The sequence below is a fragment of the Cyprinus carpio genome, chromosome B3, assembly GCF_018340385.1.
Source record: "Cyprinus carpio isolate SPL01 chromosome B3, ASM1834038v1, whole genome shotgun sequence".
Classification (NCBI taxonomy): domain Eukaryota; kingdom Metazoa; phylum Chordata; class Actinopteri; order Cypriniformes; family Cyprinidae; genus Cyprinus; species Cyprinus carpio.
This window is the reverse complement of record NC_056599.1, coordinates 29,079,628-29,367,985: the sequence shown is the minus strand read 5'-3', so window position 1 is coordinate 29,367,985 and position 288,358 is coordinate 29,079,628. Positions and strand designations below refer to the sequence as shown.

General features: G+C 36.8%; 12 protein-coding genes, 1 long non-coding RNA gene, 1 other non-coding gene and 1 pseudogene across 32 annotated transcripts in view; 7 read left to right on the top strand and 8 right to left on the bottom strand.

Moving 5' to 3' along the window:
• Positions 1–2,698, bottom strand: part of LOC109058512 (mitochondrial dynamics protein MID51) — a 50,182-nt gene extending 47,484 nt beyond the window's left edge. The window contains exon 1 of the mRNA XM_042720647.1: positions 2,683–2,698. The gene's annotated coding sequence lies outside the window, so the exon portion shown is untranslated. The remainder of the gene's footprint in view (positions 1–2,682) is intronic.
• LOC109058492 lies at positions 161–11,210 on the top strand. Its single transcript, XM_042721401.1, is given in 6 exon segments — positions 161–220; positions 4,014–4,126; positions 5,517–5,964; positions 6,090–6,488; positions 6,903–8,658; positions 8,661–11,210. Coding segments are annotated over 6 exon segments (4,896 nt in total). The 3' UTR covers positions 10,781–11,210.
• A 1,156-nt stretch (positions 11,211–12,366) lies between these two features.
• trnac-gca lies at positions 12,367–12,438 on the bottom strand. The gene has a single exon. It is a non-coding gene; the product is annotated as a tRNA-Cys (tRNA).
• Positions 12,439–12,611: 173 nt separating this feature from the next.
• LOC122136580 (3-mercaptopyruvate sulfurtransferase-like) lies at positions 12,612–14,222 on the top strand. Its single transcript, XM_042720646.1, has 2 exons — positions 12,612–13,251; positions 13,636–14,222. Exons 1-2 carry the CDS (start codon positions 12,663–12,665, stop codon positions 13,935–13,937), a joined length of 891 nt encoding a protein of 296 aa, XP_042576580.1. The 5' UTR covers positions 12,612–12,662; the 3' UTR covers positions 13,938–14,222.
• A 148-nt stretch (positions 14,223–14,370) lies between these two features.
• LOC109067620 lies at positions 14,371–17,176 on the top strand (annotated as a pseudogene).
• A 57-nt stretch (positions 17,177–17,233) lies between these two features.
• On the top strand, positions 17,234–63,720 carry LOC109073843 (interleukin-2 receptor subunit beta-like). 8 transcript variants are annotated; one of them, XM_042720641.1, is made up of 15 exons: positions 17,234–17,565; positions 17,639–17,764; positions 17,848–17,939; positions 18,054–18,172; positions 18,266–18,363; positions 31,453–31,556; positions 57,430–57,517; positions 57,776–57,887; positions 57,980–58,064; positions 58,162–58,249; positions 59,104–59,237; positions 59,407–59,629; positions 59,732–59,831; positions 60,403–60,487; positions 61,324–63,720. In XM_042720641.1, exons 6-15 carry the CDS (start codon positions 31,524–31,526, stop codon positions 62,044–62,046), a joined length of 1,671 nt encoding a protein of 556 aa, XP_042576575.1. In that variant the 5' UTR covers positions 17,234–17,565; positions 17,639–17,764; positions 17,848–17,939; positions 18,054–18,172; positions 18,266–18,363; positions 31,453–31,523; the 3' UTR covers positions 62,047–63,720. The 8 variants fall into 8 exon arrangements, with proteins under 8 accessions (XP_042576575.1, XP_042576576.1, XP_042576572.1 ...); XM_042720642.1 differs by lacking the exon at positions 17,639–17,764; XM_042720638.1 differs by having other exon boundaries at positions 17,639–17,939.
• Positions 63,721–68,110: 4,390 nt separating this feature from the next.
• Positions 68,111–74,227, top strand: LOC109073845 (complement C1q tumor necrosis factor-related protein 6-like). The gene is made up of 3 exons (XM_019089917.2): positions 68,111–68,264; positions 70,422–70,610; positions 73,464–74,227. The coding sequence occupies exons 2-3, from the start codon at positions 70,430–70,432 to the stop codon at positions 74,009–74,011; spliced, it is 729 nt and encodes a 242-aa protein (XP_018945462.1). The 5' UTR covers positions 68,111–68,264; positions 70,422–70,429; the 3' UTR covers positions 74,012–74,227.
• A 7,375-nt stretch (positions 74,228–81,602) lies between these two features.
• On the bottom strand, positions 81,603–100,863 carry mgat3a (beta-1,4-mannosyl-glycoprotein 4-beta-N-acetylglucosaminyltransferase a). The gene is made up of 3 exons (XM_042720637.1): positions 100,684–100,863; positions 85,098–85,326; positions 81,603–84,435 (listed from the first exon to the last, which is right to left on the bottom strand). The coding sequence occupies exons 1-3, from the start codon at positions 100,707–100,709 to the stop codon at positions 83,188–83,190; spliced, it is 1,503 nt and encodes a 500-aa protein (XP_042576571.1). The 5' UTR covers positions 100,710–100,863; the 3' UTR covers positions 81,603–83,187.
• Positions 100,864–103,208: 2,345 nt separating this feature from the next.
• On the bottom strand, positions 103,209–108,214 carry LOC109049413 (probable ATP-dependent RNA helicase DDX5). 2 transcript variants are annotated; one of them, XM_042720635.1, is made up of 13 exons: positions 108,049–108,214; positions 106,997–107,168; positions 106,822–106,918; positions 106,603–106,736; positions 106,445–106,510; positions 106,220–106,361; positions 105,975–106,135; positions 105,653–105,825; positions 105,442–105,552; positions 105,293–105,354; positions 105,145–105,204; positions 104,028–104,262; positions 103,209–103,898 (listed from the first exon to the last, which is right to left on the bottom strand). In XM_042720635.1, exons 1-13 carry the CDS (start codon positions 108,087–108,089, stop codon positions 103,865–103,867), a joined length of 1,488 nt encoding a protein of 495 aa, XP_042576569.1. In that variant the 5' UTR covers positions 108,090–108,214; the 3' UTR covers positions 103,209–103,864. The 2 variants fall into 2 exon arrangements, with proteins under 2 accessions (XP_042576569.1, XP_042576568.1); XM_042720634.1 differs by having other exon boundaries at positions 104,041–104,262; positions 108,049–108,213.
• A 1,197-nt stretch (positions 108,215–109,411) lies between these two features.
• LOC109057647 (E3 ubiquitin-protein ligase SMURF2-like) lies at positions 109,412–163,155 on the bottom strand. The gene is made up of 20 exons (XM_042720633.1): positions 162,701–163,155; positions 141,456–141,494; positions 140,015–140,123; positions 135,032–135,165; positions 133,398–133,463; positions 131,891–131,975; positions 131,616–131,699; positions 127,323–127,525; positions 125,363–125,447; positions 123,842–124,000; positions 123,688–123,732; positions 120,355–120,553; positions 117,230–117,333; positions 116,627–116,741; positions 116,347–116,525; positions 115,588–115,725; positions 113,307–113,427; positions 112,985–113,186; positions 112,819–112,894; positions 109,412–111,697 (listed from the first exon to the last, which is right to left on the bottom strand). Exons 1-20 carry the CDS (start codon positions 162,750–162,752, stop codon positions 111,598–111,600), a joined length of 2,295 nt encoding a protein of 764 aa, XP_042576567.1. The 5' UTR covers positions 162,753–163,155; the 3' UTR covers positions 109,412–111,597.
• Positions 163,156–163,307: 152 nt separating this feature from the next.
• On the bottom strand, positions 163,308–167,209 carry LOC109057662 (importin subunit alpha-1-like). Its single transcript, XM_042720636.1, has 11 exons — positions 167,096–167,209; positions 166,861–166,966; positions 166,610–166,750; positions 166,409–166,494; positions 166,049–166,317; positions 165,862–165,956; positions 164,805–165,068; positions 164,448–164,681; positions 164,173–164,355; positions 163,775–163,924; positions 163,308–163,550 (listed from the first exon to the last, which is right to left on the bottom strand). The coding sequence occupies exons 2-11, from the start codon at positions 166,924–166,926 to the stop codon at positions 163,461–163,463; spliced, it is 1,578 nt and encodes a 525-aa protein (XP_042576570.1). The 5' UTR covers positions 166,927–166,966; positions 167,096–167,209; the 3' UTR covers positions 163,308–163,460.
• A 1,311-nt stretch (positions 167,210–168,520) lies between these two features.
• LOC109049420 (nucleosome-remodeling factor subunit BPTF-like) lies at positions 168,521–205,465 on the bottom strand. 9 transcript variants are annotated; one of them, XM_042720632.1, is made up of 32 exons: positions 204,527–205,464; positions 201,769–202,594; positions 199,093–199,313; positions 197,233–197,442; positions 195,901–196,080; positions 192,973–193,158; positions 192,418–192,566; positions 190,552–190,883; positions 190,313–190,444; positions 188,719–188,848; positions 188,471–188,606; positions 188,104–188,391; positions 185,412–187,230; positions 183,856–183,980; positions 183,649–183,777; positions 183,375–183,525; positions 182,934–183,054; positions 182,367–182,607; positions 181,909–182,079; positions 180,064–180,200; positions 179,861–179,975; positions 179,147–179,322; positions 178,608–178,878; positions 177,656–178,335; positions 174,934–175,016; positions 174,502–174,727; positions 173,824–174,104; positions 172,464–172,637; positions 172,179–172,371; positions 171,106–171,190; positions 170,662–170,848; positions 168,521–169,158 (listed from the first exon to the last, which is right to left on the bottom strand). In XM_042720632.1, exons 1-32 carry the CDS (start codon positions 205,005–205,007, stop codon positions 169,122–169,124), a joined length of 8,673 nt encoding a protein of 2,890 aa, XP_042576566.1. In that variant the 5' UTR covers positions 205,008–205,464; the 3' UTR covers positions 168,521–169,121. The 9 variants fall into 9 exon arrangements, 1 of the variants encoding a protein (XP_042576566.1); XR_006154241.1 differs by lacking the exons at positions 168,521–169,158; positions 170,662–170,848; positions 171,106–171,190; ... (1 more) ...; positions 172,464–172,637; positions 173,824–174,104 and having other exon boundaries at positions 174,566–174,727; positions 178,608–178,882; positions 179,150–179,322; positions 204,527–205,465; XR_006154244.1 differs by lacking the exons at positions 168,521–169,158; positions 170,662–170,848; positions 171,106–171,190; ... (2 more) ...; positions 173,824–174,104; positions 174,502–174,727 and having other exon boundaries at positions 174,933–175,016; positions 178,608–178,882; positions 179,150–179,322; positions 188,104–188,388; positions 204,527–205,465.
• On the top strand, positions 203,760–206,642 carry LOC122136579. The gene is made up of 2 exons (XR_006154249.1): positions 203,760–203,928; positions 206,473–206,642. It is a non-coding gene; the product is annotated as an uncharacterized LOC122136579 (long non-coding RNA).
• A 7,386-nt stretch (positions 206,643–214,028) lies between these two features.
• LOC109049422 (growth factor receptor-bound protein 2) lies at positions 214,029–255,578 on the bottom strand. Of its 3 annotated transcripts, none has more exons than XM_042720630.1 (7): positions 255,423–255,578; positions 254,305–254,376; positions 254,073–254,223; positions 227,210–227,307; positions 219,460–219,582; positions 218,343–218,511; positions 214,029–215,775 (listed from the first exon to the last, which is right to left on the bottom strand). In XM_042720630.1, the coding sequence occupies exons 3-7, from the start codon at positions 254,148–254,150 to the stop codon at positions 215,590–215,592; spliced, it is 654 nt and encodes a 217-aa protein (XP_042576564.1). In that variant the 5' UTR covers positions 254,151–254,223; positions 254,305–254,376; positions 255,423–255,578; the 3' UTR covers positions 214,029–215,589. The 3 variants fall into 3 exon arrangements, with proteins under 3 accessions (XP_042576564.1, XP_042576563.1, XP_042576562.1); XM_042720629.1 differs by having other exon boundaries at positions 254,309–254,376; XM_042720628.1 differs by having other exon boundaries at positions 254,073–254,376.
• A 2,781-nt stretch (positions 255,579–258,359) lies between these two features.
• LOC109049416 (melanin-concentrating hormone receptor 1-like) lies at positions 258,360–263,262 on the top strand. The gene is made up of 3 exons (XM_042721474.1): positions 258,360–258,861; positions 260,744–260,819; positions 261,955–263,262. The coding sequence occupies exons 2-3, from the start codon at positions 260,750–260,752 to the stop codon at positions 262,962–262,964; spliced, it is 1,080 nt and encodes a 359-aa protein (XP_042577408.1). The 5' UTR covers positions 258,360–258,861; positions 260,744–260,749; the 3' UTR covers positions 262,965–263,262.
• The last annotated feature ends 25,096 nt before the right edge of the window (positions 263,263–288,358 follow it).

The following is a 288,358-nucleotide window of genomic DNA, read 5'->3' as shown; positions in this document are numbered from 1 at the left end:
AATAATGCGGATAATGACTCATACCTGGCCGATGTGTGAAAGGCTCATTTCGTGAGAAAAATAGAATCACGAATGAGGCTGTTTGCAGAACCAAACATGAGAAGACAGCACACAGGAGAGCTTACAGAGGTCATAAAACAATTTTATTAGCCTAGTGGTAATGGAAATGGTGATGGAGAACAAATATGTTACCAAGAAAGAGTTGAATTTCCCAGGCAAGGTGAAAGTGACAAGGAAAATGGAAATATTAGATGCTAGTTTGGAATTTGCAAATTGATGAAGAATGATGGCTAAACAGAATAACAAAAAAGGTTGGCAGGGTGCGATGTTTGCCTATAGACTTCTGGAAGAGGGCAAGCCCTCAGAAAGAGAAAGGTGCAAAGTCTACACATAAAAACTTGTTATGGAAGGTGAGACAGAAGATCTACAAGCACACAGACTGACCCTGATAGTCAAGGTATTCATGAATTTGAAAGTGAAGTGAAAGTCGTGACATTTGTCAAGTATGGTAACCCATACTCAAAATTGGTGCTCTGCATTTAACCCATCCAAGTGCACACACACAGCAGTGAGAAGTGAACACACTGTGAACACACACCCGGAGAAGTGGGCAGCTATACATCCAGCACCCGGGGAGCAACTGGGGGTTCAGTGCCTTGCTCAAGGGCACTTCAGCCATGGGTTTTGAGAGTGGAAGAGAGCGCTGTTCATTCACTCCCTCCCACCTACAACTCCTGCCAGCACCGAGACTCGAACCTGCAACCTTCTGGTTTCAAGTCCAATTCTCTAACCATTAGGCCACATAATAGAGAATACAAAACTGACCAAACACAAGTAAACGTAACTGCTACAGAAACTGGAATAAGAAAGAAACCTGTAACTAAACTTCAAAAGGAGAATGCCAGAAATACTTTACAAAAAATACATATACAATGTATGAAACCCCTGTGAAAGGGAAAGATCCGTTTCCATGGCCAAACTGGCACAGTAAGACAAACAGAACAGCAAAAGTCATAATAAAACCTGGCACCTATTCTGGTCAGAAAAAGACCTTATACCAAATAACTGAATAATTACAACAGCAAAAACAAAAAAATGAGGAATGCCCAGAAAAGAATGCAATTATCATGCACATCTCATCAGTAAATCCGGTTCTGTGATTAGTAGTAAATCTCCATCACATGCTTTCAGATGGAGCAGCATTTACTACACAGAGCCATAGTTCACTGACAAGCTACGTAATATCACATTCATAATCGCAGATGATACATCGCCGATAATGAACACAATATTGCATGGCTTGTCAGTTAATTATAGGAGCAATAATACTAGGTATAAATGCATTGATGGAAACAAAAGGAATAACGGCTTTGGTTGTAACCTACATGGTGTTTTTATAAGCTCCAAGGAAACCTGAAGGTTATGGGGTAAAAAAATAAATGTTGGATAGAGGCAGAAAATAAAGGATATTTAGAGGGAAAAATATACATTATCAAAATAAGATTTTTCATATCAGTTGATGCTGATAATTATCACAATCAATTTTAAATCTTTAGGCACATCTTTGCTCCTAAGCAAAAGTTGTAGAAACCAAACAGCTAATTGTGGTTTTAAACTACTCTTTATGGTCAGAACATGACAAACACAGCACGGTTTTGAATTCTTTACACTTTTCCAGTCATTTTTCCTAAACAAAATAAATAACAGAAAAATGTATTTCTTAGTTTCTGCATGTTCTAATAAGTGATATTCTGTAGTCTCTTAGAAATGCACATTTGACAGTAGCTTGATTTGACAGTAGTAGTTAGGAGTTAGGATGCAGATGTACATTTATGTTCATTATCAAAAATAGTAACATCTGTAAAAATGGTAACAACCTCATTTTTATATGGTGAAATGTAATCATTCTGACTGTTTTGAGTTTTATTAAAATTAGCCATTGTTCTTCCATAGTAGCATACATTTAGGGCATGATAACCACAGTTAAAACCACAAAAATAGCACCTCAATACCATGGTAAAAAGTTAACTATATGGTGCTGTTTCATTCTGCTTGCGGCGCATAAACATTATATCGAACATTTTACTCTTGTTATTGATTTATTGAGAAGAATTATATCACAATAATATCCCTACTTCATGGTATCAAGCCCTACTTAGGCTTGATTTGACTATCCTTACCCTACCTGAATAATCATAGGTTTAACGGTGTAAGATAAAAGGACACACCAAACAACGCCTTTCAAAACAAACACATAAAACAAGCCCAATGGATGCACGTGCGACTTCTTGAACACATTCTCAGTCATGTGACCCTGTAATTACATTATTAACGTTGGGAATTTTACGTCATTAACAAAAATGCCTTACTTGATGATAACTGAAGAAACAAAATAGAAGAGTGAACGACTTTACTTTATAAACCACTGCGACAGATTGACAGCCTGTTCCACACCTAATATTTAGTATTATCAGGTAAACAAAAACAAAAATATATATTGGTACATTAATCACTACTATCTACGGGAATCAGTTCAGGTGAATGTGAAGTATGAAAATGAGACGTTCATAAACAGAGCTGCAGTTATTTGCATGCTACCATTAGCTAGCCTCATCTCCAATGACCTTCTTTAACTGTGTAAATATACCAATAATCGTAACCTCTGAGGTGTCATATACTTACTTCATAAACTCATATTCGGAGCCGATAAAAAAAAACAAACAAAAACACTTTAACTCACGTTTGAAATAGACAGAAGCTTGTAACCTCTGAGGTCTCATATACTTACTTCATAAACTCATATTCGGAGCCGAGAAAAAAAAAAAAAAAACTTTAACTCATGTTTGAAATAGACAGAAGCTTGTCAAGGGTGGAGGGGGATCAGTCTTCAGTGCGGGTCTAATGGCGCTCCGGGAGAAGATGTAAGTCTAGACTAGTACTTTACTCCCGGAGTTAATGAAAATGTGTTTTTTTTTGTTTTGTTTTTTTTGTAAGTAGTTTGTTACTAGGACTGTGACCAAAAACCAAGAGCTGTTTATCTAGTTATCACAAGTGTATTTTTTATATTTTTTTAGAATACTTTCAAAATGCATTTTATGTACTTTAAACTATAAACTATAAACCTCTGTTATGAAAATAGCAATTACTGATATAAACAAACACAAGCACACACACATAGATGCATGATGAGGACATGTGGTCAGCCTGAATAAGTCACAGTTAAACATTGTTCATAATCTGGATGTCTGATAACAAAAAGCACCTTCGTCACGTGAGAGATACAAACTCACTTGCTCAGTACATTCATTGTTCAGCTAACAACAGACACTCATACATGACAAAATTCATCACCACACAGTACATCACATGACATTTTTAGGTTTCCATGTCTGCTACGGAACTCTTCATCCTTCTTCCACCATCTGATGTCTTTTAGTGAGATAATGACACTTCAATGTCGGAAACCTGATTACTGGGAGCACAAGTAACCCAAATGTCCAGATTATATTAGTGTCATACTATGACATCCTAAAACTGATGAATGAGTTTATAAAGCAATACTGAACTAATTTAGCTTCAAGCCTAAATTCACCATAAAAGGAAATAATTCACATGCATGTCATTCTGAATGAAGAAGGGGAATGCAGAAAGGACAGGATATTTGTGGGACACTAGGTTATAATCTCACTGTTTCTATTTCTGAATGAGAAAACAAGCCATTATTAAACACACATTGTTAAACATGTTATTAGTGCACAATAATAAGGACCAAATGCAGCTTGCACACAGCCAATCTAGAAAGCTCAATTTATATAGACATGGCTCTATAATAAGAAGCTGTTCAGAATAAAACTGTAGTATCAAAAATGGTGTACAGTTATCGAAAATATAAATGAGACTGACATCTTTTACTGCATATTAAGGAAAGGAATGTCAGTGTGACAATCTGTCCTGTTTTACTGTCCACTTCTATTGGGAGACAGGAAATTGAATTCCTTAATTGGAATCACTAGGTTCAGATTACAGCCCTCTTCTTGCTTGTTCACTGCAACAAAAGCTTGTTGCACTCTAGCTCTCATTGCATTGACAAGTCGACATATACTTTGGGAGTCTTTACTGCCCTGAGGTGAGTTGAATGTTTCTATATTGCTTTTTACTGAATGATTCTGCTCTGACATTAAATTATGCAAGTTTGTTGACAAACCTTAAATCATTTTACACTGAAAATAAAAAAATATAAGAAATCACATTTTGCATACACGAGAAAATTGTGTGGGATTAAAATCAAGTAATAAAAAAGTAAGTGTAAAGAATGAGTGCAAACCCAACTTTAACCCACTAGCTATGTGCATTGGTTTGTAGTTCTAAATTAAAAAATAATAATATAATAAAAATTATATAAAATTTACTTTATTTCTTTAAATGTTTCCTAAAATATATCTGCAATTACATTTGCATTACATCCTCCTTGTAATTTACTTGCAATGTTCTTACAATGAACTTATTTTTTTTCAAGATCAGTGGGATTTATTTATTTATTTAGTACAGCCACAAAATATTTAACAAAATAAAAATACATGCATTCAAAAATGTATACAAATATGCTGTCTTCATTTGTGATTGAAAATGTTTTTTATAAATACTGAAAAATTTAATTCATGCATTAGAATGTCAAATCTGTACGTAAAAGTTCTTTGCTAGAAAATATATCTTTAACCAAACAAGAAAGATGGTTTGTTGGTCTTAGCTGATTTAAGTTGGTCCCATAGCATGGTCAAACTGGTTTAAGCTGTTTTAAGCTGGATAATGCAATATTTTGCAGGCAATTACTATTATAAGAATATTGTGTTAGGCAAAGATAAATGTGTCTAATAATAATGAATTTACTTGTAATTGTACTTACTTGGGTGTTGGTCCTATTTAATGTGAATGAATTCAGTAGTAATCAATGACATCACATGATCAAGGTCACCTACAGTAAACTTCCGTGTCACCAGGGAGCATAAATGAAAAAGAAAAAAAAAGACAGCTTTACAATAATTACACAATGAGACACAGAGTGATTAAATCAGGCAAAATCTAATTATACAACTAGGGACATGAGACATATTCCCATGACAACTGGCTATACACACAGCATGCTATACTCATTATGGCCATAAGTAATTTTGAATCATTTTAAATATGTGCACCTTTGGAATGTGTAAAGGTTGTCAAATCATTGTGTATGTTAAAAATGCTGATCCTTAGATTCTATTTGTATGCCTTTGAAACATGCTTGTAGAGTCAAACTACATTTCCAAGCCACACTGAGACTTTTGTGCTGGACATAAGCCACTTTATTGAGCCACGTAATGAAATTATTGAATTACATATGACAAAAATAAGTCACGTGTCACATGTACCCTGAGAAAGCGCACTATGTGTAATCATTCAAACATGGACTTAAATTTAAATCAGATGACACAACTGCATTATGTGGTCTAAAGTTTTATGTTTCATCCTCTACTCTACAGGATGCCACTACCTGATTATCCTATTCCAGAACTGGATGTTACGCTCCAGGAGGCTAGCCGCGTGCTTCAGCTCACCTTAAATCCTGACCAATACCAACGCTATGAAACTGCCCTTCTTCAGCAGAAAGATGCACTCCAGGAAGTTCAAGAACAGCTGAAGAAATGCGTCTCTGGACGTGAGAACTGGGTGACCGAGGAATTTAAAAAGCAGCTGCTCTCCTGCTATGATCCCCTGCCCAATTCCACTGCTGTTCCTTCTGTCCTGCCCTCCTCTAAGCTGAAGGGGGAGTTTGCACAGATAGAGCGAGCTACAGCCCTGCTTTGGGCAGCTGCTAAGCTGTACAGTGAACCACGGCTGGTAGAAGGGGATATACCAACTGAGCGAACACAACAGTCACAGGTTTTTGCTGCTAGTCGCCTACCAGGCAAGAGCCAGGATGAGCTTAAGGTAAAGCTTTGGTTCAATTATCTTTAATTATAATAAACTTTCAATTTTAAGATTCTTTAGCAAAGTAACTTTTAGAAATGCTGACTCAATCTTAATGACATACTTTCTTGGCCTTATTGTTCCAGACATACCAAGACAGCCTTCATGCCATATTGACCTGTCGAGGGGGTATATTTCCGATTAAAATTTTATGGCAACCAAGTTCAGGAGAATCTATTTCTCCTTTATCTCTCAATGACATCTATGCCCAACTGGTGCATGCAATGAGTCACCCAGCAGCAGCCCCTGAACAAGACCCATCCACTATTTGTGGTCTGTCTTCTCTTCATCGCCAAGCCTGGCATTCTGTGAGAATGGAAATCTTAAATGCAGGGGGAGAAGCAGCGGTTTCTCTTGAAATGATGGAGAGGGCCATTCTGGCTGTTTCCCTGGAAGACAACCCAGCACCGGCTGATCTTGCAAATATGCTCAATGCTGTCCGGCTAGGAGAGAAAGATGGGAGGTTTTTGAGATACTATGATAAGGTATTAAAACAAATTAGGATGCTTATAATTACCACTTTATAATTAGTACTGTGTTGCAGGACGCTTACGTTCCCATGCTAGTCAGAGTTTTGCAAGATTCAGAATTGAAGAATTCAAGCCTATAAATCATCAAACTGCAAAGCTTTTTTTTTTTTTTGACTTTTAAAAAAAAAAAATCAAATGAATTACTTTGCATTTCAAAATAGTTTTCAGTTTTACATATACATTTTGCAACATGTTTGCAAACAAAAATTCCATTGAAATTCAAAAACTATATTCGGTTCTGAATTATGCACAAACTGTGATGATTTCTTTAACATGCATTTATTATTAATGCTAAATCAAACTAAACTGTCTGTAATGTTTAGATATGAATGGCAGAATGGCATGACTATTTACCATCTTCATCAACAGGTGGTGAACTTGGTGGTTTTTAAAGATGGCCAAGCAGGCATGTTGTTCGAGCATAGTGCCCTGGATGGAATGGTAGCTGGACTTGTCATTGAACGCCTGTGGCAGCTCTCAGAATCAGAAAACATAGAAATGATAAAAACCCAAACCAATGGTTTAGCTCCACCCTCAAACAATGGTTCCCTTCATCCTAAACCTCTGAGAATGCCACTGGATGGCATAACAATGCCGAATTGGTCTCTTTCTAGCCTTCAACAAGATAGCCAGTCTGTCATGACTTTTGAAGTTTCATCTTACCCAGATGCCTTCACCACCTTACGGGGCCACAGAGGTTTATATGATGCATGGATTAATTTCACTTTGCAGCTATCCTTGAGGCAAACACTTGGGGATGCAGCTACTAGCCTTATCATGGTGACACCTACTCACATGCGTCACTTCAAACATGGCCGCTGTGATCCCACATACTCCACAACTGTGAAATCTCACCAACTTGTTACAGCACTGGCATCCTGCATTGGCCCAGACAAGGTTCCCCGGTACACAAATGAGCTTTTCAGGCTCTTTCACCTTGCCTTTTTAGAGCACAAAAACCTCATTAAAGCCACAAAACTTGGCCATGGTGTGGGGCCTCATCTGGCAGCTCTACGCAAATCTATGTATCAAGATAACCCACTCAAAAACTTTCTTGTCCCTTTTGGATGCCCTTCAATTTATTTGACTGGATCAGATCTGATGGAGGGAGTTGAGTGTGCTGTAGGTAACGTGTATGCTACAGACCAACTGGCAGTCATGTATCTAGGCAGGAAGGACAAAGTACGTCTAGTGCTGAATGGGAAGGGTACGTTCACCAACATCCTGGGAAATCTCAAAGAAAAATTTGAGCTCAATCTAAAACTAGTAATGCTTCTGGCACTAAGGTATGCCATTGCTGGGCAGATGGGGGCCATTGAATGTCTCCTGCAAGACAATGAAGAAAAACTAGTAAATGGATCTTCAGCAGATGATGCAGTCAAAGCTGTAGAGCAAAAAGGAGACAGCAAAATCATGAAGCCAGATTTCACTTTAGTGATTCATGGCGGGGCAGGAGAGGAAATGATGTTGAATGAAAAGGTGATTGGAACCATCGAATTTGCCCTTCAAACAGCTCTAACTCTTGGAGCACAAGTTCTTTTTCAGGGAGGTAGTAGTCTGGATGCAGTACAAAGAAGTGTAGCTGCATTGGAGGACTGTTTCTTGTTTAATGCTGGCAAGGGATCAGTATATAACAGAGATGGGGAGCATGAAATGGAAGCCACAATTGTGGATGGACATGGAAAGAACTCTGGATCTGTGGCTTGTCTGCGAAGAGTGAAAAACCCAATAAAAGCAGCCCGATGTGTAATGGAAAAAAGTGTGCACTCATTACTGATTGGAGAAGGTGCAGAAGAATTTCTAGACAGTCTCAGAGAAAAGGAAACTACACTGAAATCAGAGTACTTTGACACTGACACAAGATACAAGGAGTTGCTTATGAAGTCAGGTGATGGCAAGAATAACCATCCTCAGACCGTAGGTGCAGTTGCACTGGATAATTTAGGCAAGTTAGCAGCAGCCACATCTACCGGAGGTTTAGTTGGCAAGTGGAAAGGCAGAGTTGGTGACACTGCTATAGTGGGGGCAGGAATATATGCTGATGAGAAACTGGCCGTGACATGCTCTGGTGATGGTGATGCTTTCTTACGCCAATCAGTTGCTCACAAAGTAGCCAGCTTATACAACCTAAAGGTTACAGTCTCAGACAGGCTTGTCGGGAAGTTATCCATAATGATCTGGAGGAAAAGTGTGCAGGAATTATTGCTGTGGACCATCAAGGTGAAGCCGTTATTGAAACCAATGCTGGGGTCATGTTTGTTGGTTCAATGGTCAACGGCATTCCTCGAACTGAAGTTTTGAGACCTATGAAGGAGTTTTCGAATGTGATTTGGGAGACTAATGAATTGGTAGCTCACCTACAGCCTAATCCTTTGACCCCAGGAGCCACTATTCTCACTCGAAAAACCATTAATGGACCTAGAAGCATCTTTCAGTTAGTGTTATCTGACTTTGTGGCAATGATGCAGGGGGCACGGACTGTTGCCAATCTACTTTGCGAGAAACTTGGTGTGCATCGCTGTGCCCTTGTGTCCATGCCAGAATTCGACAAGCCAGCTTACATCAAAGTCTTGCCTCTCCATGGTTTAGAACCAAACTGGAAGCCTCAGCTTGCTGAAGAAATGGAGTTCAATCCTTATGACCCTGGATACTGTAGCTCCAAAAGTGGTCCAAGATGTGAAGATATACATCTTGACCAGGTGCAGGCAAAGATTCGCTCTCAACTCCCAACACCCAATGCCCCTTCTTGCTTTGACTTCCATGGGGATCCCTCTGATGGTGGCCTTTTCCCCCGCATTATCCGTGGTGAAGAGCAACAGTGGCGTGTCTGGGAAGACAAAGAACATGTAGCCTTCCTTACTCCTTTTCCAAATACACCAGGCTTTACAGTTCTAGTGCCAAGAGAACCTCTTACCAGTGACATCTTCCATCTGAACGAGAGTAACTATACAGCCCTAATTGTGGCCACACGAAAGGTTGCTCACCTTTTGAAAAAAGGATTGAATGCCCATGGTGTAGCTCTCATATTTGAAGGCTTTGAAATTGATTATGCCCATGCCAAACTGATCCCATTAGTTCCTCAGCCTAATGCCTTTAAACCCCCAGCCGTGGCTTCTCAGTTCTGCCCAACTTATGCAGGATATGTAACATCGGCAGATGGCCCCCCAGCTAGCAAAGAGGACTTTACAGAGATCCACACCAAGATCACAAAGACTACTCCCCCTCAGTCCTGGAAAGACCCCCAGACTCATGCTGCATCAGCCATTAGGAGCAAATGGTATCGCGATCTATTTCAAATCCAAAACACCCTGTTTCATAGCACAGTAGAGTACTTCAACAACAAATGCAAGTATGCTTATGCACTGACACCTATCACAACTGACACAATCTCCTCTCCAATGGGTCTGGGGTCCGATTCTGAGCCTGTGTTTGTCAACATGCTGGGCCAAGATGTATATCTTGCGGACTCTATGCAGTTTGTTTTAGAGTACTTTATGAGGTTTCACGAAGGTCTTCCTGGGGCTTACTACGTGTCACCTAGTTTCAGAGGGGAAGATCCTGATGCTACACATCTCAACCAGTTCTACCATGTGGAATGTGAGCTCCTGGGCGACATGAACATTGCCATTAGTATAGCTGAAGGCTATGTTGCCCATTTGACTCAGGCAATGCTAAAGCAACATTCCAGCATTATCTTAAACACAGCTGGCACACTATCTCATGCCCAAGAACTACTGAAGAACTTAGAAAAACCCCTTCCAAGAATAACCTTGGATCAAGCCATTCACATTATGCCTTCCTCTGATTGCCTTGAATGGGTTCAGGAGGGACAACCGCAGTTTGGCAGGAAGCTAACTCGAAAGGGAGAAAGAGTTCTAATTGAAAAGTATGGAGGTGCTGTTTGGCTGACAGAAATGGACCATCTTGGAGTGCCCTTCTACCAAGCATATGTTGAAGGCTCAGGCAGGAGCAAAGCCAAGGCAGCTGACCTTCTCTTGGGATTAGGGGAGACAGTAGGGCTTGGGGAACGTCATTCTACACCTGAAATGGTACGAGAGGCCTTACAGCACCATGCTGTACCAGAGGACTCATACAAATGGTACATCAACATGCGCCAAGTCATCCCTCTTCTTACAAGCGGATGGGGTATGGGCACAGAGAGATACCTATGCTGGCTTCTGCAGCACAATGATGTCAGGGATATGCAAATCATACCCAGAATGAAAGCCAAAAAGTTCATGCCTTAAATGGTATATACTTGTCCTCAATTGTTATATCTTGTGCAAGAATTTTCTACAAACACAGGATACTCAGTAATTATATTGACAGTAGTAGGGTTATAGCTTGATATATAAAGCATAGAATAAATGGCAAATATACTCTCAAGGATTATAGCAAAAATAAGGATATGAAATTTGAAATTGAAGTTATGCTGTAACTACATTACATTTAAGACTGCTAAATGTTTGATTTTATGAGAACAGAACATTTTATGTTTTTGAGCTGGGCTTGGTTGACAGTTTGATTTATACAAATGCTGCGATTCTTTTTCTCTTTCCTTGTTTTGTTCAACACTTTCTTAAAATATCATATGAATACATTACAAACTGGCTTGCTGATTTATAAATTGATTACAAAACACTTTTATATCATTATTTCAAAGTATAATAATAAAAACCTGATGAATTACCCTTTGTGTCTTTTGATTGTTTTTAGCATTAAACTCTGAACTCATTAAACTCAATGTTCCCATGAAGAAGCTTGTCATGGCCTTACAAAATATGTGATAAACTCAATTCTTGTCAAGCAGCTGGTCAAATATTTTAAATGCAAATATTTTATCTTTCAACTGGTGAACAAGAGAGCACATTAAACACAATAGTAATCAAATAGATGTTTATTTATGCTGACACCATAACAGAATGAAAACCTCTAAACAGATAGTGATCAAGATCAATGGGCAACAGATATTCCCTTCTGTCACATTAACTATTCAGGCTAAAACAGGATTAGAGCTGTGCTAAAACCTTTATTACAGACTATGTAATTTTATTCTCATAACCAACACTTACTCCCACAGAGCTGCAAACCTTGTGACAACCTACTAAAAAAGTCTCACAAATTGACAACAACACTCAGATAAAGAAAACAGTGCCTCGTTCTCCAACTTATACAAGTCACACAGGGGCAGTGTATAACCAACAAAGCAAAAATTTCGGTCTCACTTTATATTAGATGGCCTTATTTACTTGCATCTAAATTAATAATGTGTTACAACGCACTTATTGTGTACATACATGGTTTTACATGTACTTATATTTAAAAAGAATACCTGTATAATTAATTTCTGTAATTATATGTATAATTATACTGTTGACCCATCCCATACACCTTAACCCACTCAGCTACACCACACCACCAAACCTGTCCCTAACCTTACCTGTATCCCACATCAACAGCAGCACAAGTCTTTTGCAATACAATATGAACAGAGCAAGTACATTGTGCTTATTTTTTTTCTCATGTATGTCTTATGCATTTCTATACTGTTTAGGAAATAAGGAAATTTATGTTGGATTAGAGTAAAAAGTCACATCTATTCATTTATGTATCGGTCAAAAAATGCTTACAAACCTTTCCCCTATGCCTATGCAAGCATATCATAAGTGCTTCTTCTTTACTAAATAGCATTGCAATCTATAAGACATCAAAAATACCTTCACTGGTATCAAAATACAATAGAAATACTGTTGCAAAGCCATGGAATTCACATTGTTTTACCAAGATAAATCCTAAAAGACAAAACAGAAAAGAAAAAAGCGATTGTATCACCAGGGGGCACCCGGATTTGAACCGGGGACCTCTTGATCTGCAGTCAAATGCTCTACCACTGAGCTATACCCCCTTGCGGTACAAAACATGATTTCTGTACAATATATTGGCATTGCTGTATGCTGTATCTAAAACACAAACAATGATTGTAAATCTTAATTTAAGCAGGCCAGAAATTATTATTGATATTTCCCCTTTCCCAGTGCACAAAATATCACACCAACGTAATATGTGAGCTCTTGCTTCGTTGCCCGGTATTTGCAACAACGACTAACGCTGAGCGAGCGAGTGAGAGACATGGCTGCTCAAGCTCGAGCTCTCGTAGCGGCGCGATGGCTCGCGGACGCTGTCAAAAGCAACCGAGTGGGACCAAATCTGCGGATATTAGATGCATCTTGGTATCTACCGAAATTGAAACGCAATCCCAGGGCCGAGTTTGAAAAAACTCACATTCCCGGAGCCTCGTTTTTCGACATCGACGAGTGTTGTGACAAAAGCTCCAAGTTTGATCACATGCTGCCTACCGAGGGCGAGTTCGCACACTATGTGGGTAATCTGGGAATAGGTAACAACACTCATGTCGTCGTTTACGATGCCAGCGACTTCGGCTCGTTCGCTGCTCCTCGGGTGTGGTGGATGTTTAGGGTCTTCGGGCACAGCTCGGTGTCGGTTCTGGACGGTGGATTTAAGAACTGGTTAAAGGAGGGTCATGCAGTTACCGAGCAATATAGTAAACCACAGCGTGCCGAGTTCAAGGCGTCCTTTAACAAGTCCTGGGTCAAAACTTACGAAGACGTTTTGAACAATATTAAAACCAACGCTTTTCAAGTAGTTGACGCCAGAGCCAAAGGAAGATTTCGTGGGGTCGAACCAGAGCCGAGGGAAAGTATGTTGTCATACCTTTACACATATTCTCTGTAAAACAGTGTAATATTGCCTACTAGTTATGATTACTAAGGTAGATTAGGTCTGGGAACGTATCTATCCATTTACTCTTTTGCAAAGACTTTGCACTTTGTGCATTCAGTCATTTTCACTGATAGCCTTTTAATTCTCTGCAGTAATACAACAGATGGTAACGTTACACAGTGCCATTTCAACATACTTTTTTATCATTATTATACATGCATTTTGTGACCACATTCATAAAGATTTATAAGTTATCAGTGAATTACTCTTATAGAATATAACACACACTGAAGATTTTATGTGCCTCACGGTAAGACAAAAAAAATGCAAAAGGGCCTTTAGCTGTTTTTCTTTCTCTTAGACATTGAGCCTGGTCATATTCCTGGATCGATCAACATGCCCTTTCCTAGCTTCCTGGACTCGACATCAGGTCTAGAACTTCCCGTGGAGGAACTCAAGAAGCTCTTCCTGCAGGCTGGAGTCGACATGGAGAAGCCCTTCTGGGTCACCTGTGGCTCAGGCGTGACAGCCTGTCACATCGCCCTCGCTGCTCACCTGTGTGGCCACCCGGGGGTCTGTCTGTACGACGGGGCGTGGGTCGAGTGGTTCACTAAAGCTGCAGCTGAACATGTGATCTCTGAGGGAAAAGGAAAACAGCCATGATGAATGGTTTCTTAGACCCTTACTACACCGTTCCATTGGAATAAAGAACGGATGACTAATATAATCACAAGAGTTTCCATTGTAACCAAAATTATTGCATAAGATGGCCTTTAAGTACTGCACTATTCTACTACTAATGCCTTATACAGTCTATTGCATATGCATTAAAGCCCCTTTTCTGGTTTAAATAAGAGTTATATAAATCTAGGAAGAGAGTTACAAGATATTTTGTTTTACCAATTTATAAATCAGATGTACTAATAAATACAAAATACTGTAAATTCAGACGGCTCGTGTGTTGTCTGCTAGTGTTTAAAAAAAAAAAGCACTACACCCATGAGGGGGCATTTTCATATTGCCCTCACTATTAAATAATCTCAATTTACACTCTGAAAATGTACGCCTTTGATGGACGCCTATAGTCGACTCTGATATTGCCTGATGGTCCTGAGAATAATAACAAACAAACGCTACTCCCCGTCTCACCTCCTTCATGGATAACCGTTGTTTGTCTATTTCCCCGACGTTTTAGATAAAATCTGGATGTAATTTTAAACCTATTATACGACCAGCTGTGCACATTCACTTGGATTCCGAATAAAAGCTTTTATAATCAAACGCTAGGTTGTGTCGCGAGGTTTTTTCCTCGCACGTTTGGCTCCTTTTAAACGTTTCCCGTTTTTATCCCAGAGGTCGGTTTTTTTTCCACTGAAACAGTTTTGGATCGTCTGGAAAGGCATTTTAAACATTTATTTAAGGTAAGACAGCGAATGCAATTGACAACTAGTGACATTTGATGCTAATGTTGGGGTGATGTACGTAAGCGCTGAGAACTCTAAAAGGCGTTCACCTTACTCTTTATGCGTTCTGTCTAATAACGTTATATTCATACGAGCCCTGTTATAATGTTTATTTGCGTCTTTACGGACGCACCAGCGATACTGTTGACGGTGTATATGTGTTTTCTGTCCGCAGGCGGCGCTGTTGAGTCATGTCTGGAATCGCTTTGAGTAGACTGTCACAGGAGCGCAAAGACTGGAGGAAAGATCATCCGTTTGTAAGGGACGCACAAATACACATCACTCAAATGTTTGAGCGTAGACTTGCAAACTAATTCCGAATACAATGACTATTTTGAGCTATGGTATTGTGGTTGTTTCTCTGTAGGGTTTTGTGGCAGTACCAACCAAAAACCCAGATGGCACCATGAATCTCATGAACTGGGAATGTGCAATACCTGGAAAAAAGGGGGTTAGTATCCTTCTGAGCAATGTTGCACCCATCTTTAAATTATGTTTTAGATCAAGTTACACAGAGCTCTAAACAATGTCTCAGTCTGTATGTTTGTTTAGGGTATTTTTTTATGCTTAACATTTATACTTGCATACTCTCATACTTTTATCACGCTTGTAATCTTTTCACTTATTTTACTTTTATTATCCGTTTTTTAGCATAAATTATGCATTTTATGTTTTGATATAACATCTCCATCTAACATGCATGTGGACAAATGGAAATCCATGCTCTCTTGGATTAGTTGATAGACGCATATCATATATTTGAACTGTGAACTGAATAATTTTAACATCTGGATCTGTGTTTTCTGCATCCTGTAGACTCTTTGGGAGGGAGGACTGTACAAACTGAGAATGCTCTTTAAGGATGATTACCCGTCTTCACCACCCAAGTGTGAGTTTTCTATTCTATGAAAAATGGTTAAACCTTATGTAGTGCTTATGCTGGTCACTGCCACTACACTTCCACATGTATTTCCTGTATAGCTCTTCACTGGTGCGTATAGACACTGAAAAACTGAGAGATAACTGTGGTAAAGCTGAACAGTATGTTTGACTTGTTCATTTTCTTCTCAGGCAAGTTTGAGCCTCCAATCTTCCATCCAAACGTCTATCCTTCAGGTACAGTGTGTCTGTCCATACTGGAGGAGGAGAAGGATTGGAGACCAGCCATCACCATCAAACAAGTATGCAAAAACACAAACGTGTGTACTGTTCAAAAGTTTGCAATCAGAAAGATGTTTGAAAATGTTTTTGGTGTTCACCAAGCCTGCATTTATTTGATCAAAAATATGGTGAAAACAGTAATACTGTGAAATATTATAACAATTTAAAATAACAGTTTTCTACTTGAATGTATTTTAAAATGTAATTTATTCCTGTGATGGCAGAACTGAATTTTCAGCATCCTGACTTGCTGCTTCAGAAACATTTATTTTTATTATCAATGCTGAAAACAGTTGTGCTGCCCAATATTTTTGCGTAAATCGTGATTTATATTTTTCAGGGTTCTTTGATAAACATGACGTTCAAAAGATCAGCTGATTTTAATTTTTACATTATAAATGTCTTCTTTACTTTCACTTTTGATCATTTCAATGGATCCTTGCTGAATAAAAGTACTAATTTTCTAAAAACAACTTCCTGACCACAAACCTTTGAATGTGTGCAATTTATCCATTATGATATTAACAATAAAGATCACAGTTGCTCATAAGGTTAGACACTTGAACAAACCTTTTAAGCAGTAAGCTTTTGTATCTCGATATGTTGTTGTGGCTGTAGATATTGTTGGGCGTCCAGGAGCTCCTGAATGAGCCCAACATTCAGGACCCAGCGCAGGCAGAGGCCGGCACTGGTAGTGCCTAAATACACCTGCACGCTTTATATATGATTTTAACAAAATTGATCTTATCTCTCTCTCGCAGTCAAAACAGGATGGACAAAGAAAAGCACGTGATTACTATTTCATCTGATACCATGCCTACAAAATTGATCTTATCTCTCTCTCGCAGTCAAAACAGGATGGACTATGAAAAGCGTGTGAGGGCACAAGCTAAGAGATTCGCTCCTACATAGAGTGGCACGTGCACAGTCTTAGAAAGAAATTCTGCACAGATGCCATTCTGATGCACCAGAATCCTTCACCACTCAAAGAAAACCCCCAAACTGCAGTAGAGAGTTGAAATAAAGATTTGTTCAAGCTGGCTTCAGCAGAGAACTGAATGAGAATGGGTGCAAAACAATTCTAAGATGAAAACAAGTTAATGTTGGCTGCTGATCACTGACCAGTGTTTTATATAGTGATTTTGTGATTATATAGTGTTTTGTTCAGGTTTTTTTTTTTTTTTCTAATGAGGAAAATGGTTGGTGATCAGTCGCTAAGAAACAACTTTTACACAGAGCAGAGATGGTAAAGGTTTCTGTGTACATATATATTATACTATATATATATATATATAAAAAAAAAAACAATATATATATATATATATATACACAAGTATAAATATATCAAATTATTTACTTTTATTAACTTTTTTACCGTTTCATTATACTAATTAAAATAAGTTGCCATAATATATGTAATGGGTTTGAAAATAAACGAGTTGTTGTTGTTTATCTAGTATGTTTATAACAGTTTCCTTTTTCACCTGTATCATCTTGTGGTTTTTTATTTTTGGCTGTCGTTATGATGCTTTGCCATGTTTGTGTGATGTTTATTATGCGGTCACAATTTGTAACAACTGATACTCTGTAGAAGTCAATTATTTATTAATATCGCAGGGAGAGTTTCACCCACACCAAACAAAACATCCCCAACTGCCGGTCGGTAGGTAGGTACAGACTTCCTCTTACTTTAACTATCCATTAGTTAGTCTAATTCAGCTTGATTCTCTTTGGTTTCAGGAAGTGTGTCCAGTCACTATTTGATATCATTGGCTGAAGTTCTTAAGGACTCATAACAGCAGGCAAACCAAAACTGGCATATTTTCATGAAGCATCAGCAGTTTTATCAAATTACTAAAGTGCTATGTATGTAATCAAACTGTTTTATTCCAGCCTACTTGGAAATTTAAATCTGCATCATTTGTCTGTATCATTTGCTTTAACTTTAGTTACCAAGCTGATAAATTGTACTTACTGATAGAAAAATTAGAGGATGACCACCATCAGCAAATCAGAGAAGAGGAAGGAGAGCGGCAGTCAGGTAACTTGTTTGTAATCCAATGTTCAAAACTAATCACTAAGTTGAAATGCTGTTGCGTGAGGACTACTATGCAACTCATATCATCACACAAATGTGTATTTATGTGCATGTCAGGTGTGCAGAGTGCACTACCCGCAGGTTCTTACGCTTTGTGCTCCTCGCTACTCCGATAGAGGCACAGACTGCAGAGCTTAATATGATGGGCCACTCTCTGCGTGCAAACATCTTCCCAGGTGTGTCTTGAACACATAGAAAAACTGCATCTTTTTAGTATATTACATAACTGTCTATTACAAATCTTGTACTGTATGTGTCTGCTATTAAAGGGCCCCCAGTTGTGTGGTTAAAGACTCAAATGCTCATCCTCTACCAGCATTTATCCTTGATCCAGAGCACTGGCACGGCCACAAAACAGACCACTTAGGTAGGCTTGAAGATTATAATCCTATTCTTTCATTTCTCATGATTCTCTATAAATCAGTGGGACCACAAGATCTAAAAAAGTAAACGTTATTTATTATATAAATGTATTTATTATTATTGTTATTTAATTTTCTGGATTCTCAAAAAGGTTGTATTCTTAAAGCTTCTAAGAATCCTCTCAGAGAGCTCCTAATTTAGCTTAAAAAATTTATCTTAATTATTATCTTAAGAGTGATTCAGGACCAATCTGAGAGCAACTGAGAGAAAACAAAAACTTTCATCTTAATGAGAAGGCGGGGCTGACCCCGTTGCTAGGTATTACACATTCTTTTGAAGACTGTGATGGACTGTGTGGTCCACGATGAAAAAAAAAATTGAGTGCTATTAAATAGGGTCTATTTGTTTCCTGTTTTACCCTAATATACACACACATATACACTAGTCAGCATTTGAAGTGGATCAAAACCTTTCATCAAAGTTGTCCTAAAAGCTAAAACCAAAATGCATTCTTGTCTTAGCACAACTTTGATGTACTTTTTTGATCCAATTCTAATGTTGACTACTATATGTATATATGTTTGTGTGTGTGTGTATATATATATATTTATTTCTTTTAATTTTGATGATTATAACTGACAACTAAGGAAAATCCCAAATTCAGTATCTCAGAAAATTAGAATATTGTGAAAAGGTTCAATATTGAAGACACCTGGTGCCACACTCTAATCAACTAATTAACTAAAAACACCTGCAAAGGCCTTTAAATGGTCTCTCAGTCTAGTTCTGTAGGCTACACAATCATGGGGAAGACTGCTGACTTGACAGTTGTTCAAAAGACGACCATTGACACCTTGCACAAGGAGGGCAAGACACAAAAGGTCATTTCAAAAGAGGCTGGCTGTTCACAGAGCTCTGTGTCCGAGCACATTAATAGAGAGGCGAAGGGAAGGAAAAGATGTGGTAGAAAAAAGTGTACAAGCAATAGGGATAACCGCACCCTGGAGAGGATTGTGAAACAAAACCCCATTCAAAAATGTGGGGGAGATTCACAAAGAGTGGACTGCAGCTGGAGTCAGTGCTTCAAGAACCACTACACACAGACGTATGCAAGACATGGGTTTCAGCTGTCGCATTCCTTGTGTCAAGCCACTCTTGAACAACAGACAGCATCAGAAGCGTCTCGCCTGGGCTAAAGACAAAAAGGACTGCTGAGTGGTCTAAACTTATGTTCTCTGATTAAAATAAATTTTGCATTTCCTTGGTAAGGACCATGGTATCCCTGTTCTTAATTGGCCAGCAAACTCGCCTGACCTTGTGAAGAGGAAGATGCGATATGCCAGACCCAAGAATGCAGAAGAGCTGAAGGCCACTATCAGAGCAACCTGGGCTCTCATAACACCTGAGCAGTGCCACAGACTGATCGACCCCATGCCACGCCGCATTGCTGCAGTAATTCAGGCAAAAGGAGCCCCAACTAAGTATTGAGTGCTGTACATGCTCATACTTTTCATGTTCATACTTTTCAGTTGGCCAAGATTTCTAAAAATCCTTTCTTTGTCTTGGTCTTAAGTAATATTCTAATTTTCTGAGATACTGAATTTGGGATTTTCCTTAGTTGTCAGTTATAAATCATCAAAATTAAAAGAAATAAACATTTGAAATATATCAGTCTGTGTGTAATGAATGAATATAATATACAAGTTTCACTTTTTGAATGGAATTAGTGAAATAAATCAACTTTTTGATGATATTCTAATTATATGACCAGCACCTGTATATATATTAGTGCTGTCAAACGATTAATCGCATCCAAAATAAGTTTTTGTTTACATAATATATGAGTGTGTACTGTGTATATTTATGTATATATAAATACACACATGCATATATTTCAGAAAAATGTTATATTTATGTATTAAATATTTATATATAATGTATGTAAAATATATACTGTATGTGTGTGTATTTATATAAACATAATAAATATAAACAGTACATACACACATTATGTAAACAAAAACTTTTATTTTGGATTCGATTAATTGCGATTAATCGTTTGACAGCACTAAGTAATATTTATATTACAATATATATATATATATATATATATATATACTTTATATAGAAAGTATTCATAATCCTTAAGAGGTGAGGAGAAGAATGGCAGATAATTGCAAAATGATGATGATCAAAGCTTGTCACATCAAACAAAAAAGATTTTAGACTGTAAAGGTGCTTTAGCAAAATATTTAGTCAAGGGCAACAAAACACCAAGTTTCTCCATTAGGGCGATTGGGCGACACACCAAAGCACGAAAGTAAGGGATTTTTTTTCTTTCACATACAACCACAGTGTTACGCTAGCTTTCACTATTATAGACTGTTTGTTCTGCCTCTAAATAGTCCAATCAGCGTTGAGTCGCGTTTCTTGTAGTACCGCCCCTTTTTGGGTGATTTCTGTCAGACTCAGAATCGCCCTGAGTGCTCTCATCGACTTTCATTCAAAAATCATTTTTTTCGAACTGCAGGTACTGCAATGCAATCTCAATGAGTTCTGGGAGGGCTCGCACTAATGTGCTTTCGTCATCATGCGTAACCTTAACTTTTCCAAGGATTGGTAGGAACAGTGGCATCCAACAATATTTAAAAACTATTTTGAATTTTAACAACTATAAAAAATGAAAAACTGCTTTAATATCTTTATCAAATATGAAAAACGATGGGGAAAAAAACAGAGAGACGGGGACAGCTAAGTCAACTCGAAATCAGGTGTCAGTTGAACTTGATCGACATCATGGCGAACGTTAACTCAGCGCAGATGAAGTGAGTAATGTAAGTAAGCATTGTAATGTAAGGGAGCAATGTAATATAATGTGATATAAGTGAGTAATGTGATATAATTGAGCAGTGTAATAAAAATGAGCTGTGTAATAATATAAGTAACATTTAGGTTGTAAATGAGCAGTGTAATATGAGTGAGTTGTGTAAATAGTGATTTATGTGACTTCAATTATTTTTTATTAAACTGATTTTGAAGTCAGATGTTTTTTGGAAAACCACATCCTGGCTTCAGTCTTCATTTGCTGCCGAATTGTGTTAATACGCATATCGAAACATAAGGAGAGAAAGAGATTGATTGTTAGAGTCAGATTATTTTTAATTAATACTATTATAGTTCAGTTTCCTTTACATTTTTAACTAGCTGTTAATTTATCAGTTGAATGGGTGACCTATCCTCATTAATACTGCAAACATACCCCACCCCCGAGAGAATTTGCAGAAGCCATCACTGGGTATGAATACTTATGCAATATATATATTTATAAGAAATTTAAGAAGTTGTGACTTCTGGTTTTGCTTTGTCAATATGGTATATGGAGTGAAAATATTAAAATAATTAAAAAAAATTAATACAACAGAAAAGCAACATAAAATTTTAAAAGAATGAATGTGTATGAATACATACACAAATAAATATATACATATATATATATAAAATATGTGTGTGTGTATGATGTGTGTGTGTATGATCACACACTGATTAAAAAATGTATTAGACCACCTGTAATAATAATAAAATAATAATAAATAATAATAAACAACAACTAACAATTAACAAATAAATAGGCTTTATTCACACAAAATAACACAGAAACTTGTATATTATGTATATTATATATTATATTACATTATATTATATATATTTTATTTTATTTATTTTATATATTTAGGGGTTCAAGCACGCAGTGCTGAAACCCTATTGTAATTGTTAGGATTTTTATTATTATGATTATTATTATTATTATTATTCTTCCGCCTTAAAACTGAACGTGCAGCCCAAACTGTAAGGCCTAGAGAGCTGAAACTTGGTCAAAAGGTAGTAGTCTTGCTCGCTACTCAGGCGCAAAGAACCGGCCTAATTGGCCTAACGGGGGCGCTACAGTGCAAAATACAAAAATTTCAGACATTTTTGGCCCGCAGTCGTAAACCGTTTGACGTAGACTCAAAAACTTTACATTGTTGTAATCCTTGGGTCAGTCCGAACAAAAGTGGAGTCCGAAATTTTTGCTCTGCGACGCACGGTTTTTCCGCAAAATTGAGTTATATCTGAAACCTACTTTTGCGAACTAGTCCTAGGTTTTTCACCCGATCAGAACCAAACCACTGCAGAAATATTCTCTGGACACTCATTATCAATAATTATCAAAAAAAAGTTGAAATTTTGATTCTTACGCGAAACAGGACGCCAAAAAGCATCTATGCTAACGTTAGCCAAATGTTATTTTAGCTATAACTCCTGAATGGAATGAGATATCTTCATCAAACTCGGTACACACTTGTATAAGCTCAATCTTTGGTCAAATAAAAAAAAAATTGCGCACCTCTGCCACTTGGGGGCGCTATAAGACAGAAAAAAACACATAAATAGCTATAACTAGGCAACGGTTGGTCCGATCGACTTGAAAATTGGTATGCAGTTTCTTTGTCTGAAGGGGCAATATTGTCTATGAGGACATTCGCGTATCTCAAAAAACATGGGCCGCCATTGGCCAATGAAATTTAAGCAACTATTAGACAAGGTTAACGGAGGTTGATCGGAACGAAACTTGGTGGGGATGTTCGTCTCATGGCCCGAAAGGTCTGTAAGAATTTTGAAAGAAATCGGCCACTAGTTGGCGCTAACGAGTTTTTTGGCTCTGTGATCACTAGGTGTTTCACATATCCATACAATATGGATATCATTTGAAAGATCTCCTCATAATGCACAACTTTGCCTCAAGAACCATTACTGTCAGTCAAATCGTTCATTAATTATTCATAATTATGTTAAAAACATACTTTTGCGAACTAGTCCTAGGTTTTTCGCCCGATCGGAACCAAACTACTGCAGTAATATTCTGTGGACTCTCTAGATCAATAATTATCAAAAAAAAATTTAATTTTGTCCTTTGGTTAGCTATAACTGGGTCATTTTTAAAAGGGGCGTGGCCAAACATACCCAATAGCCTATAAAAACCTAAATGAAAACTCAAAACTTTATGAAACTTGGTGGAAACATGTATCAGATGACTTTTAACAAGCATACAAAGATTCATGGAGATCGGACCATAGGTGGCGCTATAACAGTTAAGAGGGCATCAAAAAACACAAGATTTCTACAGAAAATGACCTCAAATTGTAGAACATGTTCATATATTCACACAAACACTAGATCTTCATATCTTAAAATAGATCTCCTCATTATGAACAACTTTGCCTCTGGGCCTAATGCTGTCAATCAAATCGTTCATTAAATATTCACAAATAAGTTAAAAACTTACTTTTGCAAACTAGTCCTAGATTTTTCTCTTAATCTCGATCAAACCACTACAGAACGATTCTCGGGACTCTCTAGATCAATAATTATCAAAAAAAAAATTTAATTTTGTACTTTGGTTAGCTATAACAGCTTAATTTTGAAAAGGGGCGTGGCCAAAATACCCAAAAGCCTATAAAATCTAAATGAAAACTCAAAACTTTACGAAACTTGGTGAAAACATGTGTCAGATGACTCTGAACAAGCATGCAAAGTCTTCATGGAAATCGAACCATAGGTGGCGCTATCACAGTAGAAAAGGCCTCAAAAACAAAAGATTTATATGGTAAATGGCCTCAAATTGGTTTGAAAATGCTCATATATTCACACAAACACTAGATCTTCATACCATATGATAGATGTCCTCATTCTGAACAACTTTGCCTCCGGGACCAATGTTGTCAATAAAGCTGTTAATTAAATATTCAAGATTATTTTAAAAAGTTGCTTTGGCAAACTAATCCAAGGCTTTAAGCTAAAAATCAATAAAACCACTGAAGTACAATTCTCTAGACTCTGAAGGTCAATAATTATCAAAAACATGTTGAACAATTGCATTTGGACAACTATAAACCAGTAATTTTTTAATATGTTCTTTTCATAGTGTACACAAAGGCCTATTAATACAAAAAAGAAAGCCCACAAATTATCAAAACTGTGTAAAATTAATGCATAATTTTCATTCTAAACAAGCATGCAAAATTTAAGAAAGATTGGGCAAAAAAATAAACACTATAACAGTTATGTTTAAAAACACAGTGTTGTTTGAGTAAATGCATTTTATAACCACTAGATGGCAGCGAAAGACCACTAATGGTCTCATTCAGCTAAGTTAAACAGTACTGTTCAAAGGTTTCATGAATTCATGCCAAAACATTATAAATTTAACTGTTATAACATTTTAAATCTCATTGAGTCAACGTTTTCCATTTTGTTCATACAGATATATCAGTTTTTACAATTTGGCCACATTATGATTACAGTTTAACCTGAAAATGACATCTAAACTCTTAAAAAGAGAAGACTTGCAATAAGTTTTATTGTCACCTATCACTTATTTCAAATACCTATATCTGCAACAAAATGTGTGTGCATGTATGTGTGTCTTTGTATATGTGTGTGTGTGTGTGTGTGTGTGCATATGCTTATAGAGTATTAATATATTAGTCTAATAATTTACTTTCAGTGTGTGTGTCTGTCTGTTAGCCTGTTCTCCATTTTGGATGTGTTTAACTGTCATCCATACATCCAGGTTGGCCAAGACCACCTGAGAGGCCTTAATGTGCTTGAAACACTTTCAAGTTGTTCCCAAAGACTTGCTTTATTTTTTATTTTGTATGGCCTCCATTGGCCGTGATTACAGCTTGCACTCTTGCTGGCATTGTTTTTTGTTATTGACTTCCAAATAGTTTCTAGTTGTTCCCAAAGACTTGCTTTTGAAAAAAACTTTTGTGTGAACTATCTTTGAATCCATTAAATGCCAACAGTAATTATATTTTAGAATTAGAAACACTACTATGACTAAATAAATTACAAACTTGTGTGAATTAACTATTAAACATAAAAAATGATTTTGGTAATCATCAATACTGTTAAGGCCCCGATATACTTCAAACGAAGTTCGTTTTCGTTCTTTGTTTCGGGGCAAAAAGAAGTTCGAAAAGGCTGAGCGACGGTATACTGTTAACAAACTTTCCAACACCCCCACGCTACTGGAGGTGGGGTGTAGATTAATGTAAACATGTGTCACGACTCCCGCGTGTATCCCCTAAACAAAACAACGTTGAAATGAGAAGTGTAGGCAATCTAGGTGTGAGACGGGGCCCAATGATCAGAATATTATAGACAAAAGAATAATGTTTAGCAGCAATTCAGAGTCAAGTTTTATGTTTGCAATACTAAAGAACCATTCCATAATCAGTCCCTTATGGGAAGTGTGAATGTCTCATAGTCTGAAAACTTTAGCATGATGTGGGAAAAAAATATTGGAATCAGTTTGTTGCTTTATTTTATTAGTGTTCAATTATTTTATTAAACTGGATAAATTGTTTTGATAAAAACAAAGGTTTATTATTGTATATTCGTTTGGCATTTCATTTACTGTATACCCTTTAAATTCGCTTATTGAAAGAACAACAGCAGCAGTATGGTGTAACATTTATTTGAAACATGTATTTGGTACTTGCTACCTTACATCTTTACTTTATCTTTACGAACTTCATTTTGGCCTGATTTTGTTCGAAATTATGTCATATCAGTTCGTTCTTTGATTTCATTTGAAGAATATCGGGGCTTTTAGTTTAGGGCAGCTGTGGCACAACCCGTACATTGGTGATGGTGGTCTAATAAATTTGTTAAGCCCTGTATACATACATATATAGGTTGTGTCTAATAAGATTGTGCAGGGATCATGTTTGTGAACTAGAATCTAATCTAGCGTCTTAAGTCACTGTCATGCATTGTCTGCAACTCATTTTTTCTTCCTCTTCATCTTTCGACCATTTTCTTAAAAAAAACTCTTAAGCCTCTAGTAAGACCTCCTCCCAACTCCTAACACTTTATGACCTTAAGAGCTATTTTAGGGGTTAAGATATCTTGTGAATAACTTTTATCTTTCCTAGGATTATCTGTTTAATTGTAAGGGGAAATTTCTTAGAAATTTGTCACTACGAGCAAAATAAAATAAAAAATAAAAAAAAAATCATGAATATGGGCCCTGATCTTAATGTAAATGTCAGATGTCTGCAGAAATACACCAAATTTACAAATGTGGGTTAGGTATAAGTCAGGAGCTGATGAAAAGTGTGAAAATATTCCATAGAGAGAGCAGAGTACCATCTAGATTTGTAGTTGTAATCTTTTGAAGTAGGCCAGTAAACAACCACTTAGCAACAACTCCGTACACCCTAGTAACTGCACAGCAACACTAAAAACCACTCAGAATACTATAGCAACCACAAAATAACAGAAATTTAGTTTAAGTTCTGAAATAGAAGACTTAGAAATGGAATACACACACACACACAAAATTATAGGAAGTATTTTAAATGGCCGAATCTTCGCATGTTTTTCCTTCTCGTCTCGCCCCCCGGAGTGAAGTGGACAGAGCAGAACTTTCTCGACAAACGACTGCATAAGCTGCTGAAGGAAATCGAGTTCAAGGGTGTGTCCCAATGAGCCCGACATTTTCGAAAACCACAGCAAATAAACAATCGCACCTTCAGAGATGTGTCATAACAACACCCACGCATTCTTGGCATATATATGTATATATCCACACGAGCCTCTGTATTCATGTGTGGACCCTACTATTCACACTCAGTTGCTAATTGTCTCACTTTCTGTGCCATTCATATCATGAAACAATTGCAGTGACAAAAACTGACCCTGCAACAGCTGATGGAAAATATAAGATGCTATCTGGTAATGGGTGTGGGTAAAATACTAGAGAAAAGTGTTATTTGGCACTTGATAACTAAATTCAGCTCTTACTGTAAAGTTGTTCCTTATATCGTTCACTGCAGTTAATTTACTTTTATGTACTGTATATCTGGAAATTTGAGTGTCCAAGAACTAAGAATTTATATTTCTGTTTTTTTTTTTTTTTTTTTGACATATAAACAATATTATATCTTTTATATTTTAATATGAAAAAGAACCTGAACTTAAACATAACCAGGCCATAAAAATGTCTTGTTACTGGCTACAGTATTTTGAAAAATATATTTGATTAAGTCACAATTAGCTGTACTTAGTAGTTTACTCTCTAAAATTAAATCATCAAAATATTTTCGAAACATCAAAGCTTTGCAACTATAGAAGTGAACGCTTCGTGAATGGTCAAGAAACTGAAACAAAAACTCTGATAATTCACAATTCTGACTGGTTTACTTGGTGAAAATAATTTCTTTAGGCAAAAAAGGCAAACTTAATTAGAGAGGTATAAAATAACTAGTCGCTATGATGTGGAACAGTTATAGTGAAAAGTGAGTCATTTTCTTGAATGTTTGGGTTCATTTCATGTGCTGTTATTAAAGAGATAATTCACCCAAAAGTTAATGACATTAATCCCATTAATTACTCGTCATTCCAAACCCTTGCAATCCTTAGTTCATAACACAAATTAAGATATTTTTGATGAAATCTGAGAGCTTTCTGATAGTCCACAATGCATGTATGTGCTGCTGCTGATGCAGAACCTGCACGCGCTGCACCTTGTTTACGAGCATGCATGCACATGTATACGTCATGGTGCTCATCAAAAATATCTTCATTTGTGTTCTGAAGATGAGCGAAGGTCCTACAGACATGAGGGTGAGTAATGACAGAATTTTCATTTTTGTGCGAACTATCCCTTAAGGGGTTAGTTCACCCAAAAATATGCAGTGCATCCGTCCAAAAGAAGTTAAATAAAAAGCACCCATCCATAAAAAAAAAGTGTCTCACATGGCTCCAGGGGGGTGAACAAAGGCCTCCTGTAGCCGTCGATGTGTTTGTGTAAAAAAAAAATATCCATATTCAAAACGTAATAATCACTTGAATCTACAAACCCGATTCCAAAAAAGTTGGGACACTGTACAAATTGTGAATAAAAACAGAATGCAATGATCTGGAAGTTTCAAATTTCAATATTTTATTCAGAATACAACATAGATGACATATCAAATGTTTAAACTGAGAAAATGTATCATTTTAAGGGAAAAATATGTTGATTTTAAATTTCATGGCATCAACACAACTCAAAAAAGTTGGAACAAGGCCATGTTTACCACTGTGTGGCATCCCCTCTTCTTTTTCTAACAGTCTGCAAATGTCTGGGGACTGAGGAGACAAGTTGCTCAAGTTTAGGAATAGGAATGCTGTCCCATTCTTGTCTAATACAGGCTTCTAGTTGCTCAACTGTCTTAGGTCTTCTTTGATCTTCCTCTTTATGATGCACCAAAATGTTTTCTATGGGTGAAAGATCTCGACTGCAGGCTGGCCATTTCAGTACCCAGATCCTTCTTCTACGCAGCCATGATGTTGTAATTGATGCAGTATTTGGTCTGGCATTGTCATGTTGGAAAATTCAAGGTCTTCCCTGAAAGAGACGACGTCTGGATGGGAGCATATGTTGTTCTAGGACTTGGATATACAGTGGGTATGGAAAGTATTCAGACGCCCTTAAATTTTTCACTCTTTGTTATATTGCAGCCATTTGCTAAAATCGTTTAAGTTCATTTTTGTTCCTCATTAATGTACACACAGCACCCCATATTGACAGAAAAACACAGAATTGTTGACATTTTTGCACATTTATTAAAAAAGAAAAACTGAAATATCACATGATCCTAAATATTCAGACCCTTTGCTCAGTACTTAGTAGAAGCACCCTTTTGATCTAATACAGTCTTTTTGGGAAAGATGCAACAAGTTTTTCACACCTGGATTTGGGGATCCTCTGCCATTCCTCCTTGCAGATCCTCTCCAGTTCTGTCAGGTTGGATGGTAAATGTTGGTGGACAGCCATTTTCAGGTCTCTCCAGAGATGCTCAATTGGGTTTAAGTCAGGGCTCTGGCTGGGCCATTCAAGAACAGTCATGGAGTTGTTATGAAGCCACTCCTTCGTTATATTAGCTGTGTGCTTAGGGTCATTGTCTTGTTGGAAGGTGAACCTTCGGCCCAGTCTGAGGTCCTGAGCACTCTGGAGAAGGTTTTCGTCCAGGATATCCCTGTACTTGGCCGCATTTATTTTCCCTCGATTGCAACCAGTCTTCCTGTCCCTGCAGGATGAAAAACACCCCCACAGCATGATGCTGCCACCACCATGCTTCACTGTTGGGACTGAATTGGACAGGTGATGAGCAGTGCCTGGTTTTCTCCACACATACAGCTTAGAATTAAGGCCAAAAAGTTCTATCTTGGTCTCATCAGACCAGAGAATCTTATTTCTCTGTTTTTTAGCAAACTCCATGTGGGCTTTCATGTGTCTTGCACTGAGGAGAGGCTTCCGTCAGTCCACTCTGCCATAAAGCTCCGACTGGTGGAGGGCTGCAGTGATGGTTGACTTCTACAACTTTCTGCCATCTCCTGACTGAATCTCTGGAGCTCAGCCACAGTGATCTTTGGGTTCTTCTTTACCTCTCTCACCAAGGCTCTTCTCCCCCGATAGCTCAGTTTGGCCGGACGGCCAGCTCTAGGAAGGGTTCTGGTCGTCCCAAACGTCTTCCATTTAAGGATTATGGAGGCCACTGTGCTCTTAGGACCCTTAAGTGCAGCAGAATTTTTTTGTAACCTTGGCCAGATCTGTGCCTTTCCACAATTCTGTCTCTGAGCTCTTCAGGCAGTTCCTTTGACCTCATGATTCTCATTTACTCTGACATGCACTGTGAGCTTGAAAGTCTTAAATAGACAGGTGTGTGGCTTACCTAATCAAGTCCAATCAGTATAATCAAACACAGCTGGACTCAAATGAAGGTGTAGAACCATCTCAAGGATGATCAGAAGAAATGGACAGCACCTGAGTTAAATATATAAGTGTCACAGCAAAGGGTCTGAATACTTAGGACCATGTGATATTTCAGTTTTTCTTTTTAATAAATCTGCAAAAATGTCAACAATTCTGTGTTTTTCTGTCAATATATGGGATGCTGTGTGTACATTAATGAGAAAAAAAAATTAACTTAAAAGATTTTAGCAAATGGCTGCAATATAACAAAGAGTGAAAAATTTAAGGGGGTCTGAATACTTTCCGTACCCACTGTACCTTTCAGCATTGATGGTGCCTTTCCAGATGTGTAAGCTGCCCATGCCACACACACTCATGCAACCCCATACCATCAGAGATGCAGGATTCTGAACTGAGCGCTGATAACAACTTGGGTTGTCCTTGTCCTCTTTAGTCCGGATGACATGGCATCCCAGTTTTCCAAAAAAAGAACTTCAAATTTTGATTCGTCTGACCACAGAACAGTTTTCCACTTTGCCACAGTCCATTTTAAATGAGCCTTGGCCCAGAGAAAACGCCTGTGCTTCTGGATCATGTTTAGATATGGCTTTTTTTTGACCTACAGAGTTTTAGCCGGCAACGGCGAATGGCACGGTGGATTGTGTTCACAGACAATGTTTTCTGGAAGTATTCCTGAGCCCATGTTGTGATTTCCATTACAGTAGCATTTCTGTATGTGATGCAGTGCCGTCTAAGGGCCCGAAGATCATGGGCATCCAGTATGGTTTACCGGCCTTGACCATTACGCACAGAGGTTGTTCCAGATTCTCTGAATCTTTGGATGATATTATGCACTGTAGATGATGATAACTTCAAACTCTTTGCAATTTTTCTCTGAGAAACTCCTTTATGATATTGCTCCACTATTTTTTCGCCGCAGCATTGGGGGAATTGGTGATCCTCTGCCCATCTTGACTTCTGAGTGACACTGCCACTCTGAGAGACTCTTTTTATACCCAATCATGTTGCCAATTGACCTAATAAGTTGCAAATTGGTCCTCCAGCTGTTCCTTATATGTACATTTAACTTTTCCGTCCTCTTATTGCTACCTGTCCCAACTTTTTTGGAATGTGTAGCTCTCATGAAATCCAAAATAAGCCAATATTTGGTATGACATTTCAAAATGTCTCACTTTCAACATTTGATATGTTATCTATATTCTATTGTGAATAAAATATAAGTTTATATTTTATATAATATGAGATTTGTAAATTATTCCATTCCTTTTTTACTCACAATTTGTACAGTGTCCCAACTTTTTTTGGAATCGGGTTTGTAGCCTGCGCCAACAGTTGTACACAGAAGCAGCTCCGGGAGCATGGCGTATGAGGTCAGCGCTGCGCATGTGCCGGTGAGTCTCATGAAAATCAATGTTTGTTTAAAGGGGCAAAGGAAGCAAAGTTTCCTTACTTTAGCAAAGGAAAACCAGTCTCCTTTTGGTTTATATCGAAATCCTTGGACATTCTTCTTTACAAATCCTTGTTTTGTACTTCTAATTAGTGACCGTTTTTGTTTTGTTTTGATCTCTCCCCTGCGCTTCCGTGTTCGTCACTTATGAGCGGCGCATGCGTAAAGCTGAACTCATCCATCAACCACCTGGAACTGCTTCCATGTACAACAGTGAGCGCAAGCTAGATTCAAGTGATTATTACATTTTGAATATGGATATTTTTCTGACAAAAATGCATCGAATCACTACAGGAGGCCTTTGTTCACCCCCGGAGCCATGTGAGACACTATTTATTAAAGGGGTCATATGATGCGATTTAAATTTTTATTTTCTCTTTGGAGTGTTACAAGCTCTTGGTGAATAAAGAAGATCTGTAAAGTTGCAAAGACTGAAGTCTCAAATCCGAAGAGATATTCTTTATAAAAGTTAAGAGTCAACCACGCCCTCCTAAAATACCTAATTTAAACAAGCCCCCACATGTCTACGTCACGATGTGGGAAGATTTGCATAGCGCCACCCAAATGTTCACGCGAAGAAAGAAGGTTTAACTTTTATTCTCACTGTAGTATTGTTGTTGCCGCCACCATGTTGTCGAGACGCAGTGTGTTTGGTTGTGAAAGCGAAACTACTTTGTTTGGCCTTCCAAAAGAGGACGATATCTGCTTGGTCAAAGACTACAGCCGATCCCTTCACACATCTTAGCAAATACACCAACCCCCCACTTTGTATAATCCACAGCAGCACCACCTTTTATTAAGCCCGGGTTCGTCACATGTCCATTGTCGAATCCGCCGGCTGTGCCGTTCTCTAACCCGCCGGTCGTTCCTCACTCAAGCCCGCAGTGTGTGATGCTGTGTGACGTATTTTATGGGGGACTTTTCCTGAACCTGCAGACTAGCCTACAATGGGTCTGTGCTCAAAGGCTGTTTCTATAAAGTGGGGCACTTTCAACTTTGCAAGGACAGTCTGGTGCTCCTGACTCACAGCATGTAAGTACATGTTTTATATTTAAAGAATTTCCCACTGATGATTCAAACGCGAGTTTTGAGCAGTGTAGAGTAGCACTTTTTGTTTGTCGTTTCTCTGATCACAAATGCAGACATGGTTTTATGTTTACGCGGCGCGATACGCAACGCAACACGTAAAAACACAGTATAAGTCATTATAATCAGTAATTATGTCCCCATTGGATGCAACAAATGCCTCGTTTTGTAATGGGTTTTATTGGTTTTGACTCGTCGCGCTGGGACACGGCATCACAGTATGTTAAGGGGTGTAACATTTACTTCATTCGCTTGAGGCATTCCGCCAATCACAACGCACTGGATAGCTGGCCAATCAGAGCACACCTTGCTTTTCAGAACGATGAGCTTTGTAAAAAACGTTTCAGAAAGGCAGGGCATAGAGGAGCAACAATAATTTGCATGTGGAAAATGATGTGTTTTTTGAACCTTAAACCACATAAACACATTGCATTACACCAAATACACAAAATAATGTTCTTTTTAGCAGCCTCATATGACCCCTTTAAGGATGGGCACTTTTTATTCCAGTTCTTTTGGACTGATGCACTGCAACACCTGCTGAGTGCCATTAAACAGCTTGAAAAACTCTGGATTCATCTGAAAGAAGAAAGTCATATACACCTAGGGTGACTTGAAGGTGAGTAATTTATGGGCTAATTTTCATTTTTGGGTGAACTAACCCTTTAATTGCACTTTTTGTAGCCTTTGAAAAATCTTAGATTATTGCTATACATTTCTTGTAGCGTCTTGCAGTCTGGTCCGGTTTTGGATCCTGCAAGACTCAAACGGTAGCACCATTTTACTATTTGTACAGTTTAAAGTGTGCGGTGCATCAAAGCAACGGAGCTGTACACTCCATATGTAATCAGGGTCGCTCCAACCTTTTGTACACCACAGACCAGTTACGTTTTGAATATATTCTCACTAACCAGCTGGAGGGGAGTGGGGATATGTAAGTAGACTTGAAAGTGGAACAGTGTCGCCAGACATACTATAATTATCGTATTTGTACAATAATTTTGACCTCTGTAATAATGAAAAAAAAACCATATGTATGATAACCTCAGAATTTTGTGGTACTTCAAGTGATGGCAGTTGTAATCATAGGGCTTCTATATACTCATACACGAAATAGGCTCATTACACTCTAAATGGGCTTGTGCACACATCAAAGTGTGTTAAGAATGCAGGAGGGTACCCTGCTTTAAGCCAACGAGCACTATGTTACCGTTCCATGATGGTGCAAAAGGACCCCCTCAACATCTGTGATCAAATTTTACCGGCGAAAAAATTCGGGTAGTTTCAGAAGATTTGGCACACAGTCCTGCAGTGTGACTTCTATGACGAACGTCAAACTGTCTTTGCTTTTCAAGACAAGCCATGATCAAAATTAATCTTCTAAAATAAATCGTCTGCTAAAATTTCAGCCCCACGTGTAATGCAGCTTGCAGTCACTGAACATGTATGGGTTGATAATGCAAAACTCCGGACCAGTTTTCTTGAGCGCATCTGTTTTTAACATCTTGACTGTTGTACAGTAACTGATATTAATGACAACTGAGATCCCACAGTGTGACATAGTCATCATGTTCATACAGTCTGACAAGCAACAATCTTAAAGGACTATTAAAAATCGCACAGTGTGCGCCCGGCAAAGCAACTGTTAAAAATCATTTGAACTTGTGTCAGTATATCATAAATACACTGCCCGTCCAAAAAAAGTCACCACCTGGATTTAACTAAGCAAATAGTTAAGATCCTCCCATTGGATAATTACTGCATGGATGATTATGTTATGTTCCCAAAGAATGAGGTCAGCTGACTACCTGAATATACTGAATGATGGTTAATTAATTGATGGTTATTCCATCAATTAATTTTTTCTTCCCTGATGAAGAAATAGAGGTTTCTCCTCTATGCCCCGCCTTCTGAAACACTCTGAAAAGTGAGGTGTGCTGTGATTGGCCAGCTATCCAGCGCATTGTGATTGGCCGAATTCCTTAAGCGTGAGACAGAAATGTTACGCCTCTTAACATATTGTGAAGCCTTGTCCGGCCGGAGCGACGAGACTAAAACATAAAACCCATTATAAACGTGATATAAACATGATTTCCAGTCATGTTTTCTTTTGGAAGGCAAAAACAAAGTAGTTTCGCTTTCTCAACGGAACAATGTCACACACCGTGGCCTTGAGTGAGCAGGCATGACGAAGCGGATATCGTCCTCTTTTGGAAGGCCAAACAAAGTACTTTCACTTTCACAGTGAAACACACAGCGTCTATACGACATGGCATCTACAACAACAATACTACAACAAGAATAAAAGGTACGCCTTCTTTCTTTGCGTGAACATCTGTGCGGCGTTATGCAAATCTTACCACATACTGATGTAGATATGTGGGGGCATGTTCGAACGAGCTGTTTCAGGGGGGCGTGGACGAGAGTTAACTTTTATAAAGAATATTTCTTTGGATTTGAGACTTTAGTCTTTGTAACTTCACAGATCTTCTTTGTTCACCAAGAGCTTGTTACACTCCAAAGAGAAAGGGAAATCTGAAATCGCATCATATGACCCCTTTAAGATGTGTTGAGATTTATTATCTGTAAAATTGGTTGACACTGTTAAGTCAAGATATAAAACATAAAAGGGGAAATTCAAGCTTTTCCTCCATTTTTCTGAAGTTAAGCACTTTATTTGAACATACACAGTTTTCACATTTTATTTTATCTTATCTTATTTTGAAATGCAGCCGTACGTTTATTTAGTTAATGGGAGAACATTATATATTGATGGAATAACCTGGTCATTCAGTGTATGTATATATATATATACACACACACATATATACACACGTATATACACACACACACAGTCATACATATATGTTCACCTCTATGTTGCGTGACAATAAATATTGTAAAAGTTTTTGAATTGTACTGAATTCATTTGATTTGACAGTCAGGTATTGATTACATGCAGATGTTGATACAGTACAACTGCTAGGCTACTTTTATATATCACACTAACTAGTTAGACATTATGATCTTCTGGACCTTTGCTTCAAGAAGTTTTCTCTAACTCAAAAGGTTCTTCAAGCGATGCCATAGAAGAACCATTTTTGGTTCCACAAAGAACCATTCAGTCTTTAAAGAACCATCTCTTTCTTACCTTTTTGTAATCAGAAGTTCTACAGATGTTAAAGGTTCTTTATGGGACCATTTAGACAAAAAGGTTCCCTTTCAGTCGGTCACTCTCGACGTAATGTCGGTGACGGACGAATTGGGATATCACTTCGATATACCAATCTACTTCAAGTGTAAACTAAATGAGCCAGTGCACATTGGCATGCAATTATTGCATCCAGCTGCTGCTGATCATAGCGTGAGTATAAGGCCACAGGTGCAATGCATACAACCTTTTTGCTTCATAGCCGAGCGTTAGTATCATTATGCTCAAACTGTGTCTAGCTGTGAACTACGAGTTCAGCACGCTCTCGGAAGCTTCGTGTGTTGGCGAGACGATGCTTCAGGGGTGGTCGTTCCCAAGTCGAGTGGGTTGCGCACTTCAGGCTGCGCTACCCCGTCATGTTGCAAGCGGCCAATTCCCCCCTCAGCACTAAACGAGCATTTCCTAAAGAGCAAATTTCTCTAAAAGAGCTTCACGGGTGCGTCTTTGTAAAGATGACGGATCGTCCTTATAAGGATGCCATTTCACCCATGCGTTTCTGGGTGCGGTACTTACCTGGCAACGGGTGAAGGTCACGATCGCTGCCTCACGTGTCTGGGCATCAAGCATGCTGAGGTGGCCTTTGTGGATGAGTCATGTTCCCACTGCGGGAAGATGACCATCCCGGAGCTGCGAACCAGGTTCCGTTACCTTCAGGGGGGCGGAGTCCCATTGCCGCTGCTGCTAACTAGACTCCCAGGTAATCCTGAGGCCCCGGCCCGGCTACGTGCCCAAGGTTCCCACTACACCCTTCAAAGACCAAGCGGTGAACCTGCATGCGCTGCCCCTGGAGGAGGCAGACCCAGCCCTGGCTTTGCTCTGTTCCGTCCGAGCATTGAAATGCTACATAGACTGGACACAAAGCTTCAGGACCTCAGACCAGCTCTTTGTCTGTTACGGAGGCCGGCAGAAGGGGAATGCTGTCTCTAAGCAGAGGATGGCCCACTGGATTGTGGATGCCATCACCCTGGCTTATCAGGCACAGGGTGTGCCCTGCCCGTTCAGGTTGCGAGCTCACTCAACTAGAAGTGTTGCATCCTCCTGGGTGCTGGATCATGGCGCATCTCTGACAGATATTTGCAGAGCTGCGGGCTGGGCGACCCCTTACACATTCGCTAGATTCTAGAGCCGGAAACCTCCTGTGTTCTCACCTTAAACGGGTAGTGGCACTGAGAGGCCCCGGTTAGTGTCGGCTTGCTAAAACTGCTCCAGAGTGTCCATACTGTAGATCCTGTTGAGATCCTCCATCACCCTCAGCAGCTGGACGCGGCAGAATGTCCGGCGCTGGGCCTTCACGATGAATCCGTGAGAACCGTGGAAGGCTGGGTTCCATATTTAGACCTAAGTGGTATTCGTATGTGTATAGTCCACGGTATAGCCTTAGAGCCCGTGTTTAACTGGCAGACTTCTGCCTTCCCAAGAGGGTTACAATCACCTCCAATTTCTCCATATACACCTAAACGGATGCTATATGTGTATTTGCTCCCGAAAACTCCTTCGGGAAGGATGGGACTTCTGCAGCGTCCCTGTTCCAGGTGGAACGGGTACGTTTTTCCAGTGTTATCCAATCTCACCCAGTGAGGTAGTGCTTTGACAATGGTGAGTGAAACTACTTGTTCCAAGCAACGGCCGACACCAAATGGGGTGCAGGCGGCTCGTACAGGGCACTGCAAGGGGCAGCACCCATGGCGCTTTGGTAGGGAACCCAATTCGTCGGTCACCAACGTGACATCGAGAGTGACCGACTGAAAGGTAATGTCTCGGCTACGAATGGTAACCGTCGTTCCCTGAAGGAGGGAACAGAGACGTCACGTCCCGTCTCCATGGTTGCTGTACCACTGCTGAGCGGCCGGGTCACCGGCTCGGCTCCTCAGTGAAAACCTGGTATGTATTGCACCTGCTGCCTTATTATACTCACGATTGTGATCAGCTGCAGCAGGATGCAATAATGCAATAATACCAAGCGAAATCTTCTGCTGCCTAGTCACTCCCACTTCGCAGCGAGCGGGACTCGTGCTTTGATTTCTGCAAATCAGTTTGGTTGAATGCAAAGATGTGATTATTGATTGTAAGCACAACATCCAGCTAGAAAACATACTAGGCTATCTACCTTTTACTATTTGCAATAGTTGGACCGAGGCTATGGAATAACCTTACTTTATCTGTGAAATCTTCAAATTCTGTCTATGAGTTTGAAACTAAATTGGCTTTTTAAACTTTGAATGTTAAATTATCTTTTGAGTTTACTTATGTTATTCTTTTTACTGGTTTTTATTTGATTTGTACAGCACCATGGTCAACTGCTGTGTTTATCACTGCTTAATAAATACAAATACCTGAGGAAAGATGTCTTTCCCTATTGTAAGTTAATGTTGTTAAATAGAGAAAATTATAAATGTTTAAAATGTCTATAACTTAGCGCATTATAAGAAGAGCAGGAAGCCCTTTTAGTGATGAGTGATTTAATTTTATTTGCTGGGTTGTTGTTGATTTGTAAGATTATTACTCGATAATATTGTTTAATTTATGTAGGGGAGCGCTGGGCACAAGTAACGCGGGGTTAGTTGTAACACACGTGGTTTGAATATTTCCACACATGCTAGCATAACAAAATTTACAGTATTTATTAGTTACCATATCAACATTATATAGAAAAAAATGTGTGCCAAAATTCTGAAATCTTTAAAAAATAAAACTAAACATTTATTTTACCATAGTAAAATAACAATTCTGGCTTAAGTAAATTTTTCATCTCAGTTTTTTTATTAATTTATAATGAGACTGTCACAAGTCTCATTATAAATGAATGTCTCAAGTCTCAAGGCTCATCACCCACAGCGCACTCCCTCATTCGAGGATTAATCACCAGCACCTGTTCACAATCCAATCATTTAATCACCAGCACCTGATCTCATTCACTCACCACCACATATAAGCACACACCTCAGTCACTTTCATTTGTCCGATCTCGTAGCTGCACAGCTCAGTACTGCACATCTCCTTACTTGCATATATACCCGGTTTAAAATAAACTTGTCAATCTCTACCCTTCTGTCCCCTAGTCCGTGTGTTACAGAGACAAATCTGCTATTATTTTAATCTCTGACCTGTTATTTATCAGTTCATATAGTTTTTTTAATGCTTTAACTAGCAGAAGACACTAACCAGTTTTAAATCCCATTTGCGCAGATGGCATTTTTGCTCGTCTATGTGGGTCGTCCCAAGCATTGGTTGCAATGTTCATTGTCAAACTCTAAAATCAGAATATTTTTAATTCTTAAAAAACGCCATTATTTTATTTGAAAAAAAAAAAGTATTTTATTAACAAAATATTTTATTTTGTCATGTATATATTTTTTTCATTCGATCAGATAACATTTTAAGATGTCATATGGTCATGTTACAACGTGCCCCTCAGCTGTTACAATGTACCCCACATACAGGGCATGTTGTCACATTTCACTTCCATTTTTTGAGGGTAAATAAAGAAAAACATATACACTGTAATTATGAAACAAAGCGACATATTTATACTAGACAAGTGTAAAATTACTGTGGATAAAAAAAAATTATATTCGGAACCCCATGTGGAAGTTCACAAACTGAGAAAATCAAAAAGTGTTACTTTGTACCCCACGCTCCCCTACATAATTTTTTGCCTCCTATGGGATTATGACGTGCACATTGAGTTTGTTTTTATTTTACAAGTATATTGTGCGCATCTTTATAGTTTTTGATCGCATTTTTGATTATGATTGGCGTGTAACAGAAAGGGGGGAGGGGGGGTTTGGGGCTGTGGGTGGCCTCCCAAAGTGTTAGCCCAGGGCCCCTCAAAAGCTTAATGCAGCACTGTATATTTTATATATATATATATGCACAAACCCAATTCCAAAAAAGTTGGGACACTGTACAAATTGTGAGTAAAAAAGGAATGGAATAATTTACAAATCTCATAAACTTATATTTTATTCACAATAGAATATAGATAACATATCAAATGTTGAAAGTGAGACATTTTGAAATGTCATGCCAAATATTGGCTCATTTTGGATTTCATGAGAGCTACACATTCCAAAAAAGTTGGGACAGGTAGCAATAAGAGGCCGGAAAAGTTAAATGTACATATAAGGCACAGCTGGAGGACCAATTTCCAACTTATTAGGTCAGTTGGCAACATGATTGGGTATAAAAAGAGTCTCTCAGAGTGGCAGTGTCTCTCAGAAGTCAAGATGGGACAAGGATCACTAATTCTCCCAATGCTGCTCCCATACTGGATGCCCGTGATCTTCAGGCCCCTAGACGGCACTGCATCACATACATGAATGCTACTGTAATGGAAATCACAACATGGGCTCAGGAATACTTTCAGACAACATTGTCGTTGAACACAATCCACCGTGCCATTCGCCTGTGCCGGCTAAAACTCTATAGGTCAAAAAAGAAGAAACATCTAAACATGATCCAGAAGCGCAGGCATTTTCTCTGGGCCAAGGCTCATTTAAAATGGACTGTGGCAAAGTGGAAAACTGTTCTGTGGTCAGACGAATCAAAATTTGAAGTTCTTTTTGGAAAACTGGGACGCCATGTCATCCGGACTAAAGCGGACAAGGACAACCCAAGTTGTTATTAGCACTCAGTTCAGAAGCCTGCATCTCTGATGGTATGGAGTTGCATGAGTGCGTGTGGCATGGGCAGCTTACACATCTGGAAAGGCACCATCAATGCTGAAAGGTATATACAAGTTCTAGAACAACATATGCTCCCATCCAGACGTCGTCTCTTTCAGGGAAGACCTTGCATTTTCCAACATGACAATGCCAGACCACATACTGCATCAATTACCAACATCATGGCTGCGTAGAAGAAGGATCCGGGTACTGAAATGGCCAGCCTGCAGTCCAGATCTTTCACCCATAGAAAACATTTTGTGCATCATAAAGAGGAAGTTTTGACAAAGAAGACATAAGACAGTTGAGCAACTAGAGGCCTGTATTAGACAAGAATGGGACAACATTCCTATTCCTAAACTTGAGCAACTTGTCTCTTCAGTCCCCAGACGTTTGCAGGCTGTTAGAAAAAGAAGAGGGGATGCCACACATGGCCTTGTCCCAACTTTTTTGAGATGTATTCATGCCATGAAATTTAAAATCAACTTATTTTCCCCTTAAAATTATACATTTTCTCAGTTTGAACAGTTGATATGTCATCTATGTTGTATTCTGAATAAAATATTGAAATTTGAAACTTCCACATCAGTTCATTTTGTTTTTATTCTCAATTTTTACAGTGTCCCAACTTTTTTGGAATCGGGTTTGTATATATATATATATATATATATATATATATATATATATATATATGTGTGTGTGTGTGTGTGTGTGTGTGTGTGTGTGTATATATATACACACACACACACACAGTAGTCAACATTAGAAGTGGATCAAAAAAGTTAAAGTTGTTCTAAGACAACAATGGGTATTGTTTAGTTTTATGGACAACTTTGATGAAAGGTTTTGATCCACTTCAAATGTTGACTACTGTATGTGTATATATGTGTGTATATATGTATATGTATGTATGTATGTGTGTGTGTGTGTGTGTGTGTGTGGTTTCACATTGAGACAGACCATTCACAAAAAAAACAAACATATGGGAACATTAAACTCTCTGAAATTGAGATTTTTACAACATCTGAAAGCTTAATAAATAAACTTACCATTGATGTATGGTTTGTTAGGATAGGGCAATATTTGGCCAAAATACAACTGTTTGAAAATCTAGAAGAGTGTGCAAAAAAAATCAAAATACTGAGAAAATCACCTTTAAAGTTGTGCAAATGAAGTTCTTAACAATGCATATTACTAATCAAAAATTAAGTTTTGATATATTTATGGTGGGAAATTTACAAAATATCTACATGGAACATGATCTTTACTTAATATCCAAATTAATTTTGCCTATTGCTACAAATATACTCCAGCGACTTAAGACTGGTTTTGTGGTCCAGGGACATATATCATCTGTTTTTATCCAAAAGTGCTTCAGCTGACATACAATCCATTTCAATAGCTAATGATACATTTGGCAGACTCTTTCAGCCAAAGTGAACAATATTACTTTGAAGGTGTGTGTTATCAGTTCATGCATTCCCTGGGAACTGAACCCATGATCTTGGCATTGCTATCGCACCATGCTTTACAGCAGGGGTATTCAGTTAAAGTTTTAAGAGGCCCGGTCTCTGTATTTCCTTTTCAGCAGATGTCCAGACAATATTTTTTTGGAATAGTTATAAATTTTCATCTGGTCAGCAGTAGTACTTTGTAAAAAAAAAAAAAAAACACAGAACCTATATATATATATATATATATATATATATATATATATATATATATATATATATATATACATATATACAGTATATATAAATATCGGCACCCTTGGTAAATATGATCAAAGAAGGCTGTGAAAATTAATCTGCATTGCTGCATTGTTAATCCTTTTGATCTTTTATTTAACAAAATCACAAAAATCTAACCTTTCATTGGATAGGTTTGGTCTCCTCACCGGCCTTCCCAAAAAGACCATTAGACAGCTGCAGCTCATCCAGAATGCTGCTGCCAGAATTCTGACTAGAACCAGAAAATCTGAGCATATCACACCAGTCCTCAGGTCCTTACACCGGCTTCCAGTTACATTTAGGATTGGTTTTAAAGTACTTTTACTCGTTTATAAATCACTCAGTGACCTAGGACCAAAATATATTGCAGATATGTTCACTGAATATAAACCTAACAGACCACTCAGACTATTAGGATCGAGTCAGTTAGAAATACCAAGGGTTCACACAAAACAAGGGGACGCCGCCTTTAGTTACTATGCCGCCCGCAGTTGGAATCAGCTTCCAGAAGAGATCAGATGTGCTAAAACATTAGTCACATTTAAATCTAGACTCAAAATTAATCTGTTTAGCTGTGCATTTATTGAATGAGCACTGCAATGTCCGAACTGATTGCACTGTATTTTACATATTCACTGTATTCTATGTAAAATCATTTTCTATTTTTAACTGTTTTTAATTCATTTTAAATAAGTCAATTTTTAAATCATTTCCAATGTTTTAAAATTGCTTGTTTTATGCTTTAAATTGCTTGTTTTATTTCTGTTATTATTTTATTTATTTATTATTTTCTTCAAGATTATTTTACTTTCTTTTATGTAAAGCACTTTGAATTACCATTGTGTACGAAATGTGCTATATAAATAAACTTGCCTTGCCTTGGATAATAAGAATTTAAAATGGGTGGAAATATCATTATGAAATGAATGTTTTTCTCAAATACATGTTGGACACAATTATTGGCACCCCTAGAAATTCTTATGAGTAAAATAATATTTCAGAAGTATATTCCCATTCATATTCACAATTTTGAGATCTCCAGGGTGATTATGAATATGAAATTATCCAGCCATGGCTTCCTGTTTCACAGAAATATAAAATTGAGGGAAAACAAAGCCCAAATTCCCTTAATCATCCATCACAATGAGAAAAAACAAAGAATATACAGGTCCTTCTCAAAAAATTAGCATATTGTGAAAAAGTTCATTATTTTCCATAATGTAATGATAAAAAATAAACTTTCATATATTTTAGATTCATTGCACACCAACTGAAATATTTCAGGTCTTTTATTGTTTTAATACTGATGATTTTGGCATACAGCTCATGAAAACCCAAAATTCCTATCTCAAAAAATTAGCATATTTCATCCGACCAATAAAAGAAAAGTGTTTTTAATACAAAAAAAGTCAACCTTCAAATAATTATGTTCAGTTAGGCACTCAATACTTGGTCAGGAATCCTTTTGCAGAAATGACTGCTTCAATTCGGCGTGGCATGGAGGCAATCAGCCTGTGGCACTGCTGAGGTGTTATGGAGGCCCAGGATGCTTCGATAGCGGCCTTAAGCTCATCCAGAGTGTTGGGTCTTGTGTCTCTCAACTTTCTCTTCACAATATCCCAAAGATTCTCTATGGGGCTCAGGTCAGGAGAGTTGGCAGGCCAATTGAGCACAGTAATACCATGGTCAGTAAACCATTTACCAGTGGTTTTGGCACTGTGAGCAGGTGCCAGGTCGTGCTGAAAAACGAAATCTTCATCTCCATAAAGCTTTTCAGCAGATGGAAGCATGAAGTGCTCCAAAATCTCCTGATAGCTAGCTGTATTGACCCTGCCCTTAATAAAACACAGTGGACCAACACCAGCAGCTGACATGGCACCCCAGACCATCACTGACTGTGGGTACTTGACACTGGACTTCAGGCATTTTGGCATTTCCTTCTCCCCAGTCTTCCTCCAGACTCTGGCACCTTGATTTCCGAATGACATGCAAAATTAGCTTTCATCCGAAAAAAGTACTTCGGACCACTGAGCAAAAGTCCAGTGCTGCTTCTCTGTAGCCCAGGTCAGGCGCTTCTGCCGCTGTTTCTGGTTCAAAAGCACACGCCTGTGCACGGTGGCTCTGGATGTTTCTACTCCAGACTCAGTCCACTGCTTCCGCAGGTCCCCCAAGGTCTGGAATCGGCCCTTCTCCACAATCTTCCTCAGGGTCCGGTCACCTCTTCTCGTTGTGCAGTATTTTTTGCCACGCTTTTTCCTTCCCACAGACTTCCCACTGAGGTGCCTTGATACAGCACTCTGGGAACAGCCTATTCGTTCAGAAATTTCTTTCTGTGTCTTACCCTCTCGCTTGAGGGTGTCAGTGATGGCCTTCTGGACAGCAGTCAGGTCGGCAGTCTTACCCATGATTGAGGTTTTGAGTAATGAACCAGGCTAGGAGTTTTTAAAAGTCTCAGGAATCTTTTGCAGGTGTTTAGAGTTAATTAGTTGATTCAGATGATTAGGTTAATAGCTCGTTTAGTTATTTGCTAATTTTTTGAGATAGGAATTTTGGGTTTTCATGAGCTGTATGCCAAAATCATCAGTATTAAAACAATAAAAGACCTGAAATATTTCAGTTGGTGTGCAATGAATCTAAAATATATGAAAGTTTAATTTTTATCATTACATTATGGAAAACAATGAACTTTTTCACAATATGCTAATTTTTTGAGAAGGACCTGTATTTCTGATGCAGCAAAAGATAATTGAGCTTCACAAATTAGTGAAGTGGATTTAAGAAAAGAGCAAGAGCAGTGAAAATTTCCACCATCAGGGCAATAATTAAGAATTTCCAATCAACAGAAAATATTATAAATCTGTGTGGAAGAGAACGTGTCTCTACAGTAATAAGGAGAGTTTGAATAGCTAAAGACTCTCCAAGGACCACAGCTGGAGAATTGCAGAAAAAAGTTGAGTCTCTGGGTCAGAAAACCTTAAAAAAAAAAAAAATGTCAAACAGCACCTTCATCGCCACATGTTGTTTGGGAGGGTTTCAAGAAAAATTCTCCTCGCTCATCCAAAAACAAACTCCAGCATATTTAGTTATCAGACATGACTGGAACGTCAAATGGGACTGGCTTCTATGGTCAGATGAAACTAAAAAATGAGCTTTTTAGCAGCAAACACTCAAGATGGGTTTGGTGAACACAGGGATAAAAAGTACCCTATGTGTACAATGAAATATACTGCTGTATTTTTGATGTTGTGGGCCTATATTTCTGATGGAGGTCCTGGACATCTTGTTTAGACACATGGCATCATGGATTCTATCAAATACCAACAGATAAAAAAATTGTGACTGACTCTGTTAGAAATCTTATAATGGGCCACGTTTGGATCTTCCAACTGGACAATAATCCAAACACAAACCTCAAAAACAACACAAAAATGAGTCACTGAGAACAAAACCAAGCTTCTGCTATGGTCACTCCAGTCCTCTGACCTGAACCCTATAGAAAATGAGTGTGGTGAACTGAAGAGAAGAAGCACCAACATGGAGCTGGGAATCTGAAGGGTCTGGAAAGATTTTGGATGAAGGAATGGTCTCTGATCTCTTGTCAGGTGTTCTCTAACCTCATCAGGCATTATAGGAGAACATTTAGAGCTGTTAAACTGGCAAATATAGGTTTCAAAAAGTATTGAATAAAAGGGTTAATTGTGGCCAATGTGTATTAGAGAAAAACATTTATTTCATAATGATATTTCCCCCGATTTTAAATTCTTATTGTCCAATGAAAGGTTAGATTTTTGAGAATGTTTTAAATAAAAGATCCAAAGGATTAACAATGCAGATTAATTTTCACAGCCTTTGATCATATTTACCAAGGGTGCTGATATTTTTGCCATGACTGTATATATATATATAGGTTCTGTAGGTTTTTTCTTTTACAAGGTACTACTGCTGACAAGATGGAAATTTATAACTATTCCAAAAAAATATTGTCTGGACATCTGCTGAAAAGGAAATATAGAAACCGGGCCTCTTGAAACCTGCTGTAAAGCATGGTGCGATAGCAATGCCAATGGGTTCAGTTCCCAGGGAATGCATGAACTGATAACACACACCTTCAAAGTAATATTGTTCACTTTGGCTGAAAGAGTCTGACAAATGTATCATTATAGCTATTGAAATGGATTGTATGTCAGCTGAAGCACTTTTAGATAAAAAAAGATGATATATGTCAGATATAGACAACATTAAAGACATTTGCCGAGGTGTTGTGGGGAAAGTTTCTGCGACTGATGTCTTTTTTTGCTGTAAGATGTGGTATGAATCTAACGTAAAACTGACAGCCTCACTTGCGTGGTTTGATCTTAAAAACCACTGAAACCTGTTTTTTTCCCTCTCCGGTTGTGATGGCTTGATCTTTTCATGTAGAGCTTCCTGAAAATCCGGTGTCAAATTCGAGGCATTATGTATAATTAAAACTACACTTTTTTCAAGTATGTTTTAACACTCACTCAGCATAAAAACATAATAGTATAGAATTTCAGAACAATAATTTTTGGTACTGTAGTACCATGGTTAAAAAATGCACAGATGCATAAAAAAATAAAAAGATGAAACAATAATTTTTGGTACTAAAAAAATGCACAGATGCATAAAGAGAAAAGAAAATGTTTGGTGTGCAGAGATTTGTGTTTGTGCAATATCTATGCTCACTCTCCCCGTCCCCCTATTTTTATCTGTTTATCTTTCAGTAAACACCACAACTCATATCGTATCAGATTTGAAACAAAATAAAAAAAATTCACTATCACCACAGACTGTTTTTTCTATCTCAATAGTTGTTGAACCACAGGTTGTTTATACGTCTGTTTCTGTGGTTTGTACAACTCAGAATCCAGGACTGATTCACGTGTTTGCGGCACACGACAAGTGCACAAATACCATAGGGTGAAAACTTTAGGTTCTTTGTATGACAAGTGGTTGCTAAAATGTTTCACTATGATGACAACTGTCATTTGCACTGATTCTTGTTAAGAATTCAGTAAATTTTAGTAACTTGTGGTGCTTATGTATATATTATGTAAAATCTATGCTCAATTGCATCATATTTTCCTCTATTTTCTGTCTTCCTGCAAACAGACAACTGCGTAACACCTTCAGTGTAGATGAAATGAACGGCACGTCAGCATTTTAAATCATAAAGTTGTTGTTTTTTGTTTGTTTTATTACAATACTCAACACTGGGTTTTTTCCTCAACCAAAAAAGATTTTTCTTTATTCTGTCTTTATTCTATTTATTCTTTTAATATTTTAAGCCTGGTTTTTCTAATACATCTTAGAATTTTAAGTTATACAATATAAACAATATGTATCACAAGTTATGAACAGAACTGGCCATAATCCAATCCATATTCTGGAATATTAAGTTTAAGGGTTTATTTGATAATAAGAACAAGTCTTTAAATAGGCAACAATAATAATTAGAACTTGATGAAATCTCAGTCACATTTTATTGTGCAATTGACTTTTTGGCCAAAAAGATTCATTATTGATCATTTAAACATATCACATTCTATATTGCTTAAGTATAGATTAAAATCATGAAGTATGTATTCTAAAAATAAGTATTCTGAAATAATTGCTTTGCTGGGGAAAGAAAGGTGAGACATAAAATCAAACTTCTTAAAAACACAACTCTTAAAAACATTTGATCAGTTTTGTTGTTTTAAAGATTTGAAAGAAAGATTTGAACAGTTATTAACAACTAACGAAAAATATTTTCATATTTTTGCACTTACAACAGGCATTTTTCATTCTGTGCATTTCTGTTCGTGTTTTCTGTATAATTTAGAACCACACGAGCTTCTGTGGTAATGGACAGGATGTCACGGATGCCATCGAAGTATGTTGTTTTCTGTTCTTTTGAAAGTATTGTGCATGGAGTATTTCTTCATTTTAATTTTTTATTTCTTATCCAAAGTGTCATACAGACGAGGACTATAATCAAGAGCAGTTTGTCATAAGAGCCAGCAATATTTGTTGTATTAACTAGATTAGTGCATAAGCTATAGCAGAAGTGGAATGCAGAATATAAAGAGAAAAGGTGTTGTTATTGATGTAATAATAAGCAAAGTTAGTTCCTGAAGGCTTGTAAGCTCGTATTCAGATGGTGATACTTTATAGTAGCTTGGTTGAGTAAATTTTAAAATTAGTTCCCATAATAACAATAAACTCATTTTTACAGCACTTATAATTTAATGTCAGTTCATACTGTATTAACATATGTAAACTTCGAGAAATCTACTAAAAAACTATCTATTAGTATGAAGATATTTTTCGTTGTTACTTTATGGGAACTGTTGTGTTAACCAGTATATATATATAGCCTTGTTTAAAAGTGATAAATAATAATGTCACTCTAATGGTAATGTGATGACACTTTTCCACTGTAAGTAACTGTAAAAGCATGATTTGGTTTATTTTGGGTGTTACTGGTCAAGTTACAAAGTGCTTTGAATGTAGGTTATAGTTTCTACCCACACATATGCACACACTTGCACACACTTAACACCTACCTAAGACCCCTCAAACACCCTGTCTATGCGGTTTTGCAATTCGAGGCTGTTTTCTTGTTTTGCTTGAGTGTCAATCCCTCCCCCTTCCCTTCACCAAGACAACTGACCTTTACCAGATAAGCGCATTACATGTCTCGTCGGCCCACCTCACACTTTGAGTTCCTGTTCTGATACAGCATCAAATGCTGATTATTCTTAGTAAGTTTTGAGTTTTTTAAAACTCTGTGTTCTCACCTGAATCATCTTGCATCATAGTACAAGACTGTTAACTGTAAAATACCAAACGGTTAACAAAAAGAAACCCTGAGGCTGTGCATGTAGCTGTGGGCATGTAAGTGAGACTGAATTGTTGGGCAATCATTAGTGTTCATTCTACTTCTTTCTTTCATGATGCAAAAATATAAACAATGATCTAATGTGGGTTAGGATGCCATCACATATCTTCTATTCCAGCTAAATCTGCAGAGATCACCCACACCTTAAAGAAACAGTTCACCTAAAAATGAAAATGTACTAACTCTCAGGGTCAGCTAAGATGTAGGTGACCAGATTTAACATTACATCACTTGTTCAGCAATAGATCCTCAGTGAATGGGTGCCGTCAGAATGAGAGTCCAAACAGCTGATAAAAACATCACAATAATCCACAAGTTATCACTCCAGTGAAGGGAAAAATTGTGTTTGTAATAAACAAATACATCAAGATGTTTTAACTTAAAACTGTTGCTTCTGGCTAAAATACAAATCTTCCATCCATAATACTGCTTTTTTTCATGTCTTGTCATCTGAATCAGGAGAGAAATATGATCAGATCAACCCCTGTTTATGTCAAAACAGTTCTAAACAAATATTTTGGAGCATTTTAAGATGGGAGGACAACAGGTGATTTCTCTGGAGGTAGTGTTATTTTGGATTATAGACTTGTATTTTGGCTAAAATCATGATTTTTATTTATTTATTTATTTATTTATTTTTTGAAGATCCCCAAAATCTTTTTTACAGTGTGCAAATCCCTTGAATCCACTTGAAACCTTATTTGACACAATGTGCAAACATCACTGACTTGTGGTATTCTAATACTGGACAAATTTGGTGCATCCTTTAGCAAATTTGCTCATGCACACATGAAGTGTTGCTAAGTTTCTAAATAAATATTTTATGCATTATAAATTAGTTGCATACTTATAAAAGACGATAAAAACACGGATGCTTTTCCCTCAGTTCATTTTTTTCTATATAATTTTGGATATCCTTACACTTCAGCAGAGCCCTTTTGTCAGTGCATGTGGATTCTTGCATGCATGTGTTTGTTTATATGCATGTTTATATGTATGTGTATGTGTGTGTGTAGTCTGTGGGTAAAAAAAGCTTGTATGAAACAGGATGTGGTCCTCATCAAACTTTTGTGCTCTGAGCACTGCTCAGGCACCGTGTTGAGCCCAGCTTGGAGCCCAGGTGGTTAATATTTACTCATCATAATCCAAGAAATTCAGTCTTTCCAGGCCTTCCCAATAACTTGTAACAATCTATGCTTGCTCTAAAATCAAACTCCAAACTGTCAAAAAACTATGCATACTCAAAAACAGAACAATAAAACATACATAATAATAAAGAAGAATAACACTTGCATCAACGTTTTGAGCCAATCTTATTTCTCTTCAGACCCTTTTGATTTAATGTTTCATGCTTTGTAAACTTGTCAGAAGACTCTGTGGTTACTCAGTCATATAACGAGAAGAGAGGAAGAAAATGCAATTGTCAAAAGAGAGAGAGAGAGAGAGAGAGAGAGAGAGAGGTCGGATGAGTAACAGAAAGGAAGGAGTAGAGTGATAGAGAAAGAGATCCTCCTGACAGATGGAGGTAGAAGGGGAGGGGCACAGAGAGCGAGAGCGGTAAAGGGAGGAGGATGAAGGGTTGGGGGTCAGGTAGACGGAGAGACAGACCTCAGCATCCATGGTGCCTGCGCAGACAGCTGTTTAACAGACAGCTTAAAGTGAAGGGTAAGTCTTATACTTTCAATATTAAATAACTGCTGGGCTGAGCAATGATGTATTGTTTCTGGTAAGAGCTGACCTATTCTGACGTAAAAAAAAAAAAAAAAAAAAAAAAAAAAAACACAATTACATAATGTCATGTACACTGATTCTAAAATGTGTTTGAACACTTAAGCTGCTATAAAAATGAATGTCATTGAATGCATTGCATGTCAAACCAAGCAGCATTTATATCAAAAAAACATTTCACAAGAAGGAATTTGTTAGGTTTTAAATGATAAATCAATAGCTATACTGTTGAAGACTTGATGTGTCATGACATTTTGTAGTTTTAAATCATTCTGGAACATGATGAGAACTGACTTCATCTGCTAAAAATCACCCTGCTGCTTAAAAGTAATCGCAAAATGACTCAAGAGGTGAGTAGATAGGTAGTTCTGAGAAATATTCTAGCATAATTTATTCCTAAATGCCACTTTTAACCAGGTATTTTGTTGTCTAATGCAACAACCTACATTTTAAAGAGTGACTTCAGGGTGTAGATACTTTCCGGTCACTGTATGGGTTGATTATTAGTTGTCAGTCATTAGTAAATAAATGAGTGGTGAATAATCATTATGCTTTGAAAAATAAACGTTTAACTGTGCACTTGGAATGTAGAGGTTAGTTTGTATTAATCTTCAGGTTCTCTTAAGAATAACTCAAAAGCTAGGAAATGCTGAAGCGTTTTGTGAAACCGAGAGTGTGAACCATATGTTTGCAGCGATCACTCAGATTAGGAGTTGAGGTTCAAACTTGTGTGTCAGATAAACCATATTCAAATTACTCATGGCTTACTTTTAAAAGTGTTAAAGTAAAACCGCACCATCGGTGTTTGCTGTAGAGTGCCCTGTCACTGTTTGATATCTCTCATCGCTTTGGCCGCTGGAATACATGTACGCCTTTTTACAAGAAGTCACCTTACGGTTACAGCTGAGGGTTTCTGTCGTTGTCTGTGGGTGTCGTTTTGTAGTGTTAGTGGAAATTGTCTGCATACAGATTGACCACCCACTCACAAAGAGGGGTGTGCTGCTGACAATGGCCCACTCAGCAAAAGAGCCGAAGGTAGCTTGCGTCATATACGCACATCTAAAGTTCATGTCAAGAATTTTGCAATGGAATTCAATATGCGTGCTCTGCAGCTTACCATTTTCTTTGGGCAACATCCTGTCAGGTAAAAAAGCCACAGCGATGCCATTTAAAAGTGAAAGTCTGAGTTTTAAAAATTAAAGCTCCTCTGACTGACTGGCTGATTGCATTTTTATGCAAAAATGCAACATAAACCAGTCAACGATTATGTACAAACATTAAGAATCACTTGAAGGGAATTCAATGAAATTTAAAATGAAATTCTGTTGTAATTTACTCACCCTCATGTCGTTCTAAACATTTTTCAACTTTTTGTCATTCTAGACATTGTTCAAAACATCTTCTTCCTCATGGGCAGTGCGCCAACATACAGCGCCGTTACACTTCAGGCATCCTGAGTTTGAGTCCCGGCTTGCAGACCTTTCCCGATCCTTCTCTCTCCTACTTGCCTTCCTCTCTAATAACTGTCCTATAATAATAAAGCAAAAATGCCAAAAATAAATATTTTTTAAAAAGTAAGAAAGAAAATTGTAAAGGTTTGAAACAGTATGAGATTATGAAAGCCTGTTTAAGCCAGGAAATGAAAAGAAAAAAAAAGGCAAAAAAAAATAAACCTTTTTTTAAAGGTATTTGTGACGTTTTATCTCACAATTCTGACTTTTTTTCTCACAATTATGAAATTATATCTCTCAATCAGTATTTTTTTTTTGTTTTTGCAATTTTGTGAAATTCTGTAAGAATTGCGAGATATAAACTTGCAATACTGAGAAGAAAAATCTAAATCCTAAGATTAAAAAAAAAGGTCAATTCTAAAAAAAAAAAAAAGTCAGAATTGTGAGATATAAATGCCGAGTAGTGATGAAAAAAGTCAGAATTCAGAGTTGCGAGAAACAAAGTCTGAATTGTGAAATATAAACCCAGAACTGCAAGGATTACCTTCGGAATAGGCTTCCATATGAGGGTGAATAAACAATGACAGAATTGACATTCAACCAAAATTAAAGGAACAGTTCATCAAATTTTCAAAAATGAAAATTTAGTTTAATTTTTTAGAGACTTTGGAAGTAAATGGCTACCGTCAGCTTTTTGGTTACCAGCATTCTTCAAAATATCTTCTTTTGTGTTCATTAGAAAAAGAAACTCATACAGGTTTGGAACAACATGAGGGTGAGAAAATGAGGACAGAATTTTCATTTTTGGATGAACTATCCCTTTAAACTTCAATGCAAGGCTTGTTCATCCCAACAGCGCATTATAACAATAACGACAAATAGGCTACTAGCAGCCAATCAGAGCTAAAGCATTTCAAGCTTTAGACGACATAGGCCTAAAAGCGTCCGCTATACTAAATGGATAAAATATTATTCTTTCATTGCATAGGTTGGATTGTTTTACCATTCCAGTTCAGTGTAACTAACTTAGTCCTCCTTCCCAGGAGCAATATGGTCTATTTTGTGTATTTCTATATGTGTCACTTTCAGCCACAGGTAAAAACCAGCTACATTTGCGGTCGCGCTCTTAGTCATATCTCCATAGCAACAGCTTGTGACCTCATAGCACTTTGCTACTGAGTTTTTTTTTTTTTTTTTTTTTTTTTTTTTTTCATAAACAGGGAAACATTAATAATCACAATATGTTCTACTATAAGTGTCAGAAACAAATCTCACTCCTGCCCTCATTCGTAGATGTTATAAGTACAAGTCATACAGATTGTACTCCAAGAAACTAAATGAGTATATGACTGACTGCATAAATACATGAATATATAAACATAAGAGGAAAAATAAAAAACAAAAATGAATATATAAAATTACTTTGATAATGCATACTAATAATATATACCTACGTATATATCATACGTGTATATACTCCTATATTTAAAGAAAAATGTATATACCTACATAATTATACATATATGTGCATTACATACATTTACACAACCCATATACCCATACAAACACATTTATACTTACACACCTATGTGGCCACGCGTACTTGCATACTCATACCATATGCATACCTATTTGTTTTGCTTCTGAGTTTTTAACAGATCATCTGATTACCATACTAGATATGATCGTAGAAATTGATATTTAGACAAAAGTAGGGTGACCATATTTTAATTTTTTAAAAAGATGACAGTATGGGCGGGGACAGGGGCGGGGCTTCACCTAACAGTATATCAAGGTTTTTTGTTTGTTTGTTTGCTTATTTTGTTTTTATAATAAAAAAATTAATAAAACAAGTAGAAAGAATAGAAAAAGAATAGGAAATGCTAGTGTTAGAGGGTAATTTTTAAATTTAAATAATACAAGTCAATAGAACAGAAAAGGAATACATAATGCTAGTGTTAGAAGGTCATTATTTATAATAAATAAAAAGTGAATAAGTAGAAAGAATAGAGAATGCTAGGGTTAGAGCAGTGGTCTCAAACTCAATTCCTGGAGGGCCACAGCTCTGCAGAGTGTCGCTCCAACCAGCTATCCAGTGCGTTGTGATTGGTTGAATGCCTCAAGCGTGTGATAGAAATGTTACGCCCCTCACCATACTGTGATGTGTCCCGGCCCGATGAGACAAAACCAATAAAACCCATTATAAACGATGCATTTGTTGCATCCAGTGGGGACATAATTACTGAATATAATGACTAAAAATGTACTTACAGTCTGTGAGTCAGAACAGCCGGCAGTTCAGGAAACAGTCCTCCATAAAATGTGCTGCACCCATCTGTATATTTGTGTTGAACTGTTCTGGAAAAGTGTTGTAAATACAACTTTCTAGTCGTGTCTTCTTTTGAAAGGCCAAACAAAGTAGTTTCGCTTTCACAACAAAACACGGCATCACACATGGCGGGACTGAGTAAGCGGAGGGCGGCTTGAGAACGGTGTGGCCGGCGGATTCGACGAAGGAGCTTGCGGCAACCACATGTGATGACCCCAGGCTGGACTCTGCTTCATCCATGGTGAAAGCCGATCTGGCGATTCACAGCGTGAAGTTGATGTATTTCCTCAGCAACCAGCACGGATCAGCTCTAGGCATGACGAAGCAGATATCGCCCTCTGTTGGAAACCCAAAGTATCTTCGCATTAACAATTAAACCACACAGAACATCTACAAAATCTCTCCACATCAACAACAATACAACAGCGAAAATAAAAGTTACACCCACTTTCTTTGCATGAACATTTGGGCGGCGTTATGCAAATCTTCCCACATACTGACGTAGATGTGGGGGCGTGTTAAAACGAGCCATTTTAGGTAGGAGTGGTTGACTCTTAACTTTGATAAAGAATATCTCTTTGGATTTGAGACTTTAGTCTTTGCAACTTTACAGATCTTCTTTATTCACCAAGAGCTTGTAACACTCCAAAGAGAAAGGACAAATTGAAATCACATCATATGACCCCTTTAATATAAAATAAAAAAACAAGGAGATAAAATTAGAAGAAGCATTAGAATAGAGAGTGCTAGAGTTAGAGGGTCAAATGAAGATGAAAGAGTTGTGTTTTCAGCCATTTCTTGAAAATATTAAGGACTCGGCTGTTTAGATTGAGTTGGGCAGGTCATTCCACCAGGAGGGAACAGTCAATGTAGAAGTCAATGAAAGTTTTATCATATGTAGAATGCAAAATGCTTCAATGCAAGCATTGCAGTCAAATGTAATTTATCCAATATTTCAAACCTTTAATCCACTTGGCAACAAAGTGGGAAATCAACCCATGGCGACAGTCTAAAAGTAGCCCAAAAAAAAAAAAGACTTGGCAACCCTGCATCCAACAAGAGCTGCATGAGTCAGATTTGACTGATCACAGGTCGAGAATAAGGAGAGATGACTGACAAGACCATGCTGGAGTATTTGCTGCTCAACAGATCCTGAGCTCATTGACAAATATCTTATATTGTAAGATGTGCTCCCTTTACACAGAGTGCGCGTGATCACGAAAATCGAAAGTGAACGTAAACAGTGCAATCGCTCATTCAAAAATATTTAAATACACCGTATCCTGAGAACAGCCGAATCCCGGACATTTTGGGCAATTAAGAAATCCCAGAAGGATGCATTTTTGTACTCCCGTAAATTTTCAGGATTCACAACCCCATTTTCGTGCGTCTTGCGTGTTTTCGTGTGTTGGATTCAGTAACTTAATGTTACAGTAGGGGAGAAATGAGCTGTGTGTCATCTGAAAGTTTTCTGAAAATTCAGTCAGTTTTTCTCCACCTTCTTTGCACCACTCTCTCTCTCTACCCTAATATAAAAGCTGCTGTCGGTTAATTAATAAATAACAGATCTACAACCACCTTGTTTGGTTTCGCTATAGCTATACGTAATCATTTAAATTTTATGGACGTCGCCATCTTTGACATTACTTTGTTAGTTGTTGCTATGGTTACTGGTAAGGAATACGGACTTGACTCCCATTTCACTTTCATACAGACAGCATTCGAGACGCTACTGTGAGCTGCTGCAAAGACTACAGAAATACAAAGACGGTTCACTCCTATACGTATGAATGGGAGAAACAGCAACGTGCAAATTGGCAAAATAATCCCACCTTCTAAATGAAAGAGCCTATCGCTGATTGGTAAAGTCACTGCAGCAGCTGTTAGAAGCTCCGGTTCCCATAGAAACCTGAGGCTAGACCAGCCAATGCGCATGCGCCGCCTTAAGTGCGCTATAACTGCGCGTGCGCATCGGCTGGCCTGGAAAAATAAGCTTTTTTAATGTGATTTGAGCATAAGAAACAACATTCATGGGACAGTTCATTTCAGATTTTGTTGCTGATTTGAAATATGTAATTTAACTGTGACTTGAGTGAGCAGTTTTTGAGATTTCAGGATTCCCCCATTCATTTAGATAGGACTTGGTCTTGTTAGAGCTGCCCAGAGGCGTTGCAATTATGGCCACCCAGTGTTGAACGGGACATTTCGGGACTCAATTCTGTAAAGTAAATGCTGTTATCAATCCCAAAATCTGACAGTGTGAAAGAGATTTTTAGAAGCCAGATTTAAAGTTAATATGCTTACCATGTATTGCACGATGAAATATATGAGTGTTGTTACCTATAAGGTATATTTTTAAGTGTTCAGTAGCACAAAAGTTAAAATTGCCAGCATTTCCTTATCTTCATGTCGTTCCAGACCTGTATGGTTTTTAGTTTTTTGCATAATGTCCAAGCTAATCACATATGTACAGTGACGAATGCCTTGGGGCTCCAAAATTTTTTATTTTGATTATTCTGCATACAAAAAAATATATTATATAGCTTAAGTACACTTATATAGCACACATGGACACATTTTTGTTGCTTTTTTGTCATTTCTGAGCTTGACAGTTCTGTCCCTATTCACTTTTATTGCTTAGAACATGGGTGAACTATTCCTTTATTTTAATTTAATTTAATTTTTTTAAAGAATTATGTTTTGCTTTTGTGTTTAAGATCCAAGGAGTGATGAAGGGTTACTGGTATACCTCTCTCTTTATCTTCATATTTTATGGAACCGGCCAGTGCAGGAACACACAAACAGGTAACTACTGTGGCAAACACAGAACGTCCCCCTAACATTAATATAAGGTTCACGTTTAGATATTATATATGTGCAACCATAAAATAATGTTCCCAGAATGTTCTGAGAACCAATTAATATTAGTTTGGTGTGTTTACGTCCAGCTGTTTTGTAGGGAACTTTGTTGTTTGCCCATTTCTTACCGTTATAAATACTGAAAAAAAAATATATGTCTTCTAATCTCTTATTATGCTTGTCTTCTGGTTCAACCATAAACAGCAGGCCTGGCCTGTGTGAACGACTATGTGACCAACATTTCTTGCGTGTGGTGGAACTCTACAGATTTCTCTGACCAGCGATGTGTGCTCGTGGGGAAATGTGACATGAAAAGGTTTGAGGTTTTAGTTTCAAGTCTCAGGATGAGACTTTAATACTGATAAATAAACCTTTTCAAATCTGAATTGAATTCATGTGTGTTTGTAGATGTGTTTGTAGATCATGTGAACTGGTGCCATTGAGCAATCAATCACATTCTAAGAGAAGTTGTTCTTTAAGCTTTGACAAACCTGTAAGTAGAAATGGAAGAGATTTATGTTCAATTTCTATTCACCTGTTGAGTTGATTAACACACGTTCTCTTCTTACATTTCCCTTTCTTTAACACAGAACTTTTTTTTCCTCAACACATTCTGGTTGAATGTAACCTGTAATGGATCTATCATCACTAAACTGTATTTTCAGCCTAGCCAACACAGTAAGTAGAATTAATTCTGCTATTAGTGGGTTGCAGATATGTTTAAAATGGCAGGTAAATTTAAAAATGAAACACACACAAACACTTACATCACAGTAAAATAAAAATTTGCAGAGAAAATTATTTTTATATTTAAATGTGCAAAACACCAGCATCAAAATCCAAAATAATTCATTTGAATATAAGGGCATTTTAAAAAATGGGTAAGAATCAAGTTTAGTTTTTGTTTTTATTTGAAACGTTAAATTCTAGGATTGGAATGAAGGACAAAATATAAATTACAGCACAGAATAAATGATGCCAATGTATTTAACCAATCTGGGTTAATCACATAGCCTACTACTAGCCAATACTATAACAAAAGATCATTTAAGACAACTATGTAAAAAAAAAGAAAAGAAAAAATCTGTTCTCATTCAACAAACGTAGTATGCAAATAACTTTGCTTTGAAGAAGCATTAGAACTGCAGTCATTTGCCTTTTCAATCCTTGGCACAATTAGACAAACCTTTCAATACCTTTTACACAAAACATGGCATTTCGGAGATAAATTTGGTCAAAATCTATACTAGTTGACCTCTTTTTGTACTTTTGCTATGGTTACTCCTCAGCGATTGCGACATTTGTTTGCAAGTCTGTTTGGTGATGCAACAGGTGCAATACACACTCTGACAAACTTTAAAATTGTATTATTGTTTACATTTAGGCATTAACTTACATCACACTCAAAGTGAACATCAACTGTTCCTGCATTGCTTATGAATTAAACCCATGTCTTTGCTGTTGCTAGCACCATGCTCATTTTAAATGTTCTTCATGGTTGTTTGTTTTTTATTTTTGTTTTTAAATGGCAGTTAAGACCCAACCCCCATATATGCCCACTGTAAGTGGGGACAAAATAACTTGGAGTAAAGGCAGTAACTTTCCAAAAGCCATAAGATTTTATGAATTTCAGCTGCAGTTTAAAGCCTTACACATAAGCTGGGAGGTAAGCAAACATTTGTTTTCTTTAACATTTACATAATGTATTAATGAAATAAAATTGTGTGCATTTAAATCTTCAGTAAGCTGCTCACAGTGAGCATAATTTTGAGTGTTATTTTTCTGAGTTTGTGTTGATGTATGATTGCATATTTTTGCATGCTTCTGTGCTGTAGACGGCAGCATATAGGAATGTCACTCAGGAAAATAACGTGCAGCTGGACCATAATAAACTGACTCTAGGAGAGGAGTACCAGGCCAGGGTGCGTGTGAAGCCTGTCGAGTCCTTGGAAGATGGTAATTTTCGGGGGGAATGGAGTGACTGGAGTCCTGCTGCGTCCTGGAGATCTGAGATTGGAAAGCCACCAGTGAAACCAGGAGATGATGTATCTCCACCAGGTGGGCCTCTTGCCAGCCCAATAATATAATAATATTTGTCTGTGAGATAAGATGATAATATACTTCATGACTTCATGACTTCATGATTTTTTTTTGCTTTAGTGCCTGATGATATGCGTATTGTTCTGATCATTGGATTCCACATATTGCTTGTTCTTGCTGGTCTTTGTTTGGTCATCTATAAGGCAAAGAAAAGCAAACGGTGGGTATTACATATGTGATATGTCTTGATATATATATATATATATATATATATATATATATATATATATATATATATATATATATATATATATATATTTCAACAAATTAATGAAATCACACAAATCTGAGTTCCAAAGTTTGGTAACAGAGTTGCAAAAATTCTAAACCCATAGAACATTAGCAAAGCATATTGTATAAATATTTAGTTTGAACTCCTGAGGTGGATGAAACAACTTTTTCTGAAGGTTAAAGTCTTGTTATTGACCCTTTGTTGGAGTACAAATACTTGACCTACTTTTTTAAGATGTTCAAGCCCTAGAAAGTGCTGTGTGTGTGTGTGTGTGTGTGTGTGTGTGTGGGTGTGTGTGTGGGGTGTGTGTGTGTGTGTGTGTGTGTGTGTGTGTGTGTGTGTGTCTGTGTGTGGGTGTGTGTGGGTGTGTGTGGGTGTGTGTAGGTGTGTGTGTGTTTCTACTTACAGTATTTCCATGTCGGTTCGTACCCTTTGGCGTTTGTACCTGATATTTGTGTTTGTTTGTGTATCATAATCAATAATTATTATTTCTTTGCAGGTCAATAAAACCAAAAAATCAACATGTTCCAGACCCCTCCAAATATTTCCAGCCTCTTCACACGGTTCACGGTGGAAACTTCCGGGTGAGTTCAGCTGTATTTCCTGCATATGAACTATACTAGTTTCCAAAGTGTTTGTTTACACTAGCGTTCAAATATTTGAGGCCAGTGAGATTTTTAATGTTTTTGAAAGAAGCCTCAAGGCTGCATTCATTTGATCACAGATACAGTAAAAACAGAAATATTGTGACATATTACTACAATTACAATATTTCTATTTGAATATATTTAGAATTTTCAGCATCATTACACCAGTCTTCAGTGTCACACAGTCCTTCAGAAATCATTCTAATATGCTGATTTGAAACATGTATTATTATTATTATCATTATTATTAATGCTGAAAACAGTTGTGGTGCTTAATTTTTTATGGAAACTGTGATTTATATTAAAAAAAAGTATTTAAAAAAACATTTATTTTTTATCATTTGACATAGAAATGTTATAATTATATTATACATGTCTGTAATGTCACTTTTGATCAATTCAATGCATCCTTGCTGAACAAAAGTATCAATTTCTTTCAAAAAAACATTTTACAGAACTTTTGAACAGTACTGATACAGATATTTCTATTTTGACCAGTGCAGTGGCAGTTCACACTTTTACTTTCTATGTAGTGTATTCACACCAGCGCATTCGAGAATACATAAGTGTATAAGAATAATAATAACATTCTCAGGGGTTAACACATTTTTCTTCATATGCTAAATCTTACCCATACAATCTCACACACACACACACGTTTAAAGATGTGGCCGAAACCTGCATTTCTTGCAAATGCCTATTCATATCTTCTTTCAGCAAGCCACAGAACACATACACTGACCACATATGCATTTCCTCTTACCTGTCCACAGAAGTGGCTGGGCTGTCAGAATCCTGTCGGGCCGTTTCTTACCCCTCAGTCATGTGACGATATCTCACCAGTAGAGGTCTCGGATTTTTGGGATGTGTCTTTGATGGATCCCGATGCTCAGATGTCTGCTCCTGCGTTCATTCACTCCAATCAGGTGGACTCTGGACTGGAGAACAGCGGCACTAGTCATGCATCTTCATCTGTTTTCTCTAACATGGGCTACTTCTATAGCAAATCCAACAGAGGCTCTCTTCATCTCGAATCCTGCCCCGTGTACTTCAGCTACCACCCTGAGGAAGCCACAAGCTCCACTGTCTCATCACCTGGGTCTTCATACGACTGTTTGCAAAGCCCAAGTTACCAGACGGATCAGCCCCTGAGCCCGGATTCAGGGTTCGGCATGGCTGGAGAGGAGCATTGTGAGGATGACCAAGGAGATGAAGATAGCAGTGGCGCGGAGACATGTGCGGCGGAAGGAAAAGCACTGATTTCCTTCATTATGTCACTGTCACAGGGTTCCCACAGTGCTGTTCGCCCAGCAGAGAGTTTGGCTCCGGAGGCCGTCATCACACCGTGGTCTGAACCTGTGAGAGCACCCGGCTGCAATTCCAGCTCTGAGCCTGCAGAGGGCGCCGTGGCCAGACCCTCCTCCATGATTGAGCCCTGCGGGAGTGGGTATCTGACCCTGAAGGACATGCAGAAATTCAGCAACAAATCCATCTAACCGCAGGCCTAGTCTGTCTCTGTCTGTGTAGGGGAGACCAGGGTAAAATAGGCCTACAACTCTGGTTTATTTTTGAAAGTCAGTTTCAGTACAGTACAATTCAAATGTTTGGGGTCAGTAACTATTTTAATGTTTTTAAAAGAAGTCTCTTGTGCTCACAAAGGCTGCATTTATTTGATAAACAATACTTTAAAAATAGTAATATTCAGATTAATTATGGATTATTCCTGCTTTAGAAAAGCTGAATTTCCAGCATCCATTACTCCAGTCTTAAGTGTCACGTGATCCTTTAGAAACATTTTTATTATTATCAGTGTTGAAAATGGTTGTGCTGCTTAATATTTTTGTGGAAACCGTGATACTTCCCCCCACCCCCACCCCGGGATTCTATAATGGACATTTTTTCAAAATAGAAATCCTTTATAGCATTATAAATGTCCTTACTGTCACTTTTGATCAATTAAATGTGTCCTTGCTGAAAAAAGGGATTAATTAAAAAATGTACTGACCCCAAACTTGTGAATCGTAGTGTACCTTAGAGGCTTGGCTAAAAAAATGCTATTGAACATTCTTAGAGTTATTGTTCAGGGGAAAAGACATTGACCATCGCATCACATCACACCGATCACATTGACCTTTGTGGCAACATGCCCCACTCTATGAGGGTAAGCTGTCAAAATGGGAGCCTGACATTAAACAGCCTGTTATAGGCATTAATCCTGACATTTATGAACTCTACCTTGTTGGAGAGTTAGTTTAATAGCCACTGCTAAAACAAACACATTTGTGTTATTAGACATTTGACTCAAACCCTAACAAGTACCTTTGTGATCGCTCCATCTTGTGACAACTTGCCCTGGCCTCCCCTAGACAGTTTATTTGCATTAATTCTTCACAACGCTGCAAATTTATACTTTACTATAATCTGTTCGCATTAATTAAATGGTATTAAAAAGGTCAACGTTCCACAACAGCTGCATTATAACAGCTTTAAACTGTTATATTCTAGATACCTTTGTACAGCATCATGATAAGCTAGATTTGAAGCGAGTTCGGGGTTAAACATGACTTCAGTTCTGTTTGAATGCCAGAGCCACTGCAATAAGGATGATATAGAGAAATTAACAGCTCAGATAACTGTCAAGTGATTGCTACACTTTTGTTTGACATGCATGAAGGAAGCAGTACATTTCATTTTAACATATCTTCTAAGTTTGAATGATTGATTTAATAATGTTTAATTTAGCAAATGTCAAGGCGGAATATAGCTTACACAACTTTAATTGTTGGAGGTTATTTCCACCACTAACCTTTTATGTGGCTAACATTTCATATAATTGGTTAAAATGATTTAGTTGTTCGAGTTTCCAAATTGAGCATTTTAATATTCAAAATCAAGCGCAAAGCATTTGCTTTGAATTTTAGCTGCTATTAACTGTTATTTCATGTTTATCTGACTGCTATGAACATGGTATAAATGCTGCTTTTCGAATGGGAATTGTTTAGAAATTCAGGGGGTCATTTTTATCTGCAAGGCAATCCATGAATACAGAATCCATGAATACAGAATACAGAATACAGAAGTTTTAAAGCAAGTGTATGTAGTTTTGTGTATTTTTGCGACTATAGCGCCCCCCGAGGTTAATTAAGTGGAATTCACTGTCATAAAACATCACTGTTGTAATTACAGCTGCACACGTGCATTTGTTGCTGCCATAAAGCAGTCCTCCGGGATTTCATACCCCCTCACCAAAACTACAAATAAACAGAACTCAGTGTAGAGAGAAAACTAAAAACTTTTACATCTGATATTTCAGGGTTAAATAAATAAAAACACAGACTACATATAGTTGCTATAAGGACAATAGTTGCATTATATGAGCATTTCTGAATCATAGGGTGCCTTTTCCCCCCATTAAAATAAAATGTATTAACTTGTTTTCTAAACTATAAAATATGCATTTTTGTCTGAAAAAAAATGAAAATAATTTTGTACGTTGCAAATACTCAATCCTTGTTTTTTTTTTTTTTTTTTTTTACGTTTTTTATATTATGTATTTTTTTAATGCATTCAGCATGAAATAAATTCCCAAAAATATGATGGTGTGAATGTCATGTTGTTTACACAGAAATCTTGTGTGTGTGTGTGTGTGTGTGTGTGTGTGTGTGTGTGTGTGTGTGTGTGTGTGTGTGTGTGTGTGTGAATGAGTGGAGTTATGCAGGTTGTAGGCTATGCGGTCTGACATTTATAAGTGCCAGCGCGTTTCCGTTCACCGCCGTGGAGCGAGCTCGACTTGTGTAATCAGACGAGTCAAGCTCATCTCCCCTGCATGGCCTGAAAAATGAACTCTGTGAACCATAACAAAAAGTAGGGGTTTTTTTCTAGAGAAGGAGGAGAAAGAACACCATTAAGATGCGTCTTGTTTATATGAGATAGGTTTTAGAGTGTGTTGTTTATGATCCCTGACACAGTTTGGCATCCTGGTCCTCATACAGAGCAGGGGCTCCCGCCTGGATTTGACCATATTTGAGGAAACTTGGGTTAACTGTTAATATTTCCACCAGGAGGCAGCAGTGAGCTGATGACTGAGGGATGAAGTAACCAGAGACATAAGATCAAGATTCAAGATTTTTATTCGTCACATAGCTACACGATTATACAGAGCACATATAACCAGCAGTGAAATGTGAGATAATATATAATATCGAGGAGGAAACAAAACGCGTTTATTAATATGAATGGGATATAATGCTATTATTAAATTGTTGTCCCACCTTTCACATACCACTGTTCAAAAGTTGTAGGTTCAGCTATGATGCAATAAATTGATCCAAAGTAACAGTAAATGTATTTATTATATTATTAAAGATTTCTATTTCAAATAAATGGTTTCTATGAAAATATTAAGCAGAACACGTTTTCAACACTGATAATAAGAAATGTTTCTTATGCAGCAAATCAGCATAATAGCTATTTCTGAAGATCATGTGACAGACTGACATAATGATGCTGAAGAGGCAGCTTTGACATCACAGGAATAAATTACAAATTAAATATTAAATTAACAAACAGTCATTTGTAATTGTATTTTATATAAGGGGAAATAGCAGCACAATCATTGTGCTTAATATCTCTTTGTGTTCCACAGAAGAAACATCCATATGGTAGGTGTTGCACGACTACTGATTTCTGCTAGTCAATTACTATATTTAAAAAATACTCGAGTTACTCGACTACTCGTGGTTCATGCTACTGTAAAGGAATACACATTAAATAGTTTTTATCAATAAACGTTTATTAATTAACTATTAATTAATAGCCTAATGCAACATTTACATAACATACGTAAACTGTCAAAACTTTATAATTATGACAATACATATTTTAATTTTCATGTAACCAGTATTTGTATCTGTAACAAATTATTAGTATCTGTTTTCGGATAAAACCATGTGTCGTACAGTTACTTGATAAGACCGTTATGACTATCTTTTTCCCGTAGTTATCACTGAACAAATATGCTGCGTTAAAGTAAAATAATTATTCATTTAAAAAAATAAATAAATAATATAAGCAGAGATGTAATGACAAACGTTTAGTGATCATTTGAACACGACTGAATGAATTCAAGGCGCACATTTTCATTACGCAGAATTCTCTAAGCGAGTCTTTTTTAACTTACTAAACAAATGTGCATGTGCCAAGCAAACCAGCAAAAGATAAAGAAGCAAACATAGAAAATGTATCTGCATCTAAGTTGATTATTAGCCTACTTTTAAGAGAGAACTGGTTTGGTTTTGGAGAGACTGAGGCGCGAAACGCGGCTGTTTGATTGGTGAGCGCGCTGTGGTATCTATCCATTCATGTATCATTTCGTAGCTTACGGTTTAAATCATTGCCTTTTAAATATATACAAATAATAGACCGTATATGATGTAATATTATAGGTGATATTACTCTTGCCAAGCTCTGAGTTCTGAAAGATGCACGGAGAAGCAACATGCGGTGCTTGATTTGTGCTCTTTTCGTTCATAAATTTTATATTCATTCACTTCACACACTCATTATTGCGTGACTTTAGGTCTGTGTATAATATTGCGCTGATCCCCTGGCTCAGCTGTTATCTAGCAAACAGCAGAGTGTGCCAGCCTCAGCCGAACATTCAGGCAGAATTATTCCTTATACGTTATTCGTTTTTTAAGCCATTATCCGTGCCATTTCGGCTTCGGGCACACCCCTAATTATTAAATTTTATATTTTAATATTACATGTAACATAGAGTAAGTGATAGAAAGTAACAGCTACACGCAATATTGTAATCCTACAATTTGCGTTGTAGGCAAATTGTGCATGCATTATGGTTAATGCACGCTCGAGTAGTCGATTGTTTCCGACAGCGCCGACTAGTGGTTAAAGTAGTCGATCACTCGACTACTCGACTAGTCTATGTAACCCCTACCATATGGAGCTCAAATGACATTAGAATAGGTGAGCGACACTGTGGCTATTGTAGTTACAGAGCAGGTTGATGTGGAATAAATAAAAATAAAAAATTCAAACCACATTGACTTTTTATACCTTTTAATTCTGTTGGAAGTCTATTCATGGGTTCCTCTCAAGGCAAATGATGGGTGAACTATTCCTTTAATTTCTTAAATATTTAAACATTCCAGAAAGTTCTTTCTTAACCCAGTAAGAAAAGCTCCATAATAATGTTTTTCACAGATCCTGATGATAACGGAGAATAATCATGCGTGCAAAGCTGCACAGGAGAATGTTGGACAACAATACTGAAAGGAAAAATAATCAGCAGATGGAGAGGAATGCAACAAGGGTTGAGTAGAGGACAAAATCAGCCTTTTGTCAGTTTAAAGGTGCAATGGGTAATATTTACAAAGATCTATTTACAGAAATGCAATATAATATACAAAACTTTGTTTTGAGAGGTGTATAAAGACCTTACTTAATGAACCGTTATGTTTTTATTACCTTAGCTTGAGCAATTTATATCTAGGCCTACATACACCGTGGGCCCCCTTACATGGAAGTCACCATCATGTTTCTACAGTAGCCCTAAATGGACAAACTGCTCTACAGAGCACGTTTCGTCACTTTGTTGTTCTTGCCAATAAAACACTGACACAATGATGAACAAGAACATTAATATTCGCAATAACATCCATTTATTGAATAATTAAGTAAATATAATTCCTTAATTTACCTTTGTAAAGAAACCTCATTGCTCTCTGATCTTTTCTCTGTGTCAGCCACCATAGCTTCCCTAAAGGGAGGGGTGAGCGGGGGACTGAGCCTTTGGTTGCAATTCGCAACCTCACCGCTAAAATTTACACACTGCACCTTTAAGGTCAATGACAGACTTTAATTTTCTTTCCATGTGGAGAGAATGAGATGATTACTATTGCATAAGTAACAGGAATTCCACCAGTGACCCAGACATACTAATGCAAAACAGATGAGTGTGTGAATTCGAAGAAGGGTGTGTATTACATTTACTATTTACAGAACCTCAAAAGTCCTTTTATTACATTCGATTTTTTTAATGATCCATATGTGCTGAAACATAAAGACTAACACACAGTATCGGCCATCATTTGTGAGCTCTGTTGTTAATGTTTACTCTTAAACTACTCCAACCACATATTGTGTTATTGTTTGAATTACCTGTGATTGCCTTGCAATCTTAGCTTACCTTGGAAAACTTCATTTTACCAAGTAGAAGTAAATCCAACCGCCCACCCCCTTTTTTTTTTTTTTTTTGAAAATACTAAATGTTTCTTTTAGTGTATGGGGTAATCTATAGTAATTACAATTATTTTATATGAAAATGCATAAATATAATTTAAGTATAGAATATATTATAGCATATGTATTCTTGTAAAGAATGTAAACTTTCGAAAGAACAGACATAAAGTTCTGACACACAGCTTGTTTGGACACACAAACGTTTCTCTTCTTTGACATTCTTCTAAACTAGTAAAATAAATAGGAAAGTCTGTCTCAGCTGGCAGGCTGATTGTGTGTATGTTCAGGAAAGGGATGGGAGAAAGACATTGCGGGTGAATGAGAAATCAAGAAAGGGAGCGAGAGAGAAAGAGGGAGGGGGAAATAAACTGACCATGGATTTTTCCTTTTCTCTTTTCTCTATTTCTCTTCTCAGCTCACTGACCCAACTGCAGCTGCAAACGCAACAAGTACTGTAAGTTTTCCTTACACACACACACACACACACACATGCACTTACAATCACATCTGAAAGATCAGATATATTGTGTTTCATAGTTTATTTAGGAATATTATAAAGTAAAATGAGTTTTGTAAAATGGCACTTTTGTAACCAAAATGTGCAACCTCAAGATGATCTGTAAGTTACAGTGCTCAAAGTTTTTTTTTTTTTTTTGCAAGCTAGTTAACATCTTGTTAGCAGATGGACAGCTGCCGAAACGGAAAGCATGTGCAAAGCATTCTTGCTCTGCACGGCTGATGTATGCCACACACATACACAGCATCTTGTACAGTTTTACAATACAGTAATATAGGAAGACAGACTTCATGTGGATGTTGTGTTCTAGCATCTTTTAGCAAGGATTCAATTTCCTTGCAGCAGGCAATATTAAATCAACAGGTGATTTTAAATGTTGCACTGAAAATTAAAAGTTAGAACAGTGGTCTTCAGACATTTTCAAGCCCCTTGGTAGAGACAGAAATGACTGTTACACACTGTACTAAAATGGTCATTGTACATGACTTTTTAATTTTGCTTGATACATTTGTATTGAATTGACAGTAAAAGATTTAGCCAAATTTTAAAATCATATTTTTCATAATTTCATATGCATTAATTTTTTACCAACTAATTAATTAATTAACCAATCAATCAATCAGTAATTGGTTGTTGTAGATCATCTGTTGAAACCTCTTGGAATTGAATGTAATTTTTTGGCCATTTTTGGTTTATTAATTTGTCAAAATCTGATTATTATTAGTAGTAGTAGTAGCAGTAGTATGACTTTGAATCATGCTTTATCTCATCTTTAGCTTTGGTACATTCGAAACATGTCTATATATGTCTATCACTTGCACTTTTGCAATGGAAATTGCCAGTATTGAAAGTTTTATGACTTTTGTGAGTTTTATGACTAACCCCCTTAGAAATGACTTTTTACGCTATAGTGTCTCAAAAGCTGGACTTTTCTTCTGGGTCTCAACATGTCAGACCCAGCAGCCTGTTAGTCTGATGTAATACAGATCCTACAGTAGCTGCGGATCATGAAAATCCTCTAGCTTAAACTAAAGCTCAGCACAGAGAAACGTGTGAGTTTGTACAACATGTTGTCCTGCTGATTTCCAAGTGAAAACAAAGCTTATTGGTCTCTTCACTCGGAAACTCTGGAACTCACCATGTGCTTCTGTTTCTCAGTTTGTATTTGTCTTTATGGCTAGGTGAACATGACCAAAAGCACTTAAAATGGATTTGAGCTTCTGTTTCAAACATACACTGTGAAAGATTTTTAAAAAAAGATGATTTAAAAAAGTATTTCTACAGTATGAATGAAAACATTTCATTTTCCATTTTGCGTTATGATGCTGGTTTCAATATTTGCTGGTTAAATAAAAGTATTCCACCCACAAGCAGTCCTTTTTTGGACAAGAATTGCTCACTTAGATAAGAAGAGAGGTTTGACCACATGCAAAAGCAACCAGCTAGGTTTTCTTCTTTTATCTGCTGCTTTGGAACAGTTGGTCTGAAATAGATTATACCATAATCATAAAACAGCATGGAAAAAATTAATTTAAATAGCTGCCCAGTGGTCTCCATCTAATCTGATCCATGGAAATGCAACACAGCCTCATTGTTTACACTTTTTGCGGGACTCAAACTATGAATACTAATAGTATCTGTACATTTAGCTGCAACTTGAGAAAGTATTATAACATCATTAAGATTATACCTCAGCACATATGAATTTGGAAGTGTTTTAAAGTCTCATTAGAGTTCTCAGATGAAATCTGGAAGATATGAGCTAGATTCAGTCGAGTGGAGAGCAGATCAGCTGAAAACTGTTAGTTTAGCTGTAGTCGTGTGCAGGTTGGACTCAGACCAAGAGAAACATTCATCTGTGTCCTGAAGGGGCCTACATTTGTCAGGCTGCATTCCACTCTTAACATTATCCAGAATCCCTTCTCTTTCTGTTTTTCAGGATCACACTAATCCAGTCTGCCTTAATGATCCCACTATGATTTCACATTAGTGAAACAATAACAGTGTGTGGAAAGTTATTATAGGGAGCGGCTGGAATACTCATGAAATGAAAGCTATTACTCTTATGAGTGCATGTTTACTCTTTTATCTCAGATCGCACAATGTTTGGGTCCCTCCTCCTGCTTGGCTGTCTGTTTCTACATCTGGTAGTCTCGATACCTCAACCGGCCTGCCGTCAATGCTGTGACCACCTCCCACCACTAGATGACGCTGCGACGCTCAGAGAAAGCATGCCTGTAATGCCTGAGGTCCGCACATACATCAACATGACCATTCTCAAAGGTACCCGAAAAAGTGCTTCAGCTTACATGACAAAAACAAGTTGTGTGGCTCATAAAGCTATCCCCATTCTTTTGGGGGAAACCCTAACACTGGTTATCGCAAAATCAGCCATTTTTGGCCTAACCAAAAATGAAAAATTGATGAAAACGTACTGAAACACAGGCCATCCAAGAAGTAGATGAGATTTGTATTTTTAATCATTTTTTTTTTCATCGGAACAGATTTGGATAAATTTAGCATCACATCACTTGCTCACCGGTGGATCCCCTGCAGTGAATGGGTGCCGTCAGAATGAGAGTCCAAACAGCTGATAAAAACATCACAATAATCCACAAGTAATCCACACCATCTATTAATGTCTTATAAACTGAAAAGCTATGTTTGTGAGAAACAAACTCATCAAGACATTCGAAATCCTGCTTTCTCCAGTGAAAAAGTTGTTTGGTCTGAATCAGGAGGGAAATATGCACAGATCAAGCCCTGTTTTCCAGTAAAACACAGTAAAATAAAGTAAATAAAACATGCAGTTTTTGACTTCACAAGGTGTTAAGGCTTGTGGATTACTGTAATGTTTTTATCAGCTGTTCGGACTCTCATTCTGATGGCACCCATTCACTGCAGAGGATCCACTGGTGTGCAAGTGATGTAATGCTACATTTCTCCAAATCTGTTCTGAAGAAGTACATTTTCAGCATATTTTCATGTTTGGTTGAACTATTCCTTTAAACCACTTAAAGCATGCACAGGTGCTGTACATGATGTTTCAGAGTCAAATAACATTAGTACAAACTTTAGCAAGTATTGAACATCTCATTGTAAGCAAATTTTGGATTTTAGTTTTCCCTGTTTCCCAATCTATTGCTTCTCTGGCACAAGTGCTGTGGGATATTGGTTCTGAACTGCAAACTAAGCATAAATGTAATTCAGCTGGTAAATAAGGCGTTCACTGGGGTGAATAATGTGAATATGTGTTTTCAGCTGCTTTCTTCCCCTCTGTGAGCCTCAGTTAACCTCTCTTGGCTCAGAAATATCTGCTCCACTGGAGGTCTATACTTGGTGGACAGGAAGTGACAAACCTGGCAGGAAAGGTGCTGATGTGGCGGGAACCTCATGAGAGTTGTTTTATGCATATATAGGAATGAAGACTGCAGCAAATGTGGTCTGTGGAAATTCTGAGCTTAATTGTATGTTGACAAAGAACAAAGAAAAACTTAAATCTAAGATAAGTGTCTGAGAATGTCTTTTGTCATTTTAGAAGCTGTGATTTGAGGTTTTTTGGACTTATTTTAGTTTGCCAGAATTTGTGCTGTGCATTTACAATACTTTTAATATGGAGCTCATAATATAATTTTATTCAGAGGCCAAAACTAAGCAAAAATATCTAGTTTGGTGCAGTATCTGATATTTTTATGGCCATAAAGTAAGATGCATTTCTGGTAGCTTTTATATAAATCAAAGAATACTTGATGCTAGAACTGCTATAACAGTATAGCAGGCTACTACTACAAACTACTACAAACACTATTTTTCCCATTAATATGTTTTATTAAGATGATATTTAAATGCTTAGTGTTATGAGCAGAGCTCTGCAGTTTTTATTGTAGGGACAGAACATATAATGCAATGCTATTCAACAATGACTGAGAGATGATGTTCATCAAAAGCCTGAGGTATCATGTCCAATAATCACATTTTAACATGATTTTTTTTTCTAAAATATTATGTATGGATAGTCAAGTAAACCTATGTTGATTTAGTCCAAAAAGTGTTCATCTTGAAATATTGCAAAAAATAAAAAAATAAATAAAGTCAATCTGTCATTTTATTAATCTTACATTGATCATGTTGATAATTTGTGTATCAAATATGATACAGTAGGCTTTATTTTTTTCTTTTATTTTGCCTTTATTTAACCAGGAGAGAACCTCACTAAGATTAAAAATCTCTTTTACAGGAGTGTCCTGGCCAAGATAGGCGGCCCAGTTATATAAATACACATATGACAAACAACAATACGTCACAACAGTAAGATATCAATAAAATACAGCACTAGAAGCATTTGCAAATCATTAATTCATTTTCCACTGCACGCACAATGTTTTAAAATTACTAAAAGACACCAACTGATTTAGCCGCAGTTTCATTTGAAGAGAGTTCCAGTCTGATGGTGCAGCATATTCAAAAGCAGTTTTACCTTGATTAGTTCAAGCTGAAGGTACATGAAGATTATAATAAGACTGGGAACACAATAAATAGTTACCAACTACTTTTTGTTGAATCAAACAACAGAGATAGGTTGAGCTGGGTAGATAACTTACAAATAGTAGTCCATTACTGATTACAGATTACATGATGAAAACTGTAATTAGTAACATAATCTAGGTCACTCATTTTAGGTAATGTATTCTGACTACTTTTAAACTTTTTTTAAACTTACCTTTAAACAATGAAAATATCTTCCTTGAAATATTTCTCTCTTTCTGTCTCTCTTTGTGAATAGAGTCAAAGCTGAATGGTATGACACACAGCAGAATTTTTAGAAAGGAAATTTTAAAATAGGTAAAAAGAAGAATTAGGGAGAATCAATGAATTATGAATAATTTACTGCCATTGCTTAAATGATATGTACACATGTAATCCATAAAAAGTAACTGCAATCTGATTATGAATATTTAAAAAATTAATTAATTACAAGTACTTACATGTAATCAGTTACTACCCAGCCCTGTTTACAGGGTTAAAGTTAGTTACACTGCAGAAATAGTTACAGTATCTACCTGAATAATCAGTTTACGTTAGGCTCTTTCGGATATTTTTGCTTTTTCGTCACACCTTGTTATCTGTGTTTTTAAGGTGACAAAGGTGACCGTGGAGAAAGAGGAACTCCTGGGAAGCCTGGGATTGAGGGTTCCTCGGGACCACGGGGGAATGAAGGCCTCAAAGGAGATAAGGGACAGGCCGGAGCTCCAGGTGATGCCTGCAAATCCCAGCATTCTGCTTTCTCAGTGGGCCGACGGAAGTCCCTTCACAGCATTGAAAACTACCAGGCCCTGACCTTCGACACCATCTTCGTGAACTCCCCCGAACACTTCGACATGTTTGCTGGGAAGTACCGCTGCCAAACCCCAGGAATCTACTTCTTCAATGTGAACATCCACACGTGGAACCTCAAGGAGACGTACCTGCACATCATGCACAACAACAGCGCGAAGGCCATCGTCTACGCTCAGCCCAGCGACCGCTCCATCATGCAGAGCCAGAGCGTCATGCTGCCTCTGCAGGAGGGCGACGAGGTCTGGGTGCGTCTCTACAAACGTGAGCGCGAGAACGCCATCTATAGCGACGATGTGGACATTTACATCACCTTTAACGGTTACCTCATCAAACCAGAAACTGAGTGACACCAGAAACGGCGATGGGAAGGAGTGAAAGGGATGTTTATGGACACGAAGTTTGAAAATGTGCCAAAGCTTTAACAAGAATGAAAAACATCCAAACATTTCATATTCGATTTCTGCAGTCCAAACAAAATTCCTAATGCAGAGAAATCTGATCTTTCTACTTCAGTGTGGGGTCTTATTTGAAGAGAACCGGGAAAGTTGTGTTCACTTTAGCAAAATTTCCATACAGGCCATTTTTACAGAACGCACCCTTGCCAGGATTTCTATTGCCTAAAATATCCAGGTTTTGGCAGTTAGCACTGTGGGGGAGTCGTGGCCTAATGGTTTAGAGAGTCGGACTCCCAATCGAAGGGTTGTGAGTTCGAGTCTCGGGCCGGCAGGAATTGTGGGTGGGGGGAGTGCATGTACAGTTCTCTCTCCACCTTCAATACCACGACTTAGGTGCCCTTGAGCAAGGCATCGAACCCCCAACTGCTCCCCGGGCGCCGCAGCATAAAATGGCTGCCCACTGCTCCGGGTGTGTGTTCACAGTGTGTGTGTGTGTTCACTGCTCTGTGTGTGTGCACTTCGGATGGGTTAAATGCAAAAAAATAAATCTTATTGCAGTTAGAACTTTGCATACCATTAATTATCCAGATTTTTACAGAACACACCCTTGCCAGGATTTCTATTGCCTAAAATATCCAGGTTTTGGCAGTTAGCACTGTGCAGATCGATCGTTGTATGCCATTATTTCACGAGAGTTACAGAGAACTACAAACTACTTTCAAATCGCTCTCGCTGTACTTTGGTGTCATACAATGATTGGTGCACAGCTTTAAGTCGAACGACTGAACGAATGAACACGTGCGCGTATTTACATCGCTCTGATCGTTCACCTTACGCACGACGCGCCACTATTGGTCTATTATGTACAATACCTGCATGTTATTGGTTAAACTGGATGTTTTAGGCAATAGAAAAATCATGGCCAGGATGTGTCCCATATAAATGGCACATATAGCCACCCTATTCAGAATAAAACATCATCATTGCCCATGGTAAACAAATAGAGCAAGATGTAGGCCGCTTTGGCAGCTGTGGCTTCCACATACCGGTTTTCCTTCTTTTTGCCTCCATTGTTTTAAGATTTAGCGCCATGTCATGTTGATCGGTACGTCATTTCATGTTGAATTTTTATTGGCTAGTCAGTAGACATAGGTCATCGCAGCAAACACACTCTTTTTATAAGAGTAACCAAGGAAAACCATCAACTTTGGCCTTTTTGAATGTTTAGTAATCTTCAGAAATAATGTTTTCATGGCTTAATTGGAATGTTGGTGAAACGTTTTAAAACATATTTTTGTTAGCTGGGTCAATGTGCAGCGCAGCTTTTATGAAGCACAGCTAATACAGAAGTCACTTTCAGACTGAACCTGACTGAAACCTGCATGGGGAAATTTTTGGCCCTGAAACTCCCAGTCGCAAAATGTCTCAGAGCAGCGGTAAATATGACTGCACCTTAACAGCATCCAAAATGAATTCCAGTGGTTCTTAACTGATGGATCAGGATCCAAAAAATGAGCTGCAGGTCTGTTCTGTTGGTTTGTAACCATTCTGTGATTGACATCAAATCTGTGTGTACAGTAGTTTGGTGACATTTTATTTCATGTGGTATAAGATCGGGTTGTGTGAGGTGATGTAATTTTCAAAAAAACTATGAACAACTGTATGCAAAACAAAAGAAAACTCCACAACAGAATAGAAACAACAGAATACAAAAATATATTCAGATCACAAGACGGAAACCAGTGATGTGGCCAAGATATTTAGGTCTGTGTAGGCTTTTTCAAACCAGGCAGGGTCTTCTTAAGATCCATCAGCAGCATCTGGGAAATGGTAGCTGGTTTATGTTAGATGTGATAGGATGTTTACATGGCGTGACTGACTGCTGCTGCTCCCTTCAGACATTAACAGGCAACTGAGTCATAACAAACCAAGTTCACATTGAAGCATGTGGTTGAAGGCTGCATTTATTTGATCCAAAGTGCAGTAAAACAGTATTGTGAAATATTTTTTTTACAAAAAATTTTTTTTTATAAATTTTAAAATGTAATTTATTCCCGTGATGCAAAATGCCAGTCTTCAGTGCCACATGATCCTTCAGAAATCATTCTAATGTCTTTAGTGTCACTTTTGATCATTTAAAAGCATCTTTGCTGAATCAAAGTGTTAATTTCCTTAAAAAATCCTGTTGACATCAAACTTTTAAATGGCTTAAGAAAAGGAAATCACAATCAGCCATTAGTTGGTTTTAGATGGGTCAGGTCCTGAGAAAATCTTCTTTGAGTGTGTGTGGTTGTTTATTGAGGGGAGGGGGGCTTTTTGTTGCTGTTCAACAGGATGTATGTGGCTTTCCTTTTTCAGTAGCAAGAATCCACTTGAGAGAGACTCACATGATAGAAACATAGAGAGGGAGAGCGAGATTAAATGTTCTGAAACCACAAGGCACCGATCTCTGCCCCAGCCAGTGACTTAAAAGTCTTCAATAAAAGTGTATTATTTTTTTTTATTTTTTAGCTTAAAACCACTTCAGTCTGGACTGCAGAATCCGTATCTCAGGAACGTAGAGATTTTAAAAATATTAACAAGTAAAGAAATGGTGCTGAGAAAATAAAAATAAAAATAACCATCTGGTTGCATTGTTACCAAAGAATGAGGTGCTTAAAATAATTTTCAATTTGAACACATCAGGTGCTATAAATTACATACTTGACCGTCATTTTAAAAGGTTTTTGTTTGTATATGAATAACTCAATGGTGCTTAATGTTAAAGTACTGTAAGGATGTCTAGCAGTTCTTTGATTATTTTAAATGCCACAATAAATGTTTGTTTTCACTGATGTCCTTTTGAATAATTGATGAATGCGATCAATATTTTCTTGCCCCTTCCTTATAATTGAAAATTAAAAATATAGCATACATTGCTGCAGATGGATATTTCAATCTCAACACATTCCAAACCTTATTTTCTTTTGTCTGTAAAAAAATAATAGGGTTCAATTTCAATCCTCGATCCAATACAGGATCTGTATGGATGGTGTTTTTGTCCTTACCAGTATAAATCAGCATCTACTTTAAAAATGTTAAAATTCTGCCTAGAATGTTGTTTCACCTATAATATGGGTAAAGAATTCAGACAACATTTTTATTTTCGAGAGAACTACTTTTTTAACCTTACCTTACGTCAATGTGATATCTGCCACTGAGCTCGTTTTTTATTGGATAGAGAGCTTGTGTTCTGTCACCCTCTAGTGGTGTTAGAGGGGAAGTGCATTTTATTATAATCACAATAATACCAGATTAAATAATCATTTTGGTCTTAGAAAAGGTGACTTACAAAGAACAACAATCTGGTTTTATTTTTTCCAATAAATACAAATGCATCCAAAAATTACTTTCTACATAAATCATTTGAAAAAGCAACTATAAATTTGTCTGAAAAATATTTGACATAAAAGAATAATCAACATTGAGTAAAATTATTTACATTTTTACAACAGTCCTGTGAAACCCCAAACACAAAAACAGACATGAAAAAATCTCATTCACATTAGTTCAATAAACACAATCTGAAATATCAGTAATTGCACAGCAATCATTAAACAATGAAAAGACAGTGACTGCAGCTGCGTAAAATCCAGTGTGCTGACTGATGAATATCTGGGGGAAAAACTGCCTTATTTGATGTGTTGGACAGTAAAACTGTAAAGATTATGGCTTCTAAATTCTCTAAAGGAAGTGCAATAGTTTAACATGTTGGCCCGAGTGCATATTTCTCACATATCATGTAAACATCAACTTGATTTTCTCTGCAGGGTCACTGTCGCCTCAAAGATCAGATGAAACCAAAGAAAAAGGACACTTGACAATTCTATCACATTTAGAATAAAAGGAGACATTTCACAAAAATTTTCACAAAGAAACATCACAAGACATGAAAAAAAAAAAAAAGCAATAACCATCTTTTAAAATATCACTTTTAATGCTGATATGCAAGTTTGTCTTTTGTCCAATGTGCATAACTTTATGCAAATAAGCAACATCAATTATAGATATAATTTAGCTAAAAATAAAAATTTTCTCACCTGCAGGTCAACCAAGATGTAAATGAGTTTGTTTCTTCATCGGAAAAAAAAAAAAATTGGATAAATTTTATCATCGCACCTCTTGCTCACCAGTGGATCCTCTGCATTGAATGGGTGGCGTCATTCAAACAGCTGATAAAAACATCACAATAATCCACAGAAAATCCACACAACCAAGTACTGCATAAAACCAAAAACAAACATAATCCAAACTTAAATCCTCAAATTAAAAGGAAAAACTAAACAGAATAAAAAGATACATATCCACAAATCAAGAACCGTAAAAAAACAAAAAAACTCATATTTGATTTCAGTTCTTGGCCCATGTAGGAAGGGGAAAAAGACAAAGTAGCTCAGATTTGATTTCAGTTCTTGGCCCCTGTGAGGGTCTCGGATGAACAGATGCACTGTTGCCCTCTGGTCTCACAGAAAGCTACAACCCACCTTCTGAGTGATTCGTGGGACAATTCAGCATTATTACTAAACCCTGTCAACTTGGCAAGCTTTCTACCTGAGATAGACGCAAAAACAAAGTAGGATGACATGAGCAAGAGTGCTGATGCTATAATATCACAGCCCAGACAATTTAGTGCAAAAGATTCATTTTTTTTTTAAATACAAAAGTTCAATAAATGAGAGATTTATGTAATATGGTTTTATGGACAAATCCAGGATTTTTTTTTCACAGATGGAGGTTAGGTAAGGGATAATGTACATTCAGCCAGTTGTTATCTCAGAATAAACCCTGACAGGGTGTATCAGGTATCAGCCTTAAGGCGTTTATTCTGAGATAACAACCGGCTGGATGTACATTATCCCACTTATTACACGGCTAATAAGATTTGTTTTTACCATATATGTTGAAAATAATGCTGAAGTCTTCCATTGTAACACGCGGTGGTTATGTGTTTTCAGTCACAAGATGGTGCCAGACAGTCAACAATAGCGGAGTGACTCCTTAAGCATATTAGTACAGGTCAAGATAACTAATAGTACCCGGATGAGCGGTGTGTTATTCAGTTGTTATCTGGGAATAACATACCGCTGGATGGCGCGATTGACCAATCAGAATCAAGTATTCCACAGAGCCGTGTAATAACAGCAGTTAAGATTAAAATGGCACAGAGGAAAGTATTATGGATTAAATTATGGATTAGGACAAAAAAGAGTTAACACCAAATCAAAACTTTATTTGTTCACTTTGGTCTATGGTCAATAACATTTTAACTGACAAAGTGAAAGTTAAAAGATGACATAGTCATGCTCGATAGGTCAACAAAAATGAAAATTCTGTCATCAGTTCTTCCTCAAATTCTTCCAGGTGGTTAACTCGCACTAATATCAGGTCTTATTTTCAAAGCATGAATGCAAATAATGCACTAATGCAAACGAGGCAGCAGTACTGAGATGATTGTAATACTCTGCAAATTTCCTTTGTGAATACAGAAACCGTTACTAGCACAGCATTCATATGAAATAAATATTCATATGAATAAACTTCAAATCAAAATATTGAGTTAATTTAAGTGCGTTTTGTTGTGAGTGCTTTCATACATTACTATGATAATCAATGTACAGTATGGTGATCTTTTAGTAATGAAATATGAGTAACACCTCATTGTGTAAACCTTATCCTTTATCAGCATTTAGTAACCAAATGACTTCTATTGTATTTTCTGTCCATCCTATGGAAGTCATACAGGTTTGGAATGACATGAGGGTGAGTAAATGATGACAAATTTCATTTTTGGGTGAACTATGATTTTAATTATAAACTCCAAAGTTTGAAAGCCCCACTGTATAAAACTTCCCATATTCGTCTTTGACTATTTAGGTTTGTTATCATATAATTTATTTCCTGTTGCTGCTAACTTTGCTGACACACGACCAGACCCTTGCTAACTCAGTTCCTGACAGGATATCCGGTTTCAAAACAAATTTTAAAGATCCACATCATGGATACTGATGGCTATTGCTTAACGTATCCACATCCAAGCACACAGAGTGTGACTGACCATAAAGCTTTAAAACACAAGTCATCAGCAAAATCTTAAACCTTTAGAGCCTTCGACAGGCCATCATAGAGCACTAAACTATGAAAAAGTGAAAGTGGCATTACAGCTGTAATATCATTGTCCTTTTCTGTGTAAAAATCATTAAAATATTAACAATACTGATTTAGATTTTTTTTTATCATCTTGTATAAATTGTATAAACATCAATAAAACAAAACCATTTTATTTGCAGAATGTTGTAATAGGGCTGCACGATTAATCGAATGCAATTGTCATGCGCATTTTGTTAGTAAAGCCGGTTCTGTAATCAGCAGTCACATGCTTTCAGATGGAGCAGCATTAACTACACAGAGCCGTAGTTCACTGAAAAGATACGCAAAAGAAATTGCAGATGATTTTATTGCGCAATTATGAAATCGAAGAAATCGTTCACGATAATGACAGCTGTTTGTGTAGCTTCTCTGTGAACTACGGCTCTGTGTAGTAAATGCTGCTCCATCTGAAAGCACGTGAAAATACCACATTTCAGTGGTTAAAGGGTTACTCCACCGCAAAATTACAATTTTGTCATTAATCACTTACCCCCATGTCGTTCCAAACCTGTAAAAGCTTCGTTTGTCTTCGGAACACAATTTAAGATATTTTGGATGAAAATCGGGAGGCCTGGGACTCTCCCATAGACTGCCAAATAAATAACAGTGTAAAGGTCCAGGAAAGTATGAAAAGCATCGTCAGAATAGTCCATCTGCCATCAGTGATTCAACCGTAACGTTATGAAGCTACGAGAATACTTTTTGTACACGAAGAAAACAAAAATAACGACTTTATTCAACAATTCCTCTCCTCTGTGTCCCTCCAAATCAGCGTAGCGCCATTTTGGCAATTCTGAGCAGTACACAGGCGGCGTACACTCTCCTGTGTCAGCGACGAACAAAGCTTTTACGGGTTTGGAACGACATGGGGGTAAGTGATTAATGAAAAAAAATTCATTTTGCGATGGAGTATCCCTTTAAATTGTATTTACAACACTGTTCCAGAACAGTTCAACCTAAATATTTAGCGTGCAGCACATTTTATGGAGGACTGTTTCCTGATCCTGGGAGAGAAGACTTCAATGCCGGCTGTTCTGACTCACAGTCTGTAAGTACTAGAAGAGCTTGTTTTTTGTCATTTCTCCGATCACAAATGCAGACATGGTTTTATGTTACGCAGAGCGATGCAACGCAACGCGTAAAAAGACAGTATAGGTCATTATAATCCGTAATTATGTCCCCACTGGATGCTACAAATGGCTCGATTGTAATGGGTTTTATTGTTTTCGTCTTGTTCTGACCGGGACACACATCACAGTATAGTAAGGGGTGTAAAACCTCGCTTTTCAGAATGATGAGCTTTGCAAAAAACGACACGTTTCAGAAAGGCGGGGCATAGAGGAGAAACAATAATGCACAGTATGTGGAAAATAATGTTTTTTTTAAACCTTAAACCGCATAAACACATTTCATTACACCAAATACACAAAATAATATTCTTTTTAGCAGCATCATATGAACCCTTTAAATCTTCTGTTTATCCAGCTACCACTATAGGCATTTCCTAGTTTCTTCTGCCAGGCGTATTTGGATTTTCAATTCGAGTGCTCCCTCTGGCCTTTGGATGGAGATTTACTACTGATCACAGAACCGTGCTCTACTCAAAAATACGCATGACAATCGCAGCTTCTGTCGAATCGCGATCTCAATTCCATTTCGATTTATCGTGCAGCCCTGTGTTGAAAGATAACACCTGTTTTCACAAAATTTCTTTAAGTTTTTTTTTTGTTTTTTTTTGTTTTTAATTTGTTTTAAGCATAAATCTAACAAACTATAAAATGAGAAAAAACTATTTGCCAGCAAGGTAAATAATAATAATAATAATATAATAAAAGATTTAAGGTATATTCTCTGAAAATAAGTCTTAACATACTGTTTAGTATATCATTATATTATTTTTGTATTTTTTTATATTATTTATCTTGTTTATTTTTACTGGGAAATAAGGTGAAATAGACATTTAAAATATATATTCTTCCAGTGTAGATAAAAAATATACACTTGTAAGATAGCATTACCACTATATGATGCAACGGTAATCTATGCACATAGTTTTTTGTTGTTTTAGTCAACGTATCAGACCTTTGAAACTTTTAAGATCTTTGCACGAGCAAATTTTCATTTTTATATTAACACTTTAATGCAAATAATGCATTAATCCCAATATGACTGTAATACTCTCTGCAGATCTCCTTTAGAAATACAGAAACCATTAGGTTTTTATTTTTTTTATTATTATTATTTTTTTATTTTTTTACAAAATATGCTTTTTGACGATCTTGCCTTTATATTAGATAGGACAGTGTGACGACAGAAAGCGAAGTGGGAGAGAGAGAGGGGGTTGGGATCGGTACAGGTCTATGAGCTGGGATTCGAACTCGGGACGCCCGCAGCGCAACGGCGCTATATGTCGCTGCCCATGAGGCTATCGGCACCGACCATCATAGCAGTTTTAGCCAATATAGTGCATATCATTCATATGGAGTAAACATTTCAATATATAAACATATCAAATCAAGTCCATTTAAGTGCAAATATTTTCATACATTACTATGATTACGTTTGGAGATCTTTTCGTAGAAACATGAGTAAAACCACGTTGGGTATAGGCACCTTGGTGTCACCAGATGGTGTGTATGGAGAATAATCTCATTAATTGTAACTGTTTTTAAACCATAAAAACAATTTTATAAATCACTTGCTATAGTTCTTGATAGAGAATCTAAAGCAACAAATCTGATTAAATAGTAAAACATGTTGGTATTCTATTATGTTGTTATGGTCTGTCTGTGATGTGGTGGGAATTCATATCAACTGTGAAACTTAAAAACTGAATCACGGACCACAAAAGGCTGTGAAACTCCTAACTATCATTCAGTTTCACTTCTCACTTACAGTTATTAAGCTGCCCATTTTAAACTGACCCATTTCTCTTAATGTCTTCATTTCTCTGTTGCATATGGGTTCTCAAGCAAATGGCGATATTTTTCATAATTGTCCAGTAGGAATTTGGGAGCATACATATGCTCTTTGGGGTTTGAGGGTGGGTATTTTGGAGCAGATCCATCAAACCAACCCCCTGTCTGTATTAACTTTTTAATATAACTCATCTTCCGTTTCTCGCTGTAATCGCCCCAACGTGGGAAGTCTCCATTTTGGGCCGATATGAGTTTATAATAAATTCCTTCTGGTTTAAAACACCAAGAACAGTGCCACCCAGCATAGTGAACTGGACTTCCTATGGCCCATGGCATCAGAATGCGTCCCGTGGAGTTCTCGTATTCCCGGAATCCCGACATGGAATAATAGGACCGGCGCCGGAGATAAATGCCATCACCCTTGTAAACCTTAAAGAGCATAGCTGCCGTGCAAGCAGATAAAACATTCAGCGTTCCGAACTGCCTCCAGTAGAATCCGTATAGGGATTTGCGCATGTGGATCCCGACCGGTTCCCTCCAGCCGTCGTAGAGCTTGAGGAAAAGAATTCCATCTCGAGCAGGAATTTCATCCGCATCATTGATGAGAAAAACATCATCTGCTTTGAGGCCCTCAAGCCTCGACATTCCGTTTTTGGTTAAATACGTGCGGAGGTAATCATCCACGATCCAGCCGTCTGCACGACCGCCATCAGGAAAATGGTCCAGGAATATGTACAGGATTTTGTGCTTTATGTAGTCAAACGTTCCATTTACGATCTGCTCCCGGAATAAAAGAGCTCTTGATTCACCGTATGCAGTGAAATTGGATTCGCAGACCAAAAACACATCCACGACATCTCCAAGTTCGTGGAATCGAGCGTGTAGTAGGTCAAACTCGTGGTTGATGTTGATGGCATTGATGACCCGACGTGGAACTTTTCTGGGTGTTACTTTTGACTTGAACGGGAGATTGGAATGATACACAATGGTAGGGATGCCACAGTGAGGGCCGTGCCAACCCTGCCGGCAGGGACACTGAACCACCTTCTTGTCTGCGTTGATTGCTTTATCTTTGGGGCTGATTTCTCTGTGATGTTGCAGTAACCTGCGGTGAGATGCAGAGGCAGTCATATCTGTCCCCTCTCCGAAGCACACTGCTCCAGATTTGGTGTGGATGAAAAAGACTGAGGGATCATCACGGAGTACAAAAGTACGTTCATGAATTTTCCTATCTGAAGGATCTGGCAGGATCACATCTAAGTCAACACTGACCTGTTTGGTGGAAAAGAAGAGCTTTATCAATACAGTTTCATTCATCTTTGGTATGAAAAAGTGACATTTCTGTATTAGTTATGACACTTTTATATTATTAGTTTTTCTGTCAATTACTGGCACACCCAAATCTAAAATATGACGATTCCTTTCAAACAAACAATTAAATAAAAACAAATATTAAGTGTGGTATAAGTTTCAAATGTTGTAACTTAAATGTATAGACCTGAAGTAAAAATGTTCAATCAATTTGTATTTTTCACTTTTAACACTCTGTCCCAAGTGAGCTTTATTCTGTAAGTGTGCAAAAATGTATTGTTAAGCATTTTTTTTAAATCATAACGGTTGGGTCACATGGTCTTATTCTCAGACTTCAGCTTATGCAGAAGATATATATAGCTTTTTTATGCTCTTGGGCATAAGCTAAAGTCTGTAAACAAGACTATGTGGCCCAACTGTTATTGTCAAATTTTAAGGCCTAAGACAAAATTGCTTGGTTTCTGTGTAAAAGACGTTACATTTAAAACTCAACACAAACTCCAAGTTATGCATTAAAACCTGGCCCAAAACCCAATGAGTTTTCAGGACAGGTAAAAGACTAAGAGGTCATACTGAAACCCTTAGACCTCGAGACGTTCCCTTTTGACCCTCATTGGCTCTACCTTCAGGTGGCTGTGTTTGTGCGAGTTTTGCTGGGGGTGGAAGTCAGCAGTCGGAAAATTCCAGAAGATATCATTGATCAAGATCTTCAAAGACTTCAGATGGGTGGAAGGAGCGGAGAGCTCCTGCAGCAGTAGAATATTGTGCAGGGCTTTGTAGTAATGAAGGAAGGAAATGACACAAATCCCCAGTAAGCACAGCAGAAAGACTTTATGCCTTCTTATTCTCATCCTGTAACACAGAGAAAACTCTGTTAATGTAAAACATAAGCGTGTCACTCTAAATCGTCTGGCTGTCTGAGTGTCCTCTCAGTTCAAAATAACAGCTAATTCGATAGCGGCAAGCTAACGCGAAGACACTTAGCGATCTCTTTTTGCAGTGGATCACGGGAGTTGTTTAGAGATGATTTAATACGATTTAGTCCTTAATGATATTCTTCTCTCTTACTGAGGTGTTTTTGTCTCAGTCCATGAATAGATTAGCAGTGTTGTGCAACATTAGCAAACATGGGAAAAGACTAGCAAACTGAGTCAAGCTCTGTGTGAACAGTTTGCATTGTGTGCGCAAGCTGATAACAATACACTATGAAGTAAAAGATGCAAATCCAAAGATATTTTATCTGATTAGCTTGCAGTTTGGTTAGCATTAAGCAGACTGGAATGGTGAATTTTGATAGACATGTTCATCAAACATGAACACCATATTATTCAAAACTCTTTGGTAATCTTTATGTTAGTTACAGTAACTGTGGGAGTTGTTGAGAGCCAAAAATAACAGCTCCTACTGACTGTAAAGACTGTTTTTACTGGTCACTGAAACTTATTTGTTGGAACAGCATCCCAGGGGCAATGCATGGTTTAGTGATTAGATGGTGATCAAGCAGGACTAAAATCTCAGTAACTACACAGTTTATGGTCACCCCGACTGAACCTACAAACTTTGTTAGCAGACAAGAAACTTAACCACACTAAATATTTGAGGTAAGTGGTTGCAATCAATTGATTTTAGCTACCTTTAAATAAACAAATTTAGTTGCCTAACTTTCAACATGTTTTTATTTTTAAATGTAGCTAAAATAAATAGTTTGCAACCACTTACCTTAAAAAAAAATATAATTTGTTTTTCAGTGCATATAAGTTTTTGGAGTTACATTACAACTGTAATAATTCTAACTATTATTGCACAGTGTAAATGCAACAATATTTTAAAAATATAGATTTTATAATAATAAACAATTAAAAATATGTATGGACTTTTTCATTATCTTTATCTTAAATAATATGAAAAATTCATTAAAATTATTTTAATGTAAAATACAGCAATAATTTAACAAAGTATTAAAAGTATATAAATATGTGTGTTTTTTTCATGGAGGGGGTCAGGGAAAATTTGCAAAGCAAGTAAAAAAAAGGCCAGCATAATCTTTGTTAGCAGACAAGACACTTATCCATACAGACGTTTACAGAGTAGCAATATAGCTGTGAAAATTCAAACTATTATTGCACAATGTAGATATAACAATATTTTATTATAAAATATTAACTTTATTAACAGTCATATTTGACTTTTTGTTTTTATATTGATTAACATATATGAAAAATCCATTGTGTTTTAATGAAAGAGGCAACAATAATTTAATATTAAACTACATTTTTTTGTCATGGTGGGGTCAACAAAAAGTACAGAGCGAGTAAAAAAAGAAAAAACTGAGCAGGCCAGCAAAACAAGCACTTATTGTTGAGACCTTTGTAAGCTTTCTTATATCTATGACATGTTAATGGTGTCTATCAACATAGTTTTTACTTAGAGATAGTTCACCCAAAAATGAAAATACTGTCGTCATTTACTCAGCTTCAATCTGTTCCAAAACTGTATGAGTTTCTTTCTTTTGTTGAACACAAAAGAAGATATTCTGAAGATTGTTAATAAGTAAACAGTTGCTGGTAGTCATTAGCTGCGTCCCAAATGACGCACTATACACTACGCACTTACACACTATGTACTTATGCAAAATCCACTCATAATATCATAATCCTATAATTAATGACAAAATAAACCTAAATAAATTATTTCATTCATAATCGAAGTCTGGTAGCCCCTCCTCCTTCGTAATGTAATTAAAGCTGCGACAGTTGAGTGCACGAAGTGTCCAACATTCCACACTTAATTTTTTTCAGTTATTTAAGTGCATCATCCGGGTGATTAAAGTGCACTTTTTATTTTTGGAATTTTCAGTGTGAACACACTACTCGCACTATTTATACTAATAAACATCATAGAATAGTGCATAAGTACACTATTTGGGATGCACCTATTGACTTACATAGTAATGAAGAAATAACACATTTTTCAGAATATCTTCTTTTGTCAGCAGAAGAAAGACATTGATACATGTTTGAAATAACATGAGGGTGAGTAAATGACAATATAATTTCTTTTGAAACTCTCTTTAATGTGTTCATACATGTAATGTTGCAGAATATAATAAGCAAATGTTTCCACCCAAAACAAAAACTTTGAAACAAATGGACCTGGGTGGAGACAAGAACAATCAAGGAAACGGTTTTACTGCTACAACATGTTACATAAAAAAAAGAGGAAATTAAATGAATTGAAAAAGGGAAGAAGAAACACAGATGTTGAAAACCAGGCAAGAACCAATGTTTTTACCAGTAACTAAAACCATAAAAAACTTTTTCATTATTTAAAATTAAAATCAACTGAAATAAAATCTAAAAAGCCTATTTTATTTCAGCTAGCTGTCACTGCAACATTTATTGTTTTCATTTCGTTTAACTTGGAAGTATTAAAAGTAACTAAAACTATAACATTTAATATATATATATATATATAATATATATATATATATATATATATATATATAAATATATAAATGAAAAAAAAAAAAAAAATGACAAAAAGCACAACAAAATTGCTGAAACTAAAATTTAACTAAAATCAAAGCAGGAAATATAAAAATAAAATCAAATTCAAAATATAAACAAAAAAACTATAAGTGTTTTTGTTGCTGGTTAAGGTGTGACATATAACTGAGCTTAAAAAACATCCCAAAGGTACAAAGCTGCTTTTATCAATGGTAATACAATACCTCTCTGACAGGACACTGAGAGAGGCTCAGTGAATAATTGACCTGACGTGAGCTCAATTTTTCTCTTATCACCTGTTTTCTCACCTCCCAGCGTTAATATTGAACAGGACAAACAGAATCTACTGCTGAACTACAAATTATATCCTTACAGTGGGGAAAATACTTATTTTATCCCCTGCTAATTTTGTAAGTTTGCCCACTTACAAAGAAATTAAGGGTCTGTTATTTTTATGGTAGGTTTATTTTAATGGATAGAGACAGAATACCGACCAAAAAATCCTGAAAAAACAGATTATATAAAGGTTAGAAATTGATTTGGATTTCAGTGAGTGAAATAAGTATTTAATCCTCTACCAACCAGCAAGAATTCTGGCTCCCACAGATATGTTATGTATGTACCCATGCGAACACAGATTAGTCCTGCCACTTTAAGAAGTTACTCCTAATGTCAGCTCGTAAGGTGTGAAAAAGACACCTGTCCACACAATCTGTATCTTCTATTCCGACCTCTCCCACCACCATGGGCAAGACCAAAGACTGTAGATCTGCACAAGGCTGTAATGGGCTACAAGAGACAACTGTTTGTGCGATTATTCAGAAATGGAAGAAATACAAAACAACCATCAATTCTCCAACTCTGTGTGGAGCTCCGTGCAAGATCTTGCCCCATGGGGTAAGGATGATCATGAGAAAGGTCAGGGATCAGCCCCGAACCACACGGGAGGAGCTTTTTAATGATCTTAAGGCACTTGAGACCACAGTCACCAAGCAAAACATTGGTAACACACTAAGCCGCAATGGACTGAAATCCTGCAGCGGCCGGAAGGTCCCACTGCTCAAGAAGACACATGTACAGGCCCGTTTAAAGTTTGCCAAAGAACATCTAAATGATTCAGAGAAGGCTTGGGAGAAAGTGCTGTGGTCACAAGAGACCAAAATTGAGCTCTTTGGCATTAACTTGACTCCCATGTTTGGAGGGAGATAAATGCTGACTGTGACCCCAAGAACACCATCCCTACAGCAAGCATGGAGGTGGAAACATTATGCTTTGAGGCTGTTTTTCTGCTAATGGTACAGGACGACTTCACTGCATTAAGGGGCAAATGAACGGGGCATGTACTGTAAAATCTTGGACGAGAACCTCCTTCCTTCAGCCAGAACACTGAAGATAAAAATCATCTTCCAGCATGATAATGACCTAAAACATACTGCCATGGTGACAAGAAGTGGCTCAAGAAGAAGAACATTAAGGTCATGAAGTGGCCTAGCAAGTCTCCAGACCTCAATCCTATAGAAAATCTGTGGAGGGAGCTGAAACTTCAAGTTGCCAAACGAAACCTTAAGGATTTCGAGAGGATCTGTAAAGAGGAGTGGATCAAAATCCCTCCTGAGATGTGTGCAAACCTGGTGACCAACTACAAGAAATGTCTTACTTCTGTGCCAACAAGGGTTTCTGCACCAAGTACTAAGTCATGTTTTGCTTGGGGATCAAATACTTTTTCACTCACTGAAATGCAAATAAATGTATTACCTTTATATAATGTGTTTTTTCTGTACATTAAAATAAACCTACCATAAAAATGACCGACCCTTCATTTCTTTATAAGTAGGTAAACTTACAAAATAAACATCATGTCAAATAATGGCTTTAAATGGTACGAAGGTCAGAGTTTGAACACATGATAAATCATATTTGTTGTCAATTATTAACTAAAAGATTATAGATTATGGCTGCTTTCCAGTCATGGCTGCTTTCCAAAATTATTAACTAAATATATATATATATATATATAATATTATATATATATATATTTCCATATATATATTTACCCTATTATATATATATATGTACACACACACACAATATTTAAAAAAAAAACGGCAGCCATAAGTTCTAACAATTCTATATTTAATACTACTAATAATAATGATCCTTTAATTTTACGATTTGAATTTTGTTTTGCGTGTATTAATTTAACCCATGTCATGTCTATTTGTCTAGAGGACAATTTAAAACAAAATGATATAGCTTACCTGACTTTACCCTATTAAAACCATTCTGCTCGTTTCCAGTCTCTTGAAACCACAAAACAGTGATTTTACCATTTATATTCATGGCCTGCCAGCATACTGCCAGTCTGATAAGAACCATCCCTCTAAAACAACATGTTGCATCACAAAGTTACATTCAAGGGATGTAAGCATGGGCGTAGTTTGTGCTTGTCTGAGCTTGTGACCGTGTCATGTATCCTGACCCCCCTGTTTAACTTCTGACTGAAGGTCTAGTTTTGGTCATGACTCATGAAATACAGGTGGGGCAACATAATGCTACTGGTAAAGGTGTGACTCAGGACAAATAACTGAGCTTAAAACACATCCCAAAGCTATTGTTACAAAGCTCTTTTTAGCAGATTAAGTAATGGAGAAGGTAATGGAGAAGGAGTTGGAGTGACCACGTCCACAGGGTAAATAAAGAAAATATTACATAAATTACAATTGATTTTGAAATAAAATTTGAAATACATAAAAATGTATTTTATATATATTGAAATAAATTTAAATATATATATATATTATATATATATATATATATATATATATAATATATAAATATTTATATATATATATATATATATATATAATTTTTAATGCACATTTAAGTCAATATTTTAAAATAAATATTTTAATGCACATTTAAGTCAATATTTTAAAATAAATAGTACAATTAATTTTATTATAAATATTAATTCATATTAATAATTCATATTATAATATATCAGTCACACAAAAAAAATAAAAAAATAATTAAAAATCAAAGAAGCAAACCATCAAACCATCAAACTAGATGATACATGATATACCGGTATTGATGATAACATTGATATTCAAATAAAAAATAACTAATAACATTTACACGATTAAAACTGATCTTGAAAAACTACATTACACTCTGTAAAATGTTAAGTTGGTCGCAGTGCAATGCACTTAATGCCTCATCTGCGCTGCGCAGAAACAGTGTATCACAGGATGACTTAATGCTCTCATCTGCGGCCAGTCATTCTTCAATAAGGTTCATACATTTAATTACATTAGTTAACATATATAAATAACATAATTCTAGGTTCATAAACTGAAGACAATATTTCCACACCATTGCACCATTAATCTTAGTTCATGTTAATTTCAGCATTTACTTCTGCATTATTAAAATCACAAGTTGTGTTTGTAAACATTAATGCGCTGTGAAGAATAAAATAAACAAATAATTATAAACATATTAAAAATAACAAAGATCAAATAACATGTCAGATATTATAAAGTGTCCCAATATTGTATTGGAGTCCTCTACATCAGGTTTAAATGCATTTTTGATTATCTAATTGTCAGAAAACATTGTAATTTTTCTCAGAATATACATTTAATATTTAGAGTCATTTGGGCCAATGATTAGGAAATGATTCGTTTCAGCAGAAACAAGTTCGGAACAAGCCCCTCCCTTCCTCAAAGCCTACTCTGCTCTGATTGGTCAGGCTGGCCAAAATCCTGTTGTGATTGGCACAGAGATGAGTCCTTGAGCCAGTTAGCCATCGGCCTACCGGTTTGGATTCGCTACCACAGGATATCATTCGGTAACATGTTTGTTTTCGTGAGCTTCACTTCAGAACAGTTCCGAAGCTACAAGTCACTTGGACTCTCATGTGCAGTTCACAAATGGATGGGTTAAGGAGCCTGCAGATTGACAACAACCTTTACATAAAACAATAATATAGTCAATCCGTTCTTATAAGCTCTTCAGATGCAGCACACCAGCAACCTCCTTTGCTATACTGTAGTGCTCAACAGAGAAAGAGGATTAAAACACACACACAGATGCAGCACACCAGCAACCTCCTTTGCTATACTGTAGTGCTCAACAGAGAAAGAGGATTACAGTTTTTCTCTTTCACACACACACACACACAAACACACACACCTAATTCACTTCATTGGAAACACTGTTGGTAGTTTTTAGGGGCAGCATCACCATCCAAACAAAGCTATGTTTGGTTATACACACACACACACAGACACACACACACACCCATACATACATCAACACAGCATTTCTAAACATATTAGTTTATTTAGGAAGTTTGGAATTTTGTAATACAAATAGAAACAAAATTATAACCAAGAATAAAAAAAGTCTACAGGTCAAAATTATTAGCCCTGTGATTTTAATAGTCAATGGTGTATTCCTTTTGCTTGATAACAGCCTTTAGTCATTTGTTGTAGTTCTCAACAAGTTTCATGTCTCCTGAGGAGTCGCAACCCATTCCTCCTTAGCAAATCTCTCAAGCTCCTCCAGATTTGTTGGTCTCCTTGCCTGGACTCTGGTCTTCAGTGAGCCCCACAGATTTTCTATTAGATTCAAGTCTGGGTTTTGAGCAGGCCAGTCAAACACTCACACTTCTCACATTTAGATATAACTACACAAGAAAAAATGAATTATTCTCCACCATCATGCAAGAAAAAAAAATGTCGACCCAAACCATGTTTTGTTGCAGATTGCCTGAGGTTGTCTTTCAAAGTCTTCTTGTAGTCTTTCGTTTTCATGATTCCTTTGACCTTGATGAGATTCCCAGTTCCAAATGCACTGAAACATCCCCACAGCATTATACTCCCTCCTCCATGTTTCACTCTGGAAACGGTGTTCTTTGTGTTGAGCATCTGACCCTTCTTTCTCCAAACATAGGCAACATCTCTATGGCCAAAGAGCTCTGTTTTCGTCTCATATGACCAAAGGACACATTTCTAGTATTAATAGCTTTTCTCTAGGTTGTCCTTCAAACTTCAGTCTAGCTTGAAAGTGTCTTCAAAAGAGGAGTTTTTCTTGGTCTGCAACCTCGCAGTCCATTCCTGTCTGGGCCTCTAGTGTCCGTCTTCGTTGAGACATAAATCCCAGACTTGACTAAGTCATTCTTGGCAGTTTTTCTAAGGTCTTTAGAAACCTTTGTCAATAGTTTTCTTTACAAAGTTTTTGAAATCTTTCACTTCCTGCCTCTGTTCTCCACTGAATGGGTCTCTTCAAACTTCTTGAGAATACTTCTCACGGCTGGTCTTGACACTTGAAAATGCTTTGATAAATGTATATATGATTCGTCTCCTTTGTGAGCATTACCAAATCTTTATCTCAAGTCTAAACTAATTTTTTTGTGTCTTTGCCATAATGACAGTACATATTTTACTAGACGTTTTGCAAGATACTAATCCTCAGTTTACAGTGCAATTTAAAGGTTTAGAGGATTAACTAGGTTAATTAGGCTAGTTAGGCAAGTCATTGAAAAACCGTTATTAATAATATTGACCTTAGCATTTTTTTATTTATTTGAGGGCTAATAATACTGACCTTAGCATTTTTTTTTTAAAATTTTTTTTCCATAAATACACATGAATTAGACGAAATTACTAGCAATATGGACACTATTCTTCTCTAATACATTAGAAGCTGTTGCCCCCATTAAATTAAAAAAGGTTAGAGAAAAATGTACTGGGCCATGGTACAACAGTAATACCCACTCTCTCAAGAAAGAAACTCGTAATCTTGAAAGCAAATGAAGAAAAACTAACTTGGAAGTTTTTAGAATTGCATGGAAAAACAGTATGTCCATCTATAGACAGGCTCTAAAAACTGTCAGCGTTGAGCATATCCACGAACTCATAGAAAATAACCAAAACAATCCAAGGTTTTTATTTAGCACAGTGGCTAGATTAAAGGAACACTCCGACTTTTTGGGACTTTAGCTTATTCACAGTATCCCCCAGAGTTAGATAAGTCCATACATACCTTTTTCATTTCTGTGCGTTCTGTAAGTGTTATTTGACGCACCCACCGCTAGCCTAGCTTAGCACAAAGACTGGATGTAAATGGATAATGGTAGCATAGTGATATAGTGAATAGGGGCTCCGTGTATCCCCTTTATTGTTATTATTGTGTTGTCATGAACACACTGTGTCGCTCAATAACAAATGAGCGGCGCTAAATGTAACTCTCAGGACTAATACATTCAACTTGCTAATGAATTGTAGGGGGATGGGCAGTTTTCTTTCTTTTTTGAGAAAATGTTTTGTGAAATAGTAGGCTAACGTCACTGTCTGTGGGTTCATTGTGCAACAACTATTTGCCTTGTGCTATTACTTTCCCCATTCATTGTAATGCAATTATCTAACATTACTGTAGTATATGCTGTTGAATGTATTTGGTCAGCTGTAATAAATTGCATTTCAAATATATCAATTCCTGTAATAATTCTTTATACATTTTCTGTGATAATTATTAATCAGGATGAGATGAGTGTTCTATGGCACTTTGTAACTCCTCGTCTGTGTATTCTGGCTCAAAACTGTATGGTTCTGGATCTTGGTTTGATACACAGTAAAATTCCTCTGAGTCTGACAATTCCTCAAAGTCAGCCATGATCACGAGTCACGTCTAGCTAGTTAGTCACGTTTGTTTTGTTTACGGAACCATCAACAGGGCGTCTCGTGTGCTGCGCTAATCACTCCGCCCAAGTAGCCACTCCGCCCAAGTAACGTTAGCTGTGCTCCTACGCCTAGTGAGAATATAGTTCCCAGTATTTATACGATTAAAAATGGTCTCTGTCTCATATAGCCTTGTTATTTGTACACACTGTGACTATACAGATCACAACATGTAAATAGGAAAATGTTTGCATTATTTTGTCACTTATTGGGATTACTATGCTACCATTATCCATTCACTGTCCCACTAAATTACTGAAAGAGTTGTTACCTGTAGCCGAAGAACCGCCTCTCAATATTATTAACTCGTCGTTATCTCTAGGTCATGTCCCAAAACTATTCAAGTTAGCAGTTATTAAGACCATCTCATTGCTAGTTTTACTTGAGCTTAGTGTTGCGTTTGACACCATAGATCATGACATACTCATAGATCCATTACAAGACTATACGGGTATTCAAGGGAAGGCCTTAAGAGGGTTTAGATCCTACCTGTCCGATCGCTATCACTTTGTCTATTTAAACGGGGAATCATCTCAATTAAATCCAGTAAAGTACAGAGTGCCACAAGGATCTGTCCTAGGTCCTCTGCTATTTTCAATTTACATGTTGCCCCTTGGTAATATTATTAGAAAATACGGGATAAGTTTCCACTGTTATGCTGATGATATTCAACTCAACGTCTCAACGAGACCAGTTGAAACTTCTAAATTATCTAAGCTAACAGGGTGTGTTAAAAATGTAAAAGATTGGATGACCAATAATTTTCTGCTATTAAATTTGGATAAGACAGAGATATTACTTATTGGACCAAAAAACAGTACACAGAATCTCTTGTATTACAGTTTGCAACTAGACGGATGTACTGTTACTTCCTCTACAGTCACAAATCTGGGTGTTATATTAGATAGCAACTTATCTTTTGAAAATCACATTTCCCATGTTACAAAAACAGCATTCTTCCATCTTAGAAACATTGCCAAGCTACGAAACATGTTACCTGTTTCCGATGCAGGAAGGCTAGTTCATGCATCCATGACCTCTAGACTGGACTATTGTAATGCACTGCTAGGTGGTTGTCCTGCATCCTCAATAAACAAGCTAAAGGTAGTCCAAAATGCAGCGCCTAGAGTCCTTACCAGGTCAAGAAAATATGATCATATTACCCCAATTTTACAGTCTCTGCACTGGCTACCTATTAAGTTCCGTATCAGTTACAAAATATTTCTACTTACTTATTAGGCCCTTAATGGTTTTGCTCCTGCATATCTAACTACGGTAGTCTTCTACCATGCTACAATCCATCACGCTCCCTAAGGTCACAAAACTCTGGACTTTTGGTAGTACCTAGGATACCTAGGGGTTCAGACACACTCTCTCTGTTTAAATCTAGATTAAAGACATCTCTTTGGCCAAGCATTCATATAATGCATCTTATAACCTTGTACTTCAGTTACATCTAATCAAACGCACATTAAAATTCTTTTGCTTGGGTTGAGCGCATCATTTTTTGCTTAGTTGGAACAGCAGCTACGCTAATTTTTCTCTATTACCTTCTCTGTTTCTGCCGTAACTAGGAATTACAGAAGCTTCTGTCTGGGTCCAGTCCTTACAAAGACCTGAGATGACCAAACATCTGAGAAGAGATGATGCCAACCCCTCAGAAGACCTCAGGTGATGCCAACCCTCAGACAACATACAAAACTAAGTACATGCTATAAGTTTGATCGCAACATATAATCATTGCTGTTAAGAGTTCACCGTCTGTTTGATTACATGACATTAACTTACTGCTTGATTTTTAGCGTACATTTCTGCTATATGGACATCAACTTGAGATAAGCACTGATAACCTATTACTAAATATAATATAAAAACTTTAATTTTCTGTAAAGCTGCTTGCAACGATTTGCATCGTGAAAAGCGCTATATAAATAAACTTGAATTGAAATTGAAGGGAAAATAGCAATTGAAAAACAACTGAAACAGCTCAACATAACGAATGCTTCAATTGGTTTCCCCAAATTCAACAGAAAATTCAACTTTTAATGACCTCTGCACTCTTAAAATTATTGAACCCCTTCATGGTAAGCATCTTTAGTCTTAGCAGGGCACCCTTTTGCTGTTATGCAGCAAATCAGATGCATAGCCAGACACCAGGTTCTGGCAGCACTGCTGAGGAATCTTAATTCTTCATGAGCTACAGTCTCTAGATCAGTAATATTTTTGGTTTGGCCTTCAACCACCTTCTTCAAATCCCACCAGAGATGTTCTGTAAGCTTCAAGTCAGCTGACTGTGAAGGCCACTGGAGAATCTTTCAGGACTTCTTCTGCAACCAGGCCTTGGTGGAATCTGAAGTATGCTTGATATCATTGTCCTGTTGGAAAGTCCAATGTTGCTCAAGCTTCAGCTTCCTTACAGACGACATGACATTTTCAACGTACAACTTACTACACAATTGAAATCCACAAACACACCCTTCTCTGTGTGTTCTTACATGCAGGGCCAACGATGCAAATACAGGAAAGAGAAAGATGATAAATAACTGATAAATATGATGCAAATATTTTATCAGGTGGCCATATCTGAATTGTAATGGGTATAAACCCAGTCCGCTTCATCTGCATACGGACATATAAAGCAGAAACCAAACAGCTCATAAAAAATGGCAAACTAATCCAGAGCTATTTGCTTAAAGCAAGTGTTTCCTAACCACAAGAGCTTCTGCACTCATTTCTACAAAAATTCAATGTTTTTTCACTTTCAAAAAAGTGGTGTGGATTGTCTGAAAACTGTCAAGGTGGTCCTACATGCTTTACATTTGTTCTTGCGTTACTTAAAACACCACAGGCCACCCACAATCCATTCACTGAAGCATACTGCACTTCAAAATAGCAAACATGAATTGAAATAGCCAATCCAACAATTTCTTATGAGTTTGAAAGGTACTATGTGTATATACAATGAGCAATTATTTACTGGATTTGCTGAAGTTTGTGGCTTTAAATATTTGAAACATACTCAGCGTTTTCTTTGGGACAAAGTTAACTGGACAACAGCAAACAAATCTGTATATTGCATCTTTCATTGCTGAGTCACGCCTGTGAAATTATCTGTTTTGAATGGACAAAAATTCTGATCAAATGTCTATACTTGTTTTATGGCAATGTCAATTAACTTTCAAGACACTCTTCAAACTGTTGCTTGAGCACGAGAGCAGTTGATCTGAAAGGGAAAAGCGGACAGTTAAAGAGAAAACACTGAAAATGCAAAGAATGAACTGAAGCTTTTTGTAACAACGATGCACAAGACTGTTAAAAACATCCGAGGTTTTTGCACAACTTGTGGTCACGTAACAGTTTCACTTTCAAAAACTCTTTGTTTCTCCTCTACAACACGGCAATGCAAACTCCACACAGTACAAAAGTACGATGCAAGCTCTGTGTCTAATGTCACAGCTGGGTTTGCACTGTGTTTGGTTGCATTCACATATTTGCACATTATGTATCTCGGGCCTTTCAAAGTCACAGGCTATCACCCTCTGGTCATCCAAGATGTAGATGAGTTCATTCAAACAGATTTGGAGAAATTTATCAGAATTACATCACTTGCTCACCAATGGATCCTCTGCAGTGAATGGGTGCCGTCAGAATGAGAGTCCAAACAGCTGATAAAAACATCACAATAATCCACAAGACCATCTGTCCATTAATTAACATCTTGTAAAATGAAAAGCTGTTTGTTTGTAAATCCATAATCTATAACAATGCTCGCTCAAGTTAAAAAGTCCATCCCCTTTTGTTCTCTCAGTCACAGACAATTAGTTAATTGTAAACAGTGCTTAAACTGAGCATATTTCTCTCCTGATTCAGACATGACGACAAGATTACAGATAGAGAATTCATATTTTAGCCCGAAGGAATGGTTTGAAGAAAAAATAAGTCTGAATGATGGAATTGTTTTTTACAAAGATGGAGCTTTTCACTTCACAAGGTGGTAAATGATGAACTGCTAAGTGATCTGTTAAAAAGAGTCTGTGACTTCCAACAGCAACACTCTTTGTTTTAGCTAAACTGTGAGACAAAATTCAGTAACTTCCTTTAACCCTGGAACAACAACTGTGAAGATAAACTGGATAATGTTATAGAAATAGGTATAATGATTGGCTTGTCAAATGTTGATGCTGGCTTGACAAAAACAACTCTGTAAGAAAAAAAAAAAAAAAAAAGGTTTTGCAAAGGTTATAAAGGGATTAAATACTTTTAATACACTACACACAAATACAGCAACATGATAGGCTAGATGAATATATATTAGGTTAGCAGCATTGGCTATTAATATACACAAAATGTACTGCTGTTTTCAATTTCTTTAATATTGCAGAATATTAAAGCAAATATAAATATATACGCTTTTTGTGCACCTGCATGTGCAATCATTGACTTGTTAATGCTCACGTTCATATCTGCCATCAACCAGCCTTCTCTCTTTACATCGCTTTTAGCATTTACCACTGAAAGAAATATATATAGCCAGCTTACATAAAAAAATAGACCACTAAACCTGACTACCCAGGTTTCATATCGAGGGCAGAGTAAAGTCTGATCCAGATGATAGATAGATACTGCAGGGCTGCCAACTCTCACATATTCAGCATGAGACCATAGACTGTTTATAAAGCATTGACACTTTTCTCACGCCACACATACATTTTCTCACGTGTCAAAAGCATCCCCAACTTAAAACGACAATAGTAGGATATTGCCGATTTTGTAAAAGCTCTGTGTGCCTTTGTGTTTGTGCTCTGGAAAGAATCAAAAGATTCTATTTAAAATGTGTTTTCATAGCACTGAGCAATGCAGAAAATCACAGACATAGGGCCTACCTGTTGATTTCTTGCACAATTGTGACCAGCCTTTGCGTTCACTCACCTCTAAATGCTTGATTTTTACCCCTGCATGCTCGCAAATCCAATTTTAATTTCAGTGTGTGCTTTATTAGCCTGACAACTGTTACAATGTATTACCAAAGCATAGTTTACATTGGATCTAGAACAGATAGGCCTATATAGGAAATTTAAAAAATAAATAAAAATGTACAATAATAATACATTTAAAAAATAAAACAAATCAACCTTTTAGAATTCTATAAACACGTTAGAATTCAGTCTCACTGTAAAAGGAACTTTGTGAGTTTGTACCGAAGTGACACCTTTTTAGTCATTATTAAGTAAGGGCTATATTCACGCACTTTATAGGCTAAATATAGCTAATCCCTTCAGAATTTGAATAAAAGTTTTGTTTTTCGTGCTGCTAACGGCCACATAAACCTGTACAAGCAGCAAGGTTTCGGGAGGGATTCATTTTCGAATGGGAGAAAAAAAAAATCTCACAACAGACGTTCAAGCAATGCATACTAATAGATTAATAGAAAAATATTTGAATTATTATTATTATTTATTTTTTTAAATGCGGTTGCAATTATTTATAAAAGTAATGATTAGTGAATCTGGCAGTTCTTAACTGTACATTGCTATTCTTGTTGTGGTAAAAAGTTAATAGTTGTGCAACAGTTATTTTACATAATTCTATGATAAAACACAGTAGGCTACCATCATGACATTAATCCAAATATCAAACAAAACTCTCCTGGCAGGCGTTTTATATAGGCCTATATATATTTTTGAACTCCAAGTTAGCAGCCTTGATGACACATGTAAGTGTGCAAAAGGCCTACATACTACAAGTAGACATGTGTAGACAAAGTGCATGTAAGTAATTTGACATTACTTTTTACACGGGTTTTATCTTCGTTGCGATGATGTATGAGCTCTCTAACTTGAATCAACTGATTAGATGCAGAAACTAAAAATCCACCTATACTGAGAAATACGATCTAAACAACAAACCGCAGTGAATCTCTCTCCAGCACAGCTTGAGTTTGCAGTGAAGTATCTTACCTGACAGCCAGGTATGACCTTCCCATGCTGCTCCTGCATGTGTCCGTCAGTTCGTTTGGCCTTTAAGTATAAAGCTTATCTCTGTGTCTCGCGCTCTTGACTGACTCGTGCAGGAAACTAACTGAACGCACGCGCCCTGAGGCGCGAGGACTCGGAACAGAAGTAGCGTGACTTTTATGGTTAAATTATATTTGAACCCACACCCACTATCTCCTTAGCTCTTTATGTCTCAGTTGTTTCGGTGTGTTTTATTGGCTTGTCAAAACTAGCCTGTGACGTTGATGTGCAATAGGCAGAGATGTTTCAAAGCCCCAAAACACAACGTTTTCACAGTTTGCACTACACACACTGTACACATGTGCACAATACAAAATACAAGGTCAAACACACCTTAATACATACAACAGGCAACAAAACCCATCTGTAAGCGAGCAGGTGTGTGTGTGTGTGTGTGCAAGCATATCAACCTAAGAATTTCTATAAAAGTAATAGTAAGAACAACCAATAATAACAACAACAACAACAATAATAATACTTAACACAAAAAGGGAGAATGACAATAATTGCAGTAATTGTATAGTTAGCAGTAACAATACTAATGCCATCTGCACTACAACAACTAATAATAATAACAATATTACTAATAATAAAAATAAAACTAACCATAGTAATATTAAATTATTATATTTAAGGCCAGTACCCACCCACATGCCTCGCTTACCTTGTGTGTGTGTGTGTGTCTGTGTGCTTCTTTTTTTGTGTGATGTGAGTCAACTAATGTGTGATGCATTAAAAAAAACATTAGACTGACTAGGACAAAGGCCAGGCCACTTATTCTGTGTCCTGTGCATTCCTTATTAAACATTTAATAGATGTGTATGCATCTTTGCTAATATGTGATACATTAAAAATTTGAGGCATGCTTATAACTTTGAATAGGGTGCAAACAATGAGCTGTAGCTCACAAGTAAATTCACTCTTAAAAATAAAGATTATTATTTTAAGTAGTCAACAAGTAAATTTAGAAAATGAGCATGTTTAAATAATATAATATGAATAATGAAAATAATTTAAATATTAAAATCAGTTCCTTTGCATTCAGTGTACACTGAATAGTTATAATTACCAAAAACAAGAATCCATTTGATTTCTTGTAATATAAATGATAAAATTAATGTGCCCTCGGCTGATAAAAGACATTGTAAGATGCATTAAAACATTAGATGTGACTTGCAAACTGAACTGTACGTTGCAGCTAACATTATTAAGGACCATGCAACAGCCATCAACCTTTTTAGTGTAGAGCCTTCAACAAACAAAAAATAGCTCATCAATGCCCTCCTCTGGTCTGACGCCCTGCATGGCCGAATGCTCAGCTGTAGAAATGACAGCCCTGCATGGCCAAAAGGTTCTTTCACCACAAAGGTGAACACTCGAAAGGTTTAGACATGGAACCATTTAGACAAAAAGGTTCTTCTATGGCATCGTGAAGCACCTTTATTTTTAAGAGCAAATGTTGATTTTTATTCTATCCAGGTGCAGTGTTTTTCTTTAGTCTTACCTAGAATAAATTGTTCATACTGTGTAGGTGTTAAATGCGCACCATATGAGATCATCTGTCAAATCTGATCACTAAAACCCCAATGTTCACATCAAAAGGTAAAAGGCTCGTCAGTTATGAAAAATCCCCAAGAATCCCCTAAAAATCTGAATACAAAATGAATATCACCATACTATTTGACATTTCTGTGACACATTTTAGTGTCGGTATCAGTGCAACAACATCATAAAAAAACACTTATGTTAAACAAAACTTCTCTTATTGAATACATTTTCATTAATGTTATAAAAAACCAAGCTTCCAACTATTCAGTATCATCAATGTTGGAAATCACCATGCTGCTTACTATTTTGTAAAACAGTTAAGACTTACTGCAAATGTATTTTTAAACATATTTAACCCTCACATTGGTGTTACAATGTTAAAAATGTTGTGGAAAGAGCTCACAGGAAAATGCTGCTCAATTGTGCGCAAGACAAGTTTTTTTTCCTTGAAGTTACATTAGGAAAAAAAATAAATAAATAGTATTGCTTTTAGTCCTCATGAAATAAGCCACTTTTGATTAATAAATGGTAAACTCAAGATAGAGAGGAGTTAAAAGCTTTTTGCAAGTCATTTTTAATGACCCAGTAATTAGACATACATCTGTTAAACAACCAATTAATACAAGTATACAGTACATAACATAGAATTAAGTAAACTTGAATAGCCACTTAAGATTGGTGCCATTACTATAAACAAGTGATTTTAAAGATGTATTTAAAAGGTTTCATTCCAATAGTATTTAACAGCAGTTCCTTTGCATTCAGCACCCACTGAACAGTTATAATTACCAAAACAGAAGTCACTTTGCTCTCCTGCAATATACTGGTATAATATGTATAAGATAGCAATATAAGATGCATTAATATGCGAAAGTAGTAGCTGCAACTTCAGCTACTCACAAACAGACAGACACAAAAGCCATTTTTAATATTTTATTTGAGGACCATGCAATGGCCATGAATGGCCCTTGACATTTTTACAAGTGTTGATCCTTCATTACCTCTACAGTACAAAATAACTTTAAGTTACTAAAAAAAGAAAAATACATCTAACGAAAAAGAGAGGGAGGGGGAAAAAAAATTAAAATAAAAATCCTGCACAGCAGACTCTGGGACACTTGTGACGGCATGTACATTTTACAACCTGCTCTGAAGAAATAAAGTTACATGAACGGAACAGTTAAAGATTCAGATTAGCAAATGAAGTGGTGTTTACTGAGGGAATGTGGGAGGAGCCATGGGGAACGGCATGGACTGTGGCATCTGTTGGGGGTTGAAGGGGAATGGTGGAGGGTGGTTCATGCCGTTCTGGACGGCCCCTTGGTTGGGAGCAAACTGCTGGTTCTGATAGCCTTGGTTTCCGTACCCACCAGACTGATTGCCGAAGTTACCCTGTCCGTTATTGCTATAACCCCCGCTAAAGCTGCTACTGCTGCTGCTATTGTAACCGCTAGATCCGTTTTGAGTTTTGTTTCCAAACACCTTCTTCTGCCCGTAAGAGTCACCGTTGCGGTTATCCTGGCCGTAGCTGTTGAAGTCCCGCCTGCCGCCAGAGTGGCGATCCCGGCGGTCATCCCTATACCCTCCACCTCGACCACCCCTGGAACGACCTGGAAGAGAAACCGGAGTTAAACCGGAATTTGAGAACAGATTAGAACCAAGTAAAAAAGCTGCACCCTTAAACAGAGATTATGAAGGACAAAATTGGCTGAGGGTAAAGCACAGCTCTTGTATCTCACCAATTGGATTTACCTCCTCTGTCTTCAGCCATCTGGATGAGCTTGGGGTTTATGGCTTGGTTGGCCTCGCGGAGGACAGAGACGAGGTCGTGAGCCTGTTTCATGTTGTTGGGCGTAAAGAAAGTGTAGGCCGTGCCGGTTTTCTGACTGCGAGCCGTACGGCCAATGCGGTGAATGTAGTCCTCGGAATTGTTGGGGTAGTCATAGTTAATGACAAATTTGACGTCCTCCACATCTGTTAAGAGAAAACGGACGCGCCATGGCAGGAGTAGAGGAGTGCGGGTGCACACCGCCATAGCAGCGAAGATAGGAGGCATTAGCAAGGGAAACAATGAACGATAGGTCATCGACTTACCAATCTCATCAAATAAAAGCTACAAAAAAAAAAAAAAAAAAAAAAAAAAAAAAAAAGGATCCAAAGGACAATTTACAATGTCCTCTATTAAAAGCGACAGGACAAACTGCTGCATCTTGCCAAGACTCAACTCGCTCAAAAAACGAGACCGATTAAGGGTCTTAAATTTAAGGCTGACGCAAGCTTTTCCAACCAACCGGTGCTCACTTGAAAGAAAAATATGACTCTCTTTGGCAGGACTCGACATGACTGAAGCCAGCAAAAGGAGGGCACGCATCGACCAGCCGGGTAATCGCATTCAGTGCGGAGGCATGTAGATTAAAGCAACTGCTCTCGATGGAAAAACGCTCAAATTTTCATAAAACGCACTTCCTTTGGAGAAAACTCCCAGTCCTTAAACTTAAAAGTTCAACAGTTCAAGCTGTTGCGCGAGAGCAGATGAGAGCAGGACGCAAGTGCAACCACTCAACGGCAAAGCACTCCTCCGTGGTATGCCGCCCCTTGGATTAGACCCCAATCACGGAGCTCCGAACACCTCTGAATGCAATTTGATTGGCTGGCAGACGAGTAGAACTCCACAGAGGAGCTCCTTAACCCCTCCTGGTGAACCTGGACGCGTCATGCCAAGGTCCTGCCTCCAAGACTCCACCTTCAGGTGAGAGGGGCTCAGAAAGGCACAGCAGTTAAAAGGAAACGGCAGAACTGTATAGTATAGTAAACAATATGAAGTGATAAAGGACAGATTAAGGAGGAATAACAAACCTAGTCCTCTGGAGGCAACATCTGTGGCAATGAGGATGGGCGCTTTGCCGTATTTGAATTCTGTTGAGGTAAGAAAGCGAGAAAGTCAAATCATGCAAATTAACCAAAACGGCATCAATGAGCCAAGACCTTCAAGGAGAACGCATACCATTGAGCACCCAGTCTCTTTCCTGCTGGCTCTTGTCTCCATGGATGCCCATTGCTGGCCACCTGCAACAAGAAAACCCAATGAATTCCCTCCGTTTCAGACCCAAATGAAGCAATCGTGACACAGCGAAGCAAAACATGTCATCTTACCCATCCCTGCGCATCCTCCTGGTGAGATCGTCACACCTTTTCTTGGTCTCCACAAAAATAATGGTCTTGTTCTCCTTCTCGCTCATGATTTCCTCCAGCAGGCGCATCAGTCTGAAAAGTGGAGAGAAAAAAATAAAAAAAAGCAGGTTCGTCAGCAGGCATTCTCTTACACAACTAACAAAACCAAACTTTTAATGTTCACAGCACTCACTTGTCTTCCTTTTCACCATCGTTGCAAACGTCGACAATCTGTAGGATGTTGTGGTTGGCACTGAGCTGCAGAGCACCAACGTTGATCTGTACATAGTCCTTCAGGAAGTCCTCAGCCAGCTGCCTCACCTCTTTGGGCCACGTAGCGCTCCACATGAGAGTCTGTCGGTCCGGCTACAGGAGAAAACGGTAAAAAAAGCTGAGTTTTTTTTTTTTTGAAAGAAACGGCACATTAAAAATAAATAATAAAAAAAAAAAAAAAAAATAATCAAAATAAAAACACGATTTCTACCAATAATAATAATAATAATAATAATGCATACTCTAATTTGGTCCACGATTTTTCGGATCTGAGGTTCAAATCCCATGTCAAGCATCCTGTCAGCTTCGTCAAGCACAAGATATGTGCATCTGCGCAGATTTGTCTTTCCAACTTCAAGGAAATCGATAAGTCTTCCAGGTGTGGCGATGCAAATCTCGACACCTGACAACAGCGATGGAAAAGTCAGACATTTACCACACAACTAAAAAGCATTTCAAAGAGACTCAAGCTTTGTTCCACTCGTACCCCTTTCCAGGTCCCGGATCTGTGGTCCTTTGGGAGCACCTCCATAGATGCAGGTGGACTTGAGACGAGAAGCTTTGCCGTACTCTGCCGCCACCTGCTGGACCTGCTGCGCCAATTCACGGGTGGGAGCCAACACCAAGCACTAAAGGGATAAAAACCATCCGATTGAAGCACTGATTTCAAGACAAAGATGGAGATTTATCCTTGACAGGCTGTTGAACTTACAATGGGACCGTCTCCACGCTCAAGGAATGGTTGGTGGTTTATGTGAACAATACCAGGAAGCAGATACTGTAGAAAAAAAAAATAAAAGATTCATTAAAACCAGTTCAAATGAGTCACAGCCAGACAATTTACATCAGGATGGTTGAAAGGCATCATACTGAGAGAGTTTTTCCAGAGCCGGTCTGTGCAATGCCGACCATATCTTTGCCACTCAGTGCAACTGGCCACCCCTGAGCTTGGATGGGAGTTGGATCGGTCCAGTTCTGTTTACTGATAACATCCATCACGTAGTCTACAAAAAAATAAAAAACAGGGGTTAGTTTAACCTTGCAGAGCTCAATATTCAATTTTAAAATAAGACACTTTGATTAACTTACTTGGAAAGTTAGCTTCATGGAACTTCACAATGGGTTTGGGACCGTCTCGACCCTTCACTGTGATCTCCTTGCTTCTCCTGTAGTGTTCAACTTCTTGCTGCAATAAAAAGGACAAAACACATCTTTAAAAGCTCTAAATGACAAGAACACACACAGAGAGCGTGAGTTTACTTACAGCCGTCCTCCGAGCAACGTCAGGATGCTCCTGGTAGAAGTTCTTCTCAAACTTGGGGAGCTCATCCAGGTTCCAGTGTTTTTTCCGCAGACGGTCACCAGGATTCCCAAACTTCTTGCCCTGGGGAGGTCCGCCTCTGCTGCCTCCAAAGCGTGGGGGGCCACTGCTGTAACTATTCGTAGATAAACCAAACATTTTAGAATATTGAGGCTCAACGACAATTAGTTGGCCAACATTTCTGTGTATATAGGTCAAAAAGTACCATAGAATCGGCCATGGTATTAATATGGCACCATTTCGTTGGTTTGGTGGGAACATGGTTTTGGGAAGAGCCCCAAAAAACAAAGAAATTATGTGTAGGACAATTACAAACCAAGAAACTGGTAGCGCCGTAATACAGTAACGTGTCGGGTGGCATTGTCATGACACTTTGGGTAAATACACCATACAGCTATGTCGCATACCATTGGTTTAACGGGTCTAAAAAAAACATGGTACATGTACACTTGTACCCATCCTCAAACAAAAAAATCACGAAAGGTCAGTTAAGCAGAAGTCAAAAGGTCTGAATAACCGATGACACAAGCTCAGGTTTCGATTCTCATCGGTTGTTCTTGTCTGCGCCACGTTTTAACGCCGCTGCCATTTTATTTCTTACCGGCAGGAGACAAAGAGGAAAAACCCGGCCGGCATTTTAAAACAGCACAGCCACATGGGCCGACGAGGCCTTCAAACGATCAAAATCGACGAGATTTATGTTGAATTCCAAATAAACGTGACTTTTTCGACGTTTAAGATGCGTTTTACACGTTAGAATAACAAACACACTTTTTCCCGCACGATTTCTGTCGTGTTAACGGACACGCACCGACTCATCCGCCTAATAACCCAACACCCTCGATTATATTTGATCTCACAGCAAGCACGAGGCTGAAATGATTCGTTTCGTCGGTAAAAACAACCGGTCAAGCGCCGCTTAATTACGAAAACCGCATCGATTATTATTTTAAATGATCACAACTCTTTCATCGACAAAAAAACATCCATCTTACCCTCTGTCGCGACCGCGGTCTCTGTCTGAATATCCAGGCATGTTGTATTCTGAAATTATAAATTAAAAATTAAATAACCGGACGTTTTATGCTCAGTCTCGCGCAGTGATGTGCTGGTGAACGTCGAGCACAGCGTGTACTCAACGGATTTTATAGGAAGAGGAAGTGACTTCCGGAAAGCCGCTGACGTCTTTGTGACGTCCAGGCGCCGCGCATGCGCGTTTGGAGATTAATGGGTGTTAACTCCTCACAACATATTGGGAGGGTCTAATGATTATGTTAAGATAGCGGTATCAGATATTGGTTATACATATTCATATCTCATTGTATTTATATTGACCTTATATATATAATACAATGGCACATGCCCCCCGAAAAGGCAGTATGATCCCACTTTTTTGCATTAGTGAACAGTACTATTTAATAACAATGCAAAATTGTGCCTTTGGATCGAAGCCATAACCAAAGAGTTATTTCTGTGCCTTATTCATAAACGCAGAACTGCTAGTTTAGAAACCTGTGAGAATCTCCAGTGGTTTGAAAATTCTAATTCTATCCGAGGTTTTAGAACAACACATTCCACAGCGTTTTGTGGACAAATATAGACGACTAAAATCATTTAAATGTATTTATTTATAATTATAGCTGTTTGAGAGAATGAACAAAGCAGGAGCTGCAATTCTAGACAAAGAAAATGCTCAGATATATAATAGTTCCAATAGGTTTAAGCCTTTTTCAGCTTTTAAAACTTCCCATGAGTTAGTTTTGAGGACGCAGATGTGTGTAGAGAGTAAATACAGCATGAATGTTCAAACTTGTGACTGGTAATTTAAGTAATGGAGTAGACGTCTATGTAGTGATCCAGCACTCTATTGGCAATGCTCTGGTTTTGGGTTCCATTACCTTGTTTAAATGGTAAAAGTTACCATACTGTCTTTAGATTTGGTCAAATTGAGTCGGACACCTAGAAAACTTGTTAATAGGGGGATATTTTCACCTACCCCCACTTTTGAAGAGCGAGAGATCAAATTCTTTCTAATTCTAATAGGGGCATCTGCCCCCCTTTGTGCCAAGATGATGCTTAGCAGCCCACCTTGGTGTCACAAAAGGATTGTGAAGCACTGTGATACTCTTTTGCCACACTACTGAACCCAATGCCCAGTATTTGCAATCAAGTTAATGCAAGAATATGGTAAATACATGATGTAACCCATGAAGACACAGAATCACAGTGATAGAAATGATCCCCTCTTTAACTCAATCACTGAAACGGTTGGTTGACGTATCAGTGAAAAAACAGTTAAAACGGTATATTTTATGGATGATTTGGACAGAGTCATACAGAAGCAGGCGGCCACAGTGATCCCATCAGGAAGGCACGTTTAATCAGATCTAATTACACACAAAAATAAAACACTCTTACAAAAAATGATAGTGTGTGTTACATTTAGCAAATTGCACCGGTCAGCTATGAAAGTTAAAAGTGTTGCTAGTAAATCATGCTGTAAAGGAACGACCCTCTCAAAGAGTAAAATCAACAGGGCATCCAGTCCATATGGAGGTCTACTTAACTATACAAATAAAAAAACATTAAAAGAAGAGAAGACGAAGAGATCTTTATGTGTGCACCAGATTTAAATGAAATATATAATCATTCAGTCCATAAAGAGTTTGGTAAATATATATATATATATATATATATATATATATATATATATATATATATATATATATATATAGCCATTTGCCTATTATGTACAGCCATTATATAGTGTGTGTGTGTGTGTGTGTGTGCAAATTGTATTTTTTTAATTTCAAATCAAATTAAATTAAAGATTAATGACAGTCAGTGACCCACATATATGAACAATATTCTATAACTATACAAAGCACCATCTCCGAATATTTAACTGATCCATCCAGAGGCTTTTTTATTTTGTTTCGTTTTTTTTTCTTTCACACTCAAATTTATAAAAAAGTAACAAAAGATGTGTAGCTCATTTTCAGCGAATGCAAACTCTTAACAACAGTCCATGGTCATAGAGGATTGCTATAGACAGGCAGCATCTCAGAAACATTCAACTATATATATATATATATATATTAGAAAACTGCATTTGTTTATTTATGCAGTTTCTTTTAATAATCCTGAAGGAACAGGTTTTCAAGCTGTGCATTTGGGAGGCTTACAAAGAGCACACAAGACATGCTTCGGTTGTTTTCTGCTAGATTTACACCTAAAGCTGATGTATTTCTATAAAAGATAGAATTGTTTCTTGTTCTTTAGTACAGCGATCCTCCTTTCAGTTCGTCTGTAAAGCTCACTGAAGACCAGAGACATTTTTCATGGTAAAAAAAAATCTGTAAATTGGTACTACAATGGGTTAATAATAAATTACAAAAATAAGAAGCAATACAGAAACTTCTCTCCCTTGATTTCCATGAGGGGTAAACAGCTGCATTTCTTCTTTTTGGAAATAATCATCATAATAATAATTCTAATAAAAAACAGGCCCAAAAATAAATGGGAACAATATAATGAGAAGGTATGAAATGGAAGACACATCTCATTAACATGCTTATACATATGCATAATTTTTAAATCTATTAAAGGGTTCGATTGACATCGGAGACGGATTAGAATACAGTTTACCAAAAAGTTGACACCAGTAATGCAACACATTAAAAAGATTTTCTTCACAATGTTTTCCAAAAAAAAAAAAAAAGATGGAATTTGAACATTCAAAGCAAGCCAAAGCCAACCTCACTGAAGCCTTTTCAATGGGCTCAACTTCATTTTCTGCTCTGGAAACATCGGCAACGGTTCCTGTGACGTGCCAATATATTATATCTGTATAGTTTTACTCTTTTAACCTCTTCCTCTCACGCCTCTCATATAAAAATAAAGCTAGACTACCTACCTACCTAAGAATTCATGTATTGGTTCGTTCACTTTCAACAAGCTTATAAGTCAGTCTGCGGATGACACCAGTCTTGAGGAACGGAGCACAGGTAGTCAAGATGGCGTCTGGTGTAGGGCAGCCCAGAAGAGGCCCGTGGAGCCAAGTTCCTTGATCGAAAGGAATTCATCTCGTGGCTTGCTAAGGTCCAAGCGGGCCGAAGATCAGCACCCTGTGATCTTCCTCTCGTCTAGTCTTCGGTGAGGACAGTAGTGCTTCTGCGTTATCGCTCTTGCTCTGCGTGCCCCTCTAAACTCCGGCCTCTCCTAAAGTCTAGTCTGTGAAAATGCTACATGAAATACTGTTAATATGTTATCTTAATGCTAAAAATCAAGGTATGGACTTGAAAACAAAAAGAAGAAGAGGAGGTTCCAAAATAGTAAGTAAAAGAGTTACTAGCAGCTGAAAAGATCTGTTGTTTTTTCTCTTCTTTTCGAATAATGCAGAAAGATCTGTGTAGCAGCATCAGGCGTGGAGTGCTGCGGTATAATCCGGCCGAGCTCCTCGTGAGGCCCACACGTCTGCCGGCTGACTGACAGGTCTGTCCCGCCTGGAGAAAGGTTCCTCTGCGAGCGCCGGCGGCGGATGATCATTCCACAGCGAAGCCGCAGGTCTCCTCGATGGCCGTCAGCAGCTTGTCGTAGAGTTTGTCGTAGCTCTCGTACGGAGGAATGTCGATGCGGTTGAAGCTGAGCCGAAATTAGAACAAAATGAATAGTGGTGCAGAAAATAGTTTGTACTAGTGATAGCCTGATTAACTGACTAATATATCTTATTATTATTGTATATTGGTAACCATTTAACACAAGCATTAGCCGTTCATTGCTGCTTTGTTAGCACATAATGCACTTTTTCTGTTTTAAAATATTTATACACTACCGTTAAAAAAATTGGGGTCAGTTAAAATCTGTTATGCTCACCAAGGCTGCATTCATTGGATGAAAATACAGTAAAAACAGTAATATTGTGAAATATTATTACCAAAAATTTAAATGAACAGTTTTCTATTTTAATATATTTTAAGATGTAAGCCGAACTTTCAGCATCATTACTCCAGTGTCACATGATCCTTCAAAAATCATAATAATATGCTGATTTTGTGTTCAAGAAACATTTTTGTTATTATTAATGTTGAAAACAGTTGTGTTTCTTAATATGTTTGTGGAAACAGTTTTTCAGCATTATTTTATGAACAGAAATTTCAAAAGAATAGCATGTAATTAAATAGGGAATCTTCTATAACATTAGAAATGTATCTATAGTCACTTCTAAACAGTTTAATGTACATTTGCTGAATAACAGTAATAGTTTCCTTTCTTTTACAAAATCTTATTAATAGCCATTTCTTTTCATGGTAGTGCATAATATTTTAAATATTTCTGAAATTTAATAAAAGGAAATAATATCATAAAATGAAAAATAAATACAAAAGTGCATCTCTATACTATATATATATACACAGCAATAATATATATATATATACTATATAGTATATTTTATATATATATATACACAGCAATAATGAATTTGCTGAATAAAAGTATTCATTTTCTTCTAACATTTTAATGGTAGTGTATAATATTTTAAATATAAATATGCAAAAATTCAGTTCTCTTATTAAATTGTGCAATATCAGTAATATATTGTGTATGTGTATGTATATATATATATATATATATATAGTATATATATATATATATATATATATATATATAGACTGACTGTTGGACTACAACTGCTCTCTAAATACTGGCACTGTCCTTTGAAAAAAGTGTGTGCATTTATCATTAGTCTATGGATATGTCCTCACCAAGTGTGTGCTTTGGGCAGGTTGTTGGTGCTGGCGTCGATCTGATGGATGGTGAAGAGACGTGGTCCAGCAGCACCTGGATCATACAGCGTTTCAGAGCAAACATATGTATGATTATGCTTTCTAGATCCTGAATGAGAAACTCATGCTAAAGGACATCAGGTACCTTGCAGGGCTTTGAATCCTTGCAGTGGGACTCTGGAGGAGCCGGTGACGAACTGCAGCAGTCTGGCTCTCCTCTCCTCATCATACGACTCCACGGCCCGCCAGAACCACTTCACGATGTTACTGTCAGCCGTGCAGTGCTTCAGACGGGTGTTTGACTTCCAGTCGTTGATGTCGATCTTCCCGAGTCCACACACAATAAGCTGAAATTGAGACACACTTGAATCATTAGCCATGCTCTGATATTACACATTTATCAAGACTAAGTCGAGTGGATTGCCTGGTTGAAGTGGATTTATGTTCCTTGAAGTGAGTTTTCATACCTCCAACTCTTTCTCATCAAACGCCTTGAGTAGGTGTTGTGGGATGACCTCATTAAAGCCTTTCTGCAGGGCCAGAAACTGAGCCTCGATGCCCCTCAGGAACCGCCAGTTCACATACAGCCTGTGTTTAAACACCAACAAGACACTTAGGCTATGTTGACTGCCAGAAAAAAAATATATGATTTTTTTTTTGCATATCCAGATATTATCCAGATGGGTTTTTGAAAGTCTAGACAGCAAAAAAACATGCAAATTAGATTTTTTTTTCTCCAAATCTGATTCAAGCCACATTTGAAGGTGGTTTGAATGAAATGTGATTCCAATCAGATTTTTACAGATGCCTCTCAGTCTGGATGCTCTGGCTGCTCAAATCAGATTTCAAATAATCTTTTGCATCACTCTTAACATGACACGCAACGATCAAAACTTGGGACAGAAATGCCGGAATCATTCATGCAGTATTCAAAGAAGGAGAAGCCGACCGTGACTACAAAACAGAACATCACACTGTGTACTAGTCTACTAATTTGTTTTGAGGGAGATGATGCACCTGCACTTTTCCTTCATCCATTTTGAAAGCCTCTTTACACATGTGCCCCTGGACCACAAAACCAGTCATAAGGGTCACTTTTTTGAAATTGAGATTTATACATCATCTGAAAGCTTGTATAAGCTTTCCACTGATGTATGGTTTGTCAGGATTTAGGACAATATTTGGCTGAGATGCAACTTTTTGAAAATCTGGAATCTTAGGGTGCAAAAATATCTAAGTATTGAGAAAATCACCTTTAAAGTTGTCCAAATGAAGTTCTTAACAATGCATATTACTAATCAAAAATTAAGTTTTAATATATTTACGGTGAAAATTTACAAAATATCTTGTGATCTTTACTTAATATCCTAATGATTTTTGGCATAAAAGAAAAATCAATAATTTTGACCCATACGATGTATTTTTGGCTATTGCTACAGATATACCAGTTTTATTTATGACTGGTTTTGTGCTCCAGGGTCACATATTTGGGTACGCCTACATCATTACCAAAGCAACCTATGCAGAGAGGAAGGTTGTGTCGCACAAATCTGCTTTGATCACTTTCAATTAATAGTGTTGCCTGAAAAGACCTGGGGCCGGATTCACGAAACATTCTTAAGAAGAAATTTCTTCTTAACTGCCGTTTTCTTCTTAAATTTTCACATTAGAAAAAAGTTAAGAATGTTTTGTATTCCCAAAAAATCAATCTTAAGAATATTCTTATCTTTTTTCTTAAGATTGTTCTTAAGACAAAACCTAAGAAGAATTCAAATTCTTGAAAAGAATCTTCTTAAAGATCATTGTAAATAACTTCTTAAATTTAGGACAGCCCCAGACTTGTCTCAAATCCCAAACAGTAAGAATTATTTAATTAATTTATTGGGTTATTTCAAATTAATTGTTATATTTAAGCATTACAACAACAGCTACATATAATACATAGTAGGACTAGGGATGTGTACGAGTTTACTGAAGTGACAGCGATGACTGTTTATGTAAACATGATCGGTCATTATGATTAGCCTATGTGTGACGCTACCTTTTGCTGACTTCAAAACTCAGTAGCAACTCTAAAACGAGTCAGATAGGAAGCTTTAACTGAACGCTTTTAATTTTAGCTTATAAATACAACATAATCTTTGGCAGTATTTAGCACATATGAACGTGCAGGACACATTTGCTGTAGAAGTGCGGACACACATAGGCCTACCGGAAGCGTTCACTCAGATGAGAGCGCAAAAACAGCACAAAAATGAATGAAACATTGCTGCAGCTTGAGACAGGCTATTTTAAAAGTAACTGTTCAAAACCACGGCGCATTAAACACGTGAAGCTGAGCGCCAGTCAAAGTCGTGACGACAATAGTGTGCATGCTTATTATGATTATTAGGATAATCTGCAGGAAGCACAAAAAGACAATAGTGTGATTTTATCAGTGCGTCATGTATTTATTCAGATAACGGCTGCTATTTTCTTCTTAAGAAAAAAAAATAAGATGTTCTTAAGAATATATTTGAGAACGTATTAAGAATTTTTCAAGAATTGCACTTAAGAACATTCTTACGAACTTCGTGGAATTTATCTTAAGAAATTTCTTAATTTATTTCTTAAAAAGATTTTCGTGAATCCGGCCCCTGATGTGAGGAAAATCAGATTTGCCTGCAGCCTGAACAGCCATAATGACATCAGCAGAGACACATTAGACAGGGAGGAGGAAGGTGTTCAGAGACAAAAGTCCACACTCACCTCACATACTCCTTCTTGGTGTCCTGGGTGACAGGGATGCTCTTGCCATTGGGTTTGAGCTCGTGTTGAATGATCTCTCCATATGCATTGTGTTCGACACAGAACGTGTGGTCCAACACCCCAGTGATGTCATTCTCTCTAAACACAGACAACAGAATTTTTAAAATTATTATTAGATTAATTATGCATGCTATCTATCTATCTATCTATCTATCTATCTATCTATCTATCTATCTATCTATATATATATATATATATATATGTGTGTGTGTGTGTGTGTGTGTGTGTGTGTGTGTGTGTGTATTTATTCTATTTAATATATAATTTGAAGTTAATTCATTTTTATACTAATTGCATGATTTCATTAATTGCAGGACTAATTTGAGTGAGCTAATAAAGACAAAATTATTATCAGTTATAGTTTAAGTAAAAATAATACATTCCTTTCCTTCAACATTAATAAATGAAATGTTAAGGTTTGTTTTTTGTCATCTTTTTATATATCTAAGCCAACATAAACTCTCTGGATCCACTTTAATCCCATCTTGAAAGCAGAAAATGTGTTTTGCAATTCAACATGAACACACTAAGTACCTAACAATTACATTTTTTTGATGCAAGTTTATAGTAAAGACACCTAATTATTATAACATAGACACTCTTTTGCTGGAAATACAGTTAGAGTAATACTTGTATAACAGTTATTTTGGTGTGTGTATGTAACACAGTTGTATAGACTGATGTATGAAGCACACTGACAGGATCCAGACGAGGCTGTTGTGGAGATCTGGATCCACTGACTCCATGTCGTCCAGAGTGATGGGTTTCCCCAGCAACTGCTTGTAGAAGGGCAGAGTGAAGCCTCCGTCTATGTAGTGCCCGTGGAAAACAGCCATTCCCATAATCCTCCCCACAAAGTGGAAATAAGACAAATGCTCCTAAAAACATAAACAAATAAAAAGAAATGAGTGCTTTTTGGAAAATCAAGCATTTGTCGGAGTAAATGGGAAGCTCATGAGGAAGATCAAGGTCCACTTACCGGATTGACGGCAGAGTCCGGGTTGATCTGTAGCGTGTAGATGTCATCTCGTGAATACTGGAACAGTCCGTAGTATGGATTTAACATCTCATGCGACAGCAAGTACAACCACTCCCTATGACACAAACACACGCAACAGCACAAATTATTGACAGACATTCAATCTACCATGGCCTACTTTGACACTGTTATACTCTAGACAAGTGTTAGAAGACAGCATAGATGGACACACACTTTACTGTATTGTGAGAAAAAACAGCATTGTGACATAACCCAATTTACTTCCCTATGTGATACATTGTATTTTTATTCATAATAAAAAATAAACGCAATAAGATAATATTAAAAAATGGTATGCCAGGAGTTGATTTTATCCTTCTGGAACTGATTGAATTGTAAAAAAAACAAAAAAAAAAATAACACCTGGTTCAAGAAAGTGAAGAAAGCTTCATATTATTTAAAAGTAAATTTTCCTTCAAATTACAAAGACGTGTTTTTCTGTTGAATAATGTTCACAGATAAATCATTCACAATTAATGTCTTAAGTAAGAAAACGGGGCAAATTTTGATTTCATGCTCAGCTTTAAGTTTTGTGTCTCATACCTAGCGACTCCACCATAGTCGAGACCCTCCTCTCCTCTGAACTTGACCATCAACCTCTTCCACAGGTCCTTCGGCCTCATCTTCATCACCTGCCGGTATGACTCCTGAGGAAACAGCCGAGATGTGGTGTTGAAATGTAAGAAAGAGTACGGAAAGCTCATAAGAATGCAAGTCATCCGTATGCTCATAATTAAGATGACAAGTTCACACTAAGGGCGTTGAAACTAGTTTCAGACTTATTTAGCTTTAAATAACTGTCAAGTGAAATAAACTATTTTCTTCGAGTACATGCCTGTTTTTATTGCTACATTTTTTGTTTTCATTTTTATTTCAGTTTTTGTTAAATTTTAGTCATTTTGGTGCGTTTTCTTGTCATTTTTATTATTTTATTTAAACTATTTTAATGTCTATATATTTTTATATTTTGACTACTAATGATTATTTTAATTATTTTTTATTGTTTTAGTAAATCAAGTTAAACTAAATAAAAATGTTTCCTTGCCAACTAGCTGAAATAAAATAAGTTTAAGTGTTTTATTTCAGTTTGAGACAACAAAAGATTTTTAGTTTTTTTTTGGTTTTAGTTTTGGTTGACTATAATAAGCCTGTTTTATGCACAAAACAAAAAAAATAAATAAAACAGAATTATAAATTCTTAAAAATATATTGATACCACTAAAGAATGGTATCGAAAACTAATCAGAGAAAAAAAATATTTATAATAAAAAAAAAATAGGAAATATTTTAGTTAAATATTTTAAAATGGAAACTAAATGAAACTGCTCTACATAAAATGGACTGGCAAATTTCTTCATTGAAAACAAAACTGATCAAAAAAACCTGCCATTTTTTCCCCACCTGATCGTAATTCTGTTTTCTGTAGATCTTTTGATGGCAAGTTTCACTTGATTTGATTCCACAAGATAAACTTCAACTGTGTTAAATGCAACACACAAATCTGCATTGCTTAAGTTAAGCCATTTACGCTGCAACCAGCCCTTGGAGATGTGTCAATTTATTACAGTTGATCTGTCATCTTATGATTTTGCCAACAAACTCAAAAGAACCCAAACTAATGCGAAGGGTTCATATAACCCAATGTTTATGGTCAGACTCGTCCGTGGGGAGAGAGCGCAGCATGTTGGAATGCAGCATCCAGAAATGCCTGTGCGCATCCAGCACAACACCCATAAACACCCTAAAACAGATGACCAAACAGACCAAAAATCACTTCAAGCTGAGCAAAGAGAGAAGGGGGGTATGGATGTTGTTCCAACAGGCCTGAGATGAGGCTCAGAAACGTGTGCAGTACATGTCACACGCGTTAGCTGAACTCAGCATGCTAATGAAGTTTAATGTCATGACTGATGCATTATGGCTTGTGGCTAACATCCAGCAGAGCTCAAAGGCCCTCACAGTAAAGGTTAACCAGGCCTCTGGGCTTGTTAAGCACTATTAAAGCCTCATTCAGACAGACAGGTGTTACTGGTAAAACTAACAACCTCAAACAACAACAAAGTTCCCATCTCAGAGCTGACAACTGAGTCAACATTGATGTGGATATTACTGCCTTGTGACTGGTTGAGAGGAGTATGCGAAACAAAACAAAACAAAACAAATTAAGAACTGTAAGTTTTATTTATTTTGGCCATTTGATTCTTTATTTGATAGACACGCATTAAGGAGAAAATAAAATGCATTTTGGGAAGAGGCAGGGATGGGATGGTAGAAAAAGAGCATTAGGTTGATTTGTGCCACACAAATGATAACTCATGATTATATGAGTGTTAAAACTGCTAAAACTATTTAGTATTTTAGTCTCGTTTTACATTAAAAATATCTAAACATTGTACATTTACTTAAGAAACAAAGTAACAAGATGAATCTAATGAAATTTGGAAAGGTTTATTCTTTTTTTCACCTTTTTGTTTGCCAATGAACATAAAACACTTGTTTGGTTTTTTGGGTTTTTTTTACTTAGATTTACATTTACATTTATGCATTTAGCAGATGCTTTTATCCAAAGCGACTTACCGTGCATTCAGGCTATACATTTTTTTTTACCATGTGTGTTCCCTGGTAATCGAACCCACAAACTTTTTCTCTGCTAATGCAATGCTCTACCACTGAGCCACAGGAACACTAAGATACTTAAGGAATAGACTAAAAAAGACAAAAATACTGAAGATGAAATTATTAGTGTCTCTGATTTAAACATCATTAGCTAAAAGAGCAGTAGAGTTGGTAAGTTAGATTTATTTTCATGAATCAAACCGTCTGTTTCAGTGAGTTGATTCAAAACTCTGATTTAATGATTCATTTGCAACACCACCAAAAAGGTCACAGAAGTCTCTCTTTGATATTTTTCATATATTACAAATGTTTTTGTAATATATCTGTAGGTAAATATTGCTATTCATTACAATGTTTTTGTAGCAAACACAAATAAGATTCAATATTATTCCTAGTGTTCATTTAGAGAAAGACTGTGAAAAACGTGCTGTTATTATTTTAACCGAATTATTAACGTTTCAGTTTTAAAACTAAACATTTTGAATCTACTTGCCTACAACGGTTGTTTGGTTGATATGGTTTTATTCTGATTGAAAAAAATACATAAATATCTACAGTTCAAAAGTTATGTGTTCCCTGTTGTAAAATTAAGAACCAGCATTTATTTGATCAAAAACACAGTAAAAAAATTTATATTTTGAAATATTATCAACAATTTAAAATAACTGTATTCTATTTAAAAAAAATTTAAAATGTAATTTATTCCTGATGATAAAGCTGAATTTTCAGCATCCTCACTCCAGTCTTCAGTGTCACATGATCGTTCAGAAATCATTCTCATTTGATGATTTGATGCTCAAGAAACATTTTTTTATTATCATCAATTTTGGAAACAGCTATGCTGTGTAATATTTTTAACCATTATAAATTTTTTCAGGAGTATTTGATTAATAAAATATGGAAAATAACATTTATTTGAAATAGAAATATTTTGTTATATTATAAATGTCTTTAATGTTCAATGAATCCTTGCTAAATAAAATAATTTCTTTAATAAATAAAGATTTGAAATGAATTTCCTGCAGGTAAAATAATCCAGGGTCTGGTCTCACCTCAAAGATCTCCTCACGCGAGACCTCGATACGGCAGTGTCCCGCCTGCGGCTGCTGCTGGGACAGCTCCTGCCGCAGGATTTTCAGTTTCTGCACCAGATCTCGCTTGTACTTGGGCACCGTGAGACATTCAGGGTCCTCGGGGAGATTTCCGGGAGACATGACAGACTGAGCCTGCTCCTTCAGCTGTCCGGGACGACTGCGGAGTAAGAGAGGGTTAATAAAACGAGATGAAACGTTCTGTCAACATGCACACAAACACTGCAGCCTGACCCCTTCTTCACCTCGATGCCAGAACAGCGTCGCCCTTTTAGTGCCAACTCACAGGTATCTGTCACGCCAGCACCGGACAAAAAAAGAGCTTCCAAATACATCAAGTGAGGACACAAGTTCACTTCACAAGCTCCAACACGGTCCTGAACTGATACAATGCGGAATACACAATCGGCCCAAAACACCACACACTTTTGAACACTTAACAACACACTTAAATGTTTAAACGTCACTGCATTAAATTACTCAGTGTCAAACGATGTAGCATCTGCTAACAAATGCTGCTGCTTGAGCAAAGACTTCAGTGCTAGACAAATAAAGATGGAGTGAGACACATTCTTTAATTCCTCCCGTTCACTTACACTGACACGCAGCAGCTCACTTCTCTCTGCCTGCAGTTTTCCTGCTTCATGCACTGCACTTCTCACTGGCTGCCTGCAGTTTTCCTGCTTCATGCACTGTTTAGGGAACTTACAGTAACTGCTCTAAGATCTGGTTTGAATCTGAATCAATGTAAACACAATCAGTCTAGATGGGTTCTTACTGCTGCTTTGTAAAAACAGCCTGAGATACATTATCCTAACTTTGATGCATGGGTATGACAAATATGCATATCCGAGAAGATACAAAGGGGAAATTTAGTTTAAAACAAGTTTTTAGAAATGTCAGCTAAATTTTTGCAGTAGAGTAACTATATCTATAAGAATTGCATATTTTATATATTTTTGAAAACATTTTTATTAAATAAAACATGTATTCCAGTTAATATCTGTAAAAACTGCATATTTAATATATATATAGACATAACAAGCTTCATGTCATTTACTGAAACACCCAGATAGCACATTTTTGGATCACTTTTTTTGCCATTAGTGACCATTAGTGATGCTTGAAATGCTGGATGTGGATCAAGAGGGTGGATCCATCAAAAGACAACAGCAACTGAAGCATGCACACATGCACAGCCACAATCACCCACCCACCCGAAGCTCCCAGCACGCACTTCAAATTACCGACTGATCGTGAGATCATAAACCCATCAAGGTTGAGAGAAAAGCACACAGCAGAGAGGATTTTTGCCTGATGACAGAGAGGTGAGATTTTCTGCGCTGATAAAAGGCAGATGTTTCGACAGATATCCACATAATCTGTCTGATGCCTTTTCTAAAAGTGAGACTACTGCAGTGCCAGGAGCGTTTAGACTGACTCACCTTGACAGTTCATTCACTTGAGGGATGACGTCTCAATGCAAATGACCTGCTCGGACTGCGGTCTGGTATCTCAGTGTGGAAAACATGGCAATGCGACATAAAATCAAAATCTAGCTAATGAACATATTGTGGTTCTGTCTAGTTTATAATTATTCTAAGCTATATTGTGGTGTATTGCACACTTTTGTTGCACTATTATCTGCAATACATTCATCGCTCATTGAGATTTTGTAATTTAGAAAACCATTTTGGAAATAATTAAGTGTGTGCTGGCCTGTAGCTTCAGTACATTTCAGACTTGCTCTGAGCATTATATATATATATGTTTTCGTAAAAAACAAGAACTAAAACCTTCTTGCTGTACTACTATATACAGTATGGTAACTGCTTGGGTGTTTTCTCACAGGATAATCGGTTGCCCCAAATGTCATGAACATAACATAAACGTGCTCATAATTGTGATGCTACAAGCTCTTACTAAACAAATATTCATTAGGAATTATCAAATGACTAAATCTCTCTAGTACTATTGTCAAAATGCTAATCAAAACTAGCAATCGATCATTATTTGTCATTTTAAGATTAGCTCCTTTACATGGGAGACTGTTTCCACCTACGAAAAAAAAGGCATGCTTACCTTTCTTTTTGTAATTGTGTTTTTCTCTCTTCCTCTTTTTTTTTTTTTTTTACATATCATACATGTTATGTAATACTATTAAGGTTACTCAAATATCTTGTATATCTATATATATGAATAAAAATGTTTTTGGTTGTACAAGTTTTTTCAAATATTATTATTTTCAAATACTGTATTTTTAAAATATAATATTGATATTTTTTAAATGTTATCCACCAAATAAAAGAAAATTGGCTTCACTGGTTGCATTATTTAATACATAATTCATACATAAACAGATTATGCAAAATTATTAAAGGAGTAATATTTTCTCACTACTAACTTTATTTGTTATCTTAAACTTTATTTTTCAAAGTATTACCTTGTTTATCTTTTAAATTTGAACCTCATCTTTATTTGTTTTACTCTATTTTATACCTTTTGGGTGATAATTATGCCTGCTTGGTTGATTAACAGAGGTTTGAATGTCAAATAGGGCTGTCAAACAATTAATCAAACTCAAAATAAAAAGTTTGTGTTTACATAATATATGTGTGTGTACTGTGTATATATATTATGTATATTATGATATATATTATTACATATTATGCATGTAAATACACACATGCATTTACATATTTAAGAAAATGTTATATATATATACATATACATATACATACACAGATACATATTTTTAAAATATATACATGCATGTGTGTGTATTTACATATACATAATAAATATACACATTACACACACATATATTATATAAACACAAACTTTTTTAATTTTGGATGCGATTATTCACGATTATTGTTTGACAGCCATAATTTTTACAGTACATGTTTTCCTTTTTTTGTCTAAATATTGGCAATGCTCATTAAAAAAGCCATATTGATCTATCCCAGTTCAATCATCCTGGTTGAAAGGTAGATGCTTCACATTGTGAAAAGACACTATGCAGGTGCAATGCTTCATTTGTGAGCTCCTACGTGAACTGATATTCCCTGACTTGTGAGATTTCACCCGTGCGTGCCGTACCCCACCAAATATTCTGGTTACTGCAAGAACATGAAGTGGGAAGACGGAATGTGGGACACGTCCTTTGATCTGTCAGGACAGGAATAGGGAAACTCGATCTCTCCCCATTAATGCATTCCTCTGGTTCACACGACACGCAGATAAAACAGAGATAAAATGCTCCGACTGCAGAGAGTCTATTTAATTCCTTACCTGCTCTGAGCCTCAACGGCACCACGGGAGCCATTCGGACTGGGACTGTAGGAATAAACGTGAAACACGACAGGATGAGACTTCAGCAATACCACAGCGTCATGCACACTGCACGGCTAGCTCCTGTCTCTAGTGGTTTCTAGGTCTGACTCACTTTAGGACGAGGTGCAGGTTAGCGGAGAGGCGCGGGTCTGTGAATTGTGTGGTCCGGTTGTTGTGGTCCACAAAGTACACTCGTCCGGTGGCTGTGTTTCTAATCTCCCAGCCTGGAGGCAACGGGCCCAACTCCTCACAATTCACATTACTGAGATCCCTCAAAAGAAATATTAAAATACCAATCAATAAATATAACATTACATAAAAATAATATTTAAATAATATAATTAAACAAAACAATAAATAAAAATAATCATAATATTACTATTTATAATTTTTTTTTTTTTTTTAGCTGTTTATGAGCTCTTGCACACAGAATGGGAGTTTTCTCCTTGTTGAGATTATAAATTATCATGATACTTTAATTATAATACTACTTATATCCTATAGTTATAATATCGTTACATTAAGTACAGTATTTCAAAGAAAATGTCATAGAGCCATTTGGGATGCACATAACATCTGGAATATATTTCTACTTCTTTAGCTGATTGATTCATTATCATAGTAAGTTTCATGTTATAGAGGTGATTTTTTAAATATAATTTAATTACATTTTTTTATTTTTTTTGCTTTTCTCTATACTGTATATGTAGGACACATCAAATTTATCCACATTTGAAAATATTAATTTACTAAGTCAAATTGGATTCACTGCTTGCATTATTTAAATAAAAATATAAAACAAGTCATGCAAACTTTCACCATTTTTACAGTCTTTATATATAGATTTTTACCTTTGGCTTTAAGATAACTTAAATTACGAAAAAACACTATAAAAATAATTACATTTTTAATATAAAAACTTAAAATAAATGTGAAAATTTTGAAAATGTTTTATATCATGATAATCATGATTTGAGAGTGGAAGTGATATTGGTGGAAATGAAAATGCCTAGTATTCATAACATATAGCTTAACTATATTTTAACATGCTCCTCAGACTGAAGTGCGAGGGGAAGACAAAAAAACAACAACAAGAACAAAGTGAGAAAAGACAACACAAAGATCGTAAAAAAACTAAGTAAAAAAATAATAAAAAAAATTCAAGGATGTTGCTTTCAGGCTTCTGCCAAATATCATCAAACTAATAGAGCAAAAAATGTGCAGCACTGCAAAAATGCTCAATGTCAACTCTGAAAAGACTAGAAAAATAACCCGTAGCCCACCCTCACCACGTTCATGCACTCGGATAAATGACAAGCAGCTTTCCCTACACAAATACTGGCTAAACGGTCCCCGCATATAGTGTTTCCAAGTTCCTCAAAGTTCACGTCTTCTCAGTTTTTGTCCAAACCAGTTAACAGCACTGAGCTTTGAGGCATTTTTCACTGATTGGTCAAAAACCAACAGCTGTATATAACACATCAATGTTTTGATTTTGTTACTAAAAATGACTTCATGCATTGCATTTGGTTAGGACAAGGCACAAGTTCGCAAACAAACCCAGTTTAAAATGAAGTTAAACAAGTGAAGTAATTTGAACAGTAATAAAGGTGTAAAAAGGTAAAGGAGGTACCTGGGCACTCTGGGGTCGTGCCATGTGCTGACGCCCGTCTGCGTGTGCAGGAAGTACACCTGACCCTGCTGCGTGGTCCTTTGTTCTGTCAACAAACACCAGGGGGCACCATCGGTCATTCACAATGTGAAAAAATGACAAGAGGCTCATTGTTTATGAGCTTATGTGTGCACAGCAGTGATACTTTCATTCTTTCACTTTCAGTTTGGTGCACCGCATCTGATCCATCACTGTAAACTCACACAAATGAATCCACATTAAGAGAAAATAATGGCTAAATATAAACAAGAAGACTCATTTTAATTGGTGTTAACACAAAACCACAAAGATCGTGTAAATCTTCCATATAAGGCTTTTCTGGAGATGAAGGAGGACAGAGCATCATGAATCTGTGTGATGTTTTCGATGTGGTGGCTTTTAAATGATGGAGATGAAGTTACAGATTCAGACAAATCACCTTCAATAAACTCTCAAAGCAGGGCTGGCAGATCTGGCCAAAAAATATTGCCACTATATATTTTCTCCCATATTAATTGAGACTGACATTTAACGTGATGTTCATTATATACTATTAATAGGGAAGAAAATGCATTTCACATGAATGTAAAAATACATTTTTAAAGTAAACTCCACTGAATAAGCTACCTTTTAATTTAGGACCCCATGTGTTTAATCAATTAATACAAAGTTATTATAAAAAACATTGTCTGATGAAAGTAATTTGTAGATAGTTAACAAATTTAATCAATCTTTTAAAACATAATTAATTTACAACAAAACATTGCATTTTTAAATGCAGAATTATTTACTGTATAAATTAAAACATGGATGAAAAAATATCTTGGTTGCATTATAATCCTTAAAAAATAATAATGCAATTTATTAAAACATATATTATCAATACATTAAAAAGTACATTCTACTACTATATAATAGAAATATAGTTTTGTCAGTGACTAAAGTTACACCAAGCTTTTAATCAAATGTTTTTTTCTGAAGATCTGTGCATTTCTCTGTGTATTTTCAGATAGTTCTACCAAATAAAATGGTGAAATGTTTGTGAGCAGCTCTGGAGATGAAGGTCATGAAACTGTAGACGATGAAAACACTAAGGACATCACATGTAATTGATTATGTAAAGTAAACAATACTGTAGATGAAATTTGATCACACATTATTTATAAGGTCCAGTTCTCACTAACTACAACAATAAACTCCTAATTTGCTGCTTATGAATAGTTAGTAAGGCAGTTGTTAAGCTGAGGTATTGGGTAGGATTAGTGATATAGAATATGGTCATGCAGAATATGTGCTTTATAAGTGCTAATAAACAGTCAATATGTTAATAATAGGCATAGTTAATAAGCAACTAGTTAATAGTGAGAATCGGTCCCTAAACTAAAGTGTTAGCCGAAATTTTTTAGCTACTCACAACAAACCAGATCAACAAGATGTGGGTTAAATATCAGAAAAATACTTGAAAGTTTATTACTGACAGTAATTTTTTTATTTTTTTATTTTTATGTATACTGATATATCACCCAGCCCATCTCAAAGTCCCTGTTCCACACATGAACTTGACCTGCATCTCATGTTTACAGACCCACATTCAGCTACTTGAGCACAACACAGAGCTCTGTTTAACCTGTGTCTATAACCTCTGCCCTCTGAATCTCTCCACGGACTCACACACACACACACAGGCACAGCGGGATTTCCAGGTCACCCGTCTGACCCTGCAGCTGGTGCTGACGGCACGTCGGAGATATTTCAGACCAGCTCCTTTTCTACAGCTCAAGAGACGTTTTAATTACTCCTGCTGCAGCACAAATTTCCAGCGCAAGTGCATATGTGTGTGTGTGTGTGTGTGTGTGTGTGTGTGTGCAGGGTGTATTTTTGACCTTTGCAAGCTGGCCAGTATTAATGGAAGAACTGATGTGTGTGTTGTGTTTGAACGAACCGTATCCCTCGGGCAGGTCGGGCGGTGTGTGTAGGTGAGTCCTGCTCATGTAGTTTCTGTGTCTCTGAGAGCGAACCCTCCGCTCCTGCAGCCGGGGGTCATCCACAGGTACACCCGCTGCCCCGTTGGGCGTCATGATGGGCGTGTTCTCATCCACCAGGCAGCTGAGCGGCCGGCCGGGGCTCGAGTACTCAGACGCAGGCCTGTACGTATGAAAGAGGAAATGAGAACATGAGGGACATCAGACTACATTAAAATAGCTGAAAAGTTTGGCGCTAGCAACATTAAGGTCATAGGTTCGAATCCCAGGCAAAGTTTTGAATGTGATGTTATGAGTCCCTTGAATAAAAGTGTGTGATAAATGGGTAAGTAAAATGTAGATGTGAAATTCAAATGAACTAATGATTACATTGCATTTTATTATCAAATATTATATGTATTATAATTATCATAAATATTTGAATGATGAAAGTTCTTGAAAACACCTTCTAGTTTCCAGACTGAGTTTTTTTTTCGGAAATTACAAAATTAAGTCTATTTACATGGTCCTATCTACATGGCTTGGAAAAAAATAAAAAATTTAATTAAACCAGCCAAAAGTTAGTTTGCTGATCTTAACTGATTTAAAATGGTCTCCCAGAGAGAGAAAAGTTGGTGATTAGCTTGACAAAAAAAAATAATAAAAAAAAAATTCCCTTTAAACCCAGCCAACAGTTTAGAAATCAAGCCATCTTAGGCTAGTCTGTCCTATTCAACAACACTGTCAAACTCAATGACCTGGAAAGTCATTTAGCCAAGCCAAAATATCCTCCTACAAGACTTTATTTCAGTTTGCAAACCATTTGCACCTCTAACAAAAATACAAAAATATTTATAAAAAAGAAAATTTAATAAAGTAAAACAAAAACAAAAATAAACTTACAATAAATTATAAATTAAAAAGTAAAAATTAATAAAATATATATTTTTAAAAATATATCTAAAAAGTAAAATAATAATAAAAAGCAATAAATAAATAAATAAAAACAGAAAACATAAAATTAAAATCATAATAAAAAGCAAATAAAAATAGAAATAAAACATAAAACTAATTTGAATCGGTCACCCAGCTTAACCAGCTGAAAAACGCCTGACCATTCCTCTAAACCCAGCCAACAGACCAGATTAAGACCAGCAAATCGTCTTAGGCTGGTTTATGCTGTTGTTTCAGCAGGCTCATGTAACAATTTGGTTGCTCTGCTGGGTTACAGATTCATATTAAAACAATACAAAGGGCATTAGCTGTGGAAACCCAAGCACACAATAGTGTGACCTTTTGGTGCGAGGTTCAAATCTCAGAAGTACAAAATGTACAGTTGCTTTGGATACTAAATGAATAATGTAACGGTGTCAGCACCCTGCGGTCTCTGTAGACAAACACTGGCAAGCAGAGCCGCGAGGAGCTGAGTGACTTTCAACGTGACAAAATCGCAGACCTGCAACCTCTCCAAACAAGGGAGTGAATTTCTGTCCGGCTCCAGCTGCACAGGTCGACCATAAGTGCTGTTATTGTGAAGTGGAAACATCTAAGTGCAACAGCAGCTCAGCCGTGAAGCGGCTGGCAACACGAGCTCACCGAACGAGGACAGAGTGCTGAATCATGCAGCGCATAAACACAGCCTGTACTCGCCTTCAATATTCCCTCTGTTCCACTCCGTTTCAACACATCCCAGCCTTTGGAAGCAACGTCAGAACCAAAATGGTGTTTCAACAGCTTCAGTGGCTGTGAATTGTAATGCGTGCACACTAGGAGTAGTCGCCCAGTGTCGACATTTAACCTCACTAACGTGCTTATGGCTGAACTGAACCAAATCCCCACAGTCTAGAGGAAAGACTAGGAAAATAGAGGCTGTAGAGTCGAAACAAAAGAGTATATGGGTGTTTTGGGAATAAAACAGAGGACAGATTGGCTAATTTTATTGCTAGCATTTTATGCACTAGGGGTTGCACCAACTAGTCGACTGGTCTACTTTAATGCTCTGCCATGATGCTTTAAAGGGGTCATCGCATGCAAAATTCACTTTTACATGTTGTTTGAACATAAATGTGTGTTGGCAGTGTGTGTACACAACCTCCCTATAATGATAAAAATCCACCCAGTGTTTTTTTTAATCCCTACAAATAATATCCCCTTTCTCAAATCAAGCAGTTCTCAGATTTTTGGCTGTGTGATGTCACACAGACCCAGGCCCCTCCCACGATTGTTGATTGACACTAGTGTTTTACCTTAGACCCGCCCTGAGTGAGCTGTCATCAGTCCATTATTGTTTCACCGCCGGAGCAGATGTACTGTAGACAAGAATGACTCCTAAGCGATTGAGGTGTTCTGTTGTTGGATGTAATAATGAACATAGCAGTCGTCATTTACTCCTGACATCTGAACCGCTGAAGACGTAGTGGATTACTTTGGTTTTTGAAGGGACTGCAACCCCCGATCTACCTAAATGCATTTATCTTCATTCGTGATCCAGCTTCACCTACAGAATTTTTTTTTTTTTAAATGAACAGTCTTTGCAAACTGCCTTTCCTAATAATGTGCTAGAAAGCGAGTTTCACAATGAATGCGACTAAAGTTAACAGTCTCAGAGAACGGCTCGTCACCCCACGGAAGAGAGGGGTGGAGTGAGCAGAGCTCATTATCATTTAAAGGGACATGCACAAAAAAAGGGGACATTGTCAAGAGAGCTGTTTTTGACTTTTGAGGTTAAAAATGGTGGTGTTTTACACTACCATTGAGAAATTAGACTTTTAATTAAGACCCTAAAGAATCATACCAACTTGTGGAAAATGGGCATCAGCTTGATATAGAAATCTTTGAAGTACACAATTACGCTATGATTTTAAACAGATAAAATGACAAATAAATGCATACTCCGAAAGTGCTTCACATGACGTGTGATTATACCATCTGGATGCTCAAAATTTTATGGGAGAATGCACATTTTAAACAGTTTATTGTACAGGGAAGTTAATCACCGTTCTAATCTAATGCCCTGCTGGATTGTAACGCACACACATAGGCTACAGACAGTAGCTCATCCATCACACACACAGAATCATTCTGTAGCGCAGAGCGGAAAAGTATTGTCAACACTCCTCTGTGATTTCTCAATAATATAGCTGAGAAACTGAAAAGTTACAGCATTTTTTTTAGTAACTAAAATGCACAGCTTCACTATTAGCAGAGAGACGTTGCCAGGTAGAATTAATTCACTCTAACTCTCATGTTCATATAAATGTAATCTTTACTGTGCTACTTTGTCTATATCTGATTTAGAACGAGCAGAAATCTGTGAGAAATATAACGACCCAAAGACAAAAGAACTGATCAAAATGAGCTGTTATTGGAGCAATAGCCGTGTGGGCAGCGCTGCATCATATGCCATAGCTGTGCACAAGGTGTTCGACCCTAAAATAAACTCAATTAAACAGCTTATTTGTTCATTAATGACGTCATCTGCAACTTGTTGACGTTGACTCTACTTTTATCACATAAATGTCGACTTAAGTCGTTCAACCCCTGTAATACACTCAATGAAAAAATATTTTCACACATCTTCTATTATTTGCGGTAAATTCATTTATGTTGGAGACGCTGTCCTGATCTGAGTTACCCAAATGCATCGTAAGCATAAGTAGATCGCAGAGACCAAAGCGTTTGGGAAACGCAGTCCAGACCAGCGTTTTTTTTCTAGACCTTCATCTTGGAATGTTGCCTGGAATGTTTCTTGGTCTTTATGGTTGAGTGTTTCCTTAAAAATTCATGAAGTGGGGATGCTCCCCGACATGGCTTTATATCTTTCAGCTGTATTCTGGATAAATTTGGGTCAGTGTCTGAGATGGCAAAGAAGACAGATGTGGCCGACACACATTTTCCTGTTGTGCGGCACACGGGTACACACACATACACACGAATCACTGTCCTATTCAGCAAAACCACCTCAAACCCAACGACCCGGACAGTAATTTGGGGTAAGCCAAAATGCTTTTATCCTACAAGACTTTGCTTCAGTCTGCAAAACCATTTGGTTAACCAAACTTAAAACTAAAAACTAAAACTTGAAAAAAAATAATAATAAAAAAAAAGTTGAAAAAAAAATATTAAAAAAAATTTGTTTTTTTAAAATAAAATAATAAAACAGATAATAATAATAAATAAATAAAAAGTGAAAAAAAATAAGAAAATAAAACAGATAATAATAATAAATAAATAAAAAGTGAACTGGGACTACAACTAAGGAAACCTGGCCCCACCTGGTAGGTCTCTCCCATTGGGTGCTGCGTGTGATATGATTGAGATACTGGATCCGGCCAGATGCAGTTCTCCTCTCCTCCCAGCTGCAGAAAGAACACAAAGAGACATTCATACAGATGAACAAACAGACAGACGGACACACGCACATGGCGCACAAACAAACACAGGGGCTGGATAAGAACGCTGGCTGCTACTGTTCAGTATCTGCTAATGCTAAACACTGTTTTATATTTAAGCACTCATTTAGTTGCTTTTAAAGAGTTATTTCACGTACCCATCAGGCAGATCGTTGTCAAACAGACGACTGCAGTCCACGACTGGCCCTCCGGTGCCTATCCTGTCCCTGGACTGAAGACTAACTGTTGACACAAACACACATAAACAGGCTGTTAGATGAGTCCTATCTGTGATAGTTTCATTTGTCATGGATTGAGAGAGACGATGTGACAGCTATGTCAAGATGAGTGACGCATAGCATAGATATTGCCATTTTGGGGTGAATGTATGTTTTTGGAACGTATCATACATTTTTAAAAATGTTGGAATGTTGTAATTTTATTAGATACTGATAGTCAATTTGAAAACTGATAAATTAAAAAAAAAAACAAATATACAGGACACCAATTGAGACGGTTTTATAATTTATCAATTAAAAAAAATATATTAAAAAGGGATCAAAAATGTACAGTATATTGGCAAATACAGATATAGATCACGCATTTAAATATTGCCATATTGTCAGATAAAGATCCTGCGTTTTTAATAAATTATACATTTTAAAAAGAAAAAGTGATAAAAAAAGTAAAAATAAATAACTAAAAATATTTGGAGATACAGATATAGATCATGCATTGAAAAATTTATATATAAAAAAAAGATTAATTAAAAAACCCAACCCATATTGTCAGATACAGTAGTAATTATAAAAAAAAAAACCTGCTAAAAATTAAAAAAATTACAGAAATGGATATAGAACATGCATTTAAAAAAAAAAATCAATTAAACATTTTGCATTTAATAAATTAATGCATTTAAAAAAAGATCAATGAAAAAACCCAACCCATGTTGTTATCTTTATTATCATAAAGATACTGCATTTTAATGAATTATCAATAAAAAAAAATATTAAATTGTTAATTTTCTTTTCAATTTAAATAATAAAAATAATTATTATTATATTGGCAGACACAAATATACCATATTTTTATACAAACAGTGTGCAATAAGATATATTTAGGGTTAGGGCTTTGTTCTAAGTGTTTAGTATAAGCTATAGCAATAGTAAAGCTTGCCTTAAGGTCCGGGTTAATAACTACTTGCTTACATTCATGTGACTCATCAAAACACATATGTGACGCAAATCTTGATGTGACATGAAGACATACAGGCATATAAGAGGGTTGTTTGAAACTCTCAGCCATGGGAAAGCATTCATCTTCTGATGAATGGCTGCTTGTAAAAACTGTGGTGTGGCCATGGGAAGTGCAACCCGGGGCGCAAATACATCACCACCCCACAAAACCCTTTCTTGATGAAGGAACAATGCAGCTCTTCGAGAGCATGAAAGAAAATCACAACGGAATAGCAAAACGCAACAGATAAATCAGACAGAATGAGTACGTTTTTCCTCCTCTGCTCCCAACCCAGGAACGTTTTTAGGGCGTTGGAGGTAAATGCGTGGGTTTAATCATCATTAACGACAAGCTTTGAAGATGGTGTGACTCACGGGATAAATGGCAGATGTGGCAAATTCCTAGAAACGAGCAAAGCTTGTGACTCACCTACTATCTGTCCCCTCACGGTATCGCTGTCATTGGGCCCTAACTTGTTCAGGTCCAAACGCTGATCTGTAAATGAATGAAAGAGGAAAAAAGAGTGTCAGGAAAAAGAAAAAAGGTTGAGAAACCAAAGAGCCTGCGTGGCATTTGTGTCATAACCTCTGACCTCCTCGCTCAGTGAACCATCTGAGACTTAAAAAACAGCCTAAAATGCTCCACATTTCATGTGTGAGGTCACATACACACACACAAACTAACTTTGAAAAAAAGAAAAAAGGAACTTTTAAAAAAACAAAGAGGCTGCTTTATTCCTCTCAGACTGTAGATGTGCTGATAGGAGTGAGACGCTTCCAGAAACACTCTGGGGCTCTCTGCCATTGCCGGAAAGAGGGAGACAGGAATAACAAGTAGCCTGCAGACATTAGAGAGGCCACTATCTGTTCTCACTCTCACATAGACACACACACACACACACACACTCAGTCAGATCAGGATGCACAGCTAGACTAAACAAGGCTGGAGGAGCGTTCACCCATCCCAACACACTCCACTCACATTTAAACCCCTTCATATGATCAAACACCTGCAAAGAATGATGACGATGATTTTATGGCTGAATGAAACTTTTTACTAAAGACTAGGGATACACTGACAGGCAATTTAAAAATAAGCCAAAATTATATATTTTTTTTAAAAATAAAAATAATTAATTAACCAGACCTGTCATGATAACCAAAAAAAGTTAGTTTTTGGTAATAAACAATTATAAAAACTATCTAATAATATTTAATAATGCAGCTGTCACCAGAACACCATGCATTTTATGTACTTTCATAATAAAAAAGAAAGAAAAAAAAACTGCACTATTGAAAGATATTAATACAGTAGTCACTGGTACATTGTGCAGCTTATAATTTTCTCATAATATAAAAATAGCCAAAATTGGGCTGATATCGTCAAAAACTATACATTTTTGTAAAGTTACTGTAATTGTAACAACAATAAGTTACACTCCAAATACTTCACACACGGCTCTCAGAAATCTACCCAAGACTGTGATTATTACTGACAGACTGAACTGGAGACAGATGAAGAGTGAGAATGAGAAAAGACAGAGAAAGAATGATAGCCGAGAGACAGAAGGGGTGCAACAGGAAATGGTGAACTGAATCACTTCCAGCTGTGGGAGCGGCTGTGGGTTTCCTGTGCTTATCCAGGACAGTGGTCACGCTGGAGGGTTTCTAGGGAAAGCCTGCTTTTAAAATCGTCTTAAACACAAGCGTGGGGCTGGAACGCAGCCAGACAGACTCGTACCCTAAAAATACTGACTTACTGTAGTTCACCAGCAAAAAACACAGGTTCTTGTGCAGCCAACAGGAAAGTGACACACAAATAACAGGACGTCTTCTACCTGAGACAGACAGTGGTCTTCAGCCAAAGTAAGGTATATAATTTTGTCCAAAAACATTGTTGTTGTTTGTTTTATTTAAAGTTTGCCCACTTAACACACACAGCCACTGTAGTACATAACCGCTCTGAGCCAATTACACACACACACACGTTAGACCCATGCTGTCTGAGCTAATTATACACACACTAACAGACTGTTTCTGAGCCAGTCATACACACACACTTACAGCCTGTGTCCTTGAGTCGGTTAATAGAGTTGGAGAGGAGTCGTACACATCCCAGGAATCCAGCTCCCTGTTTCTTATGGATCTTTTTATGGTTCCACACACTGATGGTGATGGAGTCCGACTTCCCGATATACCTGAAGACACAACAAGAGACGTCAGATTTCTACATTTTTTATCAGGTCTCCTTTAAAGCAAACCAGACTCAGACCACATCAGTCTCAACAGCCCATTGTTCTTGCTTAAAACATGAATTATGAAACATGATTACACACAGCGGCTCAGAGAACTAGGTCTGTTTTATGTAGAGCAATGAGGACTTCATTAAAAAAAAAAAAAAAAAAAAAAACAATGAAGAAGGTGAAGATGATGTCTGAAAAATGACAGAGGATAACAAGGAAGACAAAAACACTGAAGATAATTATGAAGACGAATAACTCGTCAGTAAGAAGAAAAATAAATACTGAAGAGGAAGGGAAAGATGACAAAGAAGCACAAGATGGCAACAAAGAGGAAGTAACGGGGGAGAACAGAAAAAAGCCAGAAGATAAAGAGAAAGACAACAAAGATAAGGGGGAAAAAAAAGAGAAAGATGGCAGACCTAGAAGAGGAAGAAGATGAGGAAGAAGACCAAGATCACAAAAAGAATAGAGTCAATTAAAATGACAATGAAGAGGAAGACAACAAAGAAAAAGTGGAAGATGACAAAGTAAGAAAAAGGCGAGGAAGAAGACATGGAAGAGGAAGACGAAAAATGACAAAAGGGAGGTCAATGTAGATGAAGAGATACAGGAAGCAGATGAAGATGAGGGAAGAAGAACGAAAAAGATGAAGACAATGAAAAAGCAACAGAGAAAGATTAAAAAGAAAAGCAAGATGATGACAGGAGGAGGAAGTAGAGGAAAATAAAGAAGAGCAAGAGGGAAAAGATGATGAAGAGGAAAAGACGGCAATCAAAAGAAGACTACAAAGAGGTAAAAGATGAAGATAATCATCAGAAGATGAAGATAATAAAAGAGCAAGATGTCAAAGCAGATAGAAATCAATGAAGAAGGTGGCGAGGAAGAGGGCGACAATGACAAGGAATAAGACTGTGAAGACAAAGAGAAGTAGATAAAGATGAAAATCGTAAGCAGGTGAAAAAAAATATGAAGAACAGGAAGAAGTAAGTGTGCAAAGAGAACTGGGATTGTTTTCACTTCATTGACATCTTTGTCTAATTTTGTTTGGTACTTTTGAGGTAAAAAAAAAAAACACCTCAAATCTTCTCATGCCTTCAGCAAAACTAACAAAGAAGCTCAAGAACTTCAAGCGATCCCATGCAGCTCTCTTGTTCTCTCACCGCCGCATGCATTTCATCAAGTCCAACATAAAACTCAGCTGGTTTGTCTGAATGTTCTGGCATGGCGTTAGACAAAACAAATGATTCCCTTCAATTCGGGGAACAGAAACACCTCCAGAACTGGACATCAAACGGAGCCAGGCTGTCAAAAAATGTCCAAGCTAAGTCTGAATGTTAGCCTGTAAGCCTGCCAATGGGACAGAATCCCTGGGCAACAGACTTTGTTTGGACTGAAAACCAATCGAAGAGGTAGAGGAGTGAAGAGAGAAAGGGCAGAAAAAGAGGAAGAAAAGGTCTCAAGAAGACGGAATGCCAATGACTGCGTGGATGTTCTCACCAGAATGAGTCCAACCAAACCCAAACAATCAGAGTTCCTCTCTCTGATCTGGAGAACGTTTATCAACCGTCTACTACAGAAAAAAAAACAGCTCTGAAGTCTGAGCTCATAACAGCCTTTATACACAATACTTGTACACAAACTTTACTTTTAACAGACAAGAGCTTGTAGCAGCAAGTTACCCAACCAGACCAAAGGATGACAGGACAAAAGGCAAAACAATAAACCGAAACCTGTGCTGTCAACACTTAACAACAGATAATTACGTTTAAATTACCATTTTACGTTTCTCTGATAACCCTTCATCAAACCTCACTGATTGTTTCTGAACTTTCCCAGGAAACTGCAACAAACTTAACTCGGTAAATGGGGCAATAACAAAGAGATGTCTGAAAACATACCAAAATACTCGATATGTGAACATAAACATCAACTTAAAACACACACACACATACTTACACTGCTGTTCAAAACTGTGGGATCAGGAAGGTTTTTTATGTTTTTAGTCTCTTATGCTCATTAAGGCTGAATTTATTTGATCAAAAATACAGAAAAAACAATAGTGAAATTTATTAATATTAAAAAAATTTAAAAAACACAATAGTAATATTGTGAAATATTATTGCAATTTCTAATACTGGTTTCCTATTTTAAAACACTTTAAAATATAATTTATTTCTGTGATGCAGTGCTGAGTTTTCATCAGCTGTTACTCCAGACTTCAGTGTCACATGATCCTTCAGAAATACTGGAACATTACATTGTTTTTTCCAACTAAGGAGCTTCCTTAGCCACTTTATCTGCCTGATCATTGCCGACCAATCCCATATGGCCAGGTATCCAACAAAAAATAATGTTAAAATCCTGTTTCTTTAAAGAGTCAACTTTTTTGTATTATTGATAGTTTAAAGCGAAACCACTCCACTCAAGTAAGAATACAATATGTAAGGATACAAGATTATGGCTACTTATAGCTACTACTAATTTTGGTACTTAATTATGGCTACTTAATTTCTATATTTTCCCACTTCAAGACAGTTATACAACATTGACCTTTAACTAGAAAAAAAAAACAACAACAATAAAATAAAGATCATTTAAAAAAATTTAATAAAAAAAATTGGTTTGAAAATTTACTAATACTATTTTGGCAACTATAATCACCCATCACAAACTGATTTTAACAGGACACATAGATTTATATGCTTTAGAAGAGATACAACCTTTATACACAAACAAAGCATTAGATATAATATTAGAGCAGGTCACCTAACTAACCAGGATTTAAGGACTAGTCAAGCTTGGAGCTCACTTCATTCAATAGTTTAGCATTGTGTTTGTGCAGTGTTCCCTTTACAAGTCTACATTTCCTAAAGTCTATTTCTTTTGTCTTACTTTTAATCAATTTCTACAGAAAACATCTCCCAAAACTAATGTTCTGACCTAAATATCTAACGCATCTTCTCACGCTTTTGTTTTTTAAGTCTCCTCACATCTAGGTTAATGTTTTAACCTTATTACTTATTCCTCTATTATTGCAAGTCGCTCTGGATAGAAGCGTCTGCTAAATGCATGAATATAAATGTTAATCTCTGCTGGCACTGTTTTCGGTTATCAGCAAGTTTTCTGTGCTATTGTTCATTACACACATCAGCAGTTATCTTCCAGTTCATCATGCATCCCGGGAGGTTTTTAGCACTGTCAATCTTTCATCATTAAATGATTTTGACATTCAACGAAAATAATAAAACTACCAAAGAGCTCAATAACCTTTCAACAATGGGAACATTTCAACTGTTTCCCTGCCAACAAAGAGACAACTGTGATGTGCATTACGGGAATCACAGATTTACTAACTTATAACTTGAGTTCAAAGCACTTTTGCACAAACCCAGATGGCGAACAGAAGTCCCTCAGTATTTCAGATCTCCTTGGTTTTCTCTTCCTCACCCATTATTCCGGGTTTCGGGGTGGGCTTTGGAAACGGCGGCCTTTTTTCTGCTGACAGACGTGACATGTTTGGCGAACTCGACGGCCGTCCTGGGGGGTGAGGGATAGTCTACGGTTGCCCTGGCAACCAAACAAATGGAGACGTGTGCTTCCTCTAGCCGCCGACATGAGAACCGGACATGTTTTGGCAATCTGCTCACCTTCTCTCTTTTTTTCTTTCCCGCCTTTCCTTGTATGTTAGTTTTAGTGCTTTGCATCTTCTCTTAAGTTTTGCTTTTGGTCTGCGGGAAAAGCGACAAGCCTGCTTGGAGGGAAAGTTTCTATTTTTATTCCATGCTGTGAAACTGTTGATACTTGTAATTGGAGATAAAACCTCTTAAAAATGTAAATAGAGCTATAAGCGTAGGGTATAATGAAAGGATATGGGATTTTGCACCCATGGAAATCCGTTCTGTGATCTTCACAGATAGAGCCGTCGACTCCAGAGGAGGTGACCTAAATCCTCAAAGCCTGAAGGATGCTGGGAGCTTTACTGATGGGCTACACTGATGAAGATATTGGAAGAAATCGTACACCGCCGGTTCAAGAAAAACCCCAGGGCTTATTTGAAAGTGCATGTTAATGGGTTTGTTCACCCCCAAATTTTTTATTTTAGCATCGTTTAAACACCGTCATGACATTCATGATTTTCTTTCTTTGGGTGAACACGTTATTTTGAACGGAAATGAAAGATATTTTGAAAAAAATGTTACAATAAATTGGACATTTTAATGTTGAGCTTAAACGAGGGAAAAAAAACGCACCATAAAAGTGGTCGACACAAACTATGTTCGTTGGCGATTTTCCCCACCATCGCAGAATTCAAATCTCAACTGCGTAAATTCAATCATACTGTGTGAAGACCAGTCATGCCAGGTTTGCACGTCAGTAATGCACAGCGACACTGGTTCCTGAGTATGACATGCATAATATACAGAAAAATGCAAAAGAAATGTTGAGGTTACAGGAGGATGAAGTGAATCAGTTTTGTTTTTTCTTACAGTTAGCTAACATATTGTTTCAGAAGACTTGAAATACTTTACACAAGTCATATGAAAAACTTCTATAGTGTGTTTTTTCTTTTCTGTTGATTGGCAAATGAAATGAAATGATTTCTAAGAAATCTCTAAGAGTCAAATAAGTGGACAGATGACCATGTGCTTCGAAACGAGATCTGCTTCTGAGTGGTGGTCTTCTTGCTTCTGGTTTCTGAACATTATTGTCTCAGGTTTAAGCTGAGCTGGGATCAGTGCAAAGGGAATCAAGGTGTGACACTGGCTGTGTGTTTGAATGCAATCAGACCAGGAAGAGCTCTTACAGGTCATAGTGCTGGTTCCATTTGGGGTCCAGCGTGTTCCTCACTGTGTCTGTCGAGTGGCACTGCCCTGAACCGTCCACCACCACCTTAGCGAAGGGGTCTGGCAGTCCTGCAAAATACACAAACAACGTTTAGTGAGACTTCTGAGCAGGAATTATAGACAGCACTGAATACAAAATAATAGTCCAAAAATAATAAAACTCCAAATACTACAGATGCACTAATACAGGAGACATTTGTTCGATTCCTGTGTTACTGCCACACAATAATATATACTATTTACTGTGCATTCGGAAAGTATTAAGGTCCCTTCATTTTTTTGAAAATGTACATTTGAAGTTTTTTAATGTTCTGATTTATTTGTTATCACAATGATAGAGGAGTAGTAGTAATTTATTTTTATTGCCATATCAGCATCTCAGGCTATCCAAACTGAGTTTCAATAATACAAGGGTTACATAAAAACAAAGCAAACAAAAAAATATTTTCTGCTAAAATTTAAATTAAAGAAATTAAATAAATGTAATTAATACTACTATTCTACTTAAAATCATTAGTTTTAGAAAGTATTTTTCCGGCATTAACACTGTCTGGTGGTCATTTAATATTAACATTCATTCAAATTAGCAAACATCACAACATACACTTTAAAAAAAATAAAACCAATCATTACATTTTACAATACACAAACAAATACAAAAATAAAACAAAACCACTTTTTACCTTTTACTATGTATCATTTTATTTTTTATGAGACAAGGTAATCTAGTAGCAGGGGCAACAATAATAAAACCATAACACCCACAAACACAACAAACAAAAATACCCAAAATATTTACTCTCCCTCCTATCCCTTATATTTCTAATAATGTTAATAGGTATTGTTTTTCCTCTCCCTTTTATGTCTTATATTGTTATTTGTGATTATGAATTCAATTGCAGGCTGAGCAGGAAGGGAAAGACATGCATGCAGGTTTACAAACAAGAGCAGAGGGATTGTAGTCTTAATGTAACCACACACAGTCTGGTAAACCTCATTCCTCTACCAGCTTCACATTTTTGCTACTCTCTTTTTGGCTTTCTCCTCTTTTTCATCAGTTTTGCCTGGTACCTGTCTCTCTTCCCTCCTCCCAACACCGTCTGTCTCTCTCTTTGATATCTGATCAGCGATTCAGATGTGGGCTTGGTTGTTTGTGTTTTTAGGGTAGAGAGAGTAGAGGCGAGTATACATGTGTCAACCAATGGTTGCTTTGTCTCCCCAAACTGACCCACATTTCTGGCGTCTCGTGGGGGAAGAGCACTTATCTCTCTCTGCACACTTTTAACAGATGAGCCTCTGCTAAAACACTGCGCTGAGATATGCTGACAGGAATAGAGCGCTCTCGCAGTTCACTCGATTTCAGAAACACATTTTCAGTATTTATGAAGGTTGGATACTTACGGAAGAAGTCTTTCTTCACCAGGTTCTTTGCACACAGAACTGCAGAGAGAAAAGGGGAGGAAAAAAACATTGTTATTTGGACGTTTGGATCAAAATAGATATTTGCCAAACATGTAAATCACAACAGTGATTTCTGTTATAAAACAGAGTTTTGAAACAGAATGCAATTTTTATTGTTTTCCAGTAAAAATCTCAACATCCTTAAAACAAGATTGATTAAATTAAATGGCTAATTATTATAATTTTTTTTTTACAGAATATATCTTTTGAATTAAGCTATTATTTTTAATATATTTTTATAATTAATTCATATCCCCTTGATAATTTAATAAAAAAAAAGTATTTATTAATTATTTATCCTTAAAATGAGACAACAATTTACTAATGTGATACAATTAACCGAATTCAAGACATTCTCTGAAAACAAATACTAGCATCTTAACATCTTATGCAATTTTTCTTATCAAGTAAATGTATTTATGAGTACGTGGTGATTTAGGTCTCATACTGGTAGATATGTTTTAATTTCCAAGTTCTGTATTTTTAGGATCTCAAAGTGTTTTCAACCGCAGAGAAAATGTTTAAAAAATCGCGGCTAGATCAAGCTCACAATGTATTAGAGATGCAAAGTAATAATAAAAAAAAACCTCTGATCCACATCCCACTGCTGGCCTACATTCAGCTTAATAACTTGAGTAAAAAAAAAAGAAAAAGAAAAACTAAAGTTCTTCTGACTTCAAACTGGTCTAAACTGTCAGTTAACACAAGAAATTTCAGCTTAAAGGCACAATATGTAAGTTTTCACCGCTAGAGGGCGCATATTCAAAATAAACAAAGAAAGAAGCAAAGTTGTAGTTTGATGAGGCGTGACTGAGTGTGGAATCATGGGAGTTTTGGTCTTCATCCTCACAGCTGATGCAATCCGACGGGACTCAGGCGCAAATCACGTTCATGGATGAGCTAATGTCTTAAAGATATATTAACGTAATAGTATGAAGCAGGGTGAGGCTGAAAGCCTAATAAAATGCATAACATATTAAAGCGTCTTTGGTGTTCGGAAATCGGGGGTGTATGACATCATTGGCAGGCGACACAATGACCAGGGACGAGCCACTATTTAAAATGGCTATTTCTCTGAATTTAAACATTCTTCGAAACATTTCAAACTTTTCCAAAACTGGAAAACGAAAAACATCAATAAAAAACCCAACATCAAAAAAAAACCACACAATATAGATCAAACAAACAACATTCTCGTCTGAAATACTTTTAAAACTACATTTCATGACACGATAACAGTAATATTTTGAAAATTATCTGAATAAACGGTGGTTGAAATCACAATGCTGCATGAACTCAACTGGCAGAAGCCCCTCCCATGACGCGAATTTGCGTCTGTTGTGAAGCGAATGAAGCGACTAAACTAAAAATGTTCAAGCGTCCAACTACGTGCGAATGGCGCAATTTATCATGAGCAATTAAATACCCAATATCAACCAATATGTATGCAATATTGATCAATCAAAAAAAGTACCAGAGGAAAATGAGCATGAACAATTAAATACCCAATATCAACCGATATGTATGCGATATTGATCAATCAAAAAAAGTACCAGAAAATAAATATCACTAATACAAAACAAGAGAGAGATTGAGGGTGTTATATATAGAGAAAGAAAAAAGAAAACAAAGGCAGACAGACATTCGATTGAGATGAAAACCTGAAAAGCGAGGACAGACTGCACCAGAAAATGCGACGACAGGAATGAAGGGCGACCAGAGAGCAGGGGCACAACATTTGAGGTATTCACACAAAAACTGCAGCAGTTCGCCCCTCCAGATGTAAGAAAGCTGAGACGGTAAGAATAACTGGAATGTGTGGAGGAGGTTAAAGGGCCGAAAAAATGTTGATGTGCAGGTGAGCTGCAGACTTTACTTAGCAAATCCAAACAGCCTCGGAAACACCCCCATACTGAGACTGCTATTGATTCTGTCTGCGGCACAGCCACAGCTGTTCCTCAACTCACACACCTCAGCACACACATACATATATATACAGTCAATATTAATTTGAAAAAAAGAAATAAAGAGTAATAAAATGAATTTATTGAGCCAGTGTGTCAGGAAAAGCAAAGAGAGTTGTGTGACGGGTTCGAACAGTTGCAGCAGGTGATGATAGGGACGGTCTGAGTCCAGGAGAAGGGAGGGAGATGGCGAGAGAAAGAGGAGAGGGAGGGATCGGATAAAAAGGAAACATGCTTGCTTCGCAGTCGGGGAAGAATTTCTCTCTGCAAACATCCCTGGGAATGTTTAACGTTCCAGTGAAACCCACCTCATCATTCCACCATCTGGAATGTATCTCCCTCTCTCTCTGTATGGAAGTCTCACTCACACACACACACACACACACACACACACACACACACACTCAGCCTTCAACACCTCGTCTGCACTCAACTCTATCAATTATTAACATTAAGTGTCAGTGTCTGTATCATAGAGGAATTCAAAGAACTAGTAACTGAGCATTTAGGAACGAGTGAAAAATTCGCATAAACTATGAGTGAAAACAACTGAATTATGAGCACAGTAGAAGTTAGCATGTGTAGCAACTGCCCTTCTAATAGATTTGGAGTGGACACTATACTTAAAGGAACTGCAGAAAATTCTCTTTACACTCAAGACAGAGATAAGTTTCTTCATCGGAACAGATTTGGAGAAATGTAGCATTACATAGGGGCCTATGAAATCCATTTTATTTTTAAATTCCGTTTAATTTTTTCCAAATTCCGTTTTTATTTTTCTGGATTCTGTTTTTTTTCCGTTTTAATTTTTCTTGATTCTTAATAGCTAAATTACATTTTATTAATCAAAAAGCATGTCTTATTGATTAAAATCATGAAAGTTGTACATTTTCACATCAATTTATTAAAGTTTAACAAAAATTACATGTTTAGGGCCCCGTGAAATGTTTTATTTTTCTCACCATATTTTTTATAGTTTCCAAATTCTGTGTTTTAGTATGTCTAATTATTTGAATCCATAAAACAACTTAATTTATTAACTTAATTTTTTCCCCCTCACAAATTCTGTGTTGTGTATTTAAATTTTTCTGGTTATCAAAAAAAGGCATAAAACATTAATTTCATTTATCTTTTAATTACTGAAAATTAAGCAAACTTTACTTTTTGGCAAACAAAGGGGATTTACTATTAAAATTAAAACATGGAATAAATGTTGTGTGATTCTTCCTTAAAAAATACAGTTTGTTTCAGTTTAGTAGTAGCAGTAGTAGTAGTAGTAGGCTATGTACACTCTACTGGAAAACAGCAATCGGCACAATGTCTTCAAATCAAACCGGACTTTTATTTTGACGGGTTGCTGTGAATACCTTTACAGTTCTGTGTATGTGATATGATGTTAGTTTTACTCAAATCAAATGCTAATGAAGTGACTCTCAGAGCAGTTCTGGAGATGTTGTTCATGTGTTTATGTCCTCATTTAGTGAGACCGACGTGTGCTTCAGTATGCGTGTAGTAAATGAAATTAACAGTACGCCATTCATTAACAGAGACATGCAGGATTCATATTTAAATTGACTTTTGCTGCTTAATATTTACAGATACTAGTCCATATCACGATTTTTTTTAAGTGTAGGGACCTACTTTTGATTACTTCATTCAAAATTTGACAAATTCTGTGACATTCCGTGTTAAACTGTGAATTCTGTTTTTATGACTGGATTCTTTGCTTGAAGAAGTGTTATTATGGATCAAGTACTTGCGATGGATTTTTTTTCTTACACAGCTTTTCACTTCACAAGATGCTAACTGATGGACTGGAGTCATGTGGATTATTTGTGGATTATTGTGATGTTTTCACATGGGGCAACTGATGTAGTCTTAAATTTCCCCAAAGCAAAGTTCAGCAAATTTTCATTTTTGGGCTGAGAGGAAGTAAGTACAGTACTTTCTTAATTTACGTGATGCATGTTTTCTGAAAGTTTTTAGTCCACTCCAAATTTTGGAAACATCTTTCAAAGTTTTGTTGACTGAGCAATCAATACTCATTTACACAACTAAAGTATATTTATCTGCCATAACCTCATTTTCATTTGCATTTAGCTCAAGGCAACATGAAGTGATTTTACTTCATAATCTGATTTCCAAGAGAAACAGGATGTTTAACAAAACAAATGAACTACAATGCTATTTGAATGGATGCTGAAAAGTGGATGCAACATAAAGGGGAGAATTTCTATATTAAATAAAAAAATAAATGTTTAATGTAAAAGCTTGGTGATGTCATCTGTAAGGAAAGAAATTTAAGCGACCGAGCAAGTTACAATAAATTTTAATTAATCACTCTGAATTTTTTATTTTTACAGTAAGACCAAGACTTAAGCAAAGTCTGTATTTAAGCAAATATGTAAATAATTCTAATTCAATTTTGACTATAAATATGGCATCTCATTTTACTAAAGTCATTAACTAATTGAAGAGGTTCCTAAATCAGGAACAATGCCAAATTCACTGAGTGAAATGCACTCAAGCAGTTAATGCCGCAGCTAAGAAAGTCACAGTACTACTTGATAAAGCACCGCTCCTCGTGGTCTGCAGTGACAGATCAATATTTCTGAGAGATATAGTGAACTGGCAGTGTGTAATGCAGCCAATCTTCATTCCTACGTATGAGTTTCAGCAGTCAGACTGGGAGTCAATCACAAAGTGAAATTCTGACGCATCTGTCCACCGAGCAACAGCATCTGCCATAGCACAGATGTTCATTTGTGAATGGAGTGATTCACGGCCACTAACACACACTTATCAATTCATCAGACATTAAACATCAATGTGTGAGCTCATATAAATAGACATGACATCACTGTACTGGCAGCCAACTTCAGATAAAAACCTGGTTTGGATTCTGTCAATGTTTATCTGCTTCCTGTCTTAAAAGTAAACTAAAAAAAGGTTTAACTGGTTTCTGTGACGCTCGTGAAATTTGTGACACTAGTTTAGTGCATCAGATAACATCAGCTACTCGAAACCAAACACACAGAACGCTTGACAGCAATGCTTTGCCTACTGAGAGTCAGACACAAAGAAGCTGTTATGCTATTTTTAGGAACTTTAAAGCTAAATTTTTAACAGTGCCTGAACAAATGTATTACTTTTTTTTTTTTTTTTTTTTTAAAAGGTAAAAATTTAGCATTAAGGGGTTCGTTTGGCATTGTAATAAGGGTTGCAAAGGGGTGGAAAATGTCCGGTAAATTTCTGGAAATGTTCAAAAAAATCCCTGGAAGATTCAATAAAAATCCTGGAAAGTTTCCAAAATTTCTGGAATGCTTCAGAAATTAACTGGAAATTTTCTACCTTTTTACAACCCTACTTGTAATACTGCCAAATATTCATTATAAGCTACTATTTCAAAACATTCTAAATGTACAAATAAAAAGTGTTGTTTCTAAATTGTTACATTTCCCAATTAACATATTCAAAAGATGCCTTACAAGGCATAATTAATACATTAAATCCACTTTTATAATGCATTATACAAAAAGGGTTTTTATAAAGTGTTACCGTAACTTTATTCAGGTTTGCCACAAAATCTGATTAATTTATTACTTCAGACTAATGAATTTACATGATTTCGTCAGTGATTTGCAAAGACAGGATAAGCATTTTTTTTATAGCGAAACTAGAAATATTTAAAATAAATTTCAATGAGACTTAACAATATGGTTCAGCTTGTCAACATGAGTTAATGCATTAAGTATCTAAATAATATCAATAACAACAAATGAAATTAAAGCATTCATTACTTAATTATTAAATTCAATTTTTATATATATATATATATATATATACAATGACCCAGTTTTAACATTTTAAATTGTACAAATTAATATTATTAAATAAACATGAATTAAAAAACAAAAAGTTTATTAAGTGACAGATCTTTTGCTTAAGTATAATACATGGACAGTTATAATGACGCTTGCCTTACCAAACACCATTAAAAAAGGTCAGTTTTTTTGTCAATTAATATATGCATGGAAATGTATCACAAAACACGGTAAAGAGCTAACACACAGTGATAAAACTGAGCTGCAGTTTCTGGTTTCCCACAGCTCTTAGATAGATGATTAGGGTACTCGATGTAACTGACTCCCTGAATAAGACAAAAAAAGCCATTTTCAGATGCATTTTCAACTTTGCAGGAGTCAGACTGCTCTATTTGTTCTCCTTGGTCTCACTGTGTGTGGCTTTGTGTGTGTGTTTAGCTCCAGAGGGCAAGATAGTAGCTAATTTAGGCCGTGGAAGCAAAAAGTTGCGGCCTGTGGGTGGCAGAGAGCAGTCTGATACCAGGAAAAGGAAGTGACACGGTCAGAACCAGCAGCCATCACTCTGCCCTTTTCAAGGAGTCTGGAAGAGCTCGACAAAGCGGCCTCAACGTGTATCTGTGTCTATCACAAACACCTTCTTTGCATCAAGAATGGCTGGAAGATAAAGATAGGACTGCAATGTTATTCGTAGAGCTCAATGGAGAGACACAGAGAGTGAGAAAACCCCCAGAAAGCACTGATTAAACGAAGAAACAAATGTGCACAGATCTACATCGAGAAACGGTGTGAAAATAGCTGAGGCGCACAAGAGCTGTGAAGGTCTCGAAGGACTTCTGGAAAAGTAAGGACTTTCTAAAGGGCTTCGTTCCCACAGAAGATGAGCTTCCAGCTCTACAGGATGCATACATTATCAGTCCCATGACACGTGGCCCTTTTCTTCCATTCTGCTTTTCTTTTTCTGTGTCACGTTCATGCATTCTTGTTCTATGAATCACACGCAGACTCTGTAAGTGGCGAAAGGACTGCTTTTTTGTTTTATCATCTTTCAAGTAGTCTAAAAATGAGACAAAAGCAAACGTGAGAAGGAAAACCAATTTATCGAATCCCAATTTAGCAAAACCAAAAAGGCAGTCTAGATACGTAACCATCATGCTGCGAGAGAGAAACTCTCTATGTACCTCCTCGTCTAAACTATTCAAACACAACTGAAAAACAGGACGTACTCCACGGTTTTGACTTTAACCCAGATACCAAGGAGCTCAAAATAGCATTGAATTTTAGATGCTATCGCTGTTCGTGTCTGGTGCAGTGGACGCCTCGTGAATGACTAGGCAATTTCCTGACAAGTCGATCACGTCTTTCTTTGGAAAAAGAAGACAATATAGTAAATCACACGTACAGGGCAGCACATCAATATTTTACTGGTCATGCTGGGAGCCTTGTGTCATGCTTTCCATGAATACATGTACAAAAACAAGAGAGAAGAAAAGAGGAGAGGTGAAGTGGATATGATTGGACCCGTCAGTTAAGCAAAAAGACAAATATTAGCTGTCAAAAACACTTTTGTACACCGTCAAAACACGGCAACTATGGCACAATGGTCATTGTTCTTGGCTAATCCCGATTCCCAGACGTTTGGTGAAGAGAATTCGCCATACTACAATCCACCAAATCCCCCTCCTTTGAGAAGTGTTCCCCAAAGGTTTACAAAGCTCAACTACTAACAAGCTCAATTGGTTTAGTGTGATGTAAGATTGCCCTTAACATCTGTTTGATGAAAACCGCTCTTCCATCAATTGACGTTCAACTACAGGGACAAAAAGATGGACTGTCTCCAACAGAGAGCAACTAAAAGAAAATGGAAGGCCTGATATATGTATTTCTTTGTCTACCATGGTATGACGGTGTCAAATAATACCGAAAACATTAAACTCAAGTCTAATTTCCATCCAAACAGCTCGGAAACAATAACAAAAAACAATGATGGTGACAAGTCATCAACCACCAATGGACTGGAAAGAAGTCTTTCCCCAAAGAACTTTAATGGATGGGAAAGGACACAAGGAATTGTGGGAAAAACTGGGGGTTGACAAAAATGGGGTTAGTGGTTAAATAATGGAAAAGCTGCATCATGGTACACAATACTTGAGAGGAAGTGGGGGTGTGAGAGAAAAGGAGCTGAAAAACCAAACACTGTTCAGATAATTAATGCTTTGGGATATAATAAATCCGAGATGAAACAATAACCCTTATGTATGCATGTATGTAATATATATATGTAGCCTATATCTGTGTGTGTGTCCCTAGCATACAGCTAACAAACATGGGCTAAAAGCCACAAAGCTCTTATTTTGTTTTCATGGGATCTTTTGTGGTGGAACAAAATGGTTGTCTAACTAAAAGTGTGCCTACTGCCGAGTTCATACTGCACGATTTTCAAACTCGACGGCTCGCTGTTGTTTTCTCACTGCGTGACTATCTAGGGGAAGCATTCAGTTGCTGCTGTGTTCACATTGCACGATGGATCTGTGATAGGAGTTTCACTTTGCATGACTTCACAATTAAAAGAATCGCCGACAGCTCTGTCTGCTCGGCAAACTATGTACAAAACACACACGAGAAGTGATAAGGAAATAACGTGAGAACCCGTGTGTGTCAGACAAAAAAAAAAAAAGGGAGGGAGGGAGGAGTTATAGACCAGAATATATATATATATATATATATATATATATTCTGGTCTATAACTCCTCCCTCACCTTCCCTCTGCCCTGTATCTTGGTCTCTCATTGGCTGTAGGTCATCGCAGATGTAGTTTTCAGTCAGAAATCATCGCTGACAGCTCCAGATATTTAGCATGCCAAATATTTTGCGGGCGTCAGCAATTCCCTCAGATCGCGTCTTTGATAATTCACACTGCATGTTTGTCACTCGTGTAAACGAGCACCGATTTGCCTCCGATTTTGGGCATTTGTCGGCGATTTCGCAAAACCTGTCGGCGAGTGAAAAATCGGGCTAAAATTGTGCAGTGTGAACTCGGCATTACTGAAAGCTCTGCTCATGAGTTCATCCTTGACTTTCTCAATGTATAATCCAGTCACTCCAAACAGGCTGAGGCATCTCACTGGAATGCAGGCCTCCTTCCTCCCCGTCTCCCTCTCTCTCTCACACCGCTTCCCTTCACACTATCTGCGGACCGGCCCAGCCTTGCCCTGCCCGTCTGCAGCCATGTTTTGTCTTCAGCTCTAAGGCCGCACGCTCTTGTTCGCAGCATTGTTCATCTGTAAACAAAAGGCTTCCTTTCTCTCCGCCACTCCTTCCTACTTCGCTTCTTAAAACAGTACAGGAAAGACGACGGAGGAAAGGAGAGAAGGGTGGAGAGGTCGTCTCGTTGTTAGTGGAGAGCTAGGTGTAATCTCAGATTCGCTTCCTGCTACAGCACTCTCCGGTTTCCCTCCTTTCGTGATTTTCATGAGTAAGGAAGGATTTAGTTGAACTTTCTCACTCACTGGATTGGTATCTCATTCATTAGGGCCGCTTCTTGGCATCCTGTTTGGCCGAGCTCACATCTGAGTCAAGATGTGCGCTTATCAACGGAGAACGCTGTGACCAATCGAGATACTGCTACCATAAGTGCTACAGGAGGCGCAAAGACATTATCGGATTGGATCGGAGTCATGGAATCCATTTTCCACCGCCTTCTTTACAATGCCAAAGGTCAGTCTCTTAGTCAGATGTCTGAGAGACCACTTAGTCTCAAACTGAACACCACATAAGACTGAAAGAAAACACAAGAGACTTAAGGACCATCAGTGGCTCTCCCAGGATTGCTCTGTGGTTTCCATCTCAGACTGTGAATCATTTCTTTCAGGTTGCACATCAAGGGATTGGCCAACGCTGATACTGAAAACTTGCTTGAAGGAGAACATCTTCACCTTTAGTAAATAATTCACCTGGTGGAAAAGTGTCTGAATCAAGTGCATTTACCTTTGACAAGTCAATCAAAACTATAATTCACTGATTAAGTGACAAAAAAGCAGAAACACACCATAAAATGTGGTTTAACTGTAGAGAACTACATCAAAATTACAAATTACAGTCACAAATAGGTTGACTGCAAAAATATAACCTTCCTGCAATGCTTCTGAATCACCACTGCAAAAATAAATGAATAATTAAAAAGTTATTTTAGTCATAAATGTAAGTTTGTAATTTGAATCGAATGTGACAAGATAAATGACCATGTTTTCAACTGAGCTGACAAAATGAAAAGTACAACCAGTGTGTGACTCATGAACAAATGAGTCCTATGAACCAGTTCTGTTTAGTGAATGAAAAACATGTAGCGCAACCACAGTAGTACTAATCAAAAAAAAAAACCAACCAAACAAATTTCTACCAAAAAAATATATAATAACAAAACAAACCAAGCTATCTCTTAATAAAAAAAAAAATAATATTCTCAACAAAAAAAGTCCAGTCCAGTTCATGTAAAAAGGATGGTTCTTTTTAATGAATCACTCAAAAAGACTTACAAGTTTGCTTTAAAATTAATTGCTTAATTTTAAGATGGACAGTAATGAAAACTTGCAGGAAGTGCAGTAAGTGTGTGTGGACAAAGAAATTACTACAAGAAAAAAAAATTAAACTATATTAGATTTGATCGAGCATTTTAAAAACAAGAAAAGTCTGCCTGATCAATAAAACTAAAAAGTTACCATTGCTCCATCTTCAAATCATAAAAAAATCATAATTGACAAGCATGTGGTTGCTTTCGGCAAAAAATAAAAAAAATAAAATAAACACACAGATTGTCTTAAAGGGTAACATTTACACTTTAGTTGAAGCGAAACCTCCAGCAACAAGATTTCAATGAACCAAAACATTCTGGGAGGAGTACACAAGAAAATCTGAAAAACAAATATCTGCCCGATTGTTCACACTCAGGTTGAATGAAAGTTTAAGTATAGTTACCTTATGATTAACTTGATGACCCATATTAATGAAGGTATGTGAGATGTTTCATCTAATCACAGCAGGAAGGATTTCATCAAATTGAACACTAAATCCTTTACCCAACCCACAGCAATGCCCTTTGGCTGCCGATGCAGTATTAATGAAAAACAAACTGCTTTGGAGACAATATCAACCACAACAATGAGAAGAGGCCTATCTCTTCTCCTGAGGTACGTGGCTCCAAGATGTGAGGGGGAAACCCAAAGATCTGGGCCATATAACCCAGACCTTTAACACTTCAACAAAAAGGAAAAACCACTATGAGCAGACATGGTGAACCGGTGGAGGAAGCTCTGGGGTAGTGGGCTTAGACTAAACAACACAGACCTCAGGAAGCCTGGACGACTGCCTAGGTGCACTTGGAGCTGCTACAGGTAAACATTAAGATCTGTTTTCGAACGGGACCACCGCTGTGTGTGGCTCTGCCGACGGACCCCGAATTTACCTTTGAGTAGATACTTCATGTCTCATCTGCTTAAACGCCGCTGAAGTGAGAAGTTAAAAACAGCTTAATAATGAGATGTGGTTTGCATCACTTTTACACAATCTTAACGATTTATGAAAATATTAATTATGAACACAAATAATACATAATTAGCTAAAAATCTAAAAAAGCTAGACCAGAAAACAGCTCGCATATTCTAAAACAACTACAATGCGAAAAATGACTTTTCAAAGTTGTAAATAAAACTAATTATTGGGATATGTTTTACAAGAAACTTGCAACATTAAACATTTAATTCAATGTGCTACTTGCCCTTTCTTCATTTCACACACACACAAAAAATAGTTGGATTGTCCAGCAGGAAAGGGTTAATAAAATCTACTCTGTCAAATTAAGACTTGTATTTTAGTCCACTGTCATTTATCAATTTAATTCCCACTAGAGAGCAACCCTGGCGTGCTTTTCCAACTGTAAACCATAAACCACCTCTATCTGATCAACACAGCAGTATGTTCCCATCCGCATCACCCATAAACAGCATGTAGTTATTTTCCTAACAATCCATCAAGTGTCCTCTATAAACAGCACTGGTCTTAAAGATCCACTGAATCCAATAATTTTTATGAATGACCAATATTTGCCAATTTTAAACTATGACCATTGGACAATAACCACACAAGAACCACTGAATCCAATGAAAGACCAGTAGAAGAACATCATATCGACCATAAAGGACCAATATTTGGCTATTTTAAACTGTGAGTATTGGTCGATAATCAAACTACTGAGGGGACAAGATGGTTAGCTCACCCAGCAACTAAACAATACATTTTTCTTCATCAGTATTTTTGTCTTGTTTTCAAGTAAAAATATCTTAAAACAAGATAAACTGACTTAAAAACCTGTATAAGATATTGCTTTCAAAGAACATCTTTATATATTTTATAGTCCATTAGCAAATACATTTTATTCTTGTTCTAAGTGCAAATCTAACAAAATTTAACAGACACATAACTAAACAAACATATTAACATGACTAGTTACTTGACATTTAGCTACTGATGACATGGGTGGAACTCACAAAACCTGTCTAGATTAAGTCTACGTCACCCCAGAATTACACTGAAAAAAAAAACAATTATACTATACTTAAAGGAAACAACTGGCAAATTATTCCCAAAACAAAAAGTACAATTTGTAAATGGGGTAAGAAAATACACTTAAATCATGATATGTCCTCTAAAAACGAGTCTTAATATCCAATACAATTTAAAATTGAAATCCCCGAAGGTTGAAATAGGAAATTAGGCTAATATTATCAGACAAATCACTAATGTGTCCCCCAACACAGCTGTAGGTCTTAATACAAGATGAGAAACAGACATTTAGGCTGGTTGAGGTGAGCAGCAGGGATGCACCGATGTATCGGTCAGCGATATTTATCGGACAATTTTTGATTATTTTAAAGCCATCGTCATATCAGAAATAGCATGAAAAGGACTGATACTGATGGTTTATTAATTAACTGCATGGAGAAAACGTCTGTTGTCTGTTGCATAATCCAACATTTTTCTCTGGGCAAAATAATTAAATACTTGCCAAGACAAAATAAAATCTGCACAAAACATAGTTTGTCAGACAGCATAGTTCTGCCATATGCAAATGTGAAACGCCCGCGCTCAGTTGTAAATTCATCATAGGTAAGTCGCAATGGCAATGCCCCGGAGTTAGTTTATCTTAGGATATGTCACGAACCACCAAGCATTATTCAAACAAATAAATAAAAACAAATGCAGTGTAACATTCAACATATTGTGTGTTTGAAACCAGCAAACATGGCATGATTCACATCACGCACCTGCAGCATTTCTGTGAACAGAGAAAATGGAATAAAACTATATAGGCTACATAAAAAGGAATATATAGGCCTATAAACAAAATATGTTTTACTTAAATCATTAACACATAAACAAAACGAAAGAAAAATGTTTGCCGAGTTTGGATCATCATAACGTGCTCCGAAGTTCACAGAAAGGAAAGCCGTTTTCTTTATTTTGCAAAAGCTGTACAGTTTTGAATCTCATCAGCGACTCACAGGCACATACAACATATTTTTGCTAATCTGGCATCACAGCCTGTTCATTATCTAAATAAAATACAGTTAAAGAAACATAAAAAGTTACACTGCTCAATTGAAATAGTCCGTAGTACAGTCTGTGCCGTTCAGGCTGTTTTTTTCCTCTCAAAACGCTTATAGGAGTAGCGTTTTTTTTTTTTATCCATGCTGCAAACATTTTTAAATATCTTGAAAAATAGGCCTACTTTAATGTCTTTAAAGCATTGACAGTATTTTCTTTTGTTTAATACATTTGGTCAAAATCTAGTAAAGATGATGCTGTATTGGCTGTACTGCTGTATATGACTAAGCGCAAGATAGGTTACCAGATCAAGACCCTCGTGTTTTTTTTTTTCTTTTTGAGTAAAGATAACGCTGTACTTTATTATTAATATTATTATTATTATTATAGGCAAAGAAAAACTTTTAAAAATAACATTATTAACCAGTATTTTTTCTACTCAAACTGGTTTCAGAACGGTAATAATACAGACGTACCCAGGAACAGAAATGTTCAAATACCAATTCTGCTCGGAGTGAACCGATCGATTTTATTTTAAATTATTTATTTATTTTAACCCCTGCTTTATGCAATCGACCAATATCGGCATCGGTATCAGAATCGGCCAATAGCTGTTTGTTAAAATCGGTATCGGCCAAAAAAAAAAAAAAATCCTATCAGTGCATCCCTAGTGAGCATGTAAAGAGATCAGGCAAAAGTCACAACTCTGCTGTCAAACACAGACAATTAGATTAAGTGTGCTTACACTAGTTGGCATGACATTTCATGACATCATGGATTAAAGCACGGGTATTACACTCGCATTAGATCGAGGGCCGGACACCTGCTTTTCTGGACCTACTAAAGTCCAGAATCACGTTCATGTGGCTTTAATGGCCAAAAGTGAGGTAAAATTAAAGGAAGCACATAAAACTTACTTATTTCATTCACATGAGGCTTTTACATTATACTTACACAATCAAAATCGAAAGTTACAGGAATATTAATCAAACTAATTCAACTATCAATAACAAAAAGAGAAACTCTTGCAACTATTCGCTTGCAAAACTTTAGCTTTACAAAAGCATCTAGAACCAAAAATGAATACAAAGATAAGCATAAAACGGCATATAAAATATAATTATTTTAAACATCAAAAAAAAAGTTTTAACTTTTTATTTTTCATTAACAACTCTCAGAAAATTTAAAGTGGGATTGAGCTGGGTTGCTGTAGGACAGTTTTGTCATCAACAGACTGAGTTTGTCAAAATGCCTAATTAAAATAAGTTTTTTCCACTTTAGGATGCAAGCTAAACAAAATGAAGAGCTAAAACACGATATATCATATTGACAATAAAGTGACATAAAAATTTCTCCACAAGCTGGACTGCTCTCCTCCATAATACTGACACAAACAACCAGGGAGAGACAGCAAAAAGAGAAAGAGAAAAAAAAAGTAAAGAAATTGAGTCCTGTAGATTGTACCAAAAACCAGGCCCAGTGCATTTAACAGAGCCCTATGCGCAGACATATATGAGATGCACCCAAATGTTTACTATTAAAAATCGTCCCGCCTGAGACCACAAAACCGTGAGAAATGTCTTGAAAGCTGTTCCTGATCTACAGAATTAAAGAGTGCTAATGAGGAACGTCTAGCCAAATGTTTTCGTTTTCAGCCAGACATGCGGTGGAAGTCATACGCAGCTGGCATCGGACCACAAACCAGTTCCTGATCCTGGATCACATTTCCCCCAGTTCAATCTGGTCAATCAAGGTTTAAAAAAAAAAGGAAAAACAGACAGCATTATTGCTCAGAGACGTGAAAAACAAAACTAAGCGCTTCAAACATCTTCACATCTGGTCTGAACTATTGCACAGTGCAGCGGTCAGTGCAGTCGGTTCTTATTTAAACAGCCTGCGTCTGCGTTTCTGTCGCAGCTGTCCTGCTTATCTGGCCGTTGCAGTTCAGATGCAATGGCTTGTAAGCACAACCGTCTCTGCCTTTGCCTTGCAGCAGAGCAGCTGAACCAACAGGAAATCCAGTCTCAGTCTATTAATTGGTGGAACAATTTCAATCATTCGAGGGCTCTCAGTCAGAGAAGGAAAACGTTTACAAATGTCGTGCAATTATTGCACTTTCTTTTCGCCTGCTTTCGATTTGTTGGCTCCCCCACCCCGCCCTTTAAACTCTCCGCTAGAATGCTATTCGGAAATTTGGCAGCCGAGTCAACAGCCATATGCAGCTGAACATGGTGTTTTTACCAGCCGTTCTGTCTGGAGACCCACATGGCTGAAATGACTTCCACAGCATTCCATTAACTATTACATCACAATTAGACAAGGACAACAGTCTGATGCCGACAAATAAACACTTCATGCTGGACTAGATTACACTGCGTGCTTACAGTTAACATAACCCAATTTACTCCAGCAATATGACGTATTTCTGAGAGAAACATGAGAAAAACAAATGTTGTTATTGCTCTATGATTTCTGCGATGCAGAAAATGTGGATGGAATCACGGAATCCAGTCATAAAAATTGAATTTACTGTATAACGCAGAATGTCACGGAATTCGGCAAATTTTGGATTAATAAATCAGAAGTAGGTCAGTACACATAAATCAAAACGTGATATGGACTAATAGTGTCTGTGAATATCAAGCCGTATAATACTATTTAAATAAGAATTCTGCATGTTCTGCACTCCTCTGCGCAAATGAATGGCGCAGATATGCTGTTTCGTTTACTACACATACTGAAGCGTGAACGATCCCTATAACTGCTCTGAGTCACTTCATGAGTATTTTACCATTTCTTGTAAGAAAAACTATCGTCATATCATAAACAAACAAACTTAAAGGTCTTCACAGCAACCCGTCAAAATATAAGCTATAGTACTACTACTTTTCATTAGATCCTAAATATTACACAGTATTTTTAAAACACAATAAATGAATAATAAAATTGTTATTAAAATATTCTTTTTGCAGAATATTTATCAGAAAAAAATATTTTCCAGAATTTATTTTCCAGAAAATTTTTAATACACAACAGTATTTCTGGAAAAAAAAAATCCCTAAAAACTAATTAAACCATTAAAATGAAAACCAGAAAATTAATGAAAAAACTAAATTTGAGGGTGGAAAACGCTGAATAAGCACATATTCTGCATTAAGACCATTGTGATTTTCACATTTTAAAATAAGTTTCATGACAAATTCTTCTTACTGTAATGCATAAAACACAATAAAAAATAAAACAAAACATTTTTAAAAATATATAAAAAAAAAAAAAATTTCATTAGATCCTAAATATTACACAGTATTTTTAAAACACAATAAATGGTAAAACAAGACATGCTTAAGGATGTATGAAGAAAATATAAATAATATATTATTTTTATGCAGTGCAGTAATGATTTAAAAAGAATAGGGATGAGTGATACCATTTAATTTGTTTTCAACATGAACAAAACACAGATATCAATACCATTATTGATAGCACTAATTAAATGGACCTTTTTTAGCAGTTTCTAAGGACAAAACAGGTAATAATAATCATTTGACAACATATTTGAAAGCCACATTTAATAATATAAAAACACATCAATATTTCAGGACCAATCTATCTGTTCTAATTATTCATCACTACATTAATGAGAAAGCAATAGCTAAAATAGCAATTAGACTTTGAAATTACATATAGAACTAATCTAGACAGGCTTTGTGAGATTCACGCATATTGTCAGCAGCTAAATGTCAAGTAACCAGTTAAGCAAATGCAAATGTTGCAATAGTAAGTACATGTAATGGTATCCTTAGATTACAATCCTGGACTACCACCATGGAGCAAGACACTTAACCCAAGGTTACTCCAAAGGGACGTGGCAGTAAAAGTGGACTAGACCTGAAAAAAAAAACCTAAAGGAGCCATAATAAGCAGCTCCAGCAGCTCAAACCAGTGAAGAATATGTATCAATCCACACAAGAAATCTTTTTTAAAGGGTAAGGGGAGTCCTTTTGATTTCCTCAGTGAATTTGCATTCCACAAATGCCACTCGCCACCACAAAATGCCCCAAAGTCTGCAAAGCCCTGCACCACCATTACATCCTGCTTGAGTCATACCGAAGAATCGTATGCATGATCCTTGCACATTTATTAATTAACAAGAGATGATATCAGCTTATTACCATCAGAAACAGACATTGAACAGTAGTCTACTGCAGTAAACATAAGACTACATCTCTAATTGTCCTCTCCTCTCTACCTCATTCCATCAGACACAGCGCAAGCTTAAATATTTCATTTGGCTGCTCGCAACGAGTGGAAAGACTTGGAATTTGCCGGAGCGCTGATCCTGGAGGCACATTAAACATGGCCGCTGTCTTATGTCTCAACGTCCACTCGTGTTTGTTTAGCTGTTTGCATCAAACTAAATAAAAGTGACTTAAGAGGATTACGGCAGAAATGTTGTCATCTGCTAGCAATAACAAGACCAAGATGGGTTCAGAAAGCATAAGATCCTCTTCACCTCCAACATGATTCAGTAAGCAAAAGCTATCTTGCTAAACTGTACTTCGTTAAAACGACATATCTTCTTGTTAAAATGACAATTTTTTTCTTGTAATAACAACATATGTCATAAAAACTGTTTTCCCGTTACTGTAGATATATGGTACACTATGTGAGCGAGTTAAGCGACTGTCTGCGCTGCTTAGCATGTCGTTTTAATGAGAAAACATCTCGTTATTGCGAGAAAAGATGTTGTTTTAATGAGAAAAGATGTCATTAAAATGACATAACATCTAGTTATTATAACATAATTGAGTGGAAAAATGTGTGTGGCAGCAATGCATCATCGTATTTAACACAGCATTTGATTAAACATCCCAAAAAATTTAATTCTGGCATTGTTATCTCACTTTTTGTGTCTTCTGAACCTGTACGACTTTTTCACGTAACACAAAATGAGATATTTATAGCAATCTGCTCTTTTATATTCAAACTGAATGGCTGTTAAGCAACACATTCAGTGAATAAGTTACATTTCTTTCAAAGCTATTGTATGGCTTCAGAAGACTTGAAATACAACACACAAGTTACTTTAATGGTGGGCTACACAATTAATCGCATGAGACTGTCATGCGCATCTCGTCAGGAGATTCATCTGTGATTATAAACGCAATATTGCATAGCTTGTCAATGATCTATGGCTCTGTGTAGTAAATGCTGCTCCATCTGAAAGCATGTGATGGAGATTTACTACTAATCACAGAACCGGCTTTACTGATGAGATGCTAATGACAATCACATGTGATTTATCATGCAGCCCTAGTGCATTATGGGGATTTTTTTGTGTGTTTTTGGAGCTTGTTATTCTCCTTTTGTGTTTCACAGAAGAAAAAAGTCATACAGTTTTCGAAAGACGAAAGGGTGAATAAATCAATTTTGATTTCTGGGTCAACGATCCTTTTGAGAAAGATTAATGACAAAATTGTACAAAGTAATGAAGGGTGTAAGATCACTAGGAAAGTGGACATACTTAAAAGTGGGCTCAGGAATCACAAATTTTCACAATAACCAGCAATAATTATCCATTAAAGCATTTAGCCTGGAAGAGTTGTGCATTATAGTGATTTGTCCTCAGTTAAATGGTTTGCACTGGACATAAAAAAGCTGTATGCACTCTAAAAAAGAAGTTGTTATCAGAGTAGGTTTTATAAGAAAATAACTTTTCAGTTTTTCTACTTCAAAATCACATTTAATTTAATGCGTTACTTATGTTTCACAAACATTTACAATGAAACACAATAGCAATTACCAAGTGAAAACTGTTTCTACACCAAATTTTGTTAGGTGTATATGTACAACAGCCATTGTGAATTTTTTTTTAATAATAAAAAAACATCAGAGCGACATTAAAAGGCTTTCAACCAATCAGGATGCCTTGATTCCAGAAAACAACTAGGTTAATCTCATATAGTGCTTCACTGGGAACCAGTGGAAAGCTGTGAGATGACAGCAGGTCACTCATTGTAAAAGTTTTATCCTCATTCCCACCCACGGAGCAGTGAAAATAGCTCATTTAAGGGTGCAACAGCAACCAGGGAGGAGAATGGGCTCTTTCTATATGCGAGAGCCAGACATCTCCACAGCCCCACAGACGAATCTCCCAGTCTCACAGACTGCTGCTTCCTCCCACAACCGCACTGCTGGGTCACGAAGAATACTACAACATCCCGCTGCATACCTGGAGGCTGATTTCACTGCACGGTACGCTTCATTGTGGAAAGCATTCCCTGAGGTCTCCAACAGAGACTTCCATAGAGACAGACTGATCATCATGTTGTCTAATGTTTTTCATCGATATTCACATTTTTGATTCTTCAACATCAGGTCTTACTGTCATTCGGTGGGTCTCTTAACAACATCACCCAACAACACAACTAAGAGTTCAACAGGAAACAGCAGCGTTCACAGGAAACACAACTTACTTATTGTTTGCATAAATTACTTATCTTTTATGCAACAACCGTTCATTCTGAAGAAAGAAATTAGTAACATCCATAACGCATATCATATCTTTAACATTGCTCTAAAAATAATTAAGCCTAAGCTATTAGTGTAAAAAAAAAAAAAAAAGTAATAAAACAATAAAAGTCATCATATTGTACATGTATACAAAAACATTTAAACATTTTTAATATTTAAATTTTCTATAGTGAAACCTGTACTTTATGGGTACAGTTGCTAATATTGTGAAGATACTCACAAGTTACAGTTTGACAATATTTTTTGTAGGACAATACCAATTTCAAAAATTTAAGTTTCAAATAATAGAAATGTACTACCAATTTTTCATTATTTTACTACTTTTTGACAACAATAACGTGTTATGAGTATAACAACAAAAGCATTCACAGTGTGGATACTTTAATAACTGCAATTTGTAAACAAATTTCAACAATAACCCAGGTTACAAAACGGACAAAGTTGAAGACAAAATGCAATTTATCAGTAGACCATAAGAAACCGATAACGGATTAAGTTACAGTATCGACAAAATATCAGTCAAACCGACTGTCGGTCAATATATTAACAACAAGTTATTTTTAACAGTACCATCTATTTGCATTTTGTGTGCGTGTGTGTGTAAAATCGAAATTACTCTTCATCACTTCAAAAACACTACTTTATTTGATTAATCCCCGCTAACTAGTAGCCTAATTATTGTAATAGTTTACAATGCCACATGGTACAAACATTTCAAATACAGCGATGAGATCAGACACTTGCAGCCTAGCATTAATGTGATTAACGCAGCACGATTTCTTAAACCCTCAATTTTACATTAGGCGCAAATGGCTCCATAAAAAGTAAGCTTTAAATTTGCGCGTTTTGTAAAGTACTAGACCGGATTTATGTCAATAAGCCATATTTTTCGCAGCGCCGATGGCTACTCTTTAAAACCCCTGCATCAGCGAGTATGTAGCCGCGTGTTTTCGCTTTAATGAGCACGCTAACGATAGTCGCAACTCAACTTAGAAAACGTAAACAATGCACGAGAAAGAAATGTATCGTTAATTGTTGCGTTCGCGTTCCATTAAGGCTTAATTATGACGTTGCCCCAGCCTGCTAAAGAACGCAGCGCTGCAAAAAACAACAAAACCCTTGTATTATCTGACAGTTAAACACTCTAGAGTCCTTTTAAACATAAAGCCCGCATGTAAAGACAGAAAACCACAAGGACTTACAGCAATAGCTGTTAGCCAGTTAGCCAGGTTCAGATGAAACTGTGTCGCTGTCGCAAATTCCTTACCTGTTAAACGCAACTTTACGGGTCCATTTCTTCTAACTCCTTGATTAGACATGTCCTTGACCCTTATCCAGGCTGATTACTACAGAAAACGAGTCGAATGTGCTATAGAGTTGCTTTTTGGTTGCCTTCTACGCCAGTTTCACAGTGAACAGAAAATAATGGAGTCACGGTCTTGTGGCCCGGATGTGCACAGCCCTGCCATGTCTACATACATACACGCTCGCGCCGCGGCTTTAACGCGCTCCTCGTATTTCTAGCGTCTGCGAAAGTAAATCCACGACGTTCCCTCAAAAGGTCATTCCTTACAAAGACCTCCCGAAGCTCTCCGCATCTTCCACGAACGAGCCGCGCTCGGCTTCTGCTGCCATTCCAAGGAGACCTTGAGGCAAAAGTTGTATCGCTACAGGCGACTGAATTGAGGAAATGTGGTTTGTAAGGTGTCTGGCGTCTGCGGAGCCACTGAAACCGCCCAAACTGTGACATCACACCCACTTCTTATTCATAGCGCTCTATGATCCCATCTATCCATCCATCTACTGGAATCACTTATTTTCCCACTTTATTTAGACTGAAGTCTTGGATAAACAAGACACAAACGAAAAACCACTTGTTCTTTTCCATTTTTTATTTACAACAAATAAAATTGACACAGATTCGTATGTACAACTCGGAACATGAGGTCCTCACAAAAGACAGACACGAACAAGACGAGTGCGGAAATGTTCAGAACAATCATACAAAGATATCACAGATTAGATGTTTAGAAGTTGAAAGTGCTTTGGTTTTCACTGATCTGGAATGCATAGCCATCAGTGGTCACTTCGGGGGCAACGCATTCGTCCTCTTCCTCCTGAGAGACAGACATAAAAACACGAATTTAGGAAAAGCAGGGTTTTCCAAGCATAAGAAACAAAGAATCCACAAGGACAGCTAGTCAAACCACTTTTAAGAAGCAGAGTGTGTGTACATTTTTATTTATGTATATTTTATAATATCTTGCATGCATATTATAAAACATATACATACTATTATATCATTATATAGATAGATAGATAGATTTAGCATTCAACTGACCTCTCCAGAGAAATACTTTTCAATGAGGTTGAGAGAGGCCTTGTAGACCATTTCATTTTCATGGGACTGCAAAGCTTCGATTTTGTCCAGGCCGCCACATTCCTCAATCATCAGGGACAGCTTTTCAACCTCACCAATCTTTTCACCAGCCTAAATTAAAAATAATTACAAATAAAAATAATTACAAATAAAATGGCAGGTTTGAAACAGACAAAAAAAAAAAAAAAAAAAAAAAAAAAAAAATAGGGTTTAGAAAAAAAATCCTACTGTTATTTACATCCAAGTAAAAAACAAAAAAACAAGTAGGTTCTATGCATCAGTTTTTGAGATCGGTGCATGTCTTAAGATATATAACATGCATTCAGAAAATAGATATTTCATGTTAACCAAAATCATACCAAAAAGATATTGCTGATTGCGTCCAAGATGACAAGAATGGTTTTGCTGTCCTTCGTGGAGAGCAGGTTCAGCAAGGGTTCTAGTACGTTGGCCTGAACAAGGTAGACCACTTGCTCTACTGTGCCTCCGCTGGTGTAGTTGGTCACTGCCCACACGGCCTCCTTCTGGGTCTTGTAGTCACCCTGCATGAAGATTGAGAGAAAAATGAGTTCAAAATTAAACATGGTCACAGCTTCACAGGCAAGCGTTTTCCTGTGCTCTAGTGACAACGCACCCGTCGGAGAACGTCCACCAGGTAAGGCACAATGCCAGCATTGATGACCTCCTGAATCTGATAGTCCCTGCCAGCCGTGATGTTGGACAGGGTCCAGGACGCCTCCTTTTGAATGTTGTTCTTCTGGTGGCGCAGCAGAGCAGGGAACATGGAAAGAGCGCCAGCGTTGATCACCGCCTGGGTCTGTTCATCTGTACCAGTGACGATGTTTCCAATGGAACGCAGTGAAGGGGTCTGTGGGAAGAGTGAGGCGGTGGGTCAGTCAAAAAACACAACATGAAGAAAAATACATACATACACACACATCTATAAAATGAACAAATGTCAAATGAGTGTCACAACTTTCCACCAACTTACCACAATGGAGAGCTCCCCTGATCCCAGTAGCTGAACCAGTCGAGGAACCACACCAGTTTCCACCACAACCTCAATCCTTTCATTGGGCCCATCGGTCAGGTATGAGATTGCCCAGCAGGTGTCCGCCAGCACCTCCTTATCATCATGATGCAAAAGACGGAGAAGTGTTGGCAGCATCTGTTTCACGGCGTCCAGGGGAGGTGCAGGGTTCTTATTGCGGCACAGGTTTGACAGGGTCCAGGTGACGTTCCTCAGGTAACCAGACTGCAGAAGAAGAAAGACTGGTTGGTCAGGAAAAAAAATAAAAAATGACTGAAGCTCTGATGCCACCTACTGGTAAAGTATGCCCACTACAATTTCAGTAGCAGTTTAAAACCCCAATTGTAAGTCGCCTTGGATAAAAGCGTCTGCAAAATGACTAAATGTAAAACCAATAGTAAACCATAAAAAAAAAAAAAAAAAAAAAAAAAAAAAAAAAATAATAATAATAATAATCATAATAATAATGCGAGGAAAAAAAATTAAGTAATTTTTATATATGTAATTGGTAACCTTACTGTGACAAACATTTACATTAAAATGTTATTCAATCTGTAAAAGCAGTGTTTTTCAAAATTTTTTTTTACATATTATATTTGAAACCGTTAAGAATCAAAATCATCTAGATAACAATAAATTTAAAAAAGTCAGTTTAAGTAATCAGATTTTAACAAATGTTCTAATTTAATAAAAATAAGTGGAATAAATTAACCATTTAAATATTTTTAAATTTTAATAAATCTAATTTTTTAATATAATGAATAAATATTTAATTTAAAAAAAAATAGTAATAAATTGGTTTAAATTAATATTTGGTTAATATATTTTTAGATAACTAATTATTTTTTAATCATTTACATTTGTAATATTTGTACAAATGTAATTTAATAAAATTAAATGCAATATTTAATATGTATTTAATATTAATAAATATCAAATATTTTAATCATTAAAATAAATAGATTAAAAAAAAAAAAAAAAAAACAAAAAAAAAAAAAAAAAACAAAAACAACCTAAAAGGAAAAACAGAGACATCAGGAACAGCCAGCAGAGCCAAGAGGGGTGCAACCGCACCATGCTTAATGACTTTATCTCTGTATGCAGAGCCATCACCTACAAAGACAAAAGAGCAAAAATAAATTCACACAACCAAGTTAACGCAAATTAATACATCTCACTGAAAAGAACCGCTATTGGTCACCCACCAGCAATGTTTCCGAGGGCCCAGACTGCCTGCTCACTAATATGAGGGTGTGGTGAAGAGATGAGGCTGATGAAGGCCGGGACGGCCCCTCCCTGAACCACAGCGCTGGTCTGCTCAGATGTCCCAGATGCAATGTTAGTCAGAGCCCAGGCTGCCTCAAACTGTATGGGAGGAGACTCGACCAAGCTCAGGAAGCTCACGAACTTGGGAATCAGACCCGCACTGATGATGCGGTCAATAGGGGGGTGCCTCTCTCTTGACAGCAACTTCCTGTATTCCAAATGGACAGATCATAGCATGTAAAACATTTGACATTAATGCAGACTTCTTTGCACGCATAATGCTATCTTTCAAGCATTACCTGGCAGCTTGGGTGGCCTGGACCTGACTCTCCAAGTTACTACAGTTCACACCATTCACAATCTCCTCCACCGTCCAGTGTTGAGCCTGATTAAACACAACACAGATCTAATAACGTGTAACACCTGAATACAACGTGTATATTGATCAATAACGAATGATTATGTCTCGAATCGTGCGTCAATATGGATCATCTACACACCTGACAGTTCTGGCTCTTCTCCTGAAGAGGAGAGGTGGCCTCATCCGGTAGACTGCTCACGTTCCTCCTTTTCAAAATCTGCTCGTCTTTCTTCGCTTTACGAAGTTCAACATTGACCTCGATCCTTCGCCGTCTCAGCTCCTAACATACATCAAAGCATTTAACATCTGCATGAACTGAACTGGGGCGGATTTGAAAGAAAACAATCGCTATCAGCGCTTTTTACTGAATCAGTTTGCGAAACCGCTTACAGTCGTGTCCTTTCCTTTGTTTTTGAACTGAGTGAGTCGTGCACTGTTCTCGTTAGCAGCAGACATTTTAATGACGTTCGATCACTTAATCACACTATATCGCACCCTGAAATAAAGAAACACGTTCGTGAGAATAGCAACATATGTTGTATCGTTCACAGTTCAGAAAGTAGACGTGTATACTTACGAATATAAAAACGAATTTATAAGTCGACTTAAAAAAAGAGGAACTTACCGCTTTCTGACCAAGGGACTATGGCGCTCGGACGTACGAAACAGACATTTAAACTCGTGCTACGAAGACTCTCATTGGTCCGTTCGAGCAAAAGCATTTTTCTATTGGTCCGTTTTGAAAAATCACACTGCTGGCGTGGGGACGTAGCTTACGTATTAACGCGAGATCTGGCGAGAATGCCAAATACGATTTCTGGGAATGAACCATAGACTATAAAAACAGGAATGAACTTCAATGTTTTATCCTTCAAAAAGAAATGACATTCAGATTAACATATGTATATAAACATGTATAATTATCTCTAGATTTGTATATTCAGATTATTAATACATATATATTCATATTTGACCTTTTTGTTATTGACATATGTTCGTTTTATTAATTCGATCATCTGAGTTGTCTTGACAAATATAACAGCTGTCTAAAAACCTGATTATTTAAAATATTTTCAGTTAAATCTGGAGAAGTGGTTTCAGATAGTTATTTTCTATTCACTATTTACTTACCCGCAATTATTTAAATAATACTGCATTGTTTGTATAAAACTTTTTTTTTTTAATATAAAGGCTATTAAAGGATGTGCTATTATGATTATTAAATATACCGTTCTGTTCAAATAAATCGGTAGAAAGCACTTTGGGTTAAAAGGAATGTACGTGCGATAAGGGGGCGGGGCATAACAGTTCTAAGTTTAATTCTGATTGGTCAGCGGCGAAGATGCTTGGCTTTATCATATTTAAAAAAACAGAATGGACGGAAGAGAAAGACTTTGACACCACGTGTTACAGTATTCAGAATACATATATCCATTATATGCTGAAAAAACATTAACAGTAACATATATCGCGTCTCCCACTCAAATTTAGTATTTCTGTAAATCAAACAATCCTTTTATGGCGTAATTATCATATTTATAATAGGCAATTATTTCTTTAATAGGGACAGCAACTCGGTTTAATGGTAACACACAACTTGCCAATTGTTAATGAAAATTGTAATTCATTAATTAATTAGACTACGATTGGAAGATCCTAAGCGTATATGCGTAGGCTTGAAACAAATGATCCCAAGTATACAAACAAGTAAGAGAAATAAAAAGTCTTTATAGAAGTGTAATCCTATTAAGATCAGAGATAGGAACAAAACGTTTATTGCCATACAAATTCTGTAAGATGAGAAAAGTGCACTTAAAAATATAACACATAAAAGTCTACTGTCATTAGTATATCCTTAACTATAAACATGAGAAAATGTGTGGTTTATTTTGTGCCCTTTAACACAATTTTCCAGACAAAACATTAAGAATTGTGTTAGATAATCTATGTATCTACAAAATACACCATCTTTACAAGAAATCAATATGAACCGCCAGATTGTTTAGGGGTCTGATAATTTCCAAATGAAAAGAACATAGAGACATCTTAATCAATGTAGAAGAGAGAATCCTGTCCCCTCCATTTATTTGTTTCATATACATCAATATTTCTTCAGTTGTAATACAAAAAAAGAAAAAAAAAGAGAGACAAGTTATACAAACAGGATACTTTCTTGACTAGCACTTTCATCAGTCCTCGATGCATTGTTAGAGCAACACTTCTTAGTTTAGGTAACTTGATCTACTCCACTGCTTAAAAACCAATTAGCAGATTGCGTCCACATTCCACTTCTGAAGTAGTACGATGAATCATACGAAGGAGAACAAAAAAAAAAAAAAAGGGTTGCACCCATGATAGACTCCTGCTTTCCTGGAAAATGCGAACATGATTTCGGAGGGTTTTAAAAACTCACAAAAACATTTCTGTAGGCATTTAATCCATAAAGAAATCCAATAGGAGAGCATCCCAGTCTAAACTCATTGCTTTAACAATCAAAAATTTAAACCGTCCATTCTTGATCCGAACCCTCAGCTTTTACGTCCGATATTCCACCAAAACGCTGTGGCTATGTGTGGTGCTGGCTGACTGGGATAGAGTTCCATCTTGAATTAAATGTTCAAAGTTTATTTAGAACAGCATGTGGTTGTATTCTATGAGGCTGACGACTGTAGTTTGTTGTTATGAGACCTAGAGAATACAGAGAGAATGAGGTTAAAAGCCCTTTGGTTTTATTGAACATCCACAAATGGGAAATGAAATCTACAGCACAGAGAAAAAAAGCCTCAGGGGTTAAAGGAATGGCAGCCATGTTGGCATAATACAACGGGAATGCCTTCAGTCACTTAAACTGGTGCTGGTTTCAATCTAAATTTGGAAGAAATGAAAAACAAAACAAAAAAACATACCATTTCAACATTTTTTTTTAAAGCCTGGTCCTTTATTTCAACATGGTAATCCTAATAAAAGGATTTAAAACTCTTTATTTTGCTTCATATTCAAGCCAACCGAAACCGCAAGGTATAAAGTTGCACAAACTATCAGCAATTCATGAGCCCTCTCAATGAAAACCTGGACAGATCAGCGAACCAGCTGAAACAAACAAGTTGTGAAGCACATTACAATAAAACTGAACAGAAAAAGTCTTAAAATGTCTTGAATCAGCCAATCCACGTGATAAATGTGATCATGCATCCATGTAAACATCATAAAGAACAGCATGTGATCAGCAAACGTAATGGGGAGAGAGAAAAAAAAAAAAAAAAAAAAAAAAAAAAACAGGATCGTAAATGCAGACAGCATTTCCCTTGATTTCTGTGTGTTCATAGTGCTTCAACATGGCTGCCGCTCTGAATGTCTGACTGAAGCTGTGGCTTTTATTGACAGGTTCTCATTTCACTTAAATGTACATCAGTTTCCACTGTTAATAAAACAGCAAGTTCCATGATTCTCTAATACAGAATGACTCCGCCCCTTCAGCCACTATGACTTATGACAATCTGCAAGAAAGGATAATGGATTGTATGAATGACATGCATGAAACACAAACACTTATGTTATCAGCACAAGACAGGAATAAGAGGATGAAATGCCAGCCAGAGAAATCTAAGGTTAGATAACCACTATACTGCCTCTGAGTTAAAAAATATATTCAAAGCAGAAACATTCATAGTGTGAAAACAATGTACATGAAGACAAGCAGACACAAAACAAAACTGGATGTATGTAAGGCAATGCAATGGAAAACACTAATGGAAATTGTGAAATCAACAGGAGAACAAACTATACAGTACAATGCAGCTATAAATTTAGTATGAAAAAACTAATACTATGGCTTAAAAAAACCTTACCTGTGGTAAAACCACTGTAACAGCCTTTTATGTAAACCGATAATCGGTTTGACCGATTTTTAAATCGATATTTACGATTTTTAAACTACTTGGTTAACAGTACTTTTGACAGATGACAGAAACGTATTTAATGTATTTTCTGGATAATTACTCTAAATATGAAGCTTAACATTTTTATTAATGATTATATTTTAAATAATTTAAAGACAAACAATCTGTATCGGTTTTAGTCTTTCATAATGTGATGTTGGTTAGCGAGTAAATGACAGAATTTCAACTAATCTTTAAATATCCTAAAAACCATCCTATGCTGCTGTGTTGTACGCATGGGGGCAGATGTTACCTGCTTGCTTTGAAAGCTTTGAGTTTCTGTACAAAGAAAGACTCCAGGAACTCAGCACACTGGTAAAAAGGCGAGTCACTGGGATTGTAGTAGCGGCAGTTGTCAAAGATTTTGGTCATGTCCGCTACGAACTCCGTGAGTTTGCTGTAAAAGCGTTTCTGTATCCTCTCCTCCATTGTAGAAAGGTCTGCAGATAACAGAAAAATAATGAAAATCACTACTAATTCTTCAAAGCATTACTTATAATTAACTCATAATGATATATAATATAAAATATAATATAATATAATATAATATAATATAATATAATATAATATAATATAATGATATTTTAAGAACTACCTGAAATAAAACTTTTAACAGAAATGTACATTAAGCCAAACGGAATATTATAAGTCACAAAATACTTCTGGTCATTCAAAAAAGGGGAACACAAACTCTTACCCATCGGTTCCTTGATGATCCCATAATAATCTGGAGCATCATTCGGATCCACTGGTTCCAGGAATGGCCACGCCATCTTATGGGACTGACATATAGAAAACATATACGATGATTATGAGATTCACATGATTTCAGTTCCTATTGGCTTCTATTATACTTTTGACCATACAATAAAAGGCAATGGGAACTGAAACAGTTTGGTTACCCACGTTCTTCAAAATATTGTCTTTTATGTTCCACAGAAGAAAAAACACTGAGGCCCCGTCCACATGGAGACACGTTTAGTTGTATAAGCATAAATTTTGTATCGTATAGTCGTTTCGTCCACACGGATCCAGCGTTTTGGGAGAGTAAAACCGATATTTTTGAAACCGGGTCCCAGAGTGGATAAATCTGAAAACGGCACCCTGGTGTTTTGGTGTGGACAGCGAATCCGTATATTTTCTGAAACGATGACGTCATCAGCCCACGTCTCGCCCTAATCAGACACCGCTACGTCACGTAACAGCAACAAAAACATGAACACACTGAACGATTGTCTTTTTATTAACTAACATTAACACAGATTAATAAATGTATTGATCCATGTTTGTTTGTGTACCACGCGCAAGGTTTATGCGCATAGTCCAAGTCTTCTTCTCCGTTTTTAGTGTATCTCTGTGACAGAATTACAGCGCCACATACTGGTCTGGCATGTATACTACATCGTTTTGTGTCAGTTTTGTGGTTTCTCATGGATGCAGATATTTCTTGAGACAAGAAAAAAAAAGATCGGATAGGGAAAGCTCTGGCTTCGTGTGGACGTAGCCTGAGTGTCTTGGAACAACATTAGGGTGAGTAAATGATGACAGATTTTGAACAATAACTTATATATATATGTGCAGTGCCATACAAGTGTTTTCTGTAAAGCGGCTAATGGTGAAGTTTATTAAAACCAGACAATCGCTTGCTTTTGTTATGATTATAACTAAACCAATTTAAGGGTTCAAATCAATGAAACACTTTTGCGTTGTGTCCCATTCCAAACTAAACACCAGCTTTAAAATCCCAAACAGCCCAGACCCCACACGAACCTGTAAGGAGCGCAGGATTCGCTTCAGCCCCTCGTAGTCTTTATCTGTGAGTGGCGTCAGGACCGTCATGGCATCCTCTGTAGACTGGCACTGCGGGCACACATACTCGTCGATATGTGTGGCTTCGCTCTGTAGGATGCCCACGCAGCGCCCGTGGTACCAGTTCTGACAGCGATCGCAACCGATGTAGAACCTGTCGAAGCAGCAGGCATGAACGTATCAGAAAACATGCTTCTACATGCACCTTTTGAAATAGTTGTGATGAGACTGCAGGTGTGTGATTACTGTGACTCGTCGTAGGGAGTTCTGCAGATGCAGTAGAGCTCCTCTGTGCTTCCCTCCTGAGCTCGTTTACATTCTGAACAGATGTAGTCATCCATCTTCTTGGCCTCTTTCTCAGTGATGCCCACACACTCTCCATGATACCAGTTAGAGCAGAGGTCACAGCCAATGTAGAACCTGCAGCAACAGTGTACCGACATTAGATTCAGCTCACATCCAATTGATTTTCATATATATCATGTCTTTCATGAAGAATCCTATTCCTATTTTTACAGCTTAAGTAGCATGATTTCCATTTAAATTTATGCATTTTGCCAAATGCTCAACTGTTTGAGCTTGGGAAGCAAATTAGACTGAAGGGTTTACCAAATTTGTGAATTTAAAGTGAATTATCTTGTGAAGTATACAAGAAATGTGATGTTTAACAGTTTTTCACTGTTCAAACAAGTCTTGTACCAATTGGAAATTATTTTCAAAATTAACACGGAAAAATATTTCTACCACAAATTTGTTTTTTCTTAATCCAAACACAAAAGTATAAAATATCCACAAAATATAAAAAAATTTCACACCAGACTTACATGGTAAAGTCTGATGCCAAACTTTTTTTTTTTTTTCTGAAAAAGTTGGGATGCAAAAAATAGTTTTACATTACATTTTGAGCTTTTTTGGCAAAAATAGGTACATTGTTTCCTTTTTAAAATCTTAGTTTATGTGCATGTTTTAATGCCAAAACACTACAGTTTACAGAATATTAAAATAATTAAAAAAAAAAAAAAAAAAAAACCACCAGATAAATAGGTGTATTAAAAATCTTACTTAATGTTGAGATTTTTTATGTCAAAAATCTGAACTTCTGGTGTAAATATATACTATTATTATTATTATTAAATTATTAAAGAAAATAATAAGTAATAACTAAATCTAAATCATTATTATTATTATTAAATTATTAAAGAAAATAATAAGTAATAACTAAATCTAAATCCAAACAGATTAAAAAAAACCTCCTGATCAAATAGGTATATTTAAAATCTTAATGTATGTTTTTATTTTTCATGCCAGAACTTGAACATAAATTTGAAGTTGTGGCAGAAATGCTCATGATAGTGTAATTAAAGGGAAAAAAATTATTAGCACCTAACAAATTAAAAACAAACACACCCACAACTGACAAATAAGTATATTGTCTCTTTTTATAATCTTATTATATGTTTATATTTTCAAGCCAAAATTTTTAACTTGTAGTGTACATATTCAAAATGAAGTGATAAACACAAAATAGAGAAAAGGAATTCCTAACAGAAAAAAAAAAAAACATCTGAAAACCTCCTAAAATTGCAGGACAGTAAAGTTGTCATACTTAGACTCATCGTAGGGCGTCTTGCAGATGCAGTATAGCTTGATGTCCCTCTTGCTGTCCTTTGAGGTAGTGGAGATCATCTTTTTGTGTTTGGACTTGGAGGCGTCTCTCTCCTCGTCCCGCTTGCGTTTGTGCGTGGAGGAGGGGGACGTGACCGTGGCTGTGTGCGGGGAGAGACCGCTGTGCACGTGTGCGCTGGCAGCCGCAGCAGCTTGTGCAGCCGCAGCCTGAGCTTTCTCCTTCTCCCGCCGCAGTCTGATGAGATCGCGCTTCAGCTCCTCCTGCAATGAAAGACAACACGAAAATGACTCGATATACGCAATGTAGCTTCAGCTGTCTCTTTGGCAAGTCTGATGTGGTGTTAATAGAGTGTGTGTGTGTGTGTGTGTGTGTGTGTGTGTGTGTGTGTGTGTGTGTGTGTGTGTGAGTAAAGCTGAGATGTGGGCGTGAAATGAAAGCATTCGTCTCTATTGCCAAATTCCCAGAGATTGTCATAAACGAGGAAAAATGGTCATTAATTAGTCTATGTGAACATACACTACCTGTCAAAAGTTTTTTTTTTATGTTTTCAAAGGAAGTCTACTCACACTCAAATACCAATACCATTATCAAACATAAATATCAATTCAAAAAAAAAAAAAAAAAGAGTAAAGTCTCTGCACTTCCTGTTCCTCTCACCTGCACCTGCAGCTGTAGTTCTTTATCAAGCAGAGCTCTTTTCTTCAGGATATCAGCCTTGAGCTGCTCTTTGTGTTTGAAGAGCAGAGCCGACAGCTTGCTGGCGTTCTGCTTGCTGCGCTTTTGCTCCACCGACTCCTCCCGTTTCCTCTTTTTGGCCGCCTGTCTCTCGTCCTTATCGATTTTATCCAGGATGAACTTCATCACCTGGTTACAGACAATCATCCTGCCCGGACAGACCAAACACAATGGATTAGGCTGATTAAAGTCAGTCGATTCTTACAGGAGACTCCCATAAATACAGCTTCAGTGGATAATCTGGGGTGCACACGTTACAAATATGACGAGCCCAAATAATGCTTCATGTTAGCTGGAATTTAAAACCCCTGAAAAAGTCACTTGGAAAGCAGGAAAAAGGGAGAACGTGTTTACCTCTGGTTCTCCTCTCTCTCAGCAGGAGTCATGGTTTTCTTCTGTTTTAGCTGCTCTATGGCCACATTCTGCTTCTGAGCCACCTAAGCCAAAACAAAAAGAAGCGTTTAAATGTTAACTCTAATGTTTCAAAACAACATGAAGCACCATCAGTCAAGACTGTAACTACTGTAATGTCACGCTTCCTAGTAAATGTATACATTTAATGTCAAGCAGGACAGGACTTGCGCTTCTAAATCCATTAGGATTTGTACGGATAGTAAGCATGTATCTCAGATACTTTAACTGGTTTGATTCAAAATACCTAAATATTTTTTATTAAATACACTTGTCTATTCAAATAGGGGTTGCACGACTACTGATTTCTGCTAGTCGATTACTTATTTAAAAAATACTCGAGTTACTCGACTACTCGTGGTTCATGCTACTGTAAATGAATAGACATTAAATAGTTAATTAATAAACGTTTACTGATAAAAACAAATTAATTATTAGCCTAATGCAACAATTACATAACATACGTAAACTGTCAAAACTTTATAATTATGACATTACATATTTTAATTTTCATGTAACCAGTATTTGTATCTGTAACAAAAATTATTAGTATCTGTTTTCGGATAAAACCATGTGTCATACAGTTTACTTGATAAGACCGTTATGACTATCTTTTTTTTTCCGTAGTTACCACTGAACAAATATGCTGCGTTAAAGTAAAATAATTATTCATTTAAAAAAAAAATAAAATAATATAAGCAGAGATGTAATGACAAACGTTTAGTGATCATTTGAACACGACTGAATGAATTCAAGGCGCACATTTTCATTACGCAGAATTCTCTAAGCGAGTCTTTTTGAACTTACTAAACAAATGTGCATGTGCCACGCAAACCAGCAAAAGATAAAGAAGCAAACATAGAAAATGTATCTGCATCTAAGTTGATTATTAGCCTACTTTTAAGAGAGAACTGGTTTGGTTTTGGAGAGACTGAGGCGCGAAACGCGGCTGTTTGATTGGTGAGCGCGCTGTGGTATCTATCCATTCATGTATCATTTTGTAGCCTACGGTTTAAATCATTGCCTTTTAAATATATACAAATAATAGACCGTGTATGATGTACTGTATTATGTATGATATTACTCTCGCCAAGCTCTGATTTCTGAGAGATGCACGGAGAGGCAACGTCAATGCGGTATTTGATCTGTGCCCTTTTCATTCATAAAGTTTATATTCATTCACTTCCCACACTCTATTGCGTGACTTTAGAGACTTTAGAGGTCTGTGTATAATATTGCGCTTATCCCCTGACTCAGCTGTTATCTAGCAAACAGTAGACTGTGCCAGCCTTTAAGTTTTTTAAGCCATTATCCGTACCATTTGGGCTTCGGGCACACCCCTAATTATTAAATTACATATTTTAATTTTACATGTAACATAGAGTAAGTGATAGAAAGTAACAGCTACACGCAATATTGTAATCCTATAATTTGGGTTGTAGGCAAACTGTGCATGCATTATGGTTAATGCACGCTCGAGTAGTCGATTGTTTCCGACAGCGCCGACTAGTGGTTAAAGTAGTCGATCACTCGACTACTCGACTAGTCTATGTAACCCCTAGTAACTACTAACTCCCAATACCTAAATATTTTTTTATTAAATACACTCGTGTATTTAAATTGGTTTATGTACTAACATATCAATACATATGGTTGATAAAGGCTGATCAAAATTGGACTTATTATTGACGATACAATAATGTGTTTCAAGAGTCTGAAAAGTGCAGCACTCTAATTTAAATCAGTTTAATGATCACATTAGGCCATATCTCAATCCCGTTAAATAAATAATAAAGACTGTTGTTCCATTAGTTACCATTTAAAATATTAAAAGCTTTATGACCTTAAATTGATCAAACTGAATATTATATATATATATATATATATAATATATAATATATATATATATATATATATATAAACATTAAGGACTCACAGGAACTCATTTCCCCCCAGCAGTTCATTAGCAGAGATATCATTTAAAAAAAAAAAGTTATGCAATTTTCAGGAAATATAATAAAGCCTTTTTCCATTAGAATAATGTGCACTCACATATTGTATTATCATTATATGTTCAATCTTTTTTATTTGCATTTATTCATATTTATCCATTGTGTATTATAATATTAATTCATTTATCTATTATATGAACTCGGAATATAAATATTGTAATTAAAAAAATATTGTATAACGAAAATATTGTAATTTACCATCATTAATTCTTTGTAGGTATTGTATTTTCATATTGAATTAAAAAATAAAAAAATAAATTACAATAAAAAAAAAAAATACAAATATAAATAGAATTAAAAAAAATTTCATTCCAACCAAGAAGCATTGGAATAAAATTAACATAATTAACAAATTAAAATATCCTTATATTTTAATAATTTAATGTTTCAATTAACTACAGCTCATTGCAGTGTATCCATTCACGCATGCATAATCAACTAATGAGTAGCGCCTCTAACCCTAGTGACAGATAACAAAAAATATCTTAACATTTAGTTGCAAAGCTTATAAATTTCAGATCAAAATAATCTTGAAAAGAGTGATTCTTAACACTCTCAATCATATGTTGCTGCTGTGTGAATGTAGCCTATGGTTTACAACTTGAAGTCATATCGAGCCCCCTAAATCACTGTGGAGTTACTTGTGTCCTGACCTGTTTCTGTATCAGCTCGCTCTGGCTGACGTGCTGCTGGGCCTGCTCTCTCTTAGCCTCCTGCTGTTTCTTCTTCTGCTGCTGCTGTTCGCAGAGCTGCTGGATGCGCTGGAGCTGCTCCTGCACGCTGGCTGTCTGGATGGTCACCAGATTCTGGATCTGGTGCGCTTGGTCTTGCCCTCCGCCCTGCTGCTGGATCTGAATGGGCAGTTGCAGTTTGATCTGCTGGGGCATCCCGGCCGTGGTCCCGACCTGCTGGACCTGAGCTTGAATCTGGGCCGCTACCTGACTCTGGATGTGGGAGATGACCTGCTGCTGGAGCCCGGGGACGCTGAGGAGCTGCGGCGGGAGCTGGATCTGGGGCTGAACTTTGGTAACGGTGGTCTGGGTGACAGGGAGAGTGGTGACCTGTTGTAGGGGTGCGGTGGCCATCAACTGTGCTATTTGTGGCGTGGGGGCGGGGACAGGGACGGGTGTTGGGGGTGGGACTGATGTTTGAGGAAGGACCTGGGGTTGAGGTCGGAGCTGTACGGGCGGGTGGGGCTGTACAGATGGAGCCGGTTGGGGAACGACTGCGTTTGGGACTGGGGTGGGTGCTTGCTGGGCAGGCTGTGATGGAGGGACAGATGATGTGGGAGGAAGCGAGGTCGGAGGTTGGGGCTGTGGAGCAAGACGAGGAGCTAAAGAGAGAGAAAGAGAAAACGTATTGGAACTCAGTCTTTGAGAACGGCATTAATACAGGCAAAAAATAAAGCTGCTAGATTAATACAACAGAGAGTACTTAAGCAGGAACATACAAAAAAATAATATACTCATAAGAATAGTCCGTTATGTCTAAAGTGACGTAATCAGTTGAAAAAGAAAATGCATATGGCCAAGTTCCATATTGATGCTTGTATAATTTTTTTTTGTTGTTGTTTTTAAAAGGAGAGTGTCTATTAAACAGTCTGACCTGGCTGAATAGGTGCTGGAGTTGTGCTGGTGGCAGCAGCTGGTGCAGCTGTGGCTGGGACGCCTGATGAGGCTGTCGTGGAGGGGGCAGACACTGGTGCAGGGGCCATGGGTGTGAACAGGAACCGCTGGACTTGGCCATTGGGCATGGCTGCCTGCATGAGCTGCTGACCGGGCCCCGGGATGACCGTCACCCCCTGAGGAATGACCTGCAGCTGGCCTGTGGTCTGACCTTGCCCCTGGATCACAACCGTCAAGCCCTGGTTCCCTCCCTGAAGAGTGAAAGAGTGAGTTTATTTCAATATTAACTGTAACCAATTACCTGGGTTAGGTAAGTCATTGGAATAGAGTGCTACGAGGATGATGTATTTTCGTAGGCCAAAACCAGAAAGCAAGTTTGCATTTTAGCACTTCTGGTTCTATTGTCCTAATTTTATTTTTTTGTCAAGGGAACCAGGGTGATAATTATTTACTAACAAAAAAAAATAAAAAAAAATAAAAAAAAGAGTTTGACCTGACCCTGCTGTAGAAGACGACAACACTGCTTCCCTGGGTGAGCTGTGTGAGCTGGGCCAGAGTGAGTTTGACCTGACCCTGCTGTGGTCGAGGAGAAGACGGCGTCTGTGGTGTCTGGGCTGGGTTTGGTGTGGAGAGGCGAGGAGGAGTGCCCACCGCCTGAGCGCCTGAACTCGTCTGCACTGTCTGTTGCGCTTGACCTGTGTGACAAATCACATTTACACTCTAAAAATATGGCATATGCAGTCAACTATGTTTTTGTATAATCAAATCAAGTCACATTCAGCTATCATTATTCAGCTTAATTCAGTTCAAAAACTAACAGTTGCAAAGTTTATGTTCAATATCAATTATGAAACGACACTAATTTCCGCTATAAAGCAGCTCTACAGAAGACAACAGTGTTCAGTAGCTCAGTTCAGTAACTGTCAATGCTGCAAAGTTAATCAATTATGAAACTTCGCAGAAAGGCAATCATTGTTTAGTTTCAGCTGTAGATAATAGTGTAACAATAATAAAGACAAAGTTAGTCATTATGCAGCTCAATTCATATTTTGTTCTTATTATGGCAGCACAGATAAATCAATAACATTACTGAACTTTAATTTCATCTTTTAAATAATGAACACTAATTGAATGAGATTCTATTACACTATTGAATAAACATACAAATAGTGTAATTAATCCAATGTAAAAATGAACCATTTCACTTCCAGGATGAAAGCTGGTTGAGAATACCTTGCTGGACCATCAGGGGTGTACGAATGATAGTCTTGCCCAGGGTGGTGGTCTGCTGCAGAGGAGAGCGTATCACAGTCATCCCCGGGCGGAGAGCGGCTCCAGTCGTAATAACCTGGGCAAAAACCATTACATAAAATGTTATTGCAAGAACAAAAAATGCTGAGTTTAGCAGAACAGATGATTTTACTGAGAGCTCATGCCTGCTGCGTGGAGGTGGTTGTGTTGGGTCTGATGTTGATGGTGGCCGTGCGGGGCTGGAATGCAGGGAAGGACTGTGCGGTGCCCGCTGTGCTTGATGGAATGATGCCCACCACCTTCTGCTGTACCTGCACCAAACCTGCCGAGGCCATGAGCAGAGTAAGTTTTCTCCAAGAATACTGCATTACACAGATACATATCTGGTCAAAAGTTTGGAGCTGGTAAGATTTTTCGAAACAAGTCTCTTTCGTTCCCCAAGGATGCATTTATTTGATCAAAAATACAGTCACTTCATGAAATACTGTTTCAGTTTAAAAGACGTTTACCATTTTAATCTATTGTAAAATGTAATTTATTCCTTTGGTGGCAATGACTCATTACCTTCAGTGCCAATCTTACTGACTCCAAAATTTTGAAAGGTATTTTTATCAGAAACTCAGAGTTGAAAAATGAAGCGGGAACCAGAACAACAAAATATTTCAGCATTAAAAAAAGATAGTAATCCGTTGTATTCAACAATGATAATCAACTGAATTAAATCTAAAATAGTAAAGCTGTAAAACAGACGTAAAGCTTGTACCAAAATTTAGTGGATGTTCATTATGACAGCAATTAAACAATGTTTGCTTGAACCGCCACCTCTCATTAAAATCGAATGACTTTTGATTGCTCCATTGCAGCAAACTGATGCCAGTCTGAACACCCTGATAGACCACTAACAGGCTGTATTAACTGACCCATGCTCACCATATGTTGTTCATTAGGGGTGCTCCGATCTGCCAATACTGATCTTTTTAAGCCTTGTTTTTATCATGTAGAATTATTTATAGTGATGATCAAATCAAGATTTTTAGACATTTATGTAGGGCCTGAATTTCATTTTTGAAAATGAATTCCCCTCTGGTGGCTCTTGTGAGAGGGGATATTTTAATTTGAGGGGTGGAAATATACATTTATCTCACCTAAATATTTGATCATGCACTACATTTTTGTTTTGACAATCGTGCAATTTTTGCACAGTAGCTTGCACACAGCGCAAGCCTGATTTTGTGAGCTGTATGTGAGGCGGCCTTTTACACTGGGTTCACACATACTCCGTTTGCAGTGTGCATGCAGTCCATGTAAGCGGTGCAGAAGCAGCAGGTGCTCACTGTGCTTTCACACGGGAGTCCGCTACTGATCCCTGGCTGATTACTACAAACACAACATTTATCCAATATTTTGATTTCAAATCCAAACATAGTTACTGAGAATTCTTTTTCAGCATTGTGATTCTTTTTTTACACAGTACAGTAATACAATCTTTCATGTTTAAATGCAATAAATGCAATTTATAAACTTTAGTGACGATGCGACACTGCCTCAATTGTGCAAGTGACAATTCCTGTGTCAACTGTGCAGCGTGCAGCTCGAGCGCCGTGAGTCACGTGAGTCATTTACTTAATAAATAAATATGAATTGTACCTCACCTTCAGCATTATAATTATTTCACCCGAAGTTATTTAATAAAGAAATATGAATTGTACCTCACCTTCAGCATTACAAATATATAACCAGACGGTGCCGCTGCATGTCATGCTAAACCCTTTCACGGCAGGCGCGTCATCAGCTTTTGATTGTTTTTTTTTGTTTTTTTTAGATCAGCCTTTATAGAGACCTCTGATCAAACATCCCAAAGCGATTATCAGCCGATCAATCAGAGCACCCCTATTGTTCATTATTAGAAACAAAGAAAAAAAAATGCTTTTAACGAAAACTGAGCCGATATTTTGCCTCTCTGCGTGCAGGCAGGCCTAACTTGAAGAAAAAAACAAAACCATGCCAATGATGTTGGAGGCCTGCCGTACCTCCTTGAGTGGTTGGCACGTTCACTGTGACTATCTTGCTGTTGGCTGGAACAGGCAGTTTAGCGGCGATGACGCTGCCGGCCATGGACCCCGCAGCAGCGGCGATGTGGAACGTTTGCCCAGATGTGGTGGCGCTACTCGCCGCCACAGTCACAACCGAACTGGTAGAGACTGCAAGACACAGGTCTGATCACCACCCTAACACATACATCTCTATCAGGAAATACAGCATCGGTTGCATCCAAGTGCGCCACGGACAACGAAACAACGTCAAGCACTAAAAACACCACCACGAATAAGCTTACCAGAAAAAACTGGACGGCCAAAAAATAAATAAAAAAATCAATCTAATTTCCAACCAAATACGTGCAAAAAAACAACAACACAACAACATCTAAAATAACAGTCATCAAGCTACATTATAACCCATGCCTCCTCATAAGACTGTAAAGACTGACCTGTGTTGCCTTGTTGGCCCTGTTTGACCCAGGAAGCAAAGGACTGCTGGAAGTTCTTGTTTTGCTGGAATGTCACCGGAGAGCCAAACTTGGTGGTCATTACCACTTTTGGTGCTGAAGTTACCTGACCGCTAATAGAGCCCACCACCACCTTCTGAGTAGAGGTCCCAGGGGTCGTAGGAGTGCTGGTCAAGGTGGATGTGTTGCTGGTGCTGCTAGGTTTCTGCTGTTCCAGCCGTTTCTGCAATACAGTCATTGAACCGTTCAACTTCACAGTATGAGCAAAGATACAAGGCAATAAAAGAAAAGCACAAGATAAATTCAGCCATGGGTGAGTATTTTGATTAAAATTAGATTATTAAATTATGAGAACACACCCAACCAAACTAAGTTTGAAATGATAATTAAAAGCAAAAAAAAAAAAAAAAAAAATTGAATTAATTAAATTAAATATATATATATATTTATCTCAAAAGGCCCATTGGGAAGAACCCCCATTTCTTTCAATATTGTGCCCCTGGTTAATAAAAAGGGGCGCCCCAGGTGGGCACATGTCTACATTCCCACCTGCTGGGCTGCCAATCTCTGCTGCTTTAGCTGAGCTTCCAATTGAGCCTTGACCTCCTCTGCTTTCTTCTGCACACTAACCTTAGTTGGGTCAGCTGCTTGCGACTTTTCCCTCTCAACCCTGTGAAGTCAGAACGTTTCAAAATCTTTAAAAGAATACGAATGAACAAATAAAATACGATAAACTGGGACACGTTGACCGTTGGGAAACATACAAATTGGAAAATGAGTACATGAACACAGGAAATACCATCCTAAATTATTGTTATCATTAAACGTATGAGCTAATACATGCAAGTATTAATGTCTTATCTACAACTATTCTTTGTCCAAGATCTTTCACACTAGGGAAAGCTTTGACGGAACGTTTCACAAATGAGTAAGGAATCAGTAAGTTAGGTTTAGTGTGTGTACATTCACAGAAAAAGAGAGAATTCCCACCTTTCAGTAAAGGCTCGGATCTCCCAGAGTTCCAGGTCTTCCTCGGCCACCCAGGTTTCGATCACAACAGGCCCAGTCTGCTTAGCTGGTTCTGGCTTCTTTGGTCTCAGAGCGCTTGAACGCAGGCCTTTCCTTTGAGGTGTGGGAGTTTCTGCTCAAAGGAATGATGGACAGAACAAATATCAGCAGTGATTCTGGTCAATCAAACCTTGCATGACAGAAAACTGTACACATCTTAAAAACAAAGCACTGGCATAAGGACTCTCTGAGTTACCTTTGGGAGTCTCAGGCACCCCAAGCGGACAAATGATCTTCCTGATGCAATACTCAGAACGAATGCCATAAGGACCAACATCTCTCCGTTTGATGATCTCAGTAGTGGTGATATCAGTGTCAGATGTCTCTGTTAAGTTGCACAAATAAGGTTGAGTGCTAAATTCCAAACGATAAAGCGACATGTGATGAGGAGTTAAGCACCAACCTGTTCGCGTTGTTCCTCCTGTGGGTGAGGGTTTCACAGACATATCATCCCATCTGAGACAGGCCCAAAGTAGCCGTAGCATTAGGCTCACTCCAGCCAAAGACCTCACTGTCTGGAGTCGATATCTGTATGAAAGAACCTCCAGCTCATTAGCATTACAAAAAAGGTTTAAAAGAACTAGGTATTCACGCTGGCCAATCCTGTAGGCCAATTTGGTCTTTTGATGAATATTATTGTTCTTAAAAATGTTTAAACAAAGGGGACCTAGCATGAATATTTTTGACAATACCAGTATTTGGGATCAAGGACATAAAAATACAGGAAAGAACTATAAGAGGAATAGTTTCCTTAAAGGGTTACTCCACCTCAAAATTAAAATTTTGTCATTATTCACTTACCCCCATGTCGTTCCAAACCCGTAAAAGCTTTGTTCATCTTCTGAACACAATTTAAGATTTTGGATGAAAACCGGGAGGCTTGAGACTGTCCCATTGACTGCCAAGTAAATAACAGTGTCAAGGTCCAGAAAAATATGAAAGACATCGTCAGAATACTCCATCTGCCATCAGTGATTCAACCATAATGTTATGAAGTGACGAGAATACTTTTTGTATGCGAAGAAAATAACGAATTTATTCAACAATTTGTCTCCTCTGTGTCTCTCTGCATCACCGTAGTGCCATTTTGGAGAATATCTGCTGAACGCAAGCAGCGTCTGCTCTTCTGTGTCAGCCACGTTTTCTACATGTATTTACACTTTGATTTGAACGAAAACAGTGTACGCGTGTAGTGCGGCTGACACGGAAGAGCGTAAGCTGCAGGCATTCAGCTCATATTCTCCAAAATGTCGCTACGGTGATGCGGATAGACACAGAGGAGACAAATTGTTGAAAAAAGTCATTATTTTCTTCGCCTACAAAAAGTATTCTTGTTGCTTCATAATGTTACGGTTGAATCACTGATGGCAGATGGAGTATTCTGACGATGTCTTTCATACTTTTCTGGATGTTGACAGTGCAATTTATTTGCCAGTCAATGGGACCATCACAAGCCTCCCGGGTTTATATCTAAAATATCTTAAATTGTGTTCCGAAGACGAACAAAGCTTTTACGGGTTTGGAACGACATGGGGGTAAGTGATTAATGACAAAATTTTCATTTTGGGGAGGAGTATCCCTTTAAGACCCTTAAGGAAACTAACATATGTTAAACCAGATTACTACAATCTCTGAACAAAAAATAAGTGGTTATTCAAGCTAAATCTGCCACCAAAAGTGTTATGGGTTGCCAAGGCGTTGTAATAAAATTGACAAAATTGTTTTTGATGCATTGCTAGATGGATGCTGGGATGTTCTCGATGGATGCTAGGGTATTAGTAGGCGGCTGCCTACTGGTCCAAGTCAAAACTGCCTACCCTCTATGATATTCTGCTTTTAAGGTATGAGTCAGGACAAGTCTACAATCTTCATCAGTTTCATTATACCATTACCATTCACCATACCATTCATTCATTCATTATATATACACACACACACATACACACAAAAGATGCAAACCTCCATGTGATCCCAAATGTCGGTCGTGGAGATGGGTAGGGCCAGATGTCTAAGGCTGGCTTGGCGTTATAATTAAAGATAGGAACTTCGCGGATGCCGCCACGCCTTGCAAGTTTCTTCAGTTCATCATTGGGAAGTACGAAGATACTCTTCTTGCTACTCTTGGTCACAAACTTGCGGTATGATGGCAAGGCCGTTCCGGACCTTGCCTTCTTGGTGCGAGAGAACTTTAACAGTCGTACCCTGTCCCTGGTGGAATATTCTTGACTCACTGTCATAGATTTTACAATGGAACCACTAGGACTCAACGTGGTGTCAATCAGTGTTTTCCTGACCGTGGTCTTGCACTCTTTTGTTAGAGTGGCCTCCTGGTCCGATGAGTTCATAACCTTGGTAACAGTAGTGGTAGTTGTAGTGGAGAGTGTCGAGACAGAGCTGGTAGACTCCACATTAGAATCTGCTGGTGCGGCTGTACTGATCCCGTTATTGGAAGCAAGGCTGTCACGTGAAGTCAACATCATGCGGGACTCTGTGGACACTGTGGTTGTAGTTGTGGTGACTTGAGTAATGACAGTCGTAGTCTCGCTAACGCTGCTGCTGTTTTCAGTGAGGTCACTACTCAAGCTGGACTCTTCCGCTGAAGGGACGGGTGAAGGAACAGGAGGCTTTGCCTCCTCAACTTGCATCGGCTCCACCTTTGAGTTATGACTAGGCACCTCGGATTTTGTGTTTGGCTCGGAAGCTACAGAAGATGGTTCGGGTACAGAGGAACTAACCGAGGAGTCTACAGATCCTTCGATGTTGTTTTCCAACTTTGCCACTTTCTCAGGTGGTGGATAATCTGGGTCAAGTTTGGTAACTCCTTTCTCCTCATCTGAATTCTGAGGAGACGCACTATTAGTCCATTCTTTAAGACACTCTTGAGTGGCGTCACCATTCATTAGTGACTTCACTGGTTCCTTTGGTGATATTGCTTTAATCTCCTCCCCAACGGTATTGGTTAGCTCCTTTGTGTTAACATTATCAGTCAAGTTCTTACATTCTGTTTCAACAAGACCATCCTTTCCATTAACTTGCACAGGCACTGTTCTCTTTACGTCTAGATCATTCTCATTGTTTTCAATGATGTCTTTTCTCTCAGAGTCTTCGGGTGGACATGTAGTTTCTGTAACTGTTTTGTCAGGTTTAACGTTCAAGCTTTGATCCAGACTTTGAGAGTTTCCATTAAGTTCAGACATTGCTACCCTACTGCCAGATTTGAGTTCTGGCTCAGGCAACTTCTGCTGATGTTCTTTTGGGGCTACATCACAAGAGTCATTTAATCTGATATCCAGGATGTTCTTCTGTCCTGATGTGTTTGTCTTCGCCTGTTCGTCCTCTTGGTTAAAATCAAGCTTTTTGACCACACTGTCTTTTTCTTGGATCGCTAGACATGCTACCCCCTCGGCTTGTCTAGACTTTGGAGTTTCAGAGATAGTTCCTTCAATCTTGACCTTTTGGTCTTCAGCAGCAATGGTTGTCTCCTTGTTTTCCATTATCTTTTCAGTCAAGGGTTTAGAACTGGTGGTCTGCTTGAGTTTCTCAAGCCTCTGCTTCTCTTCTATGGTGAACTGTTTGACGCGTCTCTCCAAAAGGCCATCAAGTTTTGATGCCTTCCTTTTCTTGTATGCCGTGCGTAGCAAGAAGCCTTTGCTGACATTCACAACATCATGCCAGAAGGATTGCTGGGGCTGATTCAGAGCACTATCCTCCACCACCTCACTATCCGAAGGCTCCCCTTTCAAAGGAGAGTCATCAGATGAGGCATTTGTGATGTTAGCTGCAAATATAAAAAACAGAGACGTTAGCAACTATGTTCAGTGTTTCCAGTGCATTAAGTAGACTGTGGTGGCCCGCCAGTTTCATAATAAACTGAAAATATATTTAAACATGAAAGGTCTTTAAATTTGTGTTTTGCACCATTGCTTTGGCAAAATATCTGTCAAGAAGAAAAAAACTAAACCGAAAGCACAATATGGCTTAATCCCTTCATTAAGTCTGTTTTCTCTGCACTTTTCAAAGCAAAGCACACACTTTGTATTTGCGATCAGCTTGTGATCAGGAGTTTTCCCATGTCTCAAAAAGCCTCAACTCACAGTGAAAGCAGTGAACTCCATTTCTGCATGTGCTGTGAGTTTAGCGTGCATTTGGGAACTGCCACCAGCAATGCTTTATTTTCACATTCGCATAATTTCCAACATTTTAATGGGCAGATGATTAAAATATTTTACTAGATTTGTAATGAGACGTAACTCCAAAAAAATAAAACTGAAACGCCTTCAAAATAAAAGCTCAATTTCAAAATCTCACAAAATAAAATTTAAAAGTTAATTAAGTAAAAATTAAAAATAAATTCAAAGCCTAAAAATTACCAAAAAAATTTTAAACAATAAATTTATATACCTATTACTGCAACAACAATAACAAAAATATAATTATAATTATTACAATCAAATTCTAATTCTTCCTAAAACAAAAACATAAATATCAATTACACATAAACTTCTGTTCTTGGTAAGTATGAATGTCATTTAGACTGAGACACCATATTACAACTAAAAAGAGGGTCGAGTCCCCTTTAAAGTATCATTTCTGATAAACTTCTGTTCTTGGTACAGGAAAAAGGACAGTGAAAATTAAACTTTGCAAATACCTGCTTCATCATTTGCAGAGTTAGGTGTGCTGGTGTCCATTTCTTCCACAGACTCATTTTTCTCATCACACTTTTTTTCAACCGTTTCATTTTCTTTTTCTTCATTTTGTTCTTCATCTTTTAACACATGATCTTTCTCCACAGATAGCTTTTCTTCAGAAGAATCCAGTGACGTGTCCTGGACGTTATCTTTTTCAGGCACATTTTGAGACGAATTTTCATCTGTTTTAACCAAAGGTTTTGGTGTTTCTGGGAGAACTGCCTGTTTGTCCATTCCAGTTTTAGCTGCTAAAAAATGTTTTTATTAAGAGAATTTCTGCCCATTGTAGACTTCTCTGTGTGTATTATAAACGAGCAAACAACATACCCTCAAGTGCTTTCCGGTAATTGACATTGGTGTTTCCAGGTAGCTTTGGGAAAAAGCGATGGACGTGCGTCTTGCTCACCCAGCTCCAGCCTCCATACCCAGTTACCCTGTACTCCTCACCCTTCTGCTTCCACACCTATGGACGATGTTTAAACAGTTACTGAAAGCCTACAGCATGAAGGCTGAAGCTGGTGTGGTTTCCTAAAATGTTCAAATGGAACACTCAGCTGCCAAGTGTTCAGACGTACCTGGTGTTTGATGGGGAAAGTGTACTTCACCCATGTGGCCTGCTGCATAGTCTCTTCATCTTCTAGTTTTTTCTCTCTCTTTTTCACCTTCTCCTTCTCTTCCCGCTCCACAGAGGTCATGCGATGAAGCCTGTGGAAAGATGAAGCACAAAAAAAGAAAGCTCACCAAAACTGGGACATAAAGGTGACTCACTGTACATTTTCGTAAAGCCCCCAGCACAGAATTTGTTCAAGTACACACAAGGATGCTTTCATGTTTAAAAGCAACAATGAGCAGAAAGATAGTACTGGATTAATGCATTGTTACCCATATATGCAAATAAGCATTTAACTTTCCTGACAATAAACTGCACATGACAATTATATCAGCTTGACAAAGCCAACATACTGCTATTATAAAAATGTGGCTGTGGATTCCCTTTTTTTTTTTTTTTTTTTTTTACAAAATCCCCAAGCTCTTTCTGACTGCAAATCCTTCTAAAGCTTTCGAGCTACATCCACCAAATACAGCCCAGACATGACTTGGGTTATTATGACTTTCTTACTGATCTGACATTTTTTCCTTAGCAGAATATCAAACAAAGCCAAGATCCCCCAGACTTGTAGTGAAAACCTCTGACTATAATAACTCATAAAACTTGCAATCCACCAAACTCGGCACAATCCTTAGCCTAGTCTGATTTATTCAGCTTTATTTTTTTATCTAGTTTTAGATCTCAAAAAATCCCAGAGACATAAACTGAATTCTCTTGACCACGCTCTGATGATTTCAAACTGAGTTTAAATTGAAATCACATACACACTTTAAACTGCTCATCTATATATCTATGAGGAATATGCCGGTATCAAATTTTCATGCTGTGATTAATTGCTAATGCTTTTATCATGGTACACGTTATCATCACGATATTGAAATTTAGTTGCAAAAAAAGTGTCATAAAACAGTATAACAGGTTTAATAACTTTTTTCTTATAACAAAAATAACTGAACATTTAAATACAATAAAGTAATACACAAAAACATATAAAGTTAAAAGTTTTACATAAATGAGATTCAAGTGCAAAAAAGTGCAAAAGAATAAAGAACAATATGTATCACTTTGCAATAAGATTTCAGTAACCTTAGTTAATGCATTAATGCAATAGCTACATTTGTTACAGAAGTTACTACTCTTTGTTAAAAAAAAATACAACTCTTGAATAGTTCGTAATAAATCATTTTTCGTGATACATCACATCACAGAATATCGGCACATGTCTAATATCTATTGGTTTGTATGACCTTCAAATATAATTTACGCTTTCCCCCCCACATTTTTATATTTATACTAACCATTTTATACTATTAGAGAACTTGAAATGGTTCCTTTTAAAAGAAATTTTCAAAACTACTGACTACTACTAGTTATATTTTTTATATTTTCTATCCAGCAGGCAACAGATCTTGTAAGCTTCACTGTCTTCACTCCCATTGGTAGTCACCATATTGCATTTGCATACATTTATACTCCATTCAACTTCATTGCATGGCTTTTTTTGAAGCATCAAAAGATTGCGGATGGCTGTTTTAATATCTATATTTATTTAAACTGACCTTGTGTGACCCAGAGAATCCTTCCACATAGGGAGCATGACCACTGGTTTGATTGCACACTCCAGAATGGCCAACGCTAAAGCAAACTCTCTCGCTTTGCTGCACATCTGGACAGCTTTTATCCAGTTTGACCTACAGCAATGGAAAGGTTATAAGAGGACACGGTTAAATGCTGCATCCAGAAAGCGCCACACATTTCAAATAAAAACAAGTCCTACTGGCACTTGTGAGACTTTTACCTGTGAGACGCCCAGTTGGGATGCAAGAACGGAGCAGGGACATTGTTCTCCAGCTGGATGATGGTTAGTCTCAGCGTGGACACAGTCAGGGCTTTGGAGCCGTACAGCGATCCGTTCCACTTGAACTCACCCGCAGGGGTCATGCAGAACTTGTGGGAGAGGTGTCTGCGTTTGTCGTGGTCCTCACGGTGTTGGTGCTTGTTCAGCGCAAGTGTGTTAGTGCTGTACTGGTTGTGGTAGACTCGAAATTTGCCCTCTTGGCCCAGTTTGAAAAAGCCACTGCTCTTGTTTGAGTCTCTCTTAAAGGAGCCAAAGGATGATAGTGGAGGAGTCTGAAATAAAATTCACATGATTTACAGAAATACAAGCATAATTTTAAAGTGTAATATATTTCATAGCACCTTTGTAACTTTTTTATGCTGAAGACCTCTGTTACCTATTGATTAATATGAACAACAGTAATATTAATTCATGCCTTAAAAGGGATAGTTCACCCAAAAATAAAATTTTGATGTTTATCTGTTTACCCCCAGGGCATCCAAGATGTAGCTGACTTTGCTTATTCAGTCTTTACACATCAATGTATCAACACGAGCCGCAGGGTTTAATTTGGTTTTGTTTGTGTATGTTTTATGAAGACCCATTCAGACACATTCAAGACCTTATGTTATAGGACTGACAGACTGCAACGGTTTGAGTTAAATATCTCAGTTTGTGTTCTACTGAAGAAACAAAGTCACCTACATCTTGGATGCCCTGGGGGTAGGGCTGCACGATTAATCGCATGCATTTGTCATGCGTGTCTCATCAGTAAAGCTGGTTCCGTGATTAGCGGTAAATATCCGTCACCTGTTTTCAAATGCACCGGGAGTTCATACACAGAGCCGTAGTTCACTGACAAGCTACGCAATATCGTGTTCATAATCGAATGCGATTAATCTCAATTATGAACAGAATATTGCGTAGCTTGTCAGTGAACTACGGCTCTGTGTATTAACTGCCGCTCCCGTTTGAAAACAGGTGACAGACATTTACCGCTAATCACGGAACCGGCTTTACTGATGAGACACGCATGACAAATGCATGCGATTAATCGTGCAGCCCTACCTGGGGGTAAGCAGATAAACATAAAATTTTTATTTTTGGGTGACATATCCCTTTAATAAACACCACTAATGACCATCAAAACATCAATAACCTCATCTTTAAAAGTTATTGTTGGTTTCCATTAAAGGGATAGTTCACCCAAAAATGACAATTCTGTCATTAATTACTCACCCTCATGTCATTCCAAACCTGTAAGAACTTCGTTCATCTTCGGGAAACACAAATTAAAGATATTTCTGATGAAATCCGAGAGCATGAGAACTAGTACTGTCTTGAACGCGCGCAGACACATTCAAGACCCGGAGAGGCAGTAAGGACTTTGTTAAAATAGTCCATGTGACATCAGTGGTTCAACCGTAATTTTATGAAAATATGAGAACTGGTACTGTCTTGAACGCGCATTGAAGTCTGACACAGAAGAGAAGAAATTGTTGAATAAAGTTGTTATATTTGTTTTTCTTAGTTTGAGCACAAAAAAGTATTCTCGTAGCTTCATAAAATTAAGGTTGAACCACTGATGTCACATGGATTATTTTAACAATGTCTTTACTATCTTTCCGGGTCTTGAACTTGTCAGTTGCATTGCTGTCTATGGGAGGGTCAGAAAGCCCTCAGATTTCATCAAAAATATCTTAATTTGTGTTTTCAAGATGAAGGAAGGTCTGACGGGTTTGGAACGACATATAGGTAAGTGAGTAATTAATGACAGAATTTTAATTATTGGGTGAATTAACCCTTAAAGAAAGACAAGAGTCTCACCTCTTTAAGTGCTCTGCTACCATCTTGAGAGCTGCCATCTTTGTCCTGCATGACTTTGCGTTGGCTTAGCTTGCTATCAGGGTTTCGGAGTCGTGTAATCATGCGTGAAGATCCTGTTTTTGCGCCATCTCCATTAGCTTTACCCTCACCTAAAGATTAAAAGGGTTAACATATCCTCCTCATTTTTCCCGTAAGTGCGTCCGCAGCCATTTTTTTAATTTAATGTGTCTGGCTTCCGGTGTCACACGCTTCCAGCAATTTTTAGCTGTACAAAACACCTCCTTTTGCGGCTTGATATTTCAAGCTGGTGTGTCTTACCATATTATTTTAATGTATGATCTTAATTATGAACACACTGGTTTTTAGTGCAAAACATTCAACCGTTTACTGCACTTTGTTATTCTTCTCGTTATTTCCCTACAGCGGCTAATGAACCGGAAGTCTCGCACATTGACAGAAAACGGCTTACTTCCGCAATGAAAAATAAGGTGGATATAAATACATAAATCTATAAATGAACAAATGCAAAACTTTGTTATGGGTGTGCATAGGCACCTGTATCGTCTTGGCTGTTGAGGGAAGACTGTGAGGACCGGTCCACCAGGTCCGGCTCTTCTGGACCTCGCAGGCATTCAGAGATGGAGAAATGACTGCTGCAGCTGTTCTCGTCTGCCGTCTGCGCAGGTTCAGTCTCTAGTACAGAATCTCCTTCTCCGTGACCAGCAGACTCTGAGCTCTTAGCTTAAAGACAAACAGTGACAGAAGATAAATTACATACATGGCCATGTTGAGAGTAGAAGACTCGCATAATACACATATTTCACTGCATACTGTGAAACCAAAAAATAGCAAGCAGTACACTAACATTACACTCCAACCTCAGCCAAAATAATATTGTAGCACAGCATTAACCCTGCAGTATGTATCAGTATACCAGTATAAACCTTGGTAAATCTAATTCAAAACAATCCAGACGGGCTCTACACTCTCCGTAAACGCGATATACCCAAGACACTGGCAAAGATCCAGTGCTGCTCTATAGACGGCACTGTTAAACAAAGGATTCTGGGAAGAGTGGATGGACTCTAGTGCCAGGAGGGTCTTTGTTTCAGTACAAGAAAACACTTGAAAAATAAATGAGAAATGCGGTTGCTGTACCTGCCAACTCTTTCATCCCTTCAGTATGGTTCCTACAGGTTTCTTTAAGTTAAATTCAAGTCTTTTTAAGACCTTTTTAAGACCATTTATATAAAAAATAAATGCCTATTTCACGTCCCTACCAGCAAAGAAAAAACAAAATCCTTGAACTTGTGTTCATTTATTTTTCAAATGTGGGAATAAAAGATAAGTCAAGCAGGTTTGAAAAATAAAAACATTTCAATAGGCCACAAGAAAGTTTGCCGAACCATGTTGTTTTTTAACATTAGCTAGCTACTTATTCCATGCTGGGAATATGGGGAACTGAGAGACCCCTGAACAATAAACATCGAAAATCAGAACTCAACAATAAATTAAATTAAGAAACACAGTCAACTCCTTAGCTCTTCACTCAGGGCAGCATCTCTTTATCAAGGTTGTCCACTGGTTTCAACCAATGACTAAAGAGTTTTTATCCAGCCACGCTTCATTAAATTTACATTTCCCCATAACCTCAGAAGAAATTGGTAAGCTAGCTAACGTAACAAAAAAACGTTAAAAATATAACGGCGTCAGTCAACCTTTCCTGTGGAATGCTGAGATTTTCTTTGATTTTTCCGCTTCTTCTCCTTTGCTTGTTGCTTGAGTCTGTGTTGTGTTGTTTTGCTTTGCAGTCTATGGTTGTGGTGCTGCAGCGCGTGATCTTCATTTACTGAAGGCATCACGTGTTCGCAGTATTTTGTAGGGGTGTGCCGGTCTCAGAATTGGTGATGACGGTTATGACGTGAGTCAAATGTGACGGTTTATAACATAACCGTCGGGGGGGGGGGGGGTATTAGTTTGAATAAACGAGCAGACACTGATTAGCTACTTGCTCTACGTTTATTTAAAATTAACAGCAAGACAACTAGCAGTGAATGTGCTTTCCATTAAATGATCAATCCTTAACAAAAAAAAAAACAACTTTGCAATGAACGTGTTTGTTCTAAATAAATCACACACAGTAAACAAAACCTTTTAAAACAGTAGGCTACTTGTAACAAATACCGTTTTTCCACATTATTCTGCACACAGGCTCATCAAGATTTTCTGTTTTTTCCGTTGCCATCTGGTTTTTTTTAACCCGAAATGTGCCCATATAGGCGATGTAACATTTTTTTTTTTTTCGCAACGAGATCCATCGGTTTTACCTTTCTTCACGAAGTTTTAATTTGAGCCGAAACATGTTCCGTCACCTCCGACGTTGGATCCGGAAAATTTTTTATTGGATCCGCACCTCAGTCCTATGTCACTATGGGAAATTAATCGCCTAAATTAAAAAAATTTAATTAATATTTGTGTAGTGTTAAATGTTGTTCTCGATAGAGATACGCAGATGGGGTATTATTTCATCCGCAACCACATCACAAAACTCATCATCCGCGCCAACGTTTTTTGAGCAAATTTCAAAGCCGCACCCGCCCGCCATCCGCTGATTGTTTTGCAGTCTACGGACGATGCAATGCTTTGCTGATAAAAAAAAAAAAAAAAAAAAAAAAGCCATTGTCTGTTCTGGAAAGGATGCAGCAAAGATATTTAATGCTAGAGTATGAGGCATAGGGCCTACGCTGAGTTTCATTTACGATGAGATGCGCTCTAGTTCACAGTGCAGTGCAAGTGAACGCGGCGCGCTGGCGCTTCCATGTCACGGTTATCATTGTCTGCTATACTTGCTTTTTATTTATTTAAAAAATACATGCAATTGGTTGATGAAACATTTATTAAAAATTAAGATAAAACCTACAAAACGAAATTTGTTTTTAAGAAGGGTTTTCTACAAAGCAAAATTAATGAAGTGGTAAATATCATGTCTGACGATTTACAAAACTTCATTAAGTGGTAAAAACCTGTCTCCCGTATATTGCGCATCTTATGATCCTATCTAAAAAATGAAAATAATTTTTGATAAAAAAAATGTTTGTAAAAAAATATTTTAATGACACGGTTTGGGCAATAGAGAGTTCTAATGACGGTGTTCAACTATAACCGCCGGTCTCACGGTGTATATACTACACACCCTAGTATTTTGTACTGTGACCCGGGGCTGCTAGTGCGTTCTCAGGAGGGCCACTCTTTATTTATACACGTCATTTAATCAAAATAATCAGGTTGACAAATGAAACTTTTGAGGAAAATTACAATACTTGAAAAGTTACATACAGCACAATTTTTAAGCCCAGACATCAAAATTCAAGACTTTTTAAAGTCTTTTTAAGGTGAGAAATGCGGTTGCTGTACCTGCCAACTCTTTCATCCCTTCAGTCCCTTCCCCTTTCTAAAAATAAATGAGAAATGCGGTTGCTGTACCTGCCAACTCTTTCATCCCTTCAGTCCCTTCCCCTTTCTCCTCACCACTGGAAGACGATGTCACGGCATTTCCCGTGGGATCCTGGGAGTCAGATTTGGTCTGTATGCCTGAGTTGGGTGCAGCGAGCTCAGGAACATTAGTGCTGCCCACCTCAGCAGTCGGGACAGCTGAGACTGAGGCTGAAATATCAAAGGACAAATCTTTTTAGTGTTTAAACACTAACAGATGAGAGATGCAATGATTTGGCTCTAGTTTCAAATGCAAATTATGAGGATTGTAGCTGCGTTCGAGAAGAGTCAAGATTACCACACGCTACAAGTCTTCAAATAATGACACAGAAGAAAAACTGTGAAAACGTCTGTGAAAGAGTGTATGGTCTGGAAAGCATTGCACTGATTTCTAAGCATCGCATTTGCATATAAAAAGCTGAAATACACTACTATTCAAAAGTACGGGGTTGGTAAGATTTTTCATGTTTTTCAAAGAAGTCTCTTATGCTTACTACGGCTGCATTTATTTGATTAAAAATACACTAAAAACTGTAATATTGTGGAATATTTTTACAAATTAAAATGATGGTTTTCAGAACAAATACATTTTAAAATGTAATTTATTCCTCTGATGCAAAGCTGAATTTTCAACATCTTTACTCCAGTCTTCAGTGTCACATGATCTTCAGAAATCATTCTAATATGCTGATTTTCTCAAGAAACATCCCATAATATTCACAGTTGAAAAAAACAGTTCTGCTTAATAATATTGACACGAACAAAAATAAATAATATTAATATAAACATAAACATATAATAGAAAATTCAAAAGAACAGCATTCATTCGAAACAAATCTTCTATAATACATTTCATTTTGTCACTTCACATCAAATCAATTCAACCCATCCTAACAAAAGAAAAAAATTAATTATTTAAAAAAAAAAAAAAAAACTGACCACACTGAAACCTGACCTTTGAATGGGTGGTGATGTAAGTATTTTCAAAAATTGCTTCAGACCAATGAGCTTGAACAATTCATTCACAAAATGACATCACTACGGCTTGCAAGCAAATTAAAAAAAAGCTCTACACAAGGGTCATATAGAACAAAGTAAAACTACAAAAATGCTAATTAATTATAGAAATTCCCATGACTTTTTCAAGCCAGAAAAACTATTTTAATTTTCTGTGATTTACATCCTGTAGAAATTATAAACTTCATTAAAACATATGCTTAATATGTCATTTCAACATTTCAGAAATATACTGAAGATGATGTATGATCAACACAAACCAGTCAAAAATTGTGAAATTACTAGAGTGACAGGAATCTCTCTCACCATCTGCAGAAGTTTGCTCATTCGTTGCATTTCCGTTACTGGAGTCTTGTTGTGGACATGATCCGTTCGAGTTCATCTGATCGTCCGCAGCCGGTTCACCAGCCACAGTTTTTGATTCCAGTCTGGCCCTCTCGGCCTCCTCTGCCGCCCGTCGCTTCACCTCCTCAAGCTCCGCTTCCTGCTTGGTCTTCAGACGGTCCAGGATCACATCTGGAGGAAATGGACAGAAGAATACTCTCAAGATACTGAAACAGCGCAACAGCTGTCCAACATGTTTCTCCAAACAAAACATTCCTGAAACTCATACAGGTTTAAAATAACTCGAAGAGTAAATGATGACAACATTTTCATTTTTGGGTGAACTACCCCTTTACTCACTGAAATGCAGTTTCTTATACAAGTTATGTAGTTTTAAAAATAAAGAGTTAGCATTTCAAAATACCACATGAATCAAAGTTTGCATGCAGGAAGCAAAACGAATGCATAAAACATCTGCAGCTTTTGATAAATACCTCTACAAGATGAATCTCACTCTAGTGCAGGTGGAGCTGCTTTTGCACTGCTAAAAATAGTGGAGCGGAAAGACACCTTACAGTGATCTACATTACATTTACATTCCATCACATTAACTAATATTGAGTCAGATATAGTCACTGTATACTATGGATAGAGTTTTGCAATGTGGTTTGCATCTTAACACAGTTAACTAAAATAAGGTAATACAACAATTCTTTACATTTTCTTTTTGACGCAACTTCACTGCATGTTAAATCTGTGAAATCAAAGTCCTTATTTGCAATGGGACTACTTAAATACTTTTCATTTACCTAACTGGATGTATAAAAATCATCTAGTAATATTTTAATACTAAAATTAAATTAGGATGTAATAAAAATACTTCACAGAGCAGGTTACTAAATGGATTTGTCAACTGAAATAAATTATGTTTATTGAAAGGCTTAATTTAATTACACGTCATTTTAATTCAAATACCTTCACTGAGAATTATTTGAGTGTATTTATTAACGTTGGGCCTTAGTGTTAATAGCCTAAGCTGTCATTACATATAACAGCTTAGGATTGTCTTAAATACTTTTAATAAATATAAATGCCCGCATACGTTTGAAAAATAACTGCTGTCATTTCCATGCAGGAACGCTGAAGTCTTAACTTAAAGAAATGAAACAGTCCCTCTTTCACAGAGCAGACAAGAGACCAGCAGAGTCAGCAGTGTCGTGTACTATTTAAAAAAAGGGGGAAAATGAGTGTGGGTTGCTAAAATGATCAGTTTCCGCAAAAAACAAACAACAAAAAAACTTGATTCAGACAACCTGTGTGTCCATAAATATGTTCTTCAGTTAGTCAGACGTTAGGAAAGTTCAGACATCTACTTTAAAACGTAGCAACTCAGAAATGAGACAATGAGGAACATAACGTTCAGTGGTCATCACTGGTCTCATTAAAACAGCAGCTAATATTCATGATCCTCAAAATAAAGGGGCCTGCACACCGTGATTTAAACCAGTAATAAACAAGTACAGGATAGCAGCATGTATTTATTAATAAATAAAATTAGAAGCAATAAACTTGATTTCATGCTTGCAAACAGTTTTGGAAAAACCTAAGACAAATAAAAAAAAAAAAAACCTTTAATGCATTTTATTGTGAGTAAATCCTGCAAAAATAAATCTAAAGTTAGTATTTGAAAACAAAAAAAAAAAAGTATGAAAAATTACAAAAACAAACAAACAACACTTAGACTGTCAAGTTGAATGTGCATGCAATTTTTATACCATTTTGGAACGTGCATTTCCAAGATGGCAATAAAAAGTGAGCTATATGGTTTGAGCACTTTCTTACCATTGGCAACGGTGAGGTATGCTTTGTTATTCCCCCGGGCCTTGTTAGTGAGCTCCTCGGTGATGTCCATGTGAGAGTGAACCTCCTCTCTCATCTCCTCCAGCACAGAGCAGAGGTCATTCTCCCAGTAGTCTTTGTCCAGATCCTCCAACATCTCGGCCAGCTGGACTTTAGTGCTGTAGTACCAGGTCTGCTTGTTTTCACCCTCACCATCTTCCTCTCTGAAACAGATCAAAACAGACATGTTACGTACATTCAATACAGGTACTTAACGGACTTTAAACTGTATTTTTATATTCAGAAAGCCTAGTTTGAAAAGTAAGTGATGTATTCAAATTTTGACAACCACAAACAGCAACAACAACAAAAACCCTTTTATTTGGGCTTTCCCTGGAATAGGTTGGAGGACCAAATCACTGACTGAAACTACTTTTCCGATCATGCATTTTAAATATCAGTAGCTGGGTTTCTATCCAAAAGCTAATCTTTTCAAAGTTCACAGACAAACTAATATAGCCTAGCCAAAATTAGTAAACAACAGTAAATAAAGCAAATATCGAAGCAGCTTTCCAGCGCTGGAGAGAACTCAAGGAGCGGGAAGGACTCGAATCGGATGCTGAGGTTGCAATGTTTTTTTTTATAGGCGAGTAACGTTGATTTTTACACAACCCAGGGACAGTAGATGAAATTTAGCTCTGTAGCTAATTCTGGGGCAGTTTTCTGACTGTCTATTGTCCCTGTCAAATAATGAATTAAATAAAAATAAATAAAACTTATCCGTGTTGGCTTTTGTTTGAATATGCTTGTGTGTCACCTTCACTGGTTTCCGCGATCATCGCAGGCATGGTTGTGTACGTACGTGTGGGGCGGCGATTTCAAAATAGGGGCGAGATACTGTTGGGCTATGGGCGTGTTTGTTTTGGTGCATTCAAACATCAACATCCTATGGGAAAAATCGCTTAGTGCACCTTTAGGCTATGTTCACACTTGCCGTCTTTTTTGAACAGAAAAAGTTGACATGGGCGCCTTTTTAGTATAGTGTTTTGATTACAAATAGCAGCCGAGGGTGTCTTTTGTTGCTATAAAAACAGCTGCAACAGTAGCCAGTTGCTGTGTGGTGCAGAAATGTCGAGAAAGATTTAAGCCGGCTCTTGCATTGGCTGTTTGAAGTTAACGGGGAGGAGAAATTCGGTTCACAAAGACGTTTGTGGGCGCACAACATTATACAGGAAAGGAAGCTCGTATGATAAGTCTATCTACTGGCATCTTCTCCACTTTTTCTTGTTGTCATTGGTCAGCTGTCAAAAAGGCGCTTGACGTTTTTTTTCAGAAAAGTTTAACTTTTTTCAAAAGACGCCGGTGATGGCATTTAAAAAAGCGCTCAGGACTTTTTGGAAAACACAGTTTCCTCCATAGGATTATAATGTAAAACAGATGCTGGCAGCTTCAAAAAAGACGGCAAGTGTGAACATAGCCTTAATGTTTTCTACGTCAGAATTTATTCTGCAAATGTGTTTCTATCTCCCATTATTTGCATTAAAACCACCTCAGACAAGCATAAAAACTTTTTTGCAAATTCTTGAAATTTAATGTTTCTATCACTCCTTTCTGATGTGATACTTCAAAATATTTACTTACAAAAAAAAACTTTCACAAAGATGTCAGCACGTGAACGACAGGACCACACCTTTAGAAAATATCATGTTATGTGCTCTATGTCTATACTGAAACTGCTTAAATGAGACTATTCAGGAATATTATCGTCAACTTTACTTGCATGAATACAGTAAACTCAATTTACACTATATAGCAAATCTTCCTGATTTTTTCTTATTTCGTCACAAAATGCAACTATATTTATCACCCAGCTCTTTATATAAAGTCGGATAAATACATATCGCCAACTTTATCCACATTCTAACAATATACTTGCGTAGAGCGAGTTCATTTCAGCTGCTTGATTGCTTGTATCGCCACAAAAAGTAAACTATATGATCGCCAAACTCTTTATTTAACGTTTAACATACAAGAAAATCCCATTTTATTCACACTCATTCAGTTAAGTCATATAGGGCGATATATACAAGATAGCAAATCTCAACTGCTTGATTGTTTATATCATGACAAAATTATATAAATGTAATATAAATGTAATTTGCAATCTGAAAGCTGAATAAACAAGGTTTCCATTGATGTATGGTATTGTTATGATAGGACAATATTTAGCCGAGATGCAACTTTTAGAAAATCTGGAACCTGAGGGTGCAAAAAAAATTAAAATAATAATAAAATCGCCTTTTAAGTTGTCCAAATGAAGTCCTTCGCAATACATATTACTGAAGTTTTGACATATTTATGGTAGGAAATTTACAAAATATCTTCACGAAACATGATCTTTACTAAATATCCTAATGATTTCTGGCATAAAAGAAAAATTGATAATTTTGACCCATACAATGTATTGTTGGCTATTGCTACAAATCTTTTGTGCTCCAGGGTCACACATTCTCATCCAGATCTAATCTGCCAGATGCGACTATAAGGCATGAAGATATTACAAACATATGATCTTCTGTAAAGCTGCAATACAAATAAATCTGACGGTAAAAAGGTTAATGGCATTAGAAATGGCAAACATGACACCTTTCTTCAGTTGTTTACATTGCGAATACTCACATAATAATCCTCCTGTTGAGAAACCAGTATTTTCTTTGATGCCGGTCGTAACCAATGGGCTCCTGCCGGATGTACGGCCGGCTCTTCTGGAACTCGGTCAGACAGTCTGTCACGCCGGACACTTTGTGTGCCACACAGATCTCACACTGCCACTCGTCCTCGGGCACCTCCTCCAGAGGAGGCTTGACGCACTCCAGGTGATACACGGCCGAGCAGGTCTCGCAGCACAGCAGGTCGCCGAGCCGGTGACAAACCCGGCAGTGGTCGTCGTACTGGATGACGCCCTCGGACATGAGCTCCTCGCGGGCCAGGTTGGTGGTGAGGAACTGGTCCACCAGGAACTGCAAGACCTTGACTTTGCTCTCCAGCGGGCTAAACGGATAGTCTTCACCCTCCAGGTCAGGGAGCACGTGGTGGTACTCTGGGTCGCTTTCGCAGTATGCACGCACCACTTCGGGCCAGGTCATGCCGTCGATGAAGTAGAGCGTGGAGTTGACACTGTCCTTGAGGTCCGCCGGACCAAAAGTGGTGTTGGAGGTGTCCTCCTCCCTTAAGATGGCCTTGAGCAGGCAGATGTGCGTCTCCGCCATCAGCGTGCATTGCTCCTGTCCGACCAGAGCGGCGCAGAAGTCCTCGAAGCGGAACGGAGAGAGACGCAGGACAGTGCTGAAACTGCGAAGCACCTCGTAAATAGCCGAAGCGTTGAGTAGCTGCTCGTTGGGAATGAGAAGGTCCTCGGAGGAAGTGGGCAGCTGCAGAGGAGGAATCTCCTTCTGCTCCAGAATAGGAGAAGGCGGTCGCCTCGGTCTTGGTCTTTTACGACCTACTGAAACAGAAAGAATCAGAATCTGTTTTTTGATTGGCTGGAAGAAAGTCAAAGTTACATTTTCACGGAAGTCTCAATGCAAATTGCAATTTTACTAATGACTCTAATGTTGTTATGGTGTGTCTGTTTATATAAAGATTTGATTACAGATTTAACAATGATTAAAATAATGCATGCATAAGATGTTCAGTTTGAGAAAAAAACACATTGTTGATTCAGACAACCTGTGTGTGCAGTTAGACATGAATGATTAGGCATCTGCTTAAAAACTTAGCAATTAAGAGATAAGACAACGAGGAACATAACGTTCAGTGGTCGTGTATGCGGTATTAAAACAACAGCTAATATTTGTGATCCCCAAAGGAAAAAGAAGATTGTTGCATTACATTTGTCTGCACAGAACGGCTTTAAACAGAATCGAATGAATCGAGTATCTAATGAACATGTCCAGGATATCAGCCTGAGATTTTTTTTTTTTATAAAACAATGAAAGCAACAACACACTCGAACCTGTAAATGGTTAAAAAAAAATTTAAATGTATGTTTAAATGAAGGAAATAAAAATTGTAATATGCACACGATTTAAAATTCTGGGGTTTGTTTGGGGTTTTTTTGGTAAAGAAATGATTAAATTACATTGTAACAATAAATCTAACAAAAAATATATCAAAAACAATAACAATACATCAAAAAATTTTAAAAATATTTATATTTTAAATAAATGCTGTTCTTTTGAACTTTATCAAAGAATCCTGAAAAAAAAGTGTCAGTTTCCTCAAAAAAAATATTCTCAACCGGCGTGCAAGAAATCGTTTCTTCCTATAATTAATGTTGAAAGCATTCATATTTTTCAATTAGTTTAATCCGTTTTCAATGCTGATAGTAATAAATGTTTTATAAGCAGCAAACCAGCACATTAGAATGATTTCTGAAGGATCATGTGATTTTGAAGCCTGGAGTAATGATGCTGAAAACTCAACTTTGACATCAAAGGAATAAATGGCAGTTTTAAATACATTACAATAGAAAACAGTGCAACTGTCGCTCAAAAAAAAAAAAAAAACACATCTCAGCCCTAATTATCTCCCACAGGGCGGATAATTAATCATGACAGCACCAAAAGGCTACATCACAAGTGGCACTATGACGTCACGTGCGAGCACGACAGAGTGGCGGGACGAAATCCAGCGTCCTCCCGCGTCAGGTGCGACGGCGCTGGCGCTGGATTTCAAAACAAGCGGCCGCGTGCTGCCCTGTCATTAGCCGCACTCCAGCTCCGGCTCCAAAACACCAGCCAGACTGACACACGCTCATGCAAATGAGGCTGACAGCAAGTAAGACACAACAATATAAGATCTGAAGGAGCTTTAATGGAAGTTTACGAGATATGCAGACCATTTTATTAATAAATTAACAATCTCATCAGCTCGAAATCAATTAGCAAGATGATGCGCTAACTAACTAACTTCTGCTGCGCTCGTGTGTGAGACTTAAAAGTGTTCCCTTTCCAGTCTAACCTAAATTAAAGTGCAACCATACGACAAAAACGCATGATTTAGTGATGTTTATATTTAAAACACAATCCAGAGTGTGTCTGGGTTTAGTTCGCTGAAACAGATCAACGTTAGCAAATACACAGTTGAACGGTAACCGAACTTTTTGTTGATTTTCAAAACGGCTTTAGTTTCGTTCAATGAGAAGACGCGACTTGTAGGTTCAGAGCTTAATTAAGAAGCTCTTATTATGCTAAAAACACGCCGCAGTTGCAATTTGATGACAACGAGCGAGTACCGCGCTCGGGCTAAGCGCTCACCCCGCGGCCTCTGCCCGCACACACGAGCACCGGGATCCATTTTGAGCGTTTAGCGCAACAAAAGAGCGATCGTCACTCCGCGTGATTCACGGGTGGATCGGTCGCGAGGCGTCCCGTACCTGCGTTGCTGCCGTGGCTGCTCTCCGTGCAGAAGCTGGCATCGTCTTCCTCCAGATCGTCCAGCTCCTCCAGGTAGTCGGACTCGCCGTTGGCCTCTTCCTCTTCTTCCTCCTCCTCTTCGTCCGTCAGAGGCTCCTCCATGAACTCTTCCTCGTCTGATTTCAAGCTGACCGCGTCTTCATCCTCCTCATCGTCGCTCTCGTGGTCGTCGTAAACCACCCCGCTCGCGGTGCTTCGCCGCCCCCTGCCTCTGGCCGTCCCCCTGCCTCTTCCTCTACCCCTCGACGCCGCGGATCGCGCTTTCCTCCGGCCTCGTGTTGAGTGATGATGGGTCCCCCGTTTAGGGGTAACATAATCATCATCGGAGGCCCCCTTTGTCTTCGCCCTCAAGCCGCGGCGGGGTCTCAGGCCGCGCACCGGCCCCGCTGTGGGCTCCTGCGTTAGCTGGGCTTTGGGCGGCCTGCCTCGTCTCCCCCTCATTATGGATAAAAACCTATTCTCCTCAGTTTCGCGTTTTGCCTGCACTTTACACGCACCGAACCCGGAATTTCGGGCACCACCGCAAAGTTGATCCCGCGCGGGTGAGGATGCACTAGTCCCGCGGAGCCCCGGTCTCGGTTAACGCGAGAAAGCTCAAGACGAAGGGCCGGCGCGCCGCTCGAGCTCGCTCGCAGCCGCCATGTTCTTTCCTCCTCTCTGTCCGCCGACAACACACTGCAGGCCTGTGCGGGAGTCACGTGACCCGCGCTCCGACTCGCCGCTCAGCGCGATCTTTGTTGCGTTGCGCGTTTGTTAACCCGCTTCCTGAGCGCCTGCTACTGTCTTCGGGCTCCTGGGCGCCCGAAAATGCGCTTCTGCGTGTAGCCGGCTCGGGTTAGTCTTGTTTCGGAGCAGCGGCTCTTGTCATCTGTTCTCCATTTTCCTCTGCGCGCGTTAACTTCACTGAGATGGAGGCTGGACAGAAACCGATAGACTTTAGTCGCACAGCGAATAAAAACAAGCATGGAGTTTTTATTTTATTTTTTTTATTGGTATGACAGAACATGTATTTTCCATAAATGACGCACTTGTTTATGTGCGCGCATGAAGAAAGTAGCTTATAGCCTATTGTGACCTCTTCTTTCATTTTTCTTACTTTCTTTATTTCTTTCTGCTTATTTCTATGTGAATATAATTACATGATCAACAATAATCATATTTGATTTTCCATGCTGAATTTTACATAATATCTGCCACTTAAACTGATCAAAGACAAGGTTAAGATAAACATTTAGTTAAAACAAATGCCCTCTCTCTCTCTCTCTCTCTCTCTCTCTCTCTCTGTCTCTCTCTCTCTCTCTCTCTCTCTCTAGTGTGTGTGGTTTAAAAAAAGCTTTTTTTTTCAGTAAAATATGTGTGTGTGTGTGTGTGTTCATGTTGGTTTCATGTTTAAAAAAAGCTTTTTTTTTCAGTAAAATGTAGCCTACTCAAAAAATGTTGCTTGTACCTTGAAGACAACATTTCTTGTATGCTGCACTTTTCAAAAATAAAAGTTTTAAACATATTTTCAGGTTTTGAAAAGCAATGATAAAGTGTGTGTGTGTTGTTTGTTTGTAAAACACTTGACAGTTTTGTGTTTTTCTTGTTAAATGGAAACAGAATTGCTTCCTGCACGTCAGCTGCAAAACTTAATTTGATTTTCCAGATAGTGATAACATATTTGATAAAAATTGCTTTCACTTGTGCTTTTATTTAAAAAGTAATGCAAGATTATGCCAACACAGTTTTCTTTTCTTCAAGAATGTCAGCCGTCAGTGTTTTTGGTGGTCTCAGAAGTCATATCAAACAGTATAATAAAAATACTTTTATCAGATTTTTGTTGTTGTTTACTGTAAACAAACAACATTGTGACTCATCGACACTTCAGTTCCACTGACCGTGATTTTTATGCTCTTTCCTCTTTCAGAGTTATCATCTTGCCTGTCACAAAGGCCTGGGAAACCTCACACAGTCATTCACTCTTCAGAAAGCACCATTTTTAGCATCTACAGTACCGAACCATGTGCATAGCCCAGCCACCGGCTTGTTTATATAGAAGTGATCAAGAAAGTGGCAGAATTTTGCAATGCAGAGGCTGTGTCAGAATGCCAAAATATCAAGATCAAAACACAGGGGAAAAACATACAGAACCAAACAAACTAACACAGGCCTTGAAGAAGAAGCACTACACATACAAAGAGGCGCTGCACAGAGTTGAAGATGTTCACAACAGTGAGTGCTGATCCATTACTGGAGTGACACTGACCTCTGGTGGTTAAAAATACATAGTAAAATCAACTACATGATGTGTGAAGCTTCTGTGTGTAGATCTGAAGCTAACATGAACCTGAGCTACAGTCGTTCTCGGTCTTAAAGCCGGTTATGACGTAACAAGCACGCCGCGCCGCGCTCGAGCTTCTGTGTGTTCTTCCTGAGTGTCTCGTGCGAAGTAACGATTCCTCCGAAACAATGGTAATGAAACGCACTACAGCGAAATCAATCATATCGCGTTAGTATTCATACAAAAATCTCCCACAAGGTGTGCTACCTTACATCAAACGGACGAGTGGTTAAGGCGATGGACTAGAAATCCATTGGGGTCTCCCCGCGCAGGTTCGAATCCTGCCGACTACGAGATTTATTCGTTTTTTCATTAATACACCTTCACTATATTAAACGTCACAGATTGGTCCAAAACACGTCTATTAAACACACATAAAAATGAATCTCATTCATAAATATCATATTTAATTTTATTAGAAAATGTAGGCTACGTTATGTTATAAATACTTTAAAATATAAAATATATCAGTTTTTTTTTAGCTGTAATAAGATCCTTAAAATTACTCACTGCTGGCTTGCACAGTGTAACTGCGCTTTTAAGAACAACATTTGACTTTTTGTAGCTGTTAGAAAAAAAATTAAATTGCCAACAGGTGGCGCCTTCGTACCATTTTACTGCGTTAAATCCGTGGATCGCAATCTTAAGATCATGGGTCATAGTTCTTATTTTGGGTTTCAATGTTTATATCTGAATTTATATCAGTCCAAATAGTCATTATTCACTCATTCCAAGCCTGCATTTCTTTCTTTCTTCTGTGGAATATGTTAGTCAGAGCATCAGACTTTCATAGCATCTTCTTGTCTAGGCCTATACAATGTTCCCTCTAATTTTTTTTCTTGCTGAGCAAAACTTTTCTCTAATGGGCGGACATTTCGGCCACCTGTGCAAAAACATTCTTTATACCAGACATGTACAGCGCGCACAAAAAAAAGTGTGTAACTTTTTAACTTTAATGTGCTATTTGTATTTTGTATTAGACCCGTGACTAAATGATGTACATTTTAGATTACCTGAGAAAACTGTATATGATATAATATATATATATATATTATATATATATATATAATATATATATATATATATATATAGTATAATACACTGCCTGCCATTCAAAAGTTTGGGATCAATAATGTTTATTAAATAAGTTTCTTATGCTCATCAAGGCTGTATCTATTTGATAAAAATATGAATATTATTTCACAAAATAATATTGTGAAATATTATTGCAATTTAAAATAAAAGTTTTCTATTTTAATATACTTTAAAATATAATTTATTCCTATGAAGCAAAGCAATTTTCAGCATCATTTCTCCAGTCTTCGGTGTCACATGAGCCTTCACAAATCATTCTAATATGCTGATTTATAATCAATGTTGGAAACAGTTGTGCTGCATAATATTTTTTTTTGGGACTTGTGGTATTTTTTCGGGATTCTTTGATAAATAAAAAGTTAAAAAGGACAGTGTTTATTCAAAATAGAAATTTTGTGTTACAATATACACTACTAAAATGTTTGTGGTCAATATTTTTTTTCTTTTCTTTTTTTAAAGAAATTAATACTTTTATTCAGCAAGAATGTGTTAAATGGATAAAAAGTGATAATAAAGACATATTTTTTAGAAAAGATTTCTATTTTGAATAAATGCTGTTCTTTTTAACTTTTTTATTAATCTAAGAATTAAAGAAAAAAGTAAAACGTTCAAAAAAAAAAAAAAAGTAAAAATATTAAGCAGCACAACAGATTCATCACTGATAATAAATTAGCAGATTAGAATGATTTCTGAAGGATAATATGACACTGAAGGCTGTAGTAATGATGCTGAAAATTCAGCTTTGCTCCACGGGAATAAATGATATTTTAAAGTATATTAAAACAGGAAACCAATATTAGAAATTGCAATAATGTTTCACAATATTACTGTTTTTTCTTCTGTATTTTCGATAAAATAAATACATCCTTGATGAGCAGAGACTCCATTAAAAAACAAGGTCAATTATTTATTAGGTTAATAATATAGGCCTAACATAATATAATATCAAAACAAACTGAGGCATTTAAACTGATGGAATAGAATAGAATAGAATAGAATAGAATAGAATAGAATAGAATAGAAACTGAAGCATTTAAACTGAGATCTGTAAGTTAAATATAAAAAAAAAAAAAAAAAAAAACGTGAACGTCAATTCTTCTATAGCTATCTAAACATCCCTATGATGTACAGTTTGCACACTACACCTGTGAGACTGTAAATGTCTCTGAGTTTTGTTACCGTGTCTGTGCCCATCATCCGCTGTTTCCAGCACTCTCTTTAATACATGATGACGTTTTATTTCACATGTCATTGCGTTTGCGTCGGCTCTCGAGTTGAGCTATTTCGTAGGCTACGCAACCATTAAAATATTCGGTTTCAACAGCGACTCATTTGGCGCACATCATTCCCTTTCTATGAAACTGTAAACCGCATTCACCGGTTCTAACTCTTAACGTGATATCAGATCTATAGCGGTTTACCCGAGCATTGCAATTCATTCGCTTTCGCAAATAGCTTTCCCAACTCATTTATGCGTGTGCGCGGCACATTATTTCTTCTGCGCGGCAGCGGTGGAAGAAGTGCGCGGCCGCGCGCGCGCGCAGCTTAGAGGGAACATTGGGCCTATATAATAATAATAATAATAATAATTAAAAAAAAACTAAAAAAAAAAAAACTAAAACCACGTGATGGTGACTAAATTGCTTATTTTTTTCTTTTGTTAACACCAAAGATATCATCATCATTTATTTTTTATTTTTTCCTCCATCCTACCATCATCCGACTGTTTTGGAAGGAAAGAGATGTGGCGAAACAAAAGGAACGGCAAGCTGACATGTAAGATAAATATGTGTATGATATGGAAAGTCAGTGTTCCAGAGATCAGTGTTTGCATTTTGGAACACATTTGCATCGGGTGCGGTGGAAAAACCAACAGGGTTGTCTTTGTCTCACATCATGACATCACACAGTTTGAAAACTGCATTTGAACACTTTGCCTTCCAAGATACTGGATCATCACCTGCTGTGACCCTAACATCTGTGTGTGTCCTGCACAGGGAGCCCGTGCTATCAGGAGGAAGGAGACAGTGACTCCATCTCACTACCCCTAAAAATAATCATCTAATATATCTTTACTTTTTAAGGTTTGTGAAATTTCAGATCAGCCAAGAAAGCCTAAGTTGTGAAATTAGTTTTGCAAGTAAAAAGTTTTTTTTTTTTTAAATAATCATTAAACAAGAAATGAATACATTAATTCAGGAAGTACACTTTAAATTGACCAAACGTGAGATTAAAGACATTTACAATGTTACAAAATAATTATATTTAAAATAAATGCGGTTCTTTTAAACTTTGTGTTAATCAAAGAATCCTGGAAAAAAGTGTCATGGATACTATGCATCCCAACTGTATTCAACATTGATAATAATAAATGCTTCTTGAGCAGCAAATCAGCATATTAAAATGATAATGATGCTGAAAATACAGCTTTGCATCACAGGAATAAATTACATCTCAAAGAGAAGTAAGATAGAAATAGTTATTTGAAATTGTAACAGCATTTCACAACATTACTGTTTTCATGCATTTTTGATCAAATAAATGCAGGCTTTGTGAGCACGAGACTTCTATCAAAAACATCCTACCGCCCCTGAACTTTTGAATGTTAGTGTAGGTTTTTCATTGTAAAGAACTGTTTAAATTTTCCTTTTACTGGCTGTATATTGATGACTCTCCTTCTCTTCAGTTCAGATGTGCTGCTTATTTTTAAAGGCAGACTGTGAACTTAGTTTGGCTTTTCTGTGCTTTTGTGGGTCATGTCGACCCATTCTAGACACTAACACACATTTATTGTCAACGTTTAGCCTGAAACTTCATGTCATCCTCCGCACACGTGTGATTTAAAATGCTTTAACTATCGCCATGTTTCTCAAATACTCTGAAAACTGATTTTAGAGCTTTAATTTGTCACGTTGGATCTTCAGTCTGGTGACTTTCTGACATATAAATGGCCGGCAAAGCAGGACATCCTAGAAGTTTAATCAATACATAGAATGGCAGTTCATTTCGAGCCACTTTAATCACTATTCTCAGAAGAGTTCAGCTCAAGAACACCACAGATCTTCCCCAGTCTATCGTACCAACGTATATTCTGAGAAGCAATTGCTATACAAGCTTAGTTTAACATACACATCCACTACAATTATATTAAAGCTCACTGACATCACATAAAATCAGAAAGGCTGCAGGTCAAATGGCTGTTGTCGGCAAAGTTCACTGGCTTAACCGTTTTACAAATCTAATAGCAGCGCAGATAACTTCCTTTAACCAACCAACCAGATAGCCAGAAGGGCTGTGACAGCACCATATAGATAGTGTGAATCACAGATGCCCTGTATTTCACCCTCAGCAGGAAGTGAGGGGTTCCATGAAGTAAGTATGCAATTATCCAGCCAGGATGAAATAACCTTTCATTATGGCCAGCAGCTGCAGAAGTGCTGCAGTGAACAGGTCTTCATAAGTTCAAGTGCTTCTGAACATGACCGCTTTGTTAAAATGGGATGCCCTCATTGGTGTGACATCATATAGGTGGGCGGGGCAGGCATCAAACAGGAAGTTGACCGTGAAATACATAAACTGAGGAAAATGACATAAACTTTTGCTAGTTTTCATAATGATTGTCCTAAAATTGCCATAGCTACTATAATATACAAACTTGATGGAAACACAAATGTAATGCACTACTTCTACAAAATCAGTAAAGAAATGTGCTAATATCACGTTTCTGTTTTCAGAATTAGGATGTTTTTATTTAGCATAATCTTGGGTGATTGAGACAGGATAATTAAGAACATGATTGACCTTGTAATAGAGAACCATTGTATTTGCTCTGTATGCTTTAAATCAGTGGTTTCCAAGTTTTGGACTTCAAGCCTTCTTTTACCTCAGTTGCATGTGTTGTATTGTGTGATGGATTTATGAACTGAGAATAAAGTTGAACAGAAATAAACATGGACTCTCAATGAGCAGAATACTCCATCTGCCATCAGATGTGCAATCTGGGTTATATGTATATAGCATACGCAGCATACAGTGATATGGAGAGACACAGAGGAGACTGTTGACAAAGGAATTGTTGAATAAAGTCGTTATTTTTGTTTTCTTCGCTTACAAACAGTGTTCCTGTCGCTTCATATATCCCAGATTGCACGTCTGATGGCAGATGGAGTATTCTGATGACGACTTTCATACCTTTTATGGACCTTGACACTGTTATTTATTTGGCAGTCTATGGGACAGTCACAAGCCTCCCGGTTTTCATCCAAAATATCTTAAATTGTGTTCCGAAGACGAACAAAGCTATATATTAATATCCATATTTCCCCAGAGATATATTAATATCCATTTTAAAGGCTGTGATTTTTGTTTCGAAGCACAACAATGGTCTCATTTAAAATTATTCTAGGCAGCCTGGATTGTTTATTGATTGTTATTTTATACTTTTCAAGCAGAGCATTTCACAAACAAGGTTTTAAACTATAAAAAACTCAAAATACTGTTGAGAGTGAAGACAAAAAAAGTATTGTGGCACTTTGTGGTTGTCAAATATTAGTATATCATGTTCTTTAAGATAATTCCAGATTCAATATAACTGGCAGAACTTGTAGCATAATTTTGTTTTACACAAAAAATTACAGTATTACAGTGACGCACTTGAAATTTAAAAAGATGGTTCACCCAAAAATGAAAATTTGCTGAACATTTGCTCGCTTTTTCCATCCAAGATGTAGATGAGTTTGTTTCTTAATCAGAACAGATTTGGAGAAATGTATCATTACATCACTTGCTCACCAATGGATCCTCTGCAGTGAATGGGTGCCGTCAGAATGAGAGTCCAAACAGCTGATAAAAACATCACAATAATCTACACAACTCTAGTCCATCAATTAATATTAAGTGAAACAATAAGCAGTAAGTAACAAATTCATCAATACAGCATTTTAACTTCAAACCATTTTAAACCAAAATAAGAGTTTATATTCCATAACACCAGTGAAAAAGTCCATCCCCTGTTGTCTTCACATCAGAATCCATTTTTAATTGTTATGTGCAGTTTATGCTTATAACAGTGCTTGTTCTGTGCAAATTTCTTTCCTGATTCAGATGAGACAATTTATAAAAGTCAATATTAAGCAATATTATGAATAAAGCAATCATATTTTTAGCCAGAAGCAGCAGTTGAAAATATTAAAAATGTCTTGATGGATTTGTTTCTTACAAACATGCAGCTTTTTTGCTTGTTTGGACTGACGGCATCCATTCACTTCAGGAGGATCCATTGGTGAGCAAGTGATATAATGATACAAATTTCTGATGAAGAAACAAAATCATCTGAGTATATTTTCAGCTAATTTTGTTTTTGGGTTAACTATTCCTTTATATGAATATGGCGAATCCTAAAAAAAAATTATGTCATACGTCATCCTCCCGGAGCTGCTTTCATGTACAACAGTAAGCATAAGCTATATTAAAGTGATCTTTACATTTTGAATATGGATATTTTTCATAAATTCGCTATAGAAGCCCTTTTTTCACCTCCCGGAGCCGCGTGAGACACTCATTAAACATCTATAAAGATCAAAGACAATTATTAAAAAACCCCAACAAGATTATTCATAAAACACCCGCTGAGTGCCATTAAACAGCTTGAAAGATCAAAGACAATTTTTAATATAACTCCGACTGGATTCGTCTGAAAGAAGAAAGTCATATACACATAGGATGACTGGAGGGTGAGTAATTTATGGGCTTATTTTCATTTTTGGGTGAACTAACCCTTTAATATGATGTAAACCATATGAGTGTCAGTATTATTTGTGTGTAAAAAAAAAAAAACACTGTCATTTTCTGTATATCAGCATCCAGTAAACATTCAGAAAATGTTAAGTTTGCAAGCATGTTTAGAGCAACAGTAAGTGCTGTAGCACTTACTGTTTCTCTCCTAAACCTACACTGGCATAAAAACTGACCATAGAGGGAAAATGCAGTATATGATATGAAGCTAGAAAAAACACATTCACACAAAATAAGGTATCTGACACAACACGTTTTCTTTTATAATTTTCTTTTTATTTATTCAAAAGAAACAAAGAAAAAGGCAAAAAAAAAAAAGGTTAAGAAAAAGGCGAGATTTAAATAGGAGCAACTGTGTGCAGGTGTGTTCTGGAGGAGAAAGAGGACATGATTTCTCACTGCGGGTCTGACCAAGCCCAATGCTCAGGCTAAAGCTGCAAGCCCAAGACACTGTCACAAACCAGAGAAAAAGGCACTAATCCAGAGAGAAGGGGGTCAAATAATACACATGGAGGAAACAAAACACATAAGAACTAAAACACACAACACTGAAAAGACAAAAGAGGTAAGAGAAACCAAAAAAACAAACAGAACGCATCACATTAGTCGATGTGACAACTCAAATATAACAAAACTCTCTGGTTTCTAACTTCTTACTGGCTTAGCTGGCATACGCCAGTTTTTCTACACCAAATCTCATGATTTTAAATCGTTTAGTTACATGAACAGCTTTTCAACATGGACGCCGTGAACAGACGCGTCTCTGAAATCATGCAACTGTGGGTTCAGCTCTCCAATCTGACGTCCCTCGTGAGGTGAGTGATATCGGCTACATTCACATCCCAAGACAAATAAAAAGTGGCTGCAATAAATACATTGGCTTAAAATGGTGGCTAGCCGACTGGTTTTTCACATTAGATCAACTCCTGCACGATCGGAAGCTCCTCGGCGATGAATCGCTATCGCCAAGGAGCTGCTCCCCTACTGGTTCTAAAACAAGTAAGAATGATGTCAAATGGAATACATGATGCGTAAAATAATACGGTGTTACATCTGAGATGCTCAGAAAATTAGCACGTCTCAGCGCTACTCAGTTTCACCTGCCCTCCACAAAAAATTAACATAATTTACAATTGGAAAAAAAAATAAAAGTGTGTTGAAAAGGTAGAACAGACAAGACACATACAAATATATAATATATATATTCTTAAAAAAATGGATTCTCTCTATAAGTGATTTTTTTTTCCACAGCCCAGATGTACAATGCGTTTGCAAGTTCTTACTCTTACATTTTTATATATATTTTTTTTCCTTTTTAAAAACAGCTTCAGGATTTACTATTATAAAGAGATTTAAACATGCAGCCAAAACAAAAAGAACAAAAAAAACAACAAAAAAACAAAATTCTATTCGCAGACTAGAAAAGAAGCCAGAAGCAGCAGGATGAATCTACAGACAGAATCATTGTTGTTTTAATTTATGTGTGTTTTACTATGCTAGGATTCAGCCTTTCCTTCGCCCTAACAGCTCAGTCTGGACTGCAAGCGTTCATGAAGACATCACGGTTCTCAGGAATAATAGTTTCGCCCGGGCACCATGGCAGAGGTGGAAACATCCAGCCTCTCCGCTACGTTTTTTTTTTTTTTTTTTTTTCCCTCTCCTTGTTTTCGGTCATGATTTCCATTCCTCTGTGCCGCTTTAAATTTCACAGGACTTTACAGGTGTTGACGGGGATATGTAGGGTAGTCTGATTGTATGTGAATGTGAGGGGCCGTTAATTACAATTTATTCACTAATCGCTTGGTTTATTTTCCTTTACATGTTCCGATTGACAGGCGTGACGTAGTTGCGTGGGAACATGCCCGTCTGGCTGTGACAGGCGCCCTTCCACCAGTTGGGGTCAGAGTTGTCCAGGACCTGAATGAAGTCTCCGCGTCTGAAGCCAAGCTCGCCGTCCTCCTGAGGGTCGAAGTCGAACAGGGCCTGCACGTATGTTGGATGCTGCAGATGCACAATAGACACGTGTAAATAACACCATGGTTTAGGACATACACTACTGTACAAAGTCTCTTATGCTCACCAAGACTGCATTTATTTGATTAAAAATACAGAAAAAAATAGTAATATTGCAAAATATTATTACAATTTAAAATAACGGTTTTCTATTGTAATATATTTTAAAATGTAATTTATTCCTGTGATGCAAAGCTGAATTCTCAGCATAAGTCTTCAGTGTCACATGATCCTTCAGAAATCATTCTAATATGCAGATTTGCTGCTCAAGAAACATTTCTTATTATTATCAGTGTACAATTATAACATAAAACAATTATGCTGCTTAATACTGTTGAAAACCGCAATATATTACATACATAATACATAATATATATATATATATATATATATAAAGCTATTCATTCTTTGACGAGCAGAAAAGCACTTATCACTTATATGTCTTCTTTGCTGTCACTTTTGATCAATTTATGCATCCTAGCTAAATAAAAGGATTGATTTCTTAAAAAAAAAAAAAAATCTTATTGATGGCAAACATTTGAATGGTTATATAAGTGAACCTATGGAACATAAAAAACAAATATCACCAACACCAAAAAACCACCAAAAACATTGAGAAGGATGTTGGATTAATTTCCACAAATCAGTTCTGGATTGTTCTAAACAAATGAAGAAAAAAAAAAAAAAAAAAAAAAAAGGAGACCGTGACTGAACAGTTTATTCATTTGATCACTTCAAAATGTTGACAGAATCTCCTGTTTGGCATTTCACAAGCTTTCAATTTTTTTTAAATAATAAAAAAATATTAAATGTACTATTTATAAATTGATAAATACAAATCAAAATTCTTAAATATTTTCTACGGCTCCATTTAGTGTGTACAGCATGCCCTTTTTCCTAGTGCTTCTGTAAACAACTATTCTAGTGCAGGCTATTCCAGAGAAACATTCAAATGAATCTTTAATCAAAACATAGTAACTTGCTCTTCCTGTGAATAAACTTTCCTTTTCTGCGGATGACCCTTAGGCCAAATATTCTGTTTCACTAGGAAGTGTCACATTACAGAAGTCAGGGCTCCAGACAAAAAAATAAAAAAATAAAAATAAACAAACAATTTAAGGAGCAATTTGCTCCTATAAAAAACAAAATTAGGCGCCTCTATATATATATTAGGTGCCACAGAATAAACAGGTTTTATTTATTTAACACTTCAACATTTCAGTCATACTGTCATGTGTTTATGTCTCCCCTCCTCTTACAGCATCAGCATTTGAATCCATCTTGTAGATGTCCTGGGAACTAAGCTTCACTTAAAGTGGCCACTGAATGTCTTTTCCAAACTGAGAATTATATGCAGTCACAAAGAACTGTTTATTACCAATTATATGCCAATATCATGGACCATAACTCATCAGTCAGTACTTTGGGCTCCTCCTCAATGCGTCTTTTAAATGTTGTCAGATGCACACATCCATTCTGTTTTTCTTCATTAGTAACATGCAATCTTACAGGAGGTGTTGAATTTCATCTTTTGCTCCTTGCATCGTTTCTTATGTAGACAACAGGTAAAGTAAAAAATATGAATGTGCAATATAGCGCATATATTTAGCAAAAAACTAGTTATTTTTCTAGCTGACTGATGAGCTTATAGACACCGAATGGTTATTCTGAAGTAGATGTATTGTCACATAGCATTGTTTACAAGCATTACGCGTTTTCCGCAGTTTGAAATGCTGAATGAGCGATTATATGAAACATTTCAGTAAGTTGTGCAGTAGGCTATCTTGTATTATACCTTTTGATGTTTATTTCGTACTATAGTAGTGCAGAGGAAGATCTGATGGGTTCACGTGCCGCTTGAACTGAGGCGATAAAGCTATCGCGCCTGCCGCATTAAGGAGCGCCGAAATCGTATTTATTGTTTGAATTTCTTTAAAAAATTTGTTTCGAAGTTCAGGTATTAAAGCACAAAGCTTACTGCGATTATTGGACGGTAATTACGCTACAAATATTTTGCAGTTCGCGCGTTAACGCAACACAGCATATAGATATAAACATCTTTATAACAAGAAGCCATATTAGTATCGATTGTAAACGAAAATTGTTAACACTCCACACAGCTGACAGCTTTACCTGTTGTGGTTTGTTCAAGTGCATGAAATAGACTGCTTTTCTGCACTTTTACGTCACACGTCTCCGTCATTTTCGATCTCTCTCATGCCGCCACAACTGGAGCTGCTTTTAGCAGGTGTGCATCACCGCTGGCGTTCGGCAGAGGTGAGGACTTTTTGAAAAGCTTTTTTCCACTAAAACTTTGATGCGCATCGACATAACAAAAGATTTGATTGCAAAACAAGCAGGGAAAAAGGCATTACATGCAAATTTTTAAATCATAACATGTCAATTTGTATTGTCGCCAGTGGCGATCTCAGCAAAAATATCACTCGCAAATTGCGACCGTTTTAGGCGCCGTCTGGAGCCCTGAAGTAAACGTGTAGCTAATGGTGATTCACATACACTTTAAGGATTACAAAGGTAAAAACCAGCATACAGACCTGAGGCACCTGCTCGATGTCTCGTAGAAAGATCTGTTGGTTTCGGGAAACGGAAGTGGTGCGGTGATAGTCCACCAGCTCGTTGAGAGAGTTAAACTTCACGACCCACAGGAAGTACTTTCCAGCCCCGTCACGCAGCACTTTGAAGTGCTGTACATCATTGCCAAACTTCAACAACAACAAAAAAAGACCTGAATAAAAGCACAACACTTACATGTGTTATATATGTGTAATCTGCCTGACAACTTCAAGCTTTATTTAATACTAAAGAGACATGATGAACTCCTCCTGTGCCAGGATTCATAAATAAACGTTGCAGACGGGGTGTCTGGTTACATAAGTGAACAGAGCACATATAAACACATGTATGCAAACACAGGCGAGACGGACAGGGAATAAAATGTGTGATTGCCCTGATGACTATCAGAGAACTGATTGAGATGAGAACAGATGTGATTCACACGAGAGCAGGATGACATTCAAGCTACCTGTCTTTGTATCTACATTACTGTACAGAAGTCTGGGGTTAGTAAGCGTTCAAGTTTTTGTTCACCACGGCTGTATTTATTTGGTCAAAAATACAGTAAATACTGTAATCTTGTGAAATATTATCATTTAAAATAAATGTTGTCCATTTGAATATATGTTAAAATGTAATTTATTCCTGTGATGCAAAGCTGAATTTTCAGCATCATTACTCCAGTCTTCAGAGTCACATGATCCTTCAGAAATCACTCTAATATGCTGATTTGCTGCTCAAGAAACATTTCTTATTAGTATCAGTGTTGATAAACAGTAGTGCTGCTTTAAAGAATTAGATTTTTTTTTTTTCAGGAGTTTGATGAATAATGTGTGTGTGTATATGTGTGGGGAGAGAGAGAGAGAGAGAAAGCGAGAGAGATAGAGAGACAGAGAACAAAAATGGTTTAAATTTTTGATGTTTTAAGTGGTTGTTCATTGGTGTAGAACCTGAAGCACTCTCTTTGTGAAAGTAAACGCTTCTAGCCTCATGAGCTGGATCTAGGGAAGGTGAGGACTCTGACTTGATGAAGCCTGCCGTGCACACTGCAGTTATTCTGGGAATAAGGAGAGGTGGATTTAATGTGTGTCAACATACTTGACAGACAGGGAGAAGTCTCCAGGCGCGCTCTCGCTCTCTCTAATGAGGAAGGCTCCGTCATGCCTCTGTTTGTTTAGGATCTCCTCCGCTCTGGCCCTGGGGATTCTCCCGAAGAACCACCTGTGAACACACGCCGACATAAACATTACCATTATATAAGACACGATATTATATAAGTGATACTGAGGACAGAGATCAGATAGTCATCAGCTGAAGATGATTTTCACTGATTTACATAGAAGTGTGGATGAACAGAAAGAGGAAACATCTTTTGCAAAGCACTGGGGCTGAGAGTAGCAGCTTAGGAAAATGAGATGCCAGTTTTCTGTCTGATGGAAAGCCAAGAGAGCAATTAACCCTGGCAAAGATGAGCACAGACAATCAACTTCATTACAGCTTCTCCGTGAACAAAAACATGCAAAAATGTGAAAAAAAGAAAGCTGGTTACAAGCTAACCATCCAACAATATATGTGCTTACTGAATGAAATTAAAATTTGAAGTCAAATTCACTAAGGCTGGCTGTGTTTGTGGATGTGTGCAGGGTGAGGGGAACTGGGTTAAGCACATCTGACAACCGAAGGCCTTTATTTACTGGAGAGAAGAGAAACTGCTGACAAATCCAAAGTTCAATAACACTGTGCTATAATAAAAAATATACACAGACACAACACTGCTCACACACACATAAGAATATGCACACACTCACATAAAATCATATATTAAAAAATAGCTTCATTTTATTAAACTAGATTTAAATGTAAGAATAGTTTATAAATGATTAACAGATAGAAATTACAGACCAAAATAAAAAATTAGAATTAAAATAACAAATATAAATAACAAATATAAATTGGTGCATTTCATTTAAACAAGATTTAAATGTCAGAATAGTTTTGCAAATGACTAACAGTTTACAAATTCTGCTTGTTTCATTAATGAGATTCAATTTCATATTTACTATCACAAAGTCTTGATATAAAAAAGTGCATTATAAATGATAAACTAAAACATGCATAAAAAACCTAATTGTTGTATTTGAATTAAACACGATTTAAAATGTAAAAATAGTTTTACAAAAATAATTTACGGTTTTGCTTGTTTCATTAATGAGATCTGATGTCATAATTACTGCTCATTCATAAAGTCACCCCCCCCCCAATTAATTCCAGTGGATTAAAAATAATAAACTAAAATATAAAAATGATATACAGTACCGACCAAAAGTTTGGAAACATTACTATTTTTAATGTTTTTGAAAGAAGTCTCTTCTGCTCATCAAGCCTGCATTTATTTGATCAAAAATACAGAAAAAACAGTAATATTGTGAAATATTATTACAACTAAAAATAATAGTTTTCTATTTGAATATACTTTAAAAAAAAATAATTTATTCCTGTGATGCAAAGCTGAATTTTCAGCATCATTCCAGCCTTCCAGTGTCACATTAACATCCAGTCATCACATGATCATTTAGAAATCATGGTCTAATATTCTGATTTATTATGAGTGTGGAAACAGTTCTGCTGTCTAATTATATTGAGGAATAAAAGGTTTAAAAGAACTGCATTTATTCAAAAAAAAAAAAAAAAAAAAATCTAATAATATATTATCTAATAATAATATTTTCTTTACTATCACTTTTTATCATCAATTTAAACACATCCTTGCTGAATAAAAGTAATTTTATTAAAAAAAAAAAAAAAAATAATAATTAGTGACCCCAATTTACGACCAGTAGTAATTTACAAAAATATTTATATTTTTAAAAACATAGCTTCTTTTTTTTTTTTTTACTTTTTATTCATCAAAGTATCCTAAAAAAGTATCACATGTTCTGAAAAAATATTTACAGCAGCATAACTGTTTCCAACTTTGATAATGAATCATTAGAATGATTTTCTAAAGGATCATGTGATAATTGATTAAAAATTCAGCTTTTCATCACAGAAATAAATGATCATTTAAAGTATAACAAATTTAAAAACACATTATTTTAAATTGTAATAATATATCACAATATTACATTTTTCTGTATTTTTGATCAAATAAATGCAGGCTTGAGTGACAGAAGAAAACTTCAAAAAACATTAAAAATAGTAATGTTTCCAAACTTTTTTCTGTACTGTATTTTGCTGTAAATTGCTGTACTTTAATTAAAAAAGATTTAAATATAAGAATAATTTCTGCATTGTTTTATTGATGAGATCCAGTGTCATAATTACAGTACTGCTCATTGAATGTGGAATATGATATAATATAATAACCTGAAAAAAAAAAATACAATTACCCTTAAAAAGTCACACTGTGTACAGACTATTATTCAATCCCTCATTTTCATTCAAATCAAATTAAATATGTAATGGACATCTAGTTGAATCAAAGATCAAGCTAATTCTTTTACTCTATACTGATATTCTAACACAGTTCTGCTCCCAGAGGGTCTGTTACGTAAAGCCAGGAATAAAACCACAGACTGTCTCCTAATCTCTCCTGTCTGCTTTGATGTGGACAGCACAAGCCACAGACACACACAAACACAAAGAGCATGTGACCAGGAAGTGGCATTAAAGCACTCGAGGGCAAATTCCACTCGCCGCATCCCGCTCGACAACCGTCTCTCTCCGCCCAAACACGTCGACACCAACAACACCTCCCCTCATAATAAGACCCCACCACAAAAAACCCCACCATTCTTTACCACATGATAAAAAGCCGCTCTGTTTTCTGGGATGTCAAAACACAGTGAGTCCAAAAACGCTGACAACAATTAGTTCCAGTGACGCAAATGATCAATATTCAGTTATCTGTTAAAGAGAGGAACTATTTCACACCACAGGAAAAACATATTAACGCTCCTTTATTTAAAACATTACTTATTACTGTTAATATCAAACTAAATTAAAACAATGGAATGTGGCCTTCAAATATTTCCATCTGCAAGATTATTCGATTAAAAGTAAAATAAATGAAGGTTGGCTATGGCTTGGGCCCGCAAGAAATCACCCAGCACGCCTTGATTTTTACCTTGACACACTTTGATTTTAGGAAAAGGGATTTTGAATGGTGGATCATGTTCTCAAGCCTCATTGTGTGTCATTACATGGGTTTCAATTCTCTCTCAGGCAAATATCATCCATCCATCCATCCATCCATCCATTCATTCGTCCTTCCGCCTTTGCTACTGCACAAAGGACAATAATGAAACTCACTTGCATGGAGACCAATGGGGAACAAACCAAGCTGCCTGGTATCAAAAGAGCAACAAAGCGTTCCCACGAAAATCATCAAGTCAACTGACAGAAAATAAGAGATTCTGCAAAATGCAGATTAGGGATTAGGAAAAGACCTGAGGATCTGTGATCTGAGAGCAGAAGTAATAAGTGTTCAGATTAGAGCTCACACAACAGCCTCAAGGCTGACACAGTGTAAAGTACACTTGATGTGCTGTGAAAGCCAATAAATTATCAACCATATACAATGCCATTCAAAAGTTTGGGATCAGTAAGATTTTTTAATGGTTTTTTTTATGCTTATCAAGGCATTACTTATCAAATCAAAAATAAATAAATCAAATATACAGAAAAATCATTTTTGAAATAAAAATATCCAAATAAAAAAATCCAAAAAACAAATTTAATAAACACTTTTCTCTCACTTCCAGTATCTGTCATACACAGAAGCCTGTAGTGAATTCATGCATTTTCATGTGAAAAATATCCATATTTCAAACGTAATCAACACTTTTCTCTCACTTCTGGTATCTGTCATACGTGCAAGCCGTTCCATGAATTCACTACAGGATGCCTTTATTCACCCCCCAGAGCCGTGTGAGATGTGTTTTATTATGAATGCGCACGCTTTATTTGACGTGTTTTGGACTGTTCAACAGAAACACCCACCCACCACAATGATGAAGCTTAGAAGAGCCAGGACAATTTTTTATATAACTCAGATTGGATTTGTCTGAAAGAAGAAAGTCATATACACCTAGGATGCCTTGAGGGTGAGTAAATAACAGGCAAATTTTTATTTTTTGGTGCACTAACCCTTTAAATGGATCAAAAGTGATAATAAAGACTTACGATATAAGAGAATATTTCTATTTTGAATAAATGCTGTTCTTTTTAACTGTTTATTCATCAAAGAATCACAGAAAAAAGTATCACAGGTTCCAAAAAAAATTAAGCAGCAAAACTGTTTCCAACACTGATTATAAATCATCATGTTAGAATGATTTCTGAAGGTTCATGTGATACTGAAGACTGGAGAAATGACTAATAAAAATTCTGCGCTGCATGAAATAAATATTTTAAAGTATATTAAAATAGGAAATCAATTTTAAAAATTGCAATATTTAACAATAAAACTTTTTTTTCTGTATTTTTGATCAAATAAATACAGCCTTGATGAGCATAAGAGACTCCATTAAAAACATTAAACATTTTACTGATCCCAAACTTTTGTGGACACACACACACACACTTCAAATGTTTGGACACTGTAAGATTTTTTTAATTGATTAATTAATTAATTAATTATTTTATTCAGCAAAGATGCATTAATCTGTGAGGTCACCATGAAGACAATTTAATGGTTCAAAAGATTTTAATTTCAAATACATGCTGTTCTTTAGAACTTTCTTTTCTTTAAAGAATCTTGAAAAAAAGAACTTGTTTCCACAAAAATATTAAGCAGCACAACTATTTTCAACATTTATAATAATAAATGTTTCTTGAGCAGCAAAACAATATATTAGAATGATTTCTGAAGGATCATGTGACACTAAAGAATGAAGTAATGATGCTGAAAATTCAGATTTGCATCACAAGAATAAATTACATTTTAAAATATATTACAATAGAAACAGTTATTTGAAAATCTAATAATATTTCACAATATTTCTGTTAGTTTATTATATTTCTTATCAAATAATTGCAGCCTTGGTGAGCATAAGTGTCCCAATACATTTAGGCAATAGTGTAATACTTGTAAATACCTGCAGCTGCTGCAAAAATAACTAATTTAAAAATATATAAATTAGATATAATTCATTCGAAATACTTCTGTTTAATATGCAAAAGAAACCTATCATATCTCTTGCTCTGGCTACTGTGTATAGACCACCAGGGCTGTATACAGATTTCCTAAAAGAATTTGCAGATTTCCTCTCAGACCTGTTGTTTACCATTGATGATGTTTAGGACTTGTGTTTACTGACCTAATAAACTCTTTTGGAGTCAAGAAAAACTTCACCGGGCCCACTCATCGTTTAAATCATACGCTAGATTAAATGATATCACATGGAATCGATCTTACTGATATAGATATCATACTTCAAAGTGATGATGTTACTGACCATTTCCTTGTATCATGCATTCTGCGTATTACTGATACTAACTATATGGCCCACCATTAACAACCACTGTTCCAGCCACCAAAGACAAATTCACAAATAACCTGCCTGATTTATCTCAACTGCTCTCTGTACCCATAAATACACATGAACTAGATGAAATGACTGCAGCTATTACTAAAATGACTAGCAACATGTGGGCACTATATCTCTCAATACATTAGAAGCTAGGCTTTAAGATGGTTTAGATCCTACCTTTCTGATCCGATTACAAAACTATATAGGTATTCGAGGGCAGGCTTTAAGATGGTTTAGATCCTACCTTTCTGATCGATACCACTTTGTTTATTTAAATGGGGAGTCATCTCATTAATCACCGGTAAAATATGGAGTGCCACAAGGATCTGTTCTAGGTCCTCTGCTATTTTCAATACACATGTTGCCCCTTGGTAATATTATTAGAAAAATACGGGAATAGTTTCCACTGTTATGCTGATGATACTCAACTATATATCTCAATGAGACCAGATGAAACTTCTAAATTATCTAAGCTAACAGAGTGTGTTAAAATTCGGATAAGACAGAGATATTACTTATTGGACCAAAAAACAGTACACAGAATTTCTTGTATTACAATTTGCAACTAGACGGATGTACTGTTACTTCCTCTACAGTCACAAATCTGGGTGTTATATTAGATAGCAACTTATCTTTTGAAAACCATATTTCCCATGTTACAAAAACAGCATTCTTCCATCTTAGAAACCTTGCCAAGCTCCGAAACATGTTACCTGTTTCTGATGCAGGAAAGCTACTTCATGCATCCATGACCTCTAGACTGGACTATTGTAATGCACTTCAAGGTGGTTGTCCGTCATCTTCAATAAACAAGCTACAGGTAGTCCAAAATGCAGCAGCTAGAGTCCTTACCAGGTCAAGAAAATATGATCATATTACCCCAATTTTACAGTCTCTGCACTGGCTACCTATTAAGTTCCATATCAGTTCCAAATATTATTACTTACTTATAAGGCCCTTAATGGCTTAGCTCCTGCGTACCTAACTAGTCTTCTACCACGCTACAACCCATCACGCTCCCTAAGGTCACAAAAACGCTGGACTTTTGGTAGTACCTAGGATAGCAAAGTCCACTAAAGGAGGGTAGAGCTTTTTTGCATTTGGCTCCCAAACTCTGGAATAGCCTTCCTGATAATGTTTGGGGTTCAGACACACTTTCTCTGTTTAAATCTAGATTAAAGACATCTCTTTGGCCAGGCATTCAAATAATGCATCTCATAATCTTGGACTGAAGTTATATCTGATCAAATGCACATTATTATTTTTTAGCTTGGGTTAAACAAATAAATTTTACTTGGTTGGAACAGCAGCTACGCTAATTATGTCTCCATTTGTTTCTCTGATTGACATCTTGTGGTAACTAGAATTTACACAAGCTTCAGTCTGGATCCAGAACACCTGAGAAGAGATGATGCCAACCCCTTAGAGGACCTCAGATGATGCCAACCCTGAAATAACATACAGAACTACCAAATTTTGCTATATAAGTTTGAATGCATCATATAATAATTGCTGTTAATAGTGTTCATTGTCTGTTTGATTACGTCTTTAATTTATTTTTCTGTACATTTCTGCCATAAGTAGATAAACTGACAGTAACTGCTGATAAGCTACTACTAAATATTGTAGAAACATAATTTTCTGCAAATAAACTTGAATTGAATTGAAAACTTTGGAATATCCATTTGTCAAGGCTGTTGGTGTATTTTGAAACGGACACTAGGGCAGAATGGTTCAGATTCACTGGTCTATGTTATTTTGAGATATTCTGATGAAGATGTACATTTTGAATGATGTAATAAACTAACACCATCTCTGCACTTTGGCTTTCATTTTGCTTCTGATGCCAGTTTGAATTCTTGAGCAACACTTGAGAGACCCTCACTCCCTTGTTTTATAACAGCTGTACACAGCTCTGTTCAAAGATTTCCAAACATGACTATAGTAAAGCTCCTCATTAATACTGACAGATTCGTAAAACTCGTCTGCAACGATGGGACACACAGAGCAGAGGAGTTTCTCCCAGATTAGGGAAGTGAAGTCATGTCAGAGAAGGGTTAGATTAAGTTTATTCATTTCTCTGTAAGCCCGAAAGAGCTGTACACCAAGGAAATGACTCAGTTACTTAAACAGAAAATTCAGAAGAAAAATGATTCTGAATAAAAACAACTGAGCAATATTTCTCAAGGTGGAAGAAGAGGACCTGTGTCACTTTAAACACTTCACCTTTAAAGCTGTGAATGATCTCATGGTGCTTTGAAAGAGGTGTAAACGGATGTCAGGTTGTGGTGGCTAATGTATATTAGTATACTTACGGATGTGCCTTCATCTCGATGTAGTTTTTAGGAATGAAACCGTCTTTGCCATTTAATTCTGCCTTATACCAGTTCTGATCGCACTCTTCATTTAATACCTGTGAATAGAAGAGAAGACGATTAATATTGATTAAACATGATTCGTTAGCCTGCTGTAATTGTACATTATTTCATTACACTATAATTTGCATATGGCATAATTCAGGATCCTGCTGATCCAAGCACATGAGTTATTTTAGCCAAGACCGCTATCAAGAAAGCTAGACATCACAGCAGCATCGGAGAGTTCAAACTTTGTGAAAGTGTCATGCAAGAGTAATCATGCTAAGGCCCAGCACTAACACCTGCATTCTGGTCAGTTATCTTATTTTATCATCACAGCACGTGTGAAGATGGAAAAAAAGTGTGTGGTGAGGTGACTGAATTTGATTGGTTGCTAAATGTGTATGTGGACCGAGGTTTTTTCAGTTTAGGCTTCAGACAACCACCAATCTGATTAAAAGGTACAAAGTATTACATACTCAATTTCACAAAGTGCATCTTTTTCCAGTTTTGCAGCTCTTAATTTAAACAACAAAAAGTGAAATTTCATCGTTTTTGTTAATGTCTATAAACAATGCTGTTGGAAAATATTAATTCTGAGAGAATCGTTCACCAAGAGCAATGAGCAAGTCCTCCAAATGGAAAAATTTTCATAAAATAGTGCTCTTAAATCTCTGAAATCAAATACTTTTATCTGTAGATGTTAAGTTATCTGTAGATGAAAGCAAAAGTATATAAAAACCAAAAAAAAAAAAAAAAAAAAAAAAAAAAAGGAAGAATAAAAAACCAATATGGCATATAAATATCCTATATGGATAGACATGGGAAAAAATGGATTAATAGTAATAATAATAATAATGCTAAACATGAACATTTATTGTTTTAGTTGTTTGGTTTAATAATTTCCTGCAAAAAAACAACAAAGAAAAACAAACAAACAATGAGACCTCTAAATGTGGAGACTACTCAAAAAAAATAGTGCTCGTAAAGGGTTAAATCTTTGCTGTAACCCAACATTATCCTTTTAATTTAGCTGGAGATGAAAGAAAATATCTAAAAACACAAATACTGGCTGATAGATATCTAATATGAAAATATACTGATTTAATAATTATTAATATATTTACATAAAATTAAGTGATATTAAATCAGTATAAAATATTATGATCTTTACATTAAACTATAACATTAGCTGATAATTGATAACATATTGTGCATCCCGAAGTATCACATTGCGTTGAGACTCTCACAACAGATCCGCTTTCAATTCAATTTGTTCCCAAAGGAGAGCATGGTGCCTGTATTCATATTCTCTGCATCGGCCAACATCCTTTTCAACAGCAGTCAAATGTGAGAGGGAAGGTGGGGACCAAATTTCTGCCAGAGAACAGACTCAAAACTGTGGTTTGGAGGAAACAGAGCGTGCAACATCCTTCCGCTGCAAATATTGATGGGTAGACAACCAAAGGAAGAGGACAGAAAGAGAAATTCTGACGACAAGGGTCGAACCATTGACCAAAAATGGGTTGGGAACCATTAAAACGTGGGGATATCCACTAAATACCCAAGCTGATGTCCATTTCCACTATATATGGCAACACATGATCACAGAAAACCCTGGCAGTGGTTTCCATATTTGTTTTTAGCATATGGTTAGCACCTTTGCGGTTCACTTTTACTTTGTATTTTGCTTGTGAAGAATATATGAGAAATACAGCCATCCAACTAGTCTAACAGTCCCAATGCAGGACAAATTATACCTGCTGCGAGTCGTTCAGAAATATGACAGTCTTCATACACGCAAACACTGTCGGATCATTTTAAATCAAGATGTAAAATAAAAGTCATTTTGGGCTAAAGCAATCTTTATCCTAGCATTTAAAACATCATACTCCTTACAGTTTTTGCAAACAACGATTGTCTTTTTTTGACTCACACATACAATTTGTCGTGTTCATAACTGGAATTAAGTGGGTGCACAGGCAGAAGACGAGAAGACGACGACGTGTTGGGCGGTTTACAGGACGCTTTCAGTGCAGCAACAAAGCCACAAAGAGAAATACAGAGAGAATTGATTGTGTAGTCCTCTCCCTGGTGCATACTTAAAACATAAGATCGCTAACAGCTCTCAGCTAAACCCAAAAGACAACCATGAGATTGACACCATCCACTCAGCGGCTTCAATCTGGAGTGAAAGCTACAGATGGCCATCTTTTATTTATTTCGAGAGAGAAGTGCCTGTATCAAGCTTGGATCTGATCAACCACATGTACAGCAAACATATTTCTCATGCGTGCAGGTTTATCTGCACTAAGGGCCACATGGTTGAGTGACTTTCACAAAGCCGGTCAAAAAGTTATCAAAAACCATAATAAAAACACCAAAAAAACACAAAAAACTTATAACACAAAAAAAAAAAAATAATAATCATCAACAACACACCACAATAAATAAAAAATAAATACTACATACACTGCCCTTCAAAAGTTTGGGATCAGTAAATTTTTTTTATGCTTTTTAAATGGAGTCTCTTATGCTTATCAAGGCTGTATTTATTTGATCAAAAATACAGAATATTATTGCAATTTCTAATATTGGTTTCATATTTTAATATACTTTAAAATTTATTTTTTCCTGTGATTTTAAAGCTCAATTTATCACCACCATTACTCCAGTCTTCATTGCACATGATCCTTCAGAAATCATTCTAGTATACTGATTTATTATCAATGGTGAATATGTTGTGCTGCTTAATATTTGGAACCCGTGATACTTTCATTTGATTCTTCGATGAATAATAATAATAATAAAAATGTTAAAAAGAACAGCATTTATTCAAAATAGAAATCCTTTGTAACAATCCAAGTCTTACTGTCACTTTTTATACATTTAACACATTCTTGCTGAATAAAAGTATTAAATTCTTTAAAAAAAAAAAGCAAGAAAAAAATTACTGACCCCAAACTTTTTAATATTAGTGCATATGAAGAGTTTATTTGCAAAAACAGATAACTCTGTATTTTAAAATATTCCAAATTCATGTTTTTTTATTGTTTTTTTTAACTTATAATTTTTTTTAAGTTATTTTTACTTTAATCAAAATAACCCAGCTGCAGTTTGATTGAGATTGGAATGCACAATGAAAAAAACTGATTTCTGAAAATGGTTAAAAAACGAAATCATCCGTTTTTGCAAATGAACTCTTCATATTGTAACACAACATTTCCATTTTGAATAAACACTGTTCTTTTTTAACCTTTTATTTATCAAAGAATCCTTAAAAAAAAAAAAAAAAAAAAATCACAGTTCTCAAAAATATTAAGCAGCACAAATGTTTCCAACACCGATTATAAATCAGCATGTCTGAATGATTTCTGAAGGATCATGACACTGAAGACTGGAGTAATGATGCTGAAAATTCAGCTTTGCTTCACGGGAATAAATTACATTATATAGTATATTAATATAGAAAACTGTTTTTTTAAATTGCAATAATATTTCACAAAATTACATTTTTTTTACATTACATTACATTTTATTTTTGATCAAAGAGAAACTTCTATTTAAAGAAGCTTCTTTTAAAAAACAAAAATTGTACTGATCCCAAATGTCCATAAACAAAAAAAACTTAAACCACAAAAAAAAGGGTGAAAATCCAATCACAAGCCACAAATCTTTGACATTCTTTTTTTTTTAAAATGGCACGCATATAAAATCATTTAGATTGAAAACTCCATCTAACAAATAAAAATGATATATTTACAGGAAAGACTCGTGAGGAAATGAGACGCGACATCAGACGTGTCTGTCTTTACCCTTAGACAACTGCCAGTCTGAAAATAAGGGCACTGAAATTCACAAGATCAAGAAAGACTGTGGAAAGGTCTCTAGGGCCTAATGGTTGTCGTGCAATATTGCAAAGCTTCATTTTACGTAATAACAGATTGTGTTCACACAGGTAAAATACACTGGTCTTAAGTTTCTGGACCAGTTAGAAATGGAACAAGATGGAAGATCATGAGCGAACAAGATCAAGCCAACAAGCTTCAGGGAAGTGGCCTCATTCTCTCGTCTGAGAGGGAAAGATCGTAGAGAGGAAATGAAAGTAACCAAAAAAGTGCATCACAGGAACTACACAAGTGTTGCCTAACTGCCATTATTAGCTTCAAGCAGCTTCAACATTTCTACATAATATTTTACACACACCACATACAGATGGCAATTTTCACAGTCATTGCTATGCAAAAGTATAGAATTTCACTGACAATTAGAGCCCGACCGATATATCGCTTTGCCAATATGAGTCTGTCGCCGATATATTGGTATCAGCGAATATGCGCCGATATGATTTTTTTTTTATACATAGCGCAGATAAAATGCTTGAAATGGTGTAATTAATTAGTTTGTCCAGCAGAGCACGCTCCGTTGTTTGCTATTGGAGACCTAGATGAAACGCTTTAAAAGGTGCTGTATGTAGGATTGACCCGAGTGGTTGAACTAGGTATTGCAGTCCAAATTCAAAATATTGGAGAGGGTTTTTTCACCCGGCCCCTCCTCTTCAGACTTGACGCACACGCAAGTTGCCAGATTGACAACAAACAGGAACGAGCGCACTTGACGAATGAAATGAAATACGCCGTGTTTTCCGCCAACTGGCAACCCGGGGTGCCGAAATACAATTGGATAAACTGGCAGTGGGCGGGTTTTACAAACCAAAAAAAACCCGACATTCCGGCCCGGAACGCACATTTTCAAAGGAGAATAACTGACTGTAGCATGGTTTTTCAGATAAACAAGTATGTTAACTTAGCATTTTTCTTAAATATCTGCAAACATATTATGGTATTTTTATGCTTTAGAGGAGTCAAAATCTTACATACAGCACCTTTAAAGCTTAAGGCTATGGAAAACCACTGAAATTTATATCAGCCTTTTTTTTTTTTACCCCCTAATATCGGTATATCGGCCCCAAAAAACCCAATCGCTCCGGCTCTACTGACAAAACTGCAAATATCAGCACACAATATTGGATACGGTGTGATTTCTATGGGAAATACAAAAGCAAGCAGTTTATCCCCTAAAAAAGACATTTAACAAAACGGAAATGCTTTTACAAAAAAAAAATCTGGCACCTAACAAACATAAACAAACACCACACATAAAGCAAAACCACTACACTACATTGCGACTGATCAAAATTAGATGGAGCCAGTTATAATTAATCAGAGGAGATGTCAAGCATCAGTTGAGTCATATCTTGAGTTGATAAACACCACTTTTCAAAATTCTGATGCGATGCAAAGCCACTCCAGCTAATTTACTTTGTCTTGATTGCCAGTAATTATTTTACTAACAAATATCTGAACTGATTGACACATCAAGATCTGTCCATCAAAACAGGTGGCTTGTGATGTTTTTGGTCTCTTTCAGTAAATCATCTTTTCTTCTTTTAGCATATTTATATAAATAAAACTGGTCTATTCTAGAAAAATCACACACAAAGTTAGTTTTAAAGCAAAGGATTTCACTGAAAAAGAAAGAAAATCTAAAGTAACAAACACATGGCTATCAGCTTATGAATTAAATTAAAAATAAACAAATATATAATATAATATTTAAATTATGTATACTGTAATTTAAAAAATAGTGTAATGTCATACATATACATCTGGGGTAGCTAATCAAAATCAATCCCCCAAAAACATAAATCTCCAAAACTGTATGTCAAGATTACTTTCAAATAACATAAAAAAGACAAATATGTTATTATAAATTATAATTTTTTTGCGGCTAGTCGAGATAATGAGCATGCAAGAGTAAACAAACGTGACTGGCTTTTTTAATTCCTCCTCTTATAAAATTACTGATGGCAGATCTATATCAGACATACAATGGACAAACTCGTTTAATCACAATACCCAGTTTTTTACCCAATACACACAGCTGAACTTCTAATCAGAGAGGAAAACAATTTGCTTTGTTGGCAGTTTCATCGGTGGACACTAGTGCGTTCGCTGTGGCCTACACTTTCTCTCTCACTTACAAACACAATCTCTATCCATTGTCAAGTCAGCGCTGTGTCAACAGCCCCCAGCGCTCACCCCCGCTTTTAATCAGGCATGGCACAACAGTAATGGTGCTTTCGTTTTGTGTGGCAGAGATAATCTCATCCACAGCTGTCGTGGCCTTCTGCTCCAACCAACAGCCGCTGTTTCAAAGTCTGAGATGAGAAGACACGTCGGGATACCCACAACACACTGCAACCACCGCTACTTGAGCCAATACCACGGGCCAAAGCTGGACAAGGGTTTGGAATAAGAGCGCTGTGGAAATGACGCATTTGCGGTCAATTTGACGTCATCAGATGAGAGTCATGGCTAAAGTTTTCAGAGACTGACAGAGACAGGAGGGGCGGGAATGCAGCAGATTATCTGAACGTGTGGTTTAATCTGGTGTGCAGTACATTCTCTGTTGTTGCTGTTGATGGTGAAAAAAAAAAAAAAAAATTAATCGTGATTAACTGCATCCAAAATAAGTTTTTGCTATCGAAGTACAAGCAGTATTAAATTAAAATAATAGAACAAAAAAATAAAATAAATAAAACAAAATATAACCAAGAGTAAAAAACATTAAATAGAAATAACATTAAATAATAATTAACAAAAAAAGCTAAAAAAATAAAATAAAGCTAAAGTTGAACGCTGAAGTTAAATATTTAGGGTTGACCCTAAGTATAAGCAGCATTAAAGTGAAAGAATAAAACAATAAAATAAATAATAAATAAATAAAATTAAATATTTTTTTTTTAAATTAACTAACTTTAACAGCTGCATTTAAAAATGTAGGGTTAACTGTAAGTATAAGCAGTACTAAATTAAAATATTACTATAAACAAAAATAAAATGAATAAAACTAAATATTAATATATACAATAAAATAAAAAAAATAAAATAAAAAAAGCTAAAGTTGATTGCTGAAGTTTAACGCGTGAGGTTAACCATAAGTATGGGCAATAATATAAGTGATGCTTCCCGAAGCAAATGAAAAGATTAATTTTAGAAAAGGGTGAAATGAGCTTTGAAATCATGCAAACTGTAAGCTTACATAATAAAGGCCAGTCACTCATATTATAACCCATGTGCTGTTATCAACACTGCCATCCACGACTTCACAAAGGATCAGGGCACGCTACACCACCATCGACGCTGATGCATGCTACAAACAAGGCTTCTTTTCATCTCAGACCCGCTTTCACAGAGACAGCAGTGTGCACGCTAGTGTCAGTCTCTGCTTATGACTGACTGGACGACAGCTGTACAGTCAGTCAAACACGCACACAAAGACTCAACATGACATTTTAACATCACAGCCAGTGAAAGATAGGGGAACGGATAAGAGACAGTCTCAATAAAATAAATAATTAATACAGAAACAAAGGACACATGCTGCATCTCGCCATCTGTCTCAACCTAGTACCTCAAGCCTGACCCTGAGACGCAATGTGAACACAATGACCCTCCAAAAAACAAACCACATCCAGCAGAGTATCTGATCTGGGATCAGTTATGAACAGAAAGAGGAATGGAGAGAAACAGCTAGATTAAACAATCTGATGGATACTCGCATAAGGGTCAATATCACCATCAACCCTCACAATACTCAAACATTTTGGTTTTAATTTCCCATTTGTTTTATGTCATGTCATGAATAGAAACATATAAGCCGAGCTCCCACACACTTTTTTAGATAATATTTATCTATTATTTGAAGCATAAACCATAAGATATGCCAATCCTGTCATGGACATATTACTGTTAAATACATTTTCATTGCAAAATTAAGATGCAAATTATATTTTTTCAAAGGTATGATGTCCCTTTCCTAAACAGGGTTATTAAAAAAAACATAATAATAATAATAATAATAATAATAATAATATTATATCCTCAATCACAATTGATTCAAGTAATGCTTTTGTTATGGATATAAAATCTTAGCATAATATAAGACACCCTTTCATAGTCATTTTTATGTTATGTTATCATGGCAAATGAGTTATGTACAGGACACCAAAAGGCACCCTACAGTGATATTGACCCATACATCAACAAACCGCGAGAACCCTAATCTTAATCTTTAAAGATCAAAAGCAATTTTGACGGAAGCATTTAATTCAAAATGCTCATACTACTACAGGCAAGACAAATGGACAAAACCCATTAAATGAAGCAGGCATAATTACAAAGTTCGACCTCATTATGAAAGCAAAGAGTCCTTATTGTAGAATTACTCTCAAGAGTCCTTCTCCTGCAGAACGTTGACTGACTCAGCACTCGATCAGACGTGATGCCACTGCACTTAATTAGCTCTACAGACCAGGAGGCCAAGGTCACGCCAACGACGCAAATTACAGAAATTACCAGGCTTTGATTATGGTTAAGTGGCATTGTTACACTTGGGTTTGCTTGCGATGCCGTTTGTGCTGACCCTGAAGAAAACTTTCAAATGGAAACTCTGAATGGAGATGATGGTAAAGCGTCTTGCCTTTAAAATGGCATTTTGCATTTACATTCACAACAGCGCTCAGCAATCAGTCAATCAGCAGTAATAACTCTAGTGCTGATTCGCAGCTCTCCCGCTAGGACTTGTGATTGCTGATTTAATACAGCTCGCTTGCACTCGTGCAACCAGAATCCATTTCATCATATTTCAGAGAATTATGTCTGTTAGAATTGCTTTCTTGAAAGTAAACGACTTTGATCAGATTCTTTTTTCTGATTTTTAAAAAAGAAAATGCTATAAAACAGCCCTACACGTCTCTGTGATAATGGCTCGTGGCCTCCCCCTAACTAAAGACACTTTTCTAGGGATACACATTATATCGGTTATCGGCCAATATTTGTCAGGTATTTTTCATTACTTATCACTATTTAATGTTTAAATGCTTATTTTTTTTAATGATCAGATAACATTTGCTGTCATCTAATGCTCTAATGCAAAATAATCTAATGTATTAATTTTTCATACTAAAATTGACATTCAAAATGATTGTAATTTTTAAAATGTTTAAAATTTTATATATATATATATATATATATATATATATATCAGCCAGACAAAAATTGTAAAGCAATAGTTCTCTAAAAAAAAGAAAAAGAAAAAGAAAAATAGAGAGAGCTTTAATATTAGTGCATTACTAGATTTTTTTCCCTTTTATTGTCAGCCAGACAAAAATTGTAAAGCAATAGTTCTCTCAAAAGCAACAAATCGTAATTTACTCACCTTAAAGTTGTTTCTGACTCTCTTTTTTGTGTCAAACACACACAAAAATATATATATTATGATATTTTGAATATATCTGTGCACTGTAAACACTGTTTTTTCCAGTATAAGGAGAAAAAAAAAATATTTCCATTTTTCGACTTTAATTCAATTGTCCAACAAACAAACCAACCAGACAAGAGTGTATATTAACGTCGGTGGACATAAATTTGAAAAATGGTGTGTACCGACATCTTTCTGCGGTTGAAACAACATACCTACTGATGTTCATTCATGTTTAAATACAGTTATCAATCAAAAAACAAAACACAAACAAACCAAGTCAATACAGAAATCTGTCAATAAAACAATACATAAACCCACAAAACAGTATTTATTGTTTAAAATTCTTACAAATTGACAAAATTCGAAAGCTCAGTCTTTGTTTCGTACCAGAAGTAGCCTGCTCTGTCTTGTCTGTCAGTGTGTTATCAGTTTCCTCTTTGCTCCAGCATGTGTTTTTCACTGCGTGAGAACATGATGTGTATTGTGAGAGCGGCATGGCTTGTTGGACATAGCATCAGTAACCAAGGGAGGTGGGTCTTTGAAAAGGGTTTTTTTTTTTCACTTGGCCCTCAACATTCACCAAAATATCATCTCTTGCCATATATATATTTGCCATATCATCTTGTTTGCACAAAAGAAAGGACACAGGACACATGGCACATGTACAGACAAGCCATCCTACTCTCAAATACACTAAAAACAAAACAACTCAAACCAGAAGATTACATCAAACCTGTTTGGCTCCATAGGCTGACTAAGCCTTTCTGCTTGCCCATCCGTGAATTATAAATCATGGATTGTGGCGTTACATAAGCCAGCGTCCTCATGACACTGACACATGAGCAGAAGTCTATGATCACAGTAACTGACGGACAGTTTATGGACAGGGCTAGCTGATGAGTCTGCCTGATACAGAGGAAGTGAGAGAGGATGTTCCTAACAAGCCGACGTGATGAAGACATGATGGGCTGTGTTAATCGCTGCTTTAGGAGGCTGTTCTAATGAGCTTTGTGGACAGCACACACAGGATTGTGATCTCAGCCACCTTGTTGAGTACCTGCCACTGTAATCACTCCAAATTGGATTCTTCACGGGTCACTGGTCCCTCTGTGGTTTTGACGTTTAATTTTTTCTAAATAGGTTTGCTGCCTTGTTTTAATCATTGTTTCCATTCAAATAAAATAAATCTGTATTTGGCAAAACATAGAATCTAAAATAGAATAGTTGAAACCTATTTTCTATGTCTTATATTACATTCATCTAGCATACAGAGTAGCATGACATTTTTTCCAATGGCCTACACACACACACGTCTCACACATATTTGCTATATTTTGTGTGTGTGTATTATTTACTTTAGTTTTCAGTATTTAGTTAAAATTTAGTTAATATATATATATATAAATATTATATATATATAATATATATGAATCACGATATATATTTAGTAGGGCTGTCAAATGATTAATCACGATTAACTACTCCAAAATAAAAGTATACAATATATATGTGTATATATATTATGTATATATATACACACACATAAATTATATTTATTTATGTATATATATTATATATTTATATTCTTATATATATATATATATATATATATATCTTCTTAATATATACATGTATGTATATATGTAATGTGTATACACACAAGTAAATGCCAACAGTTTAAAATAATTTAAGACCATAAATAAAATAGACTAAAAACAAAAGAAAATTCAAAAACATAAATAAAATAGACTAAAAACAAAAGTAAATGCCAACATAACTTTTAAGACCATAAATAAAATAGACTAAAAACAAAAGTAAATGCCAACATAACTTGGCTGTAGTTTCTCAACACAGAGCCGATGAGTTGCTTAATAAGCCGTCTTTGAGTCACCTTAACTGCTACCCAGGGACGTCTCGCCATGATGACTCAGTCCCTAAAGACACGGCGCCGATAACACTGCTGTGCTGCTGGAAACGGTCCTGACGAGGGCAGCAACCTCATCCTTCATCTGTGACGCCACCTATAACTCACTCTCTCCATGTGTCGCCTTACAGCTTCACTTGAAACACTGGGAGGTAATGCTGCATTTCAGCAAACCTTCATGTAGAGTGCATGAGTGCGGCTTTTGCTAATGCAGAGCTCACAGACTGCACACAAGAGCTTTTTATGCTTCACACAGAAAAGATTAAAGACAGAGCGAGGCTGTTGTTCTCTTGAGGGCAAATATCAACTACTTAAGCATCAGAGACAGATTGTGTCCGCTGTGAAACTGCTAAAGCAAGCCTGCATAAACACTGGTCAACACACAGTAACACTGAATGTAAAGAGTGTAACATAAACATGCACACTAGCGCTCAACCAATATGGCTCTTTCAGTGGCTGATGACTATACTAGAGAAAGTGTGATGGCTGAAATATGAATCATACAAATTAATGACAGCAAATGAAATGCACACACCAAATAAACCCAGTCTCAACAAAACTGCCAAATATTTGCCAATTAATATGCTTTTATCACTGTAATTTTGCCATAAATTACACTGCAAATTACTGTACAATATTTAACAAAGCATACATAAATAACATTATAAATGTTATTTTAATGTTAAAATAATAAAATTGTTAAAATACATTATACATGCATTTGAAAATGGGTTTCGATTAATATGATTAAAAATAACTACAGAAAAAAAAAGCAGAAACAGAGGGACATACAATTTAAATTTTATATATTTTCATAATAAAACAATTCAAAAAAACCAAAAAAAAAAGGACAATTTAAAATCCTCCAATTCACTTTTAATATATATAATTTATTTTATTCAATATAAAATTACATAAAATGATCAAATTAACTTTGTCATTTTATTTCTTAATATTACATTTTAATTGTATATATTAATTTCATTCTATTTAAAATTACGTTTTAAATATACATATGTTATATACGCACTATTCTGCTTAGCACAATCAAGAACAAATATATTTATTTACAATTCTACATTGATTTTACCTAATTTAAGAACTAGTACTGCAAAAAGAATCGGATTTAAATACAATTTCTTGCCTTTAAATAAAAAAATGGCAAGAAATTATATGAATAAACAACTTGTGAAACACAAAAAGATAAAAATACCTGAAAGATATCAGAAAAACAACAACAACTTGTTCCTAGCCAGTACTGGTACGGTGTCTGAAGCAGGACGGGACATGTTTGAACAGTGATTAGACAGTGAAGCTGCAGTCGAATCAGACTGCTGAATGTTTGCCGCACGCACTCCACTGCAGCTCTGTGGAGACAGGAAACTGCTGGGGGTGGAATCTGTACCCAACAGGAAGTGAGAACAAAGTAGCTTTTAAGGTGGCTGCAAGCTCACATGCTGATGTCACCAGGGCGCAGTTGCACGCGCTCAGTCCCCTTTAGGCTGATGCTCCTTCCCAGAATGCCTGGGTCAGGAAGTGATGAACAGAAAGATGACGAGGAGGACAGAGGGTGTGTCACTGACCATCCAGTGGAGAACATCATACAGATATTACAGATTCCACATGCAGCTGCTGATACGTTTACAGTCATCTCACTCATTTGTGCGCCAACCACTGGCTCTCTGTACACTACAATAATACAGATTTTAGACATTTAAAAGGCTTTAAAGAATCTTTAAAATTCTAAAAGAAAATATAACATCAGTCTGAAGTTAAATTAAGTATTTCTGGCCTTTCTTTCAGGGTATCCAAACCTTGTTTAGACCCAATGAATGTTCATGACCTTTGAAAAAGGTTATAAGAAATTTCAAATTTAAATAGAGCCATTTTGGAATCAACTGTAACTAGAATTTTTTTTTATACATTTACTACAAAATAAAAAAAAAGTAAATAATTTTTTTTTGACTAATGACTAAACTAGTGCTGTCAAAAGATTAATCGTATCCAAAATAAAAGGTTTTGTTTACATAATAGATGCGTGTGTACTGTGTATATTTAGTATGCATGAATAAATACACACACTCATACAGTATATATATATATATATATATATATATATATTATATATATATATATATATATATATATATATATATATATATATATAAAAAATATTTACATGTATTTGCAGGTATATATTTGTATTCATATAGTTTATATTACATATAATATTTAATATAAAAACATTTTTTCCTAAATATATACATGCATGTGTGTGGTTTTTTTATATATATATATATATATATATATATATATATATATATATATATATATATATATATATATATACACACACAACAAATACACACAGTATACACACATATTATGTAAACAAAAACTTTTATTTTTGATGTGATTAATGGTTTGACAGCATCCTCAAAAAAATGATGCTTTAAAAAAAATGTAATTAAAAATAAAAAAAGAGATGAACTTGATATGAACAGCGTGTTGTAGAATGTCCTAATCACCCCTCCCACAAACACAAATTCAAATAAATCACAAGATGTTTTCCAAGACTAAATACGCATCCACAATAAATTGGCTTAAATGCAATTAAAGTGCCCCTATTATGGGTTATGAAAAGTTAATCTTTTGGTTTTGGGAGTCCCCAACAACAGGTTGACATGCATGCAAGGTCAAAAAAGACTTTCATTGTCTTATAATATGCATTTATTTTTTACCTGACTTCCTTAACGACTCCCAAACGATTCGCTCAACCATTCATTTTTCCAAACCCCTCCTTTGCGTAAAGGGTAAAATGCGATGATTGAATCTGATTGGTCGATTTCATTTCCATTACATCATTACAGGATGCCGGATAAAGCAGTGTTTGTGAGTGCAGTTCTGCTTTGTGTACAGTGTTACCGGGGAAACCGCTATTTTTACAGCTCTAAAAGCGGCACCTAATGGCAAAGAATGAATAGACTTGGAAGAATGGTCAAGTTTTCCTGGGTCTGCGTGTGCAACAAGTGGGCGGGCAATATGCTAATGTTTCATGTTGAAGTCAACATGAAACAGCTTGGGATTCGTTTTAAAAATTACTCGTTTAAATGATTCAGAGTCTACTTTTTTTTTGAGAGAGAGAGAGAGACAACTTTATACAAGGTGCACTTTCAGATTTAAAACTTTGCAGCATGTTTTCATTCACTTAGAGCTGTTACACACTGCATGAAAGGTCATTTTCAAAAATCCATAATAGGGGCAATTAAAAAAAATATTTAAAAAAAAAAGTAATATTTGATATGAAAAGCATGCTGCAGAAAATCCTTTGATGGAAGTGTGAGTGAATCTCATTAAAAGTTCAAAAGCGCCAGATTTAATTACAACAAGTGCACAATTCATCTGAGAACATAAACCAAAGTGCATTTTTAGAGAGCTCAGCTGAAGTGTGGCGATCGAGACGAGTTCCTTCTCCTTTCTGCTGGCAGCGTGATTCAAACCCACAAGACCCTTGTGCTGAAAACTTCCATGCGAGTCCATTTTTGTGAAAATCTGAGAAATCATTATGATAACACCATGACATCTGATTATGACAGCCACTTGAAAACATCAGGCTGTTGACGATGCTCGATCTATCATAGATTCAAACGATCCAAAATGCAAATTATACAACCTATAGTTACACTAGCTGCTTAGGGGAAGGTCGGTCAAGGTTTGTGGGCACTTAAAAACAGCCTACGCAAAAAATGGGAAGTCCAAAGAGCAGAACAATTTAAGATTATTCAAGTGGAAACTAAACTAACACAAGGAGTGTTTTGCACAAGGAACATATATGACAATATAAACTGTAATCAAAGCATCAGTATGACGGTGGCGGTTTACTTAGCTTGTGCCACAACAACTGCTACCAAATATATTACAGCACAGCCAAATAGTGCATCTTTACTTGTGCAGTCATAAGACATTCACAAAGCCAAGTTGTGCAACATAATGTCATCATTGCATGTCTGCTTCAGAGAGAAGAACCCCATGTGATCATCATGATCAAAATTAAAAAGCCACTCTGACTCTGTTGCACAGAAGACACCAAACATAAATGCCTGATGTAAAATGGTAAAAAACGTAAAAGATTCGACGATTTGAAGATGCAACAACAGTTTAACATCCACACGAGGCTTATTGACAAAGACAAGAACCGATAATGAGTTTCTCCAAAACTGACACTCAGCTTTTAGGTTCATTTTCAGCTATGGGATTACAAAAATCGACTTTGAAAACTGAAAGTTATTCTTAGAAAAATCTGCTGGTTCCATGCAGAAGAGACAAAGGCTTTACACTTTTCAGCTTTGAAGCGATTAATGCCACAGGGGGGAAGTTTGAACTCTCTCAACAGCAAAGCTTCATGAAACGACTTGAGATTACATGCAAAGCAAGATGACAGCCAAGAATCAAGAGTCAAGTTTGGGACTGACATGTAAATATGATGGTATGTCTTCACTATGACTCCTAACTGTATCCAATTGATTTACACTCATTCACTCAGAAGACACTTTTATCCAACGTGAAAAATGTTTATATATATAAATGTGCCTGGATACTTTTATCTGAATGAATGAAATTAATTAATGAAATAAAAAATGTATTAAAAAACAAATTAATAAGTTATTTTATTTATTATTTAAAATAATGTAAAAATGTAAAAAATATATTTATTTTATTTGACAAAAGCATTCTTTAACTGCTTGTGTTCTTACATTTAAATTTATTTCATTTTAAATAATCACAGAATCCATAATGCTGCTGCACAAAACATCATAAATATTTAATTAACTTAAATATTCATAACTATAAATAAATGCATAAAAACGTAAAAAAAAAAAAAAACACTTGTTGCAAACCGCATCTTATTACGAGTGCTTAAAACTGCACAAAACCAGTTCACTATGGTTTCTGAAAACCTCATCTACCCTAACTAAAGACAACATCACAACTTTAGTTCCCACACTCAAAACTTTATTCACTCTTCCTCAGTTCCCTTTCAAGCATTCATAATTTAGAAGTTTGTGGAGGAAAACAACCTAAACCATCCAAAATAAATTACTAGACCGAACATTCAAATAAAATGATGGCTGCTAAAACAGACTTGACTAATTTTGTCTCTCGCCATTAAAAATTCAGCATATTCGTGCCTGTAATGAACAGACAGCTCTTTTCAATTACGGCACACGGACAGACATCCACATTAAACCTTCCGCAACGGTCTTACACACGAACACATTAACATTTCATCCTTTCCTGTCCTTAACCTCAGTGTTATTTTAAACATTAGCACTTTCTGAGAACTGGCTTCGAGTTTTCAGCCTCATTCCAAAGCCACCCAACAACTTCATATCCATATCTTTCGCTTCTGCTAATGAATAGTTTAAAAGCAAGCTTGGCTTTCAGCAAAAAAGATTGAGAACTTCCATTAAGCCGAAGGAGGTGACTTTCCATTTCCCTTTATTACATTTTAAGACATAGTCTAAGGGGAAGTGAGGAAAATCCAACCATGTTTTAGATACTAGTAATCGTACACGACAGTTTCCACTAAGTGACGGGTTCTTTCTAAGAAGCTGATCAGTAATAAGCGAACTCCAGTTTTAGTACTTAAGTGAAGAACCTGTCGGTCGCGTGGCGTGTTTGAGTTACTTCAGGGGGATTTCTTAGAAACGTGCACCTGTAGAGTGAAACTGGGCTACGTCTGCAAAGCGCTCAGTCTCACGATCACATTCGAACTAAACCAGAACAGTGACGTATCCCTGCTCACACGGGAAACCCAAAAATAAAAGACTATGGTTAATTTAGTGTCAATATCACTGTATAACTAACTGGTGCAGTTCAACGTTTATTTAAAAAGTGTGTATCTACCCAGTGCAGGACATTCTTTGATGACTTAGGTTTTTTAATTGTGCATAATTGATCAAATGCATTATCTAATTCACCAGAAAAGCTTAGTGGCATGAAATCCTTCCAACAAACAGCAGCCAGTCCTGACTCAACTAAAACGTAATGCAACAAGACGCTTCCAAGTGCTCCCCCATCTCATCCTGCTCTGCTCAAATACTGTAGAGGAAGAGACACTTAAATTAGAGCAGGTCACAAGGCCAAAGCCTCGCCATCAGTTTGAAGAGCACCTCTATTGATCACAGATAAAATCAAGGTAAAACCATTGAGCTGTTGCTGTCGTTGAAAAGAGTTTACACAAGCCTATCCTCATAAATAACCTGACTGTGGCTTCTAACCCCAGGTGCACAGTAGAAATCAATGCCTTTTAACAACAATTACAAAACTGATTGGAAATCTCAAATCTGACTAGATAAGTAGTAGTAAATAAATCATCTAAACAATAAAAAGTAATGTTTATAAATGTTCAAATATTGATTGACACTTTAATGAATTGCATTTCGGTCCATTTCCAGCATTTTAAATCAAATATTGACTAAAACTAAAGATTTACAATGTTTCAAACTGATGCATATGCGTCGTCAATTTTTTTTTTTTTGGATGCATAGAAATAGCAAGTGAACTGTTACAAGCCAATAATGCATTATAATTACTATTATCGTTATTAATGTGTATTATTATTATTGGTCACATTTTAGCCTGAGGACCAATTCTCACTATTAACTATGACTTTTTCCTCAATAAACCTATAATTTGCTGATTATTAATGGTTCAGTTTAGGTATGGGGAAGAATTAAGGGAGTTAAAATATGGTCATGCAGAAAAAAGCATTAATATGTTCTTTATAAGTACTAATAAACAGCCAAAATACTAGTAATATGCATGCCAATAAGCAACTTGTTAATAGTGATAACTGGCCCCCCAACTAAAGTGTTACCTTATTATTATTATTATATACAATTTTTCCAAATATAAGTTGTGTTTTTTTATCCTCTGAAATGAGCCGTGACATGTATTCCAAAGCAACTGATAGAACGCAATTACTGTCAAGCATGCAAATCATGTGTGAGCGTTTTTTTATAGCACATTTGCCACACGCCAGAAATTTCAGTATCCCTTGAAATAATTTGCTTAGGCTTGGCGTTTATAAAAGCTGCTAATAATGAATGCGCACACATTTTTAATCCCTGTTCTGAATACCATTACACTTAATTGATTTGCTGAAGTGAGAGAAACAAAAATACTTCTTTATAATGTCTGCTAATGTTTTGTTTTATTGCAGTATTTTACATTATTTCTGAATGCAATAATACCATGTAACTTATACAGTGTTTTTGTTTCTCTTTTGTAATGAAGCTGTAACACCTCTGAAATGCTTTCTACTTCATTAAAAAGAGTTCAAAGAGCCAAAAAAGGAAATCAAATTCAAATCAAATATCAAAACGTGTTTCACTTCATATTCGTGACACCCAGCAAACCCGCTGAGCCCGCCTGCAGCAAAACCTGCTCTCTACAGGAATGATGTGTTCAGGATGCTGCTGGGTTGAAGAGGTAACAGCCCCCACCTCCAGATCTAGGACACAGCAGAAAACTCCAGAACAGGTGGAAGAAACCACAAGCCTGCTGCCATTTCCCTCTGAGATGTTGATGATGAGCTTCAGGATGCCAAAAGCAGCCTGAAGCCCCGTTCAGACAAGCAAAAAATAAAAAAAAATTAAAATCACTGGAGACTGCTAGCAGACGCTACTGCATTAAATCAAAGGTATACCATATTTTAGCACTTTCATTTCATACAAAAAACACTCTTAAAGAAGTTTTTAACATTGCTTACATGTTTATATTGTGTTATTTTGAATGCAGTTAAAGACAAACCATGTGCAAATTCATCTGTCAACACCATTGTTAAACCTTTTCTCCTTAACACTGCAGTGTACAGTCTCAAAAACGTGGTTTGAAACACACAACCAATCCCATCAGCTTGTGTGGTGGAGATCTGATAGTGAAGGGAAACATGCTTTGCGTAACATTAGCAAAACATTAGCTGTTTGATAATATAGTCAAGCCAAAGACTACTGATATACTAACTACCATCATATGTCCAATGTTGTAGAGAGGGATACATAAAAACTATAACTACTCTGATACATCTACTTGTATACGAGCCTGTATAATTCAATGTTTTTACTTCAGAATCAGTTTCTGGCTCATATGGCTGAATTGATCCAACATTGCCACTTGCCATTGTATTGTGTTTACTACTTCAGTTAACTGAGTGAAAGTGGAGCAGGTCTGAGCTGCTGATTGAGTGGAGGTGGGGGTGGGGGGGTCTAATTTGCATATTCATACAAATGAGGTAAGGGTGCAGAGTTATATTCAAGCCAAAAACTTCAAAAACTTTGAAATATGCCATTTTGATGATCAAAGATAAATCTTAAGGGATAAAACCGGTGACCACAGAGGAACATTAAATATAAAGTTTCTAAAAGAAAGTGCCATAGAAGAACCTTTGAGTGATCTGACCATTTTTTTTCTCTTTATTGTGAAGAACGTTTTAATCATCTAAAGCACTTTTTTCCATTATAACAAACCTTTTGTACAAAGGAAAGGTTTCAAGGATTTTAAAGGTTCTTAAAGGAACCACAGATGCCAATGAAGAACCCATTCTTATTCTTAACTTTCCGTCATATATATATGAATATATATATATGACAACGCTTTCCAGCATTATTCACCAACAATGCAATTCATTTTTCTCAGCTTTGTTCAAATCTTACATTTTTAATTAAACTTCCCCACATTCAAAGGTAAACATATAAAAAAATGCATGTAGCCAGAATAAGACTTTTGTTTGTTTGTTTGTTTAAAAGCAGAGGCTCTGTTCTTTCTTTTGACATATTGCATGTTCAGATATGGCGACCATGCAAATTGTGTAAATTATCAAAAATGCTGGCTGTGGCTGGCAAATTTTTAAAAACTCTGGCGGGGAAAGAGTTATCTGCACTAGTATTGTATGGAATAATGTACTAAAAAATAACAATACCGTAGTAAAACATCATAATTTTCAGTAGCTGATCCATGTATTATAACAGTCACATTTCATAAATGTTAAACAAGTGCAAATATGTAAAATAACATGATGAGAAGAGCTTCAGAAGAAAGCAGCTGTGACCTCAAAAGGCACAGGACGTCACTGAATCCACTGACAATCATAGCTGCACTTCATCAGTTGCGCAAGACTGTTGTAGTTGCATATTTCTTGCCTGAGGTATCGATTTAATGCCACAAGCCAAATTTTTAGTATCAATCCAACTCTAATTTGAACTCTATTTAGGAGCCGCCACGTCGCATTGCTGCTCGTCTGCATTACATTGAACTCTGCTCAACTTTGTCGAGGTTGAAAACCAATGACTTCTGGTTGTTCTGTCAGTGCAAATCGAGGACAGTAAGAGTTATTTCTTTAGATGAGTGTGTGTGCTTCTACACCCACTTACTCTCTGACTTCATAGCAAAGCAGACAAGAACAGATGAACTCAGAGGGAAGCCTAGAAGCCTCTAATAGCTCAACTAGAGGCAGAGGGCAATGGAGCATGGGCCTGTTAAATCATGTCTGTCTTTACAGACTCATCTCAAGGAAAACATCAGAGCGTGTGTCACAGTCTGGGAGGAGAGAGAGAGAGATGGATGAAGCAGGAAAGCAAAAGACAACACGTGAAAGCAAATGTAGGGTATTGATGTCAATGCAAATTGCGTCAGTCTATTACAGCATCAGCAAACTGTACTTTATTATCATTTCTGTGATTATTGTACCTCACTTCCACAGCTAGAGGCAAATGTACCGGACACATAAAACAAACAATGTCAAGAGCAAATGACAGACATTAGCGCATGCGGCAGCTTTCTGAGGTCGTCAGAGGTTAAACGCTGGGGACGCCGAATGGCAGCTGCTGAAACGTTTCTCATTCACCAGTGAGAAACTGAAACTATGCGGAGGAATGAAATGAAACCTAAAGAAATGTGTCTGGCAGGTTAACAGCCAGCATCTGCAACCACTCATTAGTAAACCTGCGGCTGACTTTTGACCTGACCCGTTTAAAATCCTCTGATCTTGCTTTTTTTGGCAGCAGTTTAACCCTTGAATAGAGAACAAGTGATAGTGTTAACGATCATAACAACAAGCTAACCAGTTTTTAATAATTATTTCATTTCTGCTTTTAGGCCCAATGGGAAAATTCATTAGATGATGACAGAAAAGCATGCATTAGGAATAAACTGATAATATTTTAAAATATCATCTGCCATCGTATTATATACAAGTAATGTTGGGCTGTCAAATTGTTTAAACGGGTGCAATGTAAAAGGATAAATCAGTATTAAATTATCATTGAATCAGCATGAATCAGTGGCATTGAATCAGTATTAAATTATCAAGTAGCAAAGTGTGAATTTTTAAAACTATTTTTTAAAATAAGATACGTCTCAGCCATATCCCACCTTAAATGTTTGTTCCATCAAAAATTTGAAAACTAAATGTTTACAAACTTAACATCATTACATTTGTGTTTATATATTTCAGTTTATATAAATATATTTTAGATAGATTTCGGTGTGTGTATATTTTATTTATTCAAAATAATTTATGATCGCAACATAAAACGCAGGACAAGTTTATGCTCAAAACTAAAAAAAATTATTAACAAATCATCACAAACTTAGCTTTAGCTCTTGAATCACTCAAGAGTACTGCAATAAAACCTCTTCTTTCCTTTTGGAAAAAAATGCTCCTGGTTATTTCTAGAATAGTCTGGAGCATTATTACTCATTTAAGAGCTCTTCTATCCCAGGAAGACGTGCACATAGCCACTGGCCGTTTCTCAACAGCACTGCAAGCTCTCCGGCCCATTTGTGTCAGCGGGACAACGACCCCTCGGGCAAACATTGTGACTCCCTCTCCATCTCATCACAGATGAGACAGCCAATAAACAGGAAAGTCCTGCTCAATCAGTTTCTATGGGGGAAATTAAGAGTGAATGAAAAGGTCAATTCCAAAATGCTTGGCCTTTCAGCGACAGCTATCAGCCAGTTAATGTTTATTCTGCAATATATCGCAAGAGAAACAGCCACTGTTGTCCATTTAGGGAAATCCTTCCACTGGCCAATCAGCTATCAAAAGCAAAACCAGAATAGGAAAGTGAAAATGAGAGGATACAACATGACTTTGCCTTCCTAATAAGTACTCTAAAAAGAAAAATCAGGTTGTTCCTCTAATTGTGGCAGAAGGCAAAACCCCTCAAAAGCCTTTGATTTACAGCCAAAAATAGAGTCAATGTGTGAGATCACCACCACAACATCCAAGCTCCTTAAAATCCAAAGAGGACCGTACTGGTATCTTTGGTGTCTTAAAGCACTGTTAAAAGCATGATAGCACTATCATAATGCTTCTGAATACATTTACTTATACGTCCATCACAAGCTGAAACAGCTTCCAGACTGAACACAAACATAAGAAATATTAAACCGCAAATAAATAAATATAAATAAATAAATATTTGTTGATTTAATAATAACATTTTTAAAAAGTTTGTTTATTTATATATATATATATAACATTTTTAAAAAGTTTATAAACTTTTTTAAAAAATAATATAAAAATAAAAAACTAAAATTTTTTTAAAAAATTATAGTAAACTAAAATACTACAATAAAGCAATTAAGCAAGTATAAATTGCTTCATTTAAATTGTAATATTTTATTTAATATTTTAAGGTATATATTATTACTTTTAAAATTACACCATAATTATATACAATAATATTTTATTATTTTCAGCATAGAATACAACTGTGAAACTCTTTTGGTTATTGCATCAGAACAGAAACCAAGACAAGATGACTGGAGCATGTTCACCACCGAAACCTCAGCCTGAAAAAAATGAGGGTACTGTGATGAGGGTCAGTCTAGCTCTACAGACCAACAGATAACCTGTGGGTTCTCTACATCACCACCATTTACTGATATGCTGATGTTATACTAGAAGTTATATTTTTTACACGAGAGGCTGATAAGTTCAAAAATAAAGGTTTCGAGAAGTTCCTTAAAAAAAAAAAAAAAAAAAAAAAAGAAGTGAACTGCACACGTGGCATCAACAGATACTGTAGCTGGAGCCACTTTGCTTAAACACAGACATCACCACACAAAAGACCACATAGCAGATGTACTAAAAACCCACTCAGAAGACCTTAGCAACTGCAAAGCATCACCTTGACAACCACCAAGAACCCCGCTGCATTGTGGCGGTGACTTCTGCATGGGAAAACACTCTCAAAATGTAGATCTAGTTTCAAATAGAATGCTGACGGAGGATATTAAAGATAGCCTTTAGCACCTTTGCTGACTTACGGTCCATTTTTTGCACGCTTTGAAGAATCACTTCCTGATAAAATCAGAGACACAAATAGAAAAAGAACATTTTAACACCAACTCTACAGAACGTACAGCGCTAAACATCTTGACAAGACCATGTGTAAACAGGCTCCTCTTTGTGCATTTACAAAAAAAAAAGCAGAAGGAATTGTGGGAAGAGGTTGGATTTGGAGTCAGCAAGTGCCTTAAACCTATGATGTTTGTAATGGTAAAGAAACTTACTTGATGTTTACTGCACAATGTTCCAACAAACACCACACTGCATTGGTTGTTGGGTCGGTGTGAGACACGCCAATAAAACATGCCAGTCAGATCCAGTACATTCAAAAACACACGGCCAACATCATATTTCTTGCCGCTTCTGTGTTTTTAAAGATAAAGTCGTGTCACTGTAGCTGATTATCAGCAAAACTGAAGACAGTTTATGTTCATGTGCACGAAAGCATGCTATTTTCCTGATGCATTTCAAAACACCACAACAAGTGAAATTTAAGGAATAACTCACCCAAATATTTATTCACCCTCATGTCATTCCAAACTCTGTTTTTAGGGTTTCTGAGGGTCTTAAAGTCTGAATTCGCCCTTTCACAAATGAAGGTCTTAAATCAGAGCAGAATGTCTTATTCATAAATTCACAGCACTACATTTTTCTCAGCATTCTTATGTTTTCTAATACAAACATCTAAACTTCCATTAAATCAAGATACATTTACTTGAGATGGAAACTGAAGATATGAAGTCTTGTTTTCTAAAACGCTGAACAAAATTAAGTGAGTCTGTGCTTAAAGCAACAACAAATATCTGTCAATGGGGGAATGAAAACTTGTTTTCCTTTTGAATAAAAATTCTTGAGTTTCCTGAGCCTACTGGCAGATATTTGTTCTTGTTTTTATCATAAAATCAAAAGCAAGGCATATTTTAAGTCATTTTGCTTCTCAAGCAAATTTTAATCTTAATTGATCTTAAGAATCCAGGTAAAAAAAGGGCCAAGAATACAGAAGAACATTACTTTTTTGCAGAGTTACTGTACAAGTTATTTACACATTAATTTTTTAATAATTTAGACACTGGCTGATATTTTGGAGCAGAGCTAAAATAAAGTACAAAAGTAATAGAGATCTATTGGAATTTTTTAATAATTTAGACACTGATGTGCTGTGCTCCATTCAATTTATTCCTTAAAATTTCTATGCTTGTCTTAAAAAGGACAAATAAAGCCCTACCTCTTCATAAAGGGGGGGGTTGGAAAAAGTGTTTAATGTCAGTGTACAACAATCACAACATTGGATCCACTGACGTTCATTGCATGCACAAAAACAATAGAAACATTCTCTAAAATATTTTTGTTTATTCCACAAAAAAAAAAAGCAATGAGGGTGAGTTGCAATATTAATTTTTTTGGATGAAGCAGTTTGAGTAAACAGTTTCCTACTTGCATACAAGGCATAAGAGACCAAATAAAGTCAGGCTTCTTATTTCTTTTGTGCTATTTACAAAAGAAAACACACACATGAGAACATATTACTGCTTGCTGCATTATTCATAACCAACACTATGATCTGAAATCAGGAAAAAAATAAAAAAATCCCACAGAGGACCAGACCAAAACCATAATCCTGCCGGTTTTCCTCCACAACACTTCAGGACATGGTTCATTGAGTGCCTCTGCCATCCCATCACAAAGACAAAGACCTGATGATAATCTGGGCCGGTAATCAGATCAAAGGAATGAGGCTGTTGACGTGCTTATGACAGGCTTATGTACGCATGATGCATGAAAGATGCCCCTAAACTCAACCTGAGAGATTAGAATGATTGCGTTTAAATCTCCGAGCACTTGAGCACAAGCCCATTCCTCCGCACAGCTCATATGTTGCAATCCAGCTCAGAGAGGGACGGCTTGAACTCTCCTTAGGGAGAGAAGGAAAGATCGCAGCTTTACATAAGCTGGACAGCGACATACAGCTGTGAGGTCTGGCCAGATTAACAGATGCTGTGCTTGAGATTAGCATTCAGACGCAAGAGGAAAGAGAAACTATGTGCTTGTGTAAACAGTTGCTCTGAGAAGCTGCTTTCTGGATGGAAGAAACTGCGGTGATATCATGAAACAGATATAAGAAGTGAGGAAATAATGACAACATTTCACGAAATGAGCAGGAACTCGCCCTTGAAATCAACAAATGGCTTTTTGCTCATTATTTCTTTACTCATAAATGCTCTAAAACGCTTTTCAATTTTACAAGCTAAATGCCATAAACGACAAAGTTGCATTATTGCGACCAGTTATCAGCAAAAATCAAGAAAGTTTGCCAATGTGCGCTTAAGTAATCTTCCAGACGCATTTCAAAACAATGACGTAAAATTAAAAAGATAGTTCACCCCAAATGTTTTATTCTGTTATGATTTACTTGCTCTCATGTCGTTCCAAAACTGTATGACTTTCTTTCTTTCTTCTGCAGAACACAAAAGAAGATATTTTGGAAAATGTTTCAGTGTTTGTTTTGGACCCCACTGACTTTCACTGCATACTCAGAAACAGTACAAACACTCTTTAAAATAACGTTTGGTCCACAGACAAAAAGTAAATCATAGAGGTTTTAAAAAACGACGATGCTCACAAAAAAAAAAAACAATCATATTATGAAAAAAAATAAAAAAAAAAAACAAACTACTCCAAAAAAAAAAAAAACCTTCCTTTAATAAATAAATGTTTCTTCGTACCTAAAACTGCTCAATTTCAAATCACCTTAAACTGGTTTATGAAAAATTCCTTGCGTTTCCCTCCAAGTCACTTTAAACAAAGTCTTCGGCTAAATGAGTACACACACACACATATATATACACACACATATATATATAAAACCTGATATGATATGTTGCTGATATGTTTTTGTGAAATTTACATTATCTTTTAAATTACTTCCTTATTCTCAATACCGTAATCATCCACCCTGCTTCACGTAAATGGCAAATAATTTTTCCTGGCATATGTACAGAAGACCAAACAATAAAAAAATTTAATCACTAACTAACAAACCAACTGGTCCAGATCCAATATAGCCTGTAAGTACTGTTTCAGCAGTTAATTAGTAATGAGACAATAAGGCACTTACAGACATTCTGATCAAGATAAAAAAAAGCCCCAACTACTGCTCATGTGGACCTATATTTAAAAACAATAACCCACATTAAATAATCATGACTTACCTTCAGTACTTCCCCACGTTTAAAACTCAGCTCATCATCTGCAGTTGCTTTGAAATCATACTTGGCAATGGCCTCCATGATTCAGCCTGACGGACACCTGTGTGGTAAGGTACAGAGCAGTGGAAGATGCCTCCTGATGCAGTTTATATCCCTGTTGTGGACCAGAGGACCAGACAATGAGATCTCAATAGCGAGGATGAGCACAGATCCAAGAAGACACAATGATCTCCACCTGCCTCTCTCTCTCTCAGCCCCGCGTCTCTCCTCCCGTCGCGGTCCTCACATAAAGATCACGGCGAGAAACCTGCGAACAAAGTACAGTCTCTCAGAAAATCCGATAGCACTCGATAGTGTTGATCTAGTGTTCTAGATTGCTCAATGGGCCGCGCCCCAAGATACAACTAGCATTAAAAAGCAAACGCTCCCCATAAAGAGGAAGGAAACCCGTCCGCTTGACGTCTCAAGCGGCCAATTACGCTCCGCAGCCAGAGCGGACCGTCCAATCAGATTAGCGCGTCGAAGCGGCGTCAGCCAATCAAAGCCCTGGAAGGGGCGTCAACACCCAATTGGCTTCGCTCCGTCTGTTGCTCGACCAATGTACTGCTCGATAACGTCATAGCGCTACAGAACGTGCACAGAATAATATTCTTTTGAGCAAATATGAAGAATTGCGCAGACATAAGTCAACGTGTAAACGCAGCTATGTATTTATTAAAGATATCAGATTCGTAGTTAAGAAAATTGCGTAAATTACACCGGAAATGCTTTGGATGTTATTTAAAGCATAGGCTATATGTGTTATCGTGTATTTTAATCATATCTATATCTCACTTAGTATTGCAATGCAACAGGCAGCATTCGACAACGGCGCATTAATGTCTACCGCTTGAATCTCGAAACAACATGATTTACCATCATATAACAAAATCGCATAATGTTTACAACACTCGTATAAAATAAATATCAATCTTAAAAAAAGTGAAATTGATTACCATTATGCTATATATGCAGCAACGCTGCATAAAACTAACTTCCAAAAGTTTTTAAAGTAGTTATATTCACACTGAATCTTTTAAATGATAATAAAAACATAAACATGACTAATTCCAGTAACGTACAGTTCCGAAGGTTCTAGTTTAAAAATTCCATGTAGCCTAATAAAACACGAGAATGCGTTCCTTCTGTCAACATGTCTAGATGCATAAATTCCATGATCTCTTTATGATTAATAATAGCGAACAGCGGTAATGTATAGGAGAGCACAGAGGCCTTATGGCCTTTGCTTGTGTTAACGTGAAAAAAAACATTGACGCTGGCAGTCAGAGAAAAGCTGTAGTTTCTTATACTCACTCTTGAAAACAACTGCGAGGGCCAGCACTCGCGCTCTCGTTTTAAAGACCCTAGAGTCCACTCTAATTGTCTTTAATCGTTGATGAGGTTGAGCTCTCCTACCTCGCCCGACTTGAAATGGTGAAAAATTGCTGTATTTTTCTGTTTATTTCCGTTTCCTCTTTGATACGGCGACGTCCGCACGTTTCAGCTTCCGCCTGCCCCTGCTGGACGAGTTGAGCCATTACACAGTTTTATAACTAAGTCCAGTGATGTTTAATAGGCTGCAACCTAGTGCCATCTTCTGGTCAAACATCGAGTGTCTGCATTTTATAGGGAATAGTAAACATCTCGACTGTTGATGCTCAGAACATTGCTTGAAACTGCATTATCTTACACAAAAAACAAAAAAACATGGTTACTGTAGTTAAACCATGGTAACCACAAATTAACTAACAAATTGCAAAAAAAACCACAAAAACATTATTACTACACTTTTATTCTAACCATGGTATTTGTAGTAAAACTGTAGTTATACAAATGGTAGACAATACGTCAAAAACATGGTTACTACACTTTTATTCTAATAAAACCACGGTCAATTTTTGTATGGATAAGACTCAATATCAGAATCAAATGGTATAGTGAAGGCTGTTATTAAAAGTGTGAATTCTGTAGTCTGTTTGTCACTATACCACTGCATTGTTGGGGAGCTTGTATTTAATGAGGTTGTGACAGTAAAAGTGAATGGATTTTAAGTAGATTTTATAAACAAGCAATAGATCTAAGCCTATGTAACTAAACATCTAAGAAAAAACTACACTGCAAAAAACATAATGATGTTCAGCTAACGAAACTTCGGAGAAATACTTTCAGTGAACAAAACTTCATAAAACAGTTTTGAAAGTTGTGAATTGTGAAAATGACATGGCCTTCACACAGTGTGTGTCATAGTAAACACTTTACATCTACCATCACAGCCTCGCATATGCAAAAACACCCAAAATCACCACTCATCCACAAACATCCAAAAAAATCAAAAATATCAATATGGCATGTGGTCCACCTGCAAAATTACCCCACAGCCTTAGTCTTTACAAAGAGCCTAAATACTTAAGAGTATAAATTATTAAGGGTTTAAAAATAGCAATTAATGTAATGTGCAACATAGGCCCCCTATAGCACATAAAAATTTAACATATATTACATAAATATATATAAAAATATAAAAATATATATATATATATATATATATAGGTGCATCTCAATAAATTAGAATGTTGTGGAAAAGTTCATTTATTTCAGTAATTCAACTCAAATTGTGAAACTGGTGGAACACAATCATGGGGAAGACTGCTGATCTGACAGTTGTCCAGAAGACAATCATTGACACTCTTCACAAGGAGGGTAAGCCACAAACATTCATTGCCAAAGAAGCTGGCTGTTCACAGAGTGCTGTATCCAAGCATGTTAACAGAAAGTTGAGAGGAAGGAAAACGTGTGGAAGAAAAAGATGCACAACCAACCGAGAGAACCGCAGCCTTATGAGAATTGTCAAGCAAAATCGATTCAAGAATTTGAGTGAACTTCACAAGGAATGGACTGAGGCTGGGGTCAAGGCATCAAGAGCCACCACACACAGACGTGTCAAGGAATTTGGCTACAGTTGTCGTATTCCTTTTGTTAAGCCACTCCTGAACCACAGACAACGTCAGAGGTGTCTCACCTGGGCTAAGGAGAAGAACTGGACTGTTGCCCAGTGGTCCAAAGTCCTTTTTTCAGATGAGAGCAAGTTTTGTATTTCATTTGGAAACCAAGGTCCTAGAGTCTGGAGGAAGGGTGGAGAAGCTCGTAGCCCAAGTTGCTTGAAGTCCAGTACTAAGTTTCCACAGTCTGTGATAATTTGGGGTGCATGTCATCTGCTTTTGTTGGTCCATTGTGCTTTTTGAAAACCAAAGTCACTGCACCCGTTTATCAAGGAATTTTGGAGCACTTCGTGCTTCCTTCTGCTGACCAGCTTTTTGAAGATGCTGATTTCATTTTCCAGCAGCATGCCACGCTGAATTGAGGAAAATGAGAAACAAGAGACCAAAAATTGCATATGAGCTGAAAGCCACTTTGAAAGAAACCTGGGCTTCCATACCACCTCATCAGTGCCACAAACTGATCACCTCCATTCCACGCCGAATTGAGGCAGTGATTAAAGCAAAAGGAGCCCCTACCAAGTATTGAGTACATGAACAGCAAATGAACATACTTTCCAGAGGCCAACAATTCACTAAAGATGTTTTTTATTTTATTCTCAAAATGAAATGGGTTTTTGTTAAATGTGAGGCAAAATCATCACAATTCAAAGAACCAAAGACTTAAACTACTTCAGACTGTGTGCACTGAATTTATTTAATACACGAGTTTCACAATTTGAGTTGAATTACTGAAATGAGCTTTTTCCACGACATTCTAATTTATTGAAATTAACCAGAACAAACTCAAATTTTATAAACACATTTTACTAAATGTACCTAATAAAACTAACAACAAGAATTAGAATAAAAAAAAGCTACCTTCGTAAGCAGCTATAAATAAATAAATAAATACATTGGATATTCCGGGGAAAAAAAAAAGATGTTTTCAAGACTCAAAGTTATGATCAATATGTGGTTTATTAATGTGCGTAATTAATGGCATTTAGTTAATGCATGTACATGACACTTACATGACATTCTGGCGGAAATATTTGTGTAAATATGCAAATTATTATATATAACTTTTGTGCAGGCTAAATAGACAATTAACGAAAATATACAATCGTAACCTATACTGCTGTTCATTTTGGCATATATTATCTGCTTCAAGTATGTCAGCTTTAACGCGTAGGCTGATCTATCTCCTCCAGGATTTACATAGCAAAACAACATTTATGTTTCCATTTTTTCACTTCGCAGACACTTCAAACCCAGCCTGATTAAAGCGCTCACTAATTGCAGGGACAGTCCCAGTGAGGAAAGACGTGCAAATTACGCGGTTGAAATGACAACCCAGATGGGATCAGCTGCTGTAATGAATGTGATTGAGACAGAACTAGCAGTTTTGTGGTGTAGCCCAAAGTGAGATGGATGATGTTCGTCACGTCAGCAGGATCATAATAACCACCAGGCAGCAAATCAGACGCTACATCGAGCTCGACTCTTCAGATCACACACAACTCCTTTTTCCAGCAAGCCTCACAGATGTTCTGTCAGCTGGGAAGGAACGAGAGCGTTAACCTCACAGGAGAGACGTTTTAATCAGACCATGAAGCGTTCAAGTGTGCATTAGCGCACATATTGGCGATGCTGGAGATCATGGTTCGTGAAGGAGCTATCAACTAGTGGCATGCGTTTCAGAGGACAAATTCAAGGCAAAGAGAGACCTCTACACCTGCAGTGTTTCTCAAAGCACTGGAGATAATCAGATAAAGGTAGGTACATGAAAAATTAAATGACATTTGATGTTGTACACTAACCAAAAGTACCAAAAAGTGTCATTATTACATCATAATATTTAATATGATACTAGGATGAAGTACCATGTAAATACTATGTTATATGAATATTTATTTATTTATTTATTTATTTCAAGGGTATAAATGATGATATGGCGGTTAAAAGGAAAGGCAATAGCCTAATAATAGTATGATTGATTTTACATAGGCTTGCACTTCTAATGATAGCCAAACAAAAGGCAAAATAGATTATTAAAATATCCTAAGTATAGCCTAATATGTATAAATTGTCCTTATTTTTTAATGTTAAAATCATCCTCATTTCAGGATTCTCAGGATAAAAAGTGAGAATGTTTTATATGGTTAAAAAATAATTCGGTAAACTAATAATAATAAAAATTAAAAAAGCATTAAACATTTATTTAAACATTTATTGACAATTTTAACTCGGACGCCCTATGAAAGCTTAGTATTTTTCCCTCTTTTCCTCTGTGGACACACAGCACCCCCTTGTGGCCTACTGTTTGAGTCCCCGGTTTGAAAATCTAAAAGTGAAGATAACCAAACACTGATGTTAATAAAACAAACAGACAGCAAGCCAACAGCGAGCTTGAACCAAAGACAAACTCCAATTATAATCCTGAAGAGCCTGCAAGGTTTTGAACAAATCCATAAGATAACATGCTCGGTTTAGTGTTGTTTCAGTGTCCAGATATGACTGTTTACAAATAAGTGTTTAATATAAGTTTAAGTATGTAAGATTGTTTAGAATTAATTAGTCAGATGTTGTGACAAATATATTTTCTTACATTTATAGTTAGTCATTTAGCAGACGCTTTTATCCAAAGCGACTTACAAATGAGGACAATAGAAGCAATCAATATTGACAAAAGAGCAATGATATGCAAGTGCCATAATAAGGAAATAAAATAAAAAGAATAGGAAAAGGATAGAGCAAGCTAGTGTTAGAGGCCTTTTTTGCTTTTGTTAATAGTATAATAAATAAAATGAAAACAAATAGTATACAAAAAGATTAGAGAAGCTAGTGTATTTTTTTTTTTTAAAAGAAAACAAGCTTTTAGTAAATAGAGTGCAAGTCTAAAAGGGGCATGTTTTTTAGAGAGTGCTAGAGTTAGAGGGTCAGATAAAGATGGAAGAGATGTGTTTTCAGGCGATTCTTGAAGCTGGCTAAGGATTGAGTTGGGCAGGTCATTCCCCCAGGAGGGAACATTTAATTTAAAAGTCGGTGAAAGTGATTTTGTGTCTCTTTGGGATGGCACAATAAAGCGACATTCTAGAGGGCACATAAGCCTGAATTAATGAATTTAGGTAAAGGGGTGCAGAGTTTTGTAGGCAAACATCAATGCCTTGAATTTTATGCGAGCAGCTATTGGTAGCCAGTGCAAATTGATAAACAGAGGTGTGACGTGCATTCTTTTCGGATGGTTAAAAAATGAATCCTGCTGCCGCGTTCTGAATTAATTGTAAAGGTTTGACAGAACTGGCTGGAAGACCTGCCAAGAGAGCAGTGCAATAGTCCAGCCTGGACAGAACAAGAGCTTGAACAAGGAGTTGTGAAGCATGTTCCGAAAGAAAGGGCCTGATCTCTCTGATTTAGAATAAAGCAAATCTGCAGGATTGGACAGTTTTAGTTATGTGGTCTGAGCAAGTCACCTGATCCTCAGTCATCAAACTCCAAGATTTCTGGCTGTTTTTGAAGGAGTTATGGTCTTAATATGTAAGCATTTTTCTTAATATGTCATTAATATGTATTTAAAAATCTTGAAATGTAATCAAATCTCATGTGACAGATTGTCTGTTGTTAATAATGTCTGTGCATTTGTGTTTTATGGTCAAGTTTGTGATGGATTTCAGCGTGACCTTCACTGAGAACTCCAGTGATGAGTTTAACTCATCTCAACATTTAAATGCAGGTAAACACACTGTATAATTTTTTTTTTTTTTTTGTCTGGCAACCTGAATGTGTGTCATGTTGCAAAATAACAGGTTTTATCAATGATTAATTGGATTAGACCAAAAAAAGACATTTTAAGGGTCAAGTAGCTCTAACATTTTATAGCATCATTTTCTTAATTGGATTAATTTGTGTCTAGCTCTTGACTCACAGGCTTTGTGGCTGGGATAATGTTCAGTGATTATGACAGGATGCTCAGGACCCTGACACTGAGAGGACCTGAATCATTCTGACAGGGCTTATTGTGTGATAATATCCTGCTTATCATATGGCTAATGGAAATATTGTTAAAATTAGTTTATTTTGTAAAAATAATGAGACCACAGCACACAAAACACACAAAGTATTCATTTTTGTATTCACAGTTATGAATTAAAAAAATGATTACAAGGGACAACAGTCAAATACATAATTTAGCGGTTAAATATTTAATCTACTGTTCAAAAGTTTGAGGGTTTTTTTTTATGTTTTTGAAAGATGTCTCTTATGCTCACCAAGGCTGCATTTATTTGATAAAGAATACAGAAAAAAACAGTATTATTCTGGAATAATATTATATTTTCAAAGATAATTATATTTAACAATATAATTTATTCCTGTCGCATCATTACTCCAGGCTTCAGTGTCACATGATCCTTCAGAAATACTAACATTAACAAATTTAAAATTCAAATCTAATACAAAAATTATATTCTAAATATTTTCATCCAGGATTCTTTGATGAACAGTTTGAAATGTCAAATGGAATTCTTTCATAATATTATAAATGTATTTACTGTCATTTTTGATCAGTTTAATACATTTTTACAGAAGTAAACTTTTTATTTCTTTAGAAAAAAAAAATCCTACTGACTCGAAACATTTGATCAGTAGTGTGTGTGTGTGTGTGTGTGTGTGTGTGTGTGTATGTGAATATATAGTATATATATATATATATATATATATATATATATATATATATATATATATATATATATACTCACACACACTCTCAAAAAGCTCAAATTCAATTTTAAAAAGAAGAATTAAAATGAAAGTGGATTTTTTTTTAAATGTATCTTGATACTGTAAAATATTCTCTTTTTTCCCTGCAGATACTGATGAACAGTATCACAATGTTCTCATGCCAAGCATTTATGGAGTCATCTGCTTCGTCGGCATAATAGGCAACTGCATCGTCATCTACACCATCGTCAAAAAAAATAAATTCAGGGCACAGCAGACGGTGCCTGACATTTTCATCTTCAGCCTATCCATCGCAGATCTTCTGTTTCTCCTAGGTATGCCGTTCCTCATCCACCAGCTGGTGGGAAACGGTTCGTGGTGTTTCGGTGCCACCATGTGCACCGTTATCACAGCGCTGGACTCCAACAGCCAGATCGTCAGCACCTACATTTTAACGGTCATGACTTTGGATCGATACTTGGCCACAGTTCATCCCATCCGCTTCAACCACATACGCACTCCATGCATGGCCGTGGCGGTCGTGGGCCTGGTGTGGATCCTCTCGCTGCTGTCCATCACGCCGGTGTGGATGTACGCCGGCCTCATGCCCCTGCGGGACGGATCGGTGGGATGCGCTCTGCTCCTTCCCAATCCGGCCACAGACACGTATTGGTTTACTCTCTACCAGTTTGTGCTGGCGTTCGCTTTACCATTGGTGATCATTTGCGTAGTGTTTTTCAAGATCCTCCAGAACATGGCAGCCACGGTGGCTCCACTTCCCCAGCACAGCCTTCGTGTGCGCACTAGAAAGGTCACTCGGATGGCCGTCGCCATATGCCTGGCGTTCTTCATTTGCTGGGCGCCTCATTACATCTTGCAACTGGCACATCTGAGTGTGCAGCGGCCCAGTTATGCCTTTCTGTATGCCTATAATGTTGCCATTAGCATGGGCTACGCCAACAGCTGCATCAACCCACTGCTCTACATCATGTTGAGCGAAACCTTCAAAAGACAATTCATTGTAGCCATCCGTCCGGCGCACAAAGACTTCCGGGTTGACCCGGCCGAGGGGAGTGTCAGTCTCCGTCTGGCCCCTGACGGACTGCAGCAGTCTCAGTCCTCCCGTGAGCTGCTGCCGGTTACCGTGGCTGTGCACTGAAATGGCACTGACTCATGCTGAACACTTTTTTTTTTGTGAATGTATCTATAATGAGCATGCAGCTAAAAAGATGTCTTTGAAGAGTCTTGCAGAATTGATCATTAAGAGTTTGTGGTTTGAAATGGATCTGTGATGATGCACATATTCCTTGGCATATTTTATTGCAGTGAAAGAAGTATGAAGTATATATCTGAATTATTAAATTAATCTGTAAAATAGGGCTTCTTATAAGTCTCTTCTTCTTACCAAGGATGCATTAATTTGACTTTTGTCAATCTAAAGGGTTAGTTCACCCAAAAATGAAAATTCAAATACATTCTTAATTACTCACCCACATGTCGTTCCAAACCCGCAAGACCTTCGTTCATCTTTGGAACACAAATTAAGATATTTTTGATGAAATCGGAGAGCTTTCTGACCCTGCATAGACAGCATGAGAACTACCATGTTCAAGGCCCAGAAAGGTAGCAAGGACATCCTTATAATGTGACATCAGTGGTTCAACCGTAATGTTATGAAGCTACGAGAATATTTTTTTTGTGCGCCAAAAAAAAAGAAGATTTTTCAACTATTCTCTTTGACGTCAGACTTCAACATGCGTTTATGACAGTATCACAACACACACATGCAGTGGAGACTGCCACAGAAGTGAAGAAATTGTTGAATAATTTCATTAATTAGTTGTCTTTGCGCACAAAAAGTATTCTTGTAGTTAATTATGGCTGAACCACTGATGTCCAGTGTTGGGGGTAACACATTACAAGTAACGCAAGTTATGTAATCAGATTACTTTTTTAAAGGGGTCATCGGATGCCCATTTTCCACAAGTTGATATGATTCTTAAGGGTCTTAATGAAAAGTCAATAACATTCTTTGGCAGGGACATGCACAGACATTTTGAGTGGCAGGGGCTTAAGTGGAAAAAAGGGCACTTCTCATATTTATTTAAATTTTTTTCTAATCAAAACGTTAAATATATTAGGGGTGTGCGATATTGACAAAAAATATTTTATCAGTAATGATAATTAGACAAGAATCTTTTCCAATAAGTTTAAATTGATTATTACCTTTTATAGGCATTTTTACCTTTATAAAGCAATTTTTTCTAAAAGTGTGCATCATCTTTTCAGTCAAATGTTTAACTTAAATCAGTCAGTTAGAATATTAAGTCATATGGGCTGTTACCAAGCAAATTAAATCAGTATTGACAAAACTGAACTTTGCAATGGAGAGGAAACACAGAAGCCACATCTGAAGTGGCATTTAGATTAGGTTTCCACACTTTGGTTAACTTCAAATTCAAGGACCTTTCAAGGACTTTCCAGGTCCAATACCGTAAAATTAGAGTTAATGTGGGGATACATTTCAAGTGAGAGCAAGGTTACATCGTATTACCTTGTAAGACACATTGTTACCATATGACAGAGATCTGATATTCTATTTGTCATATTTCTGTTTTGGTATATTTTTTATATATTTTTATATATATATTTCATATTTCTGTTTTGCATAAAACTGAAGAATATTCAGTACATCCTATTCTATATTCTAAAATGATCTGATATTAACTTTTGCGTAAATTTTATTGAAAAGAGCTTATAGGCTCATGTAACCGGAAGTTTTAAGATATGAATATTCTTTTAAGTTTCTCTTGCCTCATGGGTTAGCATTATCTTAAGCAAAGCGATTCAACATTAATTTCGTGGCCCTCCTTCACAAAACTTAACATCTGTTTTATCATAGGCAGAATGCAAAATGTTTCAATACAAGCATTTCAGTCAAATATAATTAAAGCAACATTTCAAACCTTTAACCCACGGGGGACAATCAACCCATTAACCGTTTAAAAGTAGCCAAATTCCAAAGGAAAAAAATGCAGACTTGGCAGCCTTGCATTTCATTAACAGGAGCTGCAGGATTTTACTGATCACGGGTTGAGAGGAGCGAGAGATGTCTGATAGACCATGCTGGAGGATTTGCTGCTCAACAGATCCTGAGCTCATTGACAAATATGTATGATCTTCCTTTACACAGAGAGCGAGCGATCATTAAAAATAAATTTAAATACAACACATATCGGTCATATAAAATACATCCAAAAACCCCAAAAATTACATAACATCCCTGATGCGCAAAAATTATGCAATATTAGAATGTTTGTGGGAGCACTGGACACAAAAATGCATGGGAGCGGGGTTAAGAAAACAGTCCCTCGCAGGGCTCTAATACAAAAATGCACACAATGATTGGCGACTGAAGAAAGCAAAAGCCAAATCCCAGACATTCTTTTAGGTCCAAAGAGAGGACATGTCCTGAAAAAAGAGGATATATGGTGACTCAACACAAAGTACCTCACGCGGGAAACACATAACGTAACACGTAATACTGATATTTAAAATTATAAAAAAAAATCAGATATTTTAGATGTGAAATTAAAATCGCCAGTAGGTGGCAGCAAGTCACTGTTAATGTGAGTCATCACGACTGAACCGAATCATTTAAACAGTTGATTCATTCAGGAACTAAACACTTTTATGTTCCTCGGAGATGCAAATTGGAATTATATTTTTTTGGCGAAATAGAGCAAAAACAGTCAATATTGTTTTGCTTAGTGTCTTAATATTAACTTGTTTTTTTTTATTGACCTGCTGTATAAAGTCTATATGAAATTATATAAATATTTAAATTTCTGCCCCCATATCTTGAATTTTGTGATCATTCCAAAAGCATTTTAATAAACTGAATCATGCAGTGAAAGAACGCTAAGGTCAAACGCTAGTGTCAATCAACAATCGTGGGAGGGGCCTGGGTCTGTGTGACATCACACAGCCAAGAATCTGAGAATCAGAAAAACAGAATCAGTATTCCTCAAAATGAATAAAACAGTCAAATGCAAACTCAGATTATTATACAAACCTGTTATAATTAAATGTTAAATAAAACAAATATAATTTATGTATTTAATCCCATTTTATTAACCAGTGTCTTTGCTACTGACATTTGATGATCCAATTCAGCCATACTAATTAGCAAAAATTACACATTTGTGTATAATTTTTTTATGGCTGAATAGTGTTGAATTTTCTTCTCCTGCCTCATATTCTTCATGCAATTTGTTTGAGCTGCGCCCTCTGTTGTAGAGACGTGAATTTACATTTCCTTCAGCCTGAGGCATATTCATTTCACTTTTGGGTTACAAATTATTTTAAGGTGTCCTTGTTACAGTGTAATTATACATTTAAGTACGGAGTAATATTAATTAACTACATGTAGTTGGTATATGAAATGGGTTGGGATTAGGGTTTGGCTTAGGGTTACTTGCATGTAACAATTATGCATAATTTATTGTTATTAAAATAGTAAGTACATGTAACATGTGTAACAAGAACACCTTAAAATAAAGTGTTACCCACTTTTGTTGTGAAATGACTTTTACATTTGTTAAAGGAGACTTTTTTATATTAAAAACAAACAAGCAAGCCCTGCCCAGATTTAAAAAGTAACTCAAAAGTAACATAACTCATTACTTTCCATAAAAAGTAACTACTGTAAGTAACGTAATTAGTTACTTTTTGGGGAGTAACGCAATGTTGTAATGCATTAGTTTTAAAAGTAACTTTCCCCAACACTGCTGATGCCACACAGACTATTTTAATGATGTCCTTAACTTTCTGAGCCTTGAACGTGTCAGTTGTGTTGCTGTCTCTGGAGAGTCAGAAAGCTCTCGGATTTCATCAAAAATATCTTAATTTGTGTTCTCGATGAATGAAGGTCTTATGCGTTTGGAACAACATGAACTATCCCTTTAAAATAACTGTTTTCTAGTTTTATATATTTTGAAATGTATTTGTTCCTGTATGGCAAAGCTTAATTTTCTTCAGTGAGACTTCAGTGTCACATGATCCTTCAGAAATCATTCTTAAATTGTATATATATATATATATACACAAAAAAAAAAAAAAAAACACACACACTGTATATAACACACACACACACACACACACTCACCGGCCACACACGGTAACACAAATTGCTAATCAGCCAATCACATGGCAGCAACTCAATGCATTTAGGCATCTAGATATGGTACAGACGACTTGCTGAAGTTCAAACCGAGCATCAGAATGAGGAAGAAAGGGGGATTTAAGTGACTTTGAACGTGAAATGATTGTTGGTGCCAGACGGGCTACTCTGAGTATATCAAAAACTGCTGATCTACTGGGATTTTCACGCACAACTATCTCTAGGGTTTACAGAGAATTGTCCGAAAAGGAGAAACTATCCAGTAAACGGGAGTTGTGAGGACGAAAATGCCTTGTTGAAGTCAGAGGTCAGAGCAGAATGGGCAGACTGGTTAGAGATGATAGAAAGGCAACAGTAACTCAAATAACCACTCGTTACAACCAAGGTATGCAGAATACCATCTCTGAACACACAACATGTAGAGCCCTGAAGCAGATTGGCTACGGAAGACCACACAGGGGAAAAAGGAACAGAAAAACAGAAACAGGAACAGAACAGGAAACAGAGGCTACAATTCGCAAAGGATCACCAAAATTGGACAATAGAAGATTGGAAAAACGTTGCCTGGTCTGATGAGTCTCAATTTCTGCTGCGACATTCAGATGGTAGGGTCAGAATTTGGCGTAAAGAACATGAAAGCATAGATCCATCCTGCCTTGTCTCAACGGTTCAGGCTGGTGGTGGTGGTGTAATGGTGTGGGGGACATTTTCTTGGCACACTTTGGACCCCTTAGATGCATCTGAGCATCGTTTAAACAACAAAAGCCTACCCGAGAATTGTTCCTGACCATGTCCATCCCTTTATGACTACAGTGTACCCATCTTCTGATGGCTACTTCCAGCAGGATAGTGCACCATGTCACAAAGCTCAGATCATCTCAGACTGATTTCTTGAACATGACAATGCATTCACTTTACTCAAATGGGCCTCCACACAGTCACCAGATCTCAATCCAGTAGAGCACTTTGGGGTGTGGTGGAACGGGAGATTCACATCATGGATGTTCAGCTGACAAAATCTGCAGCAACTGCGTGATGCTATTATGTCAATATGGACCAAAATCTCTGTGGAATGTTTCCAACACCTTGATGAATCTATGCCATGAAGAATTAAGGCAGTTCTGAAGGCAAAAGGGGGTCCAACCTGATACTAGCAAGGTGTACTTAATAAAGTGCCCAGTGAGTGTGTGTATATATATATATATATATACATAAATATATATATATATATATATATATATATATATATATATCCCCAATGTTGAAAATAGTTGTGCTGCATAATATTTTTGTGGAAACTGTGATAAATTTTTTTTCAGTATTCTATGATGAATAGAGAATTCAAAAGAACAGCATTTATTTGAAATAGAAATCTTATTTTGCTGCATGTGTCCTTGATGAAAAAAAGAATGAATTTCTTCTGCAGCTAAATAATTTTATTCACTCACATAGAGGCATATAAATATGACAGGTATATATTCTCCTTCCTATGTCAATAAATGTCACTTTTTTTCCCCCTCAAAAGAGACTTGCTGGTTTTACATTGAAACAAAATAGTATTGTCAAGTCACTGAAGATGTTTCTTCTGAGCTGTTCTTATGTTTGAACTTGATTGCTGCTTTTTGTTGGAAACACAACTCTTGTTTTTGATGTCGGTGTAAATGTTTGTGATGGTACTCGTTTTTGATATTACATGTGTTACGTTGTCATCTTTGAACATATTGATGTATAAAATATTTTAAAATGTCTGTGCATGTAAATATCACCACAAAAATGTCCTTTATTGTAACTCGGTATCGGTATAAAGATACAGTAGGCTATGGCAAAGTTGTCTGTATGTGCAAGTAGTAAATATGCTGTTCAGGGGGCCCACAAACCATAGCGGCACCCCTGGCTACACCTGTATACAATAAACTTCCTCTGGCTGTATAAAGGTGCCTCCATTGAGAGGAAGTAATTATTTGAAAATATATTAACTAAATAAAAGAGCTCATGTCCAGAATCATAATGAATGTGTAAACTATGACAGGAAACGAGCCTGAGTGTGGGTTTAGTTTTGTCCCTAGGAAACGCTGTGAACTCATGTCACGTTTGTTTCATGCTGTGCTCAGAGACTGTGTAGAATGTTTGGTCTGTCATGCATGAAGTGGCCTCGTGTTTTATTAAATGGAGTGTGCATGTGAATGAATACACAATGCAATAACACTGAGTGCTTGAAACGTTGTTATAGAAATGAGCCTAACTTTCACAATGATTGTGCCTATCTCCACAAGAGTTTCAAGATTTTTATCAGTACTGCGGCACAGGGCCCCATCAGTGTCCCCATAGTTTAATACCCAGATAGCACACGTACGTCTGCAAGATGTCAGTCAAAGATCGCAAGATGTCTGTTATTCTAACATTATCCACCTCATTTTTCCTGTGAGCATGGCAGTTTGTAAATTTGAATGTCATCCGCTGCCAGCAATGTTTAGCTGTAAAAAAAAGTTTATTATCAAGCAGAAATCCCACACATTTATCCACCTTTTTCTTCAACGGCAAGTTGTTAGCTGCTACAGGGAAATAACGAGAAGAATAACAATGTGCAGTAAACAATGTGTTCATAATTAAGACAATACATTAAAAAAAAAATTGGTAAGACACACCACTTTTCTATATCAAGAGGCAAAACAAACTGTTTTGTACAGATAAAAATAGCTGGACGCAGATGAGACTGGAAGCTAGACCCACAGAATTGACAAATGGCTGCGCCCATTTTTATGCGAAGAAAAAAGTGGATAGGTCATGACGAATTCAACATCAACCCCCTCTCTAGAGATAGGTTGCAGGTGTGGTCTGAGTCTCTGAAAATCCACCAGAATCTTTTTGGTCTTGGAAATGTTCAGATGTAGATGGTTAACCCTACATCACAAAATCCTCCACTAAACTCTTGTACTCCCCCTCCTGACAATTTCTGATATACCCCACAATTGCAGTATCGTCAGAAAACTTCTGCAAATGGCAGGACTCAGAATTGTATTTGGAGTCTGAGGTGTAGAAGGTGAACAAAAAAGGGGATAACACGGTCCCTTGTGGTGCACCAGTGCTGTTGATCACCCTGTCAGAGGAACAGTCACTCAGTCTGACGTACTGAGGTCTTCTAGTGAGGAAGTCGCTTATCCATTTCACCAAGTGTTGTCACACCCCTAAATCTGCCTGCTTTTCACTCAGAAGTCGGGGCTGTATAGTGTTGAACGCACTAGAGAAAAAAACAAAAAAACAAATATGGGCGTCGCTAGGCCATTTTTTGGGGAGCTATAGCGCCCCTAAAATGACCACTCAGCCCCCCTAAAATTTTGAGATTACATAAACTGTACACAAATTTGTGATCGCCCCGTTCCTATTTAAATTTCATATGAAAACGGCGGCAGACTTCGATCGGCTCCTCCCCGTCTTTCAGTGCGTTCTTCAATCCAGACCTCAGCGGCACAGAGCGAGAAACAGAGGACAGGTGTGTGTTTATCAATAGATTGTTATAATATCATATGTGCAGTTCTTTGTCATAAATACAGTTTACAAAATATCATGGGGGAGCAATCGGTTCCAAATGTATTTCAGTGCGTTCACCCCTCATCACACCATAGCTGTTTCCTCCAGAGAAAATGAAGCACATATAAACACATACTTTATAAAACGATGTTGCCATTTTCATTTGAATATATATATATATACAACACAAAAAACAAAACAAAAAACACTATTTATATGTATATATACCCTCATTGGGGGCTGAGCCCCCCTAAAATGAAAAACCTGGAATCGCACCAGAAAACAAAACAAAAAACATGATTTATGCAGCACCGTTCCCTTTTTCCAGATAAGAACTATGTAGCAGATAAAGAATTGCATCTTCCACTCCTACCTTCTCCTGATAAGAAAACTGTAGGGGGTCGAGAGAATGATGAATCTGAGGCTGTAACAAAGGCTGTTCTGAGGCCGTTCTAGTGTCTTCTTTATATGCAATGTCAAGGCAACTGGCCTATAATCTTTTAACATGCTGGGGTGTGCCTTTTCAGGAACTGGTATCATATATGCTGTCTTCCACAGTGATGGGACTTTCCCCATCTGCAGGCTCAGGTTAAAAACATACTGAAGGGACGCTGCCAATTCAGCCGCACAGGCCTAAACATTTTGGGGCACATCTATCAGGTGCATGCAGCATAATCAGAACTGATTCTCATCGGTTCTCTACTAATCGTAATAGTAAAGTTGAACCAAAAATACATCTAAAATTTATTAATGTAATTTGTCATAAATAATACATTTGCCTTACCAAGAGATTCATTGCTATATTTAGAAAAAAAAAAAAAAATAATATATGAAGCAGAACACTGTGTGAGTTATCCAGCCGTGTGGCATCCCACTTCCTAATGCTGCTCCCCCAGCCCAAGACGACACAGAAGAGGATGCTAGTGATGACAGTCTGGTAAAACACAGTACACCTTCAATGAGCACAGGCTGAGGGTGTGACCTGGGCTGAGTCTGACTGAAGTTGAGCACCATCTCCTTGGTTTTCATAGTATTGAGCTGTAAATGGTCTGAAATGCACCACTTCAGGAAGTCCTCAATTAGGCTCCGATATTTATCTTCCTTTCCATTCTTAATACACCAAACTTTGACAGTGTCATCAGAAAACTTCTGCTTATGACACAATTCTGAGTTGTGCTTGAATCTGAGGCGTACAAGACAAATAGGACCGGGGAGAGCACTGTCCCCTGTGCTGCTGATACAGTCAACACTGAACATTAAAAATGATAAGAATAATAAATTAAAGTTTTACACATGCAAGTAAGAGCTGTTTTCTTGTTCATGATGAGTGAACATGCAGTAGACTCAGTCCTGAATATAAATACTGCAATGCATTTCACCCTCTCTAGACTATATGTCATACCATTTCATTATGTTTCTGACAGCTGCTTCTTGACAGCTTCAGTGGCAGAGATTACTGTGGTCTGCATCTGAAAAAATAAATAATTATGATCTCTTTTACCAATAATCGCATTTAGCCTTATTCCTTATAGAACACATCTTAAGTAGAACAACAAAGCATTATCATTTTCTTCACATTAAAAAAAAAGCTCTTGTTTTGTTTATTATGGATTGAGCTCATTCACTTTCTTTTGTTTAACGTTTTACAAATGGATACAAAGAATGCAACATAAATTGGTTCACTGTAAAAAAAAAAAGAAAGAAAAAAGCAAAACCGCAGCAATGGAAAGAAATTAATTAACATTTAATTAATCCCAAGCTACAAAACGTGAACGTTTTATTTAAATCTTACTAAATACAATGCTACATTTTACTAAACAATTGATAAAACACTGAAAAGATATATTTCTATAATGGACATAAGTAAATACCAAAATATATATACACTCCTCTAATTGCATTCATAGCCAATTTATTATCGGTGTTGCTTCTTGGCACATTTAACCAATCCCTCATACTGTACAAATAATTTATTTAACTCTTCTGTGCTTAAATGAAGTTTGCTTATTAACTAATAAGAATTATATTTATGGATGGATGAAAAAAAGTTTTTCTGAGGGCAGTTTTCTACATCCTCCACATGCTGTATCATGCCAGAAAAGATTTTTTGAAAAGACCCCAGGCTTTTTGCTTATTTTATCCTAGGTGGTCCCTTCATTTCTAATCATTTTATGTGCTTGCCAAGTAAATAAAAGGTGTGTTATTCATGCAAACTCATGCATTTAATAGATTAAATTCATTTTAAAATACTCATACTCGGACTAGTTACTTTATGGATTACATATTCACGCAATAGCAATAATATATTCATAATTCATTGATTCTCCCTAATTCCTTCATTTACCAAAAAACCAGTCAGTATCTGGTGTGACCACCATTTGCCTCACGCAGCGCAACACATCTCCTTCACATAGAGTTGATCAGGTTGTTGATTGTGGCATGTGAAATGTTGGTCCACTCCTCTTCAATGGCTGTGCAAAGTTGCTGGATATTGGCAGAAACTGGAACATGCTGTAGTATATGCCGATCCAGAGCATGCAAATTGCATGCTTCCTCAAAATTTATGACATCTGTGGCATTCCGCTGTGTAATAAAACTGCACATTTTAGAGTGGCCTTTTTTTGTGGCCAGCCTAAGGCACACCTGTGCAATAATCATGCTGTCTAATCAGCATCTTGATATGCCACAGCTGTGAGGTGGATGGATTATCTCGGCAAAGGAGAAGTGCTAACTAACACAGATTTAGACAGATTTGTGAACAATATTTGAGAGAAATAGGCCTTTTGTGTACATAGAAAAAGTCTTAGACCTTTGTGTTCCGTTAATGAAAAATGGGGGCAAAAATAAAAGTTTTGCGTTTAGAATTTTGTTCAGTGTACATAAGGTGGTACTTCTGCTGCTAAAGTTGCACTACTTCACTTATTATAGAATAAAATTAGTTTTGTAACTGTATGTCCTGCACAGTGTCATGGGTTGCATGGGAGCTTTAAGGAGTATGAAGGAAGCAGATATCGAACAAACAGAGTCTTTAATAACGCCACAAGGGAGAAATGGAGAAAACAACCTCGTTACACGATGGAGACAAGACAACCAAACTGAGGAAAGGCAGGGCTATAAATACTAAACCAAACGATGGACTAATAAGATAATTAATGAACACAGGTGGAAACGAATGAACTAATTAAGCAACAAAGGAAAACTAGGTCAGTGCAGGGAGAACAGAAACACAGACCATACACATGGCACACAGGTCTGCATGTGTCTGCTGCACATCTAATTACACGTCACTAATGAATAATCTTTTGAACTGTGATGACTAATTGCAGTCCATTAATTACTGCACACATCAATAGTTTATCAACTTCCACATGAATATATCATTCCATCCACACTCATGCCACAACAGGTTATAAACATCAGTGGAAGGTACTGATTTTATTATTCTGGAAAACTACTTTTTAAACAGCCCATAAACAAAAGAACGATCTCAATGCCTACTATAGAGCCTGAGAACAATTTAAATGCATCTCTGGCCACTTCACTCGTATGCCCTCTGAATTTGATCATGTAAAATAAGGAAGGGAATCATGTCAGTATGACTCTCAATGCATCTTTATCGATTATATGTCACAAACCGAGTCTGTAAAAAGAATGAGAATGACTTTTACCTATGCCTCAGGTACCACTGCTCTTTCTGACAAATGTGGATGAACATTTTCATGAATAATTCTTCTGCGGTTTGGAAGGACACCACAACACTAGAAGGCAAAGGGTGCCACTGGCAAATCTCATGCTTTTGCTGATTTCTCTTTTTTTTTTTTTGAGAGTGCCAGTCTACCTGTCTTTCTTCCCTTCTTCAAATCATGAGCACCCAGGAGAAGCACTGAGTTTCTTATTGGATCATGATTGCTGCACTGCAAGCAATTTACTGTCAATTGTCTTGGAGATTTACAGATGCCCATTCCCACCAGAACAAGACACAACACTCTGAAGTGCTTTGCCGTACTGACTACTACAAACTTGATGTTTCAGTTGTAGAAGTAACCTTGGTTTTTATGTGTGGCGGAGTTACCATTTCAGGTCTGTCTTACCATTTTGAAATGCATAACAATAGCATTCCATTAGAAAATGGGGCCATGGAGATGGAAGAGATCTATGAGTCACTCAGATAGAAAGAACACGCATTCCAGGAATACTTTCAGATATGATTAAATCAGATGTGAGAATATTAAAGCACTGAGTAATTGGAAACCTACGCCATCCTTGTTGACTCTGGTTAAGAGTTTAATTAATCCACTGCCAGTAAAGTGTGCCAGGAGGAATACAGCCAATGATGTTTTTGGAAGAGGAAAGACAAACCGTTTAACTACACATTCACTGCACATCACATTCATTCACACACTCTTTTAGGGTTTCATCAGTTGTGATGGGGGTCGAAAAGGAAGGAAGCAAGGGAAGAAGTTTGAGAAATGAAAAATCATGAAGACACGGTTCATTACACTGGTGCATCTTAGAGAAACAACCCAGGCTTATCTGAAATACCAGATGATAAGGGTTTTCATGACAGCTACCTTTTCTCTTTCTCTTTTACATGTTAAGATTTTTGTAAGCAAAAATGTCAAACACAATTTGTTAAATATCATCAAACAACATTATTATCAGCTTTTTCCCATTAAAAATATATGATCAGATGATGATTTTGATGAACTCAGCTTTTAATATCTTATTCTATAGTGACTTTTATAAAAAGGTTTTTATTACTGTGATTATACAGCACAAGATTAGCAATGCTGTTATAATCTGTATTTGCTTTTATTTTTTGCTGGTAAAGCTTTTTGTTGTTAACATTTACATGTACATTTAGTCATTTAGCAGATGTTTTTTTATCCAAAGCAACTTACAAATGAGAAGCAATCAAATCCAACAAAAGAGCAATAATATGTAAGTGCTGTGACAAGTCTCAGTTAGCCTACGCAGTAGGCTTTTTTTTCTTTTTTTAAATAATAAATAAAAAGAAAAGTGGATAGGATAGAAAAATAATAGAGAACTAAATAAAAAAAAAAGTAGAAAAAATTTTAAATATAATAAGTAAAAAAAAAATACAAAAATAATCCTGTAATAATCCTTCTTTTTTTTTTTTTTAAGTGTGCCATTTATTCCAACCAAAATGTAATGTCTGACATTAGTGTTTAAAGGTTTTGAAACATGACTGTATTAAGAGGAATAACACATAAGTTATCATGATGCATTGTTTGCCATGTACTGATTAACTGTTAACTCTTCATGAACTTTTCACAAAAGCAGCATTGTTAATTAGGGGTTCAAGCATGAATAATTGAATAATGTACAGTACAGTGAGTCTCCAGTCACTGAGCAAGCAATTGCATTCTGTATTCTGTCAAAATTTGGCTATTGATTAAATGGCTTGCTTCTTTAAAATCACACATTTGAATATTTAAATACTGAACACAATTTGTGTTAAAATGACTTACACATCTGTTGTGTTAAAGTGTGTCATTTTCAACACATCTCTTTTTGCTATGTACCTGTTGTAACTGAACAATGTAAAAATATTACCATGAAATCATGTATAATGAGATATTCTATGAAGTTTTGACATGTTAAAAATGATACTATAAGGTTGGGAACACTAATTTTTATTAGATTTTTTTTTAAATTATTTTTTGCACAAATTTCTATTTCAAATAGATTCTAGTCTTTAGACATTTCTATTCATCGAGGAATCTTGAAAAAAATTATTTCCAAACAGTGATAATAATAAGAAATGTTTCTTGAATATCAAATCGGCATATTAGAATAATTTCTGAAGGCTCATGTGACTGAAGACTGGAGTAATGATGGTGAAAATTCAGCTTCCCTGAAAATGTTTGCATTTTTTAATAGATTATTTTGATCAAATAAATGCAGCCTAGCCTGAGAAACTAGTGTATATATCGAATACAAAAGAATCTAAGTTTCAAAAAGTTTTTTCTGAATCTAAGCAGCATATAAATGTATACAAAATGCAGAGCTTATAAAGAATGTGCATTATACAGCTCACTTCTGTCACAGTTACAGTGTTTGTATTTTGGTCACAGTTTAGTAATGAGTTTTTGCAATCCTCAGTGGACTAAACGCAGCACTGGTTGCCCAGAATCTTCAAAATATTCCTCAAGATTTGCCCTCAATGGCTTTGAGTTGCGTAATTCATTTCTTTCATTGTACTTTCTACCACGAGGAGCTTAAAATAATCTGATTTTAAACTATCTTGAGTTCTCTGGGGAATAAAGCAGAAGCAGAGGAACAGTTTTGAAGTACTGAAGGGAACTTTGAAAAAGGATGATTGTCCAAGAGACAGATGCGATAGAAATTTCATAAAGTGGCGTGCAGGGGGGTTGGTGGTCATGTTCCTGTGTTATAAAGATTACTACAGACCTGCAAGAACACAGAGTCATTCCATCAAAGAAGTACAGTCTGCATTCATCACATTTCGTTGAGTACAATAAGCACAAAGCTTTTGAAAGCATATTAAAATCTCACATCTGTACTTGCATTGTTAAAAAAAAAAAACCTCATTAAATACTGGCATGACTCATGTCTGAGAAGCTTGACCGCTTCTCTTCCTCTGAAGAATCAATAAGTGTTTTTCATGTTGAGTCACACTCGATCATGAGGCAATGTGATGTGAACATTCAGAATCGATAGTGTTTTGGGTCATCCTGGTTACACAAGCTGTAGGTCTTGATCTTGAAAAGAGTCAAATACAGTGATTTCGAAGGCCATACTTAAGGCAACATTCCTGTTTTCTTAGGCCTGTTTTATCAAAGTCCTTATTGGAGCAGATGTGCTGAATTGTTTACCTTTCAATGTCAATTCACCTGTCTGACAAAAATGGGATGAAAAATGTTCTTATAGACTGTTTTTTGATTTTCAGACAGGTTCAGCTAATGCATTCAGGATTGGAAATCAACAGATCTTTACCAGTAAAGCAGCTGTCTTCTTTAACCCTCTCTGACATTAGTGCTTTTTTCAGCCCTGGAGAAGTTTTGTCGTGCCCTGACATTTGTGCTTTTTTCAGTTGCTTATGAACATTTTAATGCATTATAAACATCAAGTAATGGAGGAAATAGAAACACATCTTTTGATCAATTTAATCTGTCCTTGCTGAATAAAACTATCAATTTATTTAGCAATTTAGCAAATCGTTCTCCAATTTAGATTCAGTTCTGAGTTAGTTTTTTCTCATTACATTTCAATCTGTTTACTCGTGGTTTGTTTACAAGTTGACCATAGACAACTCAAAATCTCAACACTTTTGATAAACACCCATGCAATTATATTTGCCATGAAATATCAAAATAGTTTTGAGGTCAATTGATCCAATTTTATGTCTCTGGAAAGAAGTGATGTATGACATTATGTTGAATATCAAAGTTTGTGTATTTGTTAATGAGGGTTTTGTGGGTACACTGATGTCTTAAAATTTGTGTAAACATTGTATTTTTTATTTTTATTTTTTAACTAAAAAGATACAATTAGACTCTTGGGGTGAAATGAGCCCATCAGAATTGGCATAAAAAGCCCCAAGCTGCATGTTGTTATAGTGTTAATATTTTTATTGTAATAATTGGGTTATTAGTCAGTTTTTCCATGAATCAGACATCTTTGCTTTTATTAAAACCCACAGGCTAAGTAAACTCATTTAATTTGAATTCATAGTGTTGCTATAATGACATATCTTAAATGAAATATAATTAATTGAATTATAAATTAAATATTTTAAATGAAATGTTCCCTCCTGGTGGAATGACCTGCCCGACTCAATCTTCAAGAATCGGCTAAAACACATCTCTTCCATCTTTATTTGACCCGCTAACTCTAGCACTCACTATTCTATTCTTAAAAAAAGTACAGTTTAAAAGTAAATGCACAATGTTCTTAAGGTATTTTCCCCATCTTACCCTGTATGATTATACTTTTTTTTTTAGATAAATAATAAATATATTATAAAAATGTAAAAATTTCTCTTGCACTTTTGATCAATTGAATGCACCCTTGCTGAAAAAGCATTCATTTCTTTAGCAATTTTGGCTCCAATTTTCCATTTTAAATCTTTTTGATTTCAGTCCATATAAAAATAGTGTGAATCCTCCACGTGCACTCCCTGCAACCAAATATTCACCCTTCCCTGCTACAAACCGGTATGATAAATGAATAGGAGATCCTAATCTACATTAGTAATGATACAGTCAGTGATGATAAAGAACGCCTGGATGAATTACTGCATTCGCTAATTATACTACTAGATTTAAAGGGGTTTGCAAAATCATGCAATCAGACATCTAATCAGTCTCCAGATGATACTAAACAGTCACCAAGGTCATATTTCGGATTCTCTATTCTGTTCCCATTCTGCCCTTGAGAGATGCGCGTAGCACCAGCAGACTCCTGGAATTGTGTAGGTTTTATCCATTGTAAAATTGGAAAAAATCAGCTCATTAAACAACACCTAGAAGGGGAAGGTTAGATGAGAATTAATAAGTGATATAATGTTATATAATATTTTTATATAATGACTCACTGTGCAGCTTCTCTTTGGGTCCCGCTGTGTTCACCAGCTGTCTTGTGCTGTTTACTGTGTCCTGTATGACAGAGTTTGTCCTGACCTCTGTACAACTCTTGTCAATCATCCACACATCTTTTTTTAAAGAATATTGCAGTTCGTTTATAGCAGATGAACTGTACAGATCCTGTAGCATGTTGAGTCATCTTTGAATGCTGTTTGTAAACCCTACATAATTTATTCACCTCCAAAATGTGATTATTTATACATATAGCAGTACTAAAATGACTTAAGTCACACTTAAAATGCTTGTTGATCAATACCTAATATCAAATTAAATAATAAAAAAAAAATCTTACATACATGTAGCGCCCCCTGCCCTCTTGAGAGATACAGCTCTCAAGTTCTGGTGGAGCACCGAGTTCTGGTGATATGTCTCTTGACTATACTTTATTAAACTATTACACACCTCTGGTATTACTAATATTTACAAGCTAAGCCTACAGGTAAGTATGGTGAATCCAGGTAAATACACCAGGTAAGTATTGGCAAGTATACAAACTATAAGGTTTTATTATCAAAATAAATAAGTGAATAAATAAATAGTCAAATCTCAATAAATAAATAAATAGGTCAATAAATAGAAAAATAGAAATAAATAAATAAATAGGTCAATAAATAAATAGTGTGTAAAAAGGTAACAAAATAGACTATATACAGTATCAGTATACACTGTATTAATGACAAAACTTTAATAAAGGAAACTGCTCACTTAAAATTGACTCTGAGTGAATTATTTCCAATATATCTCAGAATCTGCAGATGACTACTGAAATTAGTCCCTCTGATTATAAACAACTTGCTGTAAGAGCAACTGGGACAATAACAATAACCGTAAATATCAAATAAAAATAAACAGCATATATGTGGGCCCACACACACACACTTCATTGCAGTCCTGGATCGTTGCTAGGGTGCTGTGGAGGAAATTTTATTTTCTGTAATATTTGCTTCACTGCACTAGAGTGTTCTTTAGACTGTCGCAGTTTGCTTCAGTATGCTTGAACTTTCGATGAGCTGACAGATAACAGAAAATCTATTTGATGTGTGTTTGTGGAAGACAAGTGTGAGAGTATTTTAGTTTCTTAGGTGTCTTGGCTACTTAGAAAATGATTTGCATTCAATTCTTAGAAACTCATCTGGAGGACACGCCTTAAATGGACATATATGTTGTATATGCATTATGATTGGATGAGATCAAAGCATCTGCATTTAATGAAGGTATAAATGTTGAGTTTGGGTGTTTTCTCTTTGTTGCAATCTAGAGCCAACCCTGAATGACTGTATGAATGTAGACCTTTTCCTGCAGGAATATAAATATTCTAAAAACTTTTGTCTCACACCTTTACTGAAATAGCAAATTGCCATGACAGGTGTGTTGTGGCCAATTAAAACACAAAACTGGCTGCTTCACGCTAACTGAGCAAAATTTAACAATGCAGAGTACCTCAATACAAGTGAATGGCAAGCGGTCGAAGATCACTTCACTCAAGCCCTCTCTTGCGCCGATGGCGATCGTGAACTCTCCCTCGATGTGGTGTATCCAGTGATGCCAGAGGAACTCTGAATTCTCTCGGGGAATCACAGCGCTATCTGGGTTGATACACCTCTCTATCAATACTGGAGAAACTTGTAATACATGTTGTTCAGTGCTCTTGTAGTCCATCGTCGAGTGATGTCCTCAACACGCTCACCATCTCTCTCGACGATCCATACACAGACACTTGTAACAACCGGCTTCCCGTCCGAATATAAACAATGCCACGTGTGAGACACTCCACACAAAGCCAGAGCTTGCCCTATCTAATCTTTTTTTCCCCCTCGTCTCAAGAAATATCTGCGTCCACACGAAACCACAAAACCGACACAAAACAATGTAGTATACATGCCAGACCAGTATGTGGCGCTGTAATTCTGCCACAGAGATACACTAAAAACAGAGAAGAAGACTTGGACTAAGCGCATAAACCTTTTATTAATCTGTGTTAATATTAATTAACACAGTTCGTTTCGTTCATCGTTATGTTTCGAGGCATGGAAATGTCGCCACAATAACAGACCAGTGTGTAAAACTCTCGGACGTATTTTAAAGATTCTATGTCGCAAACTTTAAATATTTCACATACTTTTGAAAGTCCAGCGTTTAGTTGATCCTGATAAGAGCTCGTCGTCACAGTTGTAAACATGGCGGCTTTCTTCTTTCTTGAGGGGGTTTGGCGCCATGATATCTTTGTTTGCAGGCGGAACGTTAAAGAACGCGACACACACGTCTCGCGGAAATCCTGTAAAATTCAACCAATCCGATGACGACTTCGACACTCCTGAAGTGTGATATGGTGCTGGACTGAGATGACCATCAATGGCATCCTTCAGGACATCAATCTTTGCCATAGGATTGACTACTATGCTGCAAACTGATGATAACAGGTGAACCAGATTGTCCAAAAACTTCACACGATCTGTATGTTCATCCTCAAAATGACTTCACTGCAACTTGAACTTCGGACAGGATTGATTTTAAGGATGTAAGGTAGACATAGTTGGTCTTGTCCATGTACATGGCATGGAGCACATCTGCTCACTGGTCTTGGTCAACTCAAATTGTAAACTCAAATCTTACCATCAGTCCAACACATTAGTCCAATATACTAGTTACCCCAGGCTCAATCGATAGCCGACATGCACAAACTTTGGTGATCTGCAGGGGTTTCTGACCACAATTAATGGTGACATACACTGCTTTGTATGCCTCACGCCGTTTTGGGGAAATCAAAAACCAGTTGTAGTTTCCCTGATTAAGTATTCAACACATCTAGGGATGGTTTCTTTGGATGCTGCACTGACAGCCAGTTATAAAGAATGGCACACACAGCGAATGAGTACCAAATTGGGCAAAGCACATTCAAATCTTGTGGACACCATTGTTCACCCCAGTCATCACAGAGGCATTATCAGTGCCAGTACCCTGAAGATTACACTTTTTGAGAAACTCAACTATTGCCTTTGCTATTGATTCTGCATCACCCGCCTCCAGTTCAACCAGCCCAAGAAATGTGGAGACAAGTGTTCTTTTTTTTAGCACTAAAATACCGAATCACCACACCCGGGTATTTTGAGACACTGACATCAGTCAACTCATCCAAAAGCAGACTGAACTTCTCATCCCCCACATCTGTTGTTATCATTTTCAGAAAATAAGGAGCCAATGCTCCCTTAATCATTTCTGTGGATTTGGTGCGGTGCATGTGGAAGTTTGTTGCTGCCACAGAATCTGAAAAGGCAGCTTTGCAAGCCATACCTAAATGGTCATATGCTAGCAGTGAACAATGTTCGGTAATGGCCATTGCCGTAGTAGCTTTTGCACTTTTGCAGTTATCCACTTTCTTAACTAGCTGTGGTAATGTAGACTGCTATGCAGGGTTATATGGTTTTGATTTATTTATATGCTTTGCTGTAGTACAAGGCTCTCCAACCCTGCTCCCGGAGAGCTAGCATCCTGCAGACTTCAGTTCCAACCCTGCTCCAACACACCTGTCTGTAATTATCAAGTAGCCCTGAACACCTTGATTAGCTGGTTCAGGTGTGTTTGATTAGAGTTGGAGCTGAAATCTGCAGGACAGTAGCTCTCCAGGAGCAGGGTTGGAGACCCCTGCTGTAGTACAATGTTTTTTGATGTCCTACATTTTTGCAAGCATATCTAATTTGCAGTATGTACAGTATGCTCGGCCGTCATCCCCAACTACTGGCTTCAGGCACCCTTTAAATTCAGGTACAGACTCCCACTCTTTTCTGTATTTCTGGCTGTACAGTTTTTATTGAGACATGTTGATAGATGTAGATAAGTCTCTTCCAGATCAAAAATTCATGAACAGCTACATTCACTGAGTTTTTAATTGTGGTTGTTGTTTTAATTATTTTACCAAAAAATGAGAAATGTGTGCTACCGCTGCTGCAACCAGCCAACAATTTTTGCTTCTGTGCCCGGCTATTTAGACCTTATATAGCCCCGCCCCTGCACTCATTGTCTTTAGTCTTGCATTTTGTGTTTCTACAGTGATCTTAAGAATTTATGAATGAATAGCTCATCATGAGTTAAGTCTGCAGTCACTACTGCTCTTTAGATTTAGCATTTTGAAAAGGGACTCAAAAGTAGCCAAATAATTTTTTTTAAATTGCTAAATTTGTTGCTAGGTGCTTTTTGAAAAAAAAGTTGCTAGGGTAGTCTGAAAAGTTGCTAAATCTAGCAACAAAACCAACCATAAACAAGCAGTATAAAAGCATTACAAACATGTCGTGTTACATTTCAAGTCTTCTGAAGCCATACGATATATTCATGCGAAGAAGAGAGTAAAACACAAGGTTTTAATTACTTAAAATGATCCCGCTCCATTAACACGCTCACATCACATCTCATTCAAAAAGATACTCCCATAGCATGACGAAGGGGTACCCTGTGCGTCAAAAAGCGATGCCAAAGTGTCCTGACCAAGTGTCAATATGTGACGAGTTGGGAGTGAGACTGTGTTGATTATTGTATTTTACTTAAGTGGTTGAGTATTATTTGTCTTCACATTTTTATTTATTCTAAAAAGAAATGTAGCCACTTAAAATAAATTAAACTGATTACAAAAACTGCCTACCAAGGCTTTGATTTGTGGTGTTTTAGGACCTCTAACAATAAAATAGACATAGTCAAAGTGACTAGTACACTGACACAAATTAAATGTTTTGGAATAAAAAAAAAACCCCGCTCTTTTTAAACTAGTCATGTGGTTTTCAGGCAAACGAAGGCGCTTCCAATGAATCAAGTTCCAGTACAGTGCTTTAATAAGAAATATGTTGTAGTTTGGCACACGCTTCGAAGTTTCAGTGTCGAACGTAACATTACTAGATTTATTTATTTCAAATTGATTTTTTTTACAGCACATTTCCAGCTTTATCAAACACCACTCATTATCTTGAGGTAATTCACAATGTACATGCTGAGCTGTGGTACCATAGGCTACCTCCATCTCTCTTTACAGTGTTTTGTTCTATAGCCTTTGTCCATTAAAAAAAAATAAAACCAGCCTGGTGCCGCAAGCCAATTTTTACAGCTGCACTCATTTCTGAATAGCAATTCAAAAATGAACAGGCCAGAGCAATACATATTATAGTTTAAAACTGAAATGTCATGTTTAAAAAAATAGCAATTTTGTTGGGTAACCATAGGCCATTAGTAGTGCGAGCTAAGTGCTTTTACAACAGCAGGACACAATCTGTTCATTATGCATCGAACAGAACAACATATGGGCTGCTTCCAGTGTGGAGAAGCTGATGAGATGCTGGGATACGTCGGATATGATTTTGACTCCAGAGTGAAACCATACCCGACTGCATCCTCATGATGTGGTCTTGAAACGAGACCACAACAGTGCTTTGAGTTAAACAAAATTGTAAACAGTAATCAGATCAAGGAATCGAGTGCTTCAGTAAAGTTTTTGTAGGCCAACCCAGAAGTTTGTATCACCCTGCTTCCCTCAACTAAAACCCAATAGGATTTTTCAATTGGCTTTTGGATTATTGCAGAACATAAGCTCTGTGACCAAACAAAAGTTTATGATGGTGTAATGATGTTTAATATCCCTGACAACCTCTGCAGTCTCATTTAGCCACATGTTAGCAATTGCCTTTTTCAAGGTGTTTTCACCACAGGCATTTAAACAAAAACCCATTAAAGAACTCTGGTTTTATCATCCTGAAGTCAACGTTTTATTTTTTATTTAAATGCCTGAAATAAGGTCTGCTAAAAAATGCACAGGTTTTGGTCTACAAAAATACATCATCCCTGCAGCTCTCTGGTATATTCTAAAATGCTTAATCAATGACATCAAACATCATTTGTTAGTAAATGTTATTGACCTCAGACCTGATGCAATGTCTAACAGCACCATATTTCATTTGAATGCTTCAGTGGAGGGAATACAATACAGTGCATCAGCTGTGTGTTGTATAATCAATATGCAATATGCAATACCAAGGAAACATCTATGAAACATCTCAAGCAAGCTCATAATCAGCTATCAAATGATGGGAGGAGGAATTAAATGGGACACACTGAAATAAAAACAGTCCAACAGCTGGTATTTAATCCTGTGTCAGGGCTAAATGACTCATACTGAAAGGAGGAAACGTCTGAATCAATATCTTATTATAAAAGTCCAAAAACGATGGATTATGTTAACGCGTTTCTGAGAGCTCCCTTTAATTCACCTGTGAGAAACTCCTCAAGTTCTCAGAACCGTCAAGACGAATGGAATCATTAAAAAGAAAATAAAAAAAGAAATAGGTCTATGTTAATTTTCATGATTGGAGAAGAGGAATTTAAGGAGATTAACCCCATTTATTCCGCTCAGTCATGCAATTCAAAATCTCAGACACTCCAGAACAATAGTGAATAATCAAATCCAAATCACGCTGTCCTTACATTTCTCTGCTCTTTAAATTCTGAAACGGCTCTTGTCTTATCATCACGTAAGCGTTTAGAGAATCTATTCATGTTATTAATTTAAAAAAATGAAAAAAACATATAAACATTTATGATTGGCACATTGTTGTGTTTATTATGTATAAAATTTCTCACGGTGGATAATTAAAATGTTTTATATCATATATGTGTTATATATTTACTGTTTGCATATGATCTTCACATTCAAATTAAAAGTTTTTGTTACTTTGAAATATTCTTTTAACTAATGTTAACACATGGAACCTTTTAGTAAACAAAAACAAAAAAAAATCATCTGCATCTGAGAGTTATTGCAATTGCACAAATGTGACACAAAGAGGCATAACAAGAAAATGTTGTCAAGACAAACTCGGAGGAAACAGCAGAGGTGAAAACAGCCGCTCTGAGTTTTGCAATCATCTAAAGCACAATGATGCTGCTCACAACAGCACCTACAGTTCATAGGCCACAATGCTTTATTTGCATCTGCAATATAGCTGCCATCTCTGTAACAACAAGAATCTATCTATGTCATATTCACAGCATACATTGGATTTGTTATTTCGACAATATTGCATCATATCAAAGCCATGACATGTTAGAAAAGACAATCTCAGAGGCAGTGAAAAGAGGTGCGAATGCGTCTGTTTTAAAGCAGAACAAACAACTCATTATTCAGGTGTTTATAAAAGTTGTGCTTAAAAGCCTAAGGATAAAACCAGCTGCAATGTGTTAGCACAAAGTTTTAAATGACTTGCTTGATCTCTTCCTACCTAACAAGCATCTCGGCATATATTTAATTACGCATAATACATCCAATTAAAAATGTGCGGTACAAAAACTTGGCATAAAAACTTCAATCTCTCAGGAGCAGATGAGAATAAATGTTCTCAGTAATCATTACATCCAACAACATAAATCTTAATACAGTTTTTTTTTAAGTTTTACACAAGCACGGCTCTTCAGGTTTAGTGTGCATTAGAGGACTAACACCGGGAGTCTAATTTCAGGTGAACGGTTCAAATAAAGCATTATCATATTCAGATTGAACAGTGATATGAGAGCACATCACTCCAGGGATCAGGGAAGTGCACAGGGATAATAATTTAATGAATTTTTTAACATGTGAGTGGCGTAACAGATTTAAGTAATATTACACGTTTTGCTTGCCAATTAGACTCTCTGTCACATGGCAGTGACTTCTGTTACAGTGACTGAGTGATATTCACATTTAAACTAACTACAGAAATGAAATCATATTCTTCATCATAAACACGAATGATGGTTAATATCTAAGAAAAAGGCAAAAGAAGTTGCATCCTGGGCCATCTGTATCATAATGATGTGGCTTAAATGCACCGTCAGGATGGTTGCTAGAGGTTTCTATGCCATTGCTGAGCTGGTTTCTTTCTGGCCCAAGCCAAAAGCCTCACCTTAAAGTTTTTAATATTCTGGGCTGTATGGCCTTCAGTGCAAGTCTATGGGATTTATTTGCCAGTTTTATCAAATTCTTAAATCCAGCTGCTTAAAAAGTCAACCAGGGGTGTGTTTCCCGAGAGCACCATTTGCTTACTGTGGCCGCGAGTTTGAACATCATCCGCTGGAACGCCACCCTCCGGTGAATGCGCATACGACAGTTAGCGGAAGCAAGAGATTACAGTTTATAAAGTTTGAAATATTTTTTTTCTCATACTAATGCATTGATTCACTTCAGGAGGCTTTTATTAACCCCCCCGGAGCCATGTGGAGCACTTTTTATGATGGATGGATGGATGCACTTTTTTGGGCTTAAAAATCTCAACCACCAATCGCTGCCATTCTAAAGCTTGGACGAGCCAGGACAGTGTGGAGATTTTTTTTTTATTTTTTATATAACTCTGATTGTACTTGTCTGAAAGAATAAAGTCATATACACCTAGGATGGCTTGAGGGTGAGTACATCATGGGGGAATGTTCTATTTTATTATTTTGCAAACATTATGGGACCATCATAGACGAATGGCCAACTAAAATGTTTCAGAAAAACGTTCCATAAACACTATATAAATAATGTTTCTAAGCTAATGCTTTAAACACATTATTACAGACCAGATAACTTTGAATGAACATTCTGTTAATGTTGCTGGAAGAATGTTTGCTCATAACTGTGAGAGTACCTTTCTGGAAAGTTTTAAGAACGTTCCTTGTTAGCTGGGTAGAAGCATAGTTTCTTGTTAGTATATCATAATAATAAGCAAGCTAACATGCTGTACATTGCCATTAACAGTACAGAGCTGCTCACATCCTCTGACCTGGAATTGACCCTTCGCAGATTTTGTCATTTTTTAACAATGAATACAGTTTTGTGGCTCTTTAATGTGTCGTGACAGATTGCTGTAGTGCCTCAGTTCAAGCGGCACGTGAAGCAATCATCTCTTCCTCTTTACTAGATATAGCGTGAAATAAACATTAATGAACATCAGAAGGTATCTTGTTTTAACCACAGAAAGATGAAAAAAAACCCAACACAACAAGCCCAACAACACCAAATATAACCCATTCTAAAAAAAAACTAACTCCAATGTATGGGAAACACAGCCCAGCACAACAAGCCGCACAATTTGAGGTATCACTCATTCTATAAAAAAACTATTTCCAGATTCAAATTTTCTATTATAAGAATATGACATGCTTCATGTTATCAAAACTTTTATTCTTTACTATTTTTATCATTTGTTTGATTTTGCTAAAAGT

What these genes read in the sequence shown, in the direction of transcription:
- mgat3a (XM_042720637.1), bottom strand. Translation starts at nt 100,709, where the DNA reads ATGGGAAGGTCATACCTGGCTGTCAG. An exon ending in AGGTCATACCTGGCTGTCAG is followed by an intron (nt 85,327 to 100,683) that starts GTAAGATACTTC and finishes TCTGTGTTACAG; the next exon opens with GATGAGAATAAGAAGGCATA. An exon ending in ACAAACACAGCCACCTGAAG is followed by an intron (nt 84,436 to 85,097) that starts GTAGAGCCAATG and finishes TCCACCAAACAG; the next exon opens with GTCAGTGTTGACTTAGATGT.
- LOC109073843 (XM_042720642.1), top strand. Translation starts at nt 31,524, where the DNA reads ATGGCGTATGAGGTCAGCGCTGCGCATGTGCCG. An exon ending in TCAGCGCTGCGCATGTGCCG is followed by an intron (nt 31,557 to 57,429) that starts GTGAGTCTCATG and finishes TTTGTGTTTAAG; the next exon opens with ATCCAAGGAGTGATGAAGGG. An exon ending in CCTTACACATAAGCTGGGAG is followed by an intron (nt 59,238 to 59,406) that starts GTAAGCAAACAT and finishes TCTGTGCTGTAG; the next exon opens with ACGGCAGCATATAGGAATGT.
- LOC109057647 (XM_042720633.1), bottom strand. Translation starts at nt 162,752, where the DNA reads ATGTCTAATCAAGGAGTTAGAAGAAATGGACCCGTAAAGTTGCGTTTA. An exon ending in GGTGAAGAAAGACTTCTTCC is followed by an intron (nt 140,124 to 141,455) that starts GTAAGTATCCAA and finishes TGTATTTTGCAG; the next exon opens with GACTGCCAGACCCCTTCGCT. An exon ending in CGACCTGCCCGAGGGATACG is followed by an intron (nt 125,448 to 127,322) that starts GTTCGTTCAAAC and finishes GTTTGTTGACAG; the next exon opens with AACAAAGGACCACGCAGCAG.
- LOC109073845 (XM_019089917.2), top strand. Translation starts at nt 70,430, where the DNA reads ATGTTTGGGTCCCTCCTCCTGCTTGGCTGTCTGTTTCTACATCTGGTA. An exon ending in CAACATGACCATTCTCAAAG is followed by an intron (nt 70,611 to 73,463) that starts GTACCCGAAAAA and finishes TGTGTTTTTAAG; the next exon opens with GTGACAAAGGTGACCGTGGA.
- LOC109057662 (XM_042720636.1), bottom strand. Translation starts at nt 166,926, where the DNA reads ATGTCTGCTGCTAACGAGAACAGTGCACGACTCACTCAGTTCAAAAAC. An exon ending in AGAAGAGCCAGAACTGTCAG is followed by an intron (nt 166,495 to 166,609) that starts GTGTGTAGATGA and finishes GTGTTTAATCAG; the next exon opens with GCTCAACACTGGACGGTGGA. An exon ending in CTGATGTCTCTGTTTTTCCT is followed by an intron (nt 165,069 to 165,861) that starts TTTAGGTTGTTT and finishes CTTCTTCTGCAG; the next exon opens with TCTGGTTACCTGAGGAACGT.
- LOC122136580 (XM_042720646.1), top strand. Translation starts at nt 12,663, where the DNA reads ATGGCTGCTCAAGCTCGAGCTCTCGTAGCGGCGCGATGGCTCGCGGAC. An exon ending in CGAACCAGAGCCGAGGGAAA is followed by an intron (nt 13,252 to 13,635) that starts GTATGTTGTCAT and finishes TCTTTCTCTTAG; the next exon opens with ACATTGAGCCTGGTCATATT.
- LOC109049420 (XM_042720632.1), bottom strand. Translation starts at nt 205,007, where the DNA reads ATGAGGGGGAGACGAGGCAGGCCGCCCAAAGCCCAGCTAACGCAGGAG. An exon ending in TGAGCAAACTTCTGCAGATG is followed by an intron (nt 196,081 to 197,232) that starts GTGAGAGAGATT and finishes TTGATATTTCAG; the next exon opens with CCTCAGTCTCAGCTGTCCCG. An exon ending in AAAGCTTTCAAAGCAAGCAG is followed by an intron (nt 169,159 to 170,661) that starts GTAACATCTGCC and finishes TGTATTCTCTAG; the next exon opens with GTCTCATAACAACAAACTAC.
- LOC109049413 (XM_042720634.1), bottom strand. Translation starts at nt 108,089, where the DNA reads ATGCCTGGATATTCAGACAGAGACCGCGGTCGCGACAGAGG. An exon ending in GATCCGGGACCTGGAAAGGG is followed by an intron (nt 106,136 to 106,219) that starts GTACGAGTGGAA and finishes CGCTGTTGTCAG; the next exon opens with GTGTCGAGATTTGCATCGCC. An exon ending in AAATCGTGGACCAAATTAGA is followed by an intron (nt 105,826 to 105,974) that starts GTATGCATTATT and finishes TTTCTCCTGTAG; the next exon opens with CCGGACCGACAGACTCTCAT.
- LOC109049422 (XM_042720628.1), bottom strand. Translation starts at nt 254,150, where the DNA reads ATGGAGGCCATTGCCAAGTATGATTTCAAAGCAACTGCAGATGATGAG. An exon ending in GACTTCTCCCTGTCTGTCAA is followed by an intron (nt 218,512 to 219,459) that starts GTATGTTGACAC and finishes GTTGTTGTTGAA; the next exon opens with GTTTGGCAATGATGTACAGC. An exon ending in ACATCGAGCAGGTGCCTCAG is followed by an intron (nt 215,776 to 218,342) that starts GTCTGTATGCTG and finishes GTGCATCTGCAG; the next exon opens with CATCCAACATACGTGCAGGC.
- LOC109049416 (XM_042721474.1), top strand. Translation starts at nt 260,750, where the DNA reads ATGGATTTCAGCGTGACCTTCACTGAGAACTCCAGTGATGAGTTTAAC. An exon ending in ATCTCAACATTTAAATGCAG is followed by an intron (nt 260,820 to 261,954) that starts GTAAACACACTG and finishes TTTTCCCTGCAG; the next exon opens with ATACTGATGAACAGTATCAC.